We start from the raw sequence: 252,540 nt of genomic DNA, 5'->3' as shown, positions 1-252,540 counted from the left end.
TGATTTACTTCCTGTGTCCTGTACCATGTGTTCCTTTGTTTTACCCATAGATATATATATCTATGGTTTTACCCTTGTCGTGTGCTTTTGTTCCTTGACCATACCCCTCACCTGAGCCTTGTTCCCTGATTATTGCTTTGTTCCTTTCCACCTGTGTCTTGTTAGTCCTGTTTGGTTCTGTGTCATTTAAACCCTGTCTCTTCTTGTGTTCTTTGCTGGATTATTTTGAGTCTTTCAGTCACGTCATGTAAGTCCTTGTCAAGTCCGTATCTCCAGTGTACTCTGTGTCAAGCTTTGTTTTTTGTGATCTTTGACTGTTTTTGGATTTCGTGTTGCCTTTTGGAATTTAATATGTTTTTTGAAGTTTCAAAATCTTCTGAGTGTTGGACTGTTTTTGCCCTGCCTTTTGTGGAGTTTGTTCCTGCTCTGTCTGTCAGAGATTCCTTATTTTTGAACTGCCCTGTTGAAGCTTAGTTTTGACATTAAAGTCTTTTCCCCTTCCAATCCTGATTTGGTGTCTGCTATTGGGTCCAATCCTGCGTGCCGGTCCTCAGACCGTGACAGACAAGCACTATCTAGGGTAGGTTTACATCGGAATTGACGTCCAGGTTCATTTGTCTGCAACGGAACTTCTCTCTGGAACACCGCAACCTTCTGCATGTATGCGACAATATCCTCAAATTCTAGGATGCACATTAGACATTATTTTGGTAAGTCAGTCACTTGTGCAGCTTTGATAATAGGCTATTTAACGTTTCACATAACACTGAACTCATTCCAAGTAGCCTACTGAAGGATGGCAATAATAATAATAACTAGAAAATGTGATTTCGAGGAAATTACCAGTGCATGAAAATATAAACATACTGTATATTAACATAAAATGCAAAACAAACTTTTATTTGGAAACAGTTGGTTGGAGTCATAGTTGATAACAACTGACAGTTGAAATGGCTGAACAGTGAAATAGTTGAGTAGTTTAAATAGTTAAATTATTTAATAGTGAATTATTGTGAGGACATTTATTTTGAAACAGTATTTTTGGGCAGAGGAAATAGTTGAACATGATCTGTAGTCTTAAGAGAGTCAGATTGTATGCTTAAAGCCTGAGGCAGAGTATATAGTTTAAAAGTTGAATGTAGATAGTGTAATGGATGTTGATAGACAGAAAGTTGAATGGATGTTGATGCATAGTTTAATGGGTGGATGAGTGAATGGTTTGAAGAGGATGAATGGATAGAAAGTTGGATGGAATGTGCCTTTTATCCTTGTAGAATGGAGAGACACAGAGAGAGTTGGCCTAGCTGAGCAGAAAGCAGTTGATACAGGTGCTATCAGTTTAACTGGCCCTTTTATGGGTCCTAATTGAGCAGCTGGAAGTTGATACAGGTGCAAATCAAGTTAATTAGCCCATTGTGATGTCATAGTGCCAATGCAAATATGGGGAAAAATAAGCTTGTTTTTTTGTTAATATCTCAAAGTATAAAGTTTACAAAAGTGAAAAATACATTCCTCAAGTGTCCTTTTCAAGACCTACGCTGCAAAGTTTGAACGAAGTTTGTAGCTGAATTACACGCAGAAATTTGGTGGGAAGAATAATAATAAGAAGAAGACTTCGGATAACAGAACAGTGCATTTTCATGCACTTTAATAAGAAGACTACTTTGGATAACAGAACAGAAGTAATAATAACCTATTACTATATTGCAGAAATATAGGGGAAACTGAAGAGGAGTCAGTGCACCCCAATGTATAGTATAGGCCTACTGATATAGCCTAGTAGTAGGCAGTGTACAGGGTGCTTACTCTTTTTCCAAATTAAAATTCCAGACTTTTTCCAGACTTTTTTAAAACTGGAATTTTTTTTCTCAAGACCTTAACTTTATGTACTTGTATACTTGTGTGCCTACTGCCTACTTCATTGGTTGAGATTGTACCAACTGTGTTTATTAGAAATGTTAATTTTTATAGGCTATAATTCAATGAACAAATGCATTATTCACAGTAAATTATGCTTTTACTGATGAAAATGTTTCAAAACATGAAAATCACAAGTACATGAATTTCACATCAAACAAGTGTCACAAAAACTATCGGTAACACTTTACTTGACGGGTGAGTTCATAACACATTCATAGCAGCTGTCATAAACTGCACATAAAGCATTCATGACTGTTTCATGAGACATGACTCAACATTCATACCAAACCTTTCATGAATGTGGAAGACAGAACGACGAAAAATTGTCAAAATAAGTCCATCAATCGCAAAGCAGCATTGCCGTTTTTGTAAATATTTCATGAATATCTTATGAAGTCTACATTGAATGTCACTTTACTATACAAGTTGTGAAGTATTTGTAATCACTGAGTTTAACACTGGGAGGTAAACAAGCCTACATTCGACTTGTATTTGTGTAACCTGGAATGGTTGGACATTCCCAGTAGCAAAAGATGAGAAATTATCTGCAAAGGTTACATCATAAAACAAATACATTTTTATGAAACAAAAATTATTTGCTTGACCATGTTCTGTCTTTTTGGCACTGGACTAGCCCATTGACTCAGATGTGACATAGACCTCTAGAATATATCCCGCCTCCTAACTTCCGTATCCATCCAACTTCCGGGCGTGGATTGTCTATGGGAAATAACATGGCGTTTTGAAAGATCGTACCTGTCAAACTCTGTAGGTGACAAAGTAGAAAAAGCTGCTGGGCAGATTGGCCTACACACTTCTGCCATCTAGTCTCCACTGGATTTTTTGATTTTCGGTGCCGTTTGAGTAGTATAGTCCAGTGTTTTTCAACCACTGTGCCGGGGCACACTAGTGTGCCGTGAGAGATCATCAGGTGTGCCGCAGAAAATTACCCAAATGTCACTCACTGGTCCAGAAAAGCAACTGTTGCATCAAAGAATTTATAACCACATGCTCTCACTTATTGTATGATTGCACTATTTGTGGTAGGCATTGTACAACGGGGACCCCATATTCAGTATTCACAGAATCATCACATATCCAGTTCATAACAACAATTAAATTAGATATAGTCACCTACAAATGAAACAGAGGGCGCTTGTTTTATTGAGCAGGTCTTGCATAGAAGCCATAATAAGGCCATATCTGTGTATTATTTGAAATTTTAGGCTATGGTATGTTTCTTTTTTCTTCACACAGGATGTTAGTGTGCCGTTGGACATTTTAAGTGTCAAAAGTGTGCCGTGGCACAAAAAAGGTTGAAAAAAACTGGTATAGTCTATAGTATAATACTTAAACGGCACCGACATTAAAAAAAATCCAGTGGAAACTATATGGCTGAAGTGTGTAGGCCAATCTGCCCACCAGCTTTTTCAACTTCGCCACCTACAGATGTTTTACCGGTATGATATTTCGAAACGCCATGTTATTCCCCATAGACAATCCACGCCCGGAAGTTGGATGGATACGGAAGTTACGGAGGCGGGACTTATTCTGGAGAGGTCTATGGTCAGGTAAGAGGTTTGGAACAAAAACGGCAATGCTGCTTTGCGATTGATGGACTTTTATTTTGACGAGTTGTCGTCGTTCTGTCTTCCACATTCATGAAAGGTTTGGTATGAATGTTGAGTCATGTCTCATGAAACAGTCATGAATGCTTTATGTGAAGTTTATGACAGCTGCTATGAATGAAGAACTCACCCGTCAAGTAAAGTGTTACCAAACTATCTATAAAAAAACATGAATGGATGGATGAATGTATGTAGAATTCAGTCTCACTCACATCTCATTTTTTCTGTCCTTAACATGACTGAACATATCTTTATGTTATCTCATTTTAACTTCTGAACAAGCTGTATCACAACACTCACAAAAGTGAATACATTTGACCTAGCGCACTTGGTTAGAACAAAAAATAAACCGCACAGTATGGCAAAGACTCTAATTTTTAATTTCATTTAACTTCAAATCCAGCCATAAATTCAAAAACACGCAACGACCCATTTCTGTTGACCACTAGGCTAGCTATTTGTCAATAGACCTCAGCAGTGACGAAAAGGTGCCAGACTAGGCTAAGCAAGCGTTGATTGGATATCATTCCATTAGGCTAATACAGTATGTGACCAGTTAGTAAAATTATAGTTTTATAGCCTACCTTCCTATTTCTCATTTCACAATGCCTTTGAGCATACTGTAAGATTCTACCATACATTTTTTCCATACTTTATTAAGACTTTCACACAAAATTCAAGACTTTTCAAGGTCTGGAAAACAGTGTTTCAAAATTCCATACTTATTAAGACTTTCAAGACTTGCGCAAGCACCCTGAGTGTATATCAAACCCCCTAGATATGGTGAGGGTGGCTTAAAACGAGGTCAGGGGGGCTTTCATGTAGAATGTAAACAATAAATATGTCTAAAATTATGTTTATTGTGTGTGTGACTTCAGTACTGTTCACATTGACATTTTAAAAGCAGACATACATTAACTCAAAAGTTACTTTCTCTGGTAATTAATTACTTATGATATACAGTAACTGATTACTTTTGAAAGAAGTAATGTTTGTAGATTATGAATATACTGCATATATCCTAAACAGTAAATGTCACCTTGTGTCCATTTGGAACTCGCTGTGCTTAATCATTAGCCTGGGTGAACCCAGACAAACCCTAACAGGTTTACCCAGGCTACTTGATCATGATGACAGCGGTAAATTATTTATTATGTACAGTATAACCTACATCACCAATTCTGAATATTGGGCTACTTCTTATAATTCTGCACACTGACACCGAACCAACTAGGTTACAGAACTGAGGATCATGAGCTGACCAGCCCTACCTCCTCAGAATTTTGTTTGGTGTTCCTTGAAGAAAAAGACACATCCTGTGATAGGGCTTGGGAATTTTCTGGCCAGAACTGAGATCCCAGTAGAAACTGTGAATCTGTTAAGCTTGAGTAATCACTGCTGGTTCCACTCTTACTGGACAACTTGGATCCTCTGATATGACAAAAAGGCTTCATCTTTATACATTGCTTGCAATAACATATTAACCATATACAGTAATGTTAACTTTAAGTCTTAATTTGATTAGGTATATATGTGTGGTAGGACGCTAGGACCATTTTTAAGTTACTTGCCCAGATCCAAACGGTATGTTTAAAATTTCCTTTATGTTCCAAGTGTTGGTCTTCATGGTTCTTTCCCTTTGTAAAAACAAAAGTCATAACAACACCATTAAAACTGATAAATGAAACTTAACCCAAACAACATGCCCAAAACAGTGATCAAACTGTTAACCAGATAATGTTAGCCAACCTAACGTTAACTTTAGGTAACACTAGTAGAAGCTAACAGTACACTAGCACTATCTGATTGTAACTGTAATATTAGGTTATAACTCTTACCTTAAACGACGTTGATAATCATCGACATTTATCTACCCTGGACTTTTTCGGATGTAAATTGTGACTAATTACTGAACTGGTTTTAAACTACAGCATAAGCTAAATAGTGGCGATGAAGACGATCTAACTTGGGCTACGTGTAGGCCTAGTGCTACAACAGTTACGTTAAAGTTAGGCCATGGGGAAACCACGGCTCGAGCCCAGCGCACGTGCTGTCTTATCAGTGTAAGCACGAGAAACGTCCCATAATTGTTTATTAGGTGAACCTGGCACCTATTTTGATTTAATTAAGGTTTTGCTAGGCAACTTTCCACACCTTTCTCCACCTGCCGCTGTTTGTGATCATTGTCATTCAATGGAATGTGCATGAAACTCCGTAACAAAATGTGTAGCAATTTAATATCATAATATTTAACTTAATAGGTATGGGCATATTTGGGAGCTGAGTATAACGTTTATACAAACCTTTGCACAGGCGTACGTTCAGACTGGACAAGATAATCTTTCGCTGACCGATAATGCACAGCATTGTCCGGCCTAAAAACAGATGTTACCTACATCGAATCAAAGAGAAGTAACTTCTATACTCTTTGATCGAATTCTGAAGCCTGTCGAATTTTGTGAGTCTGGCGCTGATGCATTTAATAGGCCTACTGTCAAAATGTTACCCCACTGTCACACTTCTTGCAGAATTTGTTAGCTCATTGTGTCAAAACTCACAGCCAAATACGATTTAGAGATACACAAATTACATCTATGCCAAAATGAAACTCTGCAATCAAAACTCAACAATCCTTTTTACAAATATAATTATTGTAACAAAACCATTATAGGCCTACTACACACCTTGAATTATCCTGTACGTCTACGTAGAGTCTTGATAACTACATTTTGGTACAAAAGGAATTAAACACGCCAAATCGTCCTACACCTAATGGGTAAATAATCAATAAACAGCTAATTCTAAAAATGCTTCAGTTCTCCAAGTGGGTGAGGGCAGTGTGCAGTACTGTGGTGATGCCATCTTCTGAATATGTTTTTTTTTTCTGTAAGCAAAATTATAAAGGTCCTGGTATATTACACGTGAAGTATTTTACAAGCCTCTCACAGCATCATCAGTCAAATATACAATAAGGTTCCATGAATAAGGAACAGTTAGTGTAGTGCAGGGGTCAATTATTCTAGCAGATGAGATAGATGTCACCCGCTAATACAAATTTAATTTGGTTCCAAAACGCTATATCCACCATTTTAACGAACTTGTATAAATCTTCTTTTTTTTTTCCAAGTAATTATTTGAGTAGAACTGTAATTGGGTAGGCCTATTGTTAGGCTATTTGATATACTGTATCTTTACTCAATCAAAACAACACAACTGCAATTAGACTGATATGACCTGAAATACACAATTAAATAGCATGACTGAATTGTTTAAAAAAAAGAAAGAAAAAAAAGCATGTTGGAACCAATCCAGAGACCAAACTCTTCGTAGTCTGAGAGACCGCGAGACTTGGCGGATATGCCCTTCTCGTTGACCACACATAACAGGAAGTATTTCTGTCTTGCATGTGAGGCAGTGTTCACGCTATCAAGACGATATCGAGCAAGTAGCAAGGTAAGTACGCTTTTTACAAATTGTGTATCAAGTGTATCTCACCAACCATGTAGAATTATCATCGATACCTAGTGAGGAACGTAAATGGCTAAGAATTGATAACTATCTAGCAGCTATCGCTGTTTACGTCCTGCAGCTGACCTACTTATGAAATGGCTAGTTTCTGTGTCGTCAACACTAGCTTACTGCAATAACCCATGACTGAAAAGGGATGTGTACTTTCGTATGGTCATATTCAGTCTAAGTAAAAACTGTATCATGGACCATGATTTCAAAGTAGTTACCTTTTAAATGGCTGTTGCAACTGTGATAAATGTAACGTCCGCTATCTAACGTTAGCAGTTCGCTAAAATATGCTATCAGCTAGCACAGCTAATGTTATCTTTAACTATTGCTTAGCGATTGGTGTTTAACGTTACTTAATGTAATCAAATTAGCAGGAATTTTCTAAAAGTGTTTTGCAAATCAGTCGACTTTAACAGTAATATTAACGTAGCTGCTAAACATACGTTAACATATTTCTTTGTTAGCTTTTGTTAGGAATCGAAAGCTATGGCGTAATGTGTAACTTAACTTGCCTATCTTTTGCATGATGAGAGCAGAAGAAAAACGAAACCGAAAAAAAAAAAAATTGTGTGGGAAAAATGACAAATCGTATGTAAAAACTTAAATTAAACCATCTGAATAAATATGGGATTTGTCATGTAAAGTCGAGTTCAATAACTCAGAGCTAACGTTACTTGCAGAAGGGGCAAAGCCACAATAACGCCATGGCAACACGTTACTGAATATACAATAAGCAAACAGTTAGATCTTAATGTACCATGCAATGTGGATTACTCTAGATAGGTTTTAAATATACCCTGTCTCTCCCTTCCACACAGAATGGAGAAAACAGGAAATCCTTCAAAGAAGTTCAAGAATGCCTCCGGTGCTCCAGTTAAGGTAGGCCCAGGCTAGGCTATGGGTCTGGGTAGGCCCATTCCCTTCTGCTTCAGCTGCTGTCCTTGATTTGGATTTGAAACTTGTAGCCTGCCATGGAGCGGCCATGGAGCGGCACTCTGAATTCCCTAAGGTGAAAACTATCAGAACATCAGCCGTTTTCCACAGCTGGTGTTTCAGCAGACTAATGTGACACAGTAGGTTGTCACACTGACTCTGGAACTAGCGTTGATGGATATTATTTTCACTCACGTAGGTTATAGATGGCAGTACAATTAAGCAGCAGAAGCACAGTAGCTGTATAGAACTAGACCCTTTCAACAATAAAAACAAAAACAATGCTTGAACGTTCTATTTGGTTCCCAATCTACTTCCTCTGCATTAAGATAACATATGGAATGTTAAAACGAAAGCCTTGTGGGGCCAACTATGATGCTGATAATGGAACTCTCTTGAAAGGGTCTATAGGTTAGCTACATACGATCAAATCAGTCATCAGTATTCAATCAACTCTTGGTCTCAGTTACCAGTGTCAAGGAGGATTTTTCCTCCTTTGCGTTATCTCAACCAGCGGAAAATGTGGGCTCTGTTGCCATAGGCCATATCATTTTGTAATTAATGACCATGGTCTGGTAGTCAGAGTGGCTGGCTGTCATAATCAATGGAGACTTGATTCTCCTTAGCCCTTACTTATTAAGTCTAAGGGCGTCTTCTTGCTGCTGTGTGCTCAGTTTGTCTTTGTGCCTCTGGGTACAGGGAACTAAAGACTGGTAAGTTCTTATTTGACCCCATAGAGGGCACTCTACCATTTTGTATTAGCTTTCTACTCAAGATTTCAAAATCCTTTAAAAAAATATATAGACCAATAATTTTGTTGGGCACTAGGTGTGTGTCTTACACAGACCATTGGTTGTGATTTGCACCATGTGTACCAGTGCCTCTTAGTGAGAGCATGGCTCTTTCTCTACATCAGAGGAGAGAGGAGGTGACAAGGTTCTTGTCCTCCCATCTCTCTGTGTCTAACACCTGTGTGTCTGTATGTGTGTCTCTCTTTGACCTTTTGGGTGACTGACAGAAACGCCAGCAACGCTTCAGTTCGGAGATAGGTAAGTCCTGTCCTGTCCTCTGAACACAGTTGTGCTTCTGAGGGATAAACTAACTGACCTTTCTTACCCTCTGGTTACCTTCAATAGAGGTCATCAGAGCAGTCCCTACACCCCCCTGCACAGTCTTTCTCAAAGGTTACTGTGCCAACTGGGGCGTCATGTCTGAGGGAGCCTTGGTCTGGACTTGGGGGTGGGGGCTGGCTGGATGTGTAGGCGGAGTTGTGGGTGTTACTGACAAGACTGATGCCATGCTCTGTGTGCCATTCAAGTTACGGGAAGCAAGTTGTGCTGGTAACAGACTGTTGGCATTGTCAGTGTATGGGTGAGATGCAGCGCTAGGCCCTTGATGATTGGTCATCGGTTGTGCCTGGCACTTGGAGTGTAATGGTGGACGAATAATGCCCTGCAGGCTTGACCCCACTCTGTACTCCATTGCCTTTTTCTATGGTGTTGTGGTATCAGTAACTGGCACCAGTCAGTCATCAGTCAGCATCTTGGTAGGGTAATGTAGGCAAACAGCCTTCTTGTTTCTTGTTTACATGCATCAAAAGGGTGCTTACAATAACAACCATTGCTGGACCACTGTCTCACAACACGTGGTTTCTCAACAACATCTTTTTCCTCAGCACAGTAGCTTTGCGGTACTTAAACATCCCTCTCGACGCCTTAACAGACATGCTAGCAACAGGCGCTAACACCCTTGGGCTTTAGCTTCTTTGCTAGCACACCTGCCTTCCAGTCTAAGGTATTGCAATTGCGCAGCTTTGAGCTTGGGCAAGCGCAGTCGAAACACGCCGCAGGTTACATCCGTAAGGAGCTATGCCTATCAGCCAGGTCCAAATGTGTGGTTTTGGCCATATGTACTAATGGGGCCTTCGAACCTCATACTAAGTGCTCTGTCTTTGAGCGAGATCCGCAGGGAGTTGTAGCAGGTTGGCTGACCACAAGTGGGCTCTTCCTTAGCCAATACGAAATGCCCAAATTCGCAAATGAGTTCCCTTTGATGATACATGATGCACTTGAGGGAAATCTACACAGGAGCCTAGAGTTGTGCAAGTGCACCAATCCATTTGTTCCCTAAAAAAAGTGCCTATCAAATGCTATTTATTTCTAGGGCATTGATTAATTTTTTCATTCACTCACCACCCCCAGTAACAACAGTTCACTATCAGGGTGGGACTTCTCCCATTCTTAGACTGTGTGTGCCTCAGAGTTTGTAGGCACTTGCATGGGCAAATAGACTCAATGACCAGAAGAGTATACTCTTCATAGGCCAGTCCAGGCAAATATAAACTAAGTATTTTCTCCCTCAAAACCTTACATTTGTAATTTTCAAGAGGTTCTGAGTGAGCAAAAACAACATGCACTCAACATATGTGCATTTTCTTATGTCTAGCCATGTCTAGTTCCGTGCACATTTTGAAACGGAGTATTCCCCCAGAGTCCAGGCCAGCTGAAGGTTTCCCTCGGCTCAGATCCAAGCCCAAAGACGTAACATGATGGCGCCCTCACTTCTGGCTAGCGTCCCTCAGCTCTCGTCAAGGGCTCTTTGACATCAGAATGCATTATGTAGCGTTACGAAAATAACGCTATCCCAAGATATTACTTCAGTGTGTGTGTGAGAGAGAGAGAGGGATTAGAGAGTGATTTCCAAGCATGTGAGGGCTCATTTTGTGTATACACATTTGTACCCATCTCCAGTGTTCACCGCAAAGAATGGCAGCATCCAGACCATTCCCTCTCTGCAGAAGAAACTGGCTGACGTGACTGGAGAGTGCCTTGTTGGTGAGTCCACATTCCACTATTCTGTTCACAGTGAGCTTCAGTGTCCCAGCTATGATCGGGATCGGTATTCTGATTTTGTGTTTGTGCATGTAAGCATCTTATCCCAATTTCAGAACTGTGGATAAGCCCTTATTCTAGTTTTGAGAAATTATTTGAAATAATTTGAGAAAAGGTATGCTAGCTCAGTGTTTTTCAACCACTGTGCCGGGGCACACTAGTGTGCCGTGAGAGATCATCAGGTGTGCCGCAGAAAATTACCCAAATGTCACTCACTGGTCCAGAAAAGCAACTGTTGCATCAAATAATTTATAACCACATGCTCTCATTGATTGTATGATTGCACTATTTGTGGTATGCAGGCATTGTACAATGGGGGCCCCATATCCAGTATTCACAGAATCATCACATATCCAGTTCATAACAACAATTAAATTAGATATAGTCACCTACAAATGAAACAGAGGGCTCTTGTTTTATTGAGCAGGTCCTGCATAGAAGCCATAATAAGGCCATATCTGTGTATTATTTGAAATTTTAGGCTATGGTATGTTTATTTTTTCTTCACACAGGGTGTTAGTGTGCCGTGGGACATTTTAAGTGTCAAAAACAGGATGCTCTTTCATGTAGACACCATATCCAGGTTTCTTATGCAAACGTGCCTGTGTGTTGAAACACACATTATACCACTGCTTGGTTGAATTTCCTATTCGGTTGTTAAGTCCGACGTCATGGGCCAAACAGCTTTTTCGTTAAAAAAACGTGTACTAGCGCAGCCAGCCAGCCTGTTTTCGCAACTTGTAAACCTTCACCATCACCTCCGTTTTAGTGAGAATAAAACAAAATCTTCAAAAACTCTAAGAACGTCAATTATTTTTTGTAAATCGCACGCCTATGAAGTACCTCCAGTTATTCGGCCGTATCACACTTGTATATTAATTCACTTAACTTGAAGTTCAATCAAAGCTATAAAATGGTGATTTGACAGACGAGGTGGCTTTTAGCTTAAGAACATGGCAGTAGGCTATGTAAAATAGCTATTTCTCAAAGGGAAGGTTCATCAGAATCCTGGGATGTGCCTGACGAGAGAGATGGAACTAACGACTGGCTTTTGGCCATAGACAGCCCATTTAAAACTAGTAATGGCAGCTTGCCCTGCAAGTTGATATTAGTTGATACATGGTGGAAAATAGTTCTACAGACTAGAGCATTTTGGTGATTTAAAGAGTTTAAATTAGAACATCAGATGAACGATCGCATGTGGCAACAGTGGTATAAGCAGGTTAATGGATTTCACAGCGTTCGGTAAACAGAAATGAATGTACTTACGAGGTGTAACGGCCCCTCCACTGCTGTGTTGAGCTCGCATTACCACCTCGAACTGCATTCATTTCTGTTAACCGAACGCCATGCCGTCCATTATCCCTTTCTTATAAAAATGTCAACCAAAGTATATGTTCAATGGTTTTAGTTTCCGACTCTTAATCTGTGTTCTCTCTCGTGTGTGTGTGTGTGTGTGTGTGTGTGTGTGTAGGTCTGCAGTATGTGTGGGAGTACAGGAGCCCCAGTAAGTCTGTGCCTCCCCACTACCAGTGTCGCCTGTGTAAGGTGGCGAAGCTTCAGTCCGAGATACTGCGGCACATCCAGGGATGGAAACACTTCTTCAAATACCTGGTGAGAGCCTGGAATGGTAGACAGCAGGCACGGTGTAAACTGTGCTAAGAGTTTACAGATTTCCCTATCTGAGAAAATCAGATTCAGCATTCAGTATTTTATCAAGATAACAAAGAAAGGTCCATGCTGTGGCCTCACCCAGGGCCAGGAAGCAAACTGTGATGCAAATAAGGCCAAGCAATTGTAGTATCAGTGTGGGGGTAGGCCACTGAGAACCACCCCAGGCAAAGGGGATTATCAATTATCATACAGAACAACAATAAGGGTGCCAAACCTGTTTGTTTTAGAAGCCTAATAGTTTGAGAAGCTCTTGTTTCAGTATGCACCGTCTGTCCCCTGAGTGTGTTTAAGGTGGTTTGTTACTGGAATAAAGGCTGAATGCTGCATCAACCAAAGGAACATCCTTAATCCTATGATCACCCATATGTTTTTCTGGCACTGTCTAAACAAAATAAACCTCACTCAACCTTACTCACACATACAGTCTTGTTGTCGTCAACTAAAGCTATGTTGTCACCCACCTTTAGAAGCAGCACCACGGTGATAAAGTGACCTGTACAGAAGAAGAAGCAACAAATGATCGAGACGTGAGGAAGACGGTCAGGGATGTGGCCCTAGAGGTGGAGAAGACCGAGGGACGAGGCAAAATTAGGGTATTGCACCTCTAAGCATACCACACACACACACACATTAGCTCTTAAGTTGGACTATCTTCTCTGCTAGTTTGCTGCTGGGCAGATGACCACTGTTTCCTCCTGTTAAAAGTTTTTTTCACTGCCACTTCTGGTTTGGGACAACTCGGTGAAACGCATTGGACATTCCAATGAAGCTCATTTTGAATTTGTTAATGGTAATTAAAATAAGAAATTATACATCTCTTTCTCTCTCAGGTTGTGCTGAAGGAGCCAAGTGAGGTGCCAGTCTTCCAGGGCATGAGTAAGTCATACATACATAAATACCTACCGTATTTTCCAGACTATAATGGCTCCCACACACAACTGTGTGTGGTGCAGTGCTGGAGACGCATCCCGTCCACTTTACATGGGATTACATCATCGGTTGCCGAACTGAATTGTGTGTCCGTTGCGTCGCGTTGCTCCTATCGCTTGCGTCGAAGTTCCACTTTTATTGCACCGATGACGACAACAGAAGGCAGCCAATTACAGTTATACTTCAAGTCATTTGCATAGCTAAGGTCTGGAACACCCACTGGCATGCGTTGACGGAACGCAACTGTGTGTGGGAGCCGTAAGTCACACTTTTTTTCATAGTTTGGCTGACTTGTTAAATTATATATAGATATACATGTTGTTAAATGTTAATTCCTGCTGTTTGACATGAATCTCTGCATGAACCAAGGTAACATTACCGTCTACAGCCACGAGAGGGCGCTCTAGGCTTGTGACTCGCTGGCTTATGTTAATTTGGCCTATTCAGCTTCCCAGGCACTTCCAGTGTTCAACCAGAGCCCGTCTATCTCTGGTTCAACACAGTCAACCGCTAGTATTTCGCTAATCGCTAGCATCTAGCTAACAAATTACACAGCAAAGGAAAGCGGCAGTTCAAATGAGGGTAGGCAAACAAACGTGTAGTTATCATAGGAATATTCCACATCTGGCAGAAAGGAGACATTATCACAACAAACTGTGCAACCAGGAACTGACATTTAATTTCCTTTTCACCAAGGTAACCAACATCAAGCTGGCTAAATAGTGCAGCTGAATAACTGTTACGTTAACATACCTACAGGCCACCTAGTCTGTATGCTATTGTGTAGTTGAAGAACTTGCCTTTCAAGATTAATGTCTGTTCTTGGTCGTTGATTTTGTGAAATAAATTTCTAAATAAATGCGGCTTATAGTCCGGTGTGACTTATATGTTTTTTCCTCTTCATGACGCTTTTTTTTGACTGGGCAACTTATAGTCCGGAAAATACCATACATACATACATACATACATTACATACATTACATACATACATACATAACATACATACATACATAACATAACAACATACATAACATAACAACATACATACATAACATACATACATTACATACATAAATACATACATAACATAACATACATAACATACATAACATACATTACATACATACATTACATACATACATACATTACATACATACATAACATGCATAACATACATACATAACATACCATACATACCATACATGATGCAGAAGATTAAGGGTGTGTGTGTGTCTGTCCGTCCAGATTCTGCCAAACCCAAGCTTTTCAAGAGCCCAATAGGAGCAGGTCCAGGAGGCCACAGAGCAGGACTGGGCCCCCGACCCCAACCAGGTAAGGCAACCGGGGCTGTCTGTCGGCTATAGAATACGCATCACAACAGAGGGATTATGATTCAATATCTTGCAGTATACTGTAGGGCAATTCCATGGAAAATTATGTTTTTTGTAACATCCATAACGCCAATAAAATGTGATTGTATGGTATGATGTAAATAATTACATGAAATTTGAGCATTTGCTATTTTTGGCTGAAGAATGTACATGAGAAAAAAATGCACAAAAAAGGAATGTTACCATTCACATCCTACAAATGCCAAGGCATTTCACTGGCGTTTATTATGGATGTGACAAAAAGTTAATTTTCTGTGGAATTGCCCTGTAGCACTATAAGCAAGGCAACCTATGCCCCAGTTACCTTACTGCTCTGGGCTGGGGTCAAGAAATTAATGTTGTGTAGCGTAAACCACCTCACTCCTGTGTAGTGAACTTACCACAAAACATTTTTAAAAGGTTACAGGCAGAACGATGGGATCTGCATTTGCGTGCATCACAGTCTCTTTATGCAGCATCTGACATACTTTTTGTGAATTCTGAGCAAATTAATGCATATTTGCCGGTATCAGTCAACTGACATTGCGTTGCAGCTGCAAGTGGCCCATTTACTGAATACATTGTTTTATGAGCTAAAAAGCTACTTTTTGTCAGAGGGAAACCAGTTGAGAACTTTGCTTTGGGAAGCCTAAGTTTGCTTTGTTTCAGGGTCAGGTGAGGTGGTGAAGGCAAAACCGAAGCTTTCCAGAACCTTGTGTTAACTAGCCTGTTGCAAACTATTTTGCAATTTTGAGGAACAGATTCTTCCAGAGACCAGATACTCTCCTCAAAATGGTTGTCAATACATCTCAACTCTGCTAATTCATCTCATCCCTGACTGTCTCTCTCAGGTCTGTATGGGTACGGCGACTTCCCGTCTGGTGGAGGCATGCCTGATTTTGCCGTGCGTGACGGGCTTGATAGGCGTGACCTGGCAGATATGCGCGGCATGCGGGACTTCCGAGACACGCTTGACCTGCACATGAGTCCGCGGGGGTCGGACATGGGCATGCGGCGGTACTCGGCCGGCGGCACTATGCAACCAACGTCTGATTGCTTTGGCATGCGGGTGCCCGGCGAGGGTTTGGACAGGTCCTCCTACATAAACGACTTCCGTGGCGGCCAGGGCACTGATCTCAGCGACCCCATGATGAGGACCGGCATGAAGGAGGGGAACAGTATTCCCGCCACGCTGCTCAAATACCTGGTATGTGCACGCTCACACCCACGCTCACATCATACTCACTATCTCTAATCTTGTAATCTTGCAGCATTGGAGCTACATTGCTCAAATATTTAATGACCATGCAGTCTAGATCACAGCACCATACCTAATTACTCCAGCAGGGGGTGCCAAAGTAGATATAATGAAGGCAAAAATTCACATGCTTAACTACAGTACCAGGATGTGCTATAATTCCTCGGAAACATGACCATTCAGCTGACCACACTGCGGTTTGCCAATCATCTGTATACAGTGTGTGATGTTCTCCCTTAGTTTTCTGAGTATAGAAATCACTGCTAAGTAGAACTGAACGTAATCGGATAACTTGGCTGTGCTAATGCTCTTTGTGTTGGATGTGTGTCGTAGGACTCGTTCCGTATCGAGAGTGAGAGCGATGCCCAGATCGTTCTGAAGGTTACTCAGAAGCTCACAGATGTACTGATGGAGTATCGGCTCCGTAGTATGTCACCAGTAAGTAACTTGTAACTAGTAACTTGACAGACAGTGTGTGTGTGTGTGTGTGTGTGTCTAATTATTGTAATGGGACTATGGGGGAGTTACTGGCGTCAACCTCAAGACTGGAGCAATGAAGAGACTGCAAGTTTCCATGTTTGCTCTTCTCCCCCTCAGGGCAAAACCACACCGCCGTCCCTTGGGCCGATGAGCTACACCAACAGCAGTGACCGTTACTCCAGCGGCATGGGCGGTAAGACACATTTTTGCTTAGAGACATGCATGCATTTGCAAACTTGTAAATGTCACATAAGCATGCATATCCACCCACACATACTCCTCAATGCATTCGTATTGTCACAGTGACGGTTTATTTATTTAAACCTTTTCCTTTCTCTGTTCTCCTAAGGCCCTTCAAGATATTACAACTGAGGAGCTGAGGAGGTTGTGGGTACCAGACCAAGAGTGGTTCATCCCTCAAGTTCTCCACTGATGCAACTGCCTGCTGCTGATAGGCTCAGTCTGTTGGACCAAACATTGTGTTGATAGTTATACTTTACATGTAAATGTCTGGAAAAATCAGCCTTCCTTTAGTTTGAATTATTGCGAGTGAGTGTTTGAGAGAGAAGGGTGGTATTGGAAATATTTTTGTTGCAAAATATGAGAGAACCTCCATTATTTTGGAACAGTGTCTTGTGTGCATGGTCAAGTTTTCTACTTTGCAGAATAAAAGTTTAAGCTCAGCTTTCAGTTTACCCTCTCTGTGATTCTTCTTGAGTCTCTTGTGCTTTATCAACACAACCGCTCACAAACTTCACCAGGGGAAACGCACCCCAGGTCGGGCAACCTGAAGGGAAAGCTACTGTAATAGATCTGTCTAGAGGATCTAGAAGTTAATTACGCCATCCTTTTGTCTTTTGAATAACTGCAGGTACTAGATTGATCAAAATCATATAATTGTGAAGACTACTACAAGACAAGGATTTTTTGATTGGCTGTTGAATCACCACTGAATTTAGAAACAAAGTTAAGTCAAAAAAGGGGTGTCAAATATTTTCTTCAGCTAAATCGGACAAAACAGAGATCCTTATGATAAGGATCAGTACATGGCAAAACAAATTCTGCATTCTACAGGTTCCCTAGATTGTATCAAACCTGTCACAAAGAATCTTAGATTACTGTCAAACTAGACGCTAAGTTTAGAGCAAAACATCACAAATCTTGTACAATCATGTTTCATCAACTTAGAAATATTTCCGAAATAACATCTCTCGTATTTAAAAACAGACACAGACTTTTTTGCATGCCTTTTATCACATCACACCTGAATATCGACCAAATTTGTGAATTAAAGTCCAAATCAGTTTCAGGACAGAAAATCGTGATGAATGCTTGGTCAGGGTATTCAGTGTCATACTGCTTAATGTGTGTGTGTGTGTGTGTGTGTGTTTCTGGTTTCTGGTGACCTAGACACTTTAGGCTGTCCCACTGAAATTGTGGAGCGCCTGAGAGATCGCCCACACTCTTTCTGTGCCCTTCCCACAAGTCAGCATTTATGCAGACTTTACCCAAGGGAATTATCAACAGTTGATGGCTTTGTGGTGTGAGTGCAGTTAAAGCACGCACATCCTATATTTGAAACTGGGAGCAGGACTAAAGGCAAAACAAGTAACAAGTATGTGATGTGAAACACCGGGTTACCCAAAGGGAGGCTAGAAGCTTGGGGGGAAAAAACATCAGTAAACAACTGCAATAAAACGTAAACTTGTTTATGACATGTTTTTAGTGTTGTCAATTTAACAACATGTCTCGGGTGCTGTCCCTTTCCTGTTCTGGCATTTTTAACCCTTGCAGCCTCTCAAATTCAATCTTTTATCAACTGATGTCAGAGAATTCAAGGCTTCGCCGTCGATTCGACGCAGAAGCATAAAATAGGCGTTAGACCTTAGAGGGGACATCGAGATTCAGCTAACCTGATTTCCTCAGGTTTTAGAGAGGCTTAAACAGGAGTGATGTGCTCACACCTCTTAGTTTAGTTAAAAGCCTGGTAGCTGAGTTCTGAACAGTCTGAAGTCAATGTATGGATTTGTAGTTTAGGCAGGTAAAAAGACTTCCAGGAAATCCAGGTGTGATGTGATAAAGGCATGCAAAAAAGTCTCTGTGTTTTTAAGCAATACGAGAGATTTTATTTTGGAAATATTTCTAAGATCGTACAAGATTTGTGATGTTTTTCTCTAAACTTAGCATCTAGTTTGACAGTAATCTAAGATACTTTGTGACAGGTTTGATGCAATCTAGGGAACCCATAGAATGCGGAATTTGTTTTGCCATGTACTGGAACCTTATCATAAGATTGTCAGATTTAGCTGTAGAAAATCTTTGACAACCCTTTTTTGACCTCTCAATGGTAGTCGTTAAGTGAATACAGCGTCAGCGTACAGTGTCTGAGGATCTAACAGGAAGGTCATTCTGCATAGAAATGAAAAGATGCAAATACAAATAGAATTGGTCCCAAAACTGACCTCTATGGTACACCACATAAAATGAAGATACTTATTTATTCACAAAGACACAAAACCTCCTGTTTACAGATATGATGAAAACTATTTTAATGCCGTACCAGATATTTCCTCCCAATGCCTCAGTCTATCGAACAGTATGTTGGGATCAATTGTGTCAAAGGCCGTACTAAGCTCTAGAAGTACAAGGACAAGGAAAATGTCAAGTGAAATAAAGGCATTTAGATGGAAGTCAGAAGCCTAGATGGACATCTGGGATTGCTGTTCCATTCAGACAGTACATGTACTGTAGCAACCATAGTGCCCAAACAAAAGCCATCAAGCAACTGCAGACCCTTGTCCTTATCATCATGTTGGAGGACTTAGATAAGGTGACCCTCTGCCTTGTATGAAGATTTGAAATTAATTCGACCAGTCTTTTTTGTTAAGGTAATACCGATGGACACACAAAGACAGACAAAATTGAGTTTTTTCCCTTTGGAATGTACTACAGTCTGTGTCACCAGGAGATGTCACCCAAGATAAGCTCTCAGCATAGGTGGACCACTGGGAGGAGTTACTCGATGTAATGGTGGGATGGGTTCAGATCATCTTGCTATCTGTATAAGGCATCACACTGCTACTCTGGAAGGTAATCTACTGTGTTTTAACACCTGCTGCAGAATAGCAGTATGTCAGATTGTATTACTGTTAACAGCAGCTGTACTTACTCATTTTGCATGCAGTTCTGTCCTGGATTTTCATATATTGCATATTTTGAGTTAGCTGTACATTGGCTGTAATTAACTGTATTTTCTATTGTAATGATTACTATGATACCCTAAACGTGTGCTATGCAGTAAATAATATTGCAAACCCAGACATGATATAGAGAAAATATAAACCACAACACATGAATGTCTTTAGATCTCAGATTTATTTATGTTTACTGATGTTCTGATCAAAAATAAACCTGGTTACAACAATGCTTCTGTTTAGATTTTGCGACAGGAGAGCCAACAGTGCCAGTAAGACAGAGGGAGGAGGGTTGTGTGTGTGGTGGTGGTAGTGGTCAGGTACTTTTGACCTAACTTCCTTTTACAGTTTCTGAGCCATTTGACATAAATGTAGTTTTCAACTTTAACAGAGAAAATTGTGCCATGTTTAGTTATCATGGGCACAAACAAATTGACTCATTTTACCACGCAACTTGTAAACAGTTAGTACCCTGAGAACGGGAGCACCAGAAATGACCACACCCCTTTGTGGGCAATGGGGGTGGGGTCAAACGATTGTACTGGCGCCGATTGTACCTCCTGACCTACCTTCTGATGGCCACTGGCTCACTTGTTATTTTGTCATGTCACTGTAAGCTGGTGACATCGGGGTCAAGATTACGTTTGGAACTTCAATGTATGCATAAAGGTTAATGGCCAGCAATGAAAGGTTTAAGGGTTGGGTTTGAGGAACTGGAGTAGTGTTAGCGAGGGAGTGTGGGTCCTTTTCAGTAACGCCTTGAACTGCTGCTGGACACCACTGAGGATTTGGTGATGGTGGCGCCACCGCTGCTCATACTGCCACCCATACCATATCCACCGCTGCTCATACCGCCACCCATACCATATCCACCACCATATCCAAAGCCGCCAGCGCTTGAGAGAGCTAGAGAGAGAGAAAGAGAGATTTAATAAAACAGTCAAACTGTCACAAAATCACATAGGCTGTTACAAATATATATCCTACTTAAAATATTTTCATATAAAATAATCCAGTAATAATTTAGAATCCATAATTCTTTTAATATCAGCCATTTCACTAGTAAGCATTAATGAGTAATGAAGTTTGTCTTACTTCCACCACTGCTCTGTTGGACATGAACGACAGCATTGGAGCCACCTGAAGTTAGCCTATGGAAAAGCACATTTTACATATTAAACTGCTGAACTAACTTAAACAACAAGGCTGGGCAGTGAATGAAAATTGAAAGCACATGCAAGTGATCTTAAGAAAATTAATCCCCTTCTCACCTATTCTCCTCTCCTTCCAGCAGCTTCCTGTAGGTGGCAATCTCAATGTCCAGCGCCAGCTTGACGTTCATGAGCTCCTGGTACTCGCGCACCTGGCGTGCCATGTCCTGCTTGGCGCGCTGGAGGGCATCCTCCAGGTCCTTGATGCGGTTACGGGCATCTTTCACTGCCAGCTCCCCACGCTCCTCAGCCTCTGCGATTTGTGCCTCAAGGTTGCCGCGCTACAATTGTAACGAGAGAAAGGGTTTGAGTTTGGAAAAGCAATTAAATGATTCTCCAATAGGGGGCAGTAGAAGCACATAGAGCTCATAGAGCCGTATGCGTGGAGACACAGGTCTAAAAGTAGGCTGCAGCCTCACTGTCTGGGTGGCTAGTTATGGTCTGGTAGTGATACTGATGTGATGTCTGAGTGCACATCAAGATAAGTTCTTTTGAAATTTGAATTAGATGTGCAAAAACTGTGTTTTCCTGTCCAAAACTTTTTTTTTTAGTTATGACTGCATTTTGGATCAAACACCTTATTTAATGGAGTTCTATGCCATGGTTTCAAGAGGAATGGGGTAGGATCAGTTTGGGCAGACTGTGCTCACCTGTCCCTTGACAGCATCGATTTCGTTCTGCAGACGGGCGATCATGCGGTTGATCTCGGCGATCTCTGCCTTTGTGGAGCGCAGATCGTCTCCGTATTGACCTGCTGAGGACTGCATCTCCTCGTACTGGTGGGAGGAAAGGAAAATCAAACTCACTGATAAATACCAACACAAATACCACAATTGTTGCGTGTGTGTGTGTGTGTGTGTGTGTCTGTGAGGGAGAGATAGAGAGAGGAAGAGAAAGCATAAATTTCCATACCTTCTGTTTGTACCAGGTCTCTGCCTCAGCTCTGCTGCGGTTGGCAATGTCCTCATACTGAGCGCGCACTTCAGCCACGATGGAGTCCATGTCCAGGCCCCTGCTGTTGTCCATCTCCACGACAACTGAGGTGTCCTTGATCTGTGACTGCAGCTCACGCAGCTCCTGAGGGCCGCACAAGAAGAAGAGGTCATGTTAAAGATCCACCTGTTCATCCATCCTTCTGTCTATCTAACTTTCTTACAATTTAACCAAAAAGCAAACAAACTAACTAAAAACATTCTAGTCAGCAAGAGGCAGTGGAGGTGGGCTGTGGGGTTCACAATCCAGTTAACTTACCGCCTCATAAACGGCCCTAAGGAAGTTGATTTCGTCCTGCAGGGCGTCGACCTTAGCCTCCAGCTCCACCTTGTTCATGTAGGCAGCATCGACATCCTTGGAGGTGAAAGGAGCAAGAGAGAGATGCGATTTTACAACTTTAATAAGACTTTTAGAGGTTTTAAAATGTGTTAAAAGGGTTTACATGTCAAGGTCTTACCTTCTTGAGGAGGACAAAGTCGTTCTCTGCACCTGCACGCTTGTTGATCTCATCTTCATACCTGTAAACCATCACATTAGCTTTAGCATTAGGCTACATTTAGCATTTAGCCTTACATTTAGCATGTTCATTAGCATTAACTTCAACGAGTGTGCTATAGTTATATATGCTTAACTTTGCAGTGTTTAGATTGATTTTAGCAACTCTAGGCTAACTCACTTCATCTTGAAGTCCTCCACCAGGCCCTGCATGTTCTTCAGCTCTCCCTCCAGCTTGCACTTCTCATTGCCCAGGCCATCGAGCTGGCGGCGCAGATTAGAGATGTAGGCCTCAAACATGGCGTCGATGTTGGAGCGGGTGGTGGTCTGGTCCTGCAGGAGACTCCACTTGGTCTCCAGCATCTTGTTCTGCTGCTCCAGGAAACGCACCTGAGGGGAGATTCATACATGCTTAATTAACTGCTGAGGCACTGGTATGTATTGGCTCTCTTCTGATCTTCTTAACTTGTTGAGATGATGAAATATATACAAACAGTGTGTATGAATGAACTATATATGAAATATTTGTAAGTGAATAGGCACAAAGCACATACTGTGTGCTGTGTGTGTATGAATGTGGTGTGTGTGTGTGTGTGTGTGTGTGTGTGTGTGTGTGTGTGTGTGCAAGATAGAGAGAAAGGGAAAAGGGGGTGGAGCGGAGAGGCTATGCCTGAGACGGTTTAACACAGTGAACTGAGCACTGTGCAGGTATGAATGCAGCTACTAAGTAAACTGATATCCTTTTGTGTCCACACCCTTAAGAGAATAGTCTGATAACACTGGTGTTGGTGATGATTCTACCACAGGTGAGGCAAAAACATCGCAGGAATGTGACTCAAGAACTCTTCACCTCTAGTTTGGTATGTGTGTGTGTGTGTGTGTGTGTGTGTGTGTGTGTGTGTGTGTGTGTGGTGTGTGTGTGTGTGTGTGTGTGTGTGTGTGTGTGTGTGTGTGTGTTAAGAAGCTAAGCCTCATTCATGACTGAAATATATGGCTTGTCCTTAATGAGTAATTTAGACAGGTGTGTCTCATGGTTACACACAGACACACACACTCTGTTAGGGTGTGTTCTCTGACCACACACACACAGCCCTTAGGCAGGTTTGCACCTAAGGGTGTGTCCCGTTGTCTGCCCAGAGGCAATATGGGTGTTTCTGGCATGCTGACAGTACAACGACAGAAAAAGTGTAAAGTGTATAGACAAAGTGACACACACACACACACACACACACACACACACACACACACACACTCAACCTCTCTCCACTCCACTCGACATGAGTCATAATGACTGCCAGAGCTACACCCATGTTTATACAGGCGTGTCCACTGGTCACAGGACCTGACCATAATGTTTTATGTCTACACAAGCCTAAAGCTGTGCGGCCTGCAGCAGGCATCGAGTGCTACCCAACGTACGCCAACCCTGGGCACATATGTGCTCCCATGACACCTCGCAGCACTGCGGCAGACCAGTAGTACAGTAGTACTCACACAGAAGACAATAGTAAAGGTGCACATGCACTAATACAGAGCACATGTGATATGCTGAGTGAGCTAAGACAAAGAACATAATGTCTTGTTTACACACACAGGGGGGTAGACTGCTGTCCTAGAGCTACGAGATGAGCGGGAGAGTGTGTGAGAGAGAGTGACACAGACACACACACTTTGTCAATGAATTAGGTGACATGATAAGAGTGGGACTAATTATCAGTTTGTCATTTAATGAGGCAGAATATCAGTCCTGAGAGAGAGAAAGAGAGAGAGAGAGAGAGAGAGAGAGAGAGAGAGTTTGTCAGTGACATGTGTGAGATGGAGGCGATGTGCGACACTCACCTTGTCAATGAAGGAGGCGAAGCGGTTGTTGAGGGTCTTGATCTGCTCCTTCTCCTGCGTCCTCACAGCCTGGATCGTGGGGTCGATCGAGAGGTTGAGGGGGGCCAGCAGGCTCTGGTTGACCGTCACTGCGGTGATGGGCGCTCCTGCGTAGCCGCCACCATAGCCGCCGCCGTAGCCGCCACCCATGCTGCTGCTGCTGAAGCTGTAGCTGCCGCCACCCATGCTGGCGCCGCCGAACCCGCCGCCAACGCCAGAGCCAACGCCGGAGCGGCGAACGGACACGGAGCTGACACGGGAACCGGCGGTGGGGACGATGGCCGACTGGCTGGTGAAGCTTCTCTTCGTCACGGATGGGCCGGAACGGTAGCTGGTGGTTCTGTACTCCATTGCTGCTTGTCTGTGTGTGGGTGAGCAAAAGTGTGAGAGAAGAGGAAGGCCGAAGGAGAAGGCGGAGAGCAGGCTTACTTCACAAAGGAGAGTCAAAGTCCCTCTGTGTGTATCTGCACTGCCCACGGTCGGCTTTTAAACACACCGACTAGGGGAGGGGACTCTCACACCCTCCCCCTTTTTTTGCTCTCACACACACACACACACACACACACACACACACCCTACTTGTTGGACAGGTAGTCGAGGCATTACAGGAAGTTAAAGGTACATGAGAGACACACCTTATCAAAGACCACTTGCAGAGAGAGAAAATGTTATATGGGCATTAAGATATAACAACAGCAGACCTCTGTAAAACTGCACACGTATGACTGACCAAGCAGTTCAGAAACCATCTTTTAAGGCAGCAATGCAGAAGAAGTTTATTGCCGGTATATAGAGACAGAACTGCAGAGCAGTGTCTATGTGGTGGCAAAGCACAGTAAAGCGGGTGATTCTGTGAAAATACTGTTAAAGTCCTGAAAAGCAGAGTGCCCATTTGGCCTACAGTATCGCTTGAAATATGGGGTAAAGGTGTGTGTGTGCACACAGCGATGTGGTCATTTACCGACTAGAGGATGAATATGAATATGAGTCATCTGACAATGATTTCATTGTGTTGCAAGTTGGAACACGAGCCAGACAGTTTCTCACAGATTCCCTTATGGGGACGTATAATTTCTGTCTGCGCTCCAGCTGCCTGAATCAGGCCGGAGCCGCTGGTTTCTGTGTGGAACTGAGACAGCAACCTGGAGAACAGGTGTGCACGAGAGGGGCAGAGGTCAACTTTCACTGGCCATGATGGTGTCACACCTTTCTCATGGCCAGGGGATGGGGCGTCGTCAGACAAATTTACTCAATCAAAAGAACAAAAAGCCTGCAAGCTGAAAAGGGTGTGTATGCAAGCTAATTTGTTAATTTGTGTGTGTGTGTGTTTGTGTGTGTGTATGTGTGTGTATGAGTGCGAGTGAGAGTGGGTGTGGGTGTGTATATTGGTGTGTGAGTGACAGAGAATGTTCCTGCAAGATTTTGTGTGTGTGTGTGTGTGTGTGTGTGTGTGTGTGTGTGTGTGTGTGTGTGTGTGTGTGTGTGTGTGTGTGTGTGTGTGTGGATATATATAATATATATTAGTCTATGCTTTAATGCACCAATCTACAACAACTGAATGTGGTTTATCAACTACTTGGTTTTCAGATCACTATCCTTTCTGTTTTTGTGTTCCCGGCTGCATTCCATTACCTTAACATTTTAGTTTAGTTTATTATTTTCAGTAAGGAGGTAAAATGTCACTGCATAAAGAAAAATCAGAAGCAAGAGACTTTATATTCCAATCCACAGGTGAGGTAGACTACAAATCATGAAGCAGTGCATTAAAGGTGGAGTCGACTCAAATAAGTGCCACTTATGTCTCACCTGTCGCGAGCCACGCAGTTGTGCAGGTGGAACATGGCAGCACAGGAAGAGGTCCAAAGACAAGTATAGGAGTGGGAGGTAGTGAGAGGTTTTTTTTAGAGGGTTACCAAGGTTAACAGTGCAGCAGCAAACACTCATCATGTTGGGTGGGTCCGTAATCTTCCTTAACAATGGCAGTCTCTAAAGGACTGAGGATGTTTGGCATTCTAGGAGCATGCAGCACGTATACTACAAATGATCATTACAGAAGTCTTTGCTTTTAATAAGGGCACAAAGGCATAGTTTAGATCCATTGAACATGGACATACTAGCAAGGTGGTAAAACTGATACATACATAATGCAGTGAGTGAATACACAAATCACCCAACCTTGTATAAACTATGTGATGATATTACGTTACAGGGAAAGTCTCCTGCACTAGTGGTAGCCATGGCTCTTTTGTGTTTAGCAGACTCATCAATGTTTGCGCTTAAGGTCTTACCCATGGTGTTACATTAGCTAATTCATTTTGCCATATTAGCCTATTGAATTAGCTTTAGTTAGACTTTGAAATTTGCCCAGCATTCAAATTGCTGCCCTATCTTTGCTTGACCTGCTGAAGCCATCGCTTTTTTCTCAAACATCAGAAAGGATGCAAATAATAATAATAAAAAGAAAAAGAAGAAGAATTATTGATATTTTAATTATTATTACTATTATTATTATAGAAAGGTTGCAAATGACTATAGCCACTCAATTGCTTCTGCATGCTAAGTGCATTTAAAACATTATTTTCCATCAGACCTCTGTGTGTGTGTGTGGGCGGAGGTGGGACAGGTGTTAGGGTGTGGGTGTCAGAGATGTGGATTGGATCAGATGCTTGTCATCGCCCCTATGGGACACACCCTGTTTCTCTCTCAGCGACACACATTGATGAAACTGCAATGCCACAAGGAATGCAGTTATGCAGAAGAGCCACCTCAAAATGCTGCCAGCCAGGTTTTGTGTTTACAGAACAAAGGAAGCATAAGAAACTTGTCACGGGGGCCTGAGGGAACTCATTGTCAGCAGGAGCTAAGCTAAGCAACAGGTTTGCCAAAAAAAGCCATCTGCAGAAAAGATGTTGGTATTCATCAGCTCTTGAAATAAGGGCCTCAGCTTTGGCTGGCACATTGTGTCACCCCTAGAAGAGAACATCTTGGAACACGGTAGAAACGTTTGAGAAAAAATGACGATATGGATTTTGATAGAACCACATAACGTGCCACATACACCTCTGCAGCACCTTTGGCTAAAATCTGTCAAAGGATAAATTAAGAAAGGGAAATGTTCAACATTATGGTCAGCATGGTTTGCATGTGACTGTCCTGTCTAGACATTACAGACTTACCGGTAATAACTTTTACGTTATTGGTGTAGGGGGCGCACACAATAGTCTTACACAATTTTCATACCAAGCAGCACTGTCACTGCATATCAAGAGTAAACTTTTGGAAAGATACCAAGGCACTGTATGAGATGAGAGGTGGTGTAATGTGTTCAACAGTAACACAATCAAACTCCATATAGACACCAGGTGGACTTGCAAAGCAAAGTGTAATATTGAAGTTGAGGAAATACTGAAATTAAAATGTGACTAATTGGAGGTAGGCATTTTAGGTATTTGCATTACTCATCAGAGAGTAGCAGATTTCACAACTAAACACTAACCTCAGGAGGATCAAAGCCTCTCTGACAGATGTTACTAACTTATTAATTAAAGCTTTAATTAAAAAGGCTCTAGGCAAATTCATTACAGTACCCAAGCACAGAACAGACATTGATGGTCTTTCTTTGGTTATGAAACACTACCACTACCATATGCCAGAGAAGCTTGCACTTGTTTTCTCTTTTTGTGTCTTCTCTGTTAAGGATTATTTTGAATTTGAATTTGTTTTGCCATTTTGCATTAGGCCTAGTAGTTATAACCTCTTTCAGTGAAAGTTTTTTTTAAATCTTTTTATCTCCAATCCTATCCCTGTACCAAAGACATCATATGCAAATTGTCTATTACTACAAATTGTCTACATGACTACACATTGACTACATGACATTGACTACTGCAAGTGAAGCTCAGGGTGGGTGTGCTGGGTAACTGAATTAATCAATAGGTTCCAAAACTAACCACAAATCAGATATGCTGCTACAGAGGTTACTTCAACCTTTGTTTTAAAAAGTTCTTGGCAAATTCATTACAGTGCAACTGGCCAAACATGGATTCAGATATTGTTAGTGTTACAAAACAAGAAAGCCCTGCAGCTCAAGCAAATTGAGTACAGATAGTAGCGCTCATCTGCACAATGAGAAAGATTAGCAGTTGCTCTACCCTTTGCCTGCTGCATATACAGAGTGCACACAAGAAACAACAGGTGGTGAGGACTGCTTCCACGGCCATGTCAGCTGATAGACATGAATTCATCTGAAGAAGCTGGTGAAGGTCGTAATGTCAGCAGTGACAGTAGCAGTTGCTTATCAGTAGCGTGTTTTATAGAGTCAGCTCAGAGTATATATTGGGTAGTATCATGTTGTGTGTTATGTCACACAATAGAGTTGCAGCAGAAATGTAGGGGGTGTCTGGCTCATTTCGGGTTGTTGCGATTGTGTTGGCAGTGTATTTACCAGTGTATTTGGTAACATTTTATATGATATGGTTATTTTTGTATCATTGAGCTGTGTATTGGCAAAAATCTGGTGATAAAATACATATCACGATACATGGGTTACGATTCATTATAATGCGATATATTTCAATAATGTGCGAAAGGCGATATATTGCATTTTGTTTCAGTCTAATTTTAGAAAAACTGATATTATAAAGAAAGACGACACCATCATACGCATAAAATGCGTTGTAAACAAAAAAAGTCTGCTTTAGACAAACAATTTAATACACTGTGTACAGTACAGTTCTGCCTATGTCAATAACAAAAGAAAGTGCTTGTATACTATTAATACAACAAATTGTAAACTATTAATACAAACATAATTAAATACATAAATAATAATAATTAAAAAAATCAATACTATGGTTTTTAATATATCGATACAGTATTGCAGAATGAAATGCGATATTCGTTTTTATCGATATTTTCTTACACCCCCATCAAGTATGATGCATCAAACTAATTGTGTGTGTCTACTTTCATACGCCTTTCAAGTCCTTGTTGCTTATCTCTTTAGTCTGAGTAACTCTAACTGTATGAGCCTAGAAATCTAGACGCACCTTAGCGGCCGCAAATGGAATTTGCTGCCAGGGTAGTCTAGCAACTCTCCGCTGGAAAAATGAAACTTCGATAAAGCCAATCACATCGTGTATAGAGTCGGTAGGCAGGCTTAACATAATGATTGATGACAGAGTTGCAAAGGTTCGGCATGAATTCCCTGCTACTTGAAAACAAAGAAGGTGGATGTTGCTGTTGGCAAACAGCGTGACACAAGTTTTTTTTAAGTTGGCAAAATGTTTGGTTGGTTTTTAAGCTTTTTTTAAGTTGGCAAAAGTTTGAACTAGCTAGCTCCGCTGGTGGGAAAACGCACGGGACTCATGAGTTGTAGCGCTATCCTATTGTGTGCAGAGGGAATTTAAAAGAGGACTGATTATCCCACCCCTTGTACTGAGCACTGCGAATGGTGAGTCCCCAGACCCTACATCTTGATGTGAGTCTGGCTCATCAGGCTAGTATGAAGTACAAATGTGTTTTTACTCTGCAGGTCTGATGCTCTGTGCTTACAGTAATAATGATTATATATGTTGCAAGATAAGAATTCAACAGTACAAGGTGTGGTTCTTTGGAAACACATGTGAATGGGTGTTTCCAAGTATGAAATTAGATAAACTGGATCAAATCACACCTTTTGATGAAAAAGGAAAACTACAGGTGAACAGGTTGGGGAGCAGACAGCATGAAAGATTCACAGGATGATAGAGAGTGATAGAGAGATTTCAATTTTGATATCAACAGTCTGGTGCACATGATAACTTTCTGCGTTGTACCATGTATGCACATTGCTGCATTGCTTTCAAGTTATAAATATATATACACATATATATATATATATATATATATATATATATATATATATATATATATATATATTTAATATGAATTAATTACATCTCCCACTGTACCAGATCCCATTTATCCTATAGCCAACACATCATCTCCCACTATACCACTGCCAAGGCACTCCCACACCATCACATTGCCTCCGCTATGCTTGACAGATGCATTTTGTCTGCGTCTATGAATGTTCCTCTTCGCAACCTTAACACCTAACTGTACTGTACGTGCACACCGCCACCGACTTGAGCTTCCAATGATTCAGGAAGTCATTCATTTTCAATGGAAGCCGGCTTCTCTCAGCTGCGGCGTCGCGTCTTGAGCATCAGGCAGAAAGTTGAAGTCAACTTTATGGTTATGAGCTATGACGCGGTTCAGCGACCAACGACCAGCAACCAATCGAAATAGACGACCTTTAAATAAAGTAGTAAGATAGAACATGATCGAACGTAGAATGTTTGCGGCAGCCGTGGCCTACTGGTTAGCGCTTCGGACTTGTTACCGGAGGGTTGCCGGTTCGAACCCCGACCAGTATAGGCACGGCTGAAGTGCCCTTGAGCAAGGCACCTAACCCCTCACTGCTCCCCGAGCGCCGCTGTTGCAGGAAGCTCACTGCGCCAGGATTAGTGTGTGCTTCACCTCACTGTGTGCTAAGTGTGTTTCACTAATTCATGTATTGGGATAAATGCAGAGACCAAATTTCCCTCACAGGATCAAAAGAGTATATATATATACGAATGCTGCCACGTAAGAGCGGCCAAAGCTTCCCTGTGCTTTTTTGACAAGCGTCCTTGACAGGGCGACCCGAGCTTCTTCTTCTTCTCAAGTCGGCGGCGGGGTGTACGTACAGTTGTCTCTCCATAACATGTTTTACCATATTTCTTGCTCTGTCCATTGTCTTTGTTCTTTTGCCCGTCTTAATCTTCTTTTCATTTGCCAGTATGGCTTTTTATTTATAACTCTGCCTTGAAGGCCTGCTTCCTGAGATCTTCTGTTGACTTGCCATTCACACGCTTATGGTATGGTATTGGATAAACATTCAGCCATTTCCTGCTACAATAGTCATTAACAACGTTAATCATGTCTACAATGTTTATTGCATATTAAAACATTTGAACATTTTCACATTTATGAAAGCACACTTTCACTTACAGTGGAAAATACTCTTTCCTTCTCAATCTTTTGCTGTTTTATTTCTCCTGCAGGGGGTTTAGGTGAAAAGTGCTAGTTTACTTCTTGTGAGAGAAGAAAATACATTTTCAAGATAAGTAATTCACATGATGGCATGACAGTTTTCCATGGAATGGTTACAGCCCAAGTCATACATTTCAACCTTCAATTAAAAATAATCGAATACAATAAAATCATTTTAGGCTTGAGGCCGCATTGTTAAATGACCATGTAAACAATTTCATATGAAAACTCATATAAAAGTTCTAATTGACATATTTTACTCGTCACTGCACTCAGCTTGAGTTATATATAGCTTGAGTCGAATTAATCAACTAAAAGAAGTAAACTAAAAGAACATTGTAATTTTTAATTTTTTTAAAATAACTGCTCTAAAATTCTCTTCCTGTTTGTACCCATTTACACCATCATAGCCAGAATGCAGGTCCACACCCACACAAGCAAACACATCCGCAAGCCAGTCACCTACATGTAGGCAGTGTTGGGAGTAATGCGTTACAAAAGTAATGTAATTACTGTAATATATTGCTGTTTGCGGTAACGCGGTAATGTAAGGCATTACAAAAAAAATATTGGGTAATATTTACTCGGTACAAACTTCAGTAACGCGCGTTACAATGCAGTTTAACCCAAAATTAAGCGCTTGTTTTGTTTTGATACATACACCACGCAAGAACAACAGAGGAGAAAAAATCCGCGCAAAATAGTAGAACGTTATCTCCTGATACTGGTTGAATATGACTGTGGCTGCAGCAGACTCGCAGGCGGACTATTTGCTGGATGGACATAAGCCTACGCTCATTATTTTCAGCTTGTCAGAGACAAGGCTATGAAGAACATAATAGTTAGTGCACTTTGTGTGCGAAACCGAAAGATCTCTCAGCTCGCGAAATAGCACAAGTAAATTAATGAAACATCTAAAGTAGTGCCACGCTAATCTTTTTGATTATTGATAAAACACAAACTATGCTGTTGTGCATGTCAGCTTTGTGCTGTGAACTTGAAGAGAATAAAGGGATAGAAATGCAGAAAAAGATTGTGTAGCCTGGCAGTGCCACCGCTCCCACCACGCGCATCACGCACTTTGCGTTGGGCACCAAAGGACAGAGGGGGTACCCAAATGTAACCAATGAATAGTAGCTTTACTGCAAACTGCGTTTCACTCTTCATCAATAACGTTTACAATGTCAAAATGCACTAACACGATGTTACATGCAAGTTTGATACCTTTTGGGTTCTCTCAATCACCACGTAGAATTGGTGGGTCTTCAATCATTCCTTTTCCAAGCATTTAGGCTACATGAAGCACATGATATGCTGAGTCGACTGAAACGCATTCCATTCAGATAGCTAGGTGGATACCAGGCTCATAATTCACTTGTATTCACAAAACGAAATGTGAAGCAACATGTCATTGCATACTTCCATTTCCAAAGCAATGAAGGTTGCTTAAAACAACTTAACATTGTGTATATTATTGTTAATATTGTGCTATCAATGTAACTTAAACAAATAAGGCTTGTAAACAAGAGCTGGCAAAAGGGCATTATGACAACGTAAAGATCAATGCTCTTAAAGTGACAGTGCACCATTTATAAGTAAAACAGCATTTCTTCAGAAATTAATGTTTAAAAATACACAGTAATGGTCTGTAAATAATAGGCCTTTTATTTTACTTTAGGTGTTTGAGTTATCATTTAAATGTCACTCACTCAAAGCCACTCATTTAGGGCACCGAAATGGCCAGCAGGCCACCATCTTGACATGTCTTTATTAAAGGAACCGTATGTAAAAAATGTATTTCAATTAATCATAAAATTGCCCTGATATGTCACTAGACATTAAGAAATCATGTTCATTTCAAATACTTATATCACTGACAACAGTAGTCTGGCCAGGATATTGTCATTTAAAAAGTGAAGTTGCAGCCCTCAACTGATGTTGATGTTGTCATGTTGTGTTTTGGCCTAATGCGCCACCCTCCACCTATCTACTAATCACAAAGTCAGTAGTGTTTCGTCATCCGGTTAGCCAACTCTGCCAGTCAGAGGGGAGGGGAAGGGGATACACCGCTCTACAGTAATTTGAAAGTGATTGTAGTACCCGTTTTGGCCACAATCTTACATACGGTTCCTTTAAGCTATGATTTACAATATAGTAGGCTCTCTATTGATTTTAATGAGTAGGCCTAGGCCTTAAAGTTACAGTATTTCTATCACAATTTACCAGACTTTGACCTTTTGTCGGTTTTTAACAAAATTCTGACTATGATTGTTCCTTGTATTGCATTATGAGCACTGCGCCTAGTGCATTCTACTAGCTCAGTCATTATGCTATACCACATCTCCCTCCATTGGAAGAGCAAGCTGCATTGAGCGTAATAAACTGCATTTAGAATGGCAAATCCATATTTCTAGATATTTTGGTGAAAGTAACTTAAAAGTAATGCAATAGTAGTGTAATGCCTTACAATTCAGAGACAGTAATATTATAATGTAACAAATTACTTTGAAATGACAGTAATAAGTAATGCATAGTACATTACGATTTTGAAGTAACTTGCCCAACACTGCATGTAGGTGAACTAGATATAGTGGGGGTTTAGGAACTGATAAATGCTGCAAGCTAAAAAATCTCCTGTCAAGAGATAAATTATCGTGCTGATCACGAGTGATGTAAGGATAGCTTCACGAAAAGATCCCAACAAAAGATCTGCTCATCCAAAAGACTGCAGAAACCAAAATGTCAGAAACATTAACCGACAATGATTACATGACAGTGTGTGTAGCATGGAAAGAAAAGTTAAAATGACAAGTTTAACATTTTAAAAATTAGGTTAGATGCTTACAATTCATGTCAGTACATTCATTCATCAATTCTGTGTCATCTGAATGAGATTATAAATGTGAGTTTATTAGAGGAAGTGTAAAGTCTGCCTGTGTGTGTGTGTGTGTGTGTGTGTGTGTGTGTGTGTGTGTGTGTGTGTGTGTGTGTGTGTGTGTGTGTGTGTGTGTGTGTGTGTGTGTGTGTGTGTGTGTGTGTGTGTGTGTGTGTGTGTGTGTGTGTGTGTGCGCGCGCGCGCGCATGTGTATGTGTGTGTGTTTAGGCTATGCGTGTGTTTGTTTGTTTTGCTGCACTGCTGCTCCTAGCAACTGTCATATCTCTGCTGTGACCTCACTATCCTGTGGCTCTACCATGCTGTCTACCTCAGCCTCTCCAGTAGCTTCCCAAAGATTGGAGTCATGCCACACCCCCTCCCCTTACACCCTACCACCCACTCAAGCTGTGCGCTGATGACACACTGGGCACTGTGAAGACTTGTTTATTTGTCACTATTTGTGGCAGTGTTCATTCTGAACACTATTCATTGCTCAATATTCTTTTAGGCTACTGCCAGGCTGTTTATGCTTGTATTGATGAACTAAACTGAGGGACACAATCAAATGGAAACCCAGTCTTATCATTTCAATGAAAACATGATCATACTGGTAGCCCCTACCAACACTCCCGCTCCACACCCCTTACCTGCATCTGAATCTCCTTACCTGCATCTCAACGTCCCCTCCTTGCCCACTGCTAAAGGGTGGAGTCAAAATACATGTTGCTATGGTGATGGAACACAGGCATAACAACACTCCTTTTAAGGAGTCCTCTTAATCTAGCGTAGCGTTCATGTGCTAGGTCTACTCTTTTCTCTCATAATCATTAACCATCTGTGGCCATATCCATTTGGTTGTGAGCCCATTGCAGTGGCAAAGCAGGTGAAATGAAACTAAACTTCATCACAAATCCAGTCAAAAGTAATGGGAAGATGAGTGAAATTCAGGGGTAATGTTCAGTCCATGTTACTAGATCTAGAAATGCAGTTCACTGTTTGGATAAATTGATAAACTAATTCTGCACAGTTACTATTAATTAGGATCACCAAATGACAAAAATTGTAAATTGTTTAACAGGCTTTTACGCAATCATCAACACATTGTAATTAAAATACAAGCATGGGTGCACACAAACACACCTTTGATAACTTCAGTTGTAAGTTGTTATTTATAGCCACAAACCAGTGTAAACATGCATGTCACCCCTAAGCAAGCGTATGTTGTGGTATCTGAACAGCATGCAGTAACCACAGAAGTCGTAGTTAAAGCTATAAGGTTTTTAGAAGATGCTTGTGTCCAAAGCAACTCACAAAGATAGATAGATTAGATAAACAACCAGTAAAAACAATACCAAATGCCAAAACTAAGACCATGTATAAACCTGTGTGTTTCAAACAAATTATATACTGTGTGTCTCAAACAAGTGAACTGATTATGCAATTGAAATTGTGAATTTTCTTCACCTCTTTGTGATACACAGGCCAGTGCCTCCACCTACACTTACATTTGCACTAACACACCCACGCCTACACACACCCTTCCCCTCCTTCTTCCATAATCTGACTTTGAGTGACATGAAGGTATTTCCCAAAGACATATAGTGTTTGCTGTTGATTCATGCATAAAAATAAAAATAAGTGGAATGTAAGGAGGTGTGTGATGAATGAAAGGACTCAGCTAATCACATTGCACTTGTCATATGTGAGACAGTGCTATGAAATATAACAAATCATAATAGCTTGCAAATCCGAAAAAATGTGATTCACGTTTCGATTGATTTCAGTGACCAAGGAATCCTTCATCTAACATGTATAAGTTAATGTAAGCTTAAAGTCAAAAGACCAACAACAACATGGTCTGGATAAAAGCTAGCCCATGAATCAATTTTAACTTTACCTGAAGGACTTCCAGTGAACTAAAGGGACATTATCCCTTGAGCATCTTGGTTATGTGCCTTGTATAGGCTCGATGCTGGTAGCACCTGTGATCAAACTCCCTAAGCACTATAATACCAGGCATTCCTCGATATGCCTTAGTATTTCATACACTTGCACCACCCAGTTTCAAATATTTTACCTCCTGGCATGCACTTTGAAATGTGAAATTGATCTGGTATGTGGCCATGGTGCAGAAAGATTCACAGGCACATCAGTGGCTTGCCTTGGGCTGTACCCGTTCCATGGAACTGTCATGTCATCATGCCCACTTCTTGTCTTGAAAATGTCTTTGCTTTGTCTCACAAGAAATAAATCTTCTCTTATTGAGGTCTGATCTGTTTTCTTTTAACCCAACCGTAGGAGAAATAAAGGAGCAAAGCTGAATACAGTAGATTGAGAAGGAAAAAAAGACTGTTTTGAGATCTTATGTTGAATTTAAATTGGACTTGGCTGAGAATAGAGAATGGCAATTTCTCAGGAGATTTGATGTTAAATTGACATCAATTATGTCAATAGGCTGGATAAAGGACAGATTCATTCAGAATTTTCTTTTCTTTTTTTTCTTTTTTGAGAGAGTGTGTATGAAAGCAGCATCTTGAGTGTGGGGATGATGTCTTATGAGGGAGAGATCTTCGGGCTTCTTGACTTTACTGTCACAGCCAACAACAATACAAAAATCTGCACCAGTCTTGGGTAAGAGGTCACTGCCTGTGTTTGACAACACCCATCTGCACACTGTATTGTATATGACCACCATTTTGGTACCAAAGTTGAATCTTTTGGGCTCTTACAAAGGTTTTAGTACTTTATAGGAAGGATCAAGAAAGCTGGACCCAACCTTCAAATTACATTAAAGTAGGGCAGACATGTAGAGCCTTTTTATATATATACAATCCTTAAGCCATATTCTCACACTTAGTTTAAACTGCTGTTGCAATGTGTGCATCCACACAACAGCTCTGAACTCCTGACACAGTGTATAGGCTAGGCAACATTAATAGAATCACTAGATCTGATCAGGGAAATAAAATAAAGCTTTTCGTTTTTCCTGAAATGAAGACAGAGAAAGTGACATTGTTCTACTTTTGTTATGTTCTCATGGGTTCCCACACACTAGCTCAGTCACACCTCAGCGAGGTATTCACTGGCTACCTGCCACACCCAGGTATACAAAGAAAGAGAAACAAGGGTGGTGTGTGTGTGTGTTTGGAGAAGCACTCATTGCTGTCAAATCAAACCAAAGTTGAAGCATTTCTGAAACCTGTACATGAGTGAGGGGAGAAGGAAAGGGAGAGAGGGAAGGAGGAGAGAAGGAAAGGGAGAGAGGGAAAGAGGGAGTAAAGGAGGAATAAAGGAAAGAGAACAGGACTCAATACATCTGGGAAAGTATGCATGTGTAATCCCCTTCCTCTAAAAAACACCCAGCCCTGAGCATGCAGCAGCAGGCCTGTGCACCGGAGTGTTTACCCATGACAGCCACCACGTCTCTCCATTACTCATGACACTGTGTGTGTGTGTCAGTGAGTGTGAGTGTATGTGTGCGTGCGTCTGTGTGGGTCTGTCTTTGCATGACTACATGTTTCTGTGTTTTTTGGTGTCTGTGTGTGTGTACATGCATGATTGTGAAGGGTGCGAGGGAAAGGGAGGCTGTCTGTGGGAGAAGAATTGTTATTTATTTCTACACTAATAATCTGATGTGTATATTATAAACACACACACATACTCTCTCTCTCTCTCTCACACACACACACACACACCCTCTCTGCTTATCGCTCAACAAATATTCTGCTATAAAGACACTGTGGCATGTCAACCTACCCTGGAACACAATGCTCCAAATCAGTCACTCACACATCTGTATGGGTAGATTTATATATAGCAGAGTGCAGCCGCATGGAAGGCAGATGATCATGCTGAAGTATGGGGCTGTATGAAGACACCGAGCCTGTTCAGCAGTTATCAGAGTTACCATGCCCAAAATGGAAAGAAAGATAATGGGGAAAGAAGAGAAAGAGAGAGGGAGAGAGAGAATTTCAAACATGCTATCCTTGACCTTTATTCTAACCCAAATTCAAACCCTTGAGCCATCATTTTGCATTGAGTATGGCAGCACCAGTGTTGCCACAGTTACCTTGATAAAGTAATCTGATTACTGTTTTCTGATTACTCCTTTAAAGAGTAATTTAGTTACTTTACTGATTACTTGATTTTAAAAGTAACTAAGTAAACACAGGACATACGGGTCAAAAGTTACATGCACACACCTTCATATACACAGACAGCCCAACCCAGCCCATTAGACATTGCCAGATGGCTTAGAACTCTGCCAGGTGCAAGCTTAAACTAGAATTGCGGTTCCGAGGAACTGCAAGAGTGGGTTTGATCAGGGGCATGGAACTCGGCCTCATCCAAGGATTCCAACGATTTTATGAAAATCGGACATACGGGTCAAAAGTTACATGCACACACCTTCATATACACAGACAGCCCAGCCCAGCCCATTAGAGCTCTGCCAGATGGCTCAGAACTCTGCCAGGTGCAAGCTTAAACAATTAGAGCTGTGATGTCACAATCGGAATTAGAATCCTTGAACATTCCGCCATTCATTTCAATGGGGACCAAAAATGCAGAAAAACGGGAATACCGCGAAAACGACAAGGGCCAGCGACATGAAAGTAACAAGCAAGTTACACCGGTTCGGGCCTGAATTTTTGGAGTTCGAACTGCGTCGATAGCTCAAACGGTCTAGGAGCAGTAGTTCGTCCAAAAAGTGGGTGAACAGGAATAACTAGAATTGCGGTTCCGAGGAACTGCAAGAGTGGGCTTTCAGCCATGCTGTGGTCTTGCTGGATCAAACCCACTAATAATAAGAAAACTTAAGAAGAACAATAGTGGGCTTGCTGGATCAAACCCACTAATAATAATAATAAGTAAACTTAAGAAGAACAATAGTGGGCTTCGCCATGCTGTGGGCTTGCTGGATCAAACCCACTAACAATTAGAGCTGTGATGTCATAATCGAAATTAGAATCCTGAACATTCCGCCATTCATTTCAATGGGACCGAAAAACGGGAATAACGCGAAAACGACAAGGGCCAGCGACACGAAAGTAACAAGCTCCCTACACCGGTTCGGGCCTTGAATAATAAATAAGAAAACTTAAGAAGAACAATAGTGGGCTTGCTCCGCAAGCCATCAAACCCACTAATTACAAGTTACTTTATTAGTTACTTTCAGCAGCTGCCGACAACACCCCCACCGCCTTAACATAAAAATGATAACTGGTTTTGCCAATACTGACTATACTGGAAGTGCATTTTAACAATGTATAGCAGACATCCCAACCTAACCTACTTAAATACTGAAATGCAGATGTTTGTTCACCAAATAAGGAAGGCCTATTGATAGAAATTGTGATAGTAAAATATGTAGATTTTGGTAGTTTGGCCTTTTCATGTAACCTTGGCAAAAGTTATATGCAAATGAAATTACACTTGTTAAACTCACCTCAACAAGTCTTTTGCAATCATTTAACCCGCTGTGAGCAATGCTAAAGTCACTGTTACAGTGGCGGAACAAGTCAGAGCCGGGCCGGGGGCAGGGCACATGACCGGGCCCTTTATTAAACTCATCATAACATAATTTTACAACATAGGCTACACATGCCCGCAACAGCGGGTCTTACAAGAGTCAGCGCCACGGAGAGCAACTATGTCATTTTGAAGTCCATCGAACGTACATGAAGTGTAACCAAGAGAACAACAACAAAAACATTAGGCTACATGACCCTTAATAATAAAACAACAATAATACGCAGCACTATTTGAAGGGCATAGCGGTTTGCATCATAAACCTGGCAGGAAAGTTCAGAGCGGCGCAGTCAGTTTAGTTTGTTAACTACCACAGTCACGAGTTGGGTCGCGATAGTCTGTCATTTTAAAAAATTTTGAATTTTGAACTTGCATGTTTCATGCATTTTAGGGCAAAAAATACCATGGGATTGATGTGTTCTCCATTTGAGGAACGTAATCAATTGTGGACGTGCACATACAGCTCAGACACAGAGCGCATATAGGCCTAGGTTAGGCTACTTTCACTTTCTAGAGCGCATTCATTAGGCTACGTAAAAGATGCGATCAAACATTATCAAATGTATCATGACGTGTTGCCACAGTTACCTTGAAAAAGTAATCTGATTACTGATTACTGATTACTCCTTTAAAGAGTAATTTAGTTACTTTACTGATTACTTGATTTTAAAAGTAACTAAGTAAACACAGGACATACGGGTCAAAAGTTACATGCACACACCTTCATATACACAGACAGCCCAGCCCAGCCCATTAGACATTGCCAGATGGCTTAGAACTCTGCCAGGTGCAAGCTTAAACAATTAGAGCTGTGATGTCACAATCGGAATTAGAATCCTTGAACATTCCGCCATTCATTTCAATGGGGCCCAAAAATGCAGAAAAACGGGAATACCGCGAAAACGACAAGGGCCAGCGACACGAAAGTAACAAGCAAGTTACACCGGTTCGGGCCTGAATTTTTGGAGTTCGAACTGCGTCGATAGCTCAAACGGTCTAGGAGCAGTAGTTCGTCCAAAAAGTGGGTGAACAGGAATAATAAACTAGAATTGCGGTTCCGAGGAACTGCAAGAGTGGGTTTGATCAGGGGCATGGAACTCGGCCTCATCCAAGGATTCCAACAGTACCTCATTTATGAAAATCGGACATACGGGTCAAAAGTTACATGCACACACCTTCATATACAGAGACAGCCCAGCCCAGCCCATTAGAGCTCTGCCAGATGGTTCAGAACTCTGCCAGGTGCAAGCTTAAACAATTAGAGCTGTGATGTCACAATCGGAATTAGAATCCTTGAACATTCCGCCATTCATTTCAATGGGGCCCAAAAATGCCGAAAAACGGGAATACCGCGAAAACGACAAGGGCCAGCGACACGAAAGTAACAAGCAAGTTACACCAGTTCGGGCCTGAATTTTTGGAGTTCGAACTGCGTCGATAGCTCAAACGGTCTAGGAGCAGTAGTTCGTCCAAAAAGTGGGTGAATAGGAAGATATAACTAGAATTGCGGTTCCGAGGAACTGCAAGACTGGGTTTGATCAGGGGCATGGAACTCGGCCTCATCCAAGGATTCCAACGGTACCTCATTTATGAAAATCGGACATACGGGTCAAAAGTTACATGCACACACCTTCATATACACAGACAGCCCAGCCCAGCTCATTAGAGCTCTGCCAGATGGCTCAGAACTCTGCCAGGTGCAAGCTTAAACAATTAGAGCTGTGATGTCACAATCGGAATTAGAATCCTTGAACATTCCGCCATTCATTTCAATGGGGCCCAAAAACGCCGAAAAACGGGAATACCGCGAAAACGACAAGGGCCAGCGACACGAAAGTAACAAGCTCCCTACACTGGTTCGGGCCTGTATTTTTGTTGATAGCTCAAATGGTTTAGGAGCAATAGATCGTACAAAAAGTGGGTGAAAAGGAATAATAAATAAAGTAAACTTAAGAAGAACAATAGTGGGCTTGCTGGATCAAACCCACTAATAATAATAATAAGTAAACTTAAGAAGAACAATAGTGGGCTTGCTGGATCAAACCCACTAATAAGAAAACTTAAGAAGAACAATAGTGGGCTTGCTGGATCAAACCCACTAATAATAATAATAAGTAAACTTAAGAAGAACAATAGTGGGCTTGCTGAATCAAACCCACTAATAAGAAAACTTAAGAACTACATCGGTTCGGGCCTTGAATAATAAATAAGAAAACTTAAGAAGAACAATAGTGGGCTTGCTCCGCAAGCCATCAAACCCACTAATTACAAGTTACTTTATTAGTTACTTTCAGCAGCTGCCGACAACACCCCCACCGCCTTAACATAAAAATGATAACTGGTTTTGCCAATACTCACTATACTGGAAGTGCATTTTAACAATGTATAGCAGACATCCCAACCTAACCTACTTAAATACTGAAATGCAGATGTTTGTTCACCAAATAAGGAAGGCCTATTGATAGAAATTGTGATAGTAAAATATGTAGATTTTGGTAGTTTGGCCTTTTCATGTAACCTTGGCAAAAGTAATATGCAAATGAAATTACACTTGTTAAACTCACCTCAACAAGTCTTTTGCAATTATTTAACCCGCTGTGAGCAATGCTAAAGTCACTGTTACAGTGGCGGAACAAGTCAGAGCCGGGCCGGGGGCGGGGCACATGACCGGGCCCTTTATTAAACTCATCATAACATAATTTTACAACATAGGCTACACATGCCCGCAACAGCGGGTCTTACAAGCGTCAGCGCCACGGAGAGCAACTATGTCATTTTGAAGTCCATCGAACGTACATGAAGTGTAACCAAGAGAACAACAACAAAAACATTAGGCTACATGACCCCTAATAATAAAACAACAATAATACGTAGCACTATTTGAAGGGCATAGGACGAGCCTTGCGCTGGAACTCGGCCTCATCCAAGGATTCCAACGTTACCTCATTTATGAAAATCGGGCACACGGATCAAAAGCTATCTGCATTAACGCAACATCCAATAAGCTAAAACACATAAATAACGTGATTGCTATGGCGATTGCTAGGGCAATTATGCTGGTTGCTATGGTGGTCGCTAGGTTAGAAGGCCAGCGCCTCCTGAGAGGCCTGAAGGGTCAGTTCTGAGGTTGTTGGCTGCTGGAACCGAAAAATGGACTGCATTTTCTTAAAAGACAATGTGACTGAAGTGCGGGCAAAGTTTGCACAGAAATGTACGATTTTTCCCACCCTCATCGACCTTGTCATAAAACTTGTTTAAATGATCACACAACGCCTCCTTGCTGCTTTGTCGTCTACATCAGCCTTTCTCAAACATCTTTGACCTGAGGCCCAGTCAAGGCATACTTTGGGGTCATATTATATCATAATATACATTATTGTTCAGGAAACACAATATCAGCTTTTAACATTTCTGTTGTTTACTAGTTTATGTAAATCACATAACACATGAACTGTTTACATACTACTGATAGCCCATTACTGTACACAATAATACTGTGCCCATTCATTAACATATTTTAAACATCAGGCGTCTTGTTTACACATTTAAACCATATTTACACTTCGAATTTCGCCTCCATTTTGACAGAACTACAGACCTCGTGAAAGTAGTACCTAAAATGACTCTATTCACTTCATTGCAAAATCGCGGTTGGGCTGTTTACACATTAAAACCATACTAACAAAAATATAGCTGCAAGCAGCAATGAGGGGGCCAAGCAGGATAGGCCGGAGTAGCCACGGCGACAAGATAGAACTCAGACACCCGCGATCAACACTTTCAACAAGTGTCACATCAAAACATAACTGACTTTGTTGGGCTGAAACAGGGCTGAGTATTGCTTCCGCCTCCGCCAGCCAGCCCCCCCCACCTAATCACCCCTGCCCGTCCCACCCTGTCCCACCCCGCCCTGCCGTTGCATGCACGCATTAGAATGAACTGGATGGGAATATGTTGTCATCAGTTTTACATCAAAAAATAAAAGATCGATAAAACACATCAGCAACTACAGATCAAAATGCAATATTGCTAATTACAGCGCCCCCTACAGGTCAAAGGTCACCAAATGTTTTGTGCGTCCTCCTAATGGGGTCATGAATCTATGTAGTAAGTTTGGTTATGATACATAGTAGGGTTGATGAGATATGAGCTTATTTCCTGTTTGGCGGCTTCGCCACCAATTTCGATTGGCTGTTACGGAAGACTACTTTTGTCAATTATTCCAGAAAGCAACATATTGATAACCTGGCCCTAGCCAGATGAATTTCGCTCCGCTAGCTCCACTCATCCATCTGGAACCGATCCATTGAAGTGTTGCTTCAGAAGGCTGGACCTAATCAAAAAATGCTTGCATATGATTGAATAAGCCACTTGTCCGTCATCCATTGACGTGCTACTTCAACCACTCACATCGAAGCTAACCCGTGATGCTGATAACAGTCTCACAGTCGCTTCTACGCTATGTCACATCTATGAAACTCCCGCCCTGCGTCCTGATTGGCTAAACCATAAAGTTGGTTGGAGAAATCACTCTCAATGGAAGAGGTTCCAGATGGATGTGAGTGAAGCTAGGCGGAGCTGTGAAAACTTTTTGATGTTTTTGATTAAATCCAATATGGCGGCCGAATCAATTATGATGACATCACAAGTTGGCCTGGGTTGGCCTAAGGACCTCCAACAGTTTTACCTGAAACCACTAGTGCATTTTAATTCTAAGCACAACAGCAGCTACAGGCCAAAAGGCATGTTTCTTGATGTTCCAAAACAAGTAGCGTAGCGAAATACAGTTTCTGTCGTCTTTTATTTGGCATTTTGTAAAATCCCATTGATTTCTGTTGGAAGACTCATTGCACGTTGATAGCCACCGTCTATGCTTCAGGTTCAAATACGAATCATATACATTGCGCCGATATATTTGCTTTTAATAGCCAACGAACTCCACTAACCACTCGGTGAGTTGCAGTTTTGAAAACGAACGTTAAGGGTTGTTTTTGGACATGTTTGAGTAGCCTACTACAGTATGCCCATTGCCAGCCACCCTGAGAGGTGAAAAGGCGATTCAAAACGAGTTAGAAAAGTAGAGACAGGACCATTCGTCAAAATTTCGGTGTCCACCACTCTAGTTCATCCAAAACAAACCAGAAAAGGGCCTTAAAGTGCTAAAAACCGGAATTTTCCTTTAAGAAGAACAATAGTGGGCTTGCTCCACAGCGCTGTGGTCTTGCTGGATCAAACCCACTAATAAGTAACTTTAATCTGATTACTGGTTTGTAAATAGTAGCGCGTTAGATTACTCGTTATCGAAAAAAGTGGTCAAAATAGACTAACGCGTTACTAAGTAACGCGTTACTGGCATCACTGGGCAGCACCCAGTCTAGACCTCCATAGCTGGAGGAAAGACTTAGAGAGGTTGTTTGTTGAGGCATGTAGAGTGGTTTAATCCCCAGTGCTGGCTGTAGGCACAGGCACACGCTTGGCACACACACACACACACTACTGTATATTGCTTAAAGCATTAGCCTAATTTCCCTCTCAGCCGCACAGTCTTCCGTAGGGCCTGTTGGGTGTGTATCTGGGTGCGTAAATGTGTGTTTTAACAGATTTAATCTGTCTCATTTGTACCATAAGTCTAATTACTCCTTTATCCTCAGGTGATAAAAACTGGTTTGTGGACTGGCGTACAGTGTGAGTATGTTTGAGTCCATATCGGCAAGATTTACATTCAAAGAATAAAGAAATACAATGCATAATATATATGGCCTACTGGTTAGCGCTTCGGACTTGTAATTGGAGGGTTGCCGGTTCGAACCACGACCAGTAGGCATGGCTGAAGTGCCCTTAAGCAAGGCACCTAACCCCTCGCTGCTCCCCGAGCACCGCTGTTTTTGCAGGCAGCTCACTGCGCCGGAATTAGTGTGTGCTTCACCTCACTGTGTGCTGAGTGTGTTTCACTAATTCATGGGTTAGTCTAAATGATCACTCATTGCCAAGAATGTGTCACAGCCTCTCGAAACCTCGGAGATGGTGATTGATCAGGATGAAACCTCACCACTAGTTTGCATAGAGTCTCCATGTCACTCACTGAAGCAGCAGCGATTGAATGAGATATGTACTTTAGTATTATGTTCTTCCATTGGCATGTTTGAGGCAGCCAAGATCCCCAAGGGCACACCCACTTGGTATTTTGTGTATGTGCATACAACAAAATTTATTTGCAAACATCAAGATGGTTATAATGATGGATGCTAGGTACATTTTGTAGATTTAATAAGGGTACGGACAGGACTGTCATATTTCTGCAACTTTCAACTTTCCACTGGCACCTGTGAAGTAATCAAAATCACAAACATTCCTTGAGCCAGACCCCATAATTTTGGTCAATCAGTATTCAGTACCATTCAAGGGGAATATGTCTCATAGTGATTTTTGACAAGGTGTTCCAAATAGTTCCAGCCTTGATTTAGAAAATGATTGCATGTGTGATAGCATTGCATTTGGGGTAGCTTTTTGTGTTTTATCAGCCGGTTTATCAAATCAACTTTATTTATATATAATTTATGTCCAGTGTCTTGACTCTGAAAAAAGCAACTGTAACGTGGCACGCTGGTGTCATTCCAATTCCAGCAGCCTGCTACTTGTTGCCAATGAGGTTGAGCACCATGACTAAATAAAAATCATGTTTGTGTTAAAACAGATAATTTGTGGAGTCTCTAAATTGTTGTCTGTTTGTTATTTTGGATGGAAAACAGCAATGTTGTAAAAGTGAAATTTAAAGACGGCAAAAAATATGTTCAGCACCCTTTACATTTGGAATGTGGTGAGAATTTTTATATTTTCTATGTAATATGAAAAGCTGGGTTTGAAGTAGCCTTCTAACGTTACGACTAACGTTACTTTCTACTTTGCCTAACCTTTACAAACTGATAATAAACCGCATCACCAGTCAGGAAACAAGTTATTTATCTTTGCTGTACATCATTCTTCCAGAGGTGGAGAGAGTACTTTACTTAAGTAAAAGTATAGATACACCATGTCAAATATTACTCCGATACAAGTGAAAGTTGCTAAGTCAGATTTTTACATAAGTTGAAGTACAGAAGTAGCTACTTGCCTTTAAAAATACTTAAGTATTCAGAAGTACACATATTTTTCCTTTAAAATGTATTGTAATGTAATGTTTATTTGGTCATTAATAAGGTATACATCCTTTGGTCGGTCATAGGACTATTAAGCGACCTTTAGTTCCATACATACAACAAAAACTTTTACCTATTTTCATAACTTTGCAACTGTCCAAATGGATGCAATAATTGCATTTAAAGAATCAAATGTGGTTAAAAGTAACAAATACTTCATGCTTATAATTCAAATGTAGTGGAGTCAAAAGTATTTGTCTTTCAAATGTAGGGGAGTAAAAATCACAAGTGTCCAAAAATATAAAGTACAGATACTCAAAAATCATATTTAAGTATAGTAATCAAATAAATATAGTTACTGTCCACCTCTGCATTCTTCTGACTTTTTTATGTATGGAACCGTTACTACTACTGTTTACCACAGCCACATTTCGAAACTAACTTCATCCCCCATTGTTGCTGATTGGCCAAGCACCCTGATGGCTGTGGGAAACCTTAATGTATTGTCAGATGGCAGACTAGTATCTCACTGAAATTAAAATGAATGGAGATAGATGGGTGGGGCCAGACTAAGTATGAAGGCAGTGGCCGATGACAATAAAACTGAATAACTCGACACCCTCTGCAATTGCATGATTCACTGCTCGCTCCAACCTCCTCTGAGAACCACTACTTCAGTGTCCATGTGCAGTGCTGCACTGTTAGTGCACTATGTTTGTCTCCAGAGGGTGTGCCAAACAGCCATGGAGACACCCTGCCCAACTCTTCACTGAGGATTAATAGGTCTGCTAGCTGCTGACTTGCTGGGAATTATGTGGCATGTTACTGTGAGACGTGGTGTTCCTATTCAAATGTCACCTTAGGTATCCTGGATAGCAGAAGTTCAATTTTGTAGCAAGTAAAGAGAGCATATCTCATTGGGCCGAGAACCCATCTTTCCAGTTCAAACGCAATACACCCTGATTATAACACCAAAGATCCAGGCTTGCTGGTTGGAACATAAGAGTTTATACAACCACAGTAACACATCTCAAACAAACCTATTCATATGCAGTACGGTACCTCACCATAGATAGGACTTTTAATTTGATGGGAGATTTCCCCCCAGTGGTTGTGGCTAGTAATGACAAACCAAGGGTTTTTTCAGCACATATTTCAAACCATTCTACTGAAAAGTAGGTTGATGTTGGAGGTCGTGCTTGTGAGTGACATTACACACAGCCCATTACATTACATTACATTACATTTGGCGGACGCGTTTTTAACCAAAGCGATTTACAACATGGTAAACAGTTTAATGCTTTTTTTTTTTAATTCTCCCAACAATTCTAGAACAATTTAAAACAATAAAAGGTAGAGTACACAAAGAGCAAGTTGGTGCATCACAGAGTGCTGTTTTTATACAGTCAGGTGTCAGTTCTAGTCAGGAGATAAGTGCTAGAATTAGCAAGGTTGTAAGTAGTCCTACGAGAGGAGATATTCTCTGAAGAGCTGGGTGACATCTGCTGGCGAGGAGAGACATCAGGGGAGAGACATTCATTCATCATGAATTAGAATCCAACAGCTCCCATATTGCATTCTATTGTGTGTCTTTGGCCTTTGCTTATTCATCATATATCAAATCATCATTCATCAAAAAAAAAAGATTCAATAGATGTTTAATTGATGGTACTTGTGATGTATGTAGTGAAAGTGAAAATGATATGATGTAATTGGAAAGGGGGTTATAACACATGTGCTATTCATTGAATTATACTGGCTTGTCAGGGTCATTCAACATTTACATTTACGCTAAATTGTCCCAAGGGCGCGGGAAGGGGGGTGCTGAGGGTGCTGCAGCACCCCCTGCTGGCAGGAGATAGATTTTTTTAAAATTATTAGGCATATATTTGTTTAAATAATTACTAATTCGCTGTCTGTTTATTCGCTGTTGTTTATATTTTTGTATGTGAAATGATGAGTCAAATAGCAAAAAAGGGTTATGGATAGGTTTGAATATAGGCTACTAAAAATTAACAGTTATAGAGATCAACGTGAACGTGAGTCAGTTAGCCTACTGTAAGAACCGTAGCGTGGTTTCAGCTATGTGATAGCGATCAAGTGTGTAGGCCTACGGTTGATATAGGCCTACATATTCTATGCGATTTACTCGTTCAAAAAAAGCATGGATAAGCTGAAAGAAACTAATAAATGTAGGCTATAGCTAGTGAAATCATTTCACTATCCTAGTCGCTTAGATAGAAATTATTAGGACACATAGGCTACTTGCTGTAGAGACGACACTTAGGCTATTCAGAAATTATTTGCGAGATCATTGCAGCCTGATTATTAGCCTATATTTAAAGCTTATACCATGGTCTAGGTTGAAAAGGGTGTCATTTAAAAAGTGATAGCCTATAAAATCCTCGTCGGACATCCATTATTTTTGTTATTCAGCACCCCTGGTCAAAAATAGGTTCCCGCGCGCCTGAATTGTCCTAATGTGGGGAGAAGTCTGTTGGCACCGGCTACTCAGGCAGGTCATGGAGTCATTTAAGCTGATAGCTAAAAGCACTACCAAATCTGAAAAGGTTAATTATAGGACTATTGTCCTTCATTTTTTAACTTAGTCTTAGTCCTGTGTCATATGTTCTTATTCGTTTTTGTAGTCATTCACATATAATTTTTGTCAGTCAAGTTTTAGTCGACTAAAAGAGAACTCAAGGTAGCCTAGTCAAGTTTTAGTCAAAACATTTTAGTCTCCTTTAAATAACAAATTATTTCTGAGATTATTTCTGATTAGGCCTACCATTTCTGTCAAATAGTGTTTCACACATCTCAAATATTGGTTAAATGTCATAATTACCTGACAAAATACACTTGTTGAATGATTTTAATGACACCTTCACAAGTGATGATTACTCAGGAACGGCTTATTGTACGCTATAGGTAGGCATTATATTTTCATATTCAATAAGGTCTGCTGTTTATTGTGATACAGTTTGCCATGCGTTGAGTAAAGAGTTTGCAAGATATTTCACCCATTACTCTGGGTAAAGGGAACATTAAATGTTTTATATAACTCCAGTGCTCTGGATCATTTTCAAATATTGGATTTACATTTAAGATTTACTTATTTAACAGAAGCTTTTAGCCAAAGTAACCACCAATAAAGATAATACATTTAGTTGACCCAAATGTGCTGTATGCTCACTGAGAATCACTGATATATTATAAGCAGAATGCCCTAAACGGCATCTCATAGTTGTCTAGTTCACACGATACATCCGGCTCAGATATTTCAACTATGATAATAAATCTAAATGATCACTCATTGCCAAGAATGTGTCACAGCCTCTCGAAACCTCAGAGATGGTGATTGATCAGGATGAAACCTCACCACTAGTTTGCATAGAGTCTCCATGTCACTCACTGAAGCAGCAGCGATTGAATGAGATATGTACTTCAGTATCATGTTCTTTGACAGTCATGACAAAATACACTTGTTGAATGATTTTAATGACACCTTCACAAGTGATGATTACTCAGGAACGGCTTATTGTACGCTATAGAGGTATGCATTATATTTTCATAATCAATAAGCTCTGCTGTTTATTGTGATACAGTTTGCCATGCATTGAGTAAAGAGTTAGCAAGATATTTCACCCATTACTCTGAGTAAAGGAAATATTAAATGTTTTAGCCTGGCCTTTTTTGGATTCTGATGCGACTCTCCCCCTCTCGGGGGTGAGTGCTGCTGATAAGAAAAGGAATGCTGTGGACCCGCTTGCTTCCAAAGCGAACAAGAAATTATCTTCTGTGGACATGGCTCGCAAACTAGCTGAGCTATCATCTAGTGTTCAGCATTTACAAGCCTTGTTGTCTGCTGTGCACCCAGCTCCTGCTGACAGGCTACAGACTGGAGAGGGACAACATGGTCCGCTCTCAGCTTTGTCACAATTTAGCGCAGACTCAATCACTCTGCTAGACTCAGATGCTATGTCAGTCGCTGCTTCTGAAAAACTTTCTCTGGCAGCTTGGCCAGTGCTTATGGTGAGGAGGAGCCTGCTACAGAGCATGCCCTTTCAACACATTCGCTCAGTGGGAGCGGTTTAGTTCCCCAGAGCTCTGCATCAGCATCAAATCCTTCAGCAGCACCCATTCAAAACACACTGAAGGTAGCTTTGGCCGGTCCCACAGACTACACCTGGACCTTCTAATCTTTTGCGCCGCCCTGCTGGGTCTTCTGATGACCTGTGCATGCCACAGTGCCCTGATTTCACTGGTGTTGTCACAGACTCATATCAAATGACTATGGCATCCAGACCTGATCGCACTATTAGTGCATTGGCGGCAATGGTGGAGCCTGATACTGTTGGACTTGGGAGAATGCCTACAGTGGAGCCCTGTGTTGCTTCTCTTATCATCTCACCTGATGAAGCCCTGCGGCAGATTATTCGCTGCCCAAATGCAGAATGCAGCCGCACAGCTTCTCTTGGTAGAGTAGGTAACTCTTTGGCTCACCTGCTGCTGGCCATGCATACATCACTTGCGCCATCTGCGGATGCTACAGTGAACGAGTTAATGGACGCCTCTCTTCAGTCCCTTGGTGCAATTGCCAACGAATGTGGTCGGACCCTTGGGCTTTTGGTACAAGACAGGAAGCAGGTGTGATTAGCTCAATCCCCATTGCCAGAACCCTGTCGGAACAGCATGAGGGCCTTGCCCTTAATTCCGGGGCAGATCTTCGGTCCCGCAGCTCAGGAGGCCCTTGAACGCCGCGTCCTTGTCTCCGAGACCTGAAATCATCTCATTGGCTCTCAGCCAGCCTTTCGGCGCCCCACAGTCACGACGGCGTGATGGCACCGGCGCCTTTCATCATCAGGCTGCCACCTACCGTGGTTCAGCCGCACGTCCTGTTCAGCCTCGCACTCCCGCTGGCCGGGGACACACCTCAGCCCAGTGGCAGCCACCCAGACATCAGGAGCCACATACTTTCAGGCCTACAGGGGGTTTGCTTCGTCGGTGCCCCCCCAGAGATACCAGAACCACTGTCCCACGTCGCTGACTCCTTCGACAGTGGGGTGGTTCACAGGAGCTCCAATTCCGCTGTCGACCCCCACTTCATACCGTGGTGCGACACATGCTCTTCAATTAGAGATTCTCAAGCTCTTGCAGAAGGGCGCGATACAACACATCGATATACACCCAGACGGGTTTTATTCAACCTACTTGTCAAAATGAAAGGTGGTGGATTCAGGCCCATTCTGGACTTGAGAGGACTAAATTGTTATCTCAAGCATCTACCATTTCGCATGCTGCGCATCAAAGATGTCACACAAGCAGTCATGCCTCATGTATGGTTCACTTCAGTAGACCTGAAAGACGCATACTTTTATGTACCTATTGCCCAAGAACATTGTCGCTTCCTCAGGTTCGCTTTTCAAGGGAGGGTATATCAGTTTTGCGTCCTTCCTTTTGGCCTCTCACTAGCTCCCCGTGTGTTCACACGCTGTGTGCAGATTGCCCTCGATCCCTTGCAACGTCAGGGGTTACAAGTGCTGCCATATCTCGACGACTGGCTGCTGATTGCACACTCTCCGCAACAGGTGGCGAAAGATACTCACCAACTGCTGAATCATGTGATGGCCCTGGGGTTTACCATCAACTGGGCAAAAAGTTCTCTGACTCCATCTCAGTCAGTGGAATTTATAGGCATGAATCTGGACTCCAGGCTGATGTTGGCCTCTCTAAATCCGGCCAGACAGCTTGCCATCAAAGGCACCCTCACACTGGTGCGCAGGGGTCGTCACTTGCCTTTCTTGACCCTGCTTCGCCTTGCGGGTCTTCTAGCTGCAGCAACATCGGTTGTGAAACTCGGCCTCCTGTACCCTTTCGGCCTCCTGTACCCTTTCCAGCGCTGGCTGAAGTCCAAACGACTCCCCAGAACGACATCAGTACAGGCTTGTTCATATCTCGCAGGGCTGCATCAGAGCACTACTGCCATGGCAACGGCAGAGTCTGTTATTGCGTGGTGTGCCACTAGGGCCTCCTCGGGCGCGGCGAGAAGTGGTGACGACAGACGCCTTTCTGACGGGATGGGGAGGGGCCTGGAACCGTCGCGGAGTACAGGGACGCTGGGGGCTGGAACTCCGCTCCCAGCACATAATCTGTGTGGTTAACACTTCGCCATTTTTTGAAAGTGGAACTGAGAGGGAGGCATGTGTTAATTCGGACCGACAACACTTCAGTAGTGTTCTTTATCAACCATCAAGGGGGCACCAGGTCAAGGCAGTGTCTGACCCTGACACAGAGGCTTCTTGTCTAGGCAGGCATCTGCTGTCTCTCAGACCAGCACATATTCCAGGGGTCACAAACCACACAGCAGATGTCCTCTCTCGGGGAGGCCTGCGTGCGGGAGATTGGTGTCTCAACAAGGAAGTGGCTCAGATGTTGTGGAGGACATATGGCGAGGCGGAAGTAGATCTGTTCGCCACCCAGCAGTTGTCACTGTTCCCGTCTTGGTTTGCGGAGATGAACGAACCAGGGTACCTGGGCCAGGATGCCCTAGCTCACGAATGGCCCAACTCCCTACTTTATGCCTTTCCTCCCCCCTCTCTCATCTGGATGACTCTCACACGCATCCAAGAGACAGGCTGCCGAGTCCTGCTAATAGCTCCTCACCAGCCGTACAGGCCATGGTTTCCTCTTCTGCTGTCAACCTTGTCCTCTACCACTCAGACGGGACCTGTTGTCCCAAATGCAAGGGACCCTCTGGCATTCCCACCCAGAGAGGCTGAAACTTTGTGTGCGGCCTCTGGGGCAGAGCGACAGCTTATGGACTTTTCACAAGGGATTCGGGACACTGTTCTGAATGCCCGTGCCCCATCAACACGCAACATGTACAACAACAGGTGGAAGTTGTTTTCTATATGGTGTTCAGATCGGTCTTTGGACCCGCAGTCTTGCCCTGTCTCTCAGGTGCTTGAATATCTTCAGAGTTTATTGGATGCTGGTAGGTCTCCTGCCACAATAAAAGTTTATGTGGCAGCTATTTTGGTCCATCATGACTTGGTAGATGGGAGGTCTTTGGGTGCTCACAAACTGATTACAGCCTTTCTTAAAGGTGCTTTCCGTCTTCGTCCACCAAACCGTGTAAGAAGCCCACAATGGGATTTGATCCTTGTGTTGAATGGCCTATGTGAAGCCCCCTTTGAGCCAATGGAGACTTCCAACATTAAGTGGTTATCATTTAAAGCTGCCTTCTTATTGCCTATAACGTCTGCTAAAAGGTTATGTCACCTCAGTTTATAAATAGGCCTTTTTCTCTGGCCGCATTCAGTCCGGCGACTGAGCCTAGTAGACTGGCCTTGTGACCTGTTCGTACCTTACGGCATTATGTTTCTGTTACTTCGCCCTGGCAGACTTCAGACCAACTGTTTGTGTCCTTTGGAGAGAAAGATATTGGCTCTGCCCTTTCCAAGCAAAAGCTTTCCCACTGGGTCACAGAAGCTATCTCTGTTGCTTATCAGCGACAGGGACATGCACAGACATCCCAACCTGCAAAAAGTCATTTCAGGGAGGTATCACAAAGCCCCCCCCCCCAAAAAAAAAAAAATATATGTAATAAAGTAATATATGTTCTTACCTTAACTTTCACGAGTTGAGTCATACCTCTCCCATGTCGGTACGTGCACTTAAACGCTCTGGTGCGTGGATGTTTATTCGCTTGGAAAATCGCCACGTTTCCCGTTTGTTGTGTGACCTTACACATTTTTATCAACTACTCGTGCAACTGTATTTAAGTAGGGGAAAATGTGGATGTTTTTGATTACTGCTATCTTCCTCCCTCTATGGCTACGTCTGAGCCCACTAGCATAGCAACATGCTAACACATTCGCGCCGCGCACCAGAGCGTTTGAGTGCACGTACCGACACGGGAGAGGTATGACTCAACTCGTGAAAGTTAAAGTAAGAACATATATTACTACTGACATTGGGTGGCGTGTTCCTTTAAATATAGATTAATGTGTTCAAAAATTTCAATAATGTCTAGTCAGTACACCAAATAAGGAAGGCCTGGACAGAAATTGTGAAAATAAAATATGTAGATTTTGGTAGTTTGGTCTTTTCATATAGCCTTGGCAACTAGCCATCTAGTATAGGCCTGAATAATATGCACATGAATTGACACTTGTTAAACTCACCTCAACATGTCTTTTGCAATCATTTAACCCTCTATGGGCAATGCTAAAGTCACTGTTACAAACAGTGTAGCGTGAAAGACTAGGCCTATCATTATTTTTTACTCTTATGAGACAATAGCCTACACTTTGAAATGGGTCTTATATTTTCCTTTTTTTGAGGCACTGACTCTGCCATGACGCTCCTGTTCCTGATTAATTAAGTTCGAGAGAAAAGAGATAAAAGCCCGCCTACACTGAAAACTGATTGGTTGATTTAGCGAAACAGGCCAATCGGGATGCTCTCTGTCTTGGATGCGCTCAGGCACACACGCACCACCCCTCTCTCTCTCTCTCCCGTCAAAGATAATTAATGCGTAGCAAGATGGGTCGTCCTAGTTCATGTCTATGAGGGCAAAGTGGAGTTCAGTCAGAGACGGGCTCTGGTTCAGTCCTCGCCTGCACAGGGGCGTGTTACTGACATATGACTGACGTTTGAACGCCTCGGTTCCAAGCCAGACAGAAGCCGGAGTACAAAACAAACTTGGTGTGCCTTCATTAATGTTGATTTTCTCCCGACTGGACGGTCATACTGTCACAACATTCTCCTGAAATGGGGAGGAGGGTTTGGAGATCATGATACCGTGTCCGAAATGGGAATCCATTGCTCAGAAAAATAAGGCTTTGACAAATTCTGGGAAATTCTTAGATTCTGCCATAGACCTCAATGTTAAAAAGGGAGCCCGATCACTGCATAAATGGGGGATAGTGGCCCCCCCTCATGCGGGGCGTGTATTACTACTACCCTATTTGCATACATTTCCAGGGACAGGAAATGGCCTCTCAGGAAATATCTTCGTAATCAACCCTCTTTGCTCCTGTCGTGTGCGCGCTACACTCAGATGCACACGCGGTCTCGCATGCACGCTATTGATTGCTCACTATAGATTCCGGGAGATTTTGCCTAATTTGCGGGCGTCAGGGAGTTGCTATCAATATGCGGGAGACTCCCGGAACTTCCGAGAGACTTGGGATGTCTTTATGCAGCTCCGGTGGTGTTAAAAGGACGCTCAACTCGAGTTATGGCAGCTTCCTGGGCGGCATTGCGTGGTGCCCCCCTGTCAGACATCTGTTCAGCTGCAACGTGGTTTTTGTCTAAGCACGTTCACCAGATTTTACTGTCTGAATGTGGCGTTGTTTCTTCTGGGACATATGGCTGTGCTTCCTGCTGTCTTGCCTAATTGAGGGTAAGCTTCCTCGTGACATAGTTGGTATACGTCTTCCACTAGTCTATCGACTGCCTCTGGCGGTCTGGAAGGACTGAAATAGAACGCTGGTTACATATGTAACCGTGGTTCTATGAAGGAGTGGAAGACCGCCAGAGTCTCTGGTCACTCGGAAGGGCGAGAATGACCGCTGAGAACATCATGAGCCGTGCATCGGTATTTATATAGTACCTTGCGGTCTCATGGTCACGTGATGACAGAAGTTTTATACATGTTTCTCGACCAATGCGCGAGCGCATGAGGATTTCCACTTGTCTATCGACTGCCTCTGGCGGTCTTCCACTCCTTCATAGAACCATGGTTACATACGTAACCAGCGTTTCGTACCATTCTGGGAATTATTAGTGGGGTAATTTAGATACTAAGTTGGTTCCATTAGCGCCTGCAGAAAGTCATTAGTTTCTGACAGCGCTACTTAACCAGGGTTCGACCAAGGGAAAACTGGGAGGGTGAACAGGGTTCTGGGAGGGTGTTTGGCTCGGGGTCATGGTGGTCAGGACCCTAGAGTGAAATAACTCCGAACCATCGCTTTAATGTATACTGTAATGAATTAAAAGGTGTGCTAGAAGTATACAGTATAACTAGTATCTTCAATAGTTTACTTACAGTACTTACGAGTTTACTGTTAGTTAACTGAAAGTGGGCCAATTTAGTCTGAAGAAGTGTAAACATAGTACATGTACAAGTATACCATGTATACATTTATACTAATATACTACTACCTAAAGTAAACTTAGGAATTATACTTCAACTGCACTTCAGTTTACCTGATAAAAAGAAGTATTCGGTAAGGGAATTTCCTTGTGTGATGCAGGTTTGTGAGAGATTGAAAGAGATCAATTGCATGGCCTGCTCTTACAGACTCAATTTTACTCATTTGGGTGCGCAACTGCGCATCCAATATGTCAATTATCTACATGTGAAATATCATTCAGTTTCCAACTTCCACAAGACATTGGCAACTGAAATACTAGATTTTTCTATGGACGGTGGCACATCATCAGAAATGAGCAGCCAAATGGCCTAGTGCAGGGATTCCCAAACTGTGGTACGCGTACCACCGGCGGTACGCGAGCTGCTTCTAGGGGGTACGCGAGATGAAAAGGGCTATGGCGGACAGGTGTTAAAATGAAAATTTTAAATCTTTTGTAATTAATTCATGAATAAATACAGAATTTCGAATCAGGTCATAATGATATGGAAACATGAAATTAAAGGATATCATTTATAAACTCTGTATGTATTCATAAAAAAGAGCAGCTTATTAAACATGACGCCTGGAATAGCTAGAATGCGTTACTTTTAAATGCGTTGGATGGTCCGTGGGGGGAAAGTTTCGCGGATAGGCCTATAACAGGTTTTTGAAAACAACAAAAACAGAAAGGAGGGAAGCAGCACAGATGGGCAAGAACAAGGTAACATTAAGCTAGGCTTTACATTTAACAAACTAAAGGTAGCCTAAGCCTTTCTAGGCTGTATAGCCTAATGTTGTCCAAACGAATACATCCTTGTCAGGCGTTGTTGTAGGCCTATTATAAGATATTGTATGTGGATGTAGTTAAGCTACTATGCAGGCAAGTTTTCATTTCCAAATGCACGCACCTAAAACCGGGAAACGGACAAATATTGTCAAGGGGGGGGGGGGGGGGGGGGTTATAGAATGTGTTACGGTTTTATGTTCGGATGGTGGGGGTTCTCGAGCCGAGTCGGAATGTAGGCAGTGGTACGCGGGAGGAAAAGTTTGGGAACCGCTGGCCTAGTGTGATGTGCCTCCTAGAGGTCAATTTACCTCATTGCAACGGATGTCACAACAACTGACTACCTGAATTCTAGGGGGCCCAGCACAGAGAGTGGGTAACCCCTAGGAAATCAAAGAGTGGAGTGCACGCACATCTGCAAAATTTAAACAGGTGCTGGGTATAAGGCTTAGCCAACAATTGAAAAATAAAAATAAAAAGATACCCGCACACTGTTTCTATAAGCTCCCAGAGCGGTTTATTTACACAACGTTTCGACCAGAGGTCTTCGTCAGGTATCAAGAAGATGAGCGGGTAGGTAGAGATATATATAGACAAAGTAGTGGGTAATGCCCTATGTCCACCAATCAGTCTGTCCTATCCAGCAAATGGCCTATATGGCCTACATCAGCCCACCAAGTGTTACAGTACATTTCAATCCTTTGAATAGGTCATTCCATGTTGGTGACGTCGTTCGGGATTTCCTAAAAAAGAATTCCTGGATTGAATGCTGCAGTTGGAGTCGACTGAGGAAGTAGATGGCCATTCTTGTAGTATGTTTGGCTGATGCTGGTCGACATGTTCCCTCTGTGATCCAGGAATTCTTTTTTAGGAAATCCCGAACGACATCACCAACATGGAAGCGCACATCGGGGCGCACACGGAGGCGCGCACAGGGGCGCACATCGAGGCAGAGGGAATCCCCAGCTAGGACGGAATCCACAACGCGCCCCAAAAAGTGCAGGAGAGGTATACGCAGAGGGACGAGGGTACAACACCAGGAACAAACAACAACGGTAATGAACTTTTCTTCAAAACCCCTGTCCGAGCCCTGTATCTCTGCCCTCAGCAAAGGACTATCGTTTGCCCCAACGACTTCGACTAATGACTTTGATACGATTATAGACTTCCAAAAATTCTTGCGACTAAAGGAATTATTCCATTCCAGTGGAGCAACTACTCCACAAGTACCACGTAATGAGTCCAACATTGATAACACTGAAGTTTTGAATGTGAATTTGAATGAGGATTGGACTTGTAACGCTTCTAAATCTGCCTCCCCGTTTAGGAAATAATCCTAAAAAAAAAAAAACCTACACCCCCCCCCCCCAAGAATAGAAATGCGTCGTTGGACAAATACTGCCGTTTGGTTGACCAAGACGCTGTACGCTCTGTTCTTAAAAACAAAAAGGAGTTTAAGGTTTATAATAACCTACCTAAATTGGAGAGAGAGGCTATTACTGATCTACGTAATGATCACACCATAGTAGTACGTCCGGCAGATAAAGATGGGGCCATTGATGTTCAGAATTTTTCGGACTATGAATCGGAGATTTACAGACAATTGGGTGATAGTAACTTTTATACCAAGCTCCCATCTGACCCCACAGCTCATGTAACCTGCGTTGTGTTGAACCTGCGCGATTCAGCCCTGCACACGCCAGGACTCGAACCCGCAAACAGCAGCACCTCGGATTGGGAGGCGAGCGCGCTAACAATTGAGCCAATAGCCCAGGCTACTGGCTCGCATGCCAGCAGCACTCTTGAGGCGTCGGGGAGTGAGGTTTACCAACGTTTCACAAGCACAGCTAAGCTAGCTGGCATCCGTTACACTTACCCCCCTAAACCACACTCCCGATCCGGGTCACGGCACCAATGTAACCTGCGTTGTGTTGAACCTGCACGATTCAGCCCTGCACACGCCCGGACTCGAACCCGCAAACAGCAGCACCTCGGATCGGGAGGCGAGCGCGCTAACAATTGAGCCAATAGCCCAGGCTACTGGCTCGCATGCCAGCAGCACTCTTGAGGCGTCGGGGAGTGAGGTTTACCAACGTTCCACAAGCACAGCTAAGCTAGCTGGCATCCGTTACACTCAGTTTAAGACTGTGGTCGATGAGAAATTGAAAAGCTGGTTTGAGAGGGGTGAAATCAATAAATCAGAATATGAGTTTATGAAAAACGATTTCCCCATCACTCCTGTGATCTATTCACTTCCGAAGATTCATAAATCTCAAACGATCCCCCTAGTGGGTAGACCTATAGTTAGTAGCATAGGTTCTTTAACCTCCAATATCTCCACTTTTGTTGACTACTGCCTAAAACCATGGGTAACTTCACTTCCCTCTTATACTAGGGATTACAATTGACTTCATTGGTAAACTTAAGACTGTAGATTTACCCAGTGCAGAGTTCTTTTTTGCTACATTGGATGTCTTTACACCAATATCCCACACAATGGCGGTTTAGAAGCAGTGGATTTTTTTCTGAGTCAAAAGTCTCCTGCTAGTACACATAGGGCCCTATCATGACATTCTAAAGTGCATCGTCACTCGTCAAAAGTCTATTAAAATTTAGTAGGATGTCCAGTTCACATTGGGAGGGGTTTCGTTCTCAAAAGTGGAGCGCATGGCGTAACAAGGTGTTCCTAGGTCTTTTAATGAGTCATATGGGTGTGTTTGGGGCGTAACATCATATTTAAACCAATGAGAATGACATCTGTCATTCCCTTTAACGGCGCAACGCGCGATATGTCAAATAAATGCATCGGTATTTTGGCATTCAACGGCGCATTTGAAGGAGGCTGCTTGCGAGACCGTATGGAATAGTCATTCTTAAACAATGCTTTACTAAAACCTAGCATAGCCTTCACGCATTTGCACTCGTCTATTATTTGAACTCATTGGCAAAGTGAAACTAACTTCACCAAGGAGTCAGTCAACGACAAGACAGTTATATGCAGTTACTTTCACTATTGACTGACAATGGGTTACCATCGAAAACATAGGCTGGAAAAAGCAACACTTACCCTAATGTTTCTCAAATGACTGAATAAAACAACATTTATCCTGCAGAGGAGTTGCTTATATCTCGTGACAGTGCGTCTTCAGCTGTGCTCCATACGTGTCTCCCCTAATCACTTTTAACCGTCATTACCAATTTACAAATGATGGTGAATAACTACTCATCATGAGATGTACAGTATTTCGTAATATCTTTATTCTAATTATGTTTCCCATTGTAATTGTGCAATTTAATACTTTGCATGGACGTGCGCTGGTGTGCGTTCATGAATGATAGAAGGATGGTGCGTGCACCTGCCAATATGACTGTTGACATGCGCTCTTAAAATAGCATATGAACAACTCGCCATTGACTTCTGACCAGGTTTAGGTGGTGTATGATAGCGATTTTTAGACAATGCGCGAGTCCCCTCCCTAGGTTGTTAATTGCCACACCCATGGGCGCAATGCTTAAAGGAAAATTCCGGTTTTTAGCACTTTAAGGCCCTTTTCTGGTTTGTTTTGGATGAACTAGAGTGGTGGACACCGACATTTTGACGATTGGTCCTGTCTCGACTTTTCTGACTCGTTTTGAATCGCCTTTTCACTTCTCAGGGTGGCTGGCAATGGGCATACTGTAGTAGGCTACTCAAACATGTCCTAACAACCCTTAACGTTCGTTTTCAAAACTGTGCAACTCACCGAGTGGTTAGTGGAGTTCGTTGACTATTAAAAGCAAATATATCGGCGCAATGTATGATTCGTATTTGAACCTGAAGGATATACGGTGGCGCAGTAATATCAACGTGCACTGACAGAAATCAATGGGATTTTACAAAATGCCAAATAAAAGACGACAGAAACTGTATTTCGATATGCTACTTGTTTTGGAACATCAACGAACACCACTAACCACTCGGTAAGTTGCACAGTTTTGAAAACGAACGTTAAGGGTTGTTTTAGGACATGTTTGAGTAGCCTACTACAGTATGCCCATTGCCAGCCACCCTGAGAAGTGAAAAGGCGATTCAAAACGAGTCAGAAAAGTCGAGACAGGACCAATCGTCAAAATGTCGGTGTCCACCACTCTAGTTCATCCAAAACAAACCAGAAAAGGGCCTTAAAGTGCTAAAAAACGGAATTTTCCTTTAAAAAATCAACGTGCAAAATACCGAATTCAACTTTCCGCGGGTGAATAACGAGTATTACGCCATGCGCTGGTGACCCAAAATACAGCCCCTAGTGTTGAATGTGTCACTGACCTGACCAGGATTGTACTTACCAACAATTACTTTCTTTTTAAGAAGGACTACTTTTTACAAACAAAGGGTACTGCTATGGGCTGTACAATGGCTCCCAATTACGCCAATCTATACATGGGTTTGTTTGAGAATAATTTTGTCCTTAATCCAGAAGTAAATACATATTTTACGAATATCCTTCTGTACCAACGCTTTATTGATGACATTATTTTCATCTGGACAGGCACGATAGAGGCTCTGAAACAATTTCACCAGTATCTGAACTCGGTCAGTGAACACCTTAATTTCACTTTAGAATTTAGTCCAGACAAAATCAGCTTTCTGGATGTTATGGTCATCAAACAAGGAAAAACTCTACAGACAGATCTAAACAGGAAACCCATTAATAGGAATACTATATTACGTGGGGATAGTTTCCATCCCACTCATCTCATTAAAAGTCTCCCCATCAGTCAATTCCATCGGGTCAGGAGAATCTGCAGTTCTGATACCAGTTACAAAAAACAAGCTACTGACCTAGCTGACAGATTCATAGAGAGGGGTTACAAACAGGAATGGGTTGAAGCTGCTGTTGACCGGTTCAGCGCCATCTCTCAGGATGAGGCTTTACATCCTAAAGCTAGAAGCAAAAACACTAACTCCCCCTTCTGTGTAACCAAATACTCACCAAAAATTATCCGTAAGCATTGGCACATAGTCGAATCTGAGCCAAGACTGGGAAATGTCTTCAAGGAGCCACCTAAGCTGGTTTTCAGACGCCCTCCCAACATAAGGGATCAGGTAGTGAAATCATATACACCTGGGGACAAACGCACTGGTACAATAAACATTCCAGACGGTAACTACAGATGTGGTAGTTGCGCACAGTGCAGCTACACCACTAGATGTAAGACATACACACACCCTCACAGTGGCAAAACCATTAAGGTCCGTGGGGCCATAACCTGCAACACCACGTTTGTTGTACATTTGATCAAATGCCCTTGTGGTCTTGCTTATGTTGGGAAGACATGTAGAGCTTTGCGCACACGCATTAGTGAACACCGGAGTAATATCAGGTGTGGGGATGTGAGGAACCCTGTAGCGGCACATTTTAAAGAAGCTGGGCACAATATCAGCACCCTTCGCTATATGGGCATTGAAAAAGTGAAACGGCCACCTAGGGGTGGTGATCTTGAACGACTGCTTTTACAGCGTGAAACGTATTATATACATGCCCTCAACACCATGGCTCCATTTGGACTGAACGAGGAGTTTGATATAAAACCCTTTTTATAAGTGTTTTTCAAAACGTTTATAATTATTTTCTAAAAATCTGTCATTTGTTTCTTTGCAGTGTGTGAGATTGACCATACTGCACAATTACTCTTGGACATGGGGCATTACCCACTACTTTGTCTATATATCATATATCTCCACCCACCCGCTCATCTTCTTGATACCTGACTAAGACCTCTGGTCGAAACGTTGTGTTAATAAACCACTCTGGGAGCTTATAGAAACAGTGTGCGGGTATCTTTTTATTTTTCAACCCCTAGGAAATCCCCTGGGTTCCAAAACCTCACCTTTCTTATCAGCCTACTGGGGTTAAAAGTTCAGCAAGTTTCATGTGCACAGGTAATGCCCAGTTCCCAAACATTTCTTAAACAAAATCGGCATGCATGTTATGTTGAGAGAACTGGCCATTTTCTCAGGTACCTGTTTAGTAGCATGATTATTTTGTATTTGTACAAGAATGTATTTTACTTCAAACTAGCTTCACATAAAAAACGAAATGTAAATCTTAAGTATGAGACCAGTGTTTAGTCAGATCAGACCAAGCCAGCCAAAAGTAGTTATACAATGCCAAGTCAGTGAACACTGATCTTAAAATAGTATGTTGCCATGTGGCATGCTTGTAGGGTGTTAAGGGTTATGCCAGTTTTTCGGTCGTTGTGTTCCTTAAACGTCTGTATATAAATTCATATAATCACAATTACTAAGAACATACTCAGAACATGAATGCTGTATTTTCTGAAGTATTTCTGATATTGCTTGATATGTTAAAAAAGAGTGGTGGTGAATTAAAACACAAATATTATATTTTTGTTTTTTTACTTTATTTCAGTTTCAAAAAGTTGTGAACATGCTGAGCCCTGACTTCTCAGAGTTGACCAATACTCTCCACTAGTAATAGTTTTTTACAGAACATACATTTGGAAGTGTGAAAAAAAATCCCTTAACTTCCTGATTGTTTTTTTTAACCTATCAACTCCTCTGTTGTTGCACCCTTGACTGTAACACTTTCGCCGATGTCCCTTGATGTCCCTACGATCTTTGAGGAGGAGCTAAATCTATGGCTGCTGGAAGATTCCATCAGGCCTGGGGAGTGGAGGTCAAAGGTCATGCCAGAGGTCTCCAAAGGGAACGCGTTGTAGTGCATGGCTGTAAGAAGAGAAGTGAAGTGTCAGTCTTGAATTGGTGTATAAGCATGTGTGTATGGATTTCTCTGTCTGTCTCTCTGTGTGTGTGTGTGTGTGTGTGTGTGTATGTATGTGAGAAAGAGAGAGAGAGAGAGAGAGAGAGAGAGAGAGAAAGAGGATTACTCACCTCTGTGCTTGGTGATGTTGATGGCTTGGATGCCATGTACCAGTCTAGTGTAGGGGTCACAGGAAGAGAGAGATCATTATTCAAAACAGTCTCATTAATAAAAGCTTATTAACTCCACTCAGTCTAGTATAGCTACACAATTTCCGTCTGGTTTTAGTTCTGCATTACCGGTATTTTAATTTATTTTAATCTTTGAATATGGAATATTTTCTTCCTGCTCTATTTGTTTTATATCCTATATGGTGCCTTGGGACATATTCATGTTTGTGATTAAAACATACCGGTATTCATGTTATGGCTTTACAAACAATACTGAATTTTGCATATCAGGTTTATTGTAATTATTTTGGAGCTCTTTTGGATCTTTTATAATGTCTGGTGTCATGATACTAGGCTTATTTTTTCATCTCTTTTTTCTCCATATGAAACATCTTTGTAAAATGATGATGATGACTGTTATTGTTATAGTAGTAGTGGTGGCGTTTGTAGAGGCAGTAAAATATATAGTGGTAGTACAGTCCCTTACAAAAATTAAATGTTTGTGGCAGATTTGCAGCAAACTTGTGGGTGATTTGTGAGTTTACTAGAAAACATTGCCAGAAGCTTGGCAATGTTGGCCGCTAGAGGCAAACTTCCAGCAAAGTTCTGGCAACAATGAGAAGTTTGCCACTAGTGGCAAATGTGTTCACCAGTGATTTTCGCAGTGACCAGAATTTTCATATGATATTGCTGCAAATTTGCTGCAACGCTGCCAGTTAACAAGAGTTAACTGCAACTGTTTGCCAGAAACCTAATTTGCATGTGAAAATATAACCTTGCTGCAAATTTGCGGCAACTTTTCACCAGAAACCTGACATTTCTGTAAGGGGTATCATGCCAGTCTCACCTGCTCTCCTCTCCTTCCAGCAGCTTCCTGTAGGTGGCGATCTCGATGTCTAGAGCCAGTTTGATGTTCATGAGGGCCTGGTACTCGCGTACTTGGCGTGCCATGTCCTGCTTGGCGCGCTGGAGGGCAGCCTCCAGGTCCTTGATGCGGCCACGGGCTTCTGTCACTGCCCGCTCTCCACGCTCCTCCGCCTCTGCGATCTGTGTCTCTAGCTGTTTCCGCTGGATAAGGGAGGGCCAAAGGTTAAGGTAGCTGCCGATACCAACTCCTACAAACATCCTGGTGTGCGTTTGCCCACTTTGTTAGAGGCCAGGGTCAAACTATAGGTTTACTGTATATGTTCACCATGAGGCAAGGAGATAGATAAATACTTAGGTGTGCATACAGTATGTGAGTGCATTTGGTCATACCTGTCCTTTGATGTTGTCGATTTCTGAATGAAGTCTTGTAATTCTGCGGTTGCACTCAGCAATCTCAGCTTTGGAGGATTGCATTTCACTGCCGTACTTAGTGACAGACACCTGCATCTCTTCATACTGAACACACACAAACACACTCACTTGTTATTCAAAGGGAAAGGAAAACACTTTGTACAAACTTACAACACAGAGGAAGCCTTACTATGAAGACTTGTTATGTGTGTGTGTGCGTGTGTGTGTGTGTGTGAGTGATTGTGCGTGTATTTGAGGAATATGATGCAGGGCCATACCTTCTGTTTGTACCAGGTTTCAGCCTCAGCCTTGCTGCGGTTGGTGATGTCCTCATACTGGGCTTTGACCTCAGCCACGATGGCGTCCATGTCTAGATTCCTGCTGTTGTCCATCTCAACCACCACGGATGTGTCCTTAATCTGGGCTTGCAGCTCTTGCAGTTCCTATAACCACACACACACACACACACACACACACACACACACATTGGTTAAATCAATACTACAGTAAGTTCTCATGGTCATGACAGTCGACAGTGTACATATACAAAGACGGGTATGCAATGTGTGTGTGTGTGTGTGTGTGTGTGTGTGTGTGTGTGCGTGTGTGTGTGTGTGTGTGTGAAAGTACCAATTCATAGAGCCTCCTGAGGAAGTGGACCTCATCATTCAGATTTTCCAGTGTAGTCTCCAGCTCCACTCTGGCCAGGTAGGCGGCATCTGAGTCCTGATAGAATAACAAACAAGGAACTGTGAATGTGTGTGTGTGTGTGTGTGTGTGAGAGAGAGAGGGGGGGGGGGGGTGTTCAATGAAGACATACAAGCATGTAAGAGTTGATTGATTGTCTATACTGTCTACTGTTTAAAAACGGAGAGTTATATATTTGCTCTGTACCACAGAGAAAGAGCATAGACACTTATCAATACCCTGTGTATGTCCTGAGGATAATCAATAACCTGAGGGAGATCTGAGGCACAAAAAAGAATGACTGAGTGTTGTTATATGGATATGAATTTGTGTGAGTGTCTGGGATACAGTAAGTAGCCCATGGGGCGGGGGGGGGGGAGGGGGTTGTATATGTGGGTGTGATCATGTGAGTGTGGGGCATCTTAGTATATGTATATAAACTATGGATGTGATCATGTGTGTGTGCTGTGGTCGTATATCTGGGTGTGATCATGTGTGTGTGCTGTGATCGTATGTGTGTGTGTGCTGTGATTGTATGTGTGTGTGATCATGTGTGTGTGTGCTGTGATCGTATGTGGGTGTGATCATGTGTGTGTGCTGTGATCGTATGTGTGTGTGATCATGTGTGTATGCTGTGATCGTATGTGTGTGTGATCATGTGTGTGTGCTGTGATCGTATGTGTGTGTGATCATGTGTGTGTGCTGTGATCGTATGTGTGTGTGATCATGTGTGTGTGCTGTGATCGTATGTGTGTGTGATCATGTGTGTGTGCTGTGATCGTATGTGTGTGCGCTGTGATCGTATATATATGAGATGTGAGTGTGGCCATGAGTGAACTCTCACCTTCTTTATGAGCACAAATTCATTCTCACATTCATTGCGCTTGTTGATCTCATCCTCGTATCTGAACAACAGAGCCATCAAGATTATTGTCAGAGCTGTGTGTATGTCCATATGTTTGTTTGTGTGTGTGTGTCTTTGTGTGTGTGTGTGTGTGTGTGTGTGTGTGTGTGTGTGTGTGTGTGTGTGAATATCCTCTCACTTCTTCTTGAAGTCTTCCACCAGTTCTTGCATATTGTGCAGGTCTCCCTCCAGACGGACCTTGTCATGACCCAGACAGTCGAGGTGGTGGCGCAGGTTACTGATGTAGGCCTCAAATAGTTGGTCGATTTTGGAATGAGAAGTGGTCTGTTCCTGCAGGAGACTCCACTTGGTCTCCAGCATCTTGTTCTGCTGCTCCAGGTAGCGCACCTGCATGAAGAGAAAGGGACGGAATCGTAGATGTAATTTCATCTTGTAAGAAGGGTGTCACTTGCACTCAGGTCTCTTTGATGCTAACAGTCCAGGACCACAGGATCAGAAAGACAGGCTGGGCTATTTCTAGGAGGCTAAACCCAGGGATGACCGGAGCACTACGAATACTTTTACATTTTTAAAACTTTTATTGTGGTGCAAACAATTGACTGACGTTTCGAAACACTTTGTTTTCCTCAGAGTCCTACCATACTGGTAACATTGCACAGATAATGAAGACATTTCTCCGCTCCCTCTCCCAAGGCATTGGTTAATGGTAAGGGTGGGTATTTGCAATTAACCAGTAAGAGAACTCATAGAAAGAAAAGTGGCCATAAAGTACATCTTTGGTCAGTGTGAATGGGGGTGGGTATTTGCAATAATTAACCAGTAAGAGAACTCATAGAAAGAAAAGTGGCCATAAAAGTACATCTTTGGTCAGTGTGAATTGCATTGATGTTGTAACGTTTATCAGTGTGTGGGTGAGAAAAGTGCTTAGTGTCGTTGGAACAGTGAGTGCAGCGACCGCACTTATAGAAACCTTGAAATTCACACTGACCAAAAATGTACTTTATGCTCACTTTTCTTTCTAAGTGCTCTTACTGGTTAATTGTTGCAAATACCCACCCCTTACCATTAACCAATGCCTTGAGAGAGGGAGGGGAGAAATGTCTTTATTATTTGCACAATGTTGCCAGTATGGTTGGACTCTGAGGAAGACGCAATGTGGCGAAACGTCAGTCAATTGTTTGCACCACAATAAAAAGTTTAAAAGTATTCGGAGTGCTCTGGTCATCCCTGGGTTTAGTCTCCCCAGCCTGTCTTTCAGATGCAATTTGATATTGATCTGCTAGAAAGTATGCTGAATCCTCCTGAAGAAAATGGTCTATATCAAAGCTTTTCAGTTCACATATTTCTTATACTTTATACCTCCATAAAGCTTCCTTACCTACAGTAACTACCCAATTACCCTATTAATTACTTAATGATTTAATTACCTAACAATTCTCCTGCGCTAATTTAACAGATTATAATACATTTTCAACTTCTCATTCATTCCGTCTAAGAAGATTCTGCCCGCAGTTCATGCACATAATCTACACATTCATTATCCTGACAATCAATGTATTTTATTTTGTGAGAATCCTATTGTAAAAGCATCCTCAGTAACAGTAAACTTTGAGGGAACACAGGTGCTGCTGCTCTTATCAGACCAGATCTGATAACCAGATCTTAAATCATAAATCTAACAATCATAGTGGATCATGTTCCAAAACATGAAACGTCAAAGCACATTAGGTCTATTGACTTCAAAGACAAAGCCCAAGCGATGCACTTTGGGTAGGGGTAGAGGCAGAGATCAATTGACAGACTCACTTTATCGATGAAGGAGGCGAAGCGGTTGTTCAGGACTTTGATTTGCTCTTTCTCCTGATTGCGGACATTCTGGTAGTCGGGGTCGATATCCATGGTGATGGGGGTCAGGAGGCTCTTGTTGAAGACGACCTGTGTAAGGTGCGGTGGGCAGACGGCCAGCCTGTTGCCCCATCCCCCGACCCGGTACCCGTGATCCAACGATCCCGCATACCCCCCCACCATCCCGCCTCCCACAGCGTACCCTCCCTTGTTGTAGATCTGGGCGACGCCATGACTGTGACGACCGGCCGAACTGGTACTGGTGATCTCTGTACGGCTACTGTAGCTTCTCGAACTCATATTGCTGCTGCCTGACATCCTGCTGAAGCCTACCAAACGCACAATGCTGAGATGGAGAGAAAGAGAGATGGAGAGAGAGGAAGGAATGGGACGAGTAGGGTCAGTGTTCCTCATTTATAGCTCTACAAAGTAGGGCTGGACGGGGTTATTGTGTGTGCACACATGAAACATTAACTTGGTTAATCTATATGGATACTAGGGTACATGTGAACAGTTCTCATAACTTACATAATTCGCCTATCTCTACATGTGTCTGTATGTTTGTAGGGACGTGCAAAAGGGGTGTGTGCAATTTACTCAATGGTACTCAACTGTGTTTCATAAAAACATCAATTGATGTGAGAACACTGCAGTACAAGTGTTTTGCCTTAACTTTATTTCCCCATCCTTCCCCTTTAATCTTCAGTGAACGTTTACGAATAGAAATATCATTTGATTCATCATGGTTAGTCATTCTTCATTAACAAAACATAAACTAGGCTTGGAGTTTGATTTACAGATCATCCGTGGAGTACTGGGTGTGTAAGTATGAAAAAAAAAGTTGTGTGTGTCTTTAATTGTGGACACTTCACCATGGCCCAATAAACAGATAAATCTAGGGTGTGTGTGTGTGACTCAGTGTGTGGGTGTGCATGTGTGTGATTGTCTGTGTGTCTCTCTACTGATAGCCTGGTGCCCTTCACCCCCAACTGACACTCCTTACATTCCTGCCCTGCCAACACCCAGTCATTCTTCTTCGTGCCTCAGATCTCACACAGGTTATTGATTATCCTCAGGACACACACAGGTTATTGATAAGTGTCTATGCTCTTTCTGTGTGGTACAGAGCAAATATATAACTCAGTGTAGACAGTACAGAAAATACATTTTTAAATGCTTGTGTGTCTTTATTGAACAACCCCTCTCTCACACACCTACACACACACACACACAGCACCCTTGCCCTTGAGGTCACAGGATGACAATAATCAAACACTGATTTCATAGTCAGTCTGATATATTGATGTCTATATGTCAGTCTGTATAATTTGATGACAATAAGGCTATTCCTCAGAGCAATGGGTCCACGTTGAAGAGAATGAAGGTAGATCCCGAGGCACTCTGCTGATAAAAACTCCTTTATTGAGCGCACTCTGACGCTTACTGTAGGCGCATTTCGACTCCAACAGTCTTTATCACCTTTAGCACCTTGATAAAGACTCTGAGTCGAAATGCGCCAGTGTGACGTGTTGGAGACCCAGTGTATAGGACGACTTTTCATTAACAGCAGTATTAAACCAACCAACAATATAAAATATTAAGAAGAGCTCTTTTAAATCGAAAGGTAGGTAATTAGTTAAATCGAAACAATGTAGGCAAATGTACGGTATGCACACGTGTTTTAGGCATCTAAGCTAATAAATGCAATGAGTCTTCATCTTTTTTCAAAGGTAAAATTGACAAAATCAGACTCAACATATCTGCTCAATTACTAATTCAACAACCGAAACATCCAGCTACAAACAGAGGGAAACTTAACTTGATGTCGGAGCTTGATAGACTATGTGTTACGATGTGCTGCCTGTGATTTGCACTTTGTGAGACAGCACACTTTCACAAACACATCTCATCCACAAGGGGGCACCAGTTTGCTTCTTTGACCTGGTAGCTGCGAGCTAGCTATAAAAGCCATGAAGCGGCTTTAATGGGGAACTCAGTTTGGCATGAGGAAAGGCCTGTTTGGGGCCTACCAGCACCTCATGGTTTCTGCCCTGGACCTCTTTTGATGAATTTTCCCTTTCTCCCATTGGACACATTTTCGTTGTTTTGTATTTGTGTTGGGGTTTTCCCCACATTTTCTATGAACATTCTTGGAAGTAGGAATTACGCATGGGCTGGTCGCTAGAGAAGGCAATGCGCGGGCGGGTCCAGGACTTGGTACCTCCAAGCTGGTGTCCTCTTGCATTTCATCTCCTATTAGTTCGTACACACTGACTGCCACACCATTGCACACACTTAGGTTAGGGACTCTGGTCTGGGCAGCACATCTAATTTCCCTAGACTTAGTTCGAGCTTGTTGCCAGGCCACCTCTTCCTAACAAGTGGGTGGCTTGTCCGGGATGGACTTGGTTTTGTGTGTGTTTTGTTGGTTTTTGGTCTAGTTTATGATTTGTGTTGGCTCATTTGTGATTAGCTGCCAGTTTGTTTAGTTACCACTGATTTAATTGTGTCGGCGTGTGTGCTGCATGTAGCAGTATTGTGGTGACCATTATCTGGTAGGAATGCCAGTGCTTGGTTGTCTTTGGGCTGTCTTTTGGTCAGTGTTGCCGAATTAGCTTGCCTATGATAGAGCCGTTGAATGTAGTGGTTTAAGGTAGCTATGTGCCGACAATAATTAATTGCTTGACATTTTGTGCTGCAGGGTGCAGTGTTTGGCCACTTAAGGTGGATAGCAATTCGAGCAATGGTTTAACCAGCAGATTTGTGTCCCTTTAGGGAAATTGTAACGCCAGTGTTTGTAGAGAATGTCAGTCTAAGTGTTTTTCTTCTTGGGAACATTACCGACACAGAGACTGTATTTTGGGGTGCTGGTGTTAGTTTTGTTTTGTTTCTGAAAACCAGATTTGAAGGGAGTCCCAAGTAGTGCTTGTGTTTGTAAAATGAGGGATTTTTGTGTCAGACTTTGTGGCTGGTGGTATTACACGACTCAGGCTTTTCAGGCTCTCCAAAACACAGATGCTTGAAGTGGCCCACTGGTACGAAATGGATGCATCTGAGACAACGAAAAAACCTAAAATTGTGGATGCTGTGATGTTTGCTTCTGAGCTAGATAAGTTTCGTGAGAGACAGGAGCTATGCTTGAGGCGGGCTCAGGTGAAGCAGGAACTCACAGAGATACAACAGGAACGAGAACTGTTGTATACAAGCACTTTACTAGCAGATGGCTCGTCAATAGTTGAGGCACAGAAAGCAAATGTTCCATCAGAGCTGCTATTAGAAATACCTGAATGTACTGTAGCTCCTTTGCAGGAAGAGCAAGTGCTTGACCCTGTGAAACTAGTTTCAGGGTTCATCAGACGGGAAGCTACATTGAGCCATGTGGGGCTTTTGGAGGGGTTGGTCCCTAAACTTTTGGATGACCCCCAGCATCTAGAAGAAAATGCAGTTTGTGGGGCTATTGCAAATCAGCTTGATATATCCTCCATGGGCATTTCTGATCCTGTCTGTGAGATGGAGGGGCCTCAGCGCTCTCTTGAGGCTGGGCCTAAAAATGTAACTGTTTCACCATCTTCTCTGTTCTCTTTTGTGCCCTGTTATTATGTAAAATCTGTGCAGCTTGGGTTAGAGGCTGATTATTCAGATGTGTCCAACGCATCTGAGATAGACTTGGTTGACACAATTTTTGGGCTGTGTTTGAAGGTGGCCATCAGCAATGTTATAGGGGTGACACTCGTGAAGCAGAGGAATTTGATTCACAGCTGGTCTCCTGTGAAGAAACAGGACCTTGTGTAGATGGTCGGGAAGCAGCTCATGTGGTTTTTGTGACTTTGTCAACACCCACTGAAGTGCCTGTTGTTAAAGACTTAGGTGACCTGCTTGAGTTTAGGGATGAGAGTCCTCTGCAGGCAAAACTGATGGCTTCTGAACCTAGTGATTTTTGTTTGACAAATTATCCTACTGGCCCAAATGGAGCCACAGGATTGCCTCATCCCTCTGACAAGAGACAGTCAGAGTTGTTTTGGGAAGTTAAGGGTTTTGAAAAGACTGTTGTGGATGTCCTTGGTCTGGGTAAAGGTCACACTGCATTTGTAAAACTGATCGGGAATCTGCTCATCTCTGCAGAAGTGGCTCTGGAGGAAGAACACTGTTTTTCGGGTGTGGTTGCGACGAGTTCTGATGGGACTCACAGACTCTGGGATGGCTGTGGATTCTCTAGCTGTTTTTCTCAGCTCTATGTACAACCTTGCCATTTGTTCAGGTGGAGCAGTGTTCCACAGCCACTGGTCTTGGGCATGAAACTCCATGCCACCAGTCAGGAAATGTATGATGGTGGGTGCTCTAGAGTTCCAGCTGTGACCTGAAGCGAGCAAAATTTGATGTGGCTTTGACACTGAATTGGCCTATTTGTTCTTTTGAGGTTTCCCACATTTTATTTGTGGATGTCTGAGGATGAATTTTTATTTCTAGTTCTGTTTAAGGAACTCTCTGTAGCTTTTGTAAATAATGAAGAAAATTTAGAAAAGACACAAAAAAAAACACAAAATATTTAAGAAAAGAGTTTAACGAAAAAATAGTCGATTACCCGGTTGTGTTTTTTTTTTTTTTGTGTGTTTAAGGGGGGAGGGATGTTACAATGTGCTGCCTGTGAGTTGCACTTTGTGAGACAGCACACTTTCACAAACACATCTCATCCACAAGGGGGCACCAGTTTGCTTCTTTGACCTGGTAGCTGCGAGCTAGCTATAAAAGCCATGAAGCGGCTTTAATGGGGAACTCAGTTTGGCATGAGGAAAGGCCTGTTTGGGGCCTACCAGCACCTACCAGTTTTTGTGCAAATCACAGCACTGAAACAGCTCTCATCTAAGTTTTCAATGACATACGCCTCAACACAGATTCAGGTAAAACATCAGTCCTAGTGCTATTGGACCTTAGTGCAGCATTTGACACTGTTGATCACAATATTTTACTACACAGACTAGAACACTGGGTTGGATTTACAGGCATAGTTATCAATTGCCTAAAGTCATATCTACAAGAAAGGAGTTTCTTTGTTGCCATTGGAAACTGTACCTCAACACCAACGTCCTTGACCTGTAGTGTTCCCCAGGATCATAGCTATCATAGCCATGCAGATGACACACAAATTTACTTCGCTGTCACCATACGACTATGGTCCCCTTGAATCTATGTGTCAGTGTATAGAACAAATCAACACCTGGATGTTTCAAATTTTTCTTCAGCTGAACAAAGAAAAAACTGAAGTGATTATATTTGGTAAAAAGGAGGAAAGACTTAGGGTTGCCACTAGGGTTGAAGGCAAAGGATACTGTTAAAAATCTTGGTGTATTAATTGACAGTGATCTAAATTTCAACAGCCACATGAAAGCGATAAGTACAGTATATCAGCTTTTTAACACCTCAAACATATTGCCAAACTTAGGGGCTGAAGTCAAAACATGACTTAGAAAAGCTCATTCATGCATTTATCTCCAGCAGGTTTGATTACTGCAATGGACTGTTCACAGGCCTTCCTAAAAATACTATTAAACAGCTTCAGGTGATACAAAATGCAGCAGCTAGGATTCTAACAAAAATTAAAAGAACTGACCACATTACTCCAATTCTTAAGTCCCTGTGCTGGCTTCCAGTAAGTCACAGAATTAACTTTAAAGCACTGCTTGTTTATAAATCAGTAAAAGGAGCAGGAGCTAAATACCTATCAGACATGCTTCAGCACTACACACCTTCTCGTCCTCTCAGGTTCCAGGTGAAAAACTTGTTAGTAAAACCTACTGTTAGAACTAAACATGGTGAAGCAGCTTTTAGCTGCTATGCGGCTCAGCTCTGACCAACTTTCGGATGACATCAAAAAGATAAAAAATACTATAGCCAGTTTTAAATCTAGACTTAAGACCAAACTGTTCTCAGATGCTTTCTGCTAAATGCGCTGAGTTACAAATTGTAAATCTGCCTTGAAAATGATTCAACCTTGTCTTTTATTACTTTTATTATTTTTTACTACTTTTGCCTTTGTTTTTATTTTTTGCTTATTAATTATTCTTTATTTTAAAATGATTTTACCTTATGTTTTCTTTTTATTATGATCTTTACCTTTTGAACTATCTTTCACTATATTGCCCTTCTATGCTTTTATTTGTTATTACTGTTTGCTTTTGTTTATGTACAGCACATTGAATGACCGCTGTGTATTAAATGTGCTATATAAATAAGCTTGGGAAAAAAAATAGTGCAAGCCATAATCTCTGACTGAAAGTGCGTAACAATATTTAGCACATTTTCACATAACAATATACATTTTCCCGGTGGTGACGACCCCGAACCCCCTCTAACTTTTAGGCTTAAATGAAAAAATGTCTGACCTGAGGCAAGTTCACATTCCACAAGCTTAAAGCGCCCTCTCGTGGCTGTAGACGGTAATGTTTCATGTAGTATTCATGTCAATTCATACTGACTAATATTTCAAAACATGTTACATTATATACTTATACTCTGGTGTGAGTAGTGAGTATAACACTGTATGTGGTGTGAGTATAAGTGGGACTTAAATACGGGACTCATTAATGCTTACTAGTGAAATAGCTGATATTAAAAAATTATTATGTCATTCTAAATGATCACTGAATTATGTTATATAAAAATATTTGAAGTAGGATATATATTTGTAACAGCCTATGTGATTTTGTGACATTTTGACTGTTTTATTGAAGCTTCTCTCTTTCATGACAATATATACTTGAAAGGCAATGACCAAACTTTTCTCCATGGTATACAGTATTCTCTGTAACACTATTCCAGAAAGCGATAATGTAAGGAACAGTAACAATGTATTTTTGGAATAATGCTCTAATTTCCCTATTTATGTTGTGATGTCTTGTAGAGAGACATAAGTCACCCACAACAGTGTTGGATAAGGCAGTTACATAGCAAGGTGTGTAGGGGGTAAATGACCCTTTAAGAGCATTATGAATCCTGTAGGAATTCTGTAGGAATCGAAAACAATAGCGTATTCCTTAAGTAGACACAGCTTCTTCTGTAAGCTGAAATGTCTAATAGATTGAAGACATAGATTCAGGGCATTAAATTGGATGTATGTGTAATTTCAACAGATGTATTGAACTTACTTTGTGTAACACCTTTCATGCCAGCTACTTTATATCTGCTGGTGACTTGCACGGCCTCCTCTAAGTTGGGGTTCCCTGAACACAACTGCCATGTTGTTTCAGCCAGAAACAACTACAGAGGCTAATGTCTATGAGCTTCAGAAGAGTGGCAGGTACTTCCAGGTGCTCCCATACACATACCTCACAGTTCTCTCCATCTCTGTGGTAAGAGGAGTTGATGGTGGTGATGCTGTGGTTGGTGGTGCAGTCATGAAAAGGTGACTCTTCACAATATGTTGGTGAGGACAAGATGTGCGTGCCTTTGCACAGGGGCAATGCCAGGTGTTGTTTTTGCTAATGTGAGTTAACCTGCCCAAGGTGCTGTAGTAGCCTTGGTATGTAGATTGAGAGGCAAATATTACTTAGAACCACCCAGTTCCACCAACACACACAAGAGGGTCTACACACTGCCACCTTGGAGTCATAAAAAAAATTGCTCTAGAGCAGGGGTGGGCAAACTGCGGCCCGCGGGCCGGATCTGGCCCGCCGAGCATTTCATTTGGTTATCAGGCTGTTCGCTTTTTCCTGCGATAGAGACGACGTTGGTTAGCTTTACTGCAAAATGCTTTTCACTCAGAGAACGTTTACAATGTCAATGTCAAAACATCATGTTAAATAGAGATGATAGGCCTACTATTAGTTATCTCCATTGCAGCAGATCTAACTTGAACATAATGCTACCCCATTTAATTGGGAACGCGTCTGCGCCTACGAGAGGGAGAGAGAGCGGCAGGTTCCAGCTGGCTTGTCATTGTTGATAATTGATATCTCCTTCTTATAAGAAACTTTTCATCATAAAGGCAACACCCACTACTGACCATTTTATAAACTGTCCTTAAAGCAACAGTGCACAATTTATACATTTGTTAAACAGTAGGCCAGTGATCCTCACTATTTTTTTCACAAGAGCCACATTGGCAGTGCAAAATCAAAAGGAGAGCCACTTTTACGACAACCCACTAAGTCACCTTTGCAAATGTGCATTTCTACATATAAATTGGACATCCCACAAAAAAAGAAATATTACCTTGTGGGGAATTATTAAAAACCGGTCCATTTTGTGTTTCACGCTAGCGGAACTAACGTCGCCTGCCTGCAAATGTGTGCTGCGGTTAAGTTTTGTAAACAATGCCACGTGGCATGCGGCCTGTGTTGCCAGGTTTGACAATAGGAAGCACCATTAAGGCTTAATAACTTCCTTTCACCTTTATTATTTGGGTGAAGGGAGAAGTATAATTCAGTTGTTTGCGTTTTTGTAGTGCAGTATTGTATGTTTATGAAGCACATTTGAAAAAAAAAATGGCTGTGTTACCACATTGGGTCCCATTTAGAAGTGGCCACTTCATTTGCGCTTTCCGTGATTCAAGCAGCTGCGTGAAATGTATTACAACTATAAGTCCGCTGTAGCATTGCCGGTAAACAGGGCAGCGGATTGCATTTAAAGGCGTTGCAAGTGGCAGTGCGATACTGTAAGCAGAACGAAACTAAAAATCACCTCGTTGAAGTCATACAGTACACTAGGCTAAATCAGAGCCTACCTTTGTTTTTATCAACCTGGGTCCAGAGATGATGGCCTTTGGCGAACAGTTTTGGCCAACTCAAAATGAGTAAAACCAAATTTGGCGAAATCTTGCCAAAGCTACCATGCGAGCCACTAATTATAGCTTAACGAGCCGCATGTGGCTCGCGAGCCGTGCAATGAGTAACACTGCAGTAGGCTATCAAATTAGCAGCATTAGCAATTAATATTTTAAAGCATATACTTTTGATACTAAATGACCGTTGGCCGTTGTGCGGCCCGCCGGCCAATTTTCAAAACCCAATGTGGCCCTGGAGCCAAAAAGTTTGCCCACCCCTGCTCTAGAGCATTTTGTCTGGGACCTGCTGTTGAAGTGGTACCTCGGTGGCAATGGTGTTGCAGTACTCTACGGACCTGATGTGGTGACAGGTGCTGTGAGTGAGGCCACTTCGCTGTGCAAGCAGGTGGTATTGTCGGCCAGTGGCGTAGTGTAGTTGCGCAAGGACCCGGTGCAAGTCTGGCGCTGGCCCACCCCTCCCCTCCCCCTCCCCCTCCACCATCTCGACCCATCCCTGTGCGACAAACATACTGACAACTATGACAACTAGCATTCCTACATATCAACACACACACACCGACCGAGCACAGAGTGAAAGAAGAACGCACACACGACACGATCATTATTACTATGGACAGTGACTATTTGCGTAATGCACACAGCCTAGTACGATCAAAAACAGAACGCAAACAAATCCATTCAACTGAACACACCATGTTCCCTTGCAGCACAACAATGGCCTCATCAAAGAGCAAACAGACACATATGTTACATGATGGCACAGCGGCCATTTAACCACAACCCCAGAACGCCCAGATTTTGGGGGTGCTCTTGAAATGAATGTGGTTCTATGGGACTAAATTTGTCTCTTACACCTGATTGTTGTTGAAGAATAGCAGATTCTATTGTAAGTTATGCAAGTTCAGTATGGATTATAGCCTAGCTGCCAACTCTCACGCATTGGCCGTGAGACACACGCATTTGATTAGTTTCACACACTCACACGCCACACCCCCGATTTCTCACGCTGAAGTGTCAACCCGGTCGGTCAGATGCCTGAAAAATTAGTTTAGCCTTAGCCTACTATAGATCTACCTGTTGAGCCACGGTTATGCTTTCAGAGACGGTGAGAGGGTTCAAGAGCACCCCCTGTCTGTGATGCTACTTCAGAAGCCATCCCAGGCGCATTTCCCCCGCATTTCCCCGGCTTCAGGTATGCTTTGAGTATTATTGAGTGTTTTTCACGCTGAAGTGTCAACCTGGTAGGTCAAATACCTGGCAGATGAGGTTCAACTAAACTAAACCTATACACAGTGGCAGTTCTAGGATTTTTCTGAGACAGGGGCCACAAAGGGGCCACATCATACACTGAGGGGCCAAGAACCGGTCAACATCCATACACAGAAAATCCCTTGTTCAGCAAGGCAGAGGCACGTTGTCTACGTGATATGGAGGACTATACGCAGTATACCCAAAGTCCTTTTAGGCAAGTCCCTCCACTCGACGGCCATATTGCAACGCTTTTTGAGCACTCATCTTCACGACACCAATCTTGCTCCAGTAGCGAGTTCACAACACATGATTGGCACGATGTCTTCACAACACACCATATGATTGGCTCAATGTATTCACATCACACCACATGATTGGCTCAATGTATTCACATGTCGACGTTTTGCCGAGGAAGTGGTGGGATATGTGTAGACAACGGCCATATTGGCGTTACAAACTAGCCTAATTCTATGGAGGATTTTTTGAGTCATCTCCTCATTAGAAAGTCTCTGGTATACCCTCTTAAAAAGCATCACCATCTCAGTATACCCACTTAAAACAGACAAGGATAGGTATTAATATTTGGGGTTGATCACAGTATACCCACTACAGCTAACTAGACTACACCACAGCAGTAAGGTGCATACATTTCACCAGTCTTACCTTGTTCAAATACTTGAATGCTAAATGCTAAAAAACAAAAAAGCCAATACAATTCTTAACAATTTTCCCATTTATTTATAATGTGCATTGAAAACACAATATAAAACTAAAATATAATAGACACTTCAGTGGAAATACATTGATATTTTAAAATCATACATCATCATACACAAATGTTTCGTTCAATTAAACAAGTTTTACTTTAACTCTATCCCCTTTTGTTGATAAGAGAAACCACTTTCACTGCCAGTTTGCGTACATTAAAACAAACACACACACACACACACACACACACACAGACATTAACTACAAAAACGTAGTGTTAGCTATTAGGCATGTATTCTCATGTTCAGTTAGCAGCTGCCAACTTTTTCACATAATGATGATAACCAAAATAGAGATTTGTGACTCACCAAGAAACTTCTGTGGAGGATGAAACACTGCCATCAGTTCTTCACGTTAGAATTCTAGCTGATACTTTCGTTAGCCAAATGTATCGTTTCTATACATTAGCAGAGACATTTCTGGTTAGCCAAATGTATTCTTTCCTTTACAGTTCACTGTGTGCTTTAGCGTTCAAGCTTCATAGGTGCATTACTGCCACCAGTTGTTTGGGAATGGAATTGCATCTCTGATCGTCGCTCTCAACAAGTTTGACACTTATTGATGATTGACGGTACAGGGGCCAGTCAGGGGCCAATGAGATTTCAGATGGGGCCCGGGGCCCTGTGGCCCCGCCCCTAGAACCGCCCCTGACACTAAGGATAGCCTATCTAAGACGGTGTTCTGGTTTAAATGAGTTACGTTGTGAAATTGAGAATGGGACAGACTAAATCGTTTAGTCTATTTCTTTGTATCAATAATATGTTGAAATTAATTAAAAGTAATCAATTTCTATGAAAAAACTATGTCTGTTGTGTGCGTGTGTCAAGGTAAAGCCTAGGCCTACCGTGCGGATATACTGCGCAAAAGCGCCACTTGCGCCTAGGCTATTTCAATGTATCGCCTTGTTAGGCTATGCGCGGGGTGTGCCAACTTTTTATGAGATAGAGAGACCCCCTTTGGCCCATCTGAGACCACTGGTGACCCCCTCCCTGGACCCCCTACAGTTTGCCTACTGTCCCAAGGTCGGAGTGGAGGATGCCATCATCTACCTGCTCCAGAGAGTCCACTCTCACCTGGATAGAGCAGGCGGCACTGTGAGAATCATGTTTTTTTGATTTCTCCAGTGCATCCAACACCACCCAGCCTTGGCTGCTGGGGGAGAAGTAGCAGAGGATGCAGCTGGCCACCACCATCACTTCCTGGATTATGGACTACCACTCAGATAGGCCACAGTTTGTTTGGCTCGGGGGCTGTGTGTCTGAGCGGGTGGTCAGCAGTACAGGAGCACCTCAGGGGACTGTGCTATCCCCTTTCCTTTTCACACTCTACACCTCTGACTTCCAATACAACTCTGAGTCTTGCCATCTGCAGAAGTTCTCAGATGACTCTGCATTGGTGGGGTGTGTTAAGAGGGGGGGTAGAAACAGAGTACCGGCAGATGGTGGATCGCTTTGTGGAGTGGCGTAAAGTTCGTTTTTCACCCGCGCAAAGTTGAATTCGGTATTTTGCACGTTTATTTTTTAAAGCCCGTGTTGCAGGTTAAACACCACTGTTGATTAATGGGCACATAAAGCACTCAATATATGTATATCATTTTAAAAATGTCTCCAAATGGTGTTAAATGCCAGTTTTTGTTGTTTTTAGCATTAGCGGGTTTTTTGTACGCAATTCGGTGATGACGTCACTTTGGGGACTACCCAGCAAACACATAACCTTTAGGGAACGTTCCCTAAAGGTTCCCTTAAGGTAATTACCTTTAGGGAACGTTCCCTAAAGGTAAAATAGTTTGAACCTTTAAAGAACCTTTAGGGACCGTTCCCTAAAGGTTCCCTAAAGCTAAATATTCTGAACTTTTAAAGAACCTTTAGGGAACGTTCCCTAAAGGTTCTCTTAAGGTTATTTTGTGCTAACCTTCAGCTAACCTTTAGGGAACGTTCCCTAATGGTTCTTTTTTGCCCTCCAGCTAACCTTCTATGAACGTTCCCTCAAGGTTCCCTAAAGGTAAATATTCTGAACTTTTAAAGAACCGTTAGGGAACGTTCCCTAAAGGTTCTCTTAAGGTTCTCTTGAGGATGCATAGGTAATGGAATGTCTTAATTATAAGACTCTGAATAAGCAAAATCGATTGTGGGGAGGGAAGAGAAAAGCTATATATGTAATACAAACTAGCTGATGATGTCTACTTATCTGTGTGCTTCTAGTGAGCTTGTTGCTCTGAGTGTGTGTGCCCCCGGATGGATAAAATGCAGAGAACAAATTTCTAGTAGGAATCTACAGTCTAACTTAACTTAACAACCATGTTGGTCCAGTTTAGATGGCAGTCCTACACCAACACATACTAACACCCCTGTTAATCCAATTTAGATGGCAGTCCAACACAAACGCATGCCAACACAATGCTTAAAAACCATGTTGGCCTAGTTTAGATGGCACTCCTACACAAACATATGCTAACAACACGATAACATTCTACTATGAAAACAACAATAAAGAGACACTGACAAGTGTTAGGTTTATAAAACGACTTTATTTGTATTTTCTATTTAGAACTGTCTTAACATGGTTAACAAAACTTCAATTAAACACACACACACACACACACACACACACACACACACATATATATATACATATACATACACACACATACATACATATGCACACACACAATTAGTATACATACACGCGCAAACACAATTAAACTATACAATACATTCAGTGCATTTTAAAACCATATTGACACCAGATCTGTGGTGTGTGCGTTCCATTACAACTGTATCTAAGCTGACTAATGTTACCTATAAATGGTTTACCTAATTGTTTTAATGCTGCGGCTGATCTTCTAGGTAAACATGGTATGGGATCCCATCCACACATCTTCCAGGAGTCCTTGACAGAACTTAGCCCACAGGACCTTCCTCCTCATGAAGACCTGTGAAGAAAACAGATCATACACACATTTAACTGGTTACCCCACCCCACACACACTCACTTCCACTCAATTTGTTTCACAGATATGGGCCAAACACCACTTTATTTTTTCTCTTCTATTTCCGAGGCTACTCATTCTTACTGTTGTTGACTTATTGACAAACATTTCATTTTAATTTCTAATGTTAACTAACACTGTATTCATTTAAGTTGAGCTGGCACATGTGCATAATAATAATAGTAAAAAATAATAGCAAGAACTCATTGCCGGTTAATTGTTATCCATGTGTACTTTACATCCCAATCCTATTTCTTGTTTGCATTTTTGTACATTATGTTGATATGTGCCTACATTATTATTTATTAATATTATTATTATTATAATTGTTGTCTCTATTGTAGCCTACAGTATGTAGCCGATCTATATTACTCTTTGTTTGTGTATACTAATGCTGTCAAAATATCATGTTCATTTCAATTTATTAATTACAGAAACTAAATGTCTTCAAAAGTTTGTTGAAGGTGGTTACATTTATTTCCATTCCAATAACATTACTTTTCTTTGTCTCGTTTTCCTACTGTTTAGTTAAATATTTTCTTGAACTGCTCTATTTCTTATCCTGGACTGCCACCTACTGGATAGAAAAGGCAACAGCCTAGTAATTACGTGAATAAAAATCTACAAGAGTATATCATTAATTACATTATTTGTTTAATCGATTGATAGCCCTAGTGTATACTAGTGCATGTCTATTTGTTGACTGTACATAGAGTTAACACATACCAAAATCAAATTCCTTTTGTACCTAAGTAGGCCTAAATAAAATTCTGATTACCTTAACAATCACACAGTAGGTCAACAGGCCCGCCGAGGCACCCACCAAAACAGATCGAACACTACATTTCCCGCACTCTGATTTAGAAAATCATTCTAAATTCTAGAAGCTCGCGACAATAACGTTACTTCACTAAACTGCCACTTACTGAAGTTGACTTCTCTGCTGACGACGGTCTGCTTCCACAAAAAGTTATGTCGATCTGCTATTTTTAAATATTTATCCCAGTGATAATATAAAATCACCGCTAGAGACCACGGTCACCATCACTGGTAAGTTACGTTACGTTACGTTACATTAGCGCAGAGAGAGCTAGTTAACGTTACCACTAATCCTATGGGAGCTATGCTAGCTAGCTAATGTCTGAACAGTTAGCTCGGTAGCTAACATTATTTACCATCCATTTCCTTATTATATTAAGTAGTTAAACAACCTAGTAGCACCGCTTATTAAGTGACCGAATCGTGTAAGCCAACAATTTTCCCCATAACGTTAATGAAATAGTTTGACGCGAAGACCGCAATCGTAACGTAAACATAGGAACGTCACCTATAATCAACCGTCCTGTATTTCCAAACCTCTTACGTGTAGCACTATGTGTCACTTAATATTAATTTCTACACAAACCAAGAACCAAACTAGATTTTGTTCAAATCTACACACCTATGGCTAAGTTATCATCGATATTCAAAGGCAATCCTCTATTAACCAACACATGAAACTAAATTTCAACAAGATAAGTCATATAATGACGACCACGAAAGGTGTAGGCTTTATGTAGTTAAGCTGACGACAGGTCTACAACCTACAAAGACATTGGCCACATTAATGATGACATAGGCCAAGTTAGTAGCTGTTAACGTTATGCACGCTTCATTCCCAAAACAGCGAAGGCGAGAAATCCACAGTCGTATAACACAATACTGAATTTTGGGATAAAAGTACCAGTCAAGTCAAGATTATATGTGTGCATTTATACCTACTGTGAGAGCTCCAGTGGCAGTGATCACAATCAGTACAGTTTTAACGTGTCTCTCTAGCACGCCACACAGTGTAACGACGGACGGGGCTCTGGTGACGCAAATAAACAGGAAATCATGAACATCATGATCCGGATGCACACCATTTAGACTGTTTCGTGGGGGAATGTCAAGTTCTTAAACTAGGTTCTCATCAGTGGTGGACAAAGTACACAAATTCTGTGCTTGAGTGAAAGTAGAGATACACATGCCATGGTTAAATGTTACTCCAGTAAAAGTATAAGACCTCCTTTTACATTTCTACTTGAGTGGAAGTACAAAAGAACTTGCATTCAAATGTACTAGTATCGAAAGTAAAAGTCCTAAAATGTATTACGAATAATACAGTTGCATTTACTATTGTTGAAATGATTCAGCACAGACAGACATAGGCATTCATTGAGCCTTTCTCATTCATTCAAGGAGAAATCAACTAAGAATTTTTGTAAATGTAGAAAGAACTAAAAACAAAGTAATGTGATATCTTATCTTAGATTTTTCAAAGTAGCCACTTTTTGCTTTGTTGAATGCTTTACACTTTCGGACCAAAGCAAGACGTTCCCTTTTGTGTTTGATAGTGTCAGATATATATCATTATATATCTATCTGTCATTGTCTATCATCATTTGCTCGATACCTTCATATGGCTAGTTATGGTAACATCAATGTTGTGAAATGGGGTCAACAAGGTACAGCAAATAGTGGATATAGCAATAACATAGCTTAGGCAAGACCATTAGTTAAAGCCTAGCTCACTTAATAGAAAATACACATTGAAATACTCAAGTAAAGTACAGTTCCATGAAAAAGCAACTTAAGTACAGTAATTGAGTAAATGTACTCAAGTAATGTCCACCACTGGTTCTCATTGTAGACTACGACCTATTCCATGAGAAAAAGATGGACAAACATTTCCATAACAATTGGGTTCTATCAAATTATTTAATTATTTTGGATTGGGCCAGAGCCGAACAACATCCACGAGTAAATCCATTAACCCCACTCTTACTCATTACATTAAATTATATTTTGAGCTATTGGTGTAGCAGAGTTTCTATTTACTTATTTTGTATTGCCCATTTCCGTCCAGCACACAATTTTAGAATTTGGATGTGCATTGCTGTTGTACAGATGGTAAACTTTGAATGGGTTTACTTAAAAATGTCCCAACATTTTTTGTCAATATGGTTTTGTTTCGCTCTATCTCTTTTTGTGAAGACAACAAAATAGTAATCTAAGGCTGTTTTTTTTGGGTTATATACAGGAGAATAATTTTGCATGGTAAGTATCAAGTGTCAGGTAAGTAAAGTGTCAGGTTAGTATTAGCTCTTCCTTGCTTGCTTGGACCATTCAAGAATGGACAGGTTGCAAAGACAGCAGTATACTCGTCGATGGAAGCTTGCTCAAAGGACTCTGATGACTGTCAACCAACAACAAAGTGAAGAGATTGAAGAGGAGGAACAAAACAATGAAGCAGCAATGGAGCAGGAACAAGACAATGTTGATTCTGACTTGGAGGTTACAGAACAAGGGGAGAGAAGCAACTCAGAAGAGACAGAAGAGGATAGTGAGGAACAGGTGGGTGCAGTTGCTTCTCTGGCCTCTGACTTGGACATGACAGAAGTGGAGGCAAGTACCTCCACAGAAGAGTCTGAAGTGGAGGACGATCCTCATTCAGTTAAGGATTTTCTTCAGGGGTGGGCATCAAAACACCAGATCTCCCACACTGCCTTGGATGACCTTCTGAAGGGTTTAAAAATACATGGCCACCCTGAATTGCCATCAACTGCCCGTACTCTGATACAAACTCCAAGACACATTGAAGTCAATACGAAATCGGGCATGCAATACATACATTTTGATTTCAAGGACACACTCACGGAACAGCTGCAGCTTTACCCCAGAGAAGTTATTGAAGTGGTAGGAGAAATAGAAATCTCTTTGAATGTGGATGGCTTACCACTTTTCAAGAGCAGCAAGACAACACAAGACTACACAGGCAAAGTAGTGCTGAAGGGCATACTAAAGGATGAGCTGTATGATCACTTCATGCAGTTCAGCATAGCCCTGAGTCTCCTCCTTAGCCCACACCAACAGGAGCACAACAAGTATGCTGAGGAGCTGATGGCTTATTTTGTTAATCAAGTCAAGGACCTTTATGGAAAGCATTTCATGGTGTACAATGTACACTCTCTTGTGCATGTCGCAGCAGAAGCAAGAAGATTTGGATGTCTGGATGCTTGCAGTGCATTTGTGTTTGAGAATTACATGCAAAGACTAAAACGGCTTGTGAGATCGGGAAAACAGCCACTTGTACAGGTAGCAAAGAGGCTCATGGAGATGAAGCAACACCAAAGGAACGTCATACTGCCAGAGAAAAGTAAAGTGTCACGACCAAACAACAGCTTTGTTATCGATGGCAAATGCTACGAGGTGATCGAAGAAACAGACAACAAAGATGATTCTGGAAGTCCATTGTTACGGTGTCGGGTATATGAATCACCTCTTCCATTGTTTTTGAGTCCTTGTGACTCGCGCATTTTTGGGTGTTTCAAAGTGCACTCAAAGCGCTATTCAGTAATGATGGTTCCAGAAGCCAACTGCACCAAGAGAGCAATAATGGTGGAAAACAGAGATGAGATTGTCTTCATGCAAGTCCTCCATGCAACTTAACCACACAACAGCTGAAACTGTTGCTGAGTGGATCATAAACGGCCCCAGCAACGAAGAGGACTGTCACAAGGAGTGTTTAAAAAGCCCACCACCGACAACATAGAGCCGCACAACAAACGACAATGGCTGAAACTGTTGCTGAGTGGATCATAAACGGCCCCAGCAACGAAGAGGACTGTCACAAGGAGTGTTTAAAAAGCCCACCACCGACAACATAGAGCCGCACAACAAACGACAATGGCTGAAACTGTTGCTGAGTGGATCATAAACGGCCCCAGCAACGAAGAGGACTGTCACAAGGAGTGTTTAAAAAGCCCACCACCGACAACATAGAGTCGCACAGTTTTGTGTTAGTGACGGACTGTGCCTAGGTCGATGGTGGTTGGCTAGGGTTTTTATGGTTATGGTTCAGTCCGCATCAACGGGACGGACCAACCTAGCCAACATAGACCATGCCTAGGCTAGTTAATAGTATTTTGGGTATTGGCTATTTCAATGTGTTAATATGGTGGCAGCATGGAGGGGAGTGTCTCCAGGACGCTGGTTTCACTGTTAAGCCTTCATGAGGTGTCGTGGGCCTAACTTAACGAAACATCGGTGGATAAGGATGCCCACTTGATAACCCCAGTGACATGCCGCATACTATGTACTGCTGTTGATGGGCCATTTGGCATACATACAGTCTGCTAAGCTAATGTTTCTATACATCGTTGTTCAATCTAACCCAACCTAACACTGTGAAATGTGTAGTTTACGTCTGCCCATAATTTGTCTACTAACAATCAAAATGAGACTGTTCTTTCAGATTGTTCTGTTTAACCTAACACAATCTAACACTAACTTAAGCATGAAGTAGTCAATGGGTCTGTTCGAAACCGAAGACAGCTGCCTGCTCACTAGACATGACTTTTGATTAACTGCATCTTTCAAAAATGAGTGTAGCACTCTAGAATCTTTGGTTAACACTACGGTATGACGTTAGTTGGTTACAACAATGGTTTAATCAGATAGTAACTTTTTTTTTTTCGAACCGCACTTGCTGCCTCGCTCCCCAGTTAGATATCTTAAAAGGCAGCAGTTTTTCCCGTTTCGAACCCAATGAAATTACCCAATGACCTCTACATCTATGTTTGTCCTTGTGAAATGTCAGTCTTTCCCACAGATTGAATTATTTTAATTAAGTAACTCTCCACCCCCCAGCAACCAATCACAACAAATTGAGTCCTAATCTGTGGAAAAGACAGAAGTTTTTGTCTAACAACAGTTTAACTTAACATTATAAAGGAAACGTTATATTTTCCCCATTAACACCATTGTCTGTCTTGTCCCGTCATACTAACACCCCACTCATTGGCCTGTACCTTGACGTGGTGAGTGGGCTTTCAACTGAACGGGCCATTCGCTGTTAAATTAAATTTTCTGAAAAAGTTAGTTATACTACCTGTGTCTATGCATATCACGAATTGTTTGACAACTGGCATTTTTGTGTCTTTCAGACCAACACATGGAGTGGAGGCCAGACGTGTCACTGGATTTTAGAGACCATATCAGCTCAGGTACTGCTACTGCACACGTAACGTTACATTGTAAACAGTGAATCAAATACTAGGCCAAAACCACGCCTTGGAAAATGCACTATGTTTCACACACACGTGGTTAAAACAACATGCCTGCATAACGATGTAGCCTTTTGGTGTGGGACATGTTTTCAAAAGCATTGGACAATTAAAATACCTGCCAATCTCTCGTCCAGTAATCCAGTGTGCTTTTTGATCCAAGGAAAACAGGTAACCCAAAGATGTGCATTTGAAAAAAACACGTAGATTTAGCGTCATGTCTTCTCTCGTTCGCAGGAGCTGCATTGAAAGACCCATCATCCAAAGGCAGAAGAAGGACTCCCGGATTCTCTCGGATTGAAACCAAGTGTCGCCTGAATAAATTGTGCGTCATTCTCGTCTGCAATTCCCCAGCAAATACTTAATAAAACATTTCATGTTTTACATGCTGTCTGCTCATTGACCATTATCTAGTGTTGTGAACATAGCCTGTCTTATAAGGTGGCAAGAATAAGTCGCCAATATTACATCTGGAAGTTAAGTATTATTATTATTATTATCATCGCCTATTATTATTATTATTATTATTATTATTATTACTACTACTAGTAGTAGTAGCCTAGTAGTGCCCAATATTTGGTTCGCTAAAGGTTCCGGGAAGGTTCGCTGAAGGAACTGCAAACCTGCACTGACGGTTCGCTGAACGTTCGCGGAACTTTTAGGGAAGGTTCGGCGAACGTTCAGAAAACTTTCCTGCGCTACCGTGAGCGAACCTTCGGAGAGAACTTTCCGCGAACCTGCAGCGAACGTTCCCGGAACTTTAAGCGAACCTTCCCGGAACCTTTAGCGAACCAAAAATTGTTGCTTCTCTCCCCTTGTTCTGTAACCTCCAAGTCAGAATCAACATTGTCTTGTTCCTGCTCCATTGCTGCTTCATTGTTTTGTTCCTCCTCTTCAATCTCTTCACTTTGTTGTTGGTTGACAGTCATCAGAGTCCTTTGAGCAAGCTTCCATTGACGAGTATACTGCTGTCTTTGCAACCTGTCCATTCTTGAATGGTCCAAGCAAGCAAGGAAGAGCTAATACTAACCTGACACTTTACTTACCTGACACTTGATACTTACCATGCAAAATTATTCTCCTGTATATAACCCAAAAAAAACAGCCTTAGATTACTATTTTGTTGTCTTCACAAAAAGAGATAGAGCGAAACAAAACCATATTGACAAAAAATGTTGGGACATTTTTAAGTAAACCCATTCAAAGTTTACCATCTGTACAACAGCAATGCACATCCAAATTCTAAAATTGTGTGCTGGACGGAAATGGGCAATACAAAATAAGTAAATAGAAACTCTGCTACACCAATAGCTCAAAATATAATTTAATGTAATGAGTAAGAGTGGGGTTAATGGATTTACTCGTGGATGTTGTTCGGCTCTGGCCCAATCCAAAATAATTAAATAATTTGATAGAACCCAATTGTTATGGAAATGTTTGTCCATCTTTTTCTCATGGAATAGGTCGTAGTCTACAATGAGAACCAGTGGTGGACATTACTTGAGTACATTTACTCAATTACTGTACTTAAGTTGCTTTTTCATGGAACTGTACTTTACTTGAGTATTTCAATGTGTATTTTCTATTAAGTGAGCTAGGCTTTAACTAATGGTCTTGCCTAAGCTATGTTATTGCTATATCCACTATTTGCTGTACCTTGTTGACCCCATTTCACAACATTGATGTTACCATAACTAGCCATATGAAGGTATCGAGCAAATGATGATAGACAATGACAGATAGATATATAATGATATATATCTGACACTATCAAACACAAAAGGGAACGTCTTGCTTTGGTCCGAAAGTGTAAAGCATTCAACAAAGCAAAAAGTGGCTACTTTGAAAAATCTAAGATAAGATATCACATTACTTTGTTTTTAGTTCTTTCTACATTTACAAAAATTCTTAGTTGATTTCTCCTTGAATGAATGAGAAAGGCTCAATGAATGCCTATGTCTGTCTGTGCTGAATCATTTCAACAATAGTAAATGCAACTGTATTATTCGTAATACATTTTAGGACTTTTACTTTCGATACTAGTACATTTGAATGCAAGTTCTTTTGTACTTCCACTCAAGTAGAAATGTAAAAGGAGGTCTTATACTTTTACTGGAGTAACATTTAACCATGGCATGTGTATCTCTACTTTCACTCAAGCACAGAATTTGTGTACTTTGTCCACCACTGATGAGAACCTAGTTTAAGAACTTGACATTCCCCCACGAAACAGTCTAAATGGTGTGCATCCGGATCATGATGTTCATGATTTCCTGTTTATTTGCGTCACCAGAGCCCCGTCCGTCGTTACACTGTGTGGCGTGCTAGAGAGACACGTTAAAACTGTACTGATTGTGATCACTGCCACTGGAGCTCTCACAGTAGGTATAAATGCACACATATAATCTTGACTTGACTGGTACTTTTATCCCAAAATTCAGTGGATTTCTCGCCTTCGCTGTTTTGGGAATGAAGCGTGCATAACGTTAACAGCTACTAACTTGGCCTATGTCATCATTAATGTGGCCAATGTCTTTGTAGGTTGTAGACCTGTCGTCAGCTTAACTACATAAAGCCTACACCTTTCGTGGTCGTCATTATATGACTTATCTTGTTGAAATTTAGTTTCATGTGTTGGTTAATAGAGGATTGCCTTTGAATATCGATGATAACTTAGCCATAGGTGTGTAGATTTGAACAAAATCTAGTTTGGTTCTTGGTTTGTGTAGAAATTAATATTAAGTGACACATAGTGCTACACGTAAGAGGTTTGGAAATACAGGACGGTTGATTATAGGTGACGTTCCTATGTTTACGTTACGATTGCGGTCTTCGCGTCAAACTATTTCATTAACGTTATGGGGAAAATTGTTGGCTTACATGATTCGGTCATTTAATAAGCGGTGCTACTAGATTGTTTAACTACTTAATATAATAAGGAAATGGATGGTAAATAATGTTAGCTACCGAGCTAACTGTTCAGACATTAGCTAGCTAGCATAGCTCCCATAGGATTAGTGGTAACGTTAACTAGCTCTCTCTGCGCTAATGTAACGTAACGTAACGTAACTTACCGGTGATGGTGACCGTGGTCTCTAGCGGTGATTTTATATTATCACTGGGATAAATATTTAAAAATAGCAGATCGACATAAAACTTTTTGTGGAAGCAGACCGTCGTCAGCAGAGAAGTCAACTTCAGTAAGTGGCAGTTTAGTGAAGTAACGTTATTGTCGCGAGCTTCTAGAATTTAGAATGATTTTCTAAATCAGAGTGCGGGAAATGTAGTGTTCGATCTGTTTTGGTGGGTGCCTCGGCGGGCCTGTTGACCTACTGTGTGATTGTTAAGGTAATCAGAATTTTATTTAGGCCTACTTAGGTACAAAAGGAATTTGATTTTGGTATGTGTTAACTCTATGTACAGTCAACAAATAGACATGCACTAGTATACACTAGGGCTATCAATCGATTAAACAAATAATGTAATTAATGATATACTCTTGTAGATTTTTATTCACGTAATTACTAGGCTGTTGCCTTTTTTATCCAGTAGGTGGCAGTCCAGGATAAGAAATAGAGCAGTTCAAGAAAATATTTAACTAAACAGTAGGAAAACGAGACAAAGAAAAGTAATGTTATTGGAATGGAAATAAATGTAACCACCTTCAACAAACTTTTGAAGACATTTAGTTTCTGTAATTAATAAATTGAAATGAACATGATATTTTGACAGCATTAGTATACACAAACAAAGAGTAATATAGATCGGCTACATACTGTAGGCTACAATAGAGACAACAATTATAACTAGAAAAGCATTTCCTGAAGGAAATATAGTGCATGAAAATGCAAAAATATGATGAGTTCATATGGTTAAATTATTTGCTTAGTAGATAAGGTTTAATATAGTTGGAATGACTGAACAGTTAAATAGGTTAATAATTGAAATGGTTAAATTATTTAGGCAGATAGTTGACGATAACTAACAGTTGGAATGGCTCCAATGTTTGCTAGTAGTTATGCTAACTATGTTAATAAAGATAATAATGCTAACCAAGTTACTATGCTAACTAGCATGCTAACAATGTTAAAATGTTAACTATGCTAACCATATGACTTAGCTAACCTAGCTAATAATTTTTATTAGTTATAATAACTATGCTAATTAGCATGCTAACATGCTAACTATGCTAACCATGTGACTTAGCTAACTTAGCTAATCATTTTTAGCAGTTTTACTAAAAATGCTAACTAGCATGATAACATAATAGCATGCTAACTATGCTAACCATGTGACTTAGCTAACTTAGCTAATCATTTTTAGCAGTTTTGCAAAAAATGCTAACTAGCATGCTAACATGTTAGCATGCTAACTATGCTAACCATGTGACTTAGCTAAATTAGCTAATCATTTTTAGCAGTTTTGAAAAAAATTCTAACTAGCATGCTAATATGTTAGCATGCTAACTATGCTAACCATGTGACTTAGCTAACTTAGCTAATCATTTTTAGCAGTTTTGTAAAAAATGCTAACTAGCATGCTAACATATTAGCATGCTAACTATGCTAACCATGTGACTTAGCTAACTTAGTTAATCATTTTTAGCAGTTTTGCAAAAAATGCTAACTAGCATGCTAACATATTAGCATGCTAACTATGCTAACCATGTGACTTAGCTAACTTAGCTAATCATTTTTAGCAGTTTTGTAAAAAATGCTAACTAGTATGCTAACATGTTAGCATGCTAACTATGCTAACCATGTGACTTAGTTAAATTAGCTAATCATTTTTAGCAGTTTTGCAAAAAATGCTAACTAGCATGCTAACTATGCTAACCATGTGACTTAGCTAACTTAGCTAATCATTTTTAGCAGTTTTGTAAAAAATGCTAACTAGCATGCTAACATATTAGCATGCTAACTATGCTAACCATGTGACTTAGCTAACTTAGTTAATCATTTTTAGCAGTTTTGCAAAAAATGCTAACTAGCATGCTAACATGCTAGCATGCTAACTATGCTAACCAAGTTACTTAGCTAACTTAGCTAACTAGCTACAGTGGGTAGGAGTCATAGTTGATGACAAGTAACAGTTACAATGGCTGGACAGTTAAAAAGTTCAGTAGTTTAAAGGGTTAAATTGTTTAACAGTGAAATATTGTAGTGAGGACTTTTATTTTGAAACAGTTTTTGGCAGAGGAAGCAGGATGTGTAGTCTTAACCCTTAAAGGTGTAGGTTTTTGAACATTCTAAGTTCCGCAACAATTGAAGGTTCTAAAATTCTATGTTGAATTCAATGAACCCAGATATTCTTTAGAATGTTAATTTCCCAACATTCCGTACTCCTTTAAGGGTTAATAGGGCCAGTTTGTATGCTTAAAGCCTGAGAATGGCAGTTGGGCCAGCTGGCCCATAGACTGTATATATAGAACTGGACAGTGTGGTTGCATTCAGCAGTGTTCTATGGAATTGAAGCCGCCGAGGCGACGCCATCTTGGAAAATTTGCAACCAATTTGAAGTGCGGCTGCGCAGCAGAAGTTGAAGCATGCGCAGTGAAGAGGAGTCGCGGTCAGGCACGCCCACTCAGTTGTCACTCAGCGAGTTAAACACGCCCTTGTCAAGTGAAACCCGCCCCCTTCTCCTTTCCACAACGCAGGTCGACTCGGCGCCGAAGGCTAGCTGGCTGGATGAATTTTGCGGCTGTGAGTTAGCTAAACAGTACAAACAACAATCGGTTTGTTCTTGTCTGGTAAGTGTTGCGTATTAACTGAAAAGTTTTTTTTGTCTATTGTTGTTCTTAAATACGTCTAAGAGAGCTTATTATGTTGATTATAGACTGTGACAATTTAGTATGGTGAATACTAATGAGCTAACAACAAAAATACGGACAGCGAATTACATGCTAACGTTAGCAGCTACATTAACGTTACCGTCAACGGGAGGCTAAATTAGTCGTTGAAGTGAAGATTACCACACAGCTCCCGTAACAGTCGATGCATGATCTACTTGGTTTTATTAGTTGTTGCTGTTTTCAAATATCTCAATCTTAATGTATGCCATCTCAACATGGAGTAACCATTGACTGTACATGGGGATTAATAACACTAGACAGTCAGTAAAGTAGCAGCTATATGATGTGATAAAGCAACGGTATGATGTGATAAAGCAACGCAAGTTAACGTTAACGTAATGTGAAGCATGGACCTCATCAACCCATCATGTTAATGTAACTACTAGCCAGTTTGCCAGCGTTGCATTTTTTCTAACGTTAACGACAGACACCTCTGTTAGAGCTACTTCTGTGATGGTAGGTCGGTAGCATAGACTGTAAGAAATAGGTCGGTAGTTGTAGACCAAGTGAATGATCGATAAATGAAACGCCTGCATTAAACACTACGCCAAGAACCAGTCACTTCCCAGGGATATCGGTGAACATTTGAGAAAGACCTTAGTTTGTCATCTAACGTCCATGATCAGTCATACTGATAACGTTATTTTTCAAGCTGACGCAAGTTAATAACATTACCACCGCATATTTAAATGTGTAGTTAACATTAGGTAGGCTGTGAAGTTTGTTGCACACATATATTTAATTAATTGGTATTACTAGTGGTGTTGAGTGCCTGATTAGATGCTTTGCAATGTTGTAAAATTGTCTGACTAACTTTATTGTAACTTTCCTTTTTGCAGGTAAGATGGCTGAATGTACTGGAGGTGGCGGCAAGGTGGTCTCCATGGTCTACATTAGTCTGCAAGCAAGGGAATGCCTACGTGAAGTGGTTTGGCTGGGGTGGTCTGAGGTGGCATGTCCTCCTCCTTTCTCCAAGTCCCCTGACATCCATCTCCCTGACATCACCCACGGTCACTGGATCAACCTGAAGCCCCTTATACATGGGACATTGCACAGCACCACTACGTTCTGAAAACACATGACTTTCAATAACTTGCGTGGCACCAAGAAAGGTCTGCGGCTGCTCTGAACCTTCTGTTAATGTGACATCATTCATACTTGAGGCTGTACACATCCCTTTGTTTCTATTTTCTTTATTGATGTCACCCAAACTTCAACTTTCTGTATGCCCCTGAACTCACACAAATTGTAAATTGCAATGCGCCATTTAACCAGTGGTGTAGTCTAGTTAGTTAGTTGCAGTGGTGGGTATACTGTGAGCAACCCCAAATGTTATTGAATACGTATCCTTGCCTATTTTAAATGGGTATACTGAGATGATGATGCTTTTAAATGGGTTTACTGTGTAGTCCTGTGTATCACGTAGACTATACCATACCACGGTCATTTAACTGCCTTGATATTTAAGTCAGAGGCCATTGCTTAGTATTTAACTGTAGCCTACACAAAGATGTAGACGTTACAAGAATATTAATATCAGAATAATTATTGGTTGATAATAAATCAATATTGAATGTTTTTTTTTTTATTTCTTTTGTGTGATATATCATTCAGAATGTTGCAACATGACTGGTCTTCAATCAGCCAAAGAGGACACATCGTAACTCCTCTCCTAGTTACTCTCCATTGGCTCCCTACAGTAGCCAGAATTAAATTTAAATCTCTCCCTTTGGCCTATAGGACACTGACTGGATCTGCTCCTTGTTATTTTAATTCAATGATCAAGCTATACATCCCCAACCGCCCACTGCGGTCTTCTGATGAGCGTCTTTTGTGTCGACCAGTCTTAAACGCTAGGTCAAATTCAAGACTCTTTTCCTCAGTGGTTCCATGTTGGTAGAATGAGTTGCCCAGTGCTCTTCGTTCTTGTGATAGTTTTTGGTCTTTTAAGCACTTCTTATACATTATGGTTTGTATGCAGTAGTACTGTTTTATTTTCATTATAGGCTGTTGATTAATTTGACATTGTTTATTATTGATATTCTCCTTAATGTAGTCTTACCATGTTATTGTTATTATATTATTGATTGAATGGGCATTATTATTTATTATTGCTTTCCCCCCCTCATTTTCATTGTTTATTTCGTTAGGCTATTGATTGATCCCTGTTTTAAGTATTATATTGTTTTGTATTTGTTAAGGGTAACCATAACCATCATCATAATGTGGTATTTTCTTATGCACTTGAAACAAAGAATAAAAATGTTTCTTTAAACGTAGTACCACTTTAAACACATCACACACTGAACAGCAAAGTAGCTTCCTGATTATGTGTAAAATGTTTACGGAGTATCCTGATGTAGTAGGTCCATGTTCGTATATTTTTACAGCTGACATGAAGGCTGCAATATTACATTTTTGATTTAAAATGGAGCACCCTCTCTGACTAGCAAGCCTGTGGTTGAGGCATACGATTACAGACATATTGAGAGAGCCTATCAATGAGTTCTCACAGTTTTCAATTTAGACGTATTATTTTGAAATGATGTACGTCTACGGGAGGATTATACATCACTGGCAAGACCTGATCAAATCATACCAATGCAAAATGCTTCTCCAGCAGTGCAATCGCAGGTAACAACGATACCTTAACGCATTTTCAGATACCGCTGTTCTGAGCATACTAAGCATTTGTAACTTTGAATCCCTCCTCACGTTAAGCTATGGTCCAATAATGTGTTCACTAAAACACAAGTAACGTTATTTGTCGGGCTGATTCATAAATGGGCATACTGAGGTTGTCGACCTAGCAGGCTAGGTGGCGTTTATTGCCATTCGCAAAACTAGCAAGCAAGAGTTAACGTTAATGAAACTTTGCTAAGCAAGAGTTAACGTTAATGAAACTTAACATCGCCTTCTCCAGTGACTTAAGTGTATTCAAATGAAGTTGCAATGATGATGGCGGCAATCACTGGTTACGTTTAACCATTTGAAACAAGTAGGACTGTAAATGATGGTGACTATGGCTAACGTCACTTCAATATAGCAGAGCCCTTTTACTTTACATATCAACTGGCTAATGCTAGCATGATGTAGCATGCTATGAGCTAATATACTTAGCATCTACGAAAGAACAGCACATATCTTTTTTCACAAAAGAATCTGTCACAACTAACAACGATGTCTCTCTCTTACAAACAACTAAACAATGTATGACTATCAATTTTGTATTTAGTCAGACTGTGATAAGATATAGCCTAATGATAATAACAGCAACACTTATTTAGGTTAGATTATGTGTCGAAATCAGGTGTCGTTAAAATAAGTGAGCGATGACGTGGTAGTGTCTGCAGCCTAGACGTTAAAACATAATGGACAAAGCGTCGTGTCTGCAGCCAGCCAGCTGTCAATCATAGGTGTAAACACGCCCTTTTTAGATTTGTTAATATAACATTAAAAAAAATAATTTCAGCGAGAAAAGAAAAATTGTGTGTATTGAAGCATCTTGAAAACTATTTTTTCGAATAAAAAGTTGTAGATACAAAAATAGTTTTAGGTGAGAAAAGTGACAAGGAAAGTTGGCTACTTGGCCATTGAAATACATGGGGATGGGCGGAGTTACACATTGTACTGCAACCAGCCACCAGGGGGCTCTGGACTAGCGCTCGCATCACTCTTAACAGACGGCACACTGTCCAGTTCTATATATACAGTCTATGAGCTGGCCTGAACACCTGCCATAAGATTCTAATTGCTGTGATGTCATAAAGGGCAATGTTAAGTCAATGGGAAAATTTTGATAGTTTTTAATTAATAGTTTAAAAAGTATAAAAGTTACAAAGTTGAAAAATACAAAGCCCACATGTCCTAATTAAGACCTACGCGTCAATGTTTGAATGAAGTTTCTACGTTAAACGGTTGAAGCTGCATTAACTGCGTTAGAAAACATGGAATAATAAGAATAAGAAGAAGAAGCCTAGGAAGAACAGTACAGTGCATTTTCATGCACTGTAATAATAACTAGAAAAGCATTTCCTGAAGGAAATACAGTGCATGAAAATGCAAAAAATATGATGTAAAATATCATACAGAGTAAAAACAAACTATATTGGTTGCTAGGTAGATGAGGTTTAATATAGTTGGAGTGACTGAACAGTTAAATAGGTGGTTAGTTTATATGGTTAAATGATTTGCTTGGAAGATAAGGTTTAATAAAGTTGGAATGATTGAACGGTTAAATAGGTGGACAATACTTAACTTAGTTAACTTAGCTAATGCATTTTTAGTAGTTAGCAATGCTAACATGCTAACTATGTTAACCATGTGACTTAGCTAATATAGCTAATCATTTTTAGCAGTTTTGCTTACTATGCTAACTAGCATGCTAACATGTTAGCATGCTAACTATGCTAGCATGCTAACTATGCTAACCATGTGACTTAGCTAACTTAGCTAATCATTTTTAGCAGTTTTGTAAAAAATGCTAACTAGCATGCTAACATGTTAGCATGCTAACTATGCTAACCATGTGACTTAGCTAACTTAGCTAATCATTTTTAGCAGTTTTGCAAAAAATGCTAACTAGCATGCTAACATGTTAGCATGCTAACTATGCTAACCATGTGACTTAGCTAACTTAGCTAATCATTTTTAGCAGTTTTGTAAAAAATGCTAACTAGCATGCTAACATGTTAGCATGCTAACTATGCTAACCATGTGACTTAGCTAACTTAGCTAATCATTTTTAGCAGTTTTGCTAAAAAAGCTAACTAGCATGCTAACATGCTAGCATGCTAACATGTTAGCATGCTAACTATACTAACCATGCTAACTAGCTACAGTGGGTAGGAGTCATAGTTGATGACAAGTAACAGTTACAATGGCTGAACAGTTAAAAAGTTCAGTAGTTTAAAGGGTTAAATTGTTTAACAGTGAAATATTGTAGTGAGGACTTTTATTTTGAAACAGTTTCTGGCAGAGGAAGCAGTTGAACAGGATGTGTAGTCTTAATAGGGCCAGTTTGTATGCTTAAAGCCTGAGAATGGCAGTTGAAACAGGTGGCCCGAACACCTGCCATAGGATTCTAATTGCTTAACGGCCGTATTGTGATGTCATAATCATAATGTTAAGTCAATGGGGAAATTTTGATTAGTTTTTAATTAATAGTTTAAAAAGTATAAAAGTTACGAAGCTGAAAAATACATAGCACCCATGTCCTAAGTAAGACCTACGTAACATAGTTTGAATGAAGTTTCTACGTTAAACGGTTGAAGCTGCATTAAGTGCGTTAGAAGAAGAATAAGAACTAGAAAAGCATTTCCTGAAGGAAATACAGTGCATGAAAATGCAAAAAATATGATGTAAAATATCATACAGAGTAAAAACAAACTATATTGGTTGCTAGGTAGATGAGGTTTAATATAGTTGGAGTGACTGAACAGTTAAATAGGTGGATAGTTTATATGGTTAAATGATTTGCTTGGAAGATAAGGTTTAATATAGTTGGAATGATTGAACGGTTAAATAGGTGGACAATACTTAACTTAGTTAACTTAGCTAATGCATTTTTAGTAGTTAGCAATGCTAACATGCTAACTATGTTAACCATGTGACTTAGCTAATCTAGCTAATCATTTTTAGCAGTTTTGCTAACTATGCTAATTAGCATGCTAACATGTTAGCATGCTAACTATGCTAACCATGTGACTTAGCTAACTTAGCTAATCATTTTTAGCAGTTTTGTAAAAAATGCTAACTAGCATGCTAACATGCTAGCATGCTAACTATGCTAACCATGTGACTTAGCTAACTTAGCTAATCATTTTTAGCAGTTTTGTAAAAAATGCTAACTAGCATGCTAACATGCTAGCATGCTAACATGTTAGCATGCTAACTATGCTAACCATGCTAACTAGCTACAGTGGGTAGGAGTCATAGTTGATGACAAGTAACAGTTACAATGGCTGAACAGTTAAAAAGTTCAGTAGTTTAAAGGGTTAAATTGTTTAACAGTGAAATATTGTAGTGAGGACTTTTATTTTGAAACAGTTTTTGGCAGAGGAAGCAGTTGAACAGGATGTGTAGTCTTAAAAGGGCCAGTTTGTATGCTTAAAGCCTGAAAGTGGCAGTTGATCCAGGTGGCCCGAACACCCATAGATATATATAGAACACTAGATGTCTCGTCCGCGTCGCTGGCCAACGGAGTCGAACGTCCGCACACGGCGGCCATCTTGCTACAGGCAGCTCACTCCCCATAACATTGTGTTGGTAGGGGTAAGTGTACTTTTTAAATAACCGTAACTTGCTCAATTTTCAACCATTTTTTAAACGGATTGGTTCGTTATAAATGTCAGAGATGTAGTTATGACACTGTATACTTATATATATCTATGCGAACACCTGCCATAGGATTCTAATTGCTTAACGGCTCTATTGTGATGTCATCAGCCCATGTTAAGTCTATGGGGAAATTTTGAACAGTTTTTAATTAATAGTTTAAAAAGTATAAAAGTTACAAAGTTGAAAAATACAAAGCCCACATGTCCTAAGTAAGACCTACGCAACGCAGTTTGAATGAAGTTTCTACGTTAAACGGTTGAAGCTGCATTAACTGCGTTAGAAGAAGAAGAAGAAGCCTAGGAAGAACAGTACAGTGCATTTTCATGCACTGTAATAATGTAGGCACATATCAACATAATGTACAAAAATGCAAACAAGAAATAGGATTGGGATGTAAAGTACACATGGATAACAATTAACCGGCAATGAGTTCTTGCTATTATTTTTTACTATTATTATTATGCACATGTGCCAGCTCAACTTAAATGAATACAGTGTTAGTTAACATTAGAAATTAAAATGAAATGTTTGTCAATAAGTCAACAACAGTAAGAATGAGTAGCCTCGGAAATAGAAGAGAAAAAATAAAGTGGTGTTTGGCCCATATCTGTGAAACAAATTGAGTGGAAGTGAGTGTGTGTGGGGTGGGGTAACCAGTTAAATGTGTGTATGATCTGTTTTCTTCACAGGTCTTCATGAGGAGGAAGGTCCTGTGGGCTAAGTTCTGTCAAGGACTCCTGGAAGATGTGTGGATGGGATCCCATACCATGTTTACCTAGAAGATCAGCCGCAGCATTAAAACAATTAGGTAAACCATTTATAGGTAACATTAGTCAGCTTAGATACAGTTGTAATGGAACGCACACACCACAGATCTGGTGTCAATATGGTTTTAAAATGCACTGAATGTATTGTATAGTTTAATTGTGTTTGCGCGTGTATGTATACTAATTGTGTGTGTGCATATGTATGTATGTGTGTGTATGTATATGTATATATATATGTGTGTGTGTGTGTGTGTGTGTGTGTGTTTAATTGAAGTTTTGTTAACCATGTTAAGACAGTTCTAAATAGAAAATACAAATAAAGTCGTTTTATAAACCTAACACTTGTCAGTGTCTCTTTATTGTTGTTTTCATAGTAGAATGTTATCGTGTTGTTAGCATATGTTTGTGTAGGAGTGCCATCTAAACTAGGCCAACATGGTTTTTAAGCATTGTGTTGGCATGCGTTTGTGTTGGACTGCCATCTAAATTGGATTAACAGGGGTGTTAGTATGTGTTGGTGTAGGACTGCCATCTAAACTGGACCAACATGGTTGTTAAGTTAAGTTAGACTGTAGATTCCTACTAGAAATTTGTTCTCTGCATTTTATCCATCCGGGGGCACACACACTCAGAGCAACAAGCTCACTAGAAGCACACAGATAAGTAGACATCATCAGCTAGTTTGTATTACATATATAGCTTTTCTCTTCCCTCCCCACAATCGATTTTGCTTATTCAGAGTCTTATAATTAAGACATTCCATTACCTATGCATCCTCAAGAGAACCTTAAGAGAACCTTTAGGGAACGTTCCCTAACGGTTCTTTAAAAGTTCACAATATTTACCTTTAGGGAACCTTGAGGGAACGTTCATAGAAGGTTAGCTGGAGGAAAAAAAAGAACCATTAGGGAACCTTTAGGGAACGTTCCCTAAAGGTTAGCTGAAGGTTAGCACAAAATAACCTTAAGAGAACCTTTAGGGAACGTTCCCTAAAGGTTCTTTAATAGTTCAGAATATTTAGCTTTAGGGAACCTTTAGGGAACGTTCCCTAAAGGTTCTTTAAAAGTTAAAAATATTTACCTTTAGGGAAACTTTAGGGAACGGTCCCTAAAGGTTCTTTAAAGGTTCAAACTATTTTACCTTTAGGGAACGTTCCCTAAAGGTTCCCTAAAGGTAATTACCTTAAGGGAACCTTTAGGGAACGTTCCCTAAAGGTTATGTGTTTGCTGGGTAGTCTCCCCAAGGTGACGTAATGCAATGCATTGTGGGGGAAAGGAGAATCACTTCAAATGCTGTGAAATATTACCTGCTTTTTCGTATTATATTCCGTTCTGTGATACCCAACATCAAATACAATGGATAACAGTTTAAATGTTTATTATCAACAAGCAAATTGTGCAAATTCGTTGGAAAATGAACCCTGCAACACGGACTTTAAACATCGCGCCCAGGGGTGTGGCAATAGGGAGGGGCCTGGCGCGTTGTCTAAAAATCGCTATTATACACCATCTAAACCTGGTCAGAAGTCAATGGCGAGTTGTTCATATGCTATTTTAAGAGCACATGTCAAACAGTCATATGGGCGGGTGCACAACGCGCGTAAACCCTGCTTCTGTCATCCTCAAGAACGCGCACCAGCTGAACATCCATGCAAATCATTACAAATTACATGATTACAATGGAAAACAAAATTCTAATAAAGATATACGAAATACATCTCCTAATGAATAGTTATTCACCATTTATTTGCAAATTGGTAATACAACACAATGTAAGTGAAAAACATCACTATTGAACTCATTTGTTGAATATTGTTGCGCGTGTTAATATTGTCCATGGCTGTGACGGACATCTGCCATCTCCTCGCCGATGAGCTGGGAACTGCTGTACCCTGTCCCTATGCCCTCCCCGTTGCTGTGAAAGTAACCGCAGCGCTGTATTTCTTTGCTAGTGGGTAATTCCAGCATCCCCTAAGTTCTATTGGAGGCATATCCCAAGCTGCAATAAGTTCGGCTATACATGCAGTTACATCAGATTTAGTCCGACATGCTGGTGAATATATTCAATTTCCCATGACACCTGACAGGAGCATTCGATTTCCCATGACAGACAGGAGCGTGCAAGATAGGAGTTCTGGGCAAAGAGTGGGTTCCCTGGTGTTATGGGTGCTATAGATTGCACTCATGTGCAAATACGTGCCCAATCAGAAAATGCTCTGATCTATATTAACCGCAAGGGAACCCACTCAATAAACGTACAGGTGATTTGCAATGCTGCATGTGAAGTCGTGCATTTGTGTGCAAATTATCCTGGCTCCAGTCACGACTCATTCATACTGGCCAATTCTGTCATTCTTACAGTCTTCCAGAGGGAACCTCCTCCGGAGGGGTGGCTGTTAGGGGACAATGGCTACCCATTAAAGACATGGCTGATTACACCTTACATCATGCCAACGACAGTGCGTCAATTGGCGTTCAATCGGAAACACGCAAAGGCACGCTCCGTCATTGAAAGAACATTTGGGTTGCTGAAAATGCGCTTCAGATGTTTAGATAAGTCAGGTGGCACATTACAGTACAGTCCTCAAAAAGTCTCAGCATTCTTTGTGGCATGTTGTGTGTTGCATAACATTGCCATACACCATAGATGTGTTGTAGACCTAGATGAGGAAACATTACAGGACATTAGAAGACGTGATGCTGAATTGCATGTGCCGATTTATTATAATTTCAAATTATAGTTGCATAATGGCAAAAAAAAAAAACAAAAAAACATGACCTCCCGAATTCATGACCTCCTTCTTCGTCCTCCCCGGGTTCGCAGGCGGGGAGGATTTCGTTGGAGCCGGGTACTGGAGGGTCCAGGAGGAGCAGGGAGCAGCGTGCTCCTGGTGAAGGGATGAGCTCGTGTGGAGGGAGAAGGAGATGGTGTTGCAGCAGGAGCAACGCGCTCAACTGCCTCCGCAACCCTCCCCAGACTTTCGGCTATGCGGCCAAGCAGGGCTCCGAACCGGTTCAAGGAACGAAAACCCAAAAACGAACGGAATTTTACGAGGAGCGGAAACGGAAACGAAAACAAAATGGTCTTCAACTGTTCCGGAACAGAAACGTTATTCTGAAATCCACAAAACCGGTTAATAACGTTTTTTTTTCGTTCTCTATATAACAGCCTAATAATTTGATTTCTGCAGTTTGAAAAAAAAAACCGAATAAATGGACCTTTGGTCCAAATGTGTATATTTTGTCTTGCTGTTGTAATGTAACCTATCCGTCTGCCACTTCGGATCTTAGGCCAGCTCGTAGTGTAGGCTACTGAAACTGATTTGGAAATTGTTTGTAGCCTATAGAGCTGCACAGTCCCGCCCACAGCCGATGCCGGATGTAAAAAGTCAATGCAATTTCTCCATTGACAATTGCGGTGTAAGCCATAAAAACTTAACTGCACGTGGTAGACTTAAAACCAGCTACGGTTGTACTAAGCGATTGTATATGCTCCTATAGACACCAAGAGTTCGTGGGGCACTAACCTTGTTTTGAGATAAATGCCTTTTATTTGCGATCTCTTGGATAAGTACTTCATTACCCACAATCCTGAACAATCCCACAGTGATGCCTCTGATTGGTGGGAAGGCCGTTATGGTCATAGTTTGAAACTTTCTCAGCGGAAAAATATTGACAAAGATGGAGGAGTTTTTTACTGCCTATGGCGAAAATCTTAATGTGATTAAAAACTTTCTTGACGAATATTGGTACTTGTATCAACAAGGATTGGGGTTTATACATCACACGAACTTAGTCAGGGCCAATACACTATCAAATAGACCACTGTAAATGTTAGTTTAAACACTCAAACTTTTCAGGTAGGCTAGCACTAGCCGACAGGCTAACCTTTAGCATTTCCGACATTGTATGTCATTACATAATGCAGCTAACATTAGCCTACATGCTGCAACACAGGTATGAATATTATGTTTTAGTGAGTGTCCAAAGCGGTGAAAGCCACTTTAAATCGGGTCACATTATTGACTGTTGTGTGTCCGAGAGTCAGTTTGTGGGTTTTGTAAGGGTCAGCAGCATGAGGGACAAGACCTACAAAGTTGTGGTGAGTTAGCTAAGCAGGGAGGTTGTAATGTTAATGCTGCTAGCAGTGCTAGTTAACATTAGCTAGGCTACTGTAGCCTTCATACTGTATGATTCATATGAATCATTAACCTAGGAATACTTCGTGCATTTAATGAACATTTTGTGTAATAATTCACGGCAAATTAATAAACTGAATATGGTGGTCCAAGAGCAGACCATGCATCAGCCCGACTGAGCAGTGATGACAGCATAGGATGAGTCAGGTAACGTTACGAAGCTCTGCCGTTAACGTTAACCGCTTTCACACACGATATAAAATACACGATGATAAATATAAAATTCAATATCAAAACACTATTATTTACACGATTACTCCTGAAATAACTGCTATTAACTGCACATTCACTATATAAAAATCACTGTTTGGAGGAAAGGGTTCGCTGCTGTCGCCGGTTGGAAATGAACGATTTCGCGCTGGTTCGTGCTGCTTATATATTTTTCAGTGAGGCCCGGTGGTTTATGGGATGAGTAGTTCCTTCGCTCGGAAATGAAAATATGTACACAGTCTTGTACCTTTGACTTTTTTTGGATTTTCTCTTCGTTTTTTCACTCGAAATGATATGTTGTATGCTTATGAGTTATGCCGTAGCTGGTTAGCCTAAGACATGCTGTAAAACTCTTTAGATACGGATTTTTCCAAACGTCAATGGGACAAATGAATGGGAATCTTACATCCGGCACCTAACCGCGTTTTGGCTGTGGGCGGGACTGTGCAGCTCTATAGGTAATAGCCTATTTTGCCTGTCCACGCCTTGTCGTTTGAAAGTCGGGATTTGAAATGTTTGCGCAATTATAGCCTATTCTATGTAGAAGAGTTAAACGGGAAATTTGAGATAGGCCTTGTCAGCAACAGACAGGTTCGTTTATAAACAGGGTTGGAATTATAGATTTTGATAATTCTCCAGATCTCTTCTTTCCAGATCAGATCTTGAAGATCTCCATATGGATAAAACTTAGGCTACAACCAGGTAAGGAGTTTAGCACGTATCCAGAAATATTTTTGATAAGAAATTATTTATAGGCATAGGTTAGGCCTACAGTAAGTCTGTAGGCTATGGGATGGATAGCCCATCTGAATGTTTTTGGATGCCGCCTGTGATTTATTATTTTGGGGCATAGCTACGGTATAGGCTAAATCAATGGGAAATAATGAGTACGTCTATTCTAAGGTAAAGTCCACAAAATAGGCCCGCCAAACACTGCCGGAACTTTAAGAACGAACGATATTTTGCGTTCCGAACCGGTTCAGGACCGATATGTTGGTGGCGGAACGCATGCAAGAATGAAAACGTTAAACATAGGCCTACCTGAACCGTTCGGAACGGAACGTTTGAAAAATAATTTCGTTTTCAAGCCCTGCGGCCGAGAGGCCGCAGCAGCATCTCCATCCGGCTGAGGCAGGTGTTAAGGTGCCGAACACTGTGCCGGATTCTGGCGAGCTCTCTCTCCAGCATATTGAAGCCGGCCTGCTGGAGATCCAAAAACGGCTCTTCCTGGCCGATGCTGCCACGGTGTGGTCTGGGTCGGCGCGTTGCTCCCCTGGACCTCGAAGTTGTTGGTGGCACTCCTCCCTCCACAACTACCCCCTGCTCTACTCCACTGGTTTATTTATTATATGCCTTTGTTTCAGGTAGTAAAGATACAATAAAATCATTAAACACAACAATTTTCACAATAAGTCTGTAAAGTAAGCCTGTATGTACAGTAAGCATGACTGACCTTGATAACCGACTTGTAACCCTCCAAATCCCTCAATGCTTTCTGCACTGAGGGTGGAGGCAGCGAGGTCCTCCACTAGCGTCAGATCCTCAATATTGCCTGGTCCCCCTCCCGTCTCCAAACGCTGCTTTCGGTTTGCGGCAAGCTTTTGCTTTCCCCGTCTCCTGACATCACTGTACCGTTTACGGCATTGTGCAGCTGTTCTAGTGATGCCAGAAGACGAGGACACGCTCGCCGCGACCTCCTCCTACGCCTGCTTCACCTCGGGGAGTTTTGGTGGCGTTCTAGCATCCCCGAAAATTTCGTGCTCGCGGGCCTTCACCTCACGCACGAGCGTCTCTGTTTCCTCGTGGCCAAAACGCTCTTGTCGCCCTGGCAATTGCGCCATCATAATACCAACTCGCCATTGTTCAAGCGCCTGGGTTTTAAAGGGAATGGCAGGTGAGGGTTTGATTGGTTTATTGCATGTCATGCCTCTGGTTAATTAGAAGGCTTAGTACCACCTTTTTGAACAATGCGCTGGATGGAAACTACATGAATGTGGGCTGGCCACACCCAAAAAAAATCAATGCGCTTTGCGCCAGTGACGATGCACTTTAGAATGTCATGATAGGGCCCTAAGTCTTTTAATGTGTGCACTAAGATGTTACACATGTTTTATCAGTCTGTGGTAGCAAGTGCAATTTTCTTTGCTGTCATCTGCTGGGGTAGCAGTATCAGGGCCAGTGACTCTAACAGACTGACCAAACTGATTAGGAAAGCAGGCTCTGTGCTGGGGACTACTCTAGAGCCTCTTGAGTTGGTGGTGGAAAGGAGGATGTTGCAGAAATTGTTACACATCATGGACAATGCATCACATCCCCTATACAGTACACTGGCAAAACAACAAAGTGTTTTTAGTTGGCGGTTTCGCCAACTCAGTTGCAGTAAGGACAGATACAAGAAAACTTTCTTACCCACAGCAATAGCACTGTACAATGACTCTCCTTTGAGTAGAGAGAGACGACTTATCTTTAAATCTTTTACAGTATATATAACATGGAGGCAATTGTCTTGTTTATGTCTTACTAGGCAGTTACACTTTGGTACTTGGATGTGTATGGTACCTTGACAGCTACCAATGCTATGTCTTGTGGGTGAAAGTAATTGTTTGTTTATGTATGTGGACTATATGTGTGCTTGCTGTATGTTCTTAAGGCTGCTGAAACAACTGAATTTCCCTGTGGGATAATTAAAGTATATCTATTAGGGCTGTCAATCGATTAAAATTTTTTATCTAATTAATTACATACTCTGTGATTAATTAATCTAAATTAATCGCATATATAATTTTTGCTGTGAAAGTATTTGAAATATTTAAATTCAAATGAATCATTGAATAATCAGCATTAGTGACATTAAAGTTCAAAGACTCTTTTATTATTAGTTTCACTGTTCAAATAATTGCCATAATAATCTATGATATGACCTAATATGCTAAGGAAATAAATTCAAGGGAAGAAGTTTTTTTTTCACATACAAGGCATTTCAGGCCACAGATATAACCTAGGGGACACAATGAAAATAAATTAACACTCCCCTCAATGTCAACACTTATTTCTTTGCATTGATGTGCGACTACAGAGTTGATGAACTCCGGTGATATGCAAATCCTTGCTGCAGACATTGCAGAGGACTTTATTTTCAACACTTTATTTTTTATCAACACCATCAGGCCGTTTTTTAAAAGTAAATGTTCCAATCAATGATCCAGGCAGCACGTTTTCTTTTCTCTCCTTCATTTTACAGTCTAATTTTTACTGACTAGAGGACCGTTCGTTATTTATAAACGGGATCACCGGAGGGATTTTAATTGCTTCGATCAAAAGTTGCATGACCCTCCCCTGCCTGCTATATAATTTTCAACGACCCTCCAGCAGCATTTTCAAAAATGACATGACCCTCCCCGGCCAATTGTCGATGTCTTCCACCGACGATCTTACGCGCTATGAAAACACTTCAACTACCGCCCTAAAACCAACCTCTGCTTTCTGATCTTACACATCACACTTCACCAAGATGGTGGCCATTTCAGTAGATTTACTCACTAACATTGTTGTGGAAACACAATGGAAACTAAATGCACACTTCCTGCAACTGCATTAGCCTACTTGAAAAGTTACCCCTCTAGTAATTATTCACATGAAATAAAACAATAAAGCATTGAGACCATTCAACAAAGCACACTGGGTAATAACAAATTCAACACATGAACGTGTTGCTATGGACTCATCTCTAGGCTTCCTCAGTCATTGTAAAGCTGCCGAAGCTGAACATTATCCAAAACTCAATTTCTCAGACGAGCGTCAATTTGGGAGCTTGCTACACTCCTTCCTTCTCAAATGAGTTGAAAAGGCCGTTTGCACAATTTCACAAATAATCACAGGGACCGAAAAATACCTAACATCCCAACTTTTTCTGGGTTTATCATTTTAACGTTTCCCCGCTTTCTTGCCGTTTTAATATATTTTTCAGTAGAATATCCCATATTAGTGTAATACTCTCATAACATTAGTCCTGCATTCTGGCCTGTCTCTGTGTTGTCCTGTTGTTACCCCTTGCCCTTCCAGAGAAACAGATGTATTCAAATCATCGTTTTGCTTGCTTGAATGCGAACTCAGAGTGATGTTAACCTAGGCCTATTTAAGTTAACGACGTGGTTGTCGTGAGAGCACGAATTATTAGCGTTTGCAGTGTTCGGCCGTAGGCTATGCCTACGTGCGCACCTGCCAGGCTACTCAGCTAGACAAAGAATTCCCCCTGTATATTCACTCCAAGTTGGCCTACCATAACTTACCAACTACACTGTAGACCATAAACTGGCTATTTATATGACCAAATGTATTTGTTCAACTTTATGAAGCAGAATTACGCACTGCTACTTGGAACGTAACACATTTTTGTTGGCAGTAGAGAGAATGAGAGCGAATAACAAATTGCACTTGTTGCTGGTTACCAATAAATACTATATATTTTTTTGCAAACAACAAAAACAGAAAGGATGGAGACAGCAAAGCTAGAGATGGGCAGGAACAAGGTCAATTGGTAGAAATGCTTGTCAAAACGTTAGGAGCTGGATGTGTGGATGAATGAAGCACAAGTATGCTTTAGGCTATGTTAAGCATGCACACTGTTTAAAGTTAGGCTACACGGTAAACTACAAGTACCCCAAAGTTAAATTTAGCTTTTTTAGGGCTGGATAAAGTTGACCAAATGGATATAGGCTGTTAGGCGTGAATAAAGTAGGCTACTTTGTTGCTCCAACCCTTCCGTATTTTGCGTGAGAAACCCGGGAAATCTCCCTTATTTTCATTGTTCAATGTTGACAGAGCTATGGAACGAAAGAGAACGTTATATGGCGACAGAAATCAACAATCAAACAAGCCACTTTGATTTTTTGCTGTTTTCATTAATACAAAAGATCGGTGACCCTCCCTTCTAGACAAAAAAAAGTTAGGTGACCCTCCCCTCAACAAAGAATAAAAAGACATGACCCTCCCCTATTTTCCTCCGGTGACCCCGTTTATAAATAACGAACGGTCCCTAGAACGGCTCGGAGTCAAAAGTCATACGGAATCGATTAATCTGCACAAATTTTTTAATCAGTTATTTTTTCTCAAATTAATTAATCGAAATTAATCAGTTATTTTGACAGCCCTAATATCTATCTATATCTATCTATCTATCTATCTATCTATCGACTTCAGCTCAGCTTTTAATAGTCACATCTGATCTGATCATGAAACTACACAGGCTTCAGCATATCCAACTGCAACTGGATATTGAACTTTCTTATCAACAGACCCTAGACGGAGAGGCTAAAAAACCTCTCCTCCACTACACTTCCTCTAAACAGTGGTGTGCCACAAGCAGTGTTGCCACAGTTACCTTGAAAAAGCAATCTGATTACTGATTACTCCTTTAAAAAGTAACTTAGTTACCTTACTGATTACCTGGTTTTAAAAGTAACTAAGTTAGATTACAAGAAGCCTGTCTAGAGGCCTTTTGCTTATCACCAGGTGTGAACTGTTAATGTTTGTAGACACAGTGAGGGGTCAGGCCTCTGAAGGACTTCCCAGGAAAGGGGGTAGTTTTAATTAAAAGACAATAGAAGCTGGCCAGACTTGATGTCACCAAAAGGCCACATCCCCATCTTTACATTGCATATTCATACTAGTAGGTCACTCCTTCTCTTTGTGTGTAACCTTAAATATGGTAGACTGTTTCTGTATAGTGAGAGAATACTGAGAATACTGGTGGAACTCATGATGGGGTGACACAAACATGCCATCTCTCCCTTGAGGGGCACTGGCCCCTCATTGAAAAGAACAGAAGCCTTGATCCTGAGTCTTAAGAGAAATATGGTAGTAAAAAATATACTATCAAGTGACGTAAGTGGGAGAGAGATGGCAACAATAATGAGCAACAGTAATAATGAGCAACAATAATGACCGCAAGTCGGATTTGAACCTGGGTCCCCGTAAGCACTCGGACCTGTGCATGGTACGGGCGCTGTAGCCTGCTGCGCCACAGTGCCCCCAAAGCTGAAATTGAATTAGCTATCAAAAATGTAAAGAACAACAAGGATTCAGGAAAGGACCAATTATCAGCCAAGCTATTTAAAACAGATCCAACCCCTGCGACCAACATTCTGCATCCATTCTTCAAGAAGATATGGCAAGGAGAAAACCTCCCAAGCACATGGCAAGAAGGAACCATCATCAATACCCAAGAAAGGAAATCTAACCAAATGTAACAACTGGAGAGGAATAACGCTACTCTCAATTCCAAGCAAAGTATTCTGCAAAATATTGCTAAACCGAATGAAAACCGCAGTGGATAATATGTTACAGAAGAAACAGGCAGGATTTAGGAAAGGGAGAGGCTGCACTGACCATATTTTTGTATTACACTGTAAAAAGTTTCTGTAAATTTACACCCAGATTCTAACATTATTCACCGGTTTTCTTTAATAAACAGGACTTTCCGGTCATTAGTAAGACTAATATGTAAAATCAGGCTCCAACACTGTTATTTACCACGCCCGTAATGTTTATTCTGGAACACACGTACTTCCTGTTATCTATTAACGTTACCTTCGTTCTGGTGATGGGAAGCTGTCTGCTGAGAGAAGACGATACGTTGGAATCATACCCAAACCCATCGAAAGCCATCAACACAATAAGGTGAGTTTATCTGTCACCTTTGACCAGAAATACAACGTTTGAAAGCACACTGGTCATGTTTATATTAAGTTGTATAATACAACATCTCTGAATGTTACCCTGCTGAAACGAAGTTAGTAGCAGTGCTATTCAGCTAGCCAAGACCGCGCTTTCGCCCTTCTTAAGCCATGCGTTATCGTTATCACTACACTTGTCGATCAAATTTTACGTTTCTTCATTGCAATCTGGAGCCATCTAAATGTATTGGTATGTGTAGGGTATGCGTAGTTTTTGAAAGTTTGACTCGCGGGATTTACCTGCTATAACACGTGCTTGCTAGCTAAGTCTGCTTAGCATCATCAGTTTAATAAACCAGTGGCCAAATAAACAATATGGCACAAACGGATCAGTGTTGACTGCTGCTTTCAGTGTTTACTTGTATGCATGGATTTCGCCCGTGCTGGTAATTACTTAAAGTTGTGTTAAGTCCTTCAGTTTAGAAAGCTAATGCTAGTTAGTAGCCTAGCTAGCTCTCCATAGCAGAGGTGGTTGCATGACACGCGTATGGTATTCCTCCCGAGTTCATTTGAGCTAGCGGCATGCAACAGGAAGATGTTTACATGTCAGATATGTGGGCCATACCTAAATTCATGACAATATACCCAATATAGACCTTCCATGCTGTGTTCCAGATTGGCAAATAAAATTTAAGAGACATGCAGGTCTTGGATTTCCCCTGGGGATCAATAAAGTATCTATCTATCTATCTATTTATCTATCTAGGTCTTTAGACGCACATATATAGAAACCATAAACAATGTGGTTTTGATAAGACGGACACTATTTCAAAAGCAAGCCCCCTTACTTTGCACACACATTCCTCACACAAACATCTTATCAAACCCGCCTCATCACTTTTAATCATTCAACGGCAGACACACACACACACACACACACACACCTTTCATACTCACCTTACAGACAACTCACATTCACTCACTCCTTACATGCATACACACACACACACTCAGAGATTACATTCACTTTCTCACTCACACACATAAACACACACACACACACACACACACACACACACACATCACATCACAGAGTTGTTGAGTGCCTTTCTTTTCTTTTGCTAAGGGATGTGCGACCGTAGCTGATGTTGAGTCTTCCAAGCCTGCCTGTGACGCCTCGCCTGATATTACTAGGTATGTTTGTTTTCATTCACTAGAGTAATAATGATCAACATATACATATTTAAATCAACTTTTGAATACTAAATGTTTTTTTTTCTGTATTGAATTTTGTTTGGACAAAATCCTAAAATGAATCTAATCATAGTTGACATGTGGATCTATATCTTAAATTGAATATGATAAATTATTTTTTTCAGGTGAACGACAAGGTAATCATCAAAAGTGGATGGTCAGCATTGAATCCTTAATCGTTTGTGAAGGGTCCAACCTCGCCACATTTCTAACAGGCCTTGCGACATGTTTCTCCACCTTCTACATTCTGAATCTGCAATATCAGGAGGAGGCAGCGTGCACCCTTGAATTCATCCAGAGGTAAGTTCATGTCACACTTTCGAACCAGAATTTGTTTTATGTGTGGTATGTATTGGGGGGTTGTGTAGTAGTCTACTATGTAGTTATAAGCACTACTATGCAGGATTACACCCTCTGTAGAGAGCAATCATGCATAGTACTGCTGTAATAACCACAGAACACTATACTTCTACTTCATACAACTGATTAAATCAAATATAAATGCAGTTACAGTAAGTAATAAATGTCAGTTAATTTCATTGTGAGAAAGTGTGTTAACGTTACAAATTCACGTCCGATTCATTCACTTTGGCACAATTTTCCTCTACATGAATCCTAGTGTACCCTATCAGTTTTTGTAACTCTCTCTCTTTCTCTCTCTCTCTCTTTCTCTCTCTCACAGAAAAAAGGCCCAGAAGAAGCCTAAGAACAATCACTAATAAGTAAAGTGAATGTTATACTTGATTTCTCATGAATGTTACTTGATTTCCTCCCTGATTATCATTTATACTTATCTCTGTACTTTAAATTCTTCTGGACATAATCTGTCAGTTTATTCATTCTCACATGTACACAAGCCCAATGCGATGCAATGATATTGATAATTATCTGTGATAATTATTCTGTATCTTATTTGATTTTGAAATAGTACTACTGTAGATAACATGTCTACATTTTACATACATATGTGATACACAAGCCTAATGCGATGTTTTTATTTTCCATGATAATTCTTTTGTACCTTATTCACGATTTTTGAAATACAACTAGATCACGTGTCTACATTTTACATTCATACGTGATACACGAGCCTAATGCGATGTTTTTGTTTTTCATGATACTTCTTTTGTACCTTATTCCTTGTTTTTTGAAATACGATTTTCAAAATACAACTAGATAGCGTGTCTACATTTTAAACGGGCCTAATGAAATGTTTTTGTTTTCCATTGTAATTCCTCTGTGTCTTATTGCCTGTTCTTTGAAATCCGATTTTCAAAATACTATGTATCTACATTTTACATTCATACAATATACACGAGCCTAATGCGATGTTTTTATTTTCCATGATCATTCTTCTCTGTCTTATTCCCTGATCCTGAAATACGATTATAGTCAGTCTACATTTTCCAAAATTACTATTTATCTTGCTTCATGTCCATTCATCTTTCAAAAAGATTACTTTACTGTTAGACTGTCAAGTAAGTGCTGTGAAATAAAATATCTGTTAAATTACAAATAAGTAACTGATGTGAAAACATGGATTTTTATCTTTAAAATGTTGATTTGAGAGTGGATGAACTCAATATATGGCACTTGTTTCCTGTAATTGTAAAAAAATAAAGACCTGTTGTGTAACTAACGCGAAGATCACATTTTTTTCATGAAACATGAAAATTATGTTATACAGGAATTTAATGTTATGGTAGTCTGCCGTTAAACAACGGGAAGCTCCTGGAAATCCTGCCAGTTGTTTCCTGTTAATTTACAGGAAATTAATGTTGTTATTTTACATTAACTTAACGTTAAACCAGGGCACCGTTAAATAACAGGAATCTCCTGGAAACTCTGCTGCCAGTTGATTCCTGTTTTTTTACGGGATAATTTCTTACAGTGTAAGAAATATAATTAAACAATGCACTGAATGGCAGAGACAACTCATCATCAACTTCATCGATTTTGAAAAGGCTTTTGACAACCTCCATCGGGACAGTCTTTTTGGAAAATCCATCTTCATTATGGAATACCAGAAAAGATAGTAGCACAGGTGAAGACATTCTATAAGGAGTTCAGGTGCACTGTAGGTTTTTCATACGACTAGTTAAATCAGGAGTGAGGCAAGGATGCATGATGTCGTCCTTACTATTCATCATAGCTGTGGACTGGGTACTACGAGCAATAATAAAGATCTTAAACAGTGACATCCTGGACCGTCTTTTCCAACCTAGAGGACTTGGACTATGCGGACGACCTTGTCCTCTTATCACACCTACAAAATCACATGCAAGATAAAACATCCAAACTACAGAAGAATGCCAGTATGTTGGGTCTGAAGATTAACATAAAGATAACTGAAGTCATGGTCCTTAACACAAAAGAACTGCCCATCATAGAATTGGTTGGACAACAAGTGACATGCACATCGGCTTTCACATACCTAGGAAGCATGGTAACAGCAGAGGGTGGAGCTGACCAAGACATAAAGGCCAGACTAAAGCAAGAACAGCATTTCTAGACTTTGAAACATTTGGAGTTCAACAAACATAACAACGAAAACCAAGATCATACTGTACAACAGCTGTGTAATGTCGGTGCTTTTTTATGGTGTTGAATGCTGGAGAATGACAGAATGACAAGCTTTCCAGCTTTCACAGCTGTTGCCTCAGAAAGATCTTGAGGATATTTTGGCCCAAGAAGATAACTTAGATTAACATAAATAATTGTGAGCTACAAACAAAGTGCTTGGAAATGGAAATAATATGGTTACGAAGGAGATGGTTATAGTTAGGGCATGTACTGTACTTAGGAAACCATATGATGACATCACAAAAATAGCACTGCAATGGACCCCAGAAGGAAGACGCAAAAGAAGAAGACCCAAAACAACCTGGAGACAAACCATCATTCACTAGTTCACATTCCGTAATTTGTAAACAGATATAATAGCATAATAGAAAAGCATGTTTGGCGAAGTCTCTGGCCAGGGTCCTGAAGTGATCGTGCAGGAGTCAACTGCGCAGGCAGGAGTCGTGCAGGATTCCGCAATACACCCCTTTATTCTTGGACTATGGAAGACGGAAGGCGTAAGGGGAGGTGGTGGGTTGCAAGCGGAGTGACGCCGATGCTGCAACTTCGGCAGGTAGAGGCAGACAGCGAATAAATAACCTGTCTGATTGAAGGAGGTGTGGCAAATTCCGTCATGCTCCTCTCGAACTTCCCCTTGTAAACGCCATTTCACTAGTTCACATTCCGTAATATGCAAACAGATATAATAGCATCATAGAAAAGCATGTTTGGCGAAGTCTCTGGCCAGGGTCCTGAAGTGATTTGCGGGATCGTGCAGGAGTCAACTGTGCAGGCAGGAGTCGTGCAGGATTCCGCAATACACCCCAAAAAATGCGTTAAAGATGAGGGACCCTATAGCCAGGACCACGCGAACAAATTCGACAGGAGGTCGCGAGATGCGCTAATTCCCTCAGATCAGAGAGACTTGATCTGATAGGCTATAAGTGTGATAGGCGTCGGAGGACCATGGGCCGAGAGTTTTGAGTGCTTGATCGGACAGGCCGTTTTTTGCCGCGTTGGTGGCTGCACCATAAAATAATGAGTAATGACCTGCTGGGATTCCGATTTGCGTTAGAACAGCATTGAGCTGCGTTTGAAACCAGAAGCGAGTAACGGAGCGTCCGTAGTCTGGAGGGGGATCTTTCCATGCGATGGAAAAGTAATTAGCCGAATTGTATAGGGCTGCAGAAGAGAGTAGATGTTGAAAATGACAGCCCAAACACGCGGTTGTGAAGTTCAACATCTAATGCACCCCAATGTTTAGTAGGCTAGTAAGGCCTACGCAATTAAAATAGGCTGCTGTAGCTAACTGCGGTAGCTATAACGGCAAGAGAAGTGATGAGCAGCAACACATTATTAGAGAGGATTCCGAGGAACAGAGCAGAGCTACACGCAGGTGCAGGTGCTCCCTTGGTCAGCTAGGGAAGTAACGGAGCAGAGCTACACGCAGGTGCAGGTGCTCCCTTGGTCAGCTAGGGAAGTAATGGAGCAGAGCTACACGCAGGTGCAGGTGCTCCCTTGGTCAGCTAGGGAAGTAACGGAGCAGAGCTACACGCAGGTGCAGGTGCTCCCTTGGTCAGCTAGGGAAGGGCTTTAATATGCTGACACTCTGAACACAGAGGAAGGCGAAAAAACTCCCAGACATTTAAAGGAGAAAAATTCCTCCCTTGCCCTCTTGGCAATAAGCGACAGAGCAACAGCTCCTGTGTATCAGCTGCCTTACGGCCAACGCTGGCATTGAGTTAAAGCGATGCTCCCTTAAATACATTTTGTGATCACCACATAGATTATATTGTATTACTATTTCATGTAGACATGATCTCAGATGAGATGTCGATATGGCCTATAGGGTGGTGGCACCAATCCAGGGAAAGAGGGGTGAGGGAGAACCAGGGACGTGGTCCCTGGCTGGGAAAAAACGCGGGCTCGAACGCGGTTCGCGCCAGCGGGAGATGATGGGGAAAGGGGAAAAAGTAGCGACGCGGTCGCTACGGGGGAAGGGGGAGGAGGTTGCGCAGCACCCTATAGGCAAAGAGAAAAGTGGGGACTATATAGGGAGGGTTGATTAGCTGGAAAGAGAAAGAGGCCGTAGTAGCGGAAGGCAAGGTAGAGGGCTGCACGCGGGCTGCCATAACTTGCTGAGTTGAGTGAGCAGGGGGAAAAGCTGTTTAGGAATAGAGAAAGAGGCCGCAGTAGCGGAAGGCAAGGTAGAGGGCTGCACGCGGGCTGCCATAACTTGCTGCGTTGAGTGAGCAGGGGGAAAAGCTGTTTAGAAATAGAGAAAGAGGCCGCAGTAGCGGAAGGCAAGGTAGTGGGCTGCATGCGGGCTGCCATAACTTGTGGAGTTGAAAAATATGTTGCATGAACATAGGGGGGAGACACCGGAGGAACGGAGCTCCGCGCTGCGGCGCTGGTGCTCGGTTGATCGGCTATAATAGGAGAGGAAAGATCAACTGATTGTTGAAGAAGGCGACGCAGGTCTGCTTTCCTTGCGAAACAAGGGCAATCGATCCTACATCCAACTCTGCTCTAATCAAAGATATGGTCCGCGGAGTAGCTCTCCTTCTTGCAAGCAGAGTGACGCCAATGCTGCAACTTCGGCAGATAGAGGCAGACTGCGAATAAATAACCTGTCTGATTGAAGGAGCCGTGGCAAATTCTGTCATGCTCCTCCAGAACTTCCGTTTGTAAACGCCATAAGGTGAAATGAGGGAGAGATGTTACAGCTGGAACACCCCTGACAAGAAGGCAAACATCAGAGACGAGTGGAGATCCTTAGTCCTTGCCCTACCCAGCACAACAAGGACTAAAGATAAGATTATTCAGAAATGAAAGCTGTTATCTCCCAGACTAGACCACACCTTACACTGATTGCTGTCTGTTGATTTCAGCACATTAATGCCTTTGGTGTTGACATAGCCTACCTATGAGAGAAAACATTTTCTGCCTCTGCTTTCATTGCCCATCTCGCAACATTTCGAAACCAAATTTCGTCGGTTGGAGAGAAGGGGGTCGCAATACTTGGCCCACGTTTTTTGGAGGGGTCGCCAGAGATCATGTGAAGAATGTAGACAGCAAGAAGATAAGCCAAGAAATATGCTATTACAGTCACTGACCATACTGACCTCAAACTACTGTAAGAGGACTCCTTTCACACAGGACAGAACACTTATGACATTCCACCAGCAGTAGGAGCCAAATTCATGTCTGGGACAGGACAGCGATAGAACACTGCACTGAAGAGTCAGTGGCTTGAGGGACCTGGTGAACTTCTCAAAGTAAACGGTGTAGAGCATGTTTCTTCAGCAATGTTCAGACTCGTGTAGTAGTATTTCAAACAGAAAAATAATTTATTTTTCCCAAACTTTCATTAGTTACAGTACCTTTCTTCCATAAACTATAACTAAATAGGAGTAGGGCTTTTATTTATCTACCTATAAACTACCACCACTACGGTCAGAAAAAGTGTTGCTCCTATCTCCATGCTCTCACCCTTCTACTTCACATGTTCCAATTAAACCTACTCAGCCTCAGCCACACCTATTCTCCTTGCTACTGCCCCCTATAGGCCTGAGGTTATTAATACATTTTCCAAACATTAAACTGGCACTTACAAACGGTAACACTAAAACAAGGGGCAAATTGAGAATTTTGGAGGAGAAGATTGAAGACTGTCTGCCGAAGGACCTGCCCCCATAGGCGACATTGGACCATTCAAACACACAATGATCCAAAACATACATGCTAAACAAGGCAAGAAATCGTTAACTGAGAACAATACCAACATTTTAGAAAGGCCCAGCCATAGTCCTGACCTCAATCCGTCAAAAAAGTGAGCACAAGGCCAGAGGGATGGCAAATAATCGCTCTTGACTTAAAACCCAGATTGCTGCTAAAAAGGTGCAGTCTAAAATCATTGTGGAGACATGGAGAGTCTTGGTAGGTACTATAAGAACCATTTCGAGAGCTTTGATGGTAAATAAAGATGTTTCCATTGATTGTTTAAAAAGAGTATGAATAATTTTGGACATGCCATTTTTCATAAAAAATGTTTAAAAAGATGAAAATGCTTCTTTTTTTGATTCCATGTTTCTACCACATTGTCTTACAACCTTTTGACATGTGGTAGTGTAATTTTCAGTCAGAACAAACATATTGATAAAGAGAAAATTAACATTAAATCAATATTTGCCAGGGGTATGAATAATTTTGTTCTTAACTATAGATAAGATAAATAATTGTGAGCTACACAGTGTAACAGAGTGCTTGGAAATGGAAACAATACGGTTACGAAGGAGGTGGAAATACTGTAGTTAAGGCATGTACTTAGGAAACCATATGATGACATCACAAAAATAGCACTGCACTGGACCCCAGAAGGAAGACACAAAAGAAGAAGACCCAAAACAAAATGAGACAAACCATCAAAGGTGAAATGAGGGAGAGAATGAATAGTCCCTGCCTCAGTCATTGCAAGTGCCGCTTGATTGATTAATCACCACTATGTGGATACTGTTTTTTAGAATTGATTTAGATTAAGTGTTAGTATAATTTGTATTTTAGTATATTTAGTATATTCTTTATCTTCTACTGTCCTTATTGCTTAGTTGTGTTTTTATATGATATACTTTAATTACTTTTTCTGCTGTTAGTGAATGTGTGTCTGTTGTCTGTATGCTACTGAGACCTTGAATTTCCCCTGGGGATCAATTATGTATCTATCTATCTATCTATCTATCTGAGATAGCTCAGCTGGAACACCACTGAGAAGAAGGCAAACAACAGAGACGAGTGGAGATCCTTAGTCCTTGCCCTACGTGCCACCCGGCACAACAAGGACTAAAGATAAGATTATTCAGAAATTAAAGCTGTTATCTCCCAGACCAGACCACACCTTACACTGATTGCTGTCTGTTGATTTCAGCAGTTTTTTTTTTTTTTTTAAGTAATTTCAAGCTGCTCAGATACAGCCCTACATGTGCCAGAATGCATTTCATTTGGATTGATCATTTATTTATTTTCAATTTTAAACTCAAGATGTGTCTTCCACCAGAGCGGGTAACTGTCTCCAGACCTTTGACCCCTCTGTCTTTGGCTGGTCTGTGAGATCAGTGGTTCTTAAACTGGGGGTCGCCGAACATATTGGAGGGGTCACAAAATGATTTGCAGTCTGAATTAGACATTTTTAGACCAACCTGTTTTAATAGCAGGGATTTTCAGTAGCCCTAGATAGGCCTCCAATTCAATGTTCCCACAATGTTCCTCAGAAAGTGGATATGTTGATGCAAACTCAAATATCTACCTGCACCTCTTGCAGTGATGAGCTTGAAGATGCTGTACGTAAGCTTGCCAGTGACAGAACACTATGCAGCCTTTTTTGCCACAGGAGTACCAGTTATACATTGGATGAGTGCTAGTTATCCTTTGGATGTAAAAAATCAGATTGTCAAAGGCTGCCATTGACATTAATGCCTTTGGTGTTGACATAGCTTTACCTATGAGAGAAAACATTTTCTGCCTCTGCTTTCATTGCCCATCTTGCAACATAGACAGCAAGACAGCAAGAAGATAAGCCAAGAAATATGCTATTACAGTCACTGACCATACTGACCTCAAACTACTGTAAGAGGACTCCTTTCACACAGGACAGAACACTATGACATTCCACCAGCAGTAGGAGCCAAAATCATGTCTGGGACAGGACAGCGGACAGGACATTCAGTTACTGAACAGATTAGACACAGGCACATAGACATTTTAAAATGTGCACTATTGATTATTTATTGCATTATGTATTGACTTATTCTTAGCTATTGGACTGATGATTAAGTGTCACCACCATTGCTGTGTTGTTGTTGTTTATACGTCTTCAACGTTGTTGGATGTTTGGTGTGGTTTTTATTGTTTATTGTTACTTATTGTTGTCTGTGCTTATGGTCAATGTGGCTCCCTTGAGTGTTTCATTCATTCATTCATTCATTCAAAGCAGTTGAACTTTTAGTTAAACTTTCAGTTTTTCATTATTTTGTAGATTTTTGTATTCATATGACCAAACTTATTTTGAGGGAACAGTTAGGCTATAGGCAGAGAGAGAGAGAAACATTGAGAAGTGGGTGAGAAATGTAACAATATTCACTATGGCATGGATTTATGTTTTCAACTCAAGACATGTAAAAGAAAAGATGTCTGTCATCATCATCAATTCTTTGTTTAAGCCCCTGAAACACAGGGAATAACTCTCATTTAGCCTACAGAGAGGGTTGTAGTGGAGTAGCCTAATGAGGGTATAGCCATTATGGGAAAGGGCACACTATATTTGTGAAAAGGTTTGTACGTGGAGATGTAAAGATAAAACATAGGCTAGTATAAATATTAAATGATTCAATAAAAGAGAAGTAAGCTAGTTTACTGTAAATATCATGGTTATGGTTATGGATACGCTTTTGTCCAAAGCGACATACAAATACAAAACAATTATAATACTTAAATTTAACAGGGAATTAAAATGTTGGTCAGACTATAATAAGGAGAATAGCAATAATAAACTATGTTAATTCAATCAATAGTCTAATGAAATAAACAATGAAAATGAGGGGGGGAAACAATAATAAACAATAATGTCCAATCAATAATATAAAAACAATAACATACGACTATTACTGTAAGGAGAATATCAATAGTAAACAACAATGTCAAATTAATTAATTAATCAACAGCCTAGTGGAAATAAAACAAAGACTACAATCATCACAAGATAATTCAGCTAACAGAGATCACAGAATTCCCTTTCAAACATGCACAACTTTTTTTGAAGCAAAAAGCAGGTAGTTGCCTCGAGTGAGCTGAGAAAAGAGACGAGATACAGTAAGATAGAAGTAAACCAATAACAGTTTTGTAAACTGTAAGCTCCTTTGCTCACTCGCATCAGGCCAATGAAGGATTCCTTCGTGGCCGTATTGACTCCAGGTATGAAATCTGGTTCCAATAAAAAAGACGCATTACATTTGATTGACAGTACTTGCATCAAGTTGTTGAAAGGCTTTTGTCTACGTTGCCCAATCAGCGTAGACTTGGTCAAAAGCCACAAGTCACAGTTGTCATCTAGCCGAGAGAAACATGGCGGCTTCCATGGTTAGGTGGCTGCGAGGATTGTACGTCTTCTTCTTGACGTGCCTCTTTTCTGTATTCGCGTTCTTAAATTTAGAGGAATTAAACGAAATGAAATATGGAATTCAGATTTTATCAGATCCTGTAATCATGGGCCAGGTAAGGATCAAAGTAGCCTGGATTTGGTCAGCTAGCTTTCAGCTAACTTTGGCTAGCCAGCTGAGCGCAACATGACACAACGTTATATTTTACTATTTAGGTAGCTAATAAGTTGAGTAATTGTGAGTTTTTGCTTCTGAGATATTAGACTAATGATAATGATAACACTAATGCTACAGTTCTTCGTTACAAGCACCTGTCTTTAGTGTTTTAAATGAACGTTGCATTACATGTTTACAATGTGTGTTATACTGACAGACAGATGACACATGAGCTCACTCACATTGAGAATCCCACGAGATGAGCCAGTCGTCAGTGAATTAATACGTTGTTGTTAGTGTCAGTGTTAGTTTATATTTGTTAGTTTAATATTTGAACTTGTTCAGTAGTATCCTGGTTTTGCTACTTCATGTACGTGTTTAAGGTAACAGATAATCTGTCGTAAAGACCAGCTGTTGAGACCTTATTTGCTTTGGCTACAAGAAAACTGAAGATAGAGGAATGATTGACAGAATGTCGAGCATGACTACATCATGGTATCCAGTTATGGTGAATTGTAGAAGCATTTCAGTGGGGTGCCTTTAGCAGTCAGGCAATTAATCAGTCAAGAATGTAATTTACTCCAATATTCTGATGACAACAATTCTTCATGTAAGCTTATCCAAAAAGGCCATTCCATATGACACCAATCTGAGCTGAGCCTCCTCTTAAATCTTGATATCAAGCCAATGGGGTGAGTGTCTTGCTGTTGGGGAATGGTCAGAGAATGCTCTACACCAGGGCTATTCAATTTCATTACCAAATGGGCCAGACAGGAGACTACTGGGTCTTCGTGGGTCACCCAAAATATGGTGTTGCTAAAATGACTCCTATTGTGGCTAAGAGAAATGCGTTCATGAGTATCCAGCTACATTCAATAAGTTCAGTAAAATATATTCATAAACACTGGATGTGGTGGACATTCCTATACATTCTGAGATGCATTATGCTCTCAAAACAATTCCAAACACACATAAGGTGCTTGTAGAGCAGGTCCACATAGATTATTTGTCAAATAAACCAGTAAAACAGTATCAGGGGATGGAATGTATAACATTCACACCAAACCTCTGTCATAGCTCATATTTTTTAAAAGAAATCAGTGAAACAGTATCCTGACAAACAATAATGAGCATTTTAATGCCTCAATCAAGTGATAGGCTAACTATCATTAACATCCCATTTTTGTCATATTTCATATTTGTAAAATAAACAACAGTGAAACATTCCTGTGTAGGTTATCTGACAACCCAGTGTGACAGGCACAAGCCATGTGACATTGTTTACTTTTGCAGCCAATCACTGCTTTCGTTTTATTTTATTGATTATATGGTAGTCATGGAAGCCAGATTTAAAGACAGTTTGCAGGCGGGCCGCAGGTAAATTCCAACAGGACGCTAGTTGAATAGCCCTGCCCTACACATACACACACATATATACACACATTTACACATACATACATTCATACATACATATACTCATACACAGAATATGTAAAACCTGCTAAATACTCTTACATATGCACCCATTAATTACTATTCAGATCACAGCTGTTCCTATGTATTATTGGCTAAGATGCTTTTTCATGTGTTTTTGAAAGAAGATTTATTATTTATTTTAGTTAAGAAAGTTGGCAACTTGTTCCATGCTGCAATTGCTCTGTATCCGACTGTACGTTGAAATGAGTTGGTGTTGGCCCTATAGTAGGTACAGTAAATTGCCCCGCAGCTGCATACCCTGTATTATAGGTATGGGTATTAGAACTTTTGCAGAAGAGATTATATTGACTCAGTGGTGTTTTGTTGTTTAAAATTGTCCTGTTTATATTAATATGGAAGCATTCAGTACGGTGGCCCTGAGGTACAAACACAAATCGAAAACCACAACGACAAATTAAAAACCACAACGGCAAATTAAAAACCACAACGGCAAATCAAAAAACACAACGGCAAATCACAAACCAATCACAATGACATTAACAAAAACGGAAGTAGGTGGCAGCCTATCTTCAACTTTCAACCAGTTTAAGAGTGAGTGCATGACTGATATAGTCTACAGTATACATTGCTGTCATTTTACAGTACAGGCATGGGGGTACCGGAGGGCTTATAACCAGATGATCGTTCCCACAGGCTTCACACAGGTTGCTGAAATGTTGTTGTTGTTGTTGTTGATTGTTGTGGTTGTGGTGTCCATGGAAGTATTCCACGCTGTCCTCTAAGCAACCCAAACTGCACCCCCTGCACTCTCTTCTTGTTGGGCCTTATTAGTTCTCCTCATTGATCTTCAGGTTTATTGTCTCCTTGGAAAATGAACAACAGTTCTCTCTGATGTGTGTGTGTGTGTATGGTGTGTCTGTGTGTGTGTGTGTAGGCGCAGTCGGAGGATGTGATGCTGGTCAGCAGTAAGTTCAAGCAGCGTTACGAGTGCCGCCTGCCTGCCCAGGCCCTCCTCTTCCAGCCCCACTCGCCCAGCGAGGCCCCTCCCACCAGCGCTAACAGCTACAGTGGGCCAACCATCTCCGAGCTCTTGCAGCCAATGAGCAACGCTCCCTGCCTCATTAAGGTGCGTCAATCACACTTGATGCGTGTAGTTCATTTGCATATTCACTCAAGCATTGCACTGTACATCTTAGACACTGCAATGATTCAGAAACTGTTGCTTTCCACCTTGTGTTTGAAACATGCATTCATTCACTACATGAGCTCTATATAACAGAGTTATTCCCAAGGGCCTATACAGGTCACTACGAAATGAATGAGTGAATGTTCCGAACTCAGGGTAATGTCTAAGTACTGTATGATTTTTTTATTATTATTATTTTTCTTATTTCTGGGTTTTTGTTTGTACTTTTGTTAGTTGCATGTGTGTGGTCCTCATCTACCTTTTTTATGTATTTTCTGCCTCTCTTTTTCCTTCCATTTTCCTCTCAGACAAAGGACTGGTGGACTTATGAGTTTTGCTATGGAAAGCACATAAGACAGTATCATCTAGAAGGTTAGCTTCCCTTTATTCATGCATTTATGAGATATGACAAATGCTTAGTAATGTTGTCTTATGTGTGTGTTATTACTGCTGGACAGCAAGAAAGGTATCAGACAAAAGTTCATTGTAAGGGGAAAAAAGAGAAATAGTTGCTTCTTTTTCTACAAGCTGTGTGAACCAAAGGATGTCAAAAGAAAATTGCTGCAGGATATTTTGTGATGGGAATATATTTTATTTACCGTATTACATATTATAATAGACACATTAAAATGCTTTTGTCTTTTTTTACAGATTCAGAGATCAAAGGTGATGTCCTGTTCCTCGGCTACTACAGCTCAGAGTTTGACTGGACCAACGAGACAGCTAAGGTAAAGCTTAGTGTGCTCCTTGAAGTGCTTTCTCTCTTTCTCTATTTGTGGTGGTAGGTAATGGGGGGGGGGGGGTTCATTTGAATGGAACAGTTTTGAACAAATCTGTGCAGCGTGGTTATGATGCCAACAACAATTGTTGATGTTTTCTTTAAACAAGCATGCAGGCTCGTTGAGAGACTGCACATAGGTGCACATAGCTATACAATGAAAGGATTTCATCCAATTTAAATAGTACAACATTGACCACCAAATAATGATTTTCTATGTTGATATTGTGGTGGGCTGCCACAAATAAGTCAACGTATGGGAAACACTGTGTTACAATTTTAATGTTTTTGAACATCTGTGCCTGTCTCCACCTGTTCTTATGCTGTGTCCAGGCCTCTAAACAGCACCGGCTAAGGCGCTACCACAGCCAGGCGTATACCAATGGCTCCAAGTGTGACCTCAATGGCAACCCCAGAGAAACAGAAGTCAGGGTAAGCCCCACATAGATAAGCACACAGACTTACACACACACACACACACACACCCCAACAAACAACCATAATTATTTAAAACAGTAGTTTACTGACAATCCAATCAGACTTATTGTGCCTATAATAAGCTAGTCATTGGATATGTGTCATTGTTGGCCTATCTCACCAAAAATAACATGATGATTTAGGCTATGACCTTTTTGTCCCCATGTACCCAAGCATGTTCTCCCCCTTGAACATCATGTAGGGCTGTTTATTGATATTTATCTATGCAGCATCTGTTTTTTGTGTTTGTTTGTGTGTGTATGTCTAGTTTGCATGTGAGGAAGGCTCAGTGGACTACATAGCCCGGGTGGACGAGCCTCAGTCCTGTCGCTACGTGGTGACCATCCACACCAGCCGGCCCTGTTCCCACCCCTTCCTGCGCCCGCCCCCTTCCACACGGCCGCAGCCAATCATCTGCCAGCCTGCTCTCAGCCCCCAGCAGTACATGGACTATGTCAAGGCCCAAGTCTGTGAGTCTCAATCAATGTGTATCTGTGAGTGTGTGACTGTGTTGGTGTATGCTGAAGTGTGTGTGGGTTTGCATTTACATTTGTGTATCTGTGAGTGTGTGACTGTGTTGGTGTATGCTCAAGTGTGTGTGGGTTTGCATTTACATTTGTGTATCTGTGAGTGTGTGACTGTGTTGGTGTATGCTCAAGTGTGTGTGGGTTTGCATTTACATTTGTGTATCTGTGAGTTTGAGAGTGTGTGTATATAGTATATATATATATACTCTTTTGATTCCGTGAGGGAAATTTGGTCTCTGCATTTATCCCAATCCGTGAATCAGTGAAACACACTCAACACACAGTGAACACACAGTGAGGTGAAGCACACACTAGAATTTCCCCTAGGGATCAATAAAGTATCTATCTATCTATATATCTATCTATCTATCTACACTAATCACGGCGCAGTAAACTGCCTGCAACAACAGCGGCACTCGGGGAGCAGTGAGGGGTTAGGTGCCTTGCTCAAGGGCACTTCAGCCGTGCCTACTGGTCGAGGTTCGAACCGGCAACCCGGTGTGTGTGTGTGTGTGTTGGGGGTTGGGGGGTACTCGAGTGTGTCTGTAACATGTGTGCTGGTGTATGCAGGTTTGCATGAATGTGTGAGTGTGTCTCAGATAGCATTTGACTGGGACAGTTTTGGCCGTGGGTGTGCACAGACCAGTACTTGGTCGGTCTTGGAGGCATGTTCTCTCTCATGTTCTCTCAGGTTAGACTCATCTAGCTAGCTGTTCATATAGAATAAGTGTAATAATAAAGAATCAAGAAAGGTACAGTAATATGTGGGTGTCAATTTGTGTTTCAGTTTTACCAAACCACACTTGATATAGATTAAAAACCATCTGCTTTTCCTACTGAAATATTTAATTTAATTCTCGCCCTCTCCCCACAGCGGACACCAAGCGCAAGGTGGAGCAGATATCTGAGGAGCTGAAGACCCTCGATGAGATCTTGTCTAAAGATGAGGGAACAGATGCAGATGATGCAGCTGAGATGACTGAGGCGACGGTGGAGTCTATAGATACGGAGACTACAGGTCCTCTATCCATCCATCCATTCATCTATCTATCTATCTATCCATCCATCCATCCATCCATCCATCCATCCATCTATCTATCTATCTATCTATCTATCTATCTATCTATCTATCTATCTATCTATCTATCTATCTATCTATCTATCTATCTATCTATCTATCTATCTATCTATCTATCTATCTATCTATCTATCTATCTATCCATCCATCCATCCATCCATCCATCCATCCATCCATCCATCCATCCATCCATCCATCCATCCATCCATCCATCCATCCATCCATCCATCCATCCATCCATCCATCCATCCATCCATCCATCCATCCATCCATCCATCCATCCATCCATCCATCCATCCATCCATCCATCCATCCATCCATCCATCCATCCATCCATCCATATTAAGACAATGAATTATAACGAGTGAGCGAATGAAATTATGTTTAATGGCCTATGCAGATTACACCGGATCTTACCAGGAGATTGGCCACATTACAAGATCATGTAGCCTATCGTAGCCTACTTGTCGTGGCATGTCGTCATACTGTCAGTGTCAATACGGGAGTCGTAGGAGATTCCCACAAAATTCTAACATGCTGGACTTTTGTCCGTGGAGTCGTGGAACGTCACACAGACAATAAATTGCGGGTCGTTAAATATATGTCACATTACAAGACACGTTCCTCCTTCGACATCGTTCCCAACTTTTCATATTCGGGCACGACACTGGAAATTTGTCAACTACGACAAAATCGTGGCAAAATCAGGGTGAGTTGTGTAGTCTGCATAGGCCATAAGGAGAATGTCCATCCCTCCATCCATCCAGCTGCCCTCTTCTTCATTAGGACAGTGATAGAAAAGTCAGACAGACTGACTTATACATCATTAACTAAACAGACGTCTCTTTGTATGTGTGTGTTTATGTGGCTGTGTTGTATGTGTGTGGGTAGAATTCCAACCAGAAGAGAACAACATCTTGGAAAGTGAATCAAAGCCCGTTGACCAGCCAGAAGACCCAGAGGCTCAGGTACGGTATGCTGCCTTGCCCGTACACCCTACCCAAAAACCCCACACCCTACCAAACACCTCACACCCTACTCACAAACCCCACACCTTACCCAAACACCTCACACCCTACCCAAACACCTCACACCCTACCCAAAAACCCCACACCCTACCAAACACCTCACATCCTACCCAAAAACCCCACACCCTACCAAACACCTCACACCCTACCCAAAAACCCCACACCTTACCCAAACACCTCACACCCTACCCAAACACCTCACACCCTACCTAAACACCTCACACCCTACCCAAACACCTCACACGTTACCCAGACACCCTCACACTCTACCCAAACACCTCACACGTTACCCAGACACCCTCACACCCTACCCAAACACCTCACACCCTACCCAAACACCTCACACCCTACCAAACAACCTCAGTTCGCCCCAGGAATACGCGCACTAAATGCAACACTAAAACCAGAGAAATTTCAAATCTAGAGTGTCAGTTTAGATTGCGTCACAGCATCACAGTTTCTCTCCCTCCTTCTCTTGTCTTCTACTCATTGTTGTTGGTTTGGTTTCCTCAGCCTGTTGCTGAAGATGTTTCCCAGGGAGACCAGCTGCAGGATAATGAAGGTGAGTCTACTCCTCAGGTCAGCTACACACTCAGGAGCTGTAGTGAGCAGACAAGAGAAGCCCAGCAGTACTGTATATTAAAGCCTGATTGGTCTGTTGAGTGTGTCAACGTCTGATTGAGTTCTAGCCTGGTTGAGATTTGCTTGAGTTGTTAACTAATCTGTGAACCCATCTGCTTTATGTGTGCGTGACAGTGTTTGGAGAAGAGAAGTTTAATTTCAGGATCATCTCCGATCCTGCTGACCTGATGAAGTTTGTGCAGCACCTACGTGAAAGCAGTCAGAGGGTAGGTCTCTTTTCTCTTTCTTTGTCTCTCTCTCTCTTTCTCTGCTTCTCTTTGTTACTCTCTCTCTCTGTGTCTCTTTCTCTCTCTCCTTTTCTTCACCTCTCAATGTGGCTGTATCTTTCTCATGTACTTGCACAGACACGTATAGACACTTGAAACTGTTCAAATATTGTGGCTTAAAAAAACCAGTTAGTTTGTCTTCAGACATCTATTTTGTGCTGTAAATGTTTGAGATATCTCAGTCACATCCCCTTATTCATGCCCTTAACACTTTGACTTTCTTAGCCATCACCAATCTATTCAGAAAACACATTTTGATGAAGCCATTCAAACTGTTTTAACTTGTGTGTGTGTGTGTGTGTGTGTGTGTGTGTGTGTGTGTTACATGTGTGTGTGTGTGTGTGTGTGTGTGCACGTGCAGTCAGAAAGTGAGGAGGAGGATGACGAGCAGCCTGCCCTGAAGGAGAAGACTGGAGTGAAGGAGGGGCGAGGAGGAGCAGGAGACACAAAGGAGGAAGAGGGTGACGAGGACGAACGCCTGCTCCAGGAGTTTGAGGAGGAAATGGCCGATGTGTCCATCCCGGCCGAGAAACGCAAAGAGATCAAAGAGGAGATGCAGAAAGAGTTCAGTAACATTATAGATGAGGTATGACCAGTAGCAGTGTGTGTTTATGTGTGTGTGTGTGTGTGTGTGTGTGTATATGTGTGGGCAGTGTGTATATATGTATAATGGTGGGGTGGGGGATGGGGTGGTTGAATACTACATTTTTGTCAAATTTCATTGATTTATTGATAATATTCTCTCTCTCTCTCTCTCTCTCTCTCTCTCTCTCTCTCTCTCTCATTCTCTCTCCCATTTCAGGCCCAGCAGGAGCTAGAGTCGGAGGGCCTGAAGGGAGAGTTTGACCGCTCCCAGGCCACACACACACTGGAGAACACACTGGACAAGCTCCTGGACCGCCTGCAGGACAAGGGCGACGAGGAGCCAACACCCACTCACACTCATACTCACACTCACAGTCACAGTCACACACAAACACAGACACACACACACTCACAGACCCCAGCAGAGGACCAGACGGATCAGACTGACCCTCAGACGACCGAGAAAGAGAAACACCCAGACCCAGCCAGCCGTGTTCCTAAACACCCAGGTATGTGTTCTCACACACACACACAGACACACACACACACACACAAACACACACTGACTTCTGGTTGGTGATCATACTGTATTTTTCTGCAAGGTGACAACCATAAGATGCATTATTTATTTTTGATGTGGTTTAACACCAAAATGTTTTGAAATCCTTTCCAGATTGTGCATCTCTTTCTTGCACATTGTTATTCTGATGTAACAGCAAAATGTGTCTTAATGCATCTTAATGGGATGATCCGTGCAGGTCTGTGAAATTGTGCAGTAGTTCTTGCAACTTCTATTTTTGGGATTTCTTGTATGATTGGTCAGAACATTAGCAAAGTATGATCTCCATCTGAGAAGGTTTGAAGAAAAAGTGATGTGTGTGTATTCCACCACAGATGCATTCATCTCACCTCACTGGCCATGTTGTCTGAGGAGCAGTCCAGAAACTGGACTTGCTGTACTTAATCTGTGTAGTAGACCATCTTCAGCATGTTTGTTCTTTGTGTAATCCACTCATGTTCATAACCACCCTCTGCCAGATCGACCGCATTCACTCTCGTTGGTGTGATTATGAAGGATTGAAGATGGTGTGTGAGGTTTGAAGGGGTTGTGGTGGTGGTGTGGTGTTTGAAGATGACGATAAGGGAAAGCTCTGGGTCGAATCACTTAGCCACACATTCATTAGAGATTCATTAGACATCAGTATAGTGCTGTAAAGATCTGTTATACTGGCAGATGGGAGATGTAGGAGGCACTGGGGTGCTGGTAGAGTTTTATGGAGGCCTGTTTGAGTCTTATGTATGAAATAGAAGTGGCAAGTGGTGTTGGTGGAGGGGATTGTTTCTGGGATGACTGTGGTGACTGCTTTGGTGTTGGTGGTGGTAGTTACATGTCAACAGGAATAGTGCAGACAACTCAATTAAAGGTATTCTAACAGATTCAATTGGAGGGATCTCAGTTGCGGTGGTGTTGATTGCATTTGATTGTAATTGTGATGATAATACACCATGATGTCTCTGTGTGTGTGTGTGTGTGTGTGTGTGTGAGGTTGGTGTTACATAAGTTACATAAGTCTTCTCGTTTCTGTCTTGTCTGTCCCTGCCGCAGTGCGTGGGCAGGTTGCCGAGGGTGACCAGGTGAAAATCAGGGTGACAAAGTATAAGCTCGGCTCTGTGGCCGCGGGGGAAAAGGACGAGGGCAAGGAGTTGGGGGAGAGCGACCCCCAGTGGCAGCAGATACAGGATGCAGTCAAAGAGCAGCTAGAGAAAGCAGGCATCAAAGCGCAAGGTACGACAGAACCCCCCACACACACACACAACACACACACACACACACACACACACACACACACACACACACACACACACACACACACAGAACACACACACACTTTCCTTTCCTTTCTCTTTACTAACATCAGAGAGCAGTAGAGCACTATAAGTTAATATTAGTACTGTTTGTTGACGTTGAGGTACTATAGAGCTTTTGTGGGAGTAATTGGCTACGAGGCTGATGTGGGGATAACACCTTGGGTCTGGCTTTTTTCCTGAGCAACTATATCTTCTGTGTCTGTTTCTAAAGATCTAAGTGGACATGTGCATGCTGTGTGTGTGTATGTCTGTGTGTGTTCAAGAGCATGTGTGTGTGTGTCTGTGTGTGTTCAAGAGCATGTGTGTGTGTGTGTCTTTTGGGCTCCCTACTGTCACTTTCCATCTCACTACTAATGCAGCCCCTGAGAGACCAGCGGTACAAGGGAGACAACGATGGCTGCTGACCATGAGCATGACCACACACATTAGGCCCTGATCTTAAACACTTCTGAGCCAGGTCAAGGCCACATCCATTCTAGTTATCTATCCTGAAGGGAAATATTCCTCTATGTCTTTGAGGAGTATGGTAGGGGAGAAGAGTAAGTGGTGTTTAAAGATTGAAAAACTGCCTAATTATCTGGGGCTGCTCTCCTGCTGCACCCATATTGAGCCACCAATGAAGATCTCCCTCTCAGAGAACTGACCCTGGTGCAGGCATGACACTGAGGACTCAGGGGCTGCTATCGTCACGTACACACATCATGACTGACAGACTCTTCAGCATATGCTAAATGCTGATATATGCTACTGCTATGCTAACTGTTAAAGTTTTAAATGCTGTTGTATGCTTCTACATGCTGTTTAATACTAAATGTACTGTATGCTACATGCTAACTCAGATAGTCTCTGAGTCAGGTTCCGATCTGGTCCACTTCTGGCCCAGATTCAGTGGATCAGGACCATATCATTTTCAGCTGCTACCTGGAGTGTGATGAACAATAACAGGGGGAGTTTGCATGTGTGTGTGCGTTAATGGGTGTGTGTCTCTTCCAGGAAAGATCGAGGTGAAGATCCTGAGCCGTAAGACAGTGGAGGAGGCAGGAGACCAGTGGTTGAGTGAGGAGGACACAAAAAGCTTCAGAGAGCTACTCATCAATCTGCTGGCAAGTACACCCTCGCAACACACAGACACACACATCAATGGTTCTGTTGGAGACTCAACTCATACTCAAGGCTGCAGTAATCAACCAGAGAAAGCATGTATTCTCATCAGGGCAGTGTCTCAAAGAGCTTCATTGTGCCACAGGCATAGCCATCATTAAATGATGTTAAGGTCAAGGCTTAGGAAAAGGACTCTATAGGAACGACCTAGTTTGAATACAGGTAAGGCAGAATGGTTGATGCCAAGCACAGGTTTAAGAATTTTTGCTATTTGTCCCTTTTGACAAACCAGCACAACCAAATTAAACCTCATGTTCAAGGGTCTTTCTCATACATAGTTATATGGACACACTTTAGTGTCTGATCTGACATCTGACACAATTCAGTACACCTAGGATTGGGCAAAACTCAGATGCGAAAGGTGATCAAAATAAGATACTGTGGTTGTTCATGCTTGTGTCAAGATTATGTTCCGTGTTCCGTTGATCAGACTTGTTTTCTCATGGTGTGCTCGCAGACCGGCGGTACCGAGGAGGTCTACAAAGAGCAGAAGCGACAGCAGGAACTAGAGGACAATTACAAGTTTGTGTGGGGCGGGGAACAACCCGACGACAGCCAATCAGCAGCCTCGTCAGACGGCCAGACCACAGTAGTGGCAGACACGGACGACTTGGAGCTCTGACTTCTCTCGCTCTCCTGCCGGACTTTTGTGGAGTTCTTTTTCTCCCTCTCAAGATCCAAGTGACTGCACCCCACAACCCCATACTCCCCACCCCAAAAAAGCTGCCTACTTTCTGTCTCTGCCCTCAAGCTCATGGCCCTTGTGAGTCTACCTTACAGACGACTGTAACTCGCCTGCGTTGATATTACCTTAATTTATGTCTGTATAATTTTAGCTTTCATAGGCACACCTGTCCTTGGGTAAGGTCTGCAGGGCATCATGGGAAATGTAGTTTAAAGGAATGTTGGTGAGGTACAACACTAACTTGGCTACTGGAAATAGGTATTGTGGGGCTCTGTCCCTCCCTGTAAAGAGACATACAAATCATCAATACTTGCACTGTTTTGCCCTTGCTTGCACATTTAAATCTGCTGGAATGTGAAGAGTAGTTCTTGATACCAGATTGAAACATGTTGCGTGTCACATTGTGTCAAAGGGCTTTTCTATGTAAACTTGTATATAATTCTAGTTTGTTAGTCTGTACAGAATTGTCTTTGTCTGTGTGACTGATGCCAGATCATAGCTGGGGGACAGTAGGAGCACACCGGCTCGTGTTGGGTGTTTGGGGGTCAAGGTGAAATAATCATTTGTACATTTTTGTATGCTGGGGAAAAATGGTCCTGTCGTTTCAGCTCTTCTGTAAAATGCTTTCATTGTATCTCTTGTGAGATTGTAATTTAATAAAAAATGTACATATGATCACAAGTTATACTGGAGGAACATTTGCTCTAAGAAATATCAACTTTATTTACTTTTCAATAGCACATCAAACATTTTTGGTATAAATAGCATTTCTTATATTTACCTGTTATTCCATGTCATTTTGCCAGTTAACTAACGGCTCCCACACACAGTTGCGTTCCGTCAACGCATGCCAGTGGTCAAGTCAAGTCAAGTTTATTTATATAGCGCATTTCATACACAGAGGTCATTCAATGTGCTTTACATAAACAAAACCAAACAATAATAACAAATAAAAAGCATAGAAAGGCAATATAGTGGTGTTCCTGATGGTAGCAAATTACTTGAAGTATAACCGTAACTTGATTGGATGGTGCCTTCTGTTGTTGTTCGTCGGTGCAGCAAAAGTAGGAATTTTGCGACGCAAGCGTCGGGAGCAATGCAGCGCAACAGACCCGCAATTCAGTTCGGCAACGGACGACGTAAGCCCATGTAAAGTGGATGGGATGCCTCTCCAGCACTGCACCGCACGCAACTGTGTGTGGGAGCCGTAATAGTCTCAGAACTGATAAAGGCATCAAGCTATTCCTTATTCCACAGTGGAGATATTCTGGAGAAATTCTTCACCAGGGGATGTGCAGCTTTTTACAACTATATTTGAACTAATTTGATTTCATCTTTCACATTCATTGTTTCGCAAACAAAACAATGCAACAATTGACACAAATAATGACAAACACCTGTTGTTCTTCATAGAATCCTCTTTAATCCAACTGGGTAAACACACCAAAATATTGTGCTAAAAATTATTTACAGGATAGTCCTTATGGTCGAGATCAATGGTGGTCGGCCATATTTTTTATGTTGTGTGTTTTCTATATTATACACCTCTAGTAAAATGGCAAACATGCAGTACATTTAGTTACCTTATGTGACTATAGAGGAGTATTCAGCTTTCTCACACTGAATGGTGCGATGGTCTGATGAACTTAGCTGCACATTTCAACTCTGAAGTCAACACACACATAGTCCTATTGCGATTACCCTCTGAGGAAGCAGCTGAGCTGTACACAGGTCAAAGGTCGTGAGTTAAAAATCACTAGGTAGAGTTCTTGTAGAAGGAGAGCATGTCATCCAGACTCTGGCCCTGCTGTGTTGGCTGGGACCGAGGAGGTGGTGGTGTGTGACTCGCTGACTGTTGGGCGGTGTGTGTGGATGAGTGTGTGTGTGTCCCAGCCCACTTGAAGGCGAGCCTAGGTTTGTTCTGGTCTTCCTCGCCAGAGGTTCTGCTTCTGCTTCCGGCCCGGTTCTGACTGCTGAAGTACGCCGACGGTGGAGCAAACTCAGAGTCCCTCTCGTCACGGCGACCGCTGACCCACTGGTTCCACATAGACTCTACAGAAAACACAAGAGGACAGACCAGGGAGGGATAAATGCATTAAGTATAAGTATAAGCAACCCTTCGGTTTCAAACCCGAAGCCCTAACCAGTAGGCCACGGCTGCCCCATTAGTTCAAATGTGTATGGAAGTGTGTGTGTGTGTGTGTGTGTGTATGTGTATAGGAATACAAAAGTCTTTGTGTGTGTATATGACTGGGAGATCAGCAATACCAACAGAATGCACAAGTTTGTGCTTGCAGTATTTGTGTATTTAGGAAAGTGTATATGAGTGATTGATAATGTACGTATGTCTCTGTGTGTGTAGTACGAGTGTAAAAACAAATATGTGTGTGTGTGTGTGTGTGTGTGTGTGTGTGTGTGTGTGTGTGTGTGTGTGTGTGTGTGTGTGTGTGTGTGTGTTTCACCTTTCCCTCTGTCCCACTCTCGAACGTGAGGAACTCCAGGTTTGGTGTCCTTCCTTTCCTGGATCTCCACCTCCACCTTCGGCACGGATGGCGTCTCAGGAACTTCTCCAACACCCTCCTCATCCTCCTCTTCCTCCTCCTGCACTGCAGCACCTAACAGGACACCAGGGGATAGAGACTTATCTTAAAGCAATATTCTCCACAGAGTCTTCACACATTCAGTCATCAGAGTTTCTCCAATGACACACACACACACACACACACACACACACACACATACTGGTATTTATTACTTAGTGGGGCCACCTGTCAAAAAAGGTGCTATATGGGAACCACTGTTTCCAGAGGTGCTACAGGTCTGAAAAAAATCAGGCTTGTTTGTTTAAAATTATCAAACTGACTGGTCACCTCAAATTAGTGATACACTCGCAAAAAGTTTCCTGACCTGAATTTACAGCCACATTTGGGGACCAGCAAAATAAGCCAAGATATTGTGATGAGTGGGGACCTCATTTACATAAACACGCCTACTATGATAAAAAACAACACACACGGGGACCTCATACATGATGGGGACCAATCTCATTAGCATAAGGATACACACACACACACAGTCAAGATTTTGGGAGAGGTGGGGACAAATCTGAAATTTGAAGCAAATCTATTGATAAGTATATATACTTTTTTGATCCCGTGAGGGAAATTTGGTCTCTGCATTTAACCCAATCAGTGAATTAGTGAAACACAAACAGCACACAGTGAACACACAGTGAGGTGAAGCACACACTAATCCTGGCGCAGTGAGCTGCCTGCTACAATGGCGGCGCTCGGGGAGCAGTGAGGGGTTAGGTGCCTTGCTCAAGGGCACTTCAGCCGCGGCCCACTGGTCGGGGCTCGAACCGGCAACCCTCCGGTTACAAGTCCAGAGTGCTAACCAGTGGGCCACGGCTGCCCCAAAGCCTAGAAAGCCTAGAAAAATAGGACAGATCATGGACACCCACTGCAGACCCTCACGATCACTGTGCTTGTGCAGCCACACGTACAATAATGTGCTTGAAATGTTCCTTTTGTGTTTTTTTTCTCATTCTCATCGTATGCAGGTTCAGATGTGTTTGCCAACTCTAGAGCTGCCCCTAAAGTGGCGATATTTATATTTTACTCTGCCATTGTAAATAGCCTACTTTTCGTGGCATGTTCCCCCTGTACACAATAAAAATGCTGTGTCTTCGGGGCGCTGTTGCATGGCTGGTTCTCTCATTAGCAACTCGCTATGGCTGTGCTCTATGGCTATGCTAGGTGAACGATTCCCCTATTACAAGTTCATTTTCCATCAAATTGACTTCATAAATTTTATATTAAGGTGAAAATCTTGCATAGTTCTACACAAAATACATAACATGGGCACACATTTTCACAAGTTAACTTTTACTTCTGCCTTTCATTTACTACGAACTTGAGAATGCAGCGTAATGATCCTCATTATCATCCGATTTCAAAAGTTGTGTAGGTGTGTAGTGCATTTATGTGCATGGTTGTGGGGGAGGGAGAGTGGACGTAAATCCACTAGTTGTTCTCCTCATTGCAATCCTGGCAAACACACAAAATGTCATGACTTGGGACAAACTAAAACTTTGAATCAAATGCTAAGCAAATGTGAACTGGGGCCTGTATCCATTGAAAACATGAGAGACCTGGATTTCATCCCTACGATGATACAAATAGTTCAGGATGGAGTTCCCACTTGACGATACAAACACACACACACACACAGGTATTTATCTCTTTCCATATATATTTATATATATATATGATGCACCATATACATATATGTGTGACAAGCCTCAACTTACCTCCTACTGTAAGAGAGGTGAGAAGTAGACAGATCATAGACACCCATTGCAGACCTCCACCATCATCATTCTTGTGTGGCCACATGTGCTTCATACTTCTTGTATGTGTTATTCATTAAGATTTACTATACTTCATACCCTAAACAGTATTATTTATTATTACCGTTCACCATATCTAGAGATTGGCATGATGTGTATTTTAGTTAGCCTATTAGCTGGTTTGATTTGAGCATCAAACCAGCTAATAGGCTAACTGAAACACACCATGCCAATCTCTAGGTATGGTGAAGGGTATGTGATGTGGGACTATTTTAAATCCATAGGCCAAGGGAACTTTATCAGGATGCATAGTATCCTGGATCCATTAAATAACGCCTTTAAAAATAAAAATCTGCCTGCCTCTATGGGAATTCAATATAGGTTTAAGGGTATGAATACTTATGCACCCTGTATTTTAATGAAGAACATTTATTTATTTACGATACATTATTCATTTACAAAGAAAATTGGTGTCCTTAAAGGTTGGATTTTACCTCATTTTTGTAATTAAGGCATTAAGATCCATTTCCAAAAGATGATTTTTTTATTCCTCTTTTTAGTCAACTTAAGCATGGGGCTGAATACTTTTTCTAGGCACTGTATTTCATGGATCCGGGATACTATGCATCCTGATAAAGTCCCCTTGGCCTTTGGAGTTAAAATAGCCCCACATCACATACCCTTCACCATATCTAGAGATTGGCATGGTGTTATTCAGTTAGCCTGTTAGCTGGTTTGATGCTCATTGAGCTCAATGCAAATTAAACCAGCTAATAGGCTAACTGAAATAAAACCATGCCAATCTCTAGGTATGGTGAAGGGTATGTGATGTGGGGCTATTTTAATTCCAAAGGCCAAGGGAACTTTATCAGGATGCATAGTATCCTGGACCCATGAAATAACTGGCCTTTCAAAAAAAAAATCTGCCTGCCTCTATTGGAATTTAACATTGGGGTGCCAATACTTATGACCCCTGTATTTTAAGGAAGAACATTTATTTATTTGATACATTATTCATTCACAAAGAACATTGGTGTCCTTAAAGGTTGGATATTTCTGAATTTTTTTAACTTATGGCATTAAGATAAATGTCCAAAAGATGATTTTATATTCCCCTTTTTAGTCAACTTTAGCAGAGGTGCAAATAATTCTAGAGGGTACTGTATTGTAAGACAAAAGGGAATAAATTATATGTTATAAACTGTACCCATAGCTAATGTTACTTGGGCTAGCTACATAGTGCTAACAGACGCACAAGCAGGCTCTCATGAGATGCCTAGAATGGCTTCTCTCTGCATTACATTTTCTCTCTACTATTATTCACTCCAAACTAATTACAGGTAATTCAGGAATTACAGTTTTCTTTTGAGGGAAACAATTCGTTTCTACACAAAAAATTTGATAGCCTGCCAGTTTCTGTTTTTTAAAGCTGTGGGCTCTGCTTCTAAGCATCTAACACAGTCTAGTTTCCCTGGGACACGTAAAGATTTAAGAAAAACACTCAAGTGCTTTTCTATTGCTTCCACTTCCTTCGTTTCCCATTTCCTCTTTGGAACAAAGTGAGCTGTCGAGAGAGAGAGAGAAAGAGAGAGATAAACAAAACTTGATTCCAAAAAGTCATATTAAAGGTTCTCTAAGCATGGTAGGGTCACATTACTTCCGATGATGTTTGAAGTAGAGGTTTTGGCAAAATGGCAGCGAGATTTCTTTTCATTAAACTCTTTGTACACAAACAATCAAGTTTGCTCTAGTTCACGTGTAGAGACCCTGGTGATACTTCAAACAAGGTTTCATGTTGTGTCAAGCCTTCTTAGCGTATTAAAAATAGCGATTTTGATGCGATCATAGAAGGATAGGGCAACGCGTCGACGTAATCGATGACATCGACGCAAAAAATATGTTGACGCAAAATATGAGTGTCGATTCGTCAAGCATAACGTGTGCTGCTAAATATTTTTAATTTTACATCTTCAGTGTTTTCCATACGTTGACTAATCTGTGGCTGGGCACCACAAAATCAAAACCGGCCACCACACATTGATAGAACACATTGTTCTATGTTGTAGGCCTACTATTTTAAAGATTAGATAAGTTCATTTCATTGAGCTGCACTTTTTACTCACACAGCCTTTCCTCGCCCCGCCCGCTCTCTCTCGTAATGAGCCCGCTGCTTCTCTGCATGACCATTTAACAAAATATTCACGATTGTTGAAGGATTGTTGTTGCCACATAGAAGCACTGCATAGAACAGTGGGCTAAATTGCCAATAAATCCGCTTAGCATCGTGACCATGCTGCGCAAATTTGTTCAAAACTACTGCATTAAAAGTTAAAGTAAACTCTAAACTCTGCTAAGGTCTTATCACAACATAGTACATTGAGGAGACTAAACTAAGTTAAGTTACAGTATGCAATCAAGCAGTATCTCAAAGCTAACGTTAGAATACTGTTTGGATGTCAAGTTTAGCATGCTTACTTGCAGCTGCTTGTATTCGTTACTCATGCAGGGCTCATTTTATTGACTCGGAATGTTTGCAAAATCCCGATGTAAAAGGAAAAGTGTTTTCCAAGACTCAAAAGTGCTTGTCCAAAGGAGAAGTAGGTCCTACAAACCGTTATTTGAACTGACTACGTTATGAATTGCATCCACACATCAGCAGCCTTTTAACTGTGTTAATGTTAATTGCAAGGATTCCCACACAAACGTCTTCAAATGACAGGCACTCAATTAGACATACACTACTGAACTTTATTTAATGCTACCTCTGACTAAGAATGCATTACTTTGCACTTTTATAGGCGTAGTCTTATTTTGGAATCTTAAGAGCAATAAACAAATATTGCAATGTTAAAAAATTCATGTTTTTTCATTCAGATATGTAAATAAACATGTATAAGTTGCTATTATAATGAATTAATGGGGAGATAATCGATAATCGAATCAGACTGAAAAAATGAATCGTTAGATTAATCGATGCATCGAAAAAAATAATCGCTAGATTAATTGTTAATGGTCTGCGAAAACGTTTGTCTTCTTTTTATGTCAGTCCGTGGTTCCTTCATAAATTGCGCAGCAAATTATCAGACGAGTGACAGAAGCACTGCGCATAATTTGACCAGCAGTCTTCGCGTCCATAGTTTGTGAAACGTTGCTGCGTCCGAGCAAAGATTCTAGATGCCCAGCGCAACTCCAAAAAGGAGGACAAATGAGCGTCCGGTTTGAGGCTGCGCCGGATGCCAGACAGGGCTTTTAAAATCCATATGTCCAGCCTAAATACGAACGTATGGCCAACCTATCGCTAACTGGCTTACCAACTCTTTCTCCTGCTCATGTAGGCTACCTGCGTATCCCTCAGGCCTCTGCACGAAAACGTCAGGCATATTTGTTCATAGCCTACTGCATTAATACCGTTTGCACACCTTTAACCACACCCGTGAAAAACATCTTCACTCTGCAACCCCTACACTTCCTCCCGTAGCCTCATAGTCACTTATACAATTGCCTTTTAAATACACGAAACCTGATGGAGACATTTCACTCGCTCTATTTCACTCCCATACGCAAATTTAATACCTCCCTTTCGAAAATTCAAGACATCCCAGACAATTTAAGACTTTTTTAGGCCTTAAAAACCGAAAGTTGTATTTAAGACTTTTTAAGACTTTTTAAGGATCCGCGGGAACCCTGGGTTGTATATGTAAGGGATAATGGACGACATGCTGTTTAACTATACAAAGTTAATACACATTCTAGATGATAAACAGCCCGACGCGAAGCGTCAAAAAGGGCGAAGTCCATTATCCTGCTTATTCCACTGTTGCCACTTGCATTGTGTTCATTTACTGTTATAATGGAAAAGTTTTAATCTCTAAAACTATGGTTTGTAGAACTACTTCTTTCCGCCACAAAGCACAAACTGCCGTTACTAGTTCTAAATGGATGGTTGCTATGGCCAAAGGCCAGTCGTTAGTTCCATGTCTCCCGTTGTCAAGCAGGCATATCTTAGCCAACTAAAGGCATCTCAAGCGGTCCTACACACACTTCACTTCAATAAAACAGATAGAATCAAATTCAGGTAGGATAAAACATGAGTTGTGGGGACCAATTGAAAAAGTCCTACACACACACAAAGTTGTGGGGACCAACTAAAGGCATCTCAAGCGGTCCTACACACACTTCACTTCAATAAAACAGTTAAAATCAAAGTGAGGTAGGATAAAACATGAGTTGTGGGGACCAATTGAAAAAGTCCTACACACACAAAGTTGTGGGGACCAACTAAAGGCATCTCAAGCGGTCCTACACACACTTCACTTCAATAAAACAGTTAAAATCAAAGTGAGGTAGGATAAAACATCAGTTGTGGGGACCAATTGATAGAATTCAAAAAGCCCTGGCCTACTCTCAGCTTCAATAGGATATATCAGTTGTTGGAATCAAGTGAAAGCAAAGACTACATATATTGTAAGACAAAGGGGAAGAAATTGTATGCTATAAACTGTACCCAAAGGTTACGTTACTTAGGCTGGCTACGTAGTGCTAACAGACACATCATGATTATGTTACCTGAGTGGCACATGTTGGGAGGTCACTGCTAGAAGGCACATTTTCCAGGCTGCAAGTGGCATCCTCACCCTTGATAAGAAGAGAAATACATGTGCACAAAGTGTTAACATGTACCCTATGAATAGACCGTCAGTCATAACAACCTTCTAAACACCTTCACCTTGCACTTAGATTTGTATCTTTTTTTAAAACAGTGCATGTATGCTATAAACTGTACCCATTGCTAATGTTACTTAGGCTAGCAAAGTAGTGCTAACAGACATACAAGCAGCCTCTCTTATGAGATGACAAGAATGGTTACTTTCTGCCTGGCATTTTCTCTCTCCTAGTATGATGCAGTAAAAGTTGCATGTAATTCAAATTAGTGGCTAACTAGCTAGTTAGCAATAGTTTACATACAGCTCCAGGAGTTATGTTACAGTGAGCAGAACGATAGCTGGACAAACTAGTTTCACATGAGGTGTAAGCACCAGCGCTATTACTGTGGCCCTAGCCTACCTAATGACCGTCAAATTCTGCTTCACAATACTATTTCCACAACAGGCAAAGACTGATTATGTTACCTGAGTGGCAGATGTTGGGAGGTCACTGGTAGAAGGCACATTTTCCAAGCTGCAAGTGGCAGCCTCACCCTTGACAAGAAGAGAAAGACATGGGCACAAAGTGTTAACGTGTACCTTATAAATAGACCGTCAGTCATAACAACCTTCTAAACACTTTCACCTTGCACTTAAATTGCCATCTTTCATTATTTTATTTAACATGAGTTATAGGCACCGGGTGCAAGAAACCATGAAGGCCCTACACACAAACCTGACTTCAATATGATAATTAGAAGCAAGTTAAGAAAGGATAAAGCATTAGTTGTGGGGACTAAGTGAAAGAAATCTTAAAAAACCTACAAACCCTACACACAAACATACTCAACTTCAATAATGACAATGCATAGCAAGCTGAGGTAGAATAAATGGTCAGTTGTGAAGACCATACAAAGGAATTTAAAGGTGTGGTTCAGGATTTTGGACATAGGACCTTCATTTCCAAGTTAGCAAGTGTGATATTTATCAGTGGAGACCGTTTTAAACATATTTCATCCAGTCCTTCTAGTTCGCAGAGTTCGCAGGTGCTAGGCTAGCGCAAGTCATCCGTATGTGTTAGCCTGCCACTAAAAACAGTCTTACCCACTCCACAGTACACCCGAGGCAAATAAATTATAACGCCAGATTATCGATGTAAATGTCTGTGTTGATAGTTTTATTTCTAACATTATTCTATCCTTGCATTTTAAATGATCGCATTACATTTTGAGGGACTAGTTTTTAAGCAGCGGCAGAATTTTACTTGCTCTGGTTAGTAGTACTGCGCCGAAAAGTAAACAGAGAAGCGCACTCCAATCGGGACACCTACAGTGGGCATCGCTTTCAAATGACCACTTCATTCGCGCATTACGAGGCCGTGAAGCTGCATGAAGCTTTAGTACCACTTTCAGCCACTGTGCGTCGCTCTGCCACTGTACATCGCTCTGCCTGCCGCCCCCCTTCTGAAAAAGCAGGAGACTTGCCGAGAGTAATCCCAGCCTACGAATTCAATAACAAAATAAATCATGCATAATTAAACATTACCTCGATTTAGGCTACTTGGGTATGTCTTAAGGCTTGACTACACAGTGGTAACGAAAATCGAAATCGAAATTTGCTGTCTACATTATTGTCAGTGTTGGGTTAACGCAACTACGCAAATCAAAACAGTGGTGTGATAATTGAGCCAGTAGAGAAATAACTGTTCAGAATGAATCTGTAGCCTTGGGTAGGCTTCTGCGACGTTTTTAACAGGCTACGCTATAGAGGCTTAGACAACTATTAGCGTGTTTCCATCCAACTTCCTAATGCGCATTTAATCTATTCGAATAAGAGATCCCGGTTGGAAACACGTGAAATGCGCATCAAAAATCCTAATGCGCATCTATATTTGATTCGCTAGAGGGGGGTGGATTAACTCTCGATGCGCATAAGGTATAATGCGAATAAAGTTGATGGAAACGGTTTATTCGCATCGTGTGACGTAACCTTCAGAGAATCTCAGCAATCTCTGGCGCTTCCCTATAACATTAGGCAACTTGGTGTGTTCTCTTGCTTGTTTCCGTAGAATAAAACTGAATACACGCATCGGTGCACAGCTGTTTTGCTGACGCTAAAGTTTTCGCCAACAACTCGATTGGCACACATCGCAAGTTTATACAACTAGTGCAGTGCCCGTTAAAACATGCCATTCCTGTAGAAAACCTGTAGCCCGATACATGCCCGCAGGTATGCCTGCTTTAACAATAGGATGATAGGGAAAAACATCATTCCAGCTAAGCATTCAATAATGTATACTGAATATCATAATATATTAGCCTATAATTAATGTGCAGTAGCCTAAGAAGAATTTAGGCATGACTGCATGTGATTTCTACAGATCGGAATGGAATAACAAATGTTTTGAGTTAAGGCTATAGGCCTAGCTTATTGCATAACTTTCCTGATAGTGAAGACAAGCCATTTTGTGATCGTTTGACATTTGCAACGATGTGACTCAAAAGCAGTGTTTGGTAGCATAAGTGACGTTTCTCTGTCTGCCACTTGTTGTCTAGCTGTGTGGCACGTCTTCTGAAACGTTAAATTCGGGACCATTAGCCCATGGCTTGTTTCAATTTGGGACCTTGCAGTCGGAAATGTAGTTTGTTTTTTCAAAGTCTCACGTCCAATGTAGCCTGGGCTATTCAAAGCATCAGTTTATTGCACATACTTTTCATGTAATTTTGAATAGAACTACATACTCGTGTTTGTTGGCCTGTTGTTGCAAAATCCGCGTAATCATTTTATGCAAGTAAACATACAGGAAGTCTTTATTGTTGAGATCAGAGATGATAATCAAATATCTTGCATTTTAACCGTGATTTGGTGCTGCCAAATCTCCGCTTATCCTCTCTCTGGTCCTGTGCGCAGTTCTGTGTGAGAGGGTGGCTATGGTAGAGCGGAGAAAGCCAACGTGTGTTTCTTTTACCGATATATAACGATATATTTAGCTTTTCTTATCCAAACAATGTCAAACTATGCACTGCACTTACTCATGCCAGTAACAAGACACTACTCATGCCAGTAGCAAGACACCTGCCAAGTTTGAAATCGAACGGACCAACGACACGCAGACAGACAGACAGACATTCCTGCAATTTATGGATAGATAGATGCGATGGCTTGTTTGTTGGGATAGGCATCCGACAACGAGTAGCCTACTCGGGGCAACAGCCAGGTCTATCATTCGTCATAATTCTTCAAACCCTGACTTGTGAATCTAAAGGTCTCCACCCACTGTTGCTCAGTGAAGTAGAGCTATAATCGGCCTTTAAATTTAGGCCCGACAAGACCCGACCCCCACAGAAATCAGCCCGAGCCCTGACCGAGCCCGAGACTGACAGCTTTTTAAAAGCCCGAACCCGTTTACAGCCCGACATTATTCAAATGTCCGCACGCACGCAGCTCTTTTGCCTTTTGTCAAGAATGAGTAACATTTGACATCATTTATTCATGACTAACGTAGCCTAGGCCACTTGGAAGTTGGAACAAAGAAACAAAATAGCAAGTCCTCTCAGCATTCTGAAGTTTGCGGGAACCCTCCCATACGCAGCCCCGACATTAAATAGTTCTTGCTCCAGCTTTTCAAACCCCTCGCCATTTACGTTATTAAAAGGCCTAATGTCTTTACAGCGAAAGCTGACACACTTCTTCTCCGTAATCATTTGTTTCACCTTTGCAGGGTTTGATTTTGTTGCTGTAGCCTAACAAACGATGTGATCCTGATGGGCACTGACAGCTTTGATCAACATGCCTTATCAGCGACGAATTCCCTGCCGTTCTACAGAATGTTGCATCCTTTGGATTTTACATAACCACTGGCTCATTATTCTCATTATGCACATGATCAAAACTTTTCCACACCTCAGACTTTGCTTTCTTTGCCGGTGCAACTAAAACGCCTGTCACAAGAGGCCAGCCTCTGTTTCACCTAAGCATCCATTTCTGCATCTTTCTCGCAGCTAACCGAAACGCATCACCTGACCGCTCATTTAGCCTACCGTGCAAGCCCGAGCCCAGCCCGAGCCCGCGTGAAATGATAGAAATGAAGCTCTATAGAATGTACTGTATACAGTGAAGTGCCAAATTTAGAAGAGTCATTTCCAGTGGAAGAACAAAATGCTGAATGAAGCCCAAAGATATGAAGGCATATCTGGCCAGTTGTTATTTTTTGAAGACGTACTGTAAATGGTTGGGCTATAGGCCTAGTTTGCAAGAAGGAAACATAAAGCGTGAGCATGCCACACTATCCACAGCTGTGGTAGCGGGGGTAGGAGGATTACTGTTAGCGCAGGATTTATATAAAATTATATAAAAACAGAAGGCCTGCCTCGAATGCAGGCTTGCCCAAAAAAAGGCCTGTGGTTTGCGCAGCCTACAGTAAGTAGGTCAGTGAGTTAGGAGTCCTCTAGACTTCTTTTAAGCTGTCTCAGAGGTGGAAAGTTGCGTTCGTTGGGGGCAGGGCCGAATTAACATATCATAGACCCTTGTGCCCCCCCTGCCCCCCAGCCAACGTGAATCTGGCGGTCAGTTAATAGGCCTATCTGTGAGGCCAAGGCTCATCAAATAGCCCGTTTGTTTACAACTAACATTACATTTAATTAAACTGCTTATGCTATGCCGAAATAGTTTCAACATTTTGAATATCAGTGTCGGGTGAATTAGGAAATGCCTTATGGCTGAAAGCTGCTTGGGATCCCCCCCTGTCAAGCAATAACCATACAAAAAGTTAAAAACAGATGACATGATGCGCGTCACTGACATAATGCGCAAATAATATAGCCTAGATATTCCAATATATTCGAATACATGTGTTTATTTTAGAGGGGATATTCGAACGTCATTTTTGAGCAATTTTGACAGCCTTAGTCCACTGTAGGCTACGCCAATCGCCTATTAACACCTTCCACCTAACCCCGGTGAGTGGGGGTCGCTATAATGCGTGTGAAATAGCACCATTGAGTATGCGAAATAGCCTTAAAATCGTTCCGGTGTTGTGTGCCTTCTGGTTTCTCCACCTACTGGTTTCCTTGTGCGTGCATGCGCTGCAGCAGTTGTCAGACATTCACAAACAAGTTGTTTTAGGCGGTTTGAAGTCGCTTTTCATACGCCATGAGCGCTCGGCTACATTACAGCCACTCGGACAAAAGACATGTAAAAAAAATATATGTTTTGAAAACTAGCATTAAACTGGATTCGATCCCGCAAAAGCAACACACGCGTGACTCTCTCCATCCTGATTCCCTACTCTTTGAGCCAACTAATATGTTAGGCGAATCAATTAACTATTGTAGGCTACCATTAATTAATAACGTAGGCAACACCCAGGTAACATGTTGTCCAGGCTATCTGAAACAAGGGGTTGCCTCTCATCTACAACAACTGGTTGGGCTGCTACAGTCGTCAGTGCACTGTGCACAGTAGGCCTATGCTCTTTGTGGTTGATCAACTAAAAATAAAAGATGTATTTGGTGATGACGTTATTGTGGGCCTAGTAGACCTAAATTTTGAGAAATGAGAAACGATCTACATAGCGCACAGTGTTGCGCGGTCTGCCCGAAATTAGATCAATACAGTAAAGCATCAATACAGTAAAGTCAACAGTAAAGAAGCTGAAGACGCGAGTTAAAATAATAAAGACACCCCTTCAGGAAAAGCGATATAGGCTATGGGAAATATTGGGAAAGGTTCTTAAAGATGACAGTAGTACAAGTTATGGTCTATGTAGGCCTACTTCTTGCGAAGCCATTTAAGTATGTCAGCCAAAACGGGCAGCCTGCAGGAATAAATCTACCGGTATGTATAGGTTCGCGCATGCATAAAAGTTACCTTAGTTCGTTGTGTTTGTGACTTTAAACAGTGGATGTGCTTTAGTAAATGTGCTTTGTGCTTCATTCAGCATTATAAACCAGTTCTTACGCTAACGTTTTGACCAGCAATGTATCTCAGTCTTGCCTATACCTTGCCTCACCATTTCTGTTTTCGAAAGAAAGATGTATGTACATGGCCTTCAAATCGTATCCTATAGTGTTCTAATCCTTGGTGGTTGCGTGCGTGCCTGCGCTCTTATTCTCAGACTCTCTCCTGCGCAAACATTATGTCCTGCATGCCTACTGCGTGTAGTTCTACTGCATAAAGTTTCGCAAATAAATTAGTTTGTTTTACAGAAATGGCCTACTGTCACACTGCATGCAGGCTATAACCAAAAGCACACATTTTGTAAATAAGCGGGTCGGATCGCGGGTCGGGTATAATTTTGTCCTAATTAATATTCGCGGTCCGAGTTGCGGTCGGGTTGATTAAAATAGATTTTGCAAAAAATAGTGTATTTTTCAAGTCAATAAACATTCTTAATTTTCGAATGTATTTGTCAGGGAACATCTGACTTTTAAAAACCATAGGCCTGGTAGTCGCTCAGACAAGGAGTTATAAAATAAAGGCAATACCATTTGTGTCACCTAATGCAGTTCAGTGAATTAGCAAGATACCATCAGAAGCCAAAAATCATAAAGCACCTCTCTCCCCTGCGCATGAAGCTGTCTGCGTGTTGTAGGCTAGATTTGCGTGAGTTCTTTCTATCTGCTTTACTTTTGTGAGTTGCGACCACCTAGGCTATGTTATAGACGTTCTATGAGGTACCAGTGTTTAGCTGTGTCACAAAACAATAAGCTTTGTCAGACTTACTTATTACTTTTAAAATGATATTCAGGGCTATATACATTTTAAACATTCGGGGCTGAAGACCCGACAAAGCCTTGCGTTAATTCTTCAGATGGGAAGTGTCAGGAATTTTCATACGAGAGACGTTCTCATTGGTGGTTAGTATAGGGAATTGACAGCAACATATCCAATCACATTATGAGAGATGCTGAATTTAACATAAACTGCGATGTTTGATTTTAAATTAATATAAATTTAGCCGGGACTGTAAGCTGGCACACGTGGGTGCTCGATGTTTTCAGTGGGTGCCCGAGAGACGGAGCACCCACGGTATCGGCGCCTATGACAAGCGTATCTCGCGGTTGCATCCATTACAAACAAACATGCAATGTGAACGTCTGGGATTGGGAAGAGCACTAAATGCTCTGAATAAGCACGAAGTCAAACCTTTAAATGAAACACTTTAATAATCAAAAAAATAAACCGCTAATGAAGTAAACTTGTGACCATCAAAAATTGTTTATCGCCTGTAACTCAGTGATAACAGGACGTAACAGGAAGGCATTTGGCTGAGCAACGGAGGTTAATATGCTCTATATTTTGTCCAAATTATGTATGTCTATCATCGTTGCACTCGGAGAAAACCAGAATGTTTAATTTGTCCTGCGTTTCTTCTACAGCTGCAAACGGGATTCACTCGCAGTTAACCAAATATTTCTTTATTAGGGCAGGGCAGGCATATTTCTGGCTATTAAATTATTTCTAAACCAGACTGCTAAAGTCTGTAGTGAAGTCTGTGTAGGGTTTTCCAGGCTCCATTTCTTTTTACGAGACACCCTACTCACTTGAGCCATCTACCGGTTGTTTGGGTTGTTGCAGCGTCTCACTGGGAAAATACAAATAAAAGTCGCGTGACACCGCGTGATCCCACGCGCGGACCGCGAGTGAAGCTGGCCAAGTCGAAGCACTGCCCACTGTAGTAGTAGCCTAGGTAATATCAGTCCGCCGCTGCCGTTGCTTATATGCCTACTACCAACTTCAGGGAACAATGTATAACTATTGCAATGCAATGCAAGGGTAATTTTATTTCTAACAGTATTCTATCAACACAGACATTTACATCGATAGTCTGGTGTTATAATTTATATGCCTCGGGTGCACTGTGGAGTGGGTAAGACTGTTTTTAGTGGCAAGCTAACACATACTGTTGACGTGCAACTCTGCAACTAGAAGGACTGGATAAAACGTGCTGAAAACAGTCTCCACTGATAAATATCACACTTGCTAACTTGAAAATGAGGTTCTATGTCTAGAATCCTGACCCACCCCTTTGAAAAGGCACGGAATACACTCAGCTACTGCCAAACACTTAAAATTGAGGGACTGTAAAAACATCACCTGTGGGGACCAATTGAAAAAGTACTACACACACACAAAGTTGTGGGGACCAACTAAAGGCATCTCAAGCGGTCCTACACACACTTCACTTCAATAAAACAGATAGAATCAAATTGAGGTAGGATAAAACATGAGTTGTGGGGACCAATTGAAAAAGTCCTACACACACAAAGTTGTGGGGACCAACTAAAGGCATCTCAAGCGGTCCTACACACACTTCACTTCAATAAAACAGTTAAAATCAAAGTGAGGTAGGATAAAACATCAGTTGTGGGGACCAAATGAAAAAGTCCTACACACACAAAGTTGTGGGGACCAACTAAAGGCATCTCAAGCGGTCCTACACACACTTCACTTCAATAAAACGGATAGAAATCAAATTGAGGTAGGATAAAACATGAGTTGAGGGGACCAATTGAAAAAGTCCTACACACACAAAGTTGTGGGGACCAACTAAAGGCATCTCAAGCGGTCCTACACACACTTCACTTCAATAAAACAGTTAGAATCAAAGTGAGGTAGGATAAAACATCAGTTGTGGGGACCAATTGATAGAATTCAAAAAGCCCTGGCCTACTCTCAGCTTCAATAGGATATATCAGTTGTTGGAATCAAGTGAAAGCAAAGACTACATATATTGTAAGACAAAGGGGAAGAAATTGTATGCTATAAACTGTACCCAAAGGTTACGTTACTTAGGCTGGCTACGTAGTGCTAACAGACTAATCATGATTATGTTACCTGAGTGGCACATGTTGGGAGGTCACTGCTAGAAGGCACATTTTCCAGGTTGCAAGTGGCATCCTCACCCTTGATAAGAAGAGAAATACATGCGCACAAAGTGTTAACATGTACCCTATGAATAGACCGTCAGTCATAACAACCTTCTAAACACCTTCACCTTGCACTTAGATTTGTATCTTTTTTTAAAACAGTGCATGTATGCTATAAACTGTACCCATTGCTAATGTTACTTAGGCTAGCAAAGTAGTGCTAACAGACATACAAGCAGCCTCTCTTATGAGATGACAAGAATGGTTACTTTCTGCCTGGCATTTTCTCTCTCCTAGTACGATGCAGTAAAAGTTGCATGTAATTCAAATTAGTGGCTAACTAGCTAGTTAGCAATAGTTTACATACAGCTCCAGGAGTTATGTTACAGTGAGCAGAACGATAGCTGGACAAACTAGTTTGACATGAGGTGTAAGCACCAGCGCTATTACTGTGGCCCTAGCCTACCTAATGACCGTCAAATTCTGCTTCACAATACTATTTCCACAACAGGCAAAGACTGATTATGTTACCTGAGTGGCAGATGTTGGGAGGTCACTGGTAGAAGGCACATTTTCCAAGCTGCAAGTGGCAGCCTCACCCTTGATAAGAAGAGAAAGACATGGGCACAAAGTGTTAACGTGTACCTTATAAATAGACCGTCAGTCATAACAACCTTCTAAACACTTTCACCTTGCACTTAAATTGCCATCTTTCATTATTTTATTTAACATGAGTTATAGGCACCGGGTGCAAGAAACCATGAAGGCCCTACACACAAACCTGACTTCAATATGATAATTAGAAGCAAGTTAAGAAAGGATAAAGCATTAGTTGTGGGGACTAAGTGAAAGAAATCTTAAAAAACCTACAAACCCTACACACAAACATACTCAACTTCAATAATGACAATGCATAGCAAGCTGAGGTAGAATAAATGGTCAGTTGTGAAGACCATACAAAGGAATTTAAAGGTGTGGTTCAGGATTTTGGACATAGGACCTTCATTTCCAAGTTAGCAAGTGTGATATTTATCAGTGGAGACCGTTTTAAACATATTTCATCCAGTCCTTCTAGTTGCAGAGTTCGCAGGTGCTAGGCTAGCGCAAGTCATCCGTATGTGTTAGCCTGCCACTAAAAACAGTCTTACCCACTCCACAGTACACCCGAGGCAAATAAATTATAACGCCAGATTATCGATGTAAATGTCTGTGTTGATAGTTTTATTTCTAACATTATTCTATCCTTGCATTTTAAATGATCGCATTACATTTTGAGGGACTAGTTTTTAAGCAGCGGCAGAATTTTACTTGCTCTGGTTAGTAGTACTGCGCCGAAAAGTAAACAGAGAAGCGCACTCCAATCGGGACACCTAGTAGTAGCCTAGGTAATATCAGTCCGCCGCTGCCGTTGCTTATATGCCTACTACCAACTTCAGGGAACAATGTATAATTATTGCAATGCAATGCAAGGGTAATTTTATTTCTAACAGTATTCTATCAACACAGACATTTACATCGATAGTCTGGTGTTATAATTTATATGCCTCGGGTGCACTGTGGAGTGGGTAAGACTGTTTTTACTGGCAGGCTAACACATACTGTTGACTTGCAACTCTGCAACTAGAAGGACTGGATAAAACGTGCTGAAAACAGTCTCCACTGATAAATATCACACTTGCTAACTTGAAAATGAGGTTCTATGTCTAGAATCCTGACCCACCCCTTTGAAAAGGCACGGAATACACTCAGCTACTGCCAAACACTTAAAATTGAGGGACTGTAAAAACATCACTTGTGGGGACCAATTGAAAAAGTACTACACACACAAAGTTGTGGGGACCAACTAAAGGCATCTCAAGCGGTCCTACACACACTTCACTTCAATAAAACAGATAGAATCAAATTCAGGTAGGATAAAACATGAGTTGTGGGGACCAATTGAAAAAGTCCTACACACACAAATTTGTGGGGACCAACTAAAGGCATCTCAAGCGGTCCTACACACACTTCACTTCAATAAAACAGTTAAAATCAAAGTGAGGTAGGATAAAACATCAGTTGTGGGGACCAAATGAAAAAGTCCTACACACACAAAGTTGTGGGGACCAACTAAAGGCATCTCAAGCGGTCCTACACACACTTCACTTCAATAAAACGGATAGAAATCAAATTGAGGTAGGATAAAACATGAGTTGAGGGGACCAATTGAAAAAGTCCTACACACACAAAGTTGTGGGGACCAACTAAAGGCATCTCAAGCGGTCCTACACACACTTCACTTCAATAAAACAGTTAGAATCAAAGTGAGGTAGGATAAAACATCAGTTGTGGGGACCAATTGATAGAATTCAAAAAGCCCTGGCCTACTCTCAGCTTCAATAGGATATATCAGTTGTTGGAATCAAGTGAAAGAAAAGACTACATATATTGTAAGACAAAGGGGAAGAAATTGTATGCTATAAACTGTACCCAAAGGTTACGTTACTTAGGCTGGCTACGTAGTGCTAACAGACACATCATGATTATGTTACCTGAGTGGCACATGTTGGGAGGTCACTGCTAGAAGGCACATTTTCCAGGCTGCAAGTGGCATCCTCACCCTTGATAAGAAGAGAAATACATGTGCACAAAGTGTTAACATGTACCCTATGAATAGACCGTCAGTCATACCAACCTTCTAAACACCTTCACCTTGCACTTAGATTTGTATCTTTTTTTAAAACAGTGCATGTATGCTATAAACTGTACCCATTGCTAATGTTACTTAGGCTAGCAAAGTAGTGCTAACAGACATACAAGCAGCCTCTCTTATGAGATGACAAGAATGGTTACTTTCTGCCTGGCATTTTCTCTCTCCTAGTACGATGCAGTAAAAGTTGCATGTAATTCAAATTAGTGGCTAACTAGCTAGTTAGCAATAGTTTACATACAGCTCCAGGAGTTATGTTACAGTGAGCAGAACGATAGCTGGACAAACTAGTTTCACATGAGGTGTAAGCACCAGCGCTATTACTGTGGCCCTAGCCTACCTAATGACCGTCAAATTCTGCTTCACAATACTATTTCCACAACAGGCAAAGACTGATTATGTTACCTGAGTGGCAGATGTTGGGAGGTCACTGGTAGAAGGCACATTTTCCAAGCTGCAAGTGGCAGCCTCACCCTTGATAAGAAGAGAAAGACATGGGCACAAAGTGTTAACGTGTACCTTATAAATAGACCGTCAGTCATAACAACCTTCTAAACACTTTCACCTTGCACTTAAATTGCCATCTTTCATTATTTTATTTAACATGAGTTATAGGCACCGGGTGCAAGAAACCATGAAGGCCCTACACACAAACCTGACTTCAATATGATAATTAGTAGCAAGTTAAGAAAGGATAAAGCATTAGTTGTGGGGACTAAGTGAAAGAAATCTTAAAAAACCTACAAACCCTACACACAAACATACTCAACTTCAATAATGACAATGCATAGGAAGCTGAGGTAGAATAAATGATCAGTTGTGAAGACCATACAAAGGAATTTAAAGGTGTGGTTCAGGATTTTGGACATAGGACCTTCATTTCCAAGTTAGCAAGTGTGATATTTATCAGTGGAGACCGTTTTAAACATATTTCATCCAGTCCTTCTAGTTGCAGAGTTCGCAGGTGCTAGGCTAGCGCAAGTCATCCGTATGTGTTAGCCTGCCACTAAAAACAGTCTTACCCACTCCACAGTACACCCGAGGCAAATTAATTATAACGCCAGACTTTCGATGTAAATGTCTGTGTTGATAGTTTTATTTCTAACATTATTCTATCCTTGCATTTTAAATGATCGCATTACATTTTGAGGGACTAGTTTCTAAGCAGCGGCAGAATTTTACTTGCTCTGGTTAGTAGTACTGCGCCGAAAAGTAAACAGAGAAGCGCACTCCAATCGGGACACCTAGTAGTAGCCTAGGTAATATCAGTCCGCCGCTGCCGCTGCCGTTGCTTATATGCCTACTACCAACTTCAGGGAACAAAGTATAACTATTGCAATGCAATGCAAGGGTAATTTTATTTCTAACAGTATTCTATCAACACAGACATTTACATCGATAGTCTGGTGTTATAATTGATATGCCTCGGGTGCACTGTGGAGTGGGTAAGACTGTTTTTACTGGCAGGCTAACACATACTGTTGACTTGCAACTCTGCAACTAGAAGGACTGGATAAAACGTGCTGAAAACAGTCTCCACTGATAAATATCACACTTGCTAACTTGAAAATGAGGTTCTATGTCTAGAATCCTGACCCACCCCTTTGAAAAGGCACGGAATACACTCAGCTACTGCCAAACACTTAAAATTGAGGGACTGTAAAAACATCACCTGTGGGGACCAATTGAAAAAGTACTACACACACAAAGTTGTGGGGACCAACTAAAGGCATCTCAAGCGGTCCTACACACACTTCACTTCAATAAAACAGTTAGAATCAAAGTGAGGTAGGATAAAACATGAGTTGTGGGGACCAATTGAAAAAGTCCTACACACACAAAGTTGTGGGGACCAACTAAAGGCATCTCAAGCGGTCCTACACACACTTCACTTCAATAAAACAGTTAGAATCAAAGTGAGGTAGGATAAAACATCAGTTGTGGGGACCAATTGATAGAATTCAAAAAGCCCTGGCCTACTCTCAGCTTCAATAGGATATATCAGTTGTTGGAATCAAGTGAAAGAAAAGACTACATATATTGTAAGACAAAGGGGAAGAAATTGTATGCTATAAACTGTACCCAAAGGTTACGTTACTTAGGCTGGCTACGTAGTGCTAACAGACTAATCATGATTATGTTACCTGAGTGGCACATGTTGGGAGGTCACTGCTAGAAGGCACATTTTCCAGGCTGCAAGTGGCATCCTCACCCTTGATAAGAAGAGAAATACATGTGCACAAAGTGTTAACATGTACCCTATGAATAGACCGTCAGTCATAACAACCTTCTAAACACCTTCACCTTGCACTTAGATTTGTATCTTTTTTTAAAACAGTGCATGTATGCTATAAACTGTACCCATTGCTAATGTTACTTAGGCTAGCAAAGTAGTGCTAACAGACATACAAGCAGCCTCTCTCATGAGATGACAAGAATGGTTACTTTCTGCCTGGCATTTTCTCTCTCCTAGTATGATGCAGTAAAAGTTGCATGTAATTCAAATTAGTGGCTAACTAGCTAGTTAGCAATAGTTTACATACAGCTCCAGGAGTTATGTTACAGTGAGCAGAACGATAGCTGGACAAACTAGTTTCACATGAGGTGTAAGCACCAGCGCTATTACTGTGGCCCTAGCCTACCTAATGACCGTCAAATTCTGCTTCACAATACTATTTCCACAACAGGCAAAGACTGATTATGTTACCTGAGTGGCAGATGTTGGGAGGTCACTGGTAGAAGACACATTTTCCAGGCTGCAAGTGGCATCCTCACCCTTGATAAGAAGAGAAAGACATGGGCACAAAGTGTTAACGTGTACCTTATAAATAGACCGTCAGTCATAACAACCTTCTAAACACTTTCACCTTGCACTTAAATTGCCATCTTTCATTATTTTATTTAACATGAGTTATAGGCACCGGGTGCAAGAAACCATGAAGGCCCTACACACAAACCTGACTTCAATATGATAATTAGTAGCAAGTTAAGAAAGGATAAAGCATTAGTTGTGGGGACTAAGTGAAAGAAATCTTAAAAAACCTACAAACCCTACACACAAACATACTCAACTTCAATAATGACAATGCATAGGAAGCTGAGGTAGAATAAATGATCAGTTGTGAAGACCATACAAAGGAATTTAAAGGTGTGGTTCAGGATTTTGGACATAGGACCTTCATTTCCAAGTTAGCAAGTGTGATATTTATCAGTGGAGACCGTTTTAAACATATTTCATCCAGTCCTTCTAGTTGCAGAGTTCGCAGGTGCTAGGCTAGCGCAAGTCATCCGTATGTGTTAGCCTGCCACTAAAAACAGTCTTACCCACTCCACAGTACACCCGAGGCAAATTAATTATAACGCCAGACTTTCGATGTAAATGTCTGTGTTGATAGTTTTATTTCTAACATTATTCTATCCTTGCATTTTAAATGATCGCATTACATTTTGAGGGACTAGTTTCTAAGCAGCGGCAGAATTTTACTTGCTCTGGTTAGTAGTACTGCGCCGAAAAGTAAACAGAGAAGCGCACTCCAATCGGGACACCTAGTAGTAGCCTAGGTAATATCAGTCCGCCGCTGCCGCTGCCGTTGCTTATATGCCTACTACCAACTTCAGGGAACAAAGTATAACTATTGCAATGCAATGCAAGGGTAATTTTATTTCTAACAGTATTCTATCAACACAGACATTTACATCGATAGTCTGGTGTTATAATTGATATGCCTCGGGTGCACTGTGGAGTGGGTAAGACTGTTTTTAGTGGCAGGCTAACACATACTGTTGACTTGCAACTCTGCAACTAGAAGGACTGGATAAAACGTGCTGAAAACAGTCTCCACTGATAAATATCACACTTGCTAACTTGAAAATGAGGTTCTATGTCTAGAATCCTGACCCACCCCTTTGAAAAGGCACGGAATACACTCAGCTACTGCCAAACACTTAAAATTGAGGGACTGTAAAAACATCACCTGTGGGGACCAATTGAAAAAGTACTACACACACAAAGTTGTGGGGACCAACTAAAGGCATCTCAAGCGGTCCTACACACACTTCACTTCAATAAAACAGTTAGAATCAAAGTGAGGTAGGATAAAACATGAGTTGTGGGGACCAATTGAAAAAGTACTACACACACAAAGTTGTGGGGACCAACTAAAGGCATCTCAAGCGGTCCTACACACACTTCACTTCAATAAAACAGTTAGAATCAAAGTGAGGTAGGATAAAACATCAGTTGTGGGGACCAATTGATAGAATTCAAAAAGCCCTGGCCTACTCTCAGCTTCAATAGGATATATCAGTTGTTGGAATCAAGTGAAAGAAAAGACTACATATATTGTAAGACAAAGGGGAAGAAATTGTATGCTATAAACTGTACCCAAAGGTTACGTTACTTAGGCTGGCTACGTAGTGCTAACAGACTAATCATGATTATGTTACCTGAGTGGCACATGTTGGGAGGTCACTGCTAGAAGGCACATTTTCCAGGCTGCAAGTGGCATCCTCACCCTTGATAAGAAGAGAAATACATGTGCACAAAGTGTTAACATGTACCCTATGAATAGACCGTCAGTCATAACAACCTTCTAAACACCTTGCACTTAGATTTGTATCTTTTTTTAAAACAGTGCATGTATGCTATAAACTGTACCCATTGCTAATGTTACTTAGGCTAGCAAAGTAGTGCTAACAGACATACAAGCAGCCTCTCTCATGAGATGACAAGAATGGTTACTTTCTGCCTGGCATTTTCTCTCTCCTAGTATGATGCAGTAAAAGTTGCATGTAATTCAAATTAGTGGCTAACTAGCTAGTTAGCAATAGTTTACATACAGCTCCAGGAGTTATGTTACAGTGAGCAGAACGATAGCTGGACAAACTAGTTTCACATGAGGTGTAAGCACCAGCGCTATTACTGTGGCCCTAGCCTACCTAATGACCGTCAAATTCTGCTTCACAATACTATTTCCACAACAGGCAAAGACTGATTATGTTACCTGAGTGGCAGATGTTGGGAGGTCACTGGTAGAAGACACATTTTCCAGGCTGCAAGTGGCATCCTCACCCTTGATAAGAAGAGAAAGACATGGGCACAAAGTGTTAACGTGTACCTTATAAATAGACCGTCAGTTATAACAACCTTCTAAACACTTTCACCTTGCACTTAGATTGCCATCTTTCATTATTTTATTTAACATGAGTTATAGGGACCGGGTGCAAGAAACCATGAAGGCCCTACACACAAACCTGACTTCAATATGATAATTAGAAGCAAGTTAAGAAAGGATAAAGCATTAGTTGTGGGGACTAAGTGAAAGAAATCTTAAAAAACCTACAAACCCTACACACAAACATACTCAACTTCAATAATGACAATGCATAGCAAGCTGAGGTACAATAAATGATCAGTTGTGAAGACCATACAAAGGAATTTAAAGGTGTGGTTCAGGATTTTGGACATAGGACCTTCATTTCCAAGTTAGCAAGTGTGATATTTATCAGTGGAGACCGTTTTAAACATATTTCATCCAGTCCTTCTAGTTGCAGAGTTCGCAGGTGCTAGGCTAGCGCAAGTCATCCGTATGTGTTAGCCTGCCACTAAAAACAGTCTTACCCACTCCACAGTACACCCGAGGCAAATAAATTATAACGCCAGACTTTCGATGTAAATGTCTGTGTTGATAGTTTTATTTCTAACATTATTCTATCCTTGCATTTTAAATGATCGCATTACATTTTGAGGGACTAGTTTCTAAGCAGCGGCAGAATTTTACTTGCTGTGGTTAGTAGTACTGCGCCAAAAAGTAAACAGAGAAGCGCACTCCAATCGGGACACCTAGTAGTAGCCTAGGTAATATCAGTCCGCCGCTGCCGCTGCCGTTGCTTATATGCCTACTACCAACTTCAGGGAACAAAGTATAACTATTGCAATGCAATGCAAGGGTAATTTTATTTCTAACAGTATTCTATCAACACAGACATTTACATCGATAGTCTGGTGTTATAATTGATATGCCTCGGGTGCACTGTGGAGTGGGTAAGACTGTTTTTACTGGCAGGCTAACACATACTGTTGACTTGCAACTCTGCAACTAGAAGGACTGGATAAAACGTGCTGAAAACAGTCTCCACTGATAAATATCACACTTGCTAACTTGAAAATGAGGTTCTATGTCTAGAATCCTGACCCACCCCTTTGAAAAGGCACGGAATACACTCAGCTACTGCCAAACACTTAAAATTGAGGGACTGTAAAAACATCACTTGTGGGGACCAATTGAAAAAGTCCTACACACACAAAGTTGTGGGGACCAACTAAAGGCATCTCAAGCGGTCCTACACACACTTCACTTCAATAAAACAGTTAGAATCAAAGTGAGGTAGGATAAAACATGAGTTGTGGGAACCAATTGAAAAAGTCCTACACACACAAAGTTGTGGGGACCAACTAAAGGCATCTCAAGCGGTCCTACACACACTTCACTTCAATAAAACAGTTAAAATCAAAGTGAGGTAGGATAAAACATCAGTTGTGGGGACCAAATGAAAAGGTCCTACACACACAAAGTTGTGGGGTCCAACTAAAGGCATCTCAAGCGGTCCTACACACACTTCACTTCAATAAAACAGTTAGAATCAAAGTGAGGTAGGATAAAACATCAGTTGTGGGGACCAATTGATAGAATTCAAAAAGCCCTGGCCTACTCTCAGCTTCAATAGGATATATCAGTTGTTGGAATCAAGTGAAAGAAAAGACTACATATATTGTAAGACAAAGGGGAAGAAATTGTATGCTATAAACTGTACCCAAAGGTTACGTTACTTAGGCTGGCTACGTAGTGCTAACAGACTAATCATGATTATGTTACCTGAGTGGCACATGTTGGGAGGTCACTGCTAGAAGGCACATTTTCCAGGCTGCAAGTGGCATCCTCACCCTTGATAAGAAGAGAAATACATGTGCACAAAGTGTTAACATGTACCCTATGAATAGACCGTCAGTCATAACAACCTTCTAAACACCTTCACCTTGCACTTAGATTTGTATCTTTTTTTAAAACAGTGCATGTATGCTATAAACTGTACCCATTGCTAATGTTACTTAGGCTAGCAAAGTAGTGCTAACAGACATACAAGCAGCCTCTCTCATGAGATGACAAGAATGGTTACTTTCTGCCTGGCATTTTCTCTCTCCTAGTATGATGCAGTAAAAGTTGCATGTAATTCAAATTAGTGGCTAACTAGCTAGTTAGCAATAGTTTACATACAGCTCCAGGAGTTATGTTACAGTGAGCAGAACGATAGCTGGACAAACTAGTTTCACATGAGGTGTAAGCACCAGCGCTATTACTGTGGCCCTAGCCTACCTAATGACCGTCAAATTCTGCTTCACAATACTATTTCCACAACAGGCAAAGACTGATTATGTTACCTGAGTGGCAGATGTTGGGAGGTCACTGGTAGAAGACACATTTTCCAGGCTGCAAGTGGCATCCTCACCCTTGATAAGAAGAGAAAGACATGGGCACAAAGTGTTAACGTGTACCTTATAAATAGACCGTCAGTCATAACAACCTTCTAAACACCTTGCACTTAGATTGCCATCTTTCATTATTTTATTTAACATGAGTTATAGGGACCGGGTGCAAGAAACCATGAAGGCCCTACACACAAACCTGACTTCAATATGATAATTAGAAGCAAGTTAAGAAAGGATAAAGCATTAGTTGTGGGGACTAAGTGAAAGAAATCTTAAAAAACCTACAAACCCTACGCACAAACATACTCAACTTCAATAATGACAATGCATAGCAAGCTGAGGTAGAATAAATGATCAGTTGTGAAGACCATACAAAGGAATTTAAAGGTGTGGTTCAGGATTTTGGACATAGGACCTTCATTTCCAAGTTAGCAAGTGTGATATTTATCAGTGGAGACCGTTTTAAACATATTTCATCCAGTCCTTCTAGTTGCAGAGTTCGCAGGTGCTAGGCTAGCGCAAGTCATCCGTATGTGTTAGCCTGCCACTAAAAACAGTCTTACCCACTCCACAGTACACCCGAGGCAAATAAATTATAACGCCAGACTTTCGATGTAAATGTCTGTGTTGATAGTTTTATTTCTAACATTATTCTATCCTTGCATTTTAAATGATCGCATTACATTTTGAGGGACTAGTTTCTAAGCAGCGGCAGAATTTTACTTGCTCTGGTTAGTAGTACTGCGCCGAAAAGTAAACAGAGAAGCGCACTCCAATCGGGACACCTAGTAGTAGCCTAGGTAATATCAGTCCGCCGCTGCCGCTGCCGTTGGTTATATGCCTACTACCAACTTCAGGGAACAAAGTATAACTATTGCAATGCAATGCAAGGGTAATTTTATTTCTAACAGTATTCTATCAACACAGACATTTACATCGATAGTCTGGTGTTATAATTGATATGCCTCGGGTGCACTGTGGAGTGGGTAAGACTGTTTTTACTGGCAGGCTAACACATACTGTTGACTTGCAACTCTGCAACTAGAAGGACTGGATAAAACGTGCTGAAAACAGTCTCCACTGATAAATATCACACTTGCTAACTTGAAAATGAGGTTCTATGTCTAGAATCCTGACCGACCCCTTTGAAAAGGCACGGAATACACTCAGCTACTGCCAAACACTTAAAATTGAGGGACTGTAAAAACATCACTTGTGGGGACCAATTGAAAAAGTCCTACACACACAAAGTTGTGGGGACCAACTAAAGGCATCTCAAGCGGTCCTACACACACTTCACTTCAATAAAACAGTTAGAATCAAAGTGAGGTAGGATAAAACATGAGTTGTGGGAACCAATTGAAAAAGTCCTACACACACAAAGTTGTGGGGACCAACTAAAGGCATCTCAAGCGGTCCTACACACACTTCACTTCAATAAAACAGTTAAAATCAAAGTGAGGTAAGATAAAACATCAGTTGTGGGGACCAAATGAAACAGTCCTACACACACAAAGTTGTGGGGACCAACTAAAGCCATCTCAAGCGGTCCTACACACACTTCACTTCAATAAAACAGATAGAATCAAATTGAGGTAGGATAAAACATGAGTTGTGGGGACCAATTGAAAAAGTCCTACACACACAAAGTTGTGGGGACCAACTAAAGGCATCTCAAGCGGTCCTACACACACTTCACTTCAATAAAACAGTTAGAATCAAAGTGAGGTAGGATAAAACATCAGTTGTGGGGACCAATTGATAGAATTCAAAAAGCCCTGGCCTACTCTCAGCTTCAATAGGATATATCAGTTGTTGGAATCAAGTGAAAGAAAAGACTACATATATTGTAAGACAAAGGGGAAGAAATTGTATGCTATAAACTGTACCCAAAGGTTACGTTACTTAGGCTGGCTACGTAGTGCTAACAGACTAATCATGATTATGTTACCTGAGTGGCACATGTTGGGAGGTCACTGCTAGAAGGCACATTTTCCAGGCTGCAAGTGGCATCCTCACCCTTGATAAGAAGAGAAATACATGTGCACAAAGTGTTAACATGTACCCTATGAATAGACCGTCAGTCATAACAACCTTCTAAACACCTTCACCTTGCACTTAGATTTGTATCTTTTTTTAAAACAGTGCATGTATGCTATAAACTGTACCCATTGCTAATGTTACTTAGGCTAGCAAAGTAGTGCTAACAGACATACAAGCAGCCTCTCTCATGAGATGACAAGAATGGTTACTTTCTGCCTGGCATTTTCTCTCTCCTAGTATGATGCAGTAAAAGTTGCATGTAATTCAAATTAGTGGCTAACTAGCTAGTTAGCAATAGTTTACATACAGCTCCAGGAGTTATGTTACAGTGAGCAGAACGATAGCTGGACAAACTAGTTTCACATGAGGTGTAAGCACCAGCGCTATTACTGTGGCCCTAGCCTACCTAATGACCGTCAAATTCTGCTTCACAATACTATTTCCACAACAGGCAAAGACTGATTATGTTACCTGAGTGGCAGATGTTGGGAGGTCACTGGTAGAAGACACATTTTCCAGGCTGCAAGTGGCATCCTCACCCTTGATAAGAAGAGAAAGACATGGGCACAAAGTGTTAACGTGTACCTTATAAATAGACCGTCAGTCATAACAACCTTCTAAACACCTTGCACTTAGATTGCCATCTTTCATTATTTTATTTAACATGAGTTATAGGGACCGGGTGCAAGAAACCATGAAGGCCCTACACACAAACCTGACTTCAATATGATAATTAGAAGCAAGTTAAGAAAGGATAAAGCATTAGTTGTGGGGACTAAGTGAAAGAAATCTTAAAAAACCTACAAACCCTACGCACAAACATACTCAACTTCAATAATGACAATGCATAGCAAGCTGAGGTAGAATAAATGATCAGTTGTGAAGACCATACAAAGGAATTTAAAGGTGTGGTTCAGGATTTTGGACATAGGACCTTCATTTCCAAGTTAGCAAGTGTGATATTTATCAGTGGAGACCGTTTTAAACATATTTCATCCAGTCCTTCTAGTTGCAGAGTTCGCAGGTGCTAGGCTAGCGCAAGTCATCCGTATGTGTTAGCCTGCCACTAAAAACAGTCTTACCCACTCCACAGTACACCCGAGGCAAATAAATTATAACGCCAGACTTTCGATGTAAATGTCTGTGTTGATAGTTTTATTTCTAACATTATTCTATCCTTGCATTTTAAATGATCGCATTACATTTTGAGGGACTAGTTTCTAAGCAGCGGCAGAATTTTACTTGCTCTGGTTAGTAGTACTGCGCCGAAAAGTAAACAGAGAAGCGCACTCCAATCGGGACACCTAGTAGTAGCCTAGGTAATATCAGTCCGCCGCTGCCGCTGCCGTTGGTTATATGCCTACTACCAACTTCAGGGAACAAAGTATAACTATTGCAATGCAATGCAAGGGTAATTTTATTTCTAACAGTATTCTATCAACACAGACATTTACATCGATAGTCTGGTGTTATAATTGATATGCCTCGGGTGCACTGTGGAGTGGGTAAGACTGTTTTTACTGGCAGGCTAACACATACTGTTGACTTGCAACTCTGCAACTAGAAGGACTGGATAAAACGTGCTGAAAACAGTCTCCACTGATAAATATCACACTTGCTAACTTGAAAATGAGGTTCTATGTCTAGAATCCTGACCGACCCCTTTGAAAAGGCACGGAATACACTCAGCTACTGCCAAACACTTAAAATTGAGGGACTGTAAAAACATCACTTGTGGGGACCAATTGAAAAAGTCCTACACACACAAAGTTGTGGGGACCAACTAAAGGCATCTCAAGCGGTCCTACACACACTTCACTTCAATAAAACAGTTAGAATCAAAGTGAGGTAGGATAAAACATGAGTTGTGGGAACCAATTGAAAAAGTCCTACACACACAAAGTTGTGGGGACCAACTAAAGGCATCTCAAGCGGTCCTACACACACTTCACTTCAATAAAACAGTTAAAATCAAAGTGAGGTAAGATAAAACATCAGTTGTGGGGACCAAATGAAACAGTCCTACACACACAAAGTTGTGGGGACCAACTAAAGCCATCTCAAGCGGTCCTACACACACTTCACTTCAATAAAACAGATAGAATCAAATTGAGGTAGGATAAAACATGAGTTGTGGGGACCAATTGAAAAAGTCCTACACACACAAAGTTGTGGGGACCAACTAAAGGCATCTCAAGCGGTCCTACACACACTTCACTTCAATAAAACAGTTAGAATCAAAGTGAGGTAGGATAAAACATCAGTTGTGGGGACCAATTGATAGAATTCAAAAAGCCCTGGCCTACTCTCAGCTTCAATAGGATATATCAGTTGTTGGAATCAAGTGAAAGCAAAGACTACATATATTGCAAGACAAAGGGGAAGAAATTGTATGCTATAAACTGTACCCAAAGGTTACGTTACTTAGGCTGGCTACGTAGTGCTAACAGACACATCATGATTATGTTACCTGAGTGGCACATGTTGGGAGGTCACTGCTAGAAGGCACATTTTCCAGGCTGCAAGTGGCATCCTCACCCTTGATAAGAAGAGAAATACATGCGCACAAAGTGTTAACATGTACCCTATGAATAGACCGTCAGTCATAACAACCTTCTAAACACCTTCACCTTGCACTTAGATTTGTATCTTTTTTTAAAACAGTGCATGTATGCTATAAACTGTACCCATTGCTAATGTTACTTAGGCTAGCAAAGTAGTGCTAACAGACATACAAGCAGCCTCTCTCATGAGATGACAAGAATGGTTACTTTCTGCCTGGCATTTTCTCTCTCCTAGTATGATGTAATTCAAATTAGTGGCTAACTAGCTAGTTAGCAATAGTTTACATACAGCTCCAGGAGTTATGTTAAAGTGAGCAGAACGATAGCTGGACAAACTAGTTTCACATGAGGTGTAAGCACCAGCGCTATTACTGTGGCCCTAGCCTACCTAATGACCGTCAAATTCTGCTTCACAATACTATTTCCACAACAGGCAAAGACTGATTATGTTACCTGAGTGGCAGATGTTGGGAGGTCACTGGTAGAAGGCACATTTTCCAAGCTGCAAGTGGCAGCCTCACCCTTGATAAGAAGAGAAAGACATGGGCACAAAGTGTTAACGTGTACCTTATAAATAGACCGTCAGTCATAACAACCTTCTAAACACTTTCACCTTGCACTTAGATTGCCATCTTTCATTATTTTATTTAACATGAGTTATAGGGACCGGGTGCAAGAAACCATGAAGGCCCTACACACAAACCTGACTTCAATATGATAATTAGAAGCAAGTTAAGAAAGGATAAAGCATTAGTTGTGGGGACTAAGTGAAAGAAATCTTAAAAAAACCTACAAACCCTACACACAAACATACTCAACTTCAATAATGACAATGCATAGCAAGCTGAGGTAGAATAGTTCTAGTTGCAGAGTTCGCAGGTGCTAGGCTAGCGCAAGTGATCAGTATGTGTTAGCCTGCCACTAAAAACAGTCTTACCCACTCCACAGTACACCCGAGGCAAATAAATTATAACACCAGACTATCGATGTAAATGTCTGTGTTCAATAAGCTTAACTATAGCCTTAACTCAAAACAGTTGTTAGGCATATATCATTCTGATCTGTAGAAATGTCACATGCAGCCATGCCTACATTCTGCTTACTGCACATTAATTTTAGGCTAATATATTATGATATTCAGTATTCAGGAATGATATTTTACCCTATCATTCTATTGTTAAAGCAGTCATACCTGCAGGCATTTAATTGGGCTACAGGTTTTCTACAGGAATGGCATGTTGCATAAACTTGCGACGTGTTCCGAATACAGAGTTGTTATTGAAAACTTTGGCGTCAGCAAAACAACTGTGCACCGATGTGTGAATTCAATTTGTTTTATTCTACAGGAACAAGCAAGAGAGCACATTAAGTTGCCTAATGTTGGGGAAGCGCCAGAGATGGCTGAGATTCTCTGAAGGTTACATAACGCAATGCGAATAAACTGTTTCCATCAACTTTATTCGCATTATACCTTATGCGCATCGAGAGTGGATCCACCCCCCCTCTAGCAAATCAAATATTGATGCGCATTCAAAATTTTGATGTGCATTTCACGTTGTTTCCATTCGAATAGATAAAATGTGCATTAGCAAGTTGGATGGAAGCACGCTAACTAAGAAAGGGATCACTCACAGGTTGGGACAGTGATTAATAAAACCATGCAAGCAAAGTACAGGTGTTTGTAAACTGAAAAGCAGTACACAGAAATCGAAGAAAGCTATTATTCTAATTTAAATCTAATAAAGTTATTATTTTAAACAGAAATTGCTAACGCTGCTAGATCTCACCTCATTTCTCCATGGCCAACAAACAGAGATGTGGTTTACCATCAACCTCAATTAACTTCATGCGGCAATTAGGAGTCTTATGGTCATCATTCACCAATCTCCCAAGACTGTTGTCTTCCAATGCTGCGTCAATGCTGGAAAATGCATTAAAATCAACAAGAGCAATTTTTTGAAGGAACACTCCAATTTTTTGAGAAATAGGCTCATTTTCTAACGCCCTAAGAGTTTTACAGTTTTTTTTAATCCAGTTAGTACATTTAGTAAGACCTCTGGAACTGGCAGTAGCACTTTACCTATTAGCCTAAAACTTACCACCACCATTTGCCTTTCCATTTAAAGTCAAACAAAAAGACACAGCAAGCTTTATGGTAGATTTTCCTCCTATGCTGAGCTTCTACTGCATCAATGATTACTCCTCTGTATTCAACCACGAAATCACCCTGCTGGAATGGTGCTAAGGTAAAGACACCACGGCCTGAAAAACAGAATGTGGGTCAGAAATGTACAAAAAACTTCATCAGCATACATGAGCATATAAACTTAGGCCTTAAATCAGGAACCAGTTAGGGCTGGGCGATATGGCTAAAAATAATATTGCAATATTTTTAGTCTATTTGACAATATAGAATATATATCTCAATATTTTGACATTTTCTCAAAAGTGCTTCATGAATTCTCACTTTCACCCTATGTTTTAAATCATGCCAGTATGATAAAGTAGGCTATGATAAATCATACCAGTCCAATCCCTGTAAATTATACCCGCATGAAAAAAATCTTGGTTATTCACAAGTGGTTTCTATTTTAAATTTGCATGTAAAAGCAGAGGTGAAAGTAGTTTTGAATTATTGCCAGTAGCCTACTAGTAAAGTTTCTCATAGGGAAAAGTGTGCATACAACAAAATTCAACACATCTAAATAGGGTACATCAGTTGATTTATTTTAGCCTATTTGCAGAGCATTCATCATGGCCTGTTATTTGGCTTGATCATTCTATATCTGCCTCAATGCTAAGATCTCGTAAATGTAATGTAAAATTCAATCTGGAGGGGAAGCATAGACAAACATTTACCACGAGAAATGCATGTGTGGAGAGTGAGAAGTGCGCATTTGCGCTGTCATTTTCAAACAGTCAGATGTGTACATAGACAGTATCCCTTCTGCCTAAGGCACAGATATCGTTGTAACTTTAATTTGAAGATCCCTTGCTATTTGTGTTGCTTCCATCTATTAACCTAGCTCATTGTTGAACAACACTAGCCTATGCTACCGCTGCTTTTGAACTGAAAGTTAACTTTTTCACATCTACACCTAGATGTCATACACTTTGTACATTTCACATCTACACCTAGATGTCATACACTGTCCGAACTGTTCAGGATTGGTTGGTGAGTGTGTGATGTGCGTTGTTCACGTTGTTACTGAGAGGGAACCCTCAAGATCAGAAACTAGAGGGGTCTAGATACTCTGTATAACTCATTATACTGAAAACAATACCATGGCATATAGTTTCTGATCTTGATATAAGATTAATAACACTTGGTTAGATTGTATTAGATAAGCAGCAGTTTTGCAGTATATTAATACTGTTATCGATGGCCTAAGCTAAAGTCCACAATCTCTTGAAACATAATCTTTGAATCAAGCCATCTTCACTCCATGTTTAAAAGTAACACTTCAAAGCACACGATTATACGCATTATTTTCTAATCTTGAGCATGAACAAGCAAGAAATCGTGTCCTGACTGCAAATCTTACTCAAATTTCCACTAAATAAACGTAGCCACGAGCATAGCCTACTGTAGCTGCTACACAGGCATGACTGGTGTGAAGTCTACAAGTGATTATATACATCACGTCGCCAGCATTTACACATCTATGAAACAAACCTGCCGACGACCAAAGTGTTCGACAAAAAGTTTACAGCGTCTTCTTGAGAGCTCGTCTGTGCTACATACAGTGGCCACTTCATTCACGCCTTCCGTTATTCATGCAGCTCCTTGAAATGTATTGCAACATTGACGTACAACGTATGCCTTCAACGCATGTGAACGAGACAACGACTTTGTTAAAGCCGAATTTATCCACGGTTCAGTTTGAATTACTTGCTGTTAACACGTAAATTACTGTGACTTTTGCTCAGTATCCAAAAACAGCGCACAAGACTGAAACATTAAGCATATTTCTTACCAATAGCGGGGACATGTTTTTGCAGCATGTAGGCGAACTCTCAACAGGTGTAGCCTACATTAACAAGCAAGAAAGCGTCCTGACTGCAAATCTTAGTCAAACCAGTAAATAAACATGTAGTCACGCGCATACACAGGCATGCATGATTACCTCTGGCTTGATGTGAATGTAATACCCGACATCACGTCGCCTTTACACATCAAACAAACATGCGAACGACCAAAGTGTTCGACAAAAGTTCACAGCGTCTTGTGAGCTTGTCTGTGCTATGCCTTCACCGCATGTGAAGGAGACCATTTGTTAACGCCGAATTTATCCACGGTTGAGTCTTACTGTTCACACGCAAATGACTGTGACCTTTGCTCAGTGTAAACAAACAGCACACAGGCTGACACATAAATTAAGCATATTCTTACCACTATCGAGCGGGGACATATGTTAAATGTTTGCAGCATGTCGGCGAACTCTCAACACTTTTACATGATAACACTCTCACTTTATACTGCAACCTACACAACTCAAAACCAGCGCAGAATTACTTGAACAAACAAATTGCTGTAGTCTGTGAACTTGAATATGACACTGCCTGCCTGAAGCTAGTTTTTAAAATAGCGCCTTGTGGAGGAATAAGTAGATCTCAAGACACAACTGAACATCTTTTACAGAGTTCTGAGCTGTTAGCAAACATTTCTGTTTTCCTGCTGTTTCCGGTTTAAAATATTACATACCTTTTTTAGGGCTAATGAACTTAGCTTCCAGCATTTCAGTGTCTCTGCAATTACGTGCATGGTCACATGCTTCGCGCATGGGATTTTGTCTTCGTTGTAACGTTAGCATGTTAATCTGTAAATGAAGACATTTATATTAAACGATTTGTATCGTGTCAGTTTACCACATTTGGACAGCAGAAGTTATTCCTTCAAGGGAAATGAACTGTTGCTAACTCAATGTGCACCAAATTCGTAATTGCTAGCACATTATGCTGGCTCACTTTTACAATTTACTTAGCCATCTTTGCATATGAGCTGCCTAGCATAATGTGCTAGCAACTACAAACGTGGTGTTAGTTTAACCAATATAACACCAGGTTTTGTGAAAGTATGTCTTAGGAGTAAGGCATAAAAACAAACACAATATTTACGTAGTCAAATTTAACAACCACAACTAGCGTTTACCAACTGCTTTGAAACTGCCTACAGATAAAAAAGACCTGACATCTACTGAAGCTAGCCCACCATGCATTATGTAGCCTTTTGACTTCCCTCGCCCTCATTTGTTTTTTCTTTGTTCAAACATTTCGACTTAATGTGTATAAACTGATACAATATGCTGTAGTAATAGGTATTTACCTTTTGTTGCTGCTGGCATGGTTGTCCTTCCTCTGAAGTTTGAGAAAATGACGATTAGTCAAATGAAGTCTGATAACATTACATTTTCTGAATGCAAAGTTATACTTAACTTACCTTTTTTGTAATGTCAAAACTAGGTATGAGAAGTGTGATATCTACATGCACATAGAATACTATCAAGAACTTTATTCCAGCATTCATAACTCATTTTACCCATATTATACAAGTGCATAATTAAAGAATTCACCATGCTACTCTCAATGATAGGGCAACCATCTTAACATGCAATTTAGCTATAAGCTAGGCTACTTGCTGCTACATGTGCTCCCCTTGACCCTGAACATTAACACTTACAGCAGTTAGGCATGCATTGTTATTTGACAATCTACAATTAACATTTACTCTCGCAATTTAATTAAACTTACTTTTTATCTGTGAAGTTGGATGATGTTCCATAAAATAGTAAAGATCTGTAGAAAAAATATCGCTGTTCCCAAAATGGTGGATGCTTCTTCTTCTGCTTTTGGTTTTCTGGCGGTCTTTCGATGATGCGATCTACTCATTTGCATATTCTGATTTCTCGGATCTGATTGGTAGATGTCCATATGTGTGTGTGTGTGAGAGAGATATGCAGTTACAGTGTCTGGTCATGGGTTGGCGGTACTGAGCACCCCAAAACACACACAAAACACACATTTTCAAAATTTCATGACATATAGGCCAACCTAAAATTTTGTATCTAGGCAGTTGGCAATGTTGTTCTAGGCTCATCTAAAGGAAAAACATAATGGGGACCAAGTGTAAGTCCCCACCATTCCAGCGGTCCCCACCCCGTGACTACTTTGTCAGGTCGAAGTCCCCATTTTGTGATAAAGACAAGCACACACACACACACACACACACACACACACACACACACACACACACACACACACACACACACAGTATATACATCAAACATACACATAGTGATTGTTGGTGATCTCAGTTTTGATATGTCATTGAGTATAGATAATATAATGCCATAAGGCTGTCTAACTGTCTGATGACCAAAATCGTCATGAGCTCCCCACCAACCCAGCGCACCTGACTCCTCCTCGGTTCCATCCAGTTTGCTCTTCTTCATCTTCCTCATCCTCACTTTGGCCAGACGAGCCTCCAGCAGGGCCTTCCTCTTCTCCTTCAGTCGCTCCCTCTTACTGCGCTGGTCTGTGGTCTGATAGGACAGGAGAGGAGCGCGCGCACGCGCGCACACACACACACACACACACACACACACACACACACACACACACACACACACACACACACACACACACACACACACACACACACACACACACACACACACACACACACACACACACACACACACACACACACACACACACACACACACACACACACACACACACCAATAGTGAGTAGGGAGGAGGGGGGGGGTAGGAGTACAGAGACACAGAGAGAGTAGTGGTTGTGTTGTTTTGTGTTGTGTTGGGGGGGGGGGGGGGTACAGATGCAGTTGGAGAAGAGGAACACACAGAAGAACATTAAGGGGTGATTTAGGCTGCTGATGTGGTGACCCTTGTGGTGGTTTGTTTGTCGTACCTGATCTCTGAGCATGTCCAGGGTTTCCCTCTGTTTCCGTCGCTGCTCCTCATCCTGGGCAAACGAAAAGTAGCCAACACCCAGCTCTCTGGCCTCTGGCAAACACACACAGCCACACACACTCCCTTAGCTATGACTTTTACCCAGTACAACATCTTACAGTAAAATTAGTCAGACAGAGAACAACCGGACACAGAGTTAAAAAGTGAGATATCTATGTAAACAACTTTAAAATGTACGCACACACACACACACACACACACACACACACACACACACACACACACACACACACACACACACACACACACACACACACACACACACACACACACACACACACACACACACACACACACACACACACACACACACACACACACACACACACACACACACACACACACACACACACACACACACACACACACACACACACACACACACACACACACACACACCTTGTTCCCTGATGTTCTCGTAGTGAATGGGCCCTATGGGTCTCTTCATGCTCTCCTCCTCCTCCTCTGCCCACTGCTCCCTCTGGATCTCTCTCCGCATGTCCTCTGAGAGCAGACTCTTATCACCGCTACCCAACCTACAGTACAATCACACACACAGTGCATATTCTGTATATGTAGACACAATAATGCAGTCTAGGCAACAAGGGAAATCTACCACAAAGCCAAGGCTATCAGCAGTTGGCATCTCTTAGGACATTTTAGCTAAATAAAATGCAATCAGCAGTCAGCATTTCTTAATACATTTGTGAGTCCTTTGTATTTTGTCTGTCTTCTATGTGTGATGTAAGAGATCACATGATAAACGTCCAGTAGATAAACTTCAAGCTTCAAGAGACAGTAGCGGTACTTGTGCACAGCAATGGTCTGTGGTGTCTAAGGGATGAGCAGCTCTGAGGAGAGTTCAATCTGCTGCTTATCAAAGGCTTACCTGCTTTTCTGAAAATCCTGGTCCATTTTCTGAAAGTTTGGCAAGTCTTTCTTCAAACATTTGCGTGATCTTCCCAGGGCATCAACATATTCCACCCTGTGTGGCAGACAGAAGGCTCAAAACAATGACTCATGCCTCAGTCAACACATGACCCAAACTTCAGGTGTTAAGGGTTGTATCAGGGATTTCAGGCCCAAAAAAGGCCCAAACATAGACGATGAGAGAGAGGGGAAAAAAGTCCGCAACACCAGTATATGCTCCCAAGTTATAGTTTATTTATCGTGACGTTTCGGGCCAACTCAAGCCCTTCATCAGACGTGAACATAGACGATCACATTCATCTAATCTTTCCTAACGATCCACTAGCTGTCTGTTCCATAAGCAGGCCGTCAAAAAAATGCGCCTCTGTAGGCAGCCTAGGCTCCGAGATCTGTACACAAAATCATTTGCTACAAACACGGGTTGGCAACCCACTCAAAGGCAAAATAAAGTGTTTCAAACAATAACCGACGAGATGCGCGTTAGGACAGTTTTAATTGCACGGGAGGGAGGGGGAGGGAGTAGCGAGCTAGCTCTCTGTTTTGTTTGAACATCAACAGAAGTGACGTATCCCCGCTATCACTGATACAACCTTTAAGGTCCATTTCAACTTCAAGTTTTAAATGTACTAAAATAACTAGACTAAATCACTAGACTAAATAACTTCCGGTCACATTAGATCACATTGGATTACGTTTTGTAAAGAAAGAAAGGTTACCATTCTTCATCAGGGTTCTGAGGGGGAGGAACTGGAATTTGTTGGTCCTCTTCTTCCCCGTCTCTGTACGCACTCGAGGTGTTTGCAAGTGCATCTCTTCTCTGGTCAATGATCTTCTGGGTGAAGTCCACCAGGAAAAGTCCCTCCGTCTCCTCATCTGGAAAAAGTACAAGAGAGACTTACAAATAACCACACGCTAGAATATACAATTCACCTCAATTTCATATAAATAAGCCACTATTATGTCATATGTGGGAGTGGGAGTGTGTGTGTGTGTGTGTGTGTGTGTGTGTGTGTGTGTGTGTGTGTGCGTTGAATAGAATGAATGAATAGAAAGCTAGAGGGGACCTGGGAAATCTCCTTTGGTCATCTGCTCATAGATACGAGCCTTCTCCTCCAGTTTCTTTCTGTAAGGATGCAGAACGAATACACAAGTAAGCAATGGAACAGTACTTGATGCAGCATGAATACTATACCCATTTCTGTAAGATTATGTCATCACATAATCAGTTGGTAATTCAGTGGAAGTTATAACCTACTGGATAGTAGTATGGTAAAAAAAAAAGTTATTAAACTTCTTGTATCCTCACACTAAATTCATGTGATTCTCTGTTCGTGGTGTGGAACAGTAGAGACTACATAAAACACAAAGTTCCCTAATCCAACTCACTTTGATTTGTCCAGATTATTCTCCTCCTCTGCACGGAGTTCCACATCCTTCTGAGCACGTGCAGACACGCCTTCATTCTGTTTACTCCAGATGCTGGGCTTCTACTTATACACACCGTGCACACACACACAATCAACAATCTACCCAGAAGAAGCACATCTGACCACAAATGCATACAAGTGATATCTGTTACCTTAAGCTTTGGTCTGTCGGCGGACCCAGCAGCAGAAGTTCCTCCATGTTGGGTGATCTTTTCCTGTCGAAACTCCTGCTGTTTCCTGTAAAGCTCTGCCTTCAGATCCACCAGCTAAGAGGACAAGTATTTGAGATGTCATATATTAAATAAAATAGTATGTAAACAATCTATGTATAGTTTCATTTGTAGCCTACATGATGCTGCACTGATCATTCTGTCCAACTCTAGTAACTCTCAAACGTTCAAGTGCTCAAGTTCAAAAAGAGTTAAAATATTTTGTATACAAACACTGAACCAACACGTTGGCCTTGGCAGCAATCAATCGATTTATGAGTAGATCATACAAAGCATGAGGTTAGGCTACATATTACTTAGTACAAACACAGTTAGCTAGACGACCATTATTAAATATAAACTAACAATATGATACTTAACTTTTCCCACTGAAAGCTGAAAGTTAACGTTAACGTTAGCTATGACGCCTGTACCTTGGCTGCTAAAGTACAAAAAATATTCAAGACTTTCATCCTGTCTTCTGACACTTTCTGACACTAAGTAATCTTTGTAAATGTCACTATGCTACTCAGCTAGTTCGTGCTAGCTGCTAGCTATCTGTTAGACAAACAATATAAAATAAGATTATGAGCTAGTCTAATGTCCTTACCGACGAGGCTGTAACGTTAAACTGCTTCTTTTTGTCCATTATGGAGATATGAAATCCAAGCTGATTACCCACACATGGACATCAGTTGAGCATATAGTGGTGAATCCAATCCATTAACAGTAAAAAAATAGACTGAATCACATCTTCTTCTCTGGCAGAATTGGTAGTACTGCAGTGCGCTACCGCCATTATCGGTTACAACTGGTACTGCACGTCTTAAATTCCCCTGGTACTTGGGGAGAATCAGCCTAAACTGTCTAGAAACATTGAACCTCTATTCCATTTCTTTGTGGCTGATACCCCAAGCCAATGAATATAATTGTTCTTTCACCTACAAGCTGGTAAGGGAAGCTGGCTCTGTAGTGGGAGCTGAACTGGAGTGCATCACTTCAATATCTGACAAAAGGACCCTGAACAAACTGATCAACATACAATGAATGTCATCCACTCCACAGCACTATTAAAAAGCAAAAGAGCTTGATCAGCTGGAGACTTCGCTCACTGCCATGCACAACTGAAAGGCTGAGGAAGTCATTTGTCCCCAGGGCCATTGAACAGTTCAATGCTTCACTAAAGGGAAGAGGAGAGATAGACTTCTCTGCTTAGTCTGTCTGCCTCTCCACCCTCTCCATGTTTGAGTACTGACTGCCCACTACTGCTTTACTACTGTTTTACTAATGTCCACAGCCTAGTGTTTTTACTACTGTTTTACTGCCACACTGTTTTTCATGCTATATTAGCACACATGACCAATGACTTCTGCAACAATACTGAATGGCTGTAACCCTATTACCTTAACCTGTTCTTGCACTGACAGGGTGCACCTTCACCTCAACACTCACTCTCTTGAGAACCTTACCATGCACACATACCTACAGGACTACTGTTGGGACTACTTTTTGCACCTTCACAATGACACTCACTCTCTTGAGCACCTTACCATGCACATACAACTAAAGGACTACTGTTGGACTACTTTTTGCACCTATGACACTCACTCTCTTGAGCACCTCACCATGCACACAGAACAGGCCAATCCCGGCCCTGTCACTGCAAGCATCTCATGCTTGATCACCCTCAAGCACACTGTGGATTTTTTTATTTAATTTATATAGTATATTTAGTATTTCGTTTAGTTGTTTTTCTTATCTTCTACTGTCTCTATTGTACAGTAGAGTTTGGTTATGTTTATACTTATACTTACCATTTCTGCTGTAAGTGCATGTTGTGTGTGATGTCTGTATGCTACTGAGACCTTTGAATTTCCCCTTAGGGATCAATAAAGTATCTATCTATCTATCTATCTATCTAAGAATTTGGCAAACTGTTTTGGGAAGTCTTCCATCCTCACATTTCTCTAATGAAGTCAGTAACTACTACCTTCCTCCTCCACTTGCTGAGTCCTGAGAATTAAGTTGGGCGGAAAGCAGGTGCCTAACTTTCCTCCCTGGACACATATTTAACCATGTTTGTGATATGATGGTATGATGCAATGATCTGAATCCTTTACAAATAAATAAAATATGTATATATTAAAAACCTTTTCCCTAACACTGCATAAATATAAAAGAAAAATACATTGTTTATTGTTAGGCCAGGGTTAAACAAGCATGCCACTAAGGGGTAGCACATTTGTTAATGTAGATAAATCTGGACATTGAAACCATCAGATAATTCAATATATTGACCTGTTGTAAAACTGAAATAAAAACAAGAGGAAAAAAAAGATCCGAGGGCAGAACTTTACTAATTAATTAGACTTTTACTTACACAAGGTAAAATATAACTGTGTTGTTTTGTGCTCAAATGAGAACACCATATGTTCACTTGAGCCATAGTATGGGGAAATTCAAAATTCTTGAACATACAATTTAGTAAAACAGCATGGGATGAGATGGGAAGACAAAAATGTGATCACTTGTTGATTCTATTTGTAAGCTTTTGTCCAGTGGATCCGGATTTGTGTCCAGTGGATTCGGATTTGTGTCCAGTGGATTCGGATTTGTGTCCAGTGGATTCGGATTTGTGTCCAGTGGATTTGGATTTGTGTCCAGTGGATTTAGATTTGTGTCCAGTGGATTCGGATTTGTGTCCAGTGGATTCAGATTTGTGTCCTGTAGATTCAGATTTATGACCAGTGAATTTGGATTTGTGACAAGTGTTATATTCTGTTTCTTCTGAGCTTTTGAACCTTTCGGTGTAGCTGTGTAGTCGTTCTGAAGTAGCGCCTGCATAATGTCTGTCCATGTGTTGACTACATTTTTGATGACTGCTTGGCTACAACTGAATAGTGCTGCAAGGTGGAAGTCTTTATAACTGTGCCTTAACTTCATCAAAGTAAGAAACACCTGATCTGCAACGCTAAGGCATTTAACTTTCCAACCAGCGAAGTAGCTGACGGTGCCCTCCAAGCTAGTGGCACATTCAACAATTTTATTAAAACAGTCTCTATCTGGAAGGCCTGTCTCCATCTTAACCACCTCGTCACTCAGTCGAGAGGGAGTGTACTGGCTCTTAACATTGGCCAGCTTCAGCTTTAGAACTCTCAGCTCTTCCTTGACATCTTTCAGCTCCGTTTCCAGAAGAATATTGACTTGACTATTTGTTTGAGTGCCAACACTGGGACAAATCTTGGTTAAGACTGGTGATACAATATGAACGGACTCGACGGGAGGGATATAATTCATTATGACTGCCTCGCCATTACATATTGACCCTTTAAGAGTACTATTGCTGGTCAGGATTGTTCCCACACTCATCATTGCTCCTATTAGAGGAACATCATTGCTTGAGATTGTTTTCACAGAACGCACTGATTCTACAGGAAGAACATTTTGAGTAGTTGGTTGTTCTACAGCACAAACAGGCTTCTTAACAGGACGGTATTTGGGTATTTTATGGTCAATGCAAATGGTCCCATCTTTGTTCTTGAAAAGAGTAGGACCCCTTTCTTTCCCTTCTGGGAAATGACAACTGCAAATTCTGGAGGTGATAGAAGGCTGTCGACCACTGCGTCTATAGCAAAAAGAAACAAAGAACAAAAAGCTTAATAATTATTGGTCAAAACAGTGCATTCAAAGAAGGGCATGAACATGTATTACCTGCTCAAAATCTTTAGTTTATGTCCCAAAAGTAAATACTACAGTCAATGAACATGCCAGAGCCATCCAAATGGCAGTTCCTGGAGTCATTGTTATGAATCAGATCATGTTGAGCATCACTGTCATTTTAACAGTATGTGCTCAGTATTTTCGGATAGGTAGGCCTACAAAGTTAAACATGTATGCATTTATATCTTCATTGCACTTTTTATTTAGACCAAGCCTTTGCGATACAGATAGCGCACCGGGTGAAGGTTGGATGAGGAGGCAAAATGAGTAGTATCGACTTTTGCATTCAGTGTTTGTTGTTTCTGTAGGCCTATGCATGCCAAAATAATTTTATGCGCTTGATCATGCCGTGCTGATCATGTCAGCCCAAACACAAATCCACCAGGAACATTCATTCAAGATGTGGTTTAACCAGAATTCATTGATCCCCTCTGGTTACTATACTTGGATGTACTTACCCTACGACACGGGCCCATCTACGCCTCGTTGTGTCGTCTGTGGGGAACCTGTAAAATTTACAATGGTGACGTATACCACCGTCAGCATAATGATTACAACAGGGTGCAAAACAGCGAACCATGTTCAGGCTACAAGTCCAAATGGCACCCACTAATTTTTAAAGTACACCACGGTTGAACTTTTACTGGAAGGTTGACACAACTTGCTAGCACATGTGTGCACAGTGCACAACAAAGATTGTTAAGGCGGAGCCAATCTTTGTGCACAACACAAGTCAACGACGCCACGATGACGACACCACTGTCCACATATTGTTTCAAAATAAAAGCTTCTGTTTTTGACAGACAGAGGGCCAACCAGGTCCAGGGTGATAGCAACAAAAAAAGCCTAACATGTCTACCTTTGTTTCAAGTCCTGTCTATGCATCATCAGAGACTTTAGTATCATTGTGTGTTTCTTTTCAGGGGGCAACCAGGACATTTGTGGGCTCCTGACAGACCTGACTCACTAAGTAGAGATCTCAGAAGCTTTTAGGCCCACTTGCACCATGTTTGGATTTTTTTCTGATAACGCTCAACACACACAACACAGACATGCAGACACACACCTACATAATGTGCTTATTTAACACCAATATCACACATTAAACATAGCCTACATTAGCAAGTATCCAATGTATTATCCACTAAGTACATTTGCACACACAATCTGTTGCAGATACAAGCAAGAGGCCAAATATATTTGGTTTGTTTAACTGTTGCTATTTACTTGCAGTCTTTTCATTCTTTTCAAAATGCACATATATAAAAGGAACACAAGTCTCACCTCTTCGGAAAGAACAGTAAGCACCTGTCTGGTAAGTGCATCTCCCTCTTTCGATCACCACAAAATATTTACATTTTAGACTACATTTTCATGGAACCTCTCCTCCAATTAATATCAACCAGAGTTGTTGTCTATGCTTGCAGCATGTGTCAGCAGTTAGATTTATGACATCCGTGTTACTGTGTTATTTTCTCTCAGTTGAGCTCAACAGACCCAACATCGTTAGCCATGTTTCTGATGGGCAGCCGTGCCAGTCGCATGATCATGCTCGTATGTACTCTGGCGCTGTTGATGGAGACGGTCAGAGGTGGCTCCAGCTTCCTCAGTCCTGCCCAGAGACCTCCGGTACTAAACTGCTGTGTGTGCATTCTGGAGCTTAACCTTTTTGTTAGTTACAGCAACACTATATAGTTATTTTACTTTAAAATGAAAGCTTCAACCTTTGATGATCATACATTACAATGCCTGGTTTGGACAATAACTTTTTTGTACTGTGCAAGAACATGTACTTTTTTGATTACAGCGGTTATAAATACCAATTCTTATAGTGTTGTTTTAACAAATTAAAATATTAATGTAAAAACATTGAGTACATCCAACATCTTGTCCGGTTAACATCTGGCTCCGAAATAGTTCTGTCTGTCTGTGAATTGTATTGAAATTATATATCAAAACACTAAAGTGAGGTAAATGAGATGGCTGTTGATGAGCCTACAAGCCTAAATCTTACACTAAATAGAGTTAAACCCCAATGCAGTGACTGCTGCCTACTGTGCCTTACTCTGTGTGTGTGTGTGACTCTAGGGGAAAGGAGACAGAAAGCCACCTCGACTTGGACGCCGTGTTGCAGCTCAACCAGACACTCCACAAGAGGATGGCCACACTCTGGTACACACTCTAAGGAATCATGATTCAGGATACATACCTTGTTTTCTTCTTTTATAACACACACTAACACATAGACTTGCATTAAAGAACATAATACACACACACTTTCTCTCTCTCGCTCTCATATAGATATACATATAACAAACATTCTGTATACAATACGTACAGTCATGTAGATATATTTAATATGCACCTACACTCTAACAAGTGCTAAGTGCTCAAATACTACTGAGGCATTATACATTCATTCTTACTATAACTATAACCAAACAGGTCAGTCCTCCTTTTCAACTGGGCCTGACTCTGACTGAGGCCGAGTTTGCAGAACACGGCTCTGCCTTACAGAGAATCCTTGACAGCATCCTGGGAGACACAGCAAGTGAGTAGGAAGATCATGTACAGCTCGTGCCCACACCAAAATCCTTATCCATTCTCAATCATTAAGCCTTGTCCAAGACTAAAACAGAGCTTCGGTGATGATTGAAAGAGCTTTCAGTCTAGTACTGGTACTATGTCTTCTTTTTAGCAGGACAGCATGTAATACTAGAGTGCTGGAAAACTAAACACTGATAACATAAGTCATGACTCCTCTATTGTGTGTTTCAGACTGATCCTACTGCTTTCTTGAAGTGTGTGTTTGTCCAACACATCAATACCATAACACATCAAACAATTTCAATCAATAAAATTGACTGAAGCATGAGTACCTGTGCCTGTGTTATGTCTCTGTGTTATGTTTGTCCTCTCATACAACTGTGGTCTTTACACAAGTAGCTCAAAGACTTCTCAGACAGCAGAGGGCTTTTCCAGGAAAGAATTTGGCCTTGAACTGTACAAGAACAGAGCCAATTCTCTTTTAGAATCAGCTGTGCATTCTGTCATGAAGCAACCTCATGTTCCATTTTATTCTCGGTGGATTTATCCTCATCAGTCAGGAGTCAAGTCCTTCATCTCTTTTCCTTACACATACCTACTTACGTGTGACGAGTGTGACAACAACATGAAGGAATACTAAAATACATTGATCTTTAATAAAGAACTATAAGGCAATGCCAGCATTTTGCACTAAAACTGCAAACATATTCTTAAGACTCTCCTACTGACTTGCATTAACATATTAACAACAATTTCTTTCTTTTTTTTAACAGGAAATTATGATTTTTTTTCCAATGTGGTTTTAACCTAAACATGTGTCGATGCAAACTCAGAAACTTACATTTTATGTCCACCAGGTATTTTAAAAAGAAAATCAAGTTCCTCCAGATTACAGTCACTTTTCAAAACAATAAAATCAGCACAGTGGCCATGTGATTGACTATGGCATGCCAGTATCGTCAAATGGTTTCCATATCCTTCCAAGTCAGTCTTTGCAACATACCACAGCTGTTGTGAAGGCCAACGTCCTGATTATGGGCAGTGTTCTGTGGTCATCATGCTTACATACCATAGATTTTTACGGTGTTTTGACAAACTGTTTGCAAGACAGTGGAGAGTGGCTGCTCCTTTAACATGCTTATCTCTTGCAAGATGTGTTTACCCATCCCAGGGTGGGCAAAGCTACACACACTCTTGCTCACCTACAAGAAGAACACCCATAATTACACACAGACAGTGTAACTGTTAATATTGTAAATGATTCCAGTTACATTTTCATGGAATATCTACATAATTGTCCAGAGGCCTATTTTTCTGCCTAGTAGAACTGAAATGTAAAAGTGACTTCAAACTTTCAAACGCCACTCTAGATACAGTGTCTGTACACAAACACACACCTGTCGTGGCAAGAAGTAAGGAGCATCCGTCTCCATTAGAATGCGATCCAGAGGGATTCTCCTTACGGAGTCCCTAACCTCCGCAGCCCTTGTATACGTTACCAGTCCCGTAAAGCCCACGCACAGGTTTGGGAACTCCGTTAGAAATGGCTCAATCACAGAGAATTTGTTAGTGAAGCAGTGCCTGTAAACACACACACACACACACACACACACAAAAGGAATGCAGTGATATTGTAATGGTTTCATATGGTTTTATAAGTGTCCATTACATAATGAATGATTAAATGTACTGACCTGTGTATTTTGTAGTCTGGAGGGACACACTTTTTCATAATCTTCATAAGATGGTCATCTGCATCTCTACAGTGAATCACCAGAGGCTTGCCCATGGAAACAGCTAACCGAAGTTGCCTCTCAAACACCTACTCTCACACACACACACACACACACACACAAATTATTTAAGAGAGAACACAGAATTAAAACGTTAAATGAGTAAATGTAAATCTTGAACCAACATTTCTTACCTCTTTCTGCTTGCTATACTGTGTGTTGTTTTTGTGAGAATAGTCCAGGCCGATCTCTCCGAAAGCTATTGCCTTAGGGTGGCGCATAGCTCTCAGGACGATCTGCTCGTGCCTGGCACAGTAGTCCTTGGCGAAGTGGGGGTGGCATCCAAACGCGCCCCACACCAGCTCCTCGCCCAAAAGCCCTTCCCACAGACCCTCCAGCTCCGTCAGGCGCGGGTTACAGAAGTTTGCCACACAGCCGTAGAAATCCGCCGGGAAGCTACTGCTGTACCGACTCCGGAAGTTCTGGAAAGTTCCACGGAAGCCCAACTTACCATACAGCATGTCCAGGTGGCAGTGGCTATCAATGAAACCCAGAGGCTCCGTCATCCTCATCTGGGCAGGGTCACTTGAACAGGTAGGGGACACCTGCAATGCAGGTGCCTGACTGTTGCCAAGGACGTCACTTAAAGAGGAGTGACTGGACGATTGGACTTGAGATGACTGTGGGGAAGGGGTGGCAGAGCGGAGAGCAAATGGATCTGGGGAGAAAGGCGCGCAGATATTGGGATGCTGCTCCCAGTAGCTCCACCATGGCATCACAGAGGGGCTAAGGTGAGTGGAGCCATTGCTGACAGGACTGCCGTTGCTCCCTAGCAAGGACTGACTGGGTGACACTCTCGAAGAGGTACTACTGTTCCCATACCAGGATTGGTTCGGTGATATTGTTGAAGAGCTTCCACTGTTTCCGATCCAATATTGGTTGGGTGATATTCTTGAAGAGCTTCCACTGTCTCCAATCCAGGACTGGTTAGGTGATATTGTTGAAGGGCTTCCATCATCTCTAAACCAGGTATGCTTGGGTGTCACTGTTGAATGATACATTGAAAAACTTGTTGGTGTGATGAAGCTGTGATCATGGTAGGTAGATTCTCGATCACTAAAGTTTGGTTCTTTCTTTGTCGTCATTATCTCCGTCTCTCTTCTCGCATGCCGTGGCTCAGAACCCTCATCCTGCGACAGAGCCCGAATCTCGACCTGGTCGTCCGCATCTGACCAGTCAGGGGAGTCGCAACCACCACGGATCTCAGCCTAAGAGCATCGGGCACAATCAGACATTATTCATTCAATCTTGACCCATGAAACTTCCACAAGAGTCTCCTGCTCTCCAAAGTAATCTCCCTTACTCAAAAAAAGAAAAAGAAAAAATGCCAACCCTCATTCTCTCTCACATTTCTGTGGTTATCTCGTTATCTCTCTCTTGCTCACCTTTTTACGGTTTCCTGGTTTGACCTCTACTTCCTCTGTCTCAATAAACACCAGTGAGGCGGGCCCTGGGTCGCGGCTGAGAGACTCTGCTGGCTTGTGGGCTGAATGGTGACCCCCAAAGGCTGTTGCACTGGGGTCCAGCTCCAGACTGGGCATATCTGGCGAAGCTGGTGATGAGTGCTTCCTGAGAGTAGATGCTTTCCTCTTCTTCCTTCTTCTGGGAGTGTTGATTGTGTTGATTTCTGACCTTTCCGCTTGGGCTGAACCAGTCTCTTTTGACTCCACCTGACGAAAAGAAGAGACCCGCCAATCTACACATGAAAGCTAAATTTGCAACAAACACTGACTGACCGCACATTTTGGTCTCTAGGTCTGACGCAGGTCATGTGGAGAAAACTATCAAATCTTTGGTTTTCTGTTGTAGGCTTAACATGCATTCAGGCAAGGGTATGTGTGTATTTTGAGGTTACTGGGTGCATTACTGTGGTTACCTCAGAGGAACCTTTGCCTTTCTGAAGCTTATGAAACAGTTTCCTGGCCCTGTTGAAATGCCGATGGCCTTTCGGGGTGCTCTCAGTAGATTGTGTGGCCACTGGAACTGTTTGAGCACTGAGGGGCTCTCCTGTTGGGCTGGTCAGCCTTAAGTTGGCGACTTTCCCAAGACTGTCTGGCGCCTCTGTGCTGTCTTTGCCCTCTTCTCCCCACTGGGTAGGCTGGGGAGTGCCCCCATTACTTTTCTTCATTTTACGAGGGGAGGCACCACCAGCTGTGCGAAGCCAACCAAACTTCAGAAGTTTCCCTTTCTTCTTACTTGGGTTCATCATGCTCTGATAGAAAAAAAAAAAGGAAAAAAAACACAGGCTTGCTTAATATTCAGTATGGCATCACTTTGTATGTCGGATTTCTGATGCAGCTGACCAAAAACTACAGCTAACACGAGTTACATATCATGGTAATTATAGTTCTAGTTATATTTGTCAACTGCTTCAAGACATCTGACATAAATTTACCAAGATAGGAAGATATGAAGGCCTCCAACGTCAGCCAACATTAGCAAGCTAGCATTAAGTTTGCAAAACAACACAATAAACGAGTTAGAAAGCCATTGGTAGTTTAATAAACATACACTACAACAAGATGACGTTACAAATGACATACACATGAAAAACATCGTTCATTGCGAAAATAAAAGGGAATCATTTACACAATGGCGTGCCACCATTATCAGGTAATGCTCAGGCCTAGTAGCTAAATTAACTTAACGTTAACAAGCCAATCTCGCTAATTTATTAGCAAAGAGTAGGTTAGCTAAGTCAATGCCAACTCTGATAATGTCTTCTTAAATTTGTATAAAAGTTGTCTGACAAACCTTTGGATATGTTTTGTATCTAACGATAGTACTAATTAAACACTCCATCATTAACGTTAAGTTAAGGTATCTTAAATATCACTCACCATCTGTAACGTTAGCGAATTTCTGAACCCAACGGTTTAGACTCCCCAACCACGTGAACTTCAGGGCACTGAGGCATGCATGTAGCCATAAACATAGGCTTCTACAGTCCATGCATGTAGCATCTCAGGAAAACATCAAGGTAAACTGCACAGTTGCGCTGGCCAGCCACATTCTGTTTTCGCATTCTTTGTTCAATATTTGAAATAATTTAATTTAATTGTTTTGTTTCATATTCCCCATATTTGATTTATTTTAGTCTTTTTACCTGATATACTGTCTTTTTTGTTTTCTCATGTATTGGTTGTAATATAAATCACATCGTCTTATTGTATGAACTTGACTTTGAAATCTTCACCTTCTTGCAAGGACTGAAATGCATTGACATTCCTGCACTCTCTCTCTCTTAATTGTGACCAGTTGACTATTGTTCAATCCGGTTTATCTTCCACACACTAATTTTATCCAGGTAAAATAATACCATATGTTTTACACAATTTTAATGCTTGGATTCAAACCTTTAATAACCAATGTCACCTCCAAAAGTTGTGGTAACTTGTCATTCAGTTAACAGGACAATAGCCTATGTTGCACAGTTTTATATAGGCATAACATAATTACAGTCTGGTTAACAAAAACAAGAGCCCAATTATAGTCCATCATTTTAATTATACAGTTCAAATATATAAATGTACAAATGTGTTTCTATACAAAGACAAACACTCACAATTGACAATGTTCTCTCTCTCTCACACACACACACACTCTCTCTCATGTCTGCTCTTGTTGCCTCTCCTGCAGTAACCTCTGCTCCACACGCTGTGCGATGCACTGAAGGTCTCTTTGGAGGCTTGGCTTGTCTGCCAGGTCCTCCTGAAGAGTCTTGGCAATCTCCAGCTGAGGAAAGTCCTCTGCAGAGACATACTTCCTCACCACCTGCAGACATCGCTCCCGCAGGGTAAACACTATACACACGCACACAACAACAACAACAACAACAACAACCACTGTTAGACAATCAGTATGTTTACACGGACATTAATATCCTGATATTAACCCAATCGAGACAATATTCCAAATAGAACACTGCCATGTAAACAACAACAACAATTTCTGATTGCCTTAAAAGGTTGTATCAGCGATTTCAGGCCCAAAAAAGGCCCAAACATAAATGATCACATTCATCTAATCTTTCCTAACGATCCGCTAGCTGCCTGCCCCATAAGCTGGCCGTCAAAAAACACGTCTCTGTAGGCAGCCTAGGCTCCGAGATCTGTACACAAAAACAATTGCTACCAACAAGGGTTGGCAACCACTCAAAGGCAAAATAAAGTGTTTCAACCAATAACTGACGAAATGCGACTTTAGGAGAGTTTCAATTGCACGGGAGGGAGGCGGATGGAGTACGAGCTAGCTCTCGGTTTTGTTTGAACATCAACAGAAGTGACGTATCCCCACTATCGCTGATACAACCTTTAATTGAACAAGGTCATGGTCGGAATAAGCAATAATCGAAGACATGGAGTATTCTAATCTTAGTCCCTTTATTGAGGTGTGGTGTATGTATGTACAGTATACACCTTAATGGCATTACAACATCATATGAGAATTCGCCTTATTCACCCGGTGGCCAGAACGAGGCTAAAGGGTACACTTGCCATTGCACCTCAGTCCAGCAGATGGTGGTGGTAATGCACTCCGTTTGCAAACTGCTAAAAAAAAAACTCACTGAAGAAGAACAGGTCAGTGAACCCATAGATATTACAAAGCTAGATACCGCATTGGGCTCCCAAACGTATGTAAACAGGATCGTCATCTTGGTGGGGGCAATCAATAACTGGAGGTCAATGGAGAAGCATATGACTCTGACTGGAAATCAAACAGGTGTATCTGATTGCCGGCAAGTGTTGCCCATAGACAGTAAACGTGTTGCCCCCAGCAATATGGCGACCGCGTTTACGTATGCCTCCTAATATAACTCGAGCCCAATGCGGTATCTAGCTTTCTAATATCTATGAGTGAACCCTTCTTCTTTTTCGGTGAGCTTTTTTTTGCAGTTTACAAATGGAGTGCATTACCACCACCATCTGCTGGACTGAGGTGTAATGGCAAGTTTACCCTTTAGCCTCGTTCTGGCCGCCGGGTGAATAAGGCGAATTGTCTGTGCAGGCACATTTACAGAATCAATTGTCTTTACTAGTAATGATCGGACTATGCTGTGTTGTAAACGGGAATATGAATGAATGGAATATTCTATGAACAACTCATGTAAACACCATAATTGTGTGTGTGTGTGTGTGTTTGGGGGGGGGGGTGCATGCGAGTACCCACATGCAGAAACAAACCTGGTAGAGTGATGTTGACCAGTGACATCTGTGACATGGTGTTCTGGGCTCGGGGGAGGTACAGCTCCTTCTCATTCACACGCATGGGATCATCTGATTCAGCATCACGGAACATCCAAGGATGGCCTGGAAAGACAGTTTAGATCAGTAGAATGCATTACTCTCATCATTATTTGAACTGCCATAATAATGATCTAACTTTTTTTAAAATAATCTACCAAAAAGTTGCCATCTTTGCCCATATAAGGAGAATGATTGGAATTATGTGTTAGGACAGTTGGACAGTGTGGCTTCAACACAGACAGCGGGCCTGCCCATAGTTTGATATTAGAATATCGCTCAAAGTGGTTAAAGGAAAATTCCGATTTTTAGCACTTTAAGGCCCTTTTCTGGTTTGTTTTGGATGAACTAGAGTGGTGGACACCGACATTTTGACGATTGGTCCTGTCTCGACTTTTCTGACTCGTTTTGAATCGCCTTTTCACTTCTCAGGGTGGCTGGCAATGGGCATACTGTAGTAGGCTACTCAAACATGTCCTAAAACAACCCTTACCGTTCGTTTTCAAAACTGTGCAACTCACCGAGTGGTTAGTGGAGTTCGTTGACTATTAAAAGCAAATATATCGGCGCAATGTATGATTCGTATTTGAACCTGAAGCATATACGGTGGCGCAGTAATATCAACGTGCACTGACAGAAATCAATGGGATTTTACAAAATGCCAAATAAAATACGACAGAAACTGTATTTCGCTATGCTACTTGTTTTGGAACATCAACGAACACCACTACCCACTCGGTAAGTTGCACTGATGCCTCAGATGAAGTGGGTATTCTAACTCGAGTGGGTATACTGAACACTGACAAGGGTGGATTTATATTGATGGATTCCAAATAACACGCTTAAGATAATACTGCTCTGGTCACTCGTTTAAAAAAGGCCTCTACTAAATGGGCCCAACAACTACATTTTCCCAAAGAAAGTTTAGCAATGGAAATTGTTCTCTTGGGCAGTTTGCAATGACAACTGGCGCTATTTGATAGAGTGTGACTAAATCATAACAGTATGTGAAATGATTGGTGTTGTGCATAGGCTGAACATTCATGGAGGCATGAAGTCGTATTTTTTTCAACTACCTGTCTATTTCGTACATAGGCTAACACAGGTAGCTCTGTGCTTCCAAATAACAACCTGACAAAGATGTCAAACTCACCGACAAATGTAGTCATTCTCTGTCCCGTCTTGGGTTGAATTGGGTTGTATGTCTGGGGCTCTCCGCGGAAGTTTATCCACACAGGGCGAACAACTCGATCACTTCGGTTGCAGAAAACGACATGGCACGGGATTCCACTGGGTAGGGAGCGCACGAGAGGAACAGGGGGCTCTGCTTCTTGAGGCATGACCAAATTCTAACTTGCAATGTAGGCTATCAGAGCCTCAGGTACACTCGCAATTAAACACTACAGAAGCACAAACACTGATTCAAATGCTACATGTCTTACGGCACGTAGGCTAAAGCACAACTCACCCAACAAGAAAAATATAACAAAAAATAAACGTTAGTATACACATCTAGTTGTGTATCCCTCTTACTATCTTCAACCAGATGTTTTAGTGATAGTGGTCAATCAAAACACGTAAAAATGTATCATCTCTACAGTTTCGGTTTGATTACATAACATGAACCCCTTGTTCTTGGGTACATTTGATGAGTTTGGACACGCACTAGCAGGCTTCTACTGCCACCTACTGTAATGGAGTACGAACAACAGCCTCTCCACGAGACTTTCATTCTATGGTTTCATTTCGAATATGTGCGCCTATCCAAGTATGCTACCTGTCAACCAGGGATGTAGTGGAGGCTAAACGCAAGTAAACGCAGTTTATCCACCTCTGAAATTTCATAAATAGTGTTTATCCTCCTCTCAAAACAGTTTATTCACCAACTGCAACTTTTAACATTCAAAAATCACACTATTAGGCCTATCCACATTCACACTATGTACACTCATCAACACTCTAGGGACCATTTAATACCACTGGTATTGTTATAAACATTGGACAATAACCTCCACCATCATTAAACATGTTCTGAATGTCTTATTAAAAAATCCTATATGGCATGACGCAGTCCACTAGCCTGGTGTTACCATCCTACGTACTTCCGGCCAAATTTTTGATTTTTTTTTATTTTATTGCAAAGTAGTATAAGATTTCAGCCTCGCACGTATGTATGACGAAGAGAAACGTAGTCACAGGCGGTAAGGACCAGGCTAGCAGTCCACCTCACTGTGATCACAGAATTCATAGTATACCCACCTCTTATTTTACCACTACACCCCTGCTGTCAACTGCATTAAAACCATAGACATAGAAATCTATTTCTAAATGATTACAACTAGTGCATGAACAGAACTTCATCTCCTTTACAAAAAAAAACCACTGGAAGCAATAGCATTTTAGCATTATGTTTATGATTTTTCACACAAATAAATCTTACATCCTTTAACAATATGCTATGGGTTTATGTGCATGTTTGCCGTTTTATTAATCTAGCAGAGGTCTGTGAGACATTCTGAGTGTATATTTGTATTTCAGAGTACGGTACTGTTTTAATGATCTTTCACAGCGATATGTTTTAATGTTCTCATTACTCATGTGAGAGAGGCACTCACCTTTTCCAATGAAATTGGCTTTGATGGACACTGACCACATAAATACAAAAATATAATTACAGAAGAAAAAACTTCCTCCATATAAAAACTGTGCACTTAGTCCCCTTGTAAGTCAATCAGGGTAAACCGATTACCGAGTCCCCTCCTCCTATCCATGGCTCATGTTTGATTCTCATATCTCATTGGACTTCCCATCAAACTGTATCAACATCATGAGATAGCATCAAATCATACGCTCTGATTTAAAACAAACAAAAGAAACAACATGGCACATCCCCGACTTACAGGCACACATGCGTAAGGGTGGACTAAAGCTAGATTGTGTATAAGCCAGCGGATGGGTAGAGCAGTCCACTGTGTTATTTGACAAAGTTAGATTCACCAAAATACCGATATGGCCTGGGTGGTGTCAGGAAACAGATCAAATAACAGATGTGCAGATGTCACCTAAAACTCTCTTGATATCCCAGTTCTTTCCCCTCTCCGATCTCAGTCAGCAATTTGTCATCTACCCAGTGCTAAATATTCACTTGTCCTGCACACTCTGATTGTCCATCTGTGTGATAATGATCTTAAAGAGGTGGACCAAGATCGGCGGCGAGAGTAATGTGTGATGCGGGTCAGGATCGAGTTGCAGGTCAAGGACCAGTGTAGAGGTCAAAAGGTCAGAGGCAGAGCACCCGGGACCCCTCCAGGCCCTCTTCGCCCTGTGGGATTGTGGGTAGCAGAGCAGAGCGGGTCAAGCCCCAGAAACGGTTGGGGCTCAGGTCTTTCTTCACCGCTGTGAACTTCCAGCCCATGTGAGATCCACACGTTCGGCACTGTGCAATGGTCCATGCATATCTAGATGCAAGTGCACACACACACACACACACACACACACACACACACACACGTGAGGGAATGTTGCACTTCCAGCTGTATGCAATGTTCCACAACTTAGAAATCATTCTTGTTGCCATTCTAGGTATTCACTTTCTGAACCCCATTATCTATTTACTTGCAAATACATGGGCCTACAGGAACAGTTATGATAGTGTATATGCAGTGCATGCTAGAACCTGACCATTTAGCAAAAGTCATGCGCACTCTCAAACAAAAACACACAGACACACAAAGGCTTACCCCGGAAACCAGCTGTGTAGGGTTGAAGGTCGGCCAATCAGATTGAGGTTGGTAGTTTTATAGACTGTCAGCGTCTCATGCACATAGCCATGGGGGTTCACATATGCCGCCATAGGCCCATACAGAGACAGGCTGCAGAGGAGGAAAGTGTGTATTTAGTCAGGGTTGATTTCAGCCATCCATTCTGTATTTGGTTGATCGTAAAGTGTGTTTTGTCTGTATTCTTCTCAGACTCTTTGTTTCTTCTGTTTTGCATTCATACACTAAAACCATTGGGCTTGCAACCTCCTCTCTTAGTTAATACGGCTATGATGTTAGTACCAGGTGTCATACGGGAACAGCTGATGTGGGGTTGGCAGGCAGCTCACCTGAAAATCTCACTTTTAGTGGTGATCTCTGTGTCTTGACACTGCTTACAGCAAAGAGACGTGCACTGTAGGAGTAATAAAGCAGTAAACATTAGAATTACACCCCCGCACCCTGTAAGGTCAGAAGGCAAAGGAAATTACATTCACCTTGACCTATCAACAACCAACCGACCTCTCAGTGTTTACTTCTACAGATACAAATGTTCTCACCATGACAACAGGAGATAGTGGCTAAGCAATATAAGCAGAAGGTTTTGCAGAAGGCACTGAGGTTTTTCACCTATGTCACAACGTTTGTTGACCATATGTTAAACCTATGGAGTAATAGGCACGAGTGGTAGGCAGAGTGGTAGGCACAACAGTCAGGTTGTATAGGCTACAAACAGTTGCAATAGTTACAAGTAGTTAAAATAGCTACAAAATCAATATCAAACAAACAGACATCATCATTTGTGGCATCCCTTCCCCACCAGGTTAAAATTCTCTAATCTCTAAAATTATTTTACTATCGTGGCACATTACATTCACGGCAATTTCACAAATACTATGTGATTGATTTGTACAGTATGTTGATCAACAATGCTTAGGACTGAGGAGGAGTGCAAAACTACTACTTGACTTAGATATTCCGGTAAATGTTTGGCAAACAGTCATAAATAGTATGTACAGACAGTAAACACACATACACATAAACACACAAACACACTCACCCTGTCCATGATGTCTAGTTCACAGCGTAGCCTCTGGATGGCACTACCAATTTTCAGGAGCTGCAACCTCAGGGCATCATCTATGGGCAAACAGGCAGCAACCCTGTAGGAGAAATCTAGGAGGGTAGAGAGCAGGACAGAGTAACCACAGAGTGTTGGAAGTTGGATTTGTGTGAGTGCATGTGTATGTATGCGAGTGTGTACGTGGTACCTATAGCATTCGTAGGAAGGGATTCATCTTTGAGATTCTCATCCCACTCGTGAAGCTGTTTCTTTACCCTTTTCATAAGTGTGTCCTGAAACACAAAAACACTTCTTACAAAGGTGAAACACTTCTTACAAAGGAGAATGCACCCAAGGACATGTAAACTTCAACAATTCAACAAGGAAGCAGAGAGAAAAAAAAAAAAACTAAAAACAAAAACATATACATACATTTCTGCTATTTGACACTCTTTAAATATGAAGCTCTTCAAACAGTTTAAACACAATAATCCCTATTCCTACAACAACATGTAAGTGCAAAAATAACTTACTGAATCATAAAGTGCGTAGACCCATGGAGGCCACTGGGTCATACTGGCGCAGCGGAGACTCTTCTGTGTGAGAGCAAGAGGGAGAGAGAGAATGAGAGAAAGAGAGAGGTATATCCATCTCATATTCTGCTCCATCATCAATTCTGTCAGTATACCTTGAAATCATTGACAAGTAAAACATGATGACAATTTGACAGTAAAAACAAACCCAAAAAGTTTAATTGGACAATCAAAGCAATTCTTTAAAAAAAATGATGTTTGCATCTGTACACATTACTTGTCTGTTGCCAATGCAGTGATGGTTCTGCCTGTGTATGTGCAAGCGGGTGAGCAGCTGCAGTGCACACAGGGGATCAGGTAAGATTCGCTCCGGAAGGATCTGCACCTTAGCTTGCCGAATCCTGAAACATACATTACAAACAGTGTGTTCAGGAGGAGGGAACAAGCCTGTGCAGTGAAGGAGAAATGTATGTTTGGAAAAGGGGTGATGTTAGATGTGTGAAACATATGAGATTAAATATGTGTGCTAACACTTGTAAACCCATCAGTAAGCATATCTACAGTCTGTACAGAAGAAAGATGGCGGGGGATTATCAGTATTGACTCATTTAGATGATCAGCTTTATATGTGTGTGTGTGTGCGCGCATTTACTAACCCGTCAGCCTGGGTCCTCAGCTCGTGAACACGAAATCTTTGGCGCCCAATAGCTTTTAGCTTCACAGTCTCAATGCCGTATTCCTGTTCCTCTCGGAATGCATAGATCTCTGCTGTCGTGCCAAACTCTGCCTCCTGCTCACCACTGTCACTAGGGCTGCGCAGACACACACACACACACACACACACACACACACACACACACACACACACACACACACCAGGGCATGTGTCATAAAACACAGACACCAGCACTGCAACATGTGACATTAGAATTTTCAATTTCCACCAAAAAGATTAAGTAATATCTATTCATTCATTTATTGCTCAGAACACAGCTTGCGCTGAACGTTAGACCAGCATACAACTACCAAGCGCAGCACACATTTACCAAGATGCAATGAATGTATGTGTTTATTCATGTTGATGTGTAAATTGGGTAACGACAAGTACATTTTCGTGTGTGTTCCTGTTCATGTGTGATAGGGCGTTACCTATATGCCAGCACAGCGAAGGTACGGTCCCTGGTGACGAGGTTGCGTATCATGCTGACCTCGTGTGGCCTGAAGAGTTGCAGGGGAACGGTCTGACCTGGGATCAGCATAAGGGCTGCGTGGGGTAGGACTGGTAGCGTCTGGATGCTCTCCTCATCATGCACCGTGCGCCCATGGAACTCCTCCATGTCTGAGCCCAAGTACTGATCACCCACACACACAGAGACATTTATTTGTGTGTGCTTAAATATAAATGCCAAGCAAGTGCCATTTAATCTTCAACGGACAACATCTTCAATATCAATCCACTACATCAGACTATCACACCTGGGAAAATGTCTTCCTCTCTCTCAAACACACACACACACACATACACAAACAGTGAGGGGGGGGGGGGGGTAGGAGAGAGAGTAGTTTTGTTGTGTTATGTTGTGTTGAGGGAGTGGTGCAGATGGAGTTGGAGGGACACACAGAAAAACATTAAGGGGTGATTTGGGCTGCTGATGGGTTGGAGTTGGAGGTGGACAGTGGTACACCCACACACACAAAAGACCAGATGCTTGCTCACTGCATGTGATGTTGGCAGACTGGTGTCAAAGTTTATAATGTTGGGCTTTTCGGCCTCATCACTATCCCGATCTTCCATCTCCAAGTCATCATCTTCCTCTTCATTTTCTACAGGAAGAAGAGCAATTGTTCGCACACAGAATCCAATAAAAACCTGTCGATTTCACTTTCGTTTTTAAAAAAAGGCTCCTATTTCAGTCTCAGACATGTATCTAAGGTGTGTGTATGTAATGTAAGTATTTGCTATGATGAGATGATTCCAAATGGAACTTCAGTCACTGTCAGTTTTCACATAACGGCGTGTGTTTGAATGCACAAGTCACTGCCTTGTAATGTAAAGCCAATTACTGGGCTGGCTAACAGAAACGCACTCACCAAAGACGCACGCAGAATTACGCGGTGAACATCCAGAAAAATGTCAACACTTTAGCTAGATTAGATTGCAATGAAGCGGTTGCAAGCGAATGGTTTAATTGTATACGTGCAAGTGTTACTTGCAATATGTACAGTACATCATCCGTCTTGTGTAGCTAAGCAAACGTTAGCTAGCTAACTCCTCTCAAATGACGTCTATGAAATTCAGAGCCTAATAACGTGTCAAATGCCCATTTTAGCAATGCCAACAGATGTCAGAGCACGGGCCTAGGAAACCAATTGTTTTTCAACTTTCTCACCCGGCAGGAGTTGCAGTTGGTTCCCCATATTATCCTCAATGTTGTTGTTATCGCCTCCACCCCTCTCGTCAGCCATAGCAGTGTGTTTACACTTTGCACTCTTGTTCTCCGTCGTTTCCTCTCACTGTTAAATTGGTAGCATACTCCAATGAAACAATACCGCCACCTACAGTGTTTGCGCTTCCCTTCAAGTTTATTTTAATGCATTACCTCGCCTAAGCATGCAGGTAGCAGTTACTATAAATCTGACATTTATAATAATTGGCTTTTAAAACTTGGACATTGATGTCAATTGATGGGTATAACATACACCCATGGGTCATATAACTCGTGTATGCTCTGATGTCAATGCAATTAACCATAAAATAAATGCATAAAGCAAGAGGGGGAAAAAAACGGCACTGATAGGGAATTTGGTCACTGTGCGTAAACATTTATTGCATAAAGTAGAAAACGATGAAAAATGAATTACATTAGAAAGCATGGGGTGTTAATAGCTTTTGTATTCAAAGTTTTACTCTCTGACCAAACAGCAACAGAGTTTCTCTGGCCAGCTTCTGAATTTTGGAATGTCCAGTCTACATCTGAGTGCATCACAAGCGCAGAAGCCTAAGGTATTTCACCTCAGTTTTACTCACACACACTCACACACACACACACACACACACACACACACACAACATTTGCCTTATTTTAAACGTATTCCACATAGACCTCCTTTCCTGATATGGTGACATATTTTCATAACAAAATAAACTAAGGAACACTGTAGTACACATGCATATATTATATTTTATATAAAACAGAAGAACATCCATTAGAATGACAGGAGCAAATCTGGTCTTGTGTGTACCTTGACCCTTTAGTGGCGTCAGACGTCTAAATTGGTGGCAAGAGAGGGAGATCACAACAATGTGGATGAATGACATTCTGTTACACATGATAACTGTTCGTAAAAACTGTGGTACACTGGCCATTATCACAGTGCTGAACTGGTTTGACAGACAAGCCTTGAGCTGGGGACTGAGCAGAGATGGTTGAGTGAAGTGTGGGACTAAAGGATTAGTTATGGCTCTTATTTGCTACTGTGGACAGTGCAACTGCATGCTGATGCTACTCAAACAGGGTTGGAGTCGACTGCTCCATGGTTGGCAAGTCTGTCGTTTTGTAGAGTAGCGTTGCTGTCTCAGAGGCACCATGTGTCTCCCTTAGTCACCCTGGTGTTGGGTGTCACATGGCCAGTGCACAGACTGCAGACACTATTGTTTCTCAGAACTGTGGAGAAAAAGAAAAACAACTCAACTTGAAAACAAATTCCAACATCTAAAAACATGTAAAAAGAGTAAAAAAAACCCCTTAAAACTGCAGCTATCTCTAATCAGGCTCTGGCCCGTTGCAGACTCTTGTGATACATGTGAACGCGAGACAGGAAAGAAAGGACAGGAAAAGTCAAGCGACTCACATTCTTGAGGAATTCCTCGGCGACAATGCGAGCACGGGCGTTGACTGACAGCTTCATCTCGCTGATCTCCTTGTCAATCTCCTCCATGAAGTGGATGACGAAGTCCACCAGTTTGTGCTTGTACATCTGTTCCGTGTGGAAGTTTGTGATGAGAAAGCTAATGTCATAGCCCTTCAGGGGGAAAAAGGGGAGAGATGGTTAACAAGAGAGGACTTTATCTGTTGAACTCTGAAATGATGTGCTTATGAAATCTGGAAGGAGGTACAGGGTTCCTTTGTGTAAACACAACTGCAGCTTTCACTCATTTGTTCCCCGTCTGTCAAAATGACCAATGGGACTTTCCCGCAGTACAGTAGGAAAGATACAGTAAGATAACTGCAGATGCTTGAGTGTGTGGAACTATGCATGAGGGTGGTTTAAACTGTGGCTATGGAAAAGTGCCTGTGCTGAATGTGGCTATGTGCGGTACTATGACTGCAGTGTAGGTCAGAGTTATACCTGCAGATGTGTGCTATTTAAGGTGTACCTAAAAAAAGTGATGGTTGCAAATGGTGGTGTCTTGTAATGTCTGTTTGATTCAGCAATTTCCTCTCATGGAAGACAAAATAAAATAACCTTGAACCTTAGGTGTGTTGCAGTACAGTCAAGAATTGTGCTTGCAGGTAATGGCGGAGGAATAAACATTTGATTGGTGAGGTCTCAACAAAAGATAATGCTACAATATAAATGTCACAAACACAAACACAGATTAAAGCAGTTCCAAGAACTTGCTACAGTCACATACCCTGGAAACTCCAGAGTTCTCGCAAGAGCACAATTTGAATTGTGAGTTTCAAATTGAGTAATAATCCACGTTACTTTCGCCACTTGTATCGCGGGGAGCCAATTTCATCGGCATATCTGATACAGTATAGGCAGGCCAGAGGCAAGCTAAACAGATGACAGTCGTAGTGTTATCCAATTGCGGCGAAGTCCGGAATCAGTCAGTAAACGTTAGTCGTATTGTGTTATCCAATTGCGTGCAGTGAGATTTTCATATGCACGCTTGGTGCCGCCTCTCGAGTTGGGACATGACATTATTCGTGGCCAGACCTTTAATCTTTCTAGATTACCAGGGTCTGGAATCTCCAGGCTAACGGTCACACCTTAAAAACAAATGCATGCATGCGTCTGTGATTACATTTTCCAAAAGGTAGTTGATTTCTGTGTTCAATGGGCAATCAAATTATACTCCCTTTGTTTGTGTCCCATTTAAAGAGCCAGGATTGAGTATTAATACTGGAGTTTTTTGAGCACAAATACTGCAAGGACAGCTAGAGGACCATGAGGAACACTTCACTGACTTGGACAAACAGAGTGCAGGATTAGAATCACAGGCTGGACTTTTTAAAAGAACCCTGTCCAGGCCCTTTGCTAGTCTCTCTCCTCCTCGAGCAGGACCCCAGTGTGTATGTACTGGCGTCCATATGGAACCACCTGACCTGTGCGAGGAGCTCTCGGCCTAAAATGACAAACACCTTCCATTCCTTCCTCCTCCCTTTCCCGGTCCCTTACCTCCACAGGCTTTCTCCGCAGGATGAAGAAGTTCTCTGCTCTCATCATCATGAAGCGCATGAACTTATGGCAGAGGATCTTCTCGATCTCATCAGCCTATAGGAGCAAACACACAGACAAAAATAAAACAGCCAGTCCCTACACACTATATAGTCACAATATACAGTTCCTGTTACACATATCCTGGAGATGACAATGCACACATTAGAGTAGAGTAAAGCAATAGCAATGACAGATAAGTGCAAGTTCAAATTCAAAGAGTATTTCAAATGACACACTATATATTGTACCAGTTTCAATTGTAGTTAGAATTCACTCTTGCTTATGACAATCCCCCTTATGAATAGCTCAGCTCTTTCAAACATTTAAATCATTCCAGTCACATCATAGACCTGTAGACAAGTGGCTGTGAAGGTGAAGGAAAAGGAAAAGCCCCCCCCCCCCCTGATGGTGTGTGTGCACGTAGATGTCAGAACCAACCTGTTTAACAGCGATGCTGACACGCACAGAGTTGATGGAGCCCTCTATCAAAACCTTCTCTTTGTCATTTCTGCTGATGATGACTGGCTGCAAAAGCAACTCTTTGCTGCTCCTGTAACAAGCAGGCAATTAGGGGGAGCATGTTTATATGGAATGCAATGGATATTTACAGGAGCACCACCATCATCATGTCAACCTCTGTAAGATATACTCACCGAACCTCCACTTCAGGCTTGTTGTGACGTTCAACTACCTGAGAGGAGAAATTCTCTAAACATAGGGCGGCCTGAAGTGTAGCACGCACCGCATTCAAGTACGGACGCAGTGTCGCCGTCTGCAAAAAGAGACAGACACACATTTGTATTATATGCCCCACATTTGACCAAAGTCACAAAGACATGCTTAAACTCATCCTATATTAAAATGAGAAGTTACTTCAAACGAAGTATGTGCATATGAGACTGAACAGCATCACAAATATTGTTGCCGGAGAGTTGTCTGGTGTTTCGAGTCTTTATTTCTTAGAACCTCTGCCTGGTAGCATACGATACAGTTCGTGTTTAATGCATGGAGAATCATCGCTAGCTAACGATAGCAAGAATTAGGGTGTGGAATGGATGCTCCATTGTAGCTAGCTGACAAATCTTTCTTACGCAATAGTGATGCATGTATACTAATTATGATGTGAATGTTTTCAAAGAAATGTATGTCACTAATTGGTCAGTAGGAAATGAATGAATATAGGTCTCAAGCTTACCATTTCTCTGTTTTCACTGAAAAATCCGAGGGCGGAAGTACAGCAGAAGCTGTCTATGGGAGCTGTCGGAACTTCCGTGAAAAGGAACGCTGAGAATATACCATTAGCCCTCACCTCGGGGATGACTACAAAACGTGAACAGTGAGTTTGATAGTAGTCTATACAAAATACAGTGAAGTGTTTTTAGATGTTGTTTTTAATAACATGTACAACGTCTGTGGGTATCTCGAATGTATACTTTCAAGCTATTTCTATCATATAACTATATCCAGGCATAGACTATAATTTCCCATGATCAGCCTGCCAACACACTTCCATATAAGGTAATGTAATACCTTGATGCTCATGACTTGTAGCCTTCACCTAACATTTATTATGTAGGCCCCACCTGTTTCTCTTGTTTCATATTTTCATGTCTCTATTCAAAAACGTCTTTTCTTAACGGTCACAATTTGCTTTTCCTTGTTGATCAATGTGTGTTATTAGCCAGTGTTATATAGGCATATCGTTTAAAATATTATTATTATTTTTTTAATTATTGGGTATCTTTTTTTAAAGTTTGGAAGTATGCAATTTAACTATTTGCATATGATCTGATGTTTACACCTGCCCTTAATGCAGCAAACAAGCACAGGTTTTCAATGTAGGTTGGTAGAAAAGATTTGGTGCATAAATGCTTAAGACAAAACCCAAAACACTTCCTCCTCAACCAATATGCACCACACATCGTCAGCATATGAAAAACTGCATGGATGGGGGTTTGATCAGTGACTGCAAAAAACACACTGGCTGAATATTTTTAGTCATTGTGTCAGACCCCTATGGTGTAGTTAACAACCAGTTAATACTGTGTTGCACCTAAAGTCAGCAGACCCGGCTTAAGTCCAGGAAAAACAAAAAATATTGTACATTTGAAGACACATTCAACTTTATGAGTGAACTCAATTATCCCTAATGAATAATTTGGCACTATTTATCTATAGGCCTATGGCAACTATCTACAACAAAGGAGATACGGATAAAAATGTAGACATGGTCTACATGTATTATCTGTAGTCACATTATGGCATTTCCTATTTAAAACCATAGGCTTATTGACCATCATTACTTCCAGAAAAGTAACTACCTTTGGGAATCAGCTTGAAGCCCAACAGCTACAGAAGGCCCTCCTACTAACACAAACCTCTTCAGCAACGCCCAGAGCCAAGAGGAGTTGACTCTCCACCTATCAGGGTTGAGGATTGCAATTTGAATTTTGTGTAGGGCAAAGTCTACTCAGTTCTGTCATTGTGAATTTCATAGAACCCATTTGTTTAATTTTCACTTTAAACCACAGCCTAAATAGGCAGATAATGTGCTTCTGACAACAAAGACCCAAAACTAGTAGGCCTGTTAAGCAGTTGTTAATACTTTATTTACAAGACATGGCCATGGTATTTGTTTCAGATCAGGTTTATGTATTCAGGTGAACATATTCAACAACTTTGTATTTGTGATAGATGATAAACAATACAAAAAATCAACTGTGTATAAAATGTAGGCTATGTCGTTTAACATTTTACGTGCCACGCCCACTTTGACAAAACAAATACAAAGGAATGTAAACTGCAGGGCTAGTTGACACTGGTCCGGAATAAACACAGAATGATTTTTAACAAGTCTGAGAGAACACAAGGTCATGATCGGTAATTCCGTTAACTTGATAAACGGGATGTAAATTACCACAACTATATGACGGTTTGTAGAATAGGTTATCACACAAAAGACTTCAACCAATACGATATAAGCGCTGATCACACGCGCCCTGAATGAACAAAGAGTTTTATACAAAAATATAAAAATAATGAACCAATTTGCTCCATTTTGTTACAGTTCGTTTTTCTCCTCGGTAACATTAAGCTCTCGGTTTACTTCTTTGTCTTCTTGGTCTTTTTTGCACTCGGGGCTTTCTTCACTGCTGCCTTCTTCGCCTTGGGTGCAGTCTTGACCGCTGCGGGCTTTTTGCTGGCCGCTGGTTTCTTGGCGACTTTCTTTTTGGGACTCGCTTTCGCGCTGGATGACTTGCTCGTCGTTTTGCTTGCAGGTTTTTTTGCGGGCTTTGCTGCCTTGGCTGGTTTGGCTGCTTTGGCTGGTTTAGATGGACTCTTCTTCTTGGCAGCAGCCTTTTCAAATTTCTTTTTGTTGAGTTTGAATGAGCCGTTGGCGCCAGAGCCCTTCACCTGAATGAGGGTATCGTTCAGCAGCAGTGCCCGAATGGAGTACCTCAAGTACATCCTTCCATTTTGCTGGTCGAACCAACTGACTTTCTTGGCTTCCTTGTAAATTTTGAATAAGGATGAGCCGTTTTTCTCGCCCAGTGTGCGGATTGCGTCGATGACCAACTGGCTGTATTTGCCCGGCTGTCCCTTCTTGCCGCCCTTATTCTTCTTCTTTTTCTTCTTTGCAGCAGATGCGGCACCCGCGACCACCGGCTTTGCTTTGCTGATGACACCCTTCTTAGCTTTCTCTGCAGTAGGGGCAGGTGGAGCAGTTTCGGGGACGGTTTCCACCTCAGTTGCCATCGTGAATGTTGAAATCTGGTGATACGAGATAATGCAGTAGGCTACAGACTCGAATGCACCTAGCTAACAGGGCGGTTACTTTGATTTATGCAGAGAGCGCGGACGTGATTGAGAACAACAACAAGGAGAGTCTGGGCGCCTGTGAAGTTGTGCTTTCTTACGGCACTTTCCAAACACCTTTCCCATGCTCAGACCCTTTATTTAAGCTCGAAAATTCACCTTAGTAGATTATAAACGATGCTTTTCACGGCTGTGCGGAGGACGCCACGTATTGCTTTGTTATAACCAAAATAAAGGCGAAAGTAAAGAGGATGCCCCGTGTACGCCTCGCTAAATTGGACGGGGGCTCTGGTTTTCAAACCGAAAAACTACGATCTACGAAATTATTCTATGAAATACTCAATGCTAGCATAAAGAGAGAAAGATAAACTACAAAATGATGCCAACGTTTACATGAATATACATCTGTTTAGGAATATATCGTCAGTTTAAATTCGTAGAACTAACACATAAAACGCCCTCGCGTGGCTGCGCCGAGTCAACCGTCAGAATTCAGAAAAGCCCAAGTTTGTGTTCCTGCTATTGGCGGGCACCTAATCAAACTCTCGCTAGCGTATAAATAACAAGCTTAGAACTCTCAATGAGCCAAAATAGCTTTTCAACAGACTAACGCATTATGAGCCTTAAAACCATTCATAGTTTTAAGTTTTCTATCCATAGCTGCCTGGCGTATGATTTCTAGGTTTATCAGTAATAATCACTAGAAAAAGTCCAAATAAATGTTTTTATATCATGATAATAACTTACTGTGTTCTATCCGTCAATACAAGGGATTCTACTTTAAAATGGTGGTGTCTTAAATCCTAAATCTAAAACAATGCCACCATCCAGTGAATGCTCAACTGATCTAAAACAACAGTCCAGGGTTTTTAGAAAAAAAAACTACTTTATTAAAACAGCTGTACAATTCATATATATATAAATATCTACAATCAATGCATGGTTGACAAACATTAAATTAAAAAAAAATCTACTTTGAATAACAGGTGATCATTCTGTGCATGGTCAGGACTAACATGCTTGCTCATCACCTGACATCCACGAATAGCAGTAAACCCCAAAAAGGACTCCGTCCTGTTACAGTGTGGTTATGTGTCAGATCCGTTTCAGGGTCAACTACTATTTGGGTCACATAATGTAAAAAGGAAAACATCATACTGCTGAGGACTACAACTGTTTTGTGTAGTTGATGAATCATAAACATACAGACGCATACACACACACACACATACACAAGTGCCCCTGTACTGTACGCTTGCACTTGCCCATATGCAAGCCAGACTCCTGTGCGCATGTCCTCTGTGTCAGGCCTGCCCACAGGCCATGTCCTTGCTCACTCCAGGAAGTTGTCAAGTGTCAGACTGGTGGGAAGCCTTCCCATTGGTGGACGGGAAACCTTCTTCCTCTTCGCCTTAACAGCCAGCGGCCGAAGCCCAGCCAGTGGAGACTGCAGTGAGGGTAGCGGGTCAAGGAAAACGCCTTCTTAAAACTGACCAGTTGGGCCATTCACCTGGAGGAGCCATTACTGTGGTGTCAGCGGATGCTGGCTCTTCCTGACAACGTACCAACACACCAACCAACACACAGAACTAACAAGTGCACCCAATGGGCAGGCCACAGGTAGCACTAATATCCAAAGTGACCAATTGCTCCCATGGGGGAGAAATAGATTTATCCCCAAAGTTATTGACTGTAGTAAGCAAGACCTAAGTCAGATACAAATAATGATGAAACTCAGAAAAATGTAATACAATCTAAAATTTCTTTCTACTCTAGCATCACCTTTGCAGTGGTAAGAAAATGTGACCCAGAACCACACCCTCGCTCTGAATAAGACATATCCAGGGAGAAACAAAAACATTACTGATGCGGACCAATGGAAGGATACAGGCTGAATAAATTTGGTCCTTCCTCCAAGGCCATCATACCCTGTCCTCACCTGAAAAAGAAAAAAACACAGAATATACCAAACATGTCAAATAAATACTGTTAGGCAATGCACGTATGAAGGGAAATCAGGTGGATGTATGAATGTAGGGGAATACCGTCAGGTGTGTGCTAGTATGAAGTGAAGTACTGTTAGGTGTATGCAAGCATGAAGGGACATCTTTTTATTTGCCTTTAGCTGACACTTTTATCCAAATCGACCTACACAGATACCAGTTGCAGGGGCCAGTCTTCCTGGTGTAACTCAGGTGAAGTGCCTTGCTCAAGGGCGTATGGTGGTAGCTGGAACCCTGTCTAATCTTGTCAAGCTTATGTTAGTGTGAAGGGAAACCTTGTTGGGTGTATGTGAGTGTGAAGGGGGACCTTGTTGGGTGTAAGAGTATGAGGGTAAGGATGTGAGGAGTATAGGTGTAAGAGTATGACATGTGTGTCTATGGTACACATCATGAGGTGTGTAAGTAGGGATGTAACGGTATGAAAATTTAACCTCACGGTTATAGCGACCAAAATTATCACGGTTTTCGGTATTATCATGGTGTTTTTAAAAAAGTGTGTTCAATATGTTCAGAAAGCACTGATAGGCCTACAAAAGCTGAAATAGCTTCAAAATGTGTCCCGTTCACTTTTTCATATTTAATTGGCTATGTGCTTATAGCTTAACTTACCCTACCATGACTTGGAGTTTGCCATTTCTGTTATTTGGATCCAATGAGTGAGACCAAAGTCAGTGTTCAAAATAAAAACTTTAGGCTACGGCATTCTCCTGATAACGTGAGTGGAATGAATTTCATGTGGACGCGAACATAAAGATGCAGGTTGGCTAAATAATACAGTGCACGTTTTGCAGTGAAAATGTTCTGCCTTTTAAAATCAGGTGTAGCCTAATCCGAATCGCAGTTAAAACCATCAATTAGACAACAGAATCAGTAGGGTACCAGTTTTGTTTCATTGTACCAGGCCTACTGTATGTCAAAAGCAGGCTCGGATGAAGCTGGGAAGGATTAAACACACGGTTTCAACACCGTGGTAATCAACCGTGATAATTATGATATTTCAAAAGAGAACGGTAATTGTTATCGTCAACATTTTTATCGCGGTTTACCATTATACCGGTAATCGTTACATCCCTAGGTGTGAGTAAGGTATACGGCATGAGGTGTACAAAAGTGTGTGTATGTATGTATGTATATGGCCGGCCACATGTGTGTATTAGTGAGTCTCACCACTCCAGGTTTGCTATGGGGATCCAGCATGCTTCCAAATGCTTTCTTCCTGAACAGCAGAGAGTGCCGTAAAAACGGATCGGTGGGATCTTTCACATGGGATTTCTGTGTCAAGGTACACAGGAACACACACAGAAAAAACCTTGTGTTTAGAACAAAGTAGACTTCACCTGATTCAAACCAATGACCAAACTCAGCCTACAACAGGAGCGATTCTCCCTCAAAAGACAGTAGGATGTACCTTGGTCTCAGAAGAATTCTCTGAATGGTGTGGTGACGATCTGTGATGAGAAAACAAGAAGCTAGAGCTGAAATGTACATTTACTCATTCAGCAGATGCTGTTAACCAAAGTGGGGGGACCAGACTAACCCTGTGGAGTCTAGGCGCATCTTCTTGGCAGGTGCATGGCTGTGTGAGGGCTTGCGCTCAGTTTGCTCAGGTGTCGGCACGTCAAAAGTCAGGTTTAGGTCAATCTCCTGATCGTGCTCTGGCCGATGGAGGCACGGCTTCAGTTCCAGAGGGGCAGGACTGTAAAATGATATCGAAAGGAAGTCTGACCTGTGAGACCTCAGGAAATTTCACATTCATTTGAAAAACTGCATCCTTGAGCAACACGCTAAAAATAACACACATTGTGTAATTCTGAACTTTTATCATTGGTCTAAAGGTGATGATGCAAGGGAGTAACTTTTTGAGAATTGTGCTGGGCAATCACATAACCAGTTACATTTATTCTGATTGGACAATAATGACGAATTGCCTACTGATGATTAAAGTTCTCGAGAAAAGAAATCAATGGGAACATGCTGGAACCACAATAATGAGGAGCACTGACCTGCATCGTTGCTCAAAAAGTATCATCAGTTTGAGGTTATACTGTATGAATCAACAAACAAACACACAAACAAACAAACAAACACACACACACCTCTCAAACACCAGTCGGCTAATTGCATCGTTGGTGCGGGTGGGTGTGCTGAGGGTCTTTTGTAGGATCTCCACTTTCTTCTTCAGACTCTAAACACAAACACACAGTTCAGCTTATGAACATATTATGGTGTCTTACGTTAAAGTGACAAATTTTGCTCTAAATCTGCAAGCTCGTGTTGGCAGTAGTGGAATGATGTGTGTCTGACATACTGTGATTTCTTTATCAGCATTAGTCAGGTCCTTCTGGGCAGCGAGCATATCCTCTTTAGTCTGGTTTACCTCCATATTGGCCTTCTGCAACTACATAACAAAACAGTGTCACAATACATCCAAGTATAATACACACACATGCTGAAGATTAAATATGATCATGCCCTTACTGTCAACCCCCTCTCCCATGCACACAGACAGAAACATACACATCCTACCTTGTTGTTGGAAATGAACACCTCCCTCCTGAGTTTCTCACACATCTCATTGGTGGAGCGGAAGCTACTTTTCAGGCTGTCATACTCCCTAAACACGCACATACAAAATCATTGTGTGTGAGAAAAAACCCTGAAAACAACAGTATGTATGTTTGGGGCCCTTTATTAATCACACTGTTATGTTTAAGAGGAGTAAATGCAGTGTGTGTGTGTGTGGTGTATTTAATTGCGTCAATGTGCTTACTTCTTGAGTGAGACGCAGTAGATTGAGAGCTGCTCCACAGCTGACTGGCCGACTCCCATGTCAGAGATCATGGCCTCCACCTCATCCCTCTGGCCCTGCAGTACTGTATCTAAACTAAACACACACACACACACACACACACACACACACACACACACACACACAAACAAACCACACCCACACACAGAAAGAAATAACAAAGCATGATGAAGAGTATGCTATCTATTCACAAGTAAAACATCAGATCCAATGTCAATGTATATCTGTGCATATCCAATGTACCGTAAGCATGCAAGCTTGAAATCAGTTCAACAAGTTGAATGTGTGCGTCTGTGTGTGTGAGAGAGAGAGGCAGAGACACTAAAACATTAATTGGTGTGGAATATTAATCTTGTGTATTCCTCACTCAGTACGTATGGATCGAGTGTAGGTGAGGTTTGTAATGTGAATAAGTACCTCTCGTAGGTCTTCAGTCTGACCCGTAGCTGACGCGCCTCTTCCTTGGCTGCTTGGCTGTCCAGATGTTGCTTCTCCAGGTTCCTCAGCTCTTTCTGCGGGGGGACATGACATCTGTGAGACAAACAAGGCCTGGCTACGGTACTATCCGATCTACCATCACCACAAAAGCCATTAAATAGAAAGTGAGACTGACAAAGACAGTACAGAGAGAATTCAATAGCACTCATAAACTAAAGTTGTTCTGTGCATGCTAGGTAATAATAATGACGATTACTACTACTAATAATAATAATAATAACAACAATGATAAATTGTTGAATCAATTTATAATAATAAATGCTTTAAAATAAGTATTTACGACATTAAATGTGTGCATACCCGTAAAACTGAGCAGACCATTTCCTTATCTCCAATGTCTTTCTTCAGACGTTCCGAGTCCTGCTTTAGCTTCTCCGCTATCTGTTTCAAGTTCTCAATGAGCTTCTGTTTGTCACGGCAGTCTCGCTCTACAACGCACACACACACACACACACATTAATATGTTTGGCATTCCACTACTATACGGTCGGACCCATTTACTGTAAATTCTACTGAAGTTAAAAGACATATATTGAAAGAGAGACATCTGTATTTCTCACCTTTCGTACTCAAGACAGCCCTCAAACGGCCCAGCTCATTCTAAAAAGTTATACAAGTTTAAATTCAGACAAGACAAAGACAGAGACAGATAAGTGCGCACACACATGGACGGACGGACACACACACACACCTCTAGCAACACTCACCTGTAAATTCTCTGGATCCACTGAACCTCCTTCCTCTTCTCCTCCAATGTCAAAAAACAACTTGTTGATGATGTGTTTAGTGCTCACCTGTCAATAACAACAGCAACTCATGTTTTGTGTCATGCTTTCATGGCATCAGGTTTGGAGACAGGTATTAGGCACACTCATACACGACCTTCTACTGTACCTGTTTCCTGCACTGGGGACACGTTTTGTTAGGAGCTGTCTGAAACCACTGTAGCAGACTGCAATCATGACAAGTATTTGTTAGGCATCCTTCCCTCTACTCAGTATTTCAGATACACAATAATTCACATGCATGATTGAAAGCTGTTGATTTACCAGTCATAATGGAAAGTATGTCCGCAGTGGATGGCAGCCACGTCTCTGGTGTGGTCAAAGAAATCCGAACAGATGGTGCAGTAAGCCCGAATAGGCATTTTGATGGCAACAGTGGTTTGCTGGAGAGATAATTATTATGTTATAGCTAACATTACGTATACTACCGTAAGACTGCTATGAAGAATAAGTAGTCTACTAATGTCCATCATTAGGAATCAGCTGGCAACTATTCACGTTAAATACATAAACAGTAAAGGTTAAATAGCTAACTAACATCACCCCCGGTTGACTTGAGTTGACTGAGTGGCAACTAAAAAGCATAACGTTAGCAACTAGGATAGCTAACGCTTGCATTCACCAGCAGAACCTTCACAGCTAAGTTAACTAGTGTTAGCATACTTACCTAACGTAATGCTGTAACTTATCCGTTATATCCTGGCTATTCTGAAGTTTTCACTTAAAATAGTCAAGGTAACACAAGCCCCATCTTAAGTCAGTAATGAACAACTATGTTGTAGTAATATATCCTATTATTATCGAGGTGGCATGCATGCCTCTCTATCGGCGTCTGCCGCTTTTAATTCAAACAGTCATGGGAATACAGGAAGTTACGTAATTCTGTAATAAAAGTCCCACGCACAAAGCCATTCTCTGGCCAAACAAAGCAGTAGGCCTATGTGTATATATCTATGGGCCTATGTGAACTGTGCAGTTGTGATGCTAATAGCGGAATCCTGATAAATACAAAAGATGGAAATGGGGAAAACAAAACGAAAGGGAATTTGGAAAAATATAATTATTTCATAGGGCCTTACTTGTAGCCTGGGTGCCATTCCGAACTTAGTCCCTGACGTCAGGCTACCTTACTTGTGCCTCCAGGTGGCGCTTCTCACTTAACAAAGATTACAGTGCGGAGCATCAATGGCAAACGCTTTTGTCCATATAACAATAACAGTAGTAAACATCTACATCAAAAACATTTTGAAGTAACCCACATAATAAAACACTACCAATAGACCAAAATATTCCAACTGAACAATTCGAATTGTCACAGCAACAACAGCCACAAACACATACAAACAGTGACTCTGCAAGGATAATTAATGAGTCTTTAAGAGTGTGTCCATGAGGCGGGGGTGATACATACGTCACCGATTTTGATGAAACTTGTCCCCAGTAGGTCCACCTAAAAACTCAAAAAGCCAAAATAGTACAACAACATTTGAAACAACTCAGGGGGAGTTAGGCCCCCGTCCTTGTTTTAGGCCAAAAAAAACCCCTGCTGTCAGATTAAAACACAGCAAAGTAACAATCCATGCCATCACAGGTGCATCCAAGGTTAGTTTAAAACTGGAGTTACAAGGCGTAGGCTAAGGTGTGACTGGTGTCAGTCCAGGACTGCACGTATCCACTATGTCAGTGTTTCTCAAAGTGTGGTCCGGGGACCACTGGTGGTCCGCAAGCTGACGTGGTAAAATATAGAAGATGCAATATTGAACCAACTTGTATGTAAATCCAAACATTTCTGCAATATTGCCTATGTAAGCTATGCCAGTTTAGGTTACATGCTGCTATTCCGACATGCCGCTACTTAGACATTGGCGTCTAATTGTCGAAGTAGCGGCATTAACATTAATTTTCAGGCGTCCCACTACTGCGACATTTTTTTTTTTCATTGTCGGAGTAGCGGCACTTGACCTTTTTTCAAATGTCCTGCCATTCCGACACGAGGTCATTAACAGTGCCATAGCCAGGATTTTTCAACGGAGTGCCTTTTGCGAAGTAGGCCTAGGGTGGGCCTTTATTTTTTTTATTCCAATATGGGCAGTATAGCCTAGGCCTACAGTAATCGTCCCAACTTTAAACAACACACGATTTCATCACAGCTCAGACGATTCATGGCAAAAAAAACAATAAAAGGCTACATTGATAAATAGCAGGGGCATCGACAGGATTGGATTCTATAGCCTACGCACAAGAACTTTAACCGAATGAAACCGAAAGGTTAGTCGCGTCTTTAAGAGTGCGCCTCACACACACCAGCTCCGTTGAACATTGTATTTTTCGTGTTTAAGAGCTAAAACAAGTTGATTAGAGAGTCACATTTGAAATGTCGGGTAGTCTAAATTATAGCCTAGCGCGTGCATCTCAGAGGAAGAGATTTTGGAGAGAGAGAGAAGATTTAACCTAGGTGATGATTATTTGTGTCTGGTGGTAATTAGACTTTAGTATAGATACCTACGAATTGTTTTGAATAAAAAAAGATAAGACAACAAATGAAATGTGACCCTGCAAGGCGAAACCAGTCGTTTTGGTAAAATTTACAAAATTAAGTTATTGTAGGCTACTCACACGAACGGCCATAAACTAAACTTTCCAATAATATTCATATCGAGGGTATTGCAAATAGTATTGGGTATTGGATAGTCGCCGACCCTCATTAGATGTGGATATTTGGAGGTAAGGATAGCCTTAAAGAAACAAGGTTATCGCAGTTGCTGTGAGACATATGGCCCTTCTCCAGTCTCTCTCAAAATCAAAACACACCCAATTCACGCTTGGACTTTTCGATTATGTTTCTAAATGTTGGGACTGATGGACACTGAACTCTGGGGGTAAGGCAAAAGAATATACTTATATACTTGTTTGTAAAAATCTCCATTTTGGATGATCCAAGTAAACCAGCATTTTCTTTAAAAGGTTTTAAAAAAATATCTGTGTGGGCACTGTTTACATGTGGACGAAAGACCCAAACATAAAATATCTGGGTATGTACAAGGCCTAAGTTGTGCTAAATTTGAAATAACTCCCTCAAGGTGTTTCCAGGATATTGTGTTCAAGGTGTAAAAATACAGTAGGCCGATGTTTTTTTTTAAGAGATCACAGTAACATTGACCACTCAAATCTAATCAGTTCATCTTTGAGTGTAAGTGACTGTGTGTGCCGAATTTGAAAGAAAGAAAAAAACTTGTGAGGTCACAATGACCTTGACCTATGACCTTTGACCATCAAATTCAAATTAATTTGTTATCTGTGAGTGAAAGGCCCTTTCCGAAACTAGCTACACTCTCTCCCTAGCCACTTGCACTTCTAACCAAGTGTTAAAAAAACACACCAACATTTTGGGAAATTATCTTACTGTCTCTGCCAGAGTTAGATAAGATGATACATACCTTTCTCATCTCTGTGCGTGCAGTACCTCAGTCTGAAGCACCCACTGTTAGCATAGCTTATCATAGTTCATTGAGGTGAGCAGTTCCAATTAGCCTATAGCACCCAAAAGGGATAAAATAACTCCAACATTTTCCCATTTACATGGGGAACTTGATTTAGCTGTAAGGGTGATTCCCACCTGAGTGCACACCGTAACTGAGGGGAGTGGGTAGGGATTGGTTTCAGAAAGGGCCAGTGTGAATGTTTGTATCACATTTGAAATTATGTCAGGGATTTTTAGAGGTTTATTCACCACAATGGGATGTACATAAGGTCACAGTGACTTTGACCTTTGACTATCAAAATCTTACAACTTATTATTTGAGTCCAAGTGACTGTTTCTAGCCCTGAGATATGTTGGAGATATCACATTTGCAAAAATTAGACCTACGGGTATACTGGTGTATATGATGTCATTTTGAGCTACCTTAAGGAATATATTACACTCAGAACATTAAATGTAGCTTGGATTTGATCAGCAGACATGATTGATAATAATATCTCCATTTGTCCACCATAAATGACCTAAGCATTATTTTTCAACCAATCATTGAAGTAGATATGTATTTGAAATCACACTATTTAGGCGGTTACCACGAAGAAAATAATAAAAAGGCCGAGCATTTTTCTTTTGATTTATGAAGTCCACAGATGGCCCTTTCATGTGCAGAAAGAATTTTGAAAAAAGGAGGTTGATCATCGGAGATATTCAGGTCTGAATATTGCTATTTTTGGGGTATTCGCCAAAAAGCATGTGACATAGTGGACATGTGCAGTCCTGGACTGACACCCGTCACACCTTACGCCTTGTAACTCCAGTTTTAAACTAACCTTGGATGGACCTTTGATGGCATGGATTGTTAAATCTGACAGCAGGAGGGATGTCAACATTTTATGCAATTTTGGGCCTTTTTTTGAGGTTTTTTGGCCTAAAACAAGTAGGGGGTCCTAACTCCCCCTAGGTTGTTTCAAATGTTGTACTATTTTGGCTTTTTTAGTTTTTAGGTGGACCCTTCAAACTGGCCAAGTTTCATCAAAATCGGTGACGTAGCATGTATCACCCCCACCTGGTCCTCTCATGGACTCACCCTTAAATGCCTTAAATTCTAAAACGGTTTTTAATGCTAAAACCAAGAGCCTAAGTCAAAGAGCAGGTTTGAAACACCATAAAATTCATTCATTCATTCATTCATTCATTCATTCATCCATTCGTTCGTTCATTTACAACATTATTGTGTTATATTGTATTGTATTGGCCTATAGTATTGTAATAAACATTGTGTAGATATTTTTCAGAGTAATTCCTTGTGTGTGTGTCAGTCAAAGTTTAGCCAATAAAGCATGATTCTGATTCTGATAAGGCCGGTGCAATGTCTCAGCATTCTTTCACCAAATCTCCACTAGGTGTCACTTCAGAGCTAAGGGTAGCCTTTGCTGAGACAGGTCTCTGTTGCTCTCATCCCTTCAATGACAGTCTCGTCTCCACCCTCCATCTCGCTGAACCATTATTAACAAACCATCGCATTTGTTCTTAAAATAGCACAGATTGATTTAATAGTCTGTGTATTTTTCCAAACATAAAAAAGGAGATTTTTCAAACCCATTTCTTTTCTATCCCACTCCCATTTACATGCATAAGAGCAACTGAGCAGCTCTAAGGTTGCATACCTAAGGCATGTTCATGGACATGCAGTGACAGCAAAGCCACAGGCATGCAACACACACATACACGGCCAGACCAGCCCTTAAGGACTGTGGTGCCTTTGATACTGGGCGACTTGACTTGTGTGTGTATGTGTGTTAGCAAATGTGTGTGAAATATCATGGCTGGTTGTTAGTCTGTGAGCGGTCTGCAGATCTGAGGGCTCCGTGTGTGTGCGTGTGTGTGTGTGTGCAGGGACGGGTGGTGTGTCAGGGATGGGTGGTAAGGATGGGCTATTCATAGCTGGCTGTGCCATGTAGGACAGACTCACGCACCACTGCGAATGCTGCTAAATACAGGCCTGTGCAGTGGACACGTCAGGCTCATATGCACGCGCACACACACAGACACACAAATACGCATTAGCCTCAATGCACATATGCACACACATTTACACATGCACCCTATAATTATCACAATGGTTTGTTCTCCACTATTTGCATTATTTTGGCACTAATGGAACACCATATCAGTAATCACTTCAAACTTTACCTTGTGTGTTTGTGTGTGTGTGTGTGTGTGTCAGTCAGTCAAAGGACATCACTAAAATGTGTTTATTCTCAACATTTGTGGGAGTTTTTTGTGTTTGTGTTCAGAGAGTCCCCTGATGGCGTTTTTAGACAGTGTGAGAGTGAATGATTCAGCATCATCTATTTGCAGTCTACAAACACTCTGTTGTGCGTGATGTTCAGAGTGTGGCACTGATGTGGTTTTCCATGGACACCTTTATAGAGAGTCTGCAGCCACCTCCTGACATGGAAGAAGACAAGGACTGCGGTCAAACAATAAAATTTCTTCCCATCACAGCGCCTCCACTGATCATTTTCATACGTAAGTGTTTGTGGGCCCCAGGGGTTGTGCTTGGGAGCGTGCCGAGGCAAGGCCTTTCAGAGCCATTCCCAGCCACTTGACACAATAACACACTCACGTGCTAATGTGCTTATGCACTAATGCGCTAACTGGCCCTGGTCTGACATTGGTCTGTGTGTGTGTGTGTGTGTGTGTGTGTGTTATGTGTGTGGTTTTTGTTGGTGTGTGTGTCTTGGCATTGAAGCACATAGCTGGAAACTGAATAGAGAGCTGAGATTTTGGTTGAGAATCAGCATGTGAGCTCAGTATTTACCATCAACCAGAGGTGCGTATCTCTCAAATCTCTGATCTCAACCAGGTTTTCCTGGCATGACCAAAATACATCTGATCTGCCAAAGTATTAAAAACCAGTAACAACAATATCTAAGCAAGTTTCCATTACATTTTTCTGTGCTGTACATTTCCACTAGTTCATTACTGTCTGTTAACATGATAATGTGATGCATCAGCATCTGTAACAAAGATGGTGGCCTGTTCTTGTCTGTGACTAACCTGCAAAAGGCTTTTACATGAACACAGCAAAGTTTATAATGTAATTTCAGCCAAGGTAATACAGTATTACTAATACTGTAGGTATATATACATACTATAATATGGTAATTCAAGCCAGGCTAGTTCACATAAACCATGTGTAGCCCTAGTTCATATCAACCATGTTACTGATACTCTAAAACCCTTCCAGCTGATGTTGTCTGTGGGTCATACACAGGGATGTAGTGGAAGCTAAACACAAGTAAACACAGTTTATTCACCTCTGAGATTTCAGAAAGAAGAGTTTATTCAGCTCTCAAAAGAGTTTATTCACCAATTGCAACTTTTAACATTTAAAAATCACACTGTATTATGCACATTCACAAGATGTACACTCATCAACACTCTAAGAACCATTTAGTACCACTGGTATTGTTATAAACATTGGACAATATAACCTCCACCATCATCAAGGTTCATTCATTCTGAATGCCTTTTTTAAAAATCCGATACCGCATGCATGGCGCAGTCCGCCTCACAGAGATTTCAGTGAGATTTCATACAAGAATTCAGTTTACCAACCTTGTTCAATTCTCTGTCTTCATTTCAAAGTGTTTCTCCCCTTAAAGTACCTGTCACATTCTGCAATATGAAAACTGCATGCATTGGAAATTTTCACAAATGTCAATTTCTTATCATCGTGAGACAACGATGATGAATCACAATGTGCTTATTTCAGTTTCTATCTGCACTGTTCGTGACACTCCATGACGAGATATCAGGGACTATAGACCCTTTCAAGAGAGTTTATTATCAGCATCATAGTTGCTGTCAATAGCCCCACAAGGCTTCCGTTTTAACTATGTTATCTTAATGCAGAGGAAGTAGATTGGAAACCAAATAGAACGTTCAAGCATTGTTTTTGTTTTTATTGTTGAAAGGGTCTATTGAAAAGGTACGGCAGAAGGCCTTCAGAGCAATGACTAAACCAGTGCACTGAGCTGAAGGTAAGCAGCAGGGCTGGAACTGGACGTTCAGGATGTTCTAGTCGAATGAGAGAAAAATGGACTCCTTGTTCACACATGCCAAAAGAGGATTTGGTGTTGACAAAAGGATGTGCATACCAAACTGACGCTACCATAAAATGTGACATGTGAAGGCTCATCTTTTATCTGGGAAGTTTGCCTTGTGTTGGGAGGTCAGGTACTCTGACCCTTCTTAAGGTCAGCCAGCAACCAGGAGGTCAATATGTCAGGGAAGCTGTCCCAGAGCAGAGAAAACACACACAAAGTACCTGACCCATCACTCACTCCTCCTTAAATAATCACAATTTGCTCAATGCAAATGCTATACGTACTGTTGAAATTGTAGATTTGCTTAATGAAGATGCCGCTATCATGCATTAAAATGGAAATGTTTGATTATGTGTGTGTCATCCTTTGTGTGCAAATTCAGTTGTCATGCATAATCAACTAGATGAGAAAAAAACAGATGTGAAGTTGTTTTGATACATCGATAAAAATGTATTTAATATATAACAATATATACAACTTACTCAGTCACATCTGAAAGTGAGTCCATGTATTCATAAATAACACATACAATGTGTGTATAAAAATGTATAAAAACAAATGGCACATTCAGCATTTTTCAAATATGGAATATTCATTTTTTTGCAACAACAATGTTTGTCAGGCTCTGCCGTGACAGACTTAAAAGAATCCTTTGCATACGATATAATAAGTTGCAGCTACGCTTCTGTACTATGCCAGTCTGCGTCTAGTCATCATCTGCACAGTCTTGAAAGAGTATCTCTCCCCAGAGCGGGCATCGGTGAGGATGTACCAGGAGCCCCAGTAGATGCCATCTGTTAGGCCGCTGTAGCGTCCATGGTAATAGCGCCCGTTCAGGTTGGCGGCCAGGCATGCATCGAACCACCAGCCGGCGCCGTAGTAACGGGCACAGTTTCCGGCAGTGTAGCGGTCGTGGTCGCGGTCGTAGGTGCTGAAGGCTCGGCCGTCGTGGTTGTAGCGCTTATTGTAGCTCAGGGCATTTCCGGCGTCCCCACTGTAGCCTTTTACTGTCAGCCGGAACCTGGACACAGGAGAGGAGAGGACAAGACAGGAGAGGAGGGACAGATGTAAAAGTACAGATGAAATAAATCTAGGTTAGGTTAAGGTTAATAAATCATGGTTATGGTTAAGGGCTAAAGTCTGAGTGTGTGTGTGTGTGTGTGTGTGTGTCAGTCATAGCTATGCCTTTGATGCCACTTTGAAAGTGGTGTGGTGTGTTGTGGTGTGTGTGTGTGTGTGTGTGTGTGTGTGTTGGCACTGTAGGTGGCCGGGTATGTTGTGGTGTGTGTGTATCATACCTCTGTGCCTCTGATGCCACTTTGAAGGTGCTGTAGGTGGCGTGGCGTGTGTGTTTGTGCCAGTCCTGCAGATGGATGCGGAGTGAGTGTCGGCCGTTGGCTGTGAGGGTGTGCAGCGCGGCGTTGCCCAACCAGTACTCCCCCTGCGGCCGGCCGAAGCCCTGGCGGTACTCCGCCCAGCTGCGGTTAAACGACTCTGAGCCGTCCAGTCGGCGCTGGAACACCGTCCACCCTCCACCGTCAGTCTCCATGTCACACATGGCCTGCAAACACACACACACACACACACACACACATATACACACGCACACCACACACACACACACACACACACATATATACACACACACCACACACCACACACACAGTCATATCCATGCATAGAAACAGATGGCAAGATCATGCTATGGTGGGTGTTATCAGAGAGAGAGAGCGCAAGAGAGAACAGAGAGAGAGAGAGAGAGAGAGAGGGACCGTGTGTGTGTGTGTGTGTGTGTGTGTACATACATATTCATGTGAATAAGACATACAGTAGGTACCTCTTGAGCTGGTAGCTGAGGGTCAGGCTGGATTGTGTAAATCCCATTGTCTTTGATTCCCCAACGGTAAATTTCAGCACAGTCTTGGGGGTGAAGTCCAGAGGATGGAGGCACTGTAATACACACACACACCACACACACAGACGCACACACACACGCACACACGCACGCACACACACACACACACAAACAAGGGGGTGTGAGAAAAGTCTTTCATTAGGTACATCCCATCTGTATGGATAGTAATGTGTATTGTACGTGGTGTATGTGTCTGTATCTGTGTATGTGTCTGTATCTGTGTGTGTGTCTGTGCCGGACGGCGCCTACTTGTTGGAGGTTGGGTGGTGTGTGTGATACTCTTGAGCAGCAGTAAGAGATCTCTCTCCCCCTCTCTCCCTGCAGCAGCTCCCTCTGAAACAGAGGACCATCACTACCCGCCACTATGGCCAGGACACAGCAAAACACTTTGCAAATTTACTGAAACAAAACGTGAAGGAGACAGGATCCATTCCTCCAAAACGCAAAGGAATTTGTGGTCATATGAGAAAAATGGCCAGAGATGATGTAAAAAGAAATACCCCTGACTAAATGAGACAATTTCATAGGATTTAAAGGAGAGAGAAAAAGAGGAGTTCCTTCATTCTTGTTTCAAATAACTTAAGAGATCTGAGAGAACTTGTCTGATCCGCTCTGTATATCTGTAAGGTCATGCTATGACACAGGTGCCTTTTCCTCTATAAAATGTTCAAAATGTTTATCAAAAGCAAACTTCACAGCATTAAAGACATGATCACCCTCCAAAAAAGTACTATTTGCCCAACTCATGCATACATTTTTTCACATTGAAATATAGTGGATTTAAATATAATTAATGTGAAAGGGTGGTAAACTTAATGATAAAATGGGTCCAGTTATCCACACGGTCAAGTCATTAACTTAACATAATCTACTTCATACATCATACAAGAGCAAATGAAACACACAAAAACAGAGAAACACATCAAAGTACATGTACAAGGAAACAATGTTGGTCATGGTCAGAAGCAAGTTGTGAACAGTACCTATCCAACTAAATGGCTGTTAAAATGATAAAGTGGCTTGAAAAGAAAAGACAGATCGTTATGCAACAAACCTAATTTCTGTGCCACCTCTTGGAGCCGGTTGCTATGGCAGTGGAGGTCACACTCAAGCAAGACAGATGCCATCAGAGCCAAAATGGCCGACAGAGATTCTGATTCTGACCCTTGACCTCTCAGTTGTGCGGTAGACCCAGGGCTACTCAAGGAGCGCATGCATCGCTGAAGCTGAACGAGCCGGTCTGTCACTTCAACAACCTACACACACAAACACATGCACGCACACACACACACCAACAGATACACTTTGGTAAGAACTTCAGAAGGCCATCACAACACAATGCAGGCGTCTTCCACAGGTTAACACATCTAATAGTACTGCTGATTTGTCTCAGACTTCATGTGTACCATTTATGGTTTTCAATACTAAAATAGACAATTCTTTGTATCAGACAAAATAAATGGCAAAATCTCTTTGAGAGCATACTTGCAAGCTTCCTCTTTTGTTGTGATAGATTATTATGTAATCCAAAAATTTGCTATTATAGAGGATATGTTTTAGCTGCAATTAAATAAGAAAATCTACCCTAAACTGGCATCTCCTGAAAGAAAACAATAATCATATTTATTAGGCACTAATAACTAATAACACTATACAGCGCTCGATTTTACTTCAATGAACAACTATGATACTTTCTCTACATCAAAAGTAGTGCTCTCTTTAAAACACATTCAAATGTCTAATAAGCAATCAAAAATATACATAAACGATGCACCTCTTTCTCACACAACCAGGCTATAAAGCTTTCTAAATACATGTTAATTTTGTAGCAGCACCTTAAACAAGAAAATATCTTTGCACACACATACACTCACCTCCGTGGGTTTGGGTCTGTCAGTCCTCGGCGGGCTGGCCCGGCAGGCCCCCTCACATCTCTGTGTTGGAGCCGCTACAAGGGTGTCCCTCTGACACAACACACACACGCCACACGCACACACACTCAGCCATATCCACAGCACCACACACGCACACACACGAGCCACGCCGAGCAGAGAAGCCGCCGATACTCCAGTGGACACCATGCCGTATCTCTCGTCAGCACCTGTTCCCTTTCTCAACGCTTCCTCCTCTTTCTGCCGTATGAAAGAAGTGTATTTTCTGTTTTGACTTTCTTTTTTCTTTCTCTTTCTTTCCTTCTGCTTCAGACCAGTTTTCCTGTTTTCTCCCTCACAGTCAGCACTCGATCTCTCTTGTCAGTCCTCTCGTCCCTTCCTCCTGTCTGTCTCTATTTAATACCCCCCCCTCTCTCTCCCTCTCACCTCCCTCTCCCTCTGTTGGCTCAGATTCCATGGCCCTTACCTTTCTGACAGTCATTGGTGCACCCACCCCCATCACACCAGCAGTCTCACTCACACACACGTTTGACTGACCACATGCACTAGCCATATATGTAATGTTTTAATGCTCACGAATTACTGTCCGTTGACATCGCATTTCAATACTGTTATCCTTTTCTTCCTTTCAGAATAGGCATGTAAGAGAGAATGCATGGCAGAAGAAAGAATTCATGACAGAATTTTATCTGGGTGTTATAAACATTGTTTAGGCTGTAAAAAGCAGTCAATAGAGGAGGATTGTCAGGAATTCCCCTTAAAACACAGCAACACAAATACAAGTGGACTGCTTCTGAATGGACTGACCTCTATTTCCCCGACCTTTTTACGTTCTCTGTGTGTTACTGACTGCAGCTGTGTATGGAAGAGTGTGTTTTCTTTGTGTGTTCTGTGTTTAAGCAATTTAGACTGCTTCCAATTCGAGGACACGGACACACACCCACACACAAGTCTGAGGATATGAGCGCTCACTTCACCAGCAATACTAGCAGATGTAGATTACTATGAAGTATGTATTCAAGTTTGTACCGTAATTAAAAAAAAGACCGGCATCTTTGTTTTTTTCTGTTGAGCTTGTGTTGAAATTGTACAGTATAGTTATTATATGCCCCAAATGAGACTTGATCAGGTCTACTTTGTTCCCTCTAAAACAGAGCTTTTTCACAGCATGGACTCAGCAGGTTGTTTAAGACATTCCTTCGGGATTTTGGTTGGTGCCGCCTAAGGATTCAACTGCATCCCAAGGGTCCTGTGGATTTTAACTCTGCTCGTTCCTCTCACCTCACCTCTATGGAATCTACAGTTTTGGCTTTTCTCTCACTCGTTGACAGACATGTTTGTAAACAGACACCATATTAGTGGGAGCACATGGCGCAGGACAAAACCAAAGTTAGTGTGTCAGAGTTGTGGCCCCATAAACAATACCATCTAAGCAGGGTGGAGCACTTTCATTTCCTTGAGCTAAAGCTTCGTAGCAAATACCTGTAAAATTAATATTGGTACAATGGGCACAGTAAGTCGGCAAAGGGAAGCAAGACCACACACACACACACACAGAGTTAGCTTCAGATGATTTGAGTGCTGTGACACAGCATATCATCCTTCTAAAAAGATAACCCATTACAAAAAGACTGAGGTCATAACAAAAAATGCCACATATGGACCCATAGCTCTACTTGCTCATATTTGACACAATGTGCTAGCAGCGTGAATTAAATCGCGCGCGTAAAGCAGCATGGGAAAACCCAGGCTAACAATGTGCATTGCATTGGCCATATTTAATCCCTATCCAGTAACTGTTTACTAACTGCACATCATAGCTAATTACAGTGGTGTACTCAGCACTCTTTTATTTATGTCCATAACAAAAACTTTTAAAAACAAAAAAAGTTACTTGACGAAACTGTAATGTTTCTAAGATGTTATGGTATTTGTTTATTTTTCATTACTGATCGTTGATATTGTATGGACATTATTGTTATCATTACTATCCATAATGTAGTCCTACCAACTTTTTTTTTAATAACTGTTATTGTTTATTTTTACTATTATATTGTTATATTTGTATGTCCCTTTGGACAAAAGCGTTTGCTAAATTACATAGACATGTTGGGATCATCAGCTACTATTTAGACTATTTGTCTTACTCATATTTAGTTGGTAACTAAAGCTTCCCAGTACATGAATGGTCTATTTATTGCTCTACTTGCAGCCAATAAACTGATCAAGATTCATGTTTGAGTAATTATAACAATATAAATTTGCTGAAAAACAACATGCTGTTGTCTCAATACTGATTCCTTTTTCATATGATTTTATTTGAGGTCTTGGTCATCTTAGACTTACACAAACCGATGAGTGCATTTTAGGTGCCCTGCACGGACCTGGCAGGAAACCGAAATGCTCTGACAATGTGAATCCCTGTAGCAGGTAGGTTTTTAGGAGTTCTCAGTACTGCAGTGTCCTCTACTGTTTTGAGTAAAATAGTGCATCGATAGAAAATTATAAGGAACGGAACAGAAATCTGTATAGCTTTTCAACTTTTGTGGCACCGACGGACAGCAACGCAAGGCATCAACCAATCAAATTACGGTTATAGTTTAAGGCATTTACCATAGTACACACCCCCCCGACCGCCAGGAAAACTGCTCCCCCATAGTATGCATTTCCATGTAGTTCTCTCCATCTAATAATAGTCATGTGTCTGAGGTGTGACATTATTACCTTTAACAGCATCGTTGCTGATCTGATTGGAAGTTGCAAAAGAGAACTAACAGGCACACAAACTTGGGGTTTGACAGCAGCATTTACTCCCATACATTGTTGTATATGTTAACACAAACACAACAAACTCATTCTCACACATTCCCTCTTTCTGGACTACACACACACTATCAAAATATTGACTTGTGTACATGCACATTCTAACAAGAGCACTTCATTGGTTCCCAGCTTCATTAATCTGCACAACACCAAGCTGATGTCATCATCCTACATGTTGGTTGGTGGGAAGTGTAGAAGAAGTACACTACCAGTCAAAAGTTCTCAGGGTCAACTCCATTATAGACAGACATTATGTGCTTACATAATTGCAAAAGGATTATTCAATGTTTTCTCAGTTAGCCTTTTAAAATTATATCAGATTAGTAAACAGAATGTGCCTTTGGAACATTGGATGAATGGTTGCTGATAATGGGCAATGTAGATATTGCATTAAAGATCAGCCATTTCTTTCTACAACTTTCAACAGTTGAGAACCCTTTTGCAATTATGTAAGTACATAATGTAATCTGAAAACTGCTGCCCTGATTAAAAAAACAATGCAACTGATCTCAGCTGGTATTCTGTCTAAAATGGGAGTGGAATGTACATTTCTAAGTGACCCCAAACTTTTGACCGTTTATATATACCATGTATACAGTATATAACACAGACGACATTCAGCAGAGGCCACGGTCACAGTCTATGAACTAACTGATGAGAAAGTTGATGAGACTAAAGATTGATTGTGAGTATGTGTGTGTGTGTAAGACATTCACACCTCAGTAAACTAGACCCGGTAATTACATACATTTTTTAGTGTGTGTGTGTGTGTGTGTGAATATGTGTGACTGGCTTCAGTTCTTTAAGTGTCTGACTGCCACCTTCAGAGTTCCAGAATGTTCTGAGGCCTCTCACAGTTATAGTGGTCAGGACTGGACCATCTTCTTCTTGGGGTCAAAGATGTATCTCTTGAAGCGCAGGTGGATTAAAACAGGCTGAGAGTCCCCTTTGGGCTCCTCCTCCTTGACCGCGTCGCCCTTTCCTCCTTTTCCTTTCTTCTTTCCACAGGAGAGGAGCTGCTTCGTCTCCTCTTTCAACCCCTCTGATGGAGAGAAAGAGAGAGAAAAAGGAAAAAAATTGATGCATATCTGCGTATCTGTGTGTGTGTGTGTGTGTGTCCGTGTGTGTGTGTATACACAGATCAGTAACTGATGAGGAAATCAGAATGATGAGGCGCTTGGGAAAAAGTGATAACTCACTGTGTTCTTGTGTGTGTATATATATCTTAAGTCGTGTTGTCCTCTTAGCTCACCTTTGTTGTGTACTTTTGGTCTTTACTTTGAAGCACATAGAATCTATGCTTGTCATATGAAATGTGCAAATAAAATAAAAACTTGACTTGCCTGGTATTCTAATCTTCACTTTACCACTCTGTCCAAAGCCACCCTCGATCACCCCAGACTCCCCCGACGACAGCGTGACCTTCAACCCCACAAACAACTGCAGGTTGGTCTCCTTCTTAAACAGATTCCGGCCAATCACAGTGTAGTCATCGGTCACCTGACAACAGAAAAATAGAAGTGACAAAAAGAGTAAAATGTTACATAATGAATCATATGTAAAAACGCTTGCCCTATAAGTATACAGTCTAATGAATTAATATATTCCCATTAAGTATTCAGTTTCTGTATAGTATATATAAATAGTTGTTCTCCATTTATAGAGAGGGACAGAGAAAATGTATGTCAAACCATATGTGTGTGTGTGTGTGTGTGTGTGTGTGTGTGGATTTAGTAGCATACCCTTTCCACAGAGCCCTCTCTTTGCTTGTCTTTGCTGATGAGAAGGCGGGGCAGGGTGGTCTCTGCATAGTTCTTCTCCTCCATTCCGTGCAGGAGCCTCCCGTAGAAGGCCAATCGGCACGTGTTGGCATGAATGTCCGTGTCCAGCCGCGAGCCAATCACCAAACAGTGAGGCGGACATGTGACCGGCTTCTCAAACTCTAGCAGGGCCCATTGCTCGGGGTCCTGGCCCTCACTCTGACCAGCGATGTACTCTTCCTGGTGGCAGTACTCCCTGTCAAAGCAAAAGCCCGCCTCGACTGCGGCCTTGTCGCCGGGTTGGGTGCCAGTGCCTGACTCATCTCCGGCCTGGCCAACCGGAGCTGCCACTGAGGAACCAAAGAAGGAGACGCGCGCCATGACGGTCTCGTGGCCGAGGCTAATGTGGAACTTGGCACGGCTGGACAGCGCTCCACGGAAGTAGCTGATCTTGTTCACAGGGACGAGGGCGGCGTGGAGGGTGTGCAGCGAGCCGGGCAGACACACCACGCCGCGCTCCAACAGCTTGGGGTCGAACTGCGTCACACATACGCCCACGCGGTCACCCTGCATTGCCATGGTGACCGGCCGCCGGAACATCTGCATGGACTTCACCTTCTTAGTCACCTGAGCAGGGACATCCCACAGGTTAACGCTGCTGTGGCTGATAACTCATTACACAACTCATTGGTACTATAAACAGTTTTACAGTAGCTTTAGCACCTAATTACAGATCTCAGAGTAATTACTCAATCTCAGAGTAATTACATTGTCCACATTGAGCTTTCCAGCCAAGTAGACAAAACAGAACTTCAATTTAAGTAACTGTCCAATGACACTTTTGATTCAAAAGAAAGATTGTATATCATTGAGTGTATGTATGTGTGAAAGAAAAGGAGAGGGAGAGAAAGAGGAGATGAATGACATGGAGAGAGGAAACTATTTACCTTCAAGGCTGGGATTTCCACAGTGTCATTGATGTGCACTGCCCCCTGCAGGACAGTGCCAGTCATGACGGTGCCTTGGCCTCGGATGGAGAAACAGTGATCGACAGCCATTAGCAGGGGGCCTGTGGAGTCCCTCTGAGGCAGGAAAGCCTGTTGCTTCAGTACCTACACACACACACACACACACACACACACACACACACACACACACAAACGGTCAGGATTGGTAATAGTACCTAAAGGAAGTGCTAGCACAGTAGTAATTACTGTGATGTGTATGCACTTCAAACACTGTTACATAATTACAATAATGCACATGTACTGTTGGTGCAACAGCAGCAGCATAGAGGCAGACCAAAAGGGGTCATCAGTCCAGCCCTTCCCCTCCATGTTATATCATACTGCACATATTTATTTGCAAATATATAGGATTCTCACCTCTATCAGTTCAGGGATGCCTTGGGGTTTATCTGTATCTGCAGCCTCAGGACCTCCAGGCTTAGCTGCCACAGCTATGACAGGGCAGTCTTTAAACCTACCCATTAAAACAGCCAAAACGGAAAAAACGTAGTAAAGCCCCTTTCAAGAGAGTCAGATTCACTGAGTACCTGTCTGTCTGTTAAAGAGATTTTTTTGTATTGTGCCTTGGTGTACCTGGTGTTATCCAGAGTTTTGTGCATCCTCTTGGTCATCTTTTCAATGGCACTCTGTCTTTTGTTGCTTGGCAAAAGGTCTGTTTTGTTGAGGATGACCAGCATGCGTGAGCAGGTCAGCTGGCCAATCAGAAGGCACTCTGCTGTCTGTGTCTGCATCCCTTTCACCACATCGACAACCAGCACCATCAGGTCAATGATCTGAGCTCCTGCACATACACAGCATCAACAATTAGGGGTTTGCACGGCGTGTCATCAGATCTGGACATCGCCATATTGGAGATACTCGCCTCATTAGAAAGCATTAGGCACTGAAGTAAATCCCCAACATCGTCAAGGAAAATGGTTAATTATTGCCGTGTTTTAGGTTGTACAAATAGGTCAGTCTGAGAAAAACATCTGGTGTAGGTATCGACTTCCAAAAGTTATTAAAAAAAAAGGGAGAAGGGACAATAATGCCAGAAGTTATCAGAGGAAGGGGGGCGCTTGTGGTTGAACTTGGTACTTCGTCTCCCTAACCCAACTCGTATGGATCTGCGCTGCCAATAATCCGTAATTTCTCGAAATATCGCGCCTTTTCTTGTGGTCCAAGTCCTGCCCTATATGCCTTTGCATCTTAGACGCATTTTGATGAGCTTTTCTGTTGTTTAGACACGCTACAATCAAGTAAGATATCCAAAGTGCATTATACTCCATTGTACTTCATTTACTGAGTATCGCCAATATGGCCGCGCGTGCTGGGTTACCATAGTTACCGGCCAGAACGTGACGTCGGTGCAAACTCCTCACACAACACAAACACAGACAGCCATGAATTCATACAGAGAACAAGGAAAGAGAGGATGTGGTTTTGTGATATTATACTATTATATTGGGGCAGCCGTGGCCTACTGGTCTGGACTTGTAACCGGAGGGTTGCCGGTTCGAGCCCCGACCAGTGGGCCGCGGCTGAAGTGCCCTTGAGCAAGGCACCTAACCCCTCACTGCTCCCCGAGCGCCGCCGTTGTAGCAGGCAGCTCACTGCGCCGGGATTAGTGTGTGCTTCACCTCACTGTGTGTTCACTGTGTGCTGTTTGTGTTTCACTAATTCACCGATTGGGTTAAATGCAGAGACCAAATTTCCCTCAAGGGATCAAAAAAGTATATATACATACTATACTATTTTTACTATTATTTTTTATTTTTACAGCACTTTGGTGAGCTGCTGTTTTTTTTATATGTGCTATATAAATAAATTGGCATTGACAACATTGATGTTTATGATGAGTTAGCATATGGTGTATAATATGCTATTGCAATTGTGTCCTCTCTGTTCTTGATAATTGGCTTTCACGGGGTGAACCCAGTTAAACTAACTGAACACTGATCATGACACAAATAGGCCTACTTGAACAAACTGTGATCATTTTGGACTCACCGCCAATGATGGTGCGGATGAGGGATGCATGACCCGGGCAGTCAACAAGAGTGAACTGCAGGTTGTCATAACCGCGTGGGCGACATTCGGCTTCCAGGTGCTGCGGTAGGTCCACGGTGAACGAGCTGAATCCCAAGTCTAGCGTGATCCCACGCTCACGGGACTGTGGATTCTTGTCAAAAGCAGCAGTGGAAGCTGTGCTGCTGAGTGCTCGAGCCAAAGACGTTTTACCGCTATCAACATGCCCCAACACTCCAACGTTGAAATTTAATGTTTTTGTAGTACTACCCTCGTTTTCTCCGTCAGCCATGATTGTCCAACAGTCCAGTTAAGTTAACGTTACCTGAACTTTACTCCTAACAGTAGTTGTCCAAATGAGACAACACGTTTTGGGGACAAAATCCTCATAAAACCTATACATACAATAGGGTTCAACTAGCGATCAACCACAGTGCTTGGAGAAGATGACATAACTGAAACTGAAGATTTGAAAGGGTTATATTCTGCGCTCACTGGGCGAAAAATCGGCAGAAGAAAGTGTCCTGTCACAACACGCTTCCGGTGTTTCATTTATGTAATTCCGCCTGATGTTTAATAATTCTGTTCGGTTCCATGTTTATGCCACATAAATAATTAAACGATAACATGAACATAATTACTGTAAGTTATTCAAAATAAAATCAGCGAAAACATTGTACAACCATTAACTATTATAATTGTATAATTCATTCAGATATAGTTTTATTTATTTTCACAGAAACTGTAATTCGCAAAGAAACATATATGTAACCTAACCTGGGTATTTCACATACACAGTCGGAGTGTTTTTAAGAGGAACTGAACTTCCATCTGACAAATCGTTGCATTGCTTGAATGCGAAGGCGGAACTTCCCCCAATTGCCTTGGTTACTCCGGACACGATTAGAAGACCAGCATTAGAAAGGGGCTTCGCGCCGAATTGAATTGAATTAAAGTTGCCTATTGAAGTCATTGTAGTTAGATTTGTGTACATTTTCAGAAACAATGAAGATAGAAGAGGTGAAAAGCACCACGAAAACCCAGCGTATTGCCTCACACAGCCATGTGAAAGGTCTTGGACTAGACGATGCCGGTAATGCGAAGCAGAGTGCATCAGGCCTGGTGGGACAGGAGACTGCAAGAGAGGTAACGTTAACTCAACGTTGTTAACATGCGTCCTGATAGCAACACTGTGGCCTATACAAACGGGCTAAGTTGTTATGAAGGCACACAGGGTTCTGGGATTTTTACTTCTAGAGCTTTCCACGTCCCTCAGCAACAGATATAGAGCATAGCTAACTAACTAGCAAGCTAGCTCGAGCCATGCCGTGTTTTGCATGTGGTTGGTTAGCTAGCTATGGAAAGCTGGCTAGCATTGTAGCTAACGCCCCTTATTCATTGAGCTAGATTACCAAGTTACCAAGAGTATGATAAAAATGACATGACAATTTGATAGAGCCAAAGTAAACGCTCTTGCGTTATATGTCGTTTATGATATTGATCTCTTTGCATTAACCTTTATCAGTTAAGCTAGTATTAGGCAACATCGCTTGGCTTGTGAATATTGCCTAGCAACGGCTGCAGTAGTAAACACACTACTTGTTCACTTTTGCTTTCCCAGACTTTCCTGCTGTTTAGATACTTCCATCTTCTGTTTTTAGCAAAATATTCAGCGAACACTTTTGACTGATTTAACTGTTCACATTACGCTTTCCAAAAGTGAGTTGTCCCATGTTAATATCATGGGACGTCAACCCATTCTTGCACTGATATAGTTTTTCTATATATTTTTTGTATATTACCTTGTCTACTCTCTTATAATATAAAAAAAGGACATATAAGTTATATGTCCTTTTTTATGCTGGTCTCTAGACTTTATTCTTGCACTGTTGGACTTACTCATTTGCACCATCACCATGACACTCACTCTCACAGAGCACCTTACCTTACTATGCACAGAGAATCACAGGCTCAGTCCCTGCCTCACTGCAAGCGCCTCATGCTTAATCACCCCTAAGCACACTATGTGGATACTGTTTTAGACTTGATTTAGATTTAGTGTTATTTAGTATAATTTGTATTTTAGTATATTCTTTATCTTCTACTGTGCTTATTGCTTAGTTGTGTTTTTTATATTATATAAGCTTACTTTTATTACTTTTTCTGCTGTTAGTGAATGTTGTGTGTGATGTCTGTATGCTACTGAGACCTTGAATTTCCCCTTGGGGATCAATAAAGTATCTATCTATCTATCTATCTATCTATCAGTTAATGTGATAACATTTGGATAAATTGTTTTAGTGTATGGAGAAAGCTGTGTTTATAAACTCACATAAATGGCTTTGACGTATATTTTGTTATGTTTTTTGCCCTTTAGGCCGCTTTGAGTAGACTTGACTTGGCGTTTTCTATAATATGTAATTTTTGCCATTTCTAGGCATGTGGCATCATAGTGGAACTAATTCGCTCCAAGAAAATGGCAGGAAGAGCTGTATTGCTGGCCGGACCTCCTGGAACTGGAAAGGTGAGTCAAGCAAATATAATATATTTTTATGTTCCCTCCTTCACATTTTCGGAGTGAATCTGTTCATCAGATAACTTTGTTAAAGTCATGATGTAGCCTGACATTTATTCAAAGTCTATTCATGGGTCTCATCAGGTCCCTTTAACACAGGTGTATTAATCAAGCACTTCTGCATTCATGATCTAGATGCTTGATTTTATGCACCAGTGGAAAGAGACAATGAAATCCATGAATATTGGCTTTAAATTGTGTGCTTAGTAAATGTAAGTAAGTAAAAATGTATTTCTAAAGCACATTTATACACGGCTTACACTGAAGTGCTGTACAGATTGCAATCAATCAAAAGAACAGAAAGTAGTGATTCATAAGGAAACACACATTATGATATGATAAATATTAGACTGGACAGAAGAAGAAGATAAAATAAAAGGCATAAATCACACTGAAGGTTTACTAGTGTGTGTGTGTGTGTGTGTGTGTGTGTGTGTGTGTGTGTGTGTGTGTGTGTGTGTGTGTGTGTGTGTGTGTGTGTGTGTGTGTGTGTGTGTGTGTGTGTGTGTGTGTGTGTGTGTGTGTGTGTGTGTGTGTGTGTGTGTGTGTGTGTGTGTGTGTGTGTGTGTGTGTGTGTGTGTGTGTGTGTGTGTGTGTGTGTGTGTGTGTGTGTGTGTGTGTGTGTGTGTGTGTGTGTGTGTGTGTGTGTGTGTGTGTGTGTGTGTGTGTGTGTGTGTGTGTGTGTGTGTGTGTGTGTGTGTGTGTGTGTGTGTAGACGGCACTTGCCTTGGCGATGGCTCAGGAGCTGGGGAATAAAGTGCCCTTCTGTCCCATGGTGGGCAGTGAGGTGTACTCAACAGAGATCAAGAAAACAGAGGTGCTGATGGAGAACTTCAGAAGGGCTATTGGTGAGTCAACACGCACGCACCTGTTCCACTGTTCAGTAGGTCTTCCCCGTAGATGCCCAGGGCCAGATGAAAGGCCTGCCCGAACACTGTGATCAGACCAATGGACCCTTTTTTACAACAGTCATTTTTGACATGAAATATATGGTAGGCCTAGATGTTACTAATGACATTAATTAAGGTGTTCTTTCTGCTACACTTTCTGCACGCAGAGACGTCATTATGATCACAACAACAGTGTAGTTCTAGCTAATATGAATGGCAACATCCACACACAAACTATAACAATAACAACATGAAGAACGATATCGTTGGGGATTACTTTCCGAATGATTTTGAGAACGATAAAAAGCTGACAGTCAATCAGAATCCATTATATTTTAGACATCACATTCATCAACATGAGCAGAGACTTTTCTTATTGTTGGTCAGTGTGGATGCTAATGTCGTTATAGTTATCATCATCGTTCTTGGTCTGAACGCCCTGTTCTTGCCCTACTAATTCATGCCAAAATGGCTGCTGTGAAATAGGTCAGGAGCACTAGCTTCAGTAGACATTCCAGCACATCCACTGCCATGGCAACCTCCCCCATATAATGTTACAGGTTTCATGGAGAATGCTCTGGTGAGACTTTTTTACTAGCCCCATTTACCGGTATATAGAGTGTTTTGTGTCATCTGTTTTACATGGGATATGTTCAATTCTGATCAGGGGTTTACTTTGCCCTAGAATCTTTTGATTGAAATAACTGTTGGTACTTTGCTTTTGCCTAAGAAGCTACAGCAGGCAACCCGATTGACACTATACATGGCTGTTCAATAGGAATAAGAACGGAAATGCTCCACCCCTTTCATTCTGATTAAAATATCTAATCGGATTGTCAGTTTTATTTCGATCAAGGTGTTTATCTGTGTCATTTTTTATTTCAATTGAGCCATGGATTAAGTGTCCATGTAAACGTGGCTACTGATTGGATCAGTTGAGCTTTTGAACATGTGTATACAGTAATGCTTCTATGCAAGTGGAAGTTTATTAAGTATTGAATTGTTGACACACACACACTAGGTCTTAAGAGGGTTAAGAGTGTGGAGGTGAGTCAGTAACTCTGTGCGTGTGTGTGTGTGCGTGCGTGTGTGTGTGTGTGTGTGTGTGTGTGTGTGTGTGTAGGCTTGCGTATTAAAGAAACTAAGGAGGTGTATGAGGGGGAGGTGACAGAGCTGTCTCCCTGTGAGACGGAGAACCCTATGGGTGGCTACGGGAAAACCATCAGCCATGTCATCATCGGCCTCAAGACGGGAAAAGGCACGAAGCAGCTCAAGGTCAGCTCAAGGAGAGATTTGCTCAGCCATCTAATATTAGATATAATATAATGTACTGTAAGGTATTGAATGTGCTCATGATGGAATTACCCAGCTTTTTAGGACCAATAATGTGTGTGTCTGCCTGCTCTGATTGTAGCTGGATCCAAGTATCTATGAGAGTCTGCAGAAGGAGAGGGTGGAGGTAGGCGATGTCATCTACATCGAAGCCAACAGTGGAGCAGTCAAGGTAAACAAATGCATAAACACACTTACTGTATGTGAAAAACATAACTCTCCAACATTGAGTCTCCTGTTTAGTTGACAAATGGTCCACTCTTTTCTGAGCCTGTAGTACTCCCTCAATATGCTTGCCTTGCCTAATCCGTGCTGTGATTGGTTGTTCAGAGGCAGGGACGCTGTGACACGTTTGCCACAGAGTTTGACCTAGAGGCTGAGGAGTATGTCCCACTGCCCAAAGGAGACGTGCACAAGAAGAAGGAGATCATCCAGGACGTCACTCTCCACGACCTGGACATAGCAAACGCCAGGCCACAGGTACACAGACATTTAATGAGCCCAACATGGGGACGGGAGCTTAAGAAAAATGAGAGAAAAAATTATTGGCAGCCTGAGTTTCTGATATTGCCATGCATTTGATGTGATAGTATTTGTAGGGAAGAAGCTAATTGGCTGCCTCCTGAGCAGGGCTCGAAATTAATGGTTGCCCTGTTGCCCTTGCCTACCAAATTGTTACAAGAGGCAACCAGATTTGGTTGGCTTTGGCAACCAAAATCCCATCCCTGTTTGCCAAGCTGGCAACCACTTTTAACCACTTCTAAAAGTTAAAGTTGAGCCCTGCTCCTGAGCAACTATAACTAACTTTGACCAGGTGAATTTGTTATCTGCTGAGCAGGTATAGCTGCATTTGTTATCTTCTGAACGAGTGCAACTGATTTTGCTATATATGTGTATTCTAGGGAGGACAGGACATCATGTCAATGATGGGACAACTGATGAAGCCCAAGAAGACAGAAATCACAGGTAACCTATAAACACACGTTAACACATGCACACATGTTCTAAAAACATGCGTCGTGTGTGTGAGAGAGAGTGAGTGATTGAATGAATGTACCCGTAATTTCCTGACTATTAGCCGAGGTGTGCCATCACTACGGTTGAGTATGCACTTTGACTGCCATGGCAATTGGGGTGACTCTTTGGCGTTGCGGTCAAGCTGCAGGTTTAGTACCCTGGAGACCCGGGTTGGGTCATGATTTGATTGTGATTCATTGGGCTATTGGGCACTGCATTTTTTTTTAATTTGCAATAAAATGTCCTGCAGTTTATACGCAATGTGGCTAATACACTGGAAATTACAGTATGTGTACGTTAGTGGTGTTTGAATCTGTATTCACTGCTCTGTGTGTGTGTGTGTGTGTGTGTGTGTGTGTGTGTGTGTGTGTGTGTGTGTGTGTGTGTGTGTGCGCGTGCGCGTGTGCAGATAAGTTGCGAGCGGAGATCAATAAGGTGGTGAACAGATACATAGACCAGGGTGTGGCGGAGCTGGTGCCGGGGGTGCTGTTTGTGGACGAGGTGCACATGCTGGACATTGAGTGCTTCACCTACCTGCACCGCGCCCTGGAGAGCTCCATCGCCCCCATCGTCGTCTTCGCCTCCAACCGCGGCAACTGCCTCATAAGGTGTGTGTGTGTTTGTATGTGTGTTTGTAGACTTTTAAAGCATGCTGTTATGGGCTCCTACATAAAGAAATTGGAATAAATAGATAGATGATTGATTGATGGATGTCTGATTCTCTCTCTCTCTCTCTCTCTCTCTCTCTCTCTCTCTCTCTCTCTCTCTCAGGGGAACGGAGGACATCACCTCCCCTCATGGCATCCCTCTCGATCTGCTGGACAGAGTCATGATCATCAGGACCATGCTCTACACTCCACAGGAGATGAAACAGGTGAGCACTCAGAGAGGCGTTGGCTTCAGACTGACATTTATGACTACCAGTCAAACACTGTAGATGCTTTGTTACTATGACCAGGACCTGGTAAAAAGTACTCCATTTTTGAAGTGAATTGTTTTGTTTGTTTGTTTGTTCATGTGTAGATCATTAAGATTCGCGCACAGACTGAAGGCATTACCATCAGTGAGGAGGCTCTGGCACACCTGGGAGAGATCGGCACCAAGACCACGCTAAGGTAACGACACTGTGCTTTACATGAAGTACGCTTTGGGCCACTGCCAGTCAAATACAAGTGTGCACTTGGATTTAGAAATCAGTGATCGCTGTGCAGTCACATGACTAGAAAGCAACAGCTATATAATTCATAGCAGATTGGGATTCTCAGACCCAGCTATCCAGGGCTATTCTTTCTTTCTTTTTTTTTGATTATTGACGTGGCCAGAATAAACAAGGTTATACAAGGCAACCGATGCAGAGCAAACAAACCACAAAGCCTGTGGTGCAAAATTCAAGGAGGATATTACAACATTTCAGAAAGGGGCGTATCTCTTTGGCTTTAACCAGTGATGCCATGCCATGTGTAAACCCTTAAAGGGATATTCCACCATTTTGGGAATTACGCTCATTTTCCACCTCCCCTTGAGTTAAACAATTGATTTTTAACTTTCTCCAGTTCATCCAGCTGTTCTCTTAGTCTGGCGATACCACTTTTAGCTCCAGCCTAGCATAGATCATTGAATCGAATTAGACCATTAGCATCTCGCCTGCTAGCATCACGTTTAAAAGTGACTAAGATTTCCGGTAATTTTCCTATTTAAAACTTGTCTCCTCAAGTTAGAAAGTGTAATAAGACACTGGGATATGTGTAGACAAACTAACCCCATGCATTTCTATGGAGGATTTTTTGAGTGCTGCGTCCCCTCATTAGAAAGTCTCTGGCCCCAGTCAGTATATTGCATAACCCCATACTGCCCCCTTTTCTCTGTGCACCTCAGGTATGCTGTCCAGCTGCTGACGCCGGCCAGCCTGCTGGGGCGAGTGCAGGGGAAGGAGAGTGTGGAGAGGGAACAGGTGGAGGAGATCAACGAGCTCTTCTATGACGCCAAGTCCTCCGCCAAGATCTTACAGGACCAACACACCAAGTTCATGAAATAACTCTCATCTCTGCTTCAATGTGATTTGCTCTCTGTTCTCTCACTTGTACTGTCTACTGTTGGAGATAGTTTTGAAAAAACCTTTTGTCAGAATGTCTATATGTTTAACTTTATGTTCTTTAATAAAAAAAATGTAAAACCATTGACTACTTGGTCATTTTTCTAAATAAAGAAAAAAAATAGTGGATTGTGTGTCACCACAACCATAAATCAATCTAATGGTATAATGGAACAATATCCAAATCAATCCACCTCTTTCAATTTATCCAATCCATACCCCTATCACTTCCTAAACCGGTCAGCCGATCATGGATTTGAGAAATGACGTTCATCGTGCTCATTGTTTGGGCAAATCAACATAATGCTCATTAAGAATCAACACAAAGCTTCTACATGACTATAGCAAAAGTATGCAAACTTTATTTAAAAAAAAAAAAAGTTCCTCCCCATATTAACACATGAGTTTTAGAGTAATTGTGTGCAAGACTAAAAATGGATGGGAACACGTCGGGATATCTGTAGAGGGATGTCCTCTGGTATTACTTCTTGCCTGGTTTGTTGAATGCTGTTTCTGTTCCTGCGCGAGCTTTGCTAAACACAGAGGGAGCTGCTTTGCCGGCACGCTCTGCACACAACAAACACAGGGAGAGAGTAAACGGTCAGATACTTTCCTTTGTATCAAATGTGTGTGTATATTCTGCCTGCCAACTTGTGCAAGATGCAACTTTGAAACCTGTGTAACCTATATTCCAGCTCTAGTTATCCAATGTGCATTCATACAAAACGCTTCATTCATATTTACTTGTTCCAAAAAAATAAAATGATTAAAGCCTACAGAAAACAACATTTTATTTGATTTATATATATTAATATAAATTAACGTTTTTTATTTTATTTTAAATCACTGTAGAATGCATTTCACAGTTATAGTATAATTTACATAGTTGAGGACCAATTTTGTCAGTGCTATCCTAGGTAATTTCCAACAGAAGTATGTGTTTTGATGGCCGAACAAAAACGTTCATAGAGGAAAGTAGACCCATGGGCATCCACACCATACCCTGTAAAAAGTGTGTGTTTATGTGCCCCCCCATCTCTCTGGGCTACTGCTCTATTCTACTATACTCTGCACAGCTTTATATGGAGTGGAAATATTGTGTAATCCCAAAGGGCGCACATTCTTTCTGAGCGAAACACAAACACACTCCCCTTAGAACTGGACAGTGTCCGCTTCCACTTACTGGAACAACTACATCATTAGGTCAGTCGCAGTCCATTATAACCTCCCATCACTTCAAACACACACTCCACTGAGCTGGACAGCGTCTCAGCAATCTAACTTACTACCGGTAGAACAACGCTGCATCAGTAGTCCACTCCACTTAATCATAACACTGCTCCATCACGTCAAAGGCATCTACTTTATTCAGCTATTACTGCTCATCAACTGAAACATACAAACTGGACAGCGTCTTGGCACTTCCATCTGACACAGCTACATCATTACATCAGTTTAGTCCAGTCCACTCTACATGACCAGAATCCACCATACTATACTCCACTGTACTCCATCCCCACCGCTCGATGGTGTTTTATGCCCCCGACGTCGTCTTCCAGGCAGCGCTGCCAACGCTGACTTAAAGGCACCTAATCCTAAACCTAACCCTAACCCTAACCTTAACCCATGGCTAACCCTAGTGCCTTCCAGGCAGCGCTACCTTGAAGACAACGTTGGAGGCATAAAACACCAAGAAACCATCCCCACCATACTATACTCCACTGTACTCCATCCCCACCATACTATGGACCCTTTCAACAAGGTAAACAAAAACAATGCTTGAACATTCTATTTGGGCCCCAATCTACTTCCTCTGCATTAAGATAACATATGGAATGTTAAAAAGGAAGTCTTGTGGGGCCAACTATGATGCTGATAATGAAAATTCCATGAAAGGGTCTATACTCCACTGTACTCCATCCACAACCATCAGCTCACATATAGAACTGGACAGCATCTCCGCAGTCTCACAACACTGCATTGGCAGGTGACAGTCCACTCCACTCTACCTTTACCACACTCCTCCAGTGCCTTGAAGGTCTTTACTGACCACACTCGCCCACCAGCTAAAATACACACCCTATTGACCTGGACAGCACCTCGGTGTCTGCTAATGTTGGGTGTAGTTGGTTGCAGTCTTAAGTGTTCAGAACACTTACTGCCAGTTCCACACTACCCAGACAGTAACTGACAAAACAGATGTTTATGTGCGACTGGACTTGATCAAACTTGAAAAACTCACCCGACTAACACCAACAAACACGGACTGACGCCGCACACTGGTCCAACTAAGTTGGTGTTGCTTGGAGTTGTTTGGCAATTTGTCTGGCCAGTGTGGAGGCACCTTTGCTGGGTCAGTGCTACATCAGCAGATCAGTCCGCTCCACTCTACTCACCGCACTCCTCCATCACCTCGAAGGTCTTGCTCTTCACCTCCTTCTTCTCGGCCAATTGATTCCTCGCTTCCAGTAGGTCTTCCTCCCGCACCTCTGGACGCTGTGCCCGCTCGTCGTCGCACTCTTCCATCTGATGGATGAAGGAAGAAAGATGCAGAGAGGAAGAGAAGAAGAACAAGAGGTTGAAGGAAGAAAGATGCAGAGAGGAAGAGAAGACGAAATGCAGTGGTGAACAATACTGGGAAACTTGCAAAATAAGCAGCAGAAATAGGAGTGGCTCCTGCCTTTATTAACAGAAACTGCTCTCTGGATTCTCTTTATCTGCACCTCGTCAAGACACACACACACACACAGTAGAAAGTGAAGTTAATACACTCTGGCTTCCTTATGCTAGTCCTACCTGAGACATGGTGCTTGTGGGTTTTGTAGTTGTCCCGTGCAGCGTCCTCTCTTCTTGGTCTGGTTCCTCTTTGCTCTTTCCCCTCTCTCTGTCTCTCGTCCTCTCTTCTTCCTCGGAGTCTGGATTATCTCATCTCTCTCTCACACACACAATGACGCATACTTCAGTCCAGCCTCATAAACACACACACATGGGTCCCTAGTGGCCTGTAATTCTGTGTGCCAGGATCTGAGTCAGCGACTCCTCCCCTCAACCCCTCTGTTGTCATAATGTAATTATATCCATGTCATTACAAATGGTATTGTCCGACTCCAGAATTTTTCTTCCTTATTGAACTTTATGAGCATAACTCTCATTGAGTCAACTTTTCTGCTGCTTTACTTCTGAAACTGAAACTCTAGAACCACAACGAAACTCAAGAATCTGGACTAGTCCATTATAGGCTACTCCAACTCAAGATCTCTACACCATGCTCTTGTCTTCAATCTAAGTTTGAGAGAGTAAAGGTGTGTTTGTAGTGTGAGGTCATGTATGTGTTTGTGAGTGTGTGTGTGTGTGTGTGTGTGTGTGTGTGCGTGTGTGTGTGTTTGTTGTGTGAGGTCATAGGGGTGTGGAGTGGAAGTGTTTGTTTTCCTCTTTCTTTTCAAGCTGAAGAAATGTACAAGCGTGAGAAAAACATGTGACTTCTGGACCGCATTCACAACCACTATCAATCAAGTATGCCATCTGTTCACAAATTACTTTTTTTTTTTTTTAAATTCGTACCAATAGCTTTTTTTACTATGTGTTCCTATAGGTGTCTAGTAACACCTCCCAATTTATCCACGCCCAAATCCTGGGGAAAACGCCTGGAGAGCCCATCAAGTTTGGGGTGCCCAGAGGGTCTGGACGAAAATAATAAAATATAACCAATATTAGCTTTTGAGATGTCTTTTTTTTTTTTTTAAGTATATTTTTTGGGCTTTTTATGCCTTTACTCAGATAGGATAGTGGAGACTGACAGGAAGTGAGTGGGAGAGAGAGTCGGGGTGGGATCCGGAAAGGACCACGGGGCGGGAATCGAACCCGGGTCGCCGGCGTACAGTGCAGGTGCCCCAGCCAGTCGTGCCACTGCTGGGGCCAGCTTTTGAGATGTCTAACTAGGGATTTTTAGGGGTGCTGAATCTATCCCAGCCATTAGTTTTGTGTAAAAATGACTCCAAGTCCATAAAAAATCCAACAAGTGGTTTTATTGAACAATTACAAAAGAAAACTTCCTTAATCAGATTAAGATTTAACAAACTTCATCCCTCAACTCCCCTGCACTCCCTCACTCCTGTTATCATCTGGCTGGTTGATGTTCTGGCAAGAGTAACCCTGACAGTTCCAACAAGCAGAAATACACTTGACTCCTTGCTTTTTACCTGAGAGTGTCACAGTCGCCTGCACAGCTGCAGGTGACAAACTTCAGAAGGTAGTCCGATGCAATGGGATCTGGTGTAGGGACTGGTGCTTAACCATTTTCTCCTTGTTTCTATCCACACTCAAGGACATCTAGTCATGGACTTTGTAGCAGTAGCCAGTCTCTGGTCTGGAGATCTGCCCGCAGAGAGTGCTGTGCTGCAGCTCCTGTAGTCGGGGGCAGTTTCTAAGGCTCGATAGTATGTTGTCCGCATGAGTTTTACATTTTGTTGCTCACTGCCCACCCTCCATGTTATACACTCTTTTTTCTCTTTCTCTTTCACACACACACACACACACAGCTTACACAAACATGCAAAATGTCCTTTCTTACACACACCATGTTGAGACAAAGCTATCTTTTATAGTACCAGCGTGTACACGCAAAGAAAACTTGACAAGCTGAGATCTGTTCTTTTCTGCCTTTCGTATGTGTGTGTGAAAGAGAGAGAGAGTCTAATGTGGAGGGTGTACGGTGAGCAACAAAATGTAGAACTCATGAGGACCAAACTGAGTTAATATTTTCGTAAATATTCTATTATATCTTTTCATGGGACAACACTGAAGAAATTACTACATTGTAAAGTAGTGAGTGTTCAGCTTGTTTTACAGTGTATTTGTTGTCCCCTCAAAATAACTCAACACACAGCCATTAATGTCTAAACTGCTGGCAACAAGTAAGTGAGTATGTCCAACTTGTGAAAATATCCAAATTGTACCCAAAGTGTCAATATTTTGTGTGGCCACCATTATTTTCCAGCACTGCCTCTCTTGGGCATGGAGTTCACCAGAGCTTCACAGGTTGCTAGAATTCTCTTCCACTCCTCCATGACGACATCATGGAGCTGGTGGATGTTAGAGACTGTTAGATTTTAGTGGTTTTCTGTATGTCATTCTTTTGGTTCTTTGTTTAAAATACTGCAGAAACTGTGGGGACAGGACGTTTATTGTAAGCAGACAGAATGTTGTCACTTTACAATAGCAAATGGTGTACCTAACTAATTGTCCCCCCACAGGAGACATCTTAATTGAATAAGGCTATATCACTACCCGTCCCCCCCCCCCCCCCCCCTCCAATTTGACCCCAGACGTGAATGTATATTCTGGTATTATAATTAGCCAAGAGTTTCTTAGTTCTTTGCTTCAGTTCATTACCTTGGCTTCACCTTGCAACACTGTGCTGTGCTGTACAACAGGGTTACCAGAACTCTGTTGTTACATCCAGAATAAAGAACTATTCTTTCGCAAGCCAGCCTCAAGTTTTTACCTGCTCTTAACTACACTGGAATCTACTCGGTCAACTGTGTCTCCATTTGGGATTAAGGAGACAATTTTAATAGCATTCTTCAGTTACTCTGAATGATTCCGGACTTCGACGCAATCGGATAACACTACGACCAATATTTACTGTCCTCCAACGTTGCAGCACTGTCTTCATCAGTTTAGCTGGTTCCCCGGGATGCAAGGGGTAAAAGTAACGTGCATCATTGCTCATTGCCAGTGTCTCGCAGAGACAATTCCATTGTGCTCTCGCGAGAACTCTGGATTTCCAGGGTACTGGATTTCTGGATTCCCAGGATAAGAAGGGTCTGCACTTGATGATGTATGATGTACGATTTTTAGGCCCTAGTCTAGTTTTAACAGTGTGTTTTGGGTATTACTGGTAGGCCTACATATCTTAACTTTGCATGATGATGATACAGTAGGCTACAACTTTTTGGGCAATGTTGCCAGGCAATGTTGCAGAGCGACACTTTTCCACTGAGATTGAGGCAACATTATTTTTTATTTAATCAAAGTTCTGATTTCTATATATAAAAAAAACTTTGATTTCTATCTGTAGGCCTATGATTTGTATCAAAGAATCGGGCATCTTGGGCAGAAATGCATGTGAGCAAGGCTTCACTACACCAATCTTGCTCCAGCAGCGAGATCACAACACATGATTGGCACGATGTCTTCACAACACACCACATGATTGGCTCAATGTATTCACAACACAACACATGATTGGCTCAATGTATTCACATGTCGACGTTTTGCCGTGGTATGGGTGGGGTATGTGTAGATCTAAATTTTTTGTGTAGACAACGCCATATTACAAACTATGCATTATGCAACTATAAAAACCCCATGCATTTGTTTTGGATGTTTTGAGTGCTGTGTCTCCTCATTAGAAAGTCTCTGCTTGTGTCAACTTGTTTAGACACTTGCGCAACTCTACTTCCGGGCAACTTTCTGAGATCATCTAATCAGCAATGAGTCACATGACCATAAGACCTTCTGAAATTTTCAACAAAGATGGCAGTGTTTCACGGACAGTGGAGCGAAGAAAAAGTGAAGCTGCTTATATCTTTTTACAGCGGTAAGTTGTTATGTTGAAACCCAAACTAGGTATTTTACATCATAAATGCTTAAACAAAAACCAACAAACATCTATTTTGAATGTGTTGAGGTCGTAAGTAAGACATCGTTTTTTCCCCAGTAAAGTGTAAACGGCCGTTAGCCTACCACCTCTCCGTTGACATTGCATGGGATTTACGTTAGCTAACTAGGTCCTAGCGGTGGTTTTTGTTAACAAAGTTATCGCAAAATATGGGCGTTGTTGTAGGTCATGATTTCATTTATTTATTTGTTTCTGAATTGTAATAGTCTGATTTATTGTATGAACTAATCCACATTCAGGACACGAGTACTTGTGGAACCCAAGGGCTGAACTGTACAAAAATCGAGACATCAAGAAAAAAGCCCTGCAAGAGCTCTGTCAACAGCTCACTGATGAGCTGACTGTGATAAATGGTGAGTCGCATTGTAAAATGTTTTACGTTAGCACTATGCTTTTCAGTTGTAACGTTATGTCTACTGCACTAACTCCTGTAACTTAATGTTATTGTAAGGTAACAGAATCTGTTATTGTGATTCTCACAGCTTGTGATTCCTTGTATTTCCCTAGAATTTGAATAGTCACACTTAATTTTCCATGAGTCATGTCAACTTTGTGTTACCACTACATGTTATAATAATCCTTTGTTGTCTTTTTTTTCCTCAGAGGAAGATGTGAAGAAAAAGTTCAAAAATCTGAGGACTGTCTTCACACGGGAGCACAGCATGGTGCTTAAGAGCAACAAGTTTGGGACAGCAGCTGACGAAGTCTATGTCCCGAAGTGGAGATATTATCAGGTCTTGTCCTTTCTCTGTGATGCCTGCAACTTTGATGAAAGTTCAGATATTTTAGATTCATCTATGTCACCAGAGTTGGTTGTTCCAACAACCTCCCAGACCCCAGAGAACATGGCACCGCTTCATCCGACTTCATCTTGCCCCCATGACCACATGTCTGACTCAAAAAAACAAAAAATAGAAAAAAGACAAAAAATAGACAATGCGTCTGAGGCCATGGACTTTGTCCTTGGTGTCCTCAAAAGAAAGGCCTCCTCACCACATGCAGGGTTTTTGCATTACGTAGAAAATATTTTGGATGACCTGCCAGAGAGCAAAGCAAGAAAGCTGAAAAGGCAAATAATTGAATTGGCTCACACCGCATTGGATGAAGAGTAATTTGACTATGTGTTACTGTGTACATTGGCTTAAATTCAGTACTCGGGGGTTGTCTGACATGTTGTCAGTTGATGCATGGTGGTGTAAAAATCATGGTATGAGGATGTTTTTCATTATACGGTGTGGGACCTGTTTATCATATCATTTTTATTGGCTGCATGGAACCACGCTCAATGACTCCAAGCACAAAAGTAAGCGAGAATGGTTCATGGTTCCAGACATAAAAGATTGAGGTAATGGAATGGCCGGCTCAATCTACTGACCTCAGCTTCATTGAAAACGTGAGGTGACATTAAAAATGCAGTTTCTGAAGCGAAACCCAACAATTTACTGAATGTGGTGTTTTCATTCTGGGCAGAACCTGTTCATAGATGCCAGAACTTGGTTGACTCTGCAATGCAGATGTGCAGCAGTTATCCAAAAGAATGCTTCTACATATTAGTATTAGTTCAATGAATTAAAGTGATTAAATGTTCAGTCTGTTAAAACAAAACAATGCAGACTTAATAAACATTTGTTAATAATTTGATCTGGAATTGAATGTGTAATGTTTCTATTACATTTGAAATATGGAAATAAAAACTATTGAATTATATTTGCACTATTATTATATTTGCACTTTTTTTTTTACCACACTTCTATTTCTTTGAACACAACTGTATGTCAGTCATCTTTATAACATATACCATAGAGGCTAGTTGGCTAGCATTTTTAAAATAAATTTGAAAAAACAATTATGACCGAATAGTGTGGTTATTTTGACTTATAAATGGATAAATAATGGCAAATCCTCTTATAGAACTTATACTTACTTGAGTGAAATAAATGCTGAAGTCAAGACCAGAGTGAAAGCTGCAAATGTTTCAGTGTTCATTTTTGCTGTGGCTGACACCCTGGTGTGCTCTTATCTAATTGGTTGTGTCTGTTGCCTGTTCCCAACATTCCCCAATAAATTGGCCCGTGTATCATCAGCTTTACACTGCCAATACATTTTTATAGAAACGTCATGCTAATTAATCAATACCAGTACTAATCTAGACTTATTGTTATTATAGTGTTACAAAAAAAGACAAAGAAGTGTGAAAGTTCCTCAGCCCTCTTTTATTGTCTGATTTATATTATATTACATACAAATTAGAGCCACATATAAAAATATAAATGACATCACGGACACAGTGCTGCTTTAAAGGTCCTCCTCAAATCCCCACACTGGGTGCGATGAGTCTCTGATGCCAAACTCATGTGCCACGTTTTCATTGTGCCTGAGCTAGCTGGATAACTATGCTGGGCTAGACCTGGAAACAGCAAAACTCTGGAGATGGACCGAAGCAATATGTTCGGTTGCAGGTGTTATTAAATGCATCTATTAGGATCTTCCATTGATCTTGCTTGGTGGACTAACCTCTGTCTTATCCAAAATCTAGAGATAACATAAGCAATGTGAGTGTTCTGTTTCAGGTTATGCCATTATCAGGCTAACTGAGTGATCCAGCTTTGTGGAACAGCCCCCCAGCACAGTGCCCACAGTTCTGCAGTGGTGAGAGGGAGTTCTGTGGTCAGAGTTTCAAGTGTGCTTTTTGCTGTATCTAGGCAGCAGCTGCGATTTAATGAACTCCACAAGCCGCGTCTCGGTGACAAATGCAGTGGCCATCACTCCAAGCAAACACACCCCACCCACGGCGATGTGAACTAGCCTAAGCAACCAGCCCCCATCACAGCATAACACACTCTGGAACGGGGGAAAAAGAAAAAAGAAAGATTAGAAACCCACAAACAATTAAAACATGATCGACCGACCATATAAGTTCAAAGACACAAATAAAACATGATTGAATTTGTTGACATAGTGCCTGCAAACACTGGTGCCCCTCAATTCTATCACTACACATTGTTAATACCACTATTCTACAAATGCACCCACAGTGGCACAATGAACACAAATAAATGAACGGAGGGTCACAGCCAGTACATACAGTAAGAACATACAGATCAGATTTAGATATTGTATTTGTCTATACATATCAATATGGATACTGGGCCAAAATCCAGAATCCGGAACTTAATTTCTTTCGTAATGTTCACAATTCTGCACAAAATGTGGATATTCTATATAATATAGGACTGACAGAAAAATATAAAAGTTTGCTTTTACATAGCTTAGGATACGTCAAGCACTGTCTACCACATTAAAATCACTACAACGCAGCTTCGACCGGAATAAAAAAACGTATTTCTGAATACTGAAGTGTCATGGCGACGCCCATTGTTGGCTGGAGAATATAATTTGTTTGTTTGTTTGTTTAATTTAAGGCCATTTCCGCAACTAAGGCTATTTAATGGCCAGAGCACTGTGTGTTACAGAAACTTAAATATGTTTTTTAAAATCTATGCTAATAAGATATTCTAAAACCTTCAAAGGTGGGACCTTACTAAAAACATCAGCTATAGAATTTTGATGATAAAATTGTTGTCTTTTGGTTTTCAAGGCAGGGCAACAGATCAAAATATGTCTCACTGACTGAGGCATTTTGCAAAATTGGCATTGGCGAATATCGTAGACATTCCCACAACAACAACAGTCGCCATGGTGATGTGTGTCTGTTACCTCGGAAACCGTTGTAAGGGCGTAGCTGACAGCCAGGCTGCCCAGCAGGGCAGGACGAGGCCAAAGTCCAACCAGTGGGGTGTAGGGAGATGCCTTGAAGTAGCGGTGCATGAACACCAGGCTGTGTGCGATCCGCAAGGACATGTTACAGCAGTTGGCCAGGATGAAGCCAACGCCCCCTAACAGCCCCGTCAGCCAATAGGAGAGCAGCAGGAAGCACACAGACAGACCGAGCATGACAAAGTTATACCTGCAGAGGGAGAGACACAGATAGAATGTGTTCATGTGTATGTAGAACAATACAAACTATTTACTAATACAGTTATGATAATATTAGTAGGGAGCTATTTCATGTGTGTAATCTGTTTAGTGTGTGTTATTGTCAGTTACCGGTCCACCTCCTCCTTGCTCATGGCAGCGAAAGTAAAGCATTCTGTGATTCCATTCACAGCCAACAGCAGAACATAAGCACTGTAGCATCTCAGGAGAGAGGGACCTACACACAGAGAGACAGACAAACACGTTAATAAAGATAAAGGCCACTCTCTAACACTTTCTTACAGGTTGTCTTACATGCACACTTGAGCTTTACTATGTTACACACACACACACACACACACACACACACACACACACACCTGTCCCACTGCTCAGCAGGTCTCCCCCGTAGATGTCCAGTGCCAGATGAGAATAGGCCTGCCCAAACACGGTGATGATCAGACCTATCACAAGCACCAGCTTCAGCAGGCATTCCAGCACATCTGCTGCCATGGCAACCTCCCCCTACATGACAACAAATCCAACATGCTAAGCACCAGTGTTGTGTGCAGAGGCCATGCTGCCTTTAAGCTGTACCCTGACTGGACAAAACCAGTGTTGTGGTAAAAGCCTGTGCTGGGTACTTACTTGTTTCTGTTGATGGACAGTCTGCCCTCTCTCGAGCACTTTTGCGAAAAAGACATAGAAGCTCTCCTCTATGGGGAGAAAGAGGAACCGTGCTACCATGGAGCCCAGATTATTTATAATATCATACACACCTACAGAGAGGGAGGGGAGAGAGGAAGAGGATAACCCAGTGTCACATGTGTTGTTAAGAGTTCTGTATTTTGGTAAACAAAATCAGAATCTTCTGATAAACTGAAAACCCCAATGACTTAAGCTCCTCTTCCATCTATCTATCTGCTCCAGAAATGTGTGTGTGTGTGTGTGTGTGTGTGTGTGTGTGTGTCTGATACTCACCCTGGTCTCCAAAGTTGAGCACATTCAGAAAGGTCATCACATAGCGTTCCCCTGCAACAACGCAGACATAATAAACAATGTAAATTTGCCAGAGAGTCCATGTGTGTTTAAGTGTTTGCCCATGAATTGAGTGTGTGCAATACCTTCAGTGAGGATCTGCTTTAGGAAGGACTGCTTAAAGAAGCTCCATGTCAGCCTGGCCAGCTTCAAGTTGATAATAGACTACAGACATACACATACATGGATATGGAAATCTTTTTAGGGAAAATAAAGGAAAGCCATAGATCAATGTGTTCCGGATTTTAATGAGCAACTGAGTGTGTAAAATGAAAAAAGAGATAAACAGCCAGAGTATGTTAAGATAATGTGTGTCATTTGAACAATAGCAAATGTCAGGAGCAGACAACAGGCTGTCTGGGCACTAGAAGAGGGCTGGTCCCTATTAGTGCAACGGTGACCAGTGTGGGGGGGACTGGGGAGAGAGGAGTGCAGTGAGGAACCCTCATCCCTGATGCATTAAGAGATATGCTAGTGACAGATACTGGACTAGCATCCATGGGTTTCAGCCTCTGTGCTAGCACTGCGTGTCCACCTCTATGTCCTAGGGTGCATGCACAGTACAGTAAATCATTGAAGTGGTTCAATCAAGACTCTTTTCTTCTGTGATCCCTTGTTGGTGGAAACATTCACTGACTGCTCTTCGCTCTGGTGATAGTTTTGGGATCTTCAAAAAGTGTTTAATGACTTTTATGTTAATTCTTACAGAGCTGTGGCTTGAATATGTTTATGGTTATTGTTTTTATTGTGTGAAATTGGCTTTAATCCTTTACTAATATTGCTATTTATCATTATTATTTAGGCTATATGACTACTTTAAACTTTATTTTAATGTTTATGTAAGGTTTACTGATGTCATTTTAAAATCACTTTGGACAAAACTATCAGTCAAGAACCTTAAACATAAACATAAGTGGCTTTGGAATAAAGCATCAATGAAGAAAGCCCATGTACAGTATGGTACTAGACAGCAGGAAAGATGATGTGATGTAGGACTGTGTGTTACACCATGTCTATATGAGGGATGCTATAGGAGGTGTGTGTGTGTGTGTGTGTGTGTGTGTGTGTGTGTGTGTGTGTGTGTGTGTATGTATGTGTTATAATAATCCTTTGTTGTCTTTTTTTTCCTCAGAGGAAGATGTGAAGAAAAAGTTCAAAAATCTGAGGACTGTCTTCACACGGGAGCACAGCATGGTGCTTAAGAGCAACAAGTTTGGGACAGCAGCTGACGAAGTCTATGTCCCGAAGTGGAGATATTATCAGGTCTTGTCCTTTCTCTGTGATGCCTGCAACTTTGATGAAAGTTCAGATATTTTAGATTCATCTATGTCACCAGAGTTGGTTGTTCCAACAACCTCCCAGACCCCAGAGAACATGGCACCGCTTCATCCGACTTCATCTTGCCCCCATGACCACATGT

General features: G+C 41.5%; 19 protein-coding genes and 5 long non-coding RNA genes across 24 annotated transcripts; 8 read left to right on the top strand and 16 right to left on the bottom strand.

Moving 5' to 3' along the window:
* Nucleotides 1–6,913: 6,913 nt before the first annotated feature.
* On the top strand, nt 6,914–17,298 carry LOC143103691 (uncharacterized). The gene is made up of 12 exons (XM_076267476.1): nt 6,914–7,001; nt 7,886–7,946; nt 9,019–9,049; nt 10,751–10,834; nt 12,366–12,505; nt 13,033–13,158; nt 13,396–13,441; nt 14,741–14,827; nt 15,717–16,072; nt 16,457–16,561; nt 16,721–16,796; nt 16,953–17,298. Exons 2-12 carry the CDS (start codon nt 7,887–7,889, stop codon nt 16,973–16,975), a joined length of 1,134 nt encoding a protein of 377 aa, XP_076123591.1. The 5' UTR covers nt 6,914–7,001; nt 7,886; the 3' UTR covers nt 16,976–17,298.
* Nucleotides 17,299–19,959: 2,661 nt separating this feature from the next.
* Nucleotides 19,960–24,843, bottom strand: LOC143104779 (intermediate filament protein ON3-like). The gene is made up of 9 exons (XM_076269073.1): nt 24,336–24,843; nt 22,678–22,886; nt 22,459–22,519; nt 22,260–22,355; nt 21,921–22,085; nt 21,659–21,784; nt 21,069–21,289; nt 20,893–20,948; nt 19,960–20,703 (listed from the first exon to the last, which is right to left on the bottom strand). Exons 1-9 carry the CDS (start codon nt 24,723–24,725, stop codon nt 20,546–20,548), a joined length of 1,482 nt encoding a protein of 493 aa, XP_076125188.1. The 5' UTR covers nt 24,726–24,843; the 3' UTR covers nt 19,960–20,545.
* A 40,848-nt stretch (nt 24,844–65,691) lies between these two features.
* On the bottom strand, nt 65,692–70,081 carry LOC143103627 (keratin, type II cytoskeletal 8-like). Its single transcript, XM_076267359.1, has 7 exons — nt 69,485–70,081; nt 67,857–68,065; nt 67,658–67,718; nt 66,757–66,852; nt 66,405–66,569; nt 66,106–66,231; nt 65,692–65,916 (listed from the first exon to the last, which is right to left on the bottom strand). Exons 1-7 carry the CDS (start codon nt 69,935–69,937, stop codon nt 65,692–65,694), a joined length of 1,335 nt encoding a protein of 444 aa, XP_076123474.1. The 5' UTR covers nt 69,938–70,081.
* Nucleotides 70,082–82,828: 12,747 nt separating this feature from the next.
* Nucleotides 82,829–85,136, bottom strand: LOC143104070 (uncharacterized). Its single transcript, XR_012982994.1, has 2 exons — nt 85,072–85,136; nt 82,829–83,253 (listed from the first exon to the last, which is right to left on the bottom strand). It is a non-coding gene; the product is annotated as an uncharacterized LOC143104070 (long non-coding RNA).
* Nucleotides 85,137–89,190: 4,054 nt separating this feature from the next.
* Nucleotides 89,191–89,780, top strand: LOC143104522 (uncharacterized). The gene is made up of 2 exons (XR_012983086.1): nt 89,191–89,336; nt 89,634–89,780. It is a non-coding gene; the product is annotated as an uncharacterized LOC143104522 (long non-coding RNA).
* A 1,932-nt stretch (nt 89,781–91,712) lies between these two features.
* On the top strand, nt 91,713–102,692 carry LOC143104171 (uncharacterized). The gene is made up of 2 exons (XR_012983014.1): nt 91,713–91,777; nt 102,276–102,692. It is a non-coding gene; the product is annotated as an uncharacterized LOC143104171 (long non-coding RNA).
* Nucleotides 102,693–113,173: 10,481 nt separating this feature from the next.
* On the top strand, nt 113,174–115,966 carry LOC143103822 (uncharacterized). Its single transcript, XR_012982947.1, has 4 exons — nt 113,174–113,439; nt 114,562–114,629; nt 114,815–114,989; nt 115,372–115,966. It is a non-coding gene; the product is annotated as an uncharacterized LOC143103822 (long non-coding RNA).
* Nucleotides 115,967–124,360: 8,394 nt separating this feature from the next.
* Nucleotides 124,361–136,962, top strand: os9 (OS9 endoplasmic reticulum lectin). Its single transcript, XM_076268027.1, has 15 exons — nt 124,361–124,517; nt 126,930–127,121; nt 127,490–127,553; nt 127,833–127,909; nt 128,293–128,391; nt 128,705–128,906; nt 129,838–129,981; nt 130,933–131,009; nt 131,583–131,631; nt 131,826–131,917; nt 132,339–132,563; nt 132,780–133,071; nt 134,169–134,348; nt 135,425–135,534; nt 136,050–136,962. Exons 1-15 carry the CDS (start codon nt 124,368–124,370, stop codon nt 136,212–136,214), a joined length of 2,118 nt encoding a protein of 705 aa, XP_076124142.1. The 5' UTR covers nt 124,361–124,367; the 3' UTR covers nt 136,215–136,962.
* A 715-nt stretch (nt 136,963–137,677) lies between these two features.
* On the bottom strand, nt 137,678–179,235 carry ccdc174 (coiled-coil domain containing 174). The gene is made up of 11 exons (XM_076267486.1): nt 179,096–179,235; nt 178,429–178,542; nt 178,236–178,336; nt 177,914–177,972; nt 177,566–177,722; nt 176,809–176,904; nt 176,319–176,455; nt 175,858–175,952; nt 175,336–175,465; nt 138,740–138,892; nt 137,678–138,329 (listed from the first exon to the last, which is right to left on the bottom strand). Exons 1-11 carry the CDS (start codon nt 179,132–179,134, stop codon nt 138,034–138,036), a joined length of 1,377 nt encoding a protein of 458 aa, XP_076123601.1. The 5' UTR covers nt 179,135–179,235; the 3' UTR covers nt 137,678–138,033.
* On the bottom strand, nt 169,382–173,719 carry LOC143103701 (uncharacterized). Its single transcript, XR_012982938.1, has 4 exons — nt 173,629–173,719; nt 171,023–171,185; nt 170,711–170,844; nt 169,382–169,445 (listed from the first exon to the last, which is right to left on the bottom strand). It is a non-coding gene; the product is annotated as an uncharacterized LOC143103701 (long non-coding RNA).
* Nucleotides 179,236–180,891: 1,656 nt separating the features above from the next.
* LOC143104119 (uncharacterized) lies at nt 180,892–182,848 on the bottom strand. The gene is made up of 2 exons (XM_076268064.1): nt 182,664–182,848; nt 180,892–182,110 (listed from the first exon to the last, which is right to left on the bottom strand). The coding sequence occupies exons 1-2, from the start codon at nt 182,783–182,785 to the stop codon at nt 180,967–180,969; spliced, it is 1,266 nt and encodes a 421-aa protein (XP_076124179.1). The 5' UTR covers nt 182,786–182,848; the 3' UTR covers nt 180,892–180,966.
* Nucleotides 182,849–183,121: 273 nt separating this feature from the next.
* Nucleotides 183,122–185,016, top strand: ghrl (ghrelin/obestatin prepropeptide). The gene is made up of 4 exons (XM_076267733.1): nt 183,122–183,520; nt 183,688–183,834; nt 184,294–184,377; nt 184,651–185,016. The coding sequence occupies exons 1-4, from the start codon at nt 183,458–183,460 to the stop codon at nt 184,762–184,764; spliced, it is 408 nt and encodes a 135-aa protein (XP_076123848.1). The 5' UTR covers nt 183,122–183,457; the 3' UTR covers nt 184,765–185,016.
* On the bottom strand, nt 185,017–188,754 carry tatdn2 (TatD DNase domain containing 2). The gene is made up of 6 exons (XM_076267732.1): nt 188,422–188,754; nt 187,931–188,215; nt 186,680–187,753; nt 186,447–186,574; nt 186,150–186,333; nt 185,017–185,954 (listed from the first exon to the last, which is right to left on the bottom strand). Exons 1-6 carry the CDS (start codon nt 188,752–188,754, stop codon nt 185,814–185,816), a joined length of 2,145 nt encoding a protein of 714 aa, XP_076123847.1. The 3' UTR covers nt 185,017–185,813.
* A 1,278-nt stretch (nt 188,755–190,032) lies between these two features.
* vhl (von Hippel-Lindau tumor suppressor) lies at nt 190,033–193,421 on the bottom strand. Its single transcript, XM_076267516.1, has 3 exons — nt 192,942–193,421; nt 191,729–191,854; nt 190,033–190,348 (listed from the first exon to the last, which is right to left on the bottom strand). The coding sequence occupies exons 1-3, from the start codon at nt 193,126–193,128 to the stop codon at nt 190,155–190,157; spliced, it is 507 nt and encodes a 168-aa protein (XP_076123631.1). The 5' UTR covers nt 193,129–193,421; the 3' UTR covers nt 190,033–190,154.
* Nucleotides 193,422–194,182: 761 nt separating this feature from the next.
* crbn (cereblon) lies at nt 194,183–199,633 on the bottom strand. Its single transcript, XM_076268280.1, has 11 exons — nt 199,533–199,633; nt 198,860–198,966; nt 198,292–198,494; nt 197,799–197,954; nt 197,420–197,543; nt 197,143–197,205; nt 196,818–196,902; nt 196,607–196,722; nt 195,897–195,961; nt 195,529–195,660; nt 194,183–195,246 (listed from the first exon to the last, which is right to left on the bottom strand). Exons 1-11 carry the CDS (start codon nt 199,606–199,608, stop codon nt 195,069–195,071), a joined length of 1,305 nt encoding a protein of 434 aa, XP_076124395.1. The 5' UTR covers nt 199,609–199,633; the 3' UTR covers nt 194,183–195,068.
* Nucleotides 199,634–199,944: 311 nt separating this feature from the next.
* On the bottom strand, nt 199,945–203,891 carry arpc4 (actin related protein 2/3 complex, subunit 4). The gene is made up of 6 exons (XM_076268779.1): nt 203,786–203,891; nt 203,244–203,362; nt 203,029–203,140; nt 202,549–202,644; nt 200,995–201,165; nt 199,945–200,807 (listed from the first exon to the last, which is right to left on the bottom strand). The coding sequence occupies exons 1-6, from the start codon at nt 203,786–203,788 to the stop codon at nt 200,802–200,804; spliced, it is 507 nt and encodes a 168-aa protein (XP_076124894.1). The 5' UTR covers nt 203,789–203,891; the 3' UTR covers nt 199,945–200,801.
* Nucleotides 203,892–205,177: 1,286 nt separating this feature from the next.
* On the bottom strand, nt 205,178–206,405 carry h1-10 (H1.10 linker histone). Its single transcript, XM_076268778.1, has one exon. It carries the CDS (start codon nt 206,344–206,346, stop codon nt 205,693–205,695), a length of 654 nt encoding a protein of 217 aa, XP_076124893.1. The 5' UTR covers nt 206,347–206,405; the 3' UTR covers nt 205,178–205,692.
* Nucleotides 206,406–207,157: 752 nt separating this feature from the next.
* Nucleotides 207,158–213,346, bottom strand: traip (TRAF-interacting protein). The gene is made up of 16 exons (XM_076268777.1): nt 213,169–213,346; nt 212,766–212,884; nt 212,611–212,668; nt 212,424–212,510; nt 212,277–212,316; nt 212,017–212,144; nt 211,636–211,730; nt 211,180–211,293; nt 210,936–211,023; nt 210,718–210,807; nt 210,506–210,594; nt 209,947–210,105; nt 209,818–209,857; nt 209,577–209,681; nt 208,295–208,345; nt 207,158–207,853 (listed from the first exon to the last, which is right to left on the bottom strand). The coding sequence occupies exons 2-16, from the start codon at nt 212,861–212,863 to the stop codon at nt 207,740–207,742; spliced, it is 1,356 nt and encodes a 451-aa protein (XP_076124892.1). The 5' UTR covers nt 212,864–212,884; nt 213,169–213,346; the 3' UTR covers nt 207,158–207,739.
* A 7,166-nt stretch (nt 213,347–220,512) lies between these two features.
* Nucleotides 220,513–224,382, bottom strand: LOC143104879 (microfibril-associated glycoprotein 4). Its single transcript, XM_076269212.1, has 7 exons — nt 224,368–224,382; nt 223,884–223,973; nt 223,064–223,265; nt 222,259–222,342; nt 221,932–222,044; nt 221,393–221,655; nt 220,513–221,115 (listed from the first exon to the last, which is right to left on the bottom strand). Exons 1-7 carry the CDS (start codon nt 224,380–224,382, stop codon nt 220,785–220,787), a joined length of 1,098 nt encoding a protein of 365 aa, XP_076125327.1. The 3' UTR covers nt 220,513–220,784.
* A 2,306-nt stretch (nt 224,383–226,688) lies between these two features.
* eefsec (eukaryotic elongation factor, selenocysteine-tRNA-specific) lies at nt 226,689–232,054 on the bottom strand. The gene is made up of 7 exons (XM_076268776.1): nt 231,502–232,054; nt 230,086–230,293; nt 229,870–229,966; nt 229,432–229,596; nt 228,467–229,111; nt 228,068–228,224; nt 226,689–227,766 (listed from the first exon to the last, which is right to left on the bottom strand). The coding sequence occupies exons 1-7, from the start codon at nt 231,809–231,811 to the stop codon at nt 227,591–227,593; spliced, it is 1,758 nt and encodes a 585-aa protein (XP_076124891.1). The 5' UTR covers nt 231,812–232,054; the 3' UTR covers nt 226,689–227,590.
* Nucleotides 232,055–232,392: 338 nt separating this feature from the next.
* ruvbl1 (RuvB-like AAA ATPase 1) lies at nt 232,393–239,511 on the top strand. The gene is made up of 11 exons (XM_076268325.1): nt 232,393–232,665; nt 233,957–234,043; nt 234,810–234,942; nt 236,108–236,259; nt 236,399–236,488; nt 236,647–236,796; nt 237,219–237,282; nt 237,743–237,941; nt 238,105–238,207; nt 238,357–238,448; nt 239,209–239,511. The coding sequence occupies exons 1-11, from the start codon at nt 232,525–232,527 to the stop codon at nt 239,366–239,368; spliced, it is 1,371 nt and encodes a 456-aa protein (XP_076124440.1). The 5' UTR covers nt 232,393–232,524; the 3' UTR covers nt 239,369–239,511.
* Nucleotides 239,512–239,765: 254 nt separating this feature from the next.
* Nucleotides 239,766–242,369, bottom strand: mustn1a (musculoskeletal, embryonic nuclear protein 1a). The gene is made up of 3 exons (XM_076267785.1): nt 242,222–242,369; nt 241,822–241,951; nt 239,766–239,992 (listed from the first exon to the last, which is right to left on the bottom strand). The coding sequence occupies exons 1-3, from the start codon at nt 242,228–242,230 to the stop codon at nt 239,907–239,909; spliced, it is 225 nt and encodes a 74-aa protein (XP_076123900.1). The 5' UTR covers nt 242,231–242,369; the 3' UTR covers nt 239,766–239,906.
* Nucleotides 242,370–245,731: 3,362 nt separating this feature from the next.
* On the top strand, nt 245,732–247,826 carry LOC143103721 (uncharacterized). Its single transcript, XM_076267513.1, has 3 exons — nt 245,732–246,026; nt 246,347–246,460; nt 246,711–247,826. Exons 1-3 carry the CDS (start codon nt 245,963–245,965, stop codon nt 247,217–247,219), a joined length of 687 nt encoding a protein of 228 aa, XP_076123628.1. The 5' UTR covers nt 245,732–245,962; the 3' UTR covers nt 247,220–247,826.
* A 473-nt stretch (nt 247,827–248,299) lies between these two features.
* On the bottom strand, nt 248,300–252,175 carry LOC143103761 (man(5)GlcNAc(2)-PP-dolichol translocation protein RFT1-like). The gene is made up of 7 exons (XM_076267572.1): nt 251,207–252,175; nt 251,064–251,114; nt 250,731–250,861; nt 250,463–250,607; nt 250,215–250,320; nt 249,825–250,074; nt 248,300–248,948 (listed from the first exon to the last, which is right to left on the bottom strand). The coding sequence occupies exons 2-7, from the start codon at nt 251,098–251,100 to the stop codon at nt 248,784–248,786; spliced, it is 834 nt and encodes a 277-aa protein (XP_076123687.1). The 5' UTR covers nt 251,101–251,114; nt 251,207–252,175; the 3' UTR covers nt 248,300–248,783.
* Between the last annotated feature and the right edge of the window lie 365 nt (nt 252,176–252,540).

The sequence above is a fragment of the Alosa pseudoharengus genome, unplaced genomic scaffold, assembly GCF_046254945.1.
Source record: "Alosa pseudoharengus isolate Yale_2024_CS ecotype anadromous, Long Island Sound unplaced genomic scaffold, YU_APseudo_1.1 YU_APseudo_1.1_scf_5, whole genome shotgun sequence".
Lineage (NCBI taxonomy): Eukaryota > Metazoa > Chordata > Actinopteri > Clupeiformes > Clupeidae > Alosa > Alosa pseudoharengus.
This window is presented reverse-complemented; position numbering and strand designations above follow the sequence as displayed.

Bases quoted from the DNA above. Each gene is read 5' to 3' on its own strand.
- LOC143103691 (XM_076267476.1), top strand. From the start codon at position 7,887: ATGGAGAAAACAGGAAATCCTTCAAAGAAGTTCAAGAATGCCTCCGGT. The intron at 13,159-13,395 runs GTATTGCACCTC...TTTCTCTCTCAG, and splicing joins AGGGACGAGGCAAAATTAGG to GTTGTGCTGAAGGAGCCAAG. The intron at 16,073-16,456 runs GTATGTGCACGC...TGTGTGTCGTAG, and splicing joins CCACGCTGCTCAAATACCTG to GACTCGTTCCGTATCGAGAG.
- LOC143104779 (XM_076269073.1), bottom strand. From the start codon at position 24,725: ATGGAGTACAGAACCACCAGCTACCGTTCCGGCCCATCCGTGACGAAG. The intron at 22,520-22,677 runs GTGAGTTAGCCT...GATGGTTTACAG, and splicing joins GTGGAGGACTTCAAGATGAA to GTATGAAGATGAGATCAACA. The intron at 21,290-21,658 runs GTGAGCACAGTC...TTACAATTGTAG, and splicing joins TCGATGCTGTCAAGGGACAG to CGCGGCAACCTTGAGGCACA.
- LOC143103627 (XM_076267359.1), bottom strand. From the start codon at position 69,937: ATGAGGAACACTGACCCTACTCGTCCCATTCCTTCCTCTCTCTCCATC. The intron at 66,570-66,756 runs GTACTTTCACAC...GTGTGGTTATAG, and splicing joins TCAGGAGGCTCTATGAATTG to GAACTGCAAGAGCTGCAAGC. The intron at 66,232-66,404 runs GTATGGCCCTGC...GTGTGTGTTCAG, and splicing joins AAACCTGGTACAAACAGAAG to TATGAAGAGATGCAGGTGTC.
- os9 (XM_076268027.1), top strand. From the start codon at position 124,368: ATGGCGGCTTCCATGGTTAGGTGGCTGCGAGGATTGTACGTCTTCTTC. The intron at 128,907-129,837 runs GTGAGTCTCAAT...CTCTCCCCACAG, and splicing joins CTATGTCAAGGCCCAAGTCT to CGGACACCAAGCGCAAGGTG. The intron at 135,535-136,049 runs GCAAGTACACCC...GTGTGCTCGCAG, and splicing joins AGCTACTCATCAATCTGCTG to ACCGGCGGTACCGAGGAGGT.
- ccdc174 (XM_076267486.1), bottom strand. From the start codon at position 179,134: ATGGACAAAAAGAAGCAGTTTAACGTTACAGCCTCGTCG. The intron at 178,543-179,095 runs GTAAGGACATTA...TTGTCCTCTTAG, and splicing joins TTAACGTTACAGCCTCGTCG to CTGGTGGATCTGAAGGCAGA. The intron at 177,973-178,235 runs GTGAGTTGGATT...GCATCCTTACAG, and splicing joins AATAATCTGGACAAATCAAA to AAAGAAACTGGAGGAGAAGG.
- LOC143104119 (XM_076268064.1), bottom strand. From the start codon at position 182,785: ATGGTTCGCTGTTTTGCACCCTGTTGTAATCATTATGCTGACGGTGGT. The intron at 182,111-182,663 runs GTAAGTACATCC...TTTTTGCTATAG, and splicing joins AGATGGGCCCGTGTCGTAGG to ACGCAGTGGTCGACAGCCTT.
- ghrl (XM_076267733.1), top strand. From the start codon at position 183,458: ATGCACATATATAAAAGGAACACAAGTCTCACCTCTTCGGAAAGAACA. The intron at 183,521-183,687 runs GTAAGTGCATCT...ATTTTCTCTCAG, and splicing joins GAACAGTAAGCACCTGTCTG to TTGAGCTCAACAGACCCAAC. The intron at 183,835-184,293 runs GTACTAAACTGC...GTGTGACTCTAG, and splicing joins GTCCTGCCCAGAGACCTCCG to GGGAAAGGAGACAGAAAGCC.
- tatdn2 (XM_076267732.1), bottom strand. From the start codon at position 188,754: ATGATGAACCCAAGTAAGAAGAAAGGGAAACTTCTGAAGTTTGGTTGG. The intron at 186,575-186,679 runs GTAAGAAATGTT...GTGTGAGAGTAG, and splicing joins AGTATAGCAAGCAGAAAGAG to GTGTTTGAGAGGCAACTTCG. The intron at 186,334-186,446 runs GTCAGTACATTT...GTGTGTTTACAG, and splicing joins CCAGACTACAAAATACACAG to GCACTGCTTCACTAACAAAT.
- vhl (XM_076267516.1), bottom strand. From the start codon at position 193,128: ATGCCTCAAGAAGCAGAGCCCCCTGTTCCTCTCGTGCGCTCCCTACCC. The intron at 191,855-192,941 runs GTGAGTTTGACA...CTGTCTTTCCAG, and splicing joins GAGAATGACTACATTTGTCG to GCCATCCTTGGATGTTCCGT. The intron at 190,349-191,728 runs GTTTGTTTCTGC...GCGTGTGTATAG, and splicing joins GGTCAACATCACTCTACCAG to TGTTTACCCTGCGGGAGCGA.
- crbn (XM_076268280.1), bottom strand. From the start codon at position 199,608: ATGGCTGACGAGAGGGGTGGAGGCGATAACAACAACATTGAGGATAAT. The intron at 197,955-198,291 runs GTAACGCCCTAT...GTGTCTGCGCAG, and splicing joins TTCGCTGTGCTGGCATATAG to CCCTAGTGACAGTGGTGAGC. The intron at 197,544-197,798 runs GTTAGTAAATGC...TGTATGTTTCAG, and splicing joins CTGAGGACCCAGGCTGACGG to GATTCGGCAAGCTAAGGTGC.
- arpc4 (XM_076268779.1), bottom strand. The intron at 203,141-203,243 runs GTGAGTATATCT...TGCTTGTTACAG, and splicing joins AAGCCTGAAGTGGAGGTTCG to GAGCAGCAAAGAGTTGCTTT. The intron at 201,166-202,548 runs GTAAGGGACCGG...TTCCCCCTGAAG, and splicing joins TGCGGAGAAAGCCTGTGGAG to GGCTATGACATTAGCTTTCT.
- h1-10 (XM_076268778.1), bottom strand. From the start codon at position 206,346: ATGGCAACTGAGGTGGAAACCGTCCCCGAAACTGCTCCACCTGCCCCT.
- traip (XM_076268777.1), bottom strand. From the start codon at position 212,863: ATGCCTATTCGGGCTTACTGCACCATCTGTTCGGATTTCTTTGACCAC. The intron at 211,024-211,179 runs GTAAGCACATTG...GTGCGTGTTTAG, and splicing joins TACTGCGTCTCACTCAAGAA to GGAGTATGACAGCCTGAAAA. The intron at 210,106-210,505 runs GTGTGTGTGTGT...ATCATTTTACAG, and splicing joins AGCCGACTGGTGTTTGAGAG to TCCTGCCCCTCTGGAACTGA.
- LOC143104879 (XM_076269212.1), bottom strand. The intron at 223,266-223,883 runs GTGAGTGTATGT...TTGTGTGTGTAG, and splicing joins ACAGACCCAAACCCACGGAG to GTTGTTGAAGTGACAGACCG. The intron at 221,656-221,931 runs GTACCTACTGTA...GTGTGTTTGCAG, and splicing joins CTCAGCTACCAGCTCAAGAG to GCCATGTGTGACATGGAGAC.
- eefsec (XM_076268776.1), bottom strand. From the start codon at position 231,811: ATGGCTGACGGAGAAAACGAGGGTAGTACTACAAAAACATTAAATTTC. The intron at 229,597-229,869 runs GTGAGAATCCTA...GTGTGTGTGTAG, and splicing joins GCATCCCTGAACTGATAGAG to GTACTGAAGCAACAGGCTTT. The intron at 229,112-229,431 runs GTAAATAGTTTC...GTCCCTGCTCAG, and splicing joins TGGAAATCCCAGCCTTGAAG to GTGACTAAGAAGGTGAAGTC.
- ruvbl1 (XM_076268325.1), top strand. From the start codon at position 232,525: ATGAAGATAGAAGAGGTGAAAAGCACCACGAAAACCCAGCGTATTGCC. The intron at 236,489-236,646 runs GTAAACAAATGC...TTGGTTGTTCAG, and splicing joins CCAACAGTGGAGCAGTCAAG to AGGCAGGGACGCTGTGACAC. The intron at 236,797-237,218 runs GTACACAGACAT...TGTGTATTCTAG, and splicing joins TAGCAAACGCCAGGCCACAG to GGAGGACAGGACATCATGTC.
- mustn1a (XM_076267785.1), bottom strand. The intron at 239,993-241,821 runs GTGAGTAGAGTG...TGTTGTGTGCAG, and splicing joins CGAGGTGATGGAGGAGTGCG to AGCGTGCCGGCAAAGCAGCT.
- LOC143103721 (XM_076267513.1), top strand. From the start codon at position 245,963: ATGGCAGTGTTTCACGGACAGTGGAGCGAAGAAAAAGTGAAGCTGCTT. The intron at 246,027-246,346 runs GTAAGTTGTTAT...ATCCACATTCAG, and splicing joins GCTTATATCTTTTTACAGCG to GACACGAGTACTTGTGGAAC. The intron at 246,461-246,710 runs GTGAGTCGCATT...TTTTTTCCTCAG, and splicing joins TGAGCTGACTGTGATAAATG to AGGAAGATGTGAAGAAAAAG.
- LOC143103761 (XM_076267572.1), bottom strand. From the start codon at position 251,100: ATGACCTTTCTGAATGTGCTCAACTTTGGAGACCAGG. The intron at 250,608-250,730 runs GTAAGTACCCAG...GTTGTCATGTAG, and splicing joins CTGTCCATCAACAGAAACAA to GGGGAGGTTGCCATGGCAGC. The intron at 248,949-249,824 runs GTAACAGACACA...CCCCCGTTCCAG, and splicing joins CCCTTACAACGGTTTCCGAG to AGTGTGTTATGCTGTGATGG.